Source organism: Esox lucius, chromosome 22 (assembly GCF_011004845.1).
Source record: "Esox lucius isolate fEsoLuc1 chromosome 22, fEsoLuc1.pri, whole genome shotgun sequence".
Classification (NCBI taxonomy): Eukaryota; Metazoa; Chordata; class Actinopteri; order Esociformes; family Esocidae; genus Esox; species Esox lucius.
In genome coordinates this window covers 12214614-12499042 of record NC_047590.1, presented here as the reverse complement: position 1 = coordinate 12499042, position 284429 = coordinate 12214614, and the positions used below count along the sequence as shown (strand labels likewise).

Genomic DNA, 284429 nt, shown 5'->3' with positions numbered 1-284429 from the left:
TGACCCTGTCGTTGGGGTAACTGACCTGACACCTCTGAACCCATGACCCTGTCATTGGGGTCACTGACCTGACACCTCTGAACCCATGACCCTGTCGTTGGGTTAACTGACCTGACTCCTCTGAACCCATGACCCTGTCGTTGGGGTCACTGACCTGACTCCTCTGAACCCATGACCCTGTCGTTGGGTTAACTGACCTGACTCCTCTGAACCCATGACCCTGTCGTTGGGTTAACTGACCTGACTCCTCTGAACCCATGACCCTGTCGTTGGGGTCACTGACCTGACTCCTCTGAACCCATGACCCTGTCGTTGGGGTCACTGACCTGACTCCTCTGAACCCATGACCCTGTCGTTGGGTTAACTGACCTGACTCCTCTGAACCCATGACCCTGTCGTTGGGTTAACTGACCTGACACCTCTGAACCCATGACCCTGTCGTTGGGTTAACTGACCTGACTCCTCTGCACTGAAGTGTTCCAAGGGGTTTCCTGCAGAGTCTGGGTTGAACAGCAGGACAGTGAAGGCCAGGTCCCCTTGGGCAGGGATGATGCCCCCCTCCCCACAGGTGTAACGGTCTGCATACATGGCCATCCAGAGCGTGGGGCTAGACTGGTGAGGGATGCTCTGGTTGTGCTCCTCCTCACTCAGATGGACTGACCGGAGGAAAGCAATGTTAAACGGGGTTTGGAGGGGAACGAGCTATAATATAACACTCCAATAAATGCATGTTTAACTTCTAAACAGAGAGACGTGCACGGCCTGAAAGCAAACAACAAACATGTCATTCATAAAAGAAGAACTCACTGGAGAGCTGGGCCTTAGAAAGGCGATCAGGACAACTGAGGTTGTCAATATCGAAGCCTTCCTCTGTCTCTGGGAAGAGCAGAAGTTTAGCCTCCTTCTCCACGGCTAAGGGAGCGTTCTCCAACCTGCACACCAGAAGTCCACGACCCCCTGGTGAAGAGACAGAGGGAAAGCGAGAGAGAGGGAATGGCGAGATATGAGAGGAAATAAAGGTTGAGGAAAGAGGAGAGAGAAAACAGGAATGAAGGAAGAGGTCTAACTGCACTTAATCCTCCTTTTTGATGATTAGCATTCCATTCCACCAAGCACTAACCTTCAGCCAGATGTGTGATAAGGACTTCTATTGCATATACTATCTGTAATATATAATGCACTGTGTTGCCTGCTATCACACTTCACAACATGATGTTCCCGAAGGCCAGAATGACATAGCTGGCAGATGCCCCAATGTCTGGACTAAATAAGGTTTGAACCGAGTAAAGTCAACACGTCAAGTATAGGCAAACAACTACACTTCCTGATATAAATTAAATCACAACATCAAGCACGCCAGAGACGTCAAGCACGCCAGACTGAGAACACTTGATCTGTTGCTTCCTTATTCAATCACATTCTATTTTAAACACCACAATAATAATAAACGTAGCATCATCTAGGTGCAAGTGTGTATACACATCTAGAACAAATCCGACAGACTTTGTCGATGACGTGCAGGAAACCTTACTCCATAAATGGCTTGAAATGTCGCGAACCGGACAATCTAAAAGGTTCCCCTTGGATGTATCGACTCGTAGCCAATGATATTTTACGTTCTTACGAATGCGAAGTAGATGACCACTACTTCGAGTCCAGTAACAGCAGTCAGACGTTGGAAGATCGGGTTCTACTTTACACCTACCGTGATACATGAATTTTGTTATGTACTGTCCATTCTGCTCTCTGGCTGAATCACTCTTGAAAACTCCCGACACAGTTTTTCCAAAAGCCGAATTGCATAGCAAGAAAACTATGCATATGAACATTAACGGACTCATTGTCCTCTTTAATCTACTTATCGATTTCTATATTAGAAAGGCTATTAGACGAAAATGAATGGACTAGTCTACCAAGGAGAGATCCAGCTACACTGACAGTTTGATTGATTCAAGTTTCATCCAATCAAAGAAGTAGCTTCAATACCTCAAAGCTGAAAGCCAATCAGAGGGAAATAAAAGGGTGGGCTCCACAACGGACCAACCCAATGCCGGCCTCTGACACGTGTCAACGTTGCCGTAAACACGGTTTGTCGCAAAAGTTCCACATAGCGGATGTTGTCTATGCTCTGTTGGCAATTGATTGCTTCTGAAATGAGCGGTTGACAGCATGTACGTGTAAATAATGTACCTTAACCGGTGATTGAAGTCTTTCGATATTCTTCACTATCCACCTCTTAAAACTGCCTCTGCATAATGACATTATCTTTTGTTTACTAGAGACACTCTTGACTCTCCCTGCAGCACAGGCAGGTGATCTAGCTAGCTAACGTTAGCTATTAGAAACAACTTATGTCGCTTGGGAGAGTGCCTAGTGTTGCCTTGGGCTTAATTGAAGATCTAGAAGAAACCAGGACAGGAGACACAACCAAGTTCTTCGAGGATGGACTTTGTCAAAACAGTCCTAGTGACTGGAGGGGCAGGTTTTATGTAAGTAATTGTAAATCATCATCAAAACCTGAAAAATGGTGTAGACAAGTACTGTAGTATGTTTAAGTTCATATTCCGTTACCCAAATAACTGTTCACTCATCCATCCAACTTTTTTTTGTGGCCAGAGCACAACAAGGAGAAAATAACACGTAATATTTTCTGTAAATAAGGATGGGTTCTTGGCATACATACATGGTAAAATACGTGTTAAAAAGCTTATTTTTTACCCTTTTAAACCTGCGTATTTCCCCAGAGAACGATTTCGTTTTCTTAAGGAGCATGATTTAGCTAGCCAATCTCATGGTCTACATGAATTATGTTATTGTATAGCCGCAGGTCATTCAGTTAGTGGATATGTGCCCACACTTTTCCAACACATAATTAACAAAACAACTGAACTCATATTGTACTTATTTATAGGTCATATCTTATAGAATTTGGGGAACATTGAACATAATGTTCAACAACGGACAAACTCTATTCCTACGGGCAATACAGTATGAACTGCAACTTTTTTTCCATCTGTGCAGTGGGTCTCATTTTGTTTGCTCCCTGGTCAACCGGCATCCAACGTGGCGCATAATTAACTTGGATAATGTAAGTAACTAGTGTGTTATGTCTGATGGCCTCTTAATCCTTTAGAGCTTTGGTACATTTGCCACGCAATTCACCACCACCAGCCGAACTTAATACTCTGTGTTATCAGAATGTTATTTTGGTTCGAATGATTCAGCATCTATTCCTCATCCCATGACAGCTGGACTACTGTTCCAATCTCAGGAGCCTGGAGGCAGTAGAAGACAGAGGGAACTACACCTTTATCAGGGTGAGGGAGAACTGCTGTGTCATTCTGTAACGCATTGTCACTGCAAATTGCTGCCAGTGTTTCTAATCATTTATCTAGTAAAGACTGTTTACTTTCAGACGTGTCATGGTTTGTTCCTTTTATTTCACAGGGTGACATATGCAATCCACGTTTAGTAAACCACATCTTTGCCACAGAAAACATCAACATTGTTTTTCACTTTGCAGCTCAAACCCATGTTGGTAAGAAATTGAGCTTTTCTGCTCCGTTGTGATGGCATGCAAAAACAATCATGGATGTTATTGAGAAAACCCAGTGACCGAGACATTCATTCGTATCTATCTGTGCCGTGTTTTCCAGAGACATCCTTCATATGGCCATCCAGATACCACCAAACCAACGTAGAGGGGACACAGGTGCTACTAAAATCAGCCTTTGAAGCCAGGGTGGAGAAGTTCATTTACGTTAGCACAGACGAGGTGTATGGAGAGAGCCTTGATAAGGTCTGACCACTCATATCATTTTCACTGACTCCTTACAAAATCTTTACACCGTATATGCCACATTTAAGTTTGAACCTTGTGTTTTTAGGGCCCCCTCTTCAACTTCTTTTGCCAGGCAGTGTCACAATGTTAAAAGCTGTCTCTTTAATCCCCGGGCAGGAATTTGATGAAAGCAGCCCAAGGAGACCCAACAACCCATACTCTGTGTCCAAAGCAGCCGCTGAGTGTCTTGTTTTGTCTTACTGGGAGAGACATATGGTAAATACAGCCAGCAGACAACACACAATTACAACCAGACACTAGTATTACAATTACAACCAGACACTAGTATTACAATTACAACCAGACACTAGTATTACAATTACAACCAGACACTAGTATTACAATTACAACCAGACACTAGTATTACAATTACAACCAGACACTAGTATTACAATTACAACCAGACACTAGTATTACAATTACAACCAGACACTAGTTTTACAACAAGACACCTAGTACGCCTCACCTTTAAAGTTTTGTCAAATTGCTAGTGGTGGTGTTTGCGATGTAACCAGATGACACTGCACTCGTGCTAGCTCAAGCCTGCTTATCCTGAGTGAGAGGTGGGACATAGATGGACAGTCCAACAATTAATTCAATTGTTGAAGTAATCAAAGAGAAATCTTAAAATATTTGTTGTTATTCCCCTTTAAATGTACTTCTGTTGATTGGTGACAATGGTGTGGACATGTATAGATGATCTTTCCCCCATGCGGGAGCTCTTTAATGTTTGTTTCTTGTTTTCAGTTTCCTGTTATAATAACAAGAAGCAATAACGTCTATGGACCCAGACAGTATTTGGAGAAGGTAGTCTATAACCTAAAACCTTTGCTCCAGGGCCCCCTTTTCACATTTCTGTTTATTTGAAGGACATATGAAAATGGTTGATTTGAAGCCCATCACTGTACTCTAACAATGCTCAAGACAAGGCTTTTTGGTAGAATATTATATAATGGTAATAATAGTAGACCTGATTTCAGTTAGTTATTCCGCTATCAAATATGTTGTATGTCATAAATGCACTTTGGGACTTTTGAGAATAACAAAGTATTTTTTTTTTCTTCCCCATTTTGAGCTTGATAGATTACCTTTTCTTTATATCTGCATAATCTGAGTAGAATCACTACCATACCTTAAACAGATGATTTTGTACACCATTTTTATTGACTTGACAGCCACAAAAATCACAGAATGCATCTATCCTTTATAGGAAAACCAACTTACAAAAGTTTTAAAGATAATTAGTAGGGTACATTTATGCTTTATTTGTCAAAGCATTGGGAAAAGATGGGGAGGGGAGCATTTGCTAAAAGAGCATGTGAGCCAGGCTCGAACCCATGTTGTAATGGTGCTCGTACACCAGAGGCAGTGGACTAGATCAGTAGACCACCTACATGGAATCCACATTTAATAAGGAAAAATAAAATGTGTTGTTGCCAGGCAGGATTTATGGGTCTCTGAAAATGTTTTTTCCTCCCTAGGTCATTCCAAAATTTCTATCCCTCCTTCAGCTAAACAAAAAATGGTAAATGCATTTTAACCAAGCCAGGGAGCACACATTTATTTTACATCCTACATTTTTGTTTTAAATAAAGCCTACATATCCCATGCTCCTCTTTGCCACAGTACCATCCAAGGGACCAGCCCCCAGTCTCGCCACTTCCTGTTTGTAGATGATGCCGTCGAAGCGTTTCACACCATCCTGGCAAGGGGAGAAGTGGGAGAAATCTACAACATTGGAACTGACTTTGAGATATCCATCGTTCAACTAGCCAGACAACTGATCCAGATGGTGGGTGAAGTGAGTCCATGGCCTCGGCGGTCTTCCACGGAGTCACTGACACCGATGTGCTCATAAGATTGTGTGTTACAGGTCCGGCATATTCCTCACACAGAGCTCGACGACTGGCTGGAGTTTGTTCCTGACCGGTGAGTGGACAGTTAGAGGGGGCTCACACTACATCTTTTGACCCTTTAGTTCCGTTTAGTTAAAAGGTAGAGATGTGTTCAGCAAGATAAAAATATACAGAGGGTGACTGACTCCTGAAAGAATGACATTGAATCCCCCCCCGTCCCCCAAGGCCAATGGTGGACCTGAGATACCCGTTAAACTGCCAGAAGCTGCGGCGGCTGGGTTGGAAACCGGCAGTGTCCTGGAAAGAAGGCATCAGGAGGACAGGTGCTTAACTGGCATTACTCTGTTGAGTCCTTACATTGACCTACGTTCAGTTTAGCACAAGGTCAAATCTCTGTAGACCAAAGCAGTGCTTCCCAATGTTTTCTTCTCCGGTGATAAACAAATCACTGTAAAAAGTCCTTGAGGAGTTGTGGAATTAATCACATAATCAACCTGTTTTCGTTGCCCAGCTGCTTGAAAAACACTCTTGAGAGAGAAAAAAATATTTTTTCCTTGTTTAAAAGTGACCTCACCCTGTCTGACATCACCACCAACCACAATCTTAGTGACAATGAGGTTTAGATGTGCAGCAGGCCTCCTAGTGAGGGTGAGGCGTTGCTCTGTCTGATTTCAGATGGTTGATAATTGTTGTTCCTCTTTAACATAATTTTACATCTCAAATCTTTTCTTGATTTCATCAGTACATTTAACAGATATAGGCCAATTATTATAAATACTGTGTTGTTAAAATTAATGTGAAATAGCTTGTGATACAAAATATAACCAGTGTTTTAGTGTATATTTCTATTTTTCAGTGAAATGGTATCAAGCCAATCCAGACTTCTGGCCCAACGCCAACTTTTGAAGACGAACCATCAGCTATGAGCCTGACACCAAAGACCAATAAGCACACCGATCTTCTTTCAGTACTCAAGGTCACCAACCATGCTCCTGGAAAGCCACTGGGTCGGGTGTCTTTTGGTCCAGCCAAGTATTAACCCACCGGTTTCAAATAATGGTTTTAGTTGTGGACCAAAACTCTATTCCTTCGCTCATCTCAATTACTGTGGGGACCTCTTTTGTATAATTTTGCTATGTTTTTATATAATACAGTAGAAAGTAATTTATATTAGAGACCCAAAGATTGTAATTATTTTTCCAGAAGTGAATTTAGCTGTAGGTCAGATAGCATTAAAGTATGTAAAAAAGTATGTAAACATTCACTTGATAATACATAAGGTATGTACTGTACAAGTTGATAAACATGTCACATACATTATTTAAAAGCTTTATTTAATGCAGTACAAAACTGATACTTATCTTGGTTTTAAAAGATAAAGACCACAGTCTGCAACCTGATGGCAGTACTGTGTATTTGCTGTTCTGCTGGTGTAAAAGATCAAAAGTGATTTTCTCTCTTACATGTTTGTTTCTGAACATGTCAGTGCATTTTGCCCTCGCCCAGCAATTTCACCATTGACCTTCATAACTCTCTAGACCAGGGGTATTTGACTCTTACAATAGAAGGGCTGGAGCCTGCTGTTATTCTCTTCTACCTCATCATTGTGAACACCTAGTTTCCCAGGAGCAAATAAGTCCCTAAATAGAAAAAAAGTGTTAGGGTCTCTGGGTGCTTCTCAATAGCCCATAGGAGGGGGTCAAACCAGGCTACTACACTAAATGGTTAGACACTCAATCTCTAAAATCAACCTGTACGGTATCTTATCTATGGGTCTGGCAGACTTATGTTTACTCTCTTGCATAAACCAAGACCAGTCGGCAGAAATGACCAAAACAGGCGACATTCAACTTGCCTTTTATGGTAGTCTTCACAACGTGGACTTGACACTATAGGCTACAAAATTCACTTGTGCTGAAGCAGTCTTACATCTGTTATGCTCTGTTCACTGAAGTTGATCCCCCGTTTCTTTGGTCTTGGGTGAAATTCTGCTCCAGGACGTTCTCCTTGCACCAGCGATTTAACTTGTCTGTGGACTGAATCAGATCCTCTGAATTGCATCATCTCTCAGTAGGTAGTCCTTCAGTGTAGAACATGAATGGGCCAGTGATGAGGTAGTCCTTCAGGCCCAGGGGGATCCATTTGAGGTCTTAAACTTTAATATAGCACTGCCTCTGTCCTGAATACGTAAATGTTATTTTAAAAAGCAGAGTACCCTAGCACTACACATGATATACAGGACAAAAGGACAAGACAGTTGGTTATTTGCAAGTCCAAACTTTTAATTTTGGTAAAATTATACAATAAATGCACAGATACGTTTTTTCTCGTGCAGTGCACAGCCTCTAAACTAATACATTAAAGCAAATGCTAACAGGCTACTGTGATGTTCAGGGTAGTCTGGTCAGCCCGAAGCTCTCCATCACCTTTGGTAGCTTCAGATTTCATCTATAATTTTCACTTAAACTGTTCACTCATCCAAACCTAATATACCCAGTCAGTCACTGTTACTTTAAGACTTGTTGCCCTTCTCAGACTCACCACACGCACTCCACTGAACATACACAGAGGCTTAAATATGCAAATACAACAACAGAGCAGAACCACATGTTTTTTTTCCTTAAGATTGCCATGTGCCAGACATTCGCTGGGGGGAGGAAAACTCAAAAACAAAGAAAATTTGAATTAGAGAGAATCTGGACACTTTTTTGCACTGGTACATTGTTTTTTAGAAAATGATTTTGATCACTTTTATTATCCAAACCTTGGCATTGGTTGTTTCTAATTTTGTTCGCCAATTAAACGTTAAGATTACGGTTGATTAGACGTTGCGGCCGTGAGGCCAGTACTAGAACAGGTGTGGATTTTGATATTGAGTCCAATATGACTGACATTAAAAAGCTCACACTACCCCGAAAAATATAAATTCCCACGCATACCGGTGACATTCAACATTCAAGTGCCAGTGTTTTTATACTGTCTTTTGGTCAAGTTTCTTAAACTACCACTTTTTAGGCTTATAAAAATAAATATTTCTCAAAAATGCTTAATAAATTACACAAACTAGCAGCAAAAGTAGAATCTAGTAATCTGTGTGCAAATAGCTAAATTCCCAGAATGCTACTGTACTAACCCCTGGTCCCAAATAAATCCTGGTTTTAAATAGTGATAAACCTTCCCCTTTCGTAAACAAGCTGCGTTTCTCACAATCTCCTCACACAAAATTCGGAAGCTTAAAGGACACGCACTCAAGAAGACATTTATATAAAACTCTAGATGTGCAATAAAATACGTTTTTGTAAAACTTGATGGTCATTAAGTAACATCAGAAAGGGGCCTAGACCTAACTTAGGTAGCACCATTCAATCTTTAAGTTATCACAATACTGTCAGTGCATCTGCTTCATAACCACCATCATGTCAATGTTATTTATTCAAAATGTCAAGGCACGACACACTTTGAGAATATTTATGTATTGCACTTAAGTTAAATGCCATTTTCTTGCCAACGTTGGGCTTCCTTCCTAAATAAGGAAGAAGCCTGCATGCCAGCTATAGTAGTAAATTGGCCAGTGATTTTACATTATACATCCAGCCCTACTCCACAAAGGGACAAATAGCTGCATTGGTTCTTTGTCAGTAATAAAGGATAGATAAAACACCCCCGTCTTTGGCCGGGTCGCGTGGGCTAGATTCACCAGCCAGCATACACAGGAAAACCTTATTGCCTCTTAATATGGTGGTGCACTGAGAAATAAACTGCACTTCCCATCATCCTTTGCTACATTGGTGCGCAATGCACAGTTCGGTTTGCTCGCTTGTACATTACCAACCCACTGCTGAATACACACCCTTAGATTCTGACCTATGACCTCCTTACCCTGACACACTGAGGGGGAAGAGCTTGTACAGTTGTTTACAGTAAACCCGAGAATGTTCTTCGGATTCTAACGCAGCTTGAAAAAGAGATAACGAAATAAAGGTGTAAGAGAACAACATTTTGTAATGAAGTAAAAGCCTGCTGCAGAATTTCCTTTTGCATTTTGTTTTTTTAAAACTCCTTGACCAAAAAACAACAACACTTGCATGCGTAATTCGTCCCGGGATGGCCTTGGCAAAAAGCAAAGCCACCCAGGTTACTGTGTGGTCCTATGGCAACCATTCGAACTTCACTTTCAATATGGCAAGCGCCGTTTTAGAATTGTTGACAATTTTAAGAAACATTCTGTCGGAAGGATATTTCAATTGCATTCCTCCAAAATGTTTTCAAGTAAAAAAGCTAACTCAAAAACAATTTCACCCACCAGGCAGCTAAGAAAGTTTGCTTCACTTGCCGGTTCAATAGCAATCAAGTGGGGAATTGGCATTCGAGCAGAGTTGCTCAAATACCTTGTATTTACATTTAAATATTCAATTTTAAAATATTAAGATCGTAGAACTGGAATGGCTCGTTTAGTGAAGACTACCATATTCCTCTCCAGGATAGAGTGAGCGAAACATATTTTGAACTCTTCTTTTTTCCCCTTGAAGTGCACTTTTGTCACATAAGGGTTTGAAAACCTATAATGGAATTCTCCTAAGATGGCTGAAACATGCAGTTGGAGCTGGTTTGAGCCATCAGATTACCCTGTGACAAATTTGAAGCTCAAATGGACGAATGACTCACTCAAAAGTCATGTCATCTCGGTGTTTGCCAAGGTTTGATATTTAGTTCAAGCTTATTTTGTTTGCCTTCCGAATAAAATAACAAAAAACACGTTTAAACCCAAAAGAAACAAACAAAAAAAACAATTTACTTCTTTTCGGCCATATTTCAGCCAGCTATGACGTTTAAAATAATATAATAGAGAAAACGATCTAATTGTTAAAGGCACAGTACATTAACAAACAAATGATCCTCAGTTTTTGTTACAAAGAAAAAAAAAGCAGCTGTAGTGAAGAAAAAGAACTAGAAGTCATATGCTATTGTCGTCACGGGTGACCACACGATGATTCCGGAGCCTGGCATCGCTAGGTAACGCTCAGTGGGCTCCAGCTCTTTCAGCCCCCCCGTCTCTCTCTCCCTTAGCTCCATTTTTTGGGGTGGGGGGGGGAAAGCGGTCAGAGAATCACAACTGGTAATGTACTGCAGAGTCTGTCTGGAAGCTACACGGGGGTTTATATAGTCTGGCTTAGGTTACACATGTGGTTTCCTTATCAGTGAGTTTGGCGTGGCGCGGCCCACTGCGATGGGGTGGGGGTGGGGAAGGGAGGGTGGAGGTGTAGGTAGAGGGGGATATGGTTTAGAGGAATGTTTAGTTGCCCCACCAGTCCACTCCCCCTTGGTGGGTGTAGCTTCCTCCATAGCCGTCGCTACTGTAGAAGTTGCCTCCGAAGCCACCTGTGGCAGAGAAATTAGATCAGGACAGTGTTCAGGACAACGGGGACCAGAGTTCTTCATTTGGCCGGGCCAAACTGTATCTGGGAAATTCCTATCCGACTTCCACAAGATCCATTTTTCTTATAAAATAATTTCAGACACAGTCGGTATTTGACATTATGACACCGATCCAGAACCCGTGTCCACCATTCTGGACCAGACTAGGAATCCGACAGTCTACCACATATTGCTTAATCCGGCCCAGTGTGATAACGGACTGGATCTCCGATAATGGGATATATCCATGAAGACCTAACAGGGACTGTGTTGGAGAATGGTTCCGATTGTGACACCAACGTTAATATCTGTTGCCAAATGTTTCTCCACCGTGAGGTTTAGAACCAGTACTTACCACCGCCACCGCCGAACCCACGGTTTCCTCCGTGCCCACTGGGCTGGCGTCCACCACGACCCCCGAACCCTCCAGTGCTGCTGCTGCCACCGCTGGTCTGACGGTAGTCCCTGGCACCAAAGCCACCAGAGCTGAACCTAAACACAGAGGGAGAGTGAGTGTCTCAGAATGATTGTAACTTCCATCAGCTGATGTCTCCCTCATACTTTCCATGAGTGTGTTACCAAAGAAAAATGAACTGTGCACTGGAGGCACTATTGCAAAGGAACACTAACGAACCTGCAGAACGCACATTAGCGATGCTAGATTAGGCCACCACTTCTGATTTAAAGCAGAATATCTGGCACTGGAGTGTACTGATGAAAATGACCAGTGCAAATTAGAAATGCATTTATAAAATTTGTCAAAAAACGTTTTGGCAGTCTCCTTCTGTGGAGCACGAAAGGACAGCCTGTCAGAGGCTGCATTTATTTAATGAGATAAAAATGACCTATTCATTTTAGAGAAAGTTTGTTGAGTCAGTCAGAAGGGGAGAAGCTGTCCATTGCAACACTATCCTAGTTACCTGAATCTCAGTACACAACTGCCATGTTTCTAAAAACACACCCAAAAAACCTCCCACCCCTAACCACACCCTTAAAGGCTGTTGCATTTGTTAATGAACATGACTGAAAACAAGGTCACCTGAACTGAGCTTCGAAAGTACTTTGACATGCAGCCAAAAAAAAAAAGGTGACACCCCACTACGACCTTTCCCTCACGGCTACCACACGTACCTCTTAGAGCGCCCGCGGGTGTTGCTCTTGTGCTGGTGCTCATAAGCCAGGCTCTCCAACCAGGAGGGCACTTCCTGTTTAGCCTCCACCAGGATGTCCAGAAGGTCCTTGGTGATGTTGCCGTTCTTATCGTTGAAGAACGACGTCGCCAGGCCTGGGTGTAGGGAGGAATCACTGTTAGAGAGGAGTTCCTATCCAAACAAGGAAATCACTCAAATCACACCTAGTTACAAAATTCCTATGGTTGTGTTTAGCGATGCGCACCGTTGCGCTACCATGCACAGCCCACGAGGGAACAGGTTGCCCACTTTCACAGATCAATTAAGTCAGGCACGGAGATTCAGAAAACGTGCCGTTGTTCTCGTCAGGCTATGTTGAGGATTGGATGTGGTCGATTGGCTTACCCAGGTTGCCTACGCGTCCAGTACGACCAATACGGTGGACATACTCCTCTATGTCACTGGGCAGGTCAAAGTTGATGACGTGCTTTACATTAGAGATGTCCAGGCCACGTGCAGCCACCTGGTACAAGAGAGCAGAAGACAACATTATTCTCCATCTTGTTTGAACAGCTCCATTTAGCAACCCCCTTATCATACAAAATATTCCAAAAAAAGCACCAGGCTAAAAGATAGTATAGCCTCCTTACATTTTCACCCCAATTTTGTAATATCCATATTTTTCTCCCCAATTATTGTGAATAAGGCCCTGCTTTAAAACCGCAACTCCCAGCAGACTATGAACAGTTACTGTCAAGATGTCTTCCAGAACAGCATCAGATACACTTTGCTTCTGTTCACCTGCTCATTTAACCAGAAAGTCTACAGCCCCTCTACCTTCACTGACCTCACAAGCACCCAAGCCACTTGCTAGAGCGTGACAAGGCAAGGCAATACTTGATTTCTAAGCCCTCACAAACAGTGCTGCCCAAGTGCACCACCCTGAACCAGACCCGGGGATTCATCTACGAGCTGTATTCAAACCCTGACGTAGCGAACTTAAGAGGCAGTGACTTTACTGCTGGGTCATTCTAGAGCCTCACTGTAACAGAGGTATATAATATATGCTAAATTTGGCAAAGTGCTTCCATTATGCCAAATGAATGGATGGTTCTTTAAAAAGAAAAGAAAATGTATGAACAAACATATCCGTTCATCATCAACCAGTTTGGGACTACGTGTCGCATTACTTATCTGCACGAAAAGTTATGACGTAAACCAGACACAATGCCTGTATGCTACTCACGGCTGTGGCGACGAGGATGGGGCAGCGTCCCGAGCGGAACTGGTGCAGTGCCTCCTCCCTATCCCTCTGGGAGCGGTCCCCGTGGATGCTGGTGCAGGCGTAGCCCTCGCGGTACAGGAAGTCCTCCAGGGCATCTGCACCCTTCTTGGTCTCCACAAACACCAGCGTCAGGGAGTCTTTACCTAGAGAGGAGGATGAGGGCAGGTCAGTCACCGATTCACCTAGACCAGCATTTTATAGGGCAGCCATGGGAAATACTACAATAGAAATGGTGCAAAACCTAGTCCTCCACCAAGAGTGGATCATAGACCATGTCAAGTCCATTCAAGACATTTCTATGTGAAACGTTCAGAGCTTGTTCTGTACCCTTCTGAACAAAGCCCAGGTTAGGAAACAAGAGGAAACAACAAGAATACACTACCGCCTGTGATTGTAGCTCTGTAAGAGGTCGAGGGAGGGATGGAGGGAGTGTGTTAATCACAAGGGGGTTGGTAGGTGGGAGGAAACATCCACTGTTGCTAAGAGATGGAGGCTCTGGCAAAGAAAAGCTGCATATCTAAAGTGTTGTTGGTCTACAGTGACTCATGATGACCAGAGGGCTTCTTCAAAAGGTTACAGCACATTCAAATCAATTCAGGGAAAGGGCTTGACATTAACGCTCGTCTGCCCGAGACCAGATATATATATTTTTTTACTCTGACAAGCAGAAAATAGATTTAGTTTAAAAACAAAAGTCTAAAGTAATCACAACATAACGTGTGACCTCTGGGTGCCATGGGTTGCACACCAGGGTTCCCAATCTATTCTGAGCACATCATTGCAGAATAATAAACCAGGAAGTTATTCTAGCTTTTTGCATTCACGTACAAGCAGACCTTTAATAACCTGCAGGCCCAAAGACCCAAGCAGCCACACCAGTATCTAGCAACAACATAATATTTAGTTAAGCTAATGTGTTTGGACCTCAAGAGTTTCATTGCCTCATACAATAATTTCCAATAACAGTCTTGGTCCAATGCTGCAAGACCTCCTTGATAATATTAAGAGACCCTTAAAAAGTTTAAAAAACAAAAACTGTCCTACTTGTCTAAAGGACGTGTGGCTGAAGACGTTTATGTCAAGCCCTGAGCGTAGTTATAATATGCAAGATTCGGGTAGAAAAGTGTTTGGGGTCATTTATTTTTCTACCTGCATTGTACGTTTTGCAAGCTGCCATGGCCATCAGATCAAAAGGAGCATAACAAAAGCATAAGAAAGAATGCATAGATATGCAGTAGCAGGAGTTAACTAGGCAGGGTTTGAGCACATCAAATAAACAGTCAGTGATTCCAGAATCAATCCCCACACGAGAGAGAATCCTCTTCAAAACAACAAACAATGGGTGACATCACAATGACAACAACACAAGATGGCTGTTCAGAACCAAAGGAACCTTCTGTCTGGACACATATGGGTGACTAATATGGGTAACCAATATAGGCCAAGCAATAAATAAAAAAAGGAACTGAAAAATGAAATGAGACAAGCTTCTACATCCACTTTAGTAATAAGAAATTCCTACTTACCAGGTTTCTCTATGTTTTCACCTGCATTGTCCTGAACCTCGCTTGGAATGACTTTGGATAAAACCAAACCCGGCGATAAACTTAATGCAGTTTCAACAGTTCATAAGTGACATGACAGGGGGAGGCTAGCCAACATACATAGAGTTCAGCAAACAGTTTGAGATGTACTAGGTCAATGGCCACCAAGATGGCACCAACGAGTTCCAAGACAACCTCAATTATAATGTCATGTCAAGGAACATTTGGTGCTAATGTGAATAATAGTTTCCTGAACTCTGTTTACATGGCTCTACAGGTAGGGTGAGTTTAGTGGCCAACATGCGTATTCTAAGAATATATTCAGCTACAAATCTTCCTCATATCTCACCCTGACACTGCCAAAACTGAGTTGCATTCAACAAACTGCCCACTGAGCTTATGACCATCTTCAAGAACTAGGCAATTAAGGGAAACCGAATGCCTAATGAAATCAATACACAGTCACAGCTAAATGGTTACCCATCTTCTAAGGTTTATAGCTAAAGTCTAGCAAGCTTTATTCAGGAACTATCCTGCCATTAAGGAGCCAGTGGAATCTGCTGAGTAGTGGTCCTATCAAAGACTTGACTTGTCTGCATCAGGGTTTCCATTAACCAGACATCCGAAAAATGTACTCACAATCCATATGCATTGGTCATGTAACCCATTAGGTATGTGCCGAGGTACCGGGAAAAAAGGTTTTCCAGGGGATCCCCCTTTCACATTCCAGGTAGTCTATATACAAATCTCTCTAGCCTGATTGTATATTTTGACCAGCAAACTGCTGTTGCGTGCAGAGTGTCGCAAAATAACTGTCCACCCACGTTATAACTATTGTACGTAAACTGATTTTAACCCTTCCGATCCAATAGCAGTCATCGACGGCCTTCCTTTACACAAATAATATTTGTGTAAATATCAATCTACCAGTTAAAAACGTGTTACTGTATTCCCGTGGATGAAAACAGAGAAAGGGTATGTTGTCATTTGACTTTAATTTTTATAATTTTACTCAAAAAGCTAGCAGCAAAGCGGCCGTTTCTGTTTGGTTATACGAAGTTGGAAACATCCTTGCTCTTTGAAAGCAATAATGATGTTGTGGTAACAAATACACTCTGGATACAAATTTGCTGTTTTCTATATTTGATGCTGTGAAATGTTGGTAATATCTTTTAGATGACAATAACAACCCTATCGTGATTGATAAGCGAGCGCATCAGATGTGGAGCTCAAATGGTTGCGTGCTCAATCTTGTAATTGAAAACGTTGCAGTATTTAGCTGTATAGTCGGCTAACTAGTTGAATGATTTATCGCATTCCTTAGGATTTCATTCATATGCGCAAACTGCAATAGCTAATTAGACAGCTAATTGTCCGGTTTAGTATATTATAACCAACATTTTGCCCTCCAGAATTATTGGAACCCTAGTTAAAGACGAACAAAAAGTCAAGGTCTTTAAAGGTCAGTGAAAATGTCATATATACCTTTTTTTTGTTGGAGTTTGAGGATAAACAATTTCATTTTTTCCCATTTTTTTGTCATGTGGAAGACCCTACCAATTTTACATGTTGTATAACTAACTCATATTTGTAGGCTAGGCTATAGCAAACATAACCACAATAGAAATAAGCAGCCTATTTGGGCAGCATTTCAAACACGCGAGACAGCCTAGCGTTTTTCTTTCCAATCATTACAAACCTTGGGAGACAGACCCACGAAACAAACTCACCACACAGTCTAGTTGCCAGTGGCTATAGTGGCTGTCCAGAGGTAGATTTCTTGTGACTTTCACTGATGTGCTATCAAACCCATTGGTATTATACGTGCATAATTGTCAGAGTCAAATGTTTTATTTTTCAGCAATGTATGAAACATTTTGCTAAAATAAACCGCTACCTCATGTTTTCATGGACTATAATGGCATGTCAATGCAAACACTTCTTATTTCCACTATTATAATGAATGTGTTTAATTCCTTTTTTGCCCTTGCATTGGAAGTCATTTCTAAAATCTGGGTGTAGCAGGATGACAAATTGTCCCGATACAGTTCTGTTTATTGAGGTTATTGGCGAAAGCATGTCAAATTGTGGCCAACGGAAACCCGGTTCTGCATATTGAATTAATGACCAATAATATTTCTCTTCAGAATTTGGTTAATTTTGATCAAGTCAGCTGATTTAGGGAAATACTGCCTTTGCACATTCCATCTAGCTTAAACTATTAATCCTACAGTTTCATAAAATAGGAGGACTAATTCAAAAACACAGGGTTTCTCAACTCCAGTCCTCAGACACCCACTGTCCACGCAAGTTCATTTCCAAGTAATGTCAAAGAATGTAAGTGCCCTTACCAACCCCAAATAATTAAAAAACTAAGTGTGTCTCACCCAGTCTCTGGGACAAGCTTTGAGAAACCCTGCACTACCACTGATAGTTAGTTACAGCAGCCCACAGAAAGATGGGTGGGGAAGAAATGCGGGGTTGAGCCAGTAGCAGGTTTAGCGGAGGTAGTTACCTGTGGCATTGAGCAGGTCCAGGAGGAAGGACCTCTTGTCACCGTCCTCCACCCACACCACCTTCTGTGTGATGTTCTCCGAGGTGGATCCCACACGCCCCACTGCCAGGAAGATGTACTCCTCCAGGAAGTCACGTGCCAGGATCTGACAGAGGGACGATGGGAGTCACTGACAAGCTGCACATACGTTCATTTGTAAACGTTTAAGACGCAGCGTATGCGGGCAGCATACAATTTGTACTAATGATTTACAAAGTGCTTTCCAAAGAAAATCAAAGTGTTGCAGAGCATTGGGCTGCACGACCTGGATACGTTGAATCCCAGTATATCAGAAGTATTGCAATTACAGTTATGAATTGTGATTTAAAACACTTCTAATGAGATCATAGCCTACATAACATGCTAACTGAATAAAAAAAGTTGTGATTCTGAAACTTGCTAACGATTTCGAGACACAGCTTGTGTCTCAAACAATGTATTATACGGATTTAATGACATTCACACCTTTTCCAATCGTTAAACTTCCTCAAGCCTTGAAGCTGAAACTCTAACAATGGCCAACCAACAAGCATTGGAGCAAAACATTGGAAATGCTCAAGAAACAAAGACCAAGGAGATAGAAATTATCTTATGCCAAATAAATGTTACGTCAGTCCAGTTTCCAGGTGGCCTGTAGTCTGCGGCTGCCACGCCTGTGCGTTTGTTGCTTACAATTAAGGGACACAATTCTACCACAACCACTAACACACAGGCATTGTTTTCTATGAATAACAACGAGCCCTCACCACAACTGGCATAACACAAGGAAACTACTGACACGCAATGAGCGTCTTGTTTACAATTCAATACTGCACAATTTAGATCACAATCTGATTAATCATGCAGCCCAAGCTGAGCATCAGCACAGGTTTGTGTGTGTGTGTGTGTGTGTGTTCAGCCACAGAATGTGCGTGCGTATGCACACGTGTGTGTGTACCTGGATCTCCTTGGGGAAGGTGGCGCTGAACATCATAGTCTGGCGGATTCCTTTAGGGGGCATAGTGTCCTGCTCCACGATGCGTCGGATCTGGGGCTCGAAACCCATGTCCAACATCCTGTCAGCCTCGTCCAGCACCAAGTAGCTAAGAAACAGAGAGGGGGTCAGATAATGGCTGAGACAGTGTTTTTTCCAATCATGGTCAGAAGCTTATATGGCTGTGTAAGCTTGCTTTACTGCCCAGTAGGCTGATTTGACTAATCAATAGTTTTATCAGCTGAATCAGGAGAGATGTTGCAGGGCTAAGCAATACAACACATAGCTCTACTTAGATGAGTGACAACTAATGCCATTTGCTTGGTTACAATAACATTTGGCTTTACATGAATTAAAAACAGCCTGGCCCTCAGACAACTCATCTACCCTACTTGCTGATCTGGGCTTGCAAATGTTTGGTAGTATTGCGCTAAACAATCAAGTGTTTATGGCAATTTTCAAATAACTACACACCTCAAAGTTTCATTGAGCTCCAAGCATGAGCCATGGCATCAATAACGTGGTGAATTCTAGCATGCGCGACTAAACCAACTCCACGCGCGCATGTTACCCACCAGTTTTGTGGTGCTACTTAAGTTAATACACTACACAATGGAAAATTACCACATTCAAGTCAAACTGACCATTCGCACCCATAATTCAGAGAGTCTTGAAGTTAGTGCAACATTAACTAAGTTGGAAGATGAAACTCAATTAATTATAATATTAATGTAGACCAAATAAGTTCCTATCCCGTCGGTGTTTACTTACTTGCAGTAGTCAAGGCCAATCTTGCCCCTCTCCATCATGTCCACCAGGCGTCCGGGTGTGGCCACCAGCAGGTGGCAGCCTCTCTCCAGGTCTCTGATCTGCTGGCCGATGTCAGCCCCTCCGTACACCACACAGGGACGTACACGAGACCGGTACGCAAACTAGGAGAGGGGTGGAGGAAAGACGAGGGCGAGGGGAATAAAGGGCCGGAGGTGGGAAGACAGGAGGGGGAGAGAAGAGGGAGGGAGCGAATGTGTGGTACAAAGAGAGAGAAGGCAGGGGAACGGGGTGGAGGGGGCAGACACGGGAGGGAATCAGAAACCAAACAATGATTGTGTGTTACACTGCAGTTCCCTAATCCCAACAGTCGCTCGCTGGCAGTCAACACAAAAACACCGGGACAAAGAGACGGAGGCCCCCTGCAGACAGCTAACAACCTAGCCTGACGCTGATGGGATGTCTGGTGTCAGTCACCACAATGGTGCGCGCGTTTCAGCACTGCTGTCCCGGCTGGAGATGTCTGAGTGTAAACACAGGTGGAGTCAAAGGTGCGAGGATGATTACCTTCCTGGCCTCTTCGTAGATCTGCAGGGCCAGTTCTCTGGTGGGGGCCAGAACCAGAGAGAGGGGGTACTGCTTACGACGACCGTACTTCCCATTGTCCTGCCCTCCAGATTTCTGGGCAGCGAGGGCCTCTCCTGGGCCTTCAGTATAGATTTGACTCAGCACTGGCAACAGGAACGCTGCAGTCTTACCAGAGCCTGAGAGACAGTTGTTCATTAGCCATATAATGTTAACGTACTTGAATGCAACAGCATTACATACTGTATTTCAGTGGTTCTAGTTATTTTCTGACCCGTCTGTGCGCAGGCCATAAGGTCTCTCTTGTTCTTGATGATTGGAATGGCGTACTTCTGAACCGGAGTCGGTCGGGTGTAGCGGGTCAAGGCAATGTTACCCATGATGATCTCCCCCATCTCTACATCCTGGAACTGAAGAAAACGAAAGAGTCAAATTGAAACAGCAGCACAGCACTTCACTAATCACCATGTTTCGGCTTCAAGAGACACTGACATTAAGCATAACTGCCTTCTGCGTGCGGGCAGACAGAACTGGAATGTTCAGGCAAAGGCAGCTCTTACAGGAAATGTTTCTTCTGAACAATAACTGTAACAATGAACAAGAGGACAGCAAGGGCCGTTTAAGCCTGACGATGGGGTTGTTTAACCAAAAGACTTACACTGTCAATGTGATGTGGGCAGTTTTGGCCTGTGGCCTCAACGGGAATGTCGTCGTAATTGTCAAAGTTAATCCCTGTGTTACCTCCAGCGAACAGCTCCCTAGGTAGAAACAGATGGGGGAATGTCAGGAAAGCGGCAGAAAAGGCTTCCTCTCAATTTCTGTGAGGATAACTACACTGGATGGGAGATGGCGCCATGTTTCAATTCCATCCGTTATTTAGATCCATCAGTATGGACAGTAAGGAAAACTACTCACTGTTCCAGGCGCTCGTTGGCCTGAGTGGGTTTGGACCAGTCCTCATCGTCCCTGGGCTCCTCCACCCAGCGGCTGTTTCCACCGCCCCCAAACCCTCCACGCGGGTAACTGACAACCACAACCACAGGGGTCAGGAATGCTAGCGCGGCAGCCTTATGGTCTCTTATGAATCAGGAAGACAATAGCTGTCTACAAAAGGATGGCAGCTCGGCAGCAATGCTTACCTTCCACGGGAAACATTTGTGCCATTGTTGAAGAAAGCAGATTTCCCCCTGTCAGGACGCGCGCCAAAGCTGGTGTAGGCGTCTTTAGTGGTGTTCCAGCCACCGACATCTTTGTTGTCATAACCGCCAAACCCTCCGGCGTTTTGCATGGGCTGGACAGGGTTGTAGGACCCGCCCCTGCCACCACGGTAACCTCCGCCACCCCGGCCTCTCTCCATGCGAGGCGGGCCGCTATTGTACCTGTTGCCGCCATTCATGCGGTTGTCGTGGTAGCCATTCTGCACAAAGCCATTGTTGCGTCCCCCATCCCAACCGCCAGGAGTATCTTGAGTAAAAACAGAAAGGGAAGAATAGAAGTCACGGTGGAGTCCCACAGATCAAATGCAGTTCTTCCTCAATCACAGTCAATGAATCCTATAGGAAGAGAGATCTGGACATTTACAGCAAGGTTACAGTTTTGCCTGTAGGGTTAAAAATGGAACCAGTCCCCCGGTATCTTTTGACTTTCACATCCCAGAGGCCCACAATTAGTTACGCCATGGATGAGTCTGAAAATGGAAAAACGTGTGCAGGTTACAATATAAGGTGTACTGTTAAACTTTAACTATCAGTATCCCAGAAGTTCAATTAAAAAGCACCTCTCAAACAGCTGAAGTAAAAATAAAAATTATAAAACATTTTGGATTTCTCTCACATTCAATACTTTCTCAAACTAGTGTCCCGATTGAGGAAACATTGTTATCAAGTTGAAGTTCGCCATGCAAACGTCATCATACATACCATTACTTAATTCCACACCCGAGACATGGAACACTTATAATTAAGCAGTGTGTTGGAATGACAAAGTTAATGGAGGCTGTATTTTATTTGGACAAAACATAAGCATGAGAGGATGCAAACACCTTTGATACAGGAAAAAGCCATTCATGTGTCGGGTTTCACTCGTGGGAATTTGGTTTTAAACATAATATTTGAGAGCCTCCGATCTTTGTCCAGATGCATCGTGGCCATACTTTCAAATTGAATTGTGTGAGACCATTGTTTTAGTAGGCAATAAAAACATGCATAATAAAATAAATGTACAATTTAGAATAAAATGCCAGAGCTTCCCTCAGCCAAAGAGCCGTCAGAAAAGGGACTTACAGCTTCCTGGTGCCATTGAGAAAGTGCTCTGTCTAGAGAATGCATCTGCTGCAAGAAAACAAAAAACAACGAACACAACGTCATGGGGATAATGATAAAACAGGCGTCATGATGAAAACGTGCTGCCCATGTAGTGTGAATGTTTGCCAGTTAGAGCATGACAATTGAGCTGATGACTTGTCAAAGCAGTAACCCGGATGCAGTCAGGAAATGTAATGGACCCCAGGACATTGGATAAGCACTGCCTGTCTTCTTGCAGTCTAACTAGAAATGAGATTAAAATCACCAGCTGGCTATGTAAGATGGAGATTCTAAGATAACAGTTCAACAGTATCACCGCGGGTGAGGATCCACACATCCCAGTCGCCATCTAACCTCATCCAAGCCCAGAGTAAACCAAGTGTCAAGATTAAACGCTAGCTAAAGGGACAGATTTCGTTGGGCCATGTTGCTGGGTTTAGCAGGCTTAATGCAGTGAAACGTTTTGGTGGGGTTACTATTCTGAATGACAGAATTCTTCACCACTAGGGGGCCAGAGCATCTTATGGGGTCCAACTGGCATACCTCAAAGAGGTGGTGTTGATGGGGTGGAGGGGGGGGGGGGTCCAACACTTACCATTTTTGGAAGCCTCTTTGTTCCGTAAATGAGGTGGAATGTAACAGGTCCCTAGAGAGACAGACTTGTGAGAACAGGGGCAGTACGGCAACAACTGACAAGCACTTCACACAGGCCTAATGGGGTCTGGGTCTTATTCCATGATGTCTCAATCCTTTTAACCCTATCAATCCCAGAACAGAGCCAAAACCAACTGACTTTCTCTGATCGATATGCGATCTTATTTGGACGCATGCTGAAGTGTTAAACCAGTCCATTTTCAGGATAAGGGTTTGTAATTCTCATTACAATATTTGACCAACGATTGCGTTAAACATCCAACAGGACAGACGTAACTTTATGGAGTTTGTACAAAATCCCTGGGCATAGTGTCTATAACACAATGAAGTTCGACTTCATAGCTGCAGTCACAATCTCCTACAACTCCAGTACCAAGGAGTTCTTCATGGCACAGATTCTACAAGACGTCAAAGAACTTGCAAAGGGATGTTGGTCCATGCTGGAATACCCTTAAATAGAAAGCTTTAAGGTGTTACCATAACGAGGAAAGGTGACACCCCCAGAATTACCATAACGAGGAAAAATAAGAGGTAAGAGATTGCTATGAATCTTATAAAAAGGCAGTGTAAACAATAGTTCAAACAATAGCCTGAAGTACACCGACAACATCCCTAGAAAAAAAATCAATTGAGTCTAAGAGGGGACACAGTTGGTGCTAAGTTTCTATGACACTCATGGCATGATCCATTACATCAGTAACGTGGCAAGTGTTTGGTTAACATGTTCAAATGAAAACCAACTCCAAGCGCACAAGTAGCACACCAGTTTATTAGTGCTACAGCTAACAGAACATTAATCCATCCAATTCGAGAATACATCTCTTTCTAACACACAGCTACTGGGACCACAAACTAAAACAGAGCTTTATAACAAGGAGACATTTGTAAACTAGGTTACGGTGCTCAGCACAGTCTCCATCTTTCAAAAAAAATTTAAAATCTGCATCCCACTAAGTGATAATGAAATTCATTGTTATTGACGTTGATTATAATCGATAACAAGTAATCGCAGCCCAAACACTTGTTTTTCAGTGTTATGATTACTGTGCCTGGTGGCTCCCTGCAATTCGATCCCTGCAATTCTCAACATTGAGATATATTCACCCAAAGGACGGCCAATGCCTGATTTTTTTTGGTTTATTGCACCATTCTCCATAAAACCTAAACACCGTGTGCAGAAAAACACATGATGGTGGTGGTTTGAGATGATGGAATACACTCGATATCACGGGACTTTACACTTTCTAACATTCCATAGAAAACTGAATTCCTATGCTAGTTTCCCTGCTTTATAAAGCTTTCAACATGTACTGGCTTAAACTATTCCAAGAACAAATTTGTTTAGCATCTGCGTTGTATTTCCAGGTACAGGCATTTCGGGATCCACCGATGTTGAAAAAGAACCTGAACTCTGCGTCACGAACGCTAACCGGTGATACACAGTGGAAAACCAGATGTGTCCAATGGCACCTCCCAAAACTGCAGCATAAACAATGTTTCCAAGGAGACTGCCGTTCTGGGGTACCCTTGGGATTGATAGGGTTAATTCAACAGAAATGAATTGGCTAAATATCTGAACGAACAAATAAAACAAACCTGGAAGCATAAATGAGAACTGAAATCTTAAATGGCAATCAAATTCAGGAATGCTAATTCATAAATGAAGCATGAATTGGTTAAAATAATTAAAAGAGTAACAAAAATCCTGGCATCTTAGACCTAAATGAACCTAGTAGTACACTGATGAATGTGAAAGTCAGTCCCAAAATTTTAAAGCTCCATTCTCTAATCTGTCCCTTAAGGGCCAGAGGTGTCCAGTGTGGGACATTTAATGGGCTTGTTAAAGGGATTTAGGTGTTCAGTATGTACGCAGACAATCGTACTGGTCAAAGTTCTTCTTCTGCGATTTATTTGGCTGTCTAGTTGAGTGCGTTAACCATATACTGCAGTGGTCATACTCACCGCAAAAAAAAAAAACATTCTAAACTGTCTCCAAATAAAATTCTGAAATGCTTTCTGGAGCTTTTCGAGAAGTAACTGTTTTTGCAAACATCACTAGTTGACCACAGAAAAATGGCTAGCTACTTAAGCCATAGTATGTGGCCAATATGGTTACGCTCATGGGCAAAATGAAGTAGGTGGGTCACAGGCTGCATGGCTACACGCTGAAATATGGAATGAACAGTGCAGCGCTAGAAAGTAGCATCAACACTGTACAAGCCTTGAGAACCAGGCTCTCAGGGATTTCAGGTGCGTCGATTTAGAAATTAGTTCCAATATAAAGGCAAAGCAGAAAGCAAACTACTTGAGTGATACAAATTCATAAACGCAATAGTGGAAATGGCAAACGCGTTTCTGCATTTGCATGCCTCTATAGTCCTCCAAGACATGAGTAAAGGTCATTGTGGGGACATGAATTGACTATTGACTATGAAGGTTTATCTGAGGTTTTTTTTGTCACAACTAATTATCCAATTAAAGCAATCTGGTGGTGTCATTACATAGTCATTGAACCACCTAATGGACAAAGTGAAAGGAGATGAGCGAGGGTAACTTCAGATCAAGTGATCATTACAGACTGTTCACCATAACCTAGATGTATTTAGAGCCAGAGACCAGAAATGACTTACTGCCAGTACCCCCGCCCTGTCCATCAGCATTGTTCAAGCCTAGGACAGCAAGCTGAAAGAGAAAATTAAGCCATGTTAAATATTACTGTAAAAAGGTATGCATTGGGTGTAAAATTTAAAGAGGTATATAGGTTTTTATCCTGAAAGATGAAATGGTGACAAAACCGTAAATTCAGGGGCTGGGTGAAATTAAAGCGATGGGAGAGCTCTCCAGATACCACCCTTATACCCAGTGGTTCTCATCCATACACACAGGCAACTAGCATATAGCGTATATATCACCCAGCCACTGAACTTAAAACAGAAATAAGAGTTAGATTTAATTATTCGATGCCCATCAAATCCATGGGACTGCCCGATCCCTACTGGAGTCCTTGATTTTGAAGCCAAATACAGGTGACCAAAATGTATGACCAACATGGCTCAAATGGATCATGTTGCCTGTGTCAACTTTCAAAATAAGTTTTTCCGACCAAACCGACATCTTTTCAAAGCCAAGCACATGTCGAACAGGCAACTGCCGACTACGTGGAAAGTATATTGCATACTAGGACTAGGTTAAGTCTTCCACGAGTGACACGTTTAGAAATACACTCAAAGATATTTTAATAATGTTTTGTTATCCAATTAATGGTTGTTTTCCTGGATACTGTCAGGACGTTACATAAAGGTGACAAAAAAAACATTGGTTCAATTGACAATGACATGGGACACGTTGAGGTTCTTGAAACATGTCAACAAATAGACAAAATCCACAAAAAATAAAGTCGTTGCTAGTAAACAACTAGATGGCTAGAGGAACGCACATCACGAATTGTTCATTTGGGATTAAAACAACGTGACAGTGACGCAGAAGAAAATGTAGCCGGCTAGCTTTCATGCTAGAGTAGCTAGTTAACGTCAGAGCCGAGGCCAAGCTAGCAAACAGGCTAACCGTCACCGGTATCAGCTTAGTTAAGTGAATGAAGAAAAAGTACATTTTGAATGTCATTAACAATGTGTATATGGTTTAATCTTAGGTTTGATGGATTACTAGAGACAAATGAGTTCGGTATGAAAACCATTGTGAGAAACACTGCCACCATAATCACCATTATCCCCATCGCATCGTCGGCCTCCATTTTAACCTGAACACACGCAGTTAGCTAACACCGCATCTCGCTATAAAAGCTAACCAGCATTCTTGCTGTCCACGACCGCACAATTCCAGACTGTTTTGTTACATTTATACATGTTACTGCTACAAACACACACACAAAAACAAGAAAACTCACCTGCTGTTCTAGACCGTGTACATTCTCGACGGCCACATGACTCATAACTAAAGAATATTGAGGAAAAATTTTGTCGTCGAGAAGGGATCTCTTTGTTTGCCGGTTTGTAGACGTCTCTTAGCTACTTTCCGCTCGGCTTGTTTTCTTATTTTGTCAATTTCAGAATGAGTGAATTATTAGGATACAGTTCATATATTCTGTTACCGTGAATAATTTTTTCACTAAATTCGTGTTATTATTTTAAACTAGTTAGCTGTTTCGGCTGTCTAATGTCGACTGAAGCCTTTAAACCCACACCACTTGGTCTGTGTCGTGGTGGTGTAATGGAAGTATGCATGCAAACGGAAGATTTTATTGGTCGAGACAACTGCAGACAGAAGGAGGGAATTGGTTGCTCATATCGCGACATTATATCAACCCCTTTCACAAATTTTTGGTCTGGGAAATTTGATCGTAACTCACTTGACTATTTCATATTCAGTTGTTCAAAAACATGACGGCATTGAACCGTTATGGTTCAGTAAATGTTTCTGGTGGATGCATGGATACAGGGAGGTTACTCTGCTGCACCATTAGTTTTAATAAAATAGGCCTCACCTGACTGGTGAAGTTAATAGTTCTCCATCACTTTTTATAATTTGGTATTGATCTAGGAATGGTTGGTCGCTGTCAAGTACTGATTATGTCAAACCATACCTAAGTGTCTTTGACATTCCTGTTGCAAGTGTCAATAAGCCAGAAAAAGCAGTGCCTATCCAGAGAATGACAGTATAGCTTCAAACAAATCTATGGCCAGTTTTTGCTTTTCACCTATTTAAGGATATTGGAGATGTTGCAGACTGACCAAATGCTCTGAAGAGATGATCCAGTGGGTAGCTTCTGAGCGATGTTGTGGAACCAGGTCCTGCTCAAAACATAAGCAACAAACTGACACTTAGGGCCCCCAGAGTGCTAGGTGGCCACCGAGCGTTAGGGGAGAGGGGGCCCCCAAATCAAATTCTGATTAGGGCCCCCAAAAGGCTAGAGCTGGTACTTTGCAGAAGTTGTCAGTTTAATTCTCTCTCACACGCAAAAGGTATACAGTTCAAAAGAAAGGTTACAACTCCATCTAAACAGTTATTTCCTCAACTCGCTTACTTCATTTGGTTTGTTTTAGATTGGCTTGGATAAAAGGCAACAAAAACTACAAATATGTTCCTTGCATACAGTTTTCACCAGTCCTGTCAATGATTGGCCAAAAACAGCAGGGCATAATAATTCAAATACCATTTATTTCTCATTTTCTTAAAGTATAATTTTACAGTGTGCTGGGTTTGTACAGTGCTCTAAGGCAGATTGGGGGCTTAATAACCATCCATGCATGTTTCACAAAAAGAGCTTAAGAATTATTCAAACAAAATACAAACAAAATCAGAAGGCATATCTGATCATTAACTAACACTTTACAAAAAACAAAGCCAAAAGAAAAATAAGGAGAGAAAAAAAACTAAACAATGTAAGACCTTGCAGTCTGAAAATAAAAATAGATAAAGCATTCTTATAATGGAAGAAGTGAGAGATGACCTGTAGTGCTTTAGGGCAGGGCTTGGAAGAATGACAATCAGTCCTTATGGCATTTAAATCACAACCCCCCCAATAGAATCATTGGAACCATCCATAGCCTTGTCTTCTCATCTTCTTATCATGAGGGTCCGAAGTTGCCCCTTTTATCCCCCAGGATGCTTTGCATTTAAGGGTGGGGGGAACAGTATTCCTCCTCACTTTACTCTTCCACAGCTTGTCTTTATAGGCCACAGTTTTGGTTTTGGCAGACTTTTTGTGTCTAATCCATTTTGTTTCAACCAGTCCCTCGGGGCAATGCCTTTTACTATTGGCAATGTCACTCAAAGAGATCTTGTTTCTCTAGCAGGAGATCTCCTTACGGTTATGTTTTACTTTTTTGCGTGCATTAGGCATTTACAATGTACCATAAATTAAATATGACAAAGCTACAATTTAAAGTTAGCATTTTTCATGTACTCTTTGTAGTGGGCACACTGCTGTGCTACTATGCTGGAAAAAAAATCTCTAGAATTAAAATTCACATATTGGCCAAAACCAAAGTTGGCAAAAAAAGAGAGAAAAAAATACAGTTCAGGGCAGATAGATTTTCTTTCTTTATCTGACAAAAATGTCCTCTTCAATTAATTTATATTTTCTTTCCTCTGCTTTGAAATAAGCAAAAACAACAACTAGGAAATTTCGATAAAATTTTCTAAGAGTCTTGATATCATGGTCATATTTTTATTGCTGGGATTATGCCAATTCCAATTATCCCAGTGAAACAAAAAAAGGAACTGACAAACAAACCACACATTCATGTTGCCAATTGAAATATTGTTGTTGCAGTAAGAATCCTAAAGAACACTTAGAAATGCTTTATGCGACAAGTTAGCTAGCTCTCCAGCAGTTATTGTAAAACATAAACCTGCTTTAGAAAATGTTACCTGTTATTCTCAATGGAAAAGAGAGTTGTTGTAAGACTGTGTTCAAGTAGGTCAAAAAGTGGAAGGGGAAAAAAGCCATCAAGAAGCAGCGAGTTCTTTCCACTTCATGTGAGCGAAGATTAAATATGAGTTCACAAACCCTGCCGTTGTAAACTGGTGCACAAATGGGTGATATTGGTATATCATTTTTTAACAGAACAATGTTCTCATAGAAACAGGTGTTTAAAGAAAAATATTTCAGAAAAGCTTAGCCAAAGTCCAAAGAAGATGACTTCACATCAACAAGAATGTAAGCCAGTAATAGGCTGAACCTCACTTCCATGCACTGACTACAAAGCAGAAACAAAATGAAATGCTTATTATTGTCCTTCTTTCCATTTGATTTGTCATTTTTCTTCCATGTCTGTTTTGAAGTCACAGATTACGGGCTAGTCCGGGGCACGCGTTGCTGCATCGTTGCTGTAGGTTGTGGGGGAGGGGGGTCCAGGGATGGAAGGTTTTAACTATTCCAAAACATTAACATACTATGTACACCTTCCCTTCACCATTTAGTTTAACTTCCTGTACACACGTCACACAGTCCCACACAACTGTCTTTCGTCTCAATGTTGCTCTTAACACTGTACACACTACCTTGCAGACAAGGGTATGGTTCTTTGCTTGTCAGCAGTGCTGTGTTTCTATGGGGCAGACGGAGAGAGACAGAGAGAGAGAGAATGTCCATACTCTTCCTACTCCACATTCCAGAAATCATAGAACTTTGATTCTACAACAGAAACACGGAGAGCAGAACTTAAAGAGCTTCATCGTCTCGATGGCATGGCTCAAGGGTCAGAGGTGACCAAGCGGACGCTATTCCTCCTGTAGAGAAGAAAGCGCTAGGGCTTGGGTCTTAATTATTTAGTCTCGTCTCAATCTACGGTACGATTGGTCAATCAATCAATAAACTGGGGATCTTGGTGAAGGTATTGAGGGATATTAGTGTGCAAAGAGATTTGGTGAGGTGAGCTGCAGGTTGAGGGGGTTGGTTGTCGTGGTTAGTCTTTCGTTGTCTGGACAGCAGGAGGGGGCACTCCGGGACCCCCCTCCTCTGTAGTGCTCTCCCAACTCTCCTGTGCTCTCTGTGGGGGGCGCTGGGTCGTGTTCATGTGTTGGGCAGCTGGACCTGTGTAGGGCTGGGCATGAGGGTGGTTGTTTTGCTGTGGAGAGAGAAGACAGAATTTAAGAAATACAGGTCAGCCCCCAAAATGAGCCTCGTGTAAATCCTCTAGTTGGGGCCAAAGCCAGGTTTTGCAGGAGGAGAGCGGCTGTTACCTGCTGAAACTGCGTGGCAGGAGAAGGATTGTGGGGGTACAGTGCTGTGTCCTCAGGAGGGGAGGAGTCGTGGTCTTCTGTCGCCTCCTGATCGTCCGGCTCCTGAAAGAAATACGGACAAAGCGATTCACCAACTGGTTGAAAAAGTTCTTTGGTGGTTTTTGTGATGAAAAGAGAACCCTGAGTTGTGTTGACAAGAATGTGTGCAGGTTTCACATAGCAACATTTGAGCATTTACAGATGCATTCTGGGACTTTTTTTGAAAAACAACCCCCCCACACACACGTATATCTTTCATGTTCTGTCCAACCACAGTCAGGTCATGATGGAGACCTGAGTTTGGGACCTTTGGTTTCATAGAGGATTATCTACACCATGAATTGGTCGAAAGATGCAATGTAAATGACCACAGACGCACACAAAGTACAAACACAAAACATCCATCACGCGGGCACACACACCTTACGTACCTCCTCGGGGCAGAGTTCGCAGGCCTTGGCCAGGGTCATGCGTGCAGAGTGCGAGCGCTCCAGGAAGTAGCCGTTGGAGGTCTCGTTGCTCTGGACGGGGGGAGACCAGTTGTTGTAGGTGTACTGTGGGTTCCCGGTGTAGGGCCTACGCTCCAGCTCGTCACCCAGCCACTCCACCGCCCACGTCCACTTCCGCTTCAGGTCCCCGTTACTCTGGGAGCACAACACGGAGACAGACGGACGGTTCTAATGTTAACACAGTTATACACCAGGTGCCCGTCACACACACCCACACAGCCTACACACATCCGAACATGGCTGGGGGTACACATGGGTGTCCGCCACGTCTTCTGGGGTTCACTGGTCATTGTTTACCTGGAGGATCTGGTAGGCCACGGTACAGTTACTGAACAGGGCCACCATGCACTTGATACACTGGTAGGCCCGTTTCTGGTAGTGGTTCTTTGAGCGCTGGATGGTGTCGAACAGGCCGTCCCGGTCGTCCGGTATCCCCTTCAGCACATTGTGGATCCGGTGAGTCTGCCAGGAATCCTCGATGAGCAGGATCTGCAGCAGGAGGTCCAGGTAGGGCCTCAGCTCGTACGTGTAGGAGTACGCCACCTGCAGGACAACGGGTAGAGGTGCAGGAAATGAACACCCAACCCTATGGGACCTGGTTCTGTGCTTGTGTGCGCGCCCGTCATCGGTGACCCTAACCTGCCAGAGCAGCTCGGACAGCACGGTGGAGGAGAACTGGGGGTTTTCCCAGCAGCTGAAGCGCAGCAGCTTGACGGTCTCCTCGGAGTTGCTGCAGTCCTCAATGATCTTCTTGACGTAGCTGGTCCTGACGAACAGGATCTCGGACACCAGCTGCTGCAGGGGCATGATGGGGGCAGTCAGGCTGGCGTCGCCGTACGGGTTGGGCAGCGCCGGGTTACCTGGAGGGCGTGAGTGAGTGGGGTTAGGTATGCACAGAGAGGTACATTTCTGTAGAATATATTTGGGCACTTCGGTAAGTCAAAGACATGTGCATTAAACAAAATACAGTAATATGAAGACAGAGTAATGGACAACCAACACCATTAAAAGACAATGACGCCATTATAGTGAAGGCAAACCAAATGAGGGAGAGATCGGGAGCCAAAGAAAGGCTGGAAGCAGAAAAAACCGACAGGACAGGGTGACGACTGAATGAAGGCTACCATTGATGGAGGACTGCATGCGCGTGGAGACATCACAGCACCGCAGCAGCTGGGAGACGACAGTGTAGAGCTTCCCCAGTTCAGCATACTGGTACTTTATGGGAGGGCCCGGCCCCTCGTCCAGAGCCACCAGCATGAAGGTAGCGGGGACGCTTAACTTCAACAACTGGGTCTTCTCTGCCACACCTGATGAGAAGGGAAGGGAGAGACACCTTTGTTTTATTAAAATCAAAATACAAAAAGAAATGTAAAATGTATTATACTAAATCTGCGATCATAGGTAACATATAAGCACTGCAGAAATGGGCACAGCACAGCCCACATATAACTTCATGTTAAAACAGTAAATCGAAAATGAATCTAACCAAAACCAAACCAACCAGAAATTCAGCACTAATCCAGCATGAAACAAACCAACTGAATACCACCAATAGTTCCTCCGGCACGCACGTGCACACGCACACACGCCTTACCCAGGTTGGCGTACATGACGAAGAGGTTGAAGTATTGCTGAAGGTGTCGTCCGTGCTCTGACACCTCTCTCCGGAGGAGGTTCAACACAGCCCTCAACAGGTGATCACTGAGACTCAGGTTATCACAGCCCTGATGCAGGGGGTCAAAAGGTTACAGCCTGTTTGTATTGCATCGCCACACCCCCCCCTTTCTAACTGATTCCTTCACCCTCCCTCCCTTCATCCTTACCTGGGTGGAGCCCCCAGGGGAGCAGGCGGGGGCGGGGCAAGGCCCATCCGCCAGGGAGAAGTGGGCAATGAAGACAATGAGCTTGGCAAAGGCTCCCCGGACTTCTGCGCTGGGACACTCCAGTAGGTACTCGGAGAAGCGCGTTGGGTACACAAACAGCACGTTGTGGGCAAACCAGCAGCGCACATTCTTACTGTGCCGCAGGAGGATGCAAAGGGCATCATACCTGAGGGAGCGAAGGAGGCAAGAGAGGGAGGTGGGTGGGGAGTGGGACCGGGCAACGGAGAGTCATAAGAGTAACGCAATACAAAGAAAACACCCTCTTCCCACCAAACATGTACCCCACTCACCAGTCACTGGCGGGCCCCCGGACCACTTTCTTGGTGTGGAACCCGGTGCTGAAGAGGAACCGAGCCGCTAGTTGGATGCTGATCATGGCTATCTCCTCGGCCTCCGGCAACAGGTGGTCCTGGCCCGGGGGAGGGTTGAGGTAGACGCTGTTACAGGTCAGCAGCTTCTTGACGAACTGGAAGTACTCCAGGCTGTACTGCATGCGGCTGTGCATGAACTGGACGTTCTGCTTCCTCACGCTGCACTCGATGGCACTCGGCATCTTCACCTGACGTGGCATAGTCGGCGACACGGTCAGCTCCGAGATGCACCTGGCGAGCTCCCCGTCTGCCTCCCCCGCGGCTCCTCCCCCCGCCGCATCCATCCTCTCGTAGAATAGGATGTAGGCGTTCCACCATCTCTTCTGCCGCCTGTAGGACATCCTCTTCATCATGTGGTCAAACACCTCGCCCATGTACTCCCCGCCGAAACACTGGCTCTTCATCTCCTCGTCGTCGTCCATCTTGCATTCCGTCACGTCGCCGTCATCGAACTTGTACCAGTGCTCCTTTTGTCCGCTGTCGGTTGCCCCGGTGCCGGCCCCGCCATCTCGCTGGGTGATGTACGAGTAGTAGTGGCCGCCGCTGGCCTGGCCCGAATGCACCAGCACCCCCACCAGGCGGTATTTGGAACTGCAGCCTGGGGGATCCGGCTCTGATGGTTCGTTCTGCATGATCATCTGAGGGGGAGAAGTTTCCCATTAGCTCTTTGTGAAAATCTACCAAACCCCAACATAGAGCATATCATTGCTTCCAAAGCTATCTACCTGGCTCTCCGGGTTGCCGTCGTCCCCCTCCAGCTTGGCCACTCCAGCCACAGTGTACGGCTCCATGTCCAGCTCCCGGGGGAACTCAAAGTAGTCGTTGAACTTGATGGCGCACTCCCTCTCCCAGTCGTAGTCAAACCTCTTCAGCTGGATGGCCAGCACCGGGGGGAGCTTCTTGATCAGCAGCCGCTTCACTGTGTCGACCTGTAGCGGACAAACGCAGGAAATGTAATACTGAAATCAGCCTAGATCAACTTTTCTATATGGTGACTGAAAGGAAAGGATTGGGTAGGTTAGATACCTTCTTGTTGCACTTCTCACAGTGATAAGCATTGGCTCCCTCCAGCAGGTCTCCTTTGACATACTGCTCCATAGAGTCCAACAGGTTCTGGTGGTTCCTGATGTCCACGTTCAACGTGGTAAATGATTCCTCACACTCATACCTAGGAATAGGAACAGTTTCATCTATAAACCCTTGTTTCATGCCCATGATAAAGACACTGGGAATCTCTGTAATGTCAATGAATGAAAACTGTAGTAGGGTGGTTGAGATTTTGGGATGCATGAGGGACATTCTGGATCAAAATCCCACACCTGTGGGGGCAGTCACGGCAGATCTTCTGGTCGGCGAAGGAGCCTCCGAGAACCTTGCTGAGCATGGAAGGTTGGCCAAAGGCCTTCAGAGCCTCGTCCAGACTGTCAACTAAAGAGTTGAAGAATTCGAGGGCATCGTGCTGCTCTCGCAAGTTCACTGGCTCACCCCATAACCTACAGGACAGATAGAATATTTTTCCAATACTGATTGTGTAACACGTGGACAGGTGCAGTTCCACATCAAGGCCCCATACAATTATGTGAGTTAATCAGCAGTTCCTGGTTTGGATTATTCATCAATGTGGTTATGGATCAGAAAGTGTTTCCACTAGTCATTAATTATTCACATGCTTTTCATCCATGAAACTCATGGTTGAATATAGCGTCAGAGGGGTTAGCCTTTTACAATGGAGGACATTTCTCTTACCTGCAAGACGGTAACCAAAAATGTTCAAAGTATTGCAGCAAAACATAAAACGGCATTTTAACTTTCACAAGGCAATTTTACTTCTGGGTAAGCAAGGTTAGATTTCCAATACATTTATTTTATTTAACCTCCGATTTCTAACGCTAACTCACCTGAACTGTTTCCAGAAGCCTCTAGGTACATAGTACTGCAGTCTGGAGGAAGCCAGGTGGCCGAAGATGACCTGTAAGTGGCGCAGTACACCAATGTTGTACTCTTTCCTGTCCTCCGACTTACTGAGCGATGGCTTGTCATCAAACTGGTGTTGGTAGCTGAAAACCTCGTCCCGTGCAGTCCCATCTGCATTAGTCTAAGGAGGAAACAAAAATACAGTTACACATCTCAGTTTCTTCATACAACATCCTTCATTTATACGGGTTGAGCTTCTCTTTCACACCAGGCTTGACATTTTGCTGAGAAATAAACAATCCCACATTGTAGCTTTAGATGAGTCATCAGTATTCAGTCATTAGTTTCCATCCACTTAAAAAGGTATATTTGCATTGAATGTTTCCATCCAAACTGACAGCAGCAAATTAAATATGTACAAATATTAAAATGTTTGACACTTCCTGCTAAAGCCTTTTGTTGACAAAAATATTGGAAATGTTGAGTGTTTTCATTGTTGATTTGCTCATAGAAATATTTTCGACACACTTCGCCTGTAGCCTACTTCTGATGCCTGGGCAGATAGCCTCAGGTCCAAAAGATGCAGCAAAGATTTTTTTTTTAAATACCGTTACAAATTGTCGCTACTTTTCTATTTGTAAACGCCGGCTATTATCCTCCGAATTCAACAAGGCATTAGTATTAGTTAAAACCCGCTTCCATTGGTATTTGTGGCATAACTGCTGTCAAATGTGAACACTTGGTTTTACTGACTATGTCAAAGTTTATGAAATGTAATTAACCCGAGCTGTTCTCGTCAAGCCTGAATTCTACAGGAATTACATTTTCGAAAAGTCTTGATGAAAACCTGACAATTTTTATCCCCCAATCTGAACAGTGAACCCAGTTCGGAGCGATTCCCGGTCCGTCCAGTCACCTCGTTCTCCTGCTTCTCGTCCCCTGACAGTTCATCGTCCACGTCGGTGCCGGTGCCCTCCACAGCCAGGATGCCGTTCCGGATGGGCGGGATCATGTAGAGCTGCTGGATCACAGAGTTCATGTAGCAGGTGGCCCCGGCGTTCTTCAGCCCCACAAAGCCTTTGGTGGGCCGTGGCCCCACTGGGGGGAGGTACTCCCACTCCGAAAGAGTCTCACAACCTGTCAAGCAGAGAAGGGGGTTGCTATTCATGCTTAATCTACTTCAAACCACAACACAACAATGAACATATAAAAATAACTAGAAGTTTGATCAGAGAGAGAGGGACATTTTAACATAATCAACAAAGATGTGGGAATACCACACAATCCTGGTGTTTTAAGTGAGTATGTTGATTAATGCGTCTGTGTGGTGTACTCAAGTAACAAGTCTAAATGTGTCTAAAGTTAATGTGTACCTAGGTAGTACATATCGGTGAGTGTGTCCACGATCTGCTTGAGGTTCCTGACACAGCCGACAGCCAGCGCTACCAGGAGTTCGAAGCCGGCGTTGATTGAGGCGGGGCTGCTGCAGACAGGGATGGCCTGCTCTGCAGGGAACTCTCCCGTCTTCACATACTGCAGGTACACATTAGACGCCGGGAAGATGAAATCATCTATCAACTCCTGGAGAGAGAAGAGGAAGAGAGACGGAGCCCGATGAATGTACAGAATAAAACAGGATTGACATCCTGTGGTGTTTTGTCCTGCAACGATTCTGAGCCAACAATCAGGAAGCTATATTGAGTGGACTATATCAGGAAGCTATATTGAGTAAAAAATAAATAAAAAGATTTCCCCACCTTGATGAGGTTGGCCCCTCCCTTCTCACAACCGATATAATACTTCTTTTCTGGTGTCTGAAAGGCCAGCAGCTCCTTGGTGACCCCCAGGTGTCCTTCCAGAATGGTTTCCTCCACCCCTGTCTCTCCAGCCAGCTTCACCTCATCCTAGTAATTAGGATACAAAGACAAGATCAGTGGTCATTTTTACCATCATCATCATCATCATCTCCTTTGTACTACACTTCCAACATTTAAAATATCCCATTAAATGGGACATTAACAAAGAGTTCTGGTTTCTTGGCAGCTCCAGTTCTATGGGAGGGCATTTCCCCCTCTGTCCAGTCAAAGCTCATCTTGGTCCTGGCACCCTAATAGACAAACCAGTTATCTGAAATAACTGCACAGACCTTTGGTCCCCCGCCATTGCTTTTTGTGAACTATTGATTTCTACTTTTTATTATTATTGTCCATAACAGACATTCCAAAGCCTGGGAAGTGTCCCGTACCCTGATCCTCTTGAGCCAGTCTATTTCGTTGTTGAGCAGCACCTCCGCGTTGGGCAGGTTGATGTTGCTGTTGTAGGCGTAGTTCAGCAGATGTCTCAGCAGGGTAAAGTAGTCCCCTGCCTGCTTAGCTCTCTCCTTCGCCGTGCTCTGAATGGGGGAGGAAGGATACGTGTTACAGCCGTGGGTGCCAACAGATTGGGGTGTTGCTCACCCCCCCCCCCCCCAATTATAAAATGTGTGATTTAGAGGGGGTACAAAGATCCTAGATCTGTCCTTAAGGCGCACCTTCACCCGGAGCTGAAGGAGAACCATTGTGGAAACAGGGAGATGGAGGGATACTCACCCCTAAAACGGTGAAAAGTAGGGTGATGAAGAAGAGGAGAGGTCTGTGTCCCATACAGCACCTAGTGGCCATGAGGAAGAACTGCTCCTGAGCCATCTGTCGGACTGACCTTGGGACAGAAGAATAGGACATTCATTTTCTTCAATTAAAATGCTCTCCTACGAGGTGGGAAAAGGAACCAAGTTAACGGCAGCCAGATATGGACGTACTTGCTGTGGCAGTGCAGCAGCAGGTCTATAATGAACGACTGCCACGCCTTCTCCTTGCTGAGCGTGTCCAGGGCGGTGGGCAGCAGGGCAAAACACAGGGTCATGACCTCCAGAGACTCGCAGCACACCTGCTCGTCCTCCCCGTCCGGTTCCTTACTGGCGTTGGTCTGTGGCGGAGAAGACGGACAAACTCTCCGTTCAAACACACGTTAGGACAGTTGCAATACAACGGTGCTTTCAGACTCCCATCTTGGTGTACCCCAACAGAAAAACCTCAAACACCTGATGTAACTGGTCAATTAACGGTTAAATTAAATCTCGGGGGTGTGTCGGGGAACACTGCTGTACAAACTGCAGTCGCACACAGTCAGACAAGGTGTTTACCTTCTCATAGATCTGGCTGATGTCTTCGTTGGGGCTGAAGACAAGCTGTATGCTGCCACAGCCAGAGGCCCAAACGATCTTCTGCACTGACCGGATAACGCAGATGTCTGGGATGTACTTGGAAGCCTGGAAGAAGTTCTGGGAGTTCGGTGGCAGAGACTGCAAAAAAAAAACAACCACCGGACATGAAATGAGTTCTACCGTCGGCTCCTGCCGACCAACCGCCGTGCCAAGTAACATACGCGTGCGGAGCCCTCGTCCTCTCACCTCGTCGGAGATCTGTTGGGCCAGGCGTATGGCCACGTTGCGGAGCATGCACTCGGATGCGGGGTTGGGGATGTTCTGTAGGGCACTCTGGAGGACCAGAGCCTGGTCGTGGGTGGCTTGGTTGATCTGATCAAGAACAGTCATATGTATTACGTTCATTCAAATCCCCATTGCAGGTAGTTATTACGGTGATGATCAACGATACTGTCAGAGGTTGGTGACAAGGGTCCTACTTCTAAGTGCTGGAGAAGACGTAGCAGACGGGTCCATAAGGTTCTGATAAGGTAGTGGTGTTTACCGGGGATGCGGGGCTGGTTCCCTCCACTACGGGCTGGCAGGCCTCGGCCACAGCTTTGACGTGCCCAAAGCCCACGGCGGTGAGAAGCAGCTTGGCGATCTTCAGGGCGTTGAGGTACGCCCCGCGCCGCGTCTCCATGTCGGCCGACGGCAGGAAGTTGTTCCGCGTGAGCATGCTCAAAACGAGCGGGAGGCCGCCGCTCTTCAGGAAGTTGTACTGGAAGTCGCTGGCGTCCTCGCCCAGGGTGCCGCTGGCCGGCATCAGCAGCGCGTACACCACCTGGGTAACCAATCAGAATAACGCAGCGACCGTGTGAGCAATCGGATGAGAGGACGTAAGGGGGTAGCCGATTTCGTTAGCCAGGCACACAGACGCGCGCATGCGCGCCCGCATACGTTACCAACCTCAGTGAGGTAGAGGACTTGCGAGGGCGAGGGGCCGAAGAAACGGGAGTCTAGTGTGGGGCTGAGGCTGTTCTCTCCCAGCTTGGCGTGGTCCAAACAGATGGCTCGCAGGTTCTCCACTGTGCTGTTATCTATACAAGGTCAACCATAATGTCAGTCTAGACAGTGAAAGTGTGTGTGTGTGTGTGTGTAAACAGCAACAAACGGCAAGAAAGAGTGTGTGTGAGAGACAGGAAACAGAGAATGTGTGTGTGTGTGTGTGTGTGTGTGTTTGCCCACCTGGAGGCATGAGCTTCATAAGAAGCCGAGCTCCATCTCTCAGCAGAGGCATGCTGAGGGTGCAGCCCAGGTCTGCTACCTGCCACAGGAAGGAGATGTAGCGCAGGTGGAGGGACATGATCTACACGGAGAGGAAGTCAGGCGTTACTCAGGGGAGGACATGAGACGTGTTTTTTCTGAGCGGCGTGGATGGATGGATGGTAGGGCGGGCGGGCGGTAGACCTACCACTCCAGGAAGGCAGCTCTCCACCTCTGGATTAGGCCCGTCGCTGAAGTGGTTGCCGTGGTTACTAGGCGAGCCGGTCGAGGAGTCAGAGGAGCTGTCAGGACTGGAGGGCACGGTGGTGCTGACCTGGGTGAGCTTAGCTGTAATCAACTACACACACACACACACACACACACACACACACACGTAATGTACAAATCCCAGCAAATGAGTTATTCTAGGAGGGACTTAATCTTCATCAAAACTGTTTAATCGGCCGTTGATTATGAAAAGGACCAACTCACCGTTTTGTCTTTGAGGTTGAGCTGGCCGATCAGCTTCCTGTCATCGACCGGGTCGACCACCTCCCCGCCGATGAACAGCTCGATCTTGGTGTGCGTGGCGTTGGCCTTGATGCGCGTCAGGATGCCGCGGCGCACCGAGCCGATGGTGTCGTTGGTGTGAGACCAGATGTCCAGGTCGTCCACCTGACGCCCCTGGTTGGGGAAACGCACGATCAGCGTGATGTGCTTCCCCCGAAACGCCCTGAGAGAAAGAGAGAGCGCACGAATGAGAGAGTGTGAGAGAGACGGCCACGGAGGAAGAGTCAGAATTACAGCGGCAACATGACCAGCAGAACGGGAGGGTGGTTTGTCCCGGAGCCTCGGTCCTACCTGGACATGGGCAGTATGGTCCTCTCTTCATGGTAGTCGCTGTCACACTCATTGATGTACTCCTTGAGCACGGTGAGCACGCGGACCATGCGGATGGCCTCCTGGCGGGCGCAGTTGATGCTGTCCTTGTCCCCGTCCAGGACGCACAGCGTGTCGTACGACGCCTTCAGGCGGTCAAAACAGGACTGGATGAAGTCCTCGTGGATCTCGACCTGGTTGACCTGCAGCTTCGGCCCCAGGTTGGTATAGATCTCCTTCAGGAGGTCAATGGCCCGGCTGGCAATGTCATCACTGCCCTGAATCACCACCTGGAAAGACAGTGTGTCATGTGACCTCTGAGCCTTCCGCGATAACCCAGGAACATGAATGTTGTATATTCCACATGCTAATGCTAAACCCGGGTGGTTCCAATGCTGAAGGCCCGACTGGTTAAACGCTGTGGCAGGTCACGTATAAGAAACCAATCGAGAGACAAAATGTCTCTTAAATATTGTAATGAAATATTGAAATTGACAATATATTATGTGTTAATGGTCAATGCACTCTTTCGGACACTGGGAATTAGCATATTTTGCGGGATTGTGTGGAATCTGAGCATTGAATTACAGACATTACAATGTGAATGTTCGTTTCATTGGAAGTGAATGTGCCTAGATAATGAGAACAACAGAAACCTCTCTGTTTAGATTATCTCTCTGTAGAGGTTGCACTCTGATAACCCAGGAATGTTTACATTGACCATTTGACATGGGGGTTACTGTCTTAGAAACCTGATCTTTGCTAGGTAGACACACCCTTCAATGTATATATCAGCTTGTAACCAACATTACAGTGAGATGAGATTGAAGTTGTGTAAGGAAGACCAGGTCCGTAACCTCATGAACAAGACTTTCCAATGCTGCAATAAATAATATAATTTCTCTCTCCCTTGACAAACGGGTATGAGATAATTATTACAACCACTATACAAAATGCCTGATTTCTAACAATTGTTATAATATACCACCAAGATTACTACAGTGATGAGATTCATCTCATCTTTCAATCTAAAAAGAAATACTGCCAAGTATGTAAACATATTTCCAAAAAGATAAAAGTACTGCTTCTGTAAAAGCAAACAGTGTAGAAAAAGCACAACATATGTTGAATGCACAAGCTTTGAACGTTTTTGATATTATGGATATCATAGTGCTAACAAAAATTACTGACAAAGACATAGAAACCAATGAAGGATTCTGTGAAACCTGGTTGAAAGTTGGTACAGAGAAATTAAAAATGAAAAGAATTTAAAACCCACCCTCCAGAGGTAGTCCAGGCCTATGAGTTCCAGGTCATCCATCATGTACGCCCGACGCTTGGCAACCAATTTGCCCTCACGGCAGTTGACAGCTTTGAAAAACCTCTCAAAGCACTTCATGCCATTCTCTGTGAGCAGCGAGGGGTCCAGCTGAAGAACGTTGTTCTCAAAGAAGTCCTTGTTGATGTCTGGGTCCAGATCTGGCTCATCACCCATCAGCTTTGAGTACCTGTGGCATAAAAACACAATATGAAAGACTATATAAAGGTGACATGGTTAAAACAAGTTAGAAATTATGATACTAGCAGGCTTTTGTAAAGTGCCACCAGTACCATTTGAGTTCAACTCATTGAGACTCATCAGAGACTGGTTAAAACCAATGAGTAAGGTAATTGTACCATTTGAAGCAGGCCTCACGATCGCACAGGAAGACGGCACTCTCTGCCAAACACCTCCAGATCTGCTTGGCCTGAGGAGCACACAGCCACAACTGGCCGTCCTTCAACAGGAACCTAGGGAAAGGAAAGAGGGCAGACGCCAAAAGAGCATTTGGTAAGAAATTCCTAGACGCCTACAGAAGTAGTCAAAGTTCCATGTTTTAATCCCGCCTGGAGCCAGCAGTCTTACCTCAGGAAGTTAAGCCTCTCTTGGACCTCCTGGACATGGCTGTAGCGACTGCCCACTCGGACCGTCTGAGGGTCAAAGTCTGCGTGTTCAGCTTTCGAGAACTGCCTCATGGTCTCCATGTAGGCAGACAGGTTCTCAGCCACCAGAGTGACCAGGGCGTGGTTGTGTTGGAGCTGGTTGATCAGGTCATGACGATAGAACACATGAGGACTCCTCTGGGTCTGACTGCATAGCAGGAAAGCAAACATTACAGAGAAGGGAAGAAATAATGTGAAATAAATGAGAGAATGTAGAATTAATGGAAGAAAAAACAGACATGTAGGCAAGTAGAAGAAATGAGGGGAGGTCAATGTCTTTCCGTACCTGAGGTTCTGTGGAGCTTCTCCAAACAGGCTGCAGATCTCTCTGATCTGTTTAAGGGCAGGTATGACCCACTTGTCATTGGTGCGTAGCTCCTCGATGAAGCGATCAATCCACTGGATCTTTTGGGTGTCTCGGTCCTGTTGGAATATTACGAAAACCATAACAGATATTAGGGACAAACATAGCCAAAGAAAACCCATTCAAATCAGTTTTTCATTCGACAAGTTCAAGTATATGCTCTTTGCCAGTTGTGTTCCATTTGGAGCTTGATTCCTAAGCCAGTAGTATTAGTAAAAGTTTACCTGAGAGCAGCTATAGTCCAGTATCTTGATGTGTGCGCTAAGGGCCTGGTCCATAATGTCTACAGGGACATCGTCGCTGTGAGCCAGGTTCCACAGCAAGTTGAGAACTTTGTGGGCCATTACTCCGTCTTTGTCGTCCTCTGCCAGGCGACGGATCAGCTCCAGTAGCTTCTCACGCTGCTTCTTACTAGCGTTCGTCCAACTCTCCTTGAAGCAGTCAAAGAGGTGGTCGAGCTGCTCTGGGGAGAAGTCCCAGGCCAGTTTGGCCAGAAGGTCATGGACGTTCTTCACTATGGCCTCATGCTTACCAGCCTAGCATTGAAGCAGGGACAAAATACACTTCAAGATCTAAAGGAACAAATCTCCTCATAAAATATTTCTGTCAACAGGAATAACATGCATAGGTTCTAAGAAAAGGAAGCTCATCGAGAAATGGGCGTATTGCTGACACCCATTTTCCCATGCTAGTTTCCTTCAGTACCTGTGCAGCCCAGATGTTGTCCAGATCCTGCATGGTGAGGGCCTTCTCCTTGATGACAAAGCGGAGGATCTTCTCCAGTTTCTCTACGTACTGAGGTTGGTGAAGGCTGTCCCTCAGCACGATGGACAAGATGTGATTCTGCTGAATCCACTCCTGGCAGGAAAGAAAACGAGGAGAAAACATTCAGCATACGATTCTCTATATGAATCCAATCCATTAATATTCCCAGAGAAGTAGTGGCTAGGTGACTGACCGCCATGCGTTCGGCCGTAAGCCACTCTTCCTCCTCGGGGTTTCCATGTCGATGCGTGTAGTAGGACACGCTCGAAATGACCTTGTTGACCTCGTTCAGGGCGTTCATCTTGCCATTGAACGAGGAAATTTGCAATAACCTGGGTACCGACAAACCAATTAAAACATGAGCTGTCAAAATCTCATGAAATGAGGTGCTCTGTATTCAATACTATACGAAACTAGCACAGGGTAAAGGCTTCTCACCTAAGGATCATTTTCAACCTGAATATCTCTAAGTTCTTGACAGTCTCCTCCTGCCCGGGAACTCTGGAGGCCAGGTTCTTTAGGGACTTTATAATCATGGAGAGCGCGTCGTTCTTAGCCTCGTTCTTGGCCTCCTTTTTCAACTCCTCATCAGTCAGGTTCTCCAGGAATTGAGGAACCATCTCGATCACTGGCAGAAAATACTTCTTTACCGTGTGCAAGGTCAGGAACTCGTAGCACTGACCGAATGGCCTGGAGGACAAACGACCATGGTTAGGACAGGCACTTCTACATCTGTCCCAGACACGTGTACACTGGGGAGAACTTACTTGATGAGGGCAGCTATGATCTGTACATTAAGTGCCTGTCCGCTCATGAAGCGGTCATGTAGAGTCTGAAATCCGTTCAGCGTGCCAAATTTATTAATCAGGTCCACCAACCAGCCCTGAGACACCAAGGCAGAGAGAGAAACAATGAATGGCCAATCACCAACATCTCTATTCATCTTTGTAACAAGTGAGTGCTGGTTAGTGGGAATCTACCTTGGGTGAGCGAGGGTCAGGTGGGCGGGCGAAGAGCTCGTCGTCAGCCAGCGTGGCCCCCGCGGGAACCGTCTCAGAGGGCCGCGTGCCGTTGTAGATGTGGAACTTACAGTGGGGGTTGGTGGCAATGGCCAGGAGCTCCAGCAAGGGGAACCAGTCCTGAGAAAGCTTGGCCACACACAGCTCCACCAGCCGGTGGGTGTTGTTGATGATACACCTCTGTAGATGGAAAGAGAATCAGGTTTATACCTGAACGTATTACTGTTTGTGTGCTACAAGAGTGTGTGTGTCTCTACTCACATGGATCTCAAACTTCCATCCACTCACAGCCTCGTCTGTAAGGATCTTGGTAAAAGAGATGGTCAGGCCGTCCCTAAAAAACCTCTGACACGCCTCACACTTCACATCAAGCCCTATAGAAAGACAGAAAACTATGAGAGATCGATAAAATATGAATCCAAACGTTTCAGTTGACTGTTTAGCATTGTCGGCATACCTTTTTTACATAACTCTATAGCAGCTTCAAGTAGAACTTCTAATTCCCCCTTTGGCAGGACTGGGACCACCCATCTGGGCCGGTTGATCATGTCGTCCAGCTTGGCCAAGTCAGTGTGAGGGAAGGCAGGCTCCTCCTCCTCCAGAGCAGGGGTGGAGTCTCCCTGGCCCTGCTCCTCCCCCACCAGTGGGCTGACAGGGGACGGCTCGGTAGAGGACGCGCTGGGGGACGCCATCTGCAAAACACGAACACATTAACATCCGAACGCCACTGAACACGTTGATTATAACAAGAAAGCATGTCAGTGAAAGACACATGCTCTGACAAATGCATAGCTATAGAACCACAGGAATCCAAAAATAAATCATGTTCAATTCAAAAGCATGTGGGATTACTTCATTAAATAACAACTGATTAAAAATGTAGCTATGTGCCCTACCCCCCTTCCCCTTAACGTAGCTTATTAAGTTAATTACACTCTGTAACAGTAATTATACTTACAGATCCTGTTCACAGCTCAGAGATGCAAGAGCTCCTCTCAGCTGAGGCCCTGACATGATTAATGCAATTTCATACCAAGCACATAAGATTAACCTCACACAAGCACTGTCCTATGCTCCTTGTGGGGCAATGAGCCAAAGCACGTACAAGAGCATTGAAGAATGCTATATTATTTAGCGCCACGTAAAATTATATTTGAACTTCAAATTTGACCAGGCATGTTGTCAGAGAACAGCTTCTCTTGCAACAAACACCTGGGAAACGGGGCTAAAGAGGGGACGAATGAGCCGCTAGGAATCTGGGGATGATTAGGTGGCCGTGACAGTCTGAAAGCCGGATAGGTTAAGCAGATAACCTTGTTCACTGATAGCAGGGGGAATATCCACACAAAGACTCCCCAAAACACAGACAGACAGAAACACAGACACACACACTCACCTGGGCCGGCGTGGGTGGGGGCTGGCTCTGAGCGTCAGTTGGTGCCTGGCCCTGGCTGTCATTGCCCCCCACGGGGGAGCCACGGGTGGTGGCCGTCATGCTTGCCACAGGGCAGATCTTGGCAATCTTGTCCACTTTAGGAGGCCCTGGCCTCAGGGAGAATCACTGCGTGTGCCTGGGCAGGGACAGAGAACCAGAGGCCGACCGAGAGGGAACACTCCACCTGCACAGGGAGGCTTGCAGAGACCATTGCAGAACCTGGAGGACAGAGGCCGGGGTCAGGCACTTGGGCTGATCAACGCCCTCGTCCTGGACATGCATCCGGGACTCAGACAATGTGCATTTCATCTGAACCGTATACGGTCTAACAAAGGTCACACTCAACCACTGTTGCGGTGCGAAAACAGCTGAGAAGCAGCATAGGTCCATTCAAAAGGCCATGATTCCAAGGTACGTTTTGGGACGGCAACTCTTCAACTGAGAAAGACCAGCTCAAATGACTCTCGCTCTGCCACTATCTGGGTCCAGCCATTAAAATTAAAATCCACATGCTTGACAAGATGGGGGCAGGATTATGACACACACAATACTGACAGACAGGACCCCCCCCCCCCCCCCCCACCCCAAATTGCAATGGCATTACCTCTCCAGGTTCCCAGTTTAGCTGTGCTGCAGACACCACTAGACTATCACCATACACCAGACTGGTGTATTAATAGCCACTGTCTATCTGGTTCGGAGATCTCTATATTGTGCAAGACAGCACAGCGACTGAAATACTGTTGCGTGGTCACACACACGTGCACGCACACACACACACACACACAAGCATGACCCTTCCCTAACAGAGAGGTTAACTTGTTAGATATTATCCAAACCTGACAATGCAAGAGAATTTGCCTAATCAAATAACATTAAATTACATTCAGGCTATTTATGCGTGACAATGCCCAACAGGCCTAAATCTGGTGTATAATATTGACATTACACAACAGCACAGTGACAAAGCAAAGTGTAACTTCAACGTAACCGCCCAGTGATATCACTGGAGCGATGTGTTTTCGAGGACAAGTCTTGATCTTCAACTCTCCTGAGCCTTCTAGGAGTTGTTGCACTGATGCGCGTCTGCGCAAATTTCGAGGGGAGAAAGGTACACGACTAATTAAACATGCACGTATGTGCACATAAGCCACAAAAATGTGTATAGAATGAGTCAGCAATATTAATTGGGTTTAGGTTAACAAAACATCGAAGAGACGTGTACTGTGCAGTTACTTTACAGTTTGACAGGCTGTGTTAGAGTGGGAGGAGAGTAAAGTATATTACAGATGAAAATCACAGGATCAAGACTCTAGGGAAAGGAATGCCTGTCTAGAAGTCTTGAACCACATTAGGACAGTCTCTTGCTGAGTTATGATCATTTGAGCTCAGTTTACAGGGTTGTTACTGGAAGTCTTTAGATCTTCTCTAACCTCTGGTCTGGGGCAGATACATTTACATTTAGCTAATGGTTGAGGACAGTATTGTAGAAGGGTAATCTGATCCCATATCTGTTGTTTTTGCCAACTCCTACCTCTGGCACCTTGAGCCAGTGAGACGAGGTATGTTACAGTTAATGTGAAGGTAAGTGAACAAGCCAATTGGAATCAATGACACAAGGAGCGAGACTAGTTTAAGGAACCAATCAGATGAGGAGAAAGCTTGAGTCTTGACAGAACAGCTGCCATGGCCATAAACCATAATCAGAAAGTAGGGTGCATCTCAGTTCTCAGCGTCTCAGTGAATAGTACAAGATCTCCCTTCCTTGTCCTCTCAACTGATCAGAAAACAGTCACATGAGAGCAACATCTCATCAGTATCGATCAGCTTTTGCTTACACCAGTCAAATCAATTAAACGTAAATCACAGTAAAGGGAAAAAGCTCAAAAGGCTCACCTGGGATTTAAAAGCGCAAACACAAAATAAGTAATATCTGTCACAACCTAGTCGTCTGGGTACATTGAGGACCTAAACATTTACCTTACCTTATACAGAAAAATCAAGTTGAGACCCATGTCTCTTTTACACCTGAGCCTTCAAGGACAAGTCATCTTTAGCATGCACAGCGTTTAAAACAACCAAGGTGAAGACTGGAAAGTCAGCTGATTATACCAGCCAGGTGGGAAACAGGTAACACTGGTTCCCAGGGACATTATTAAAATATACTTGTTCTAGAGCTTTGTTCAAAGTTGGTGCACCAAATAACTGTTTATTGTCCTACAGAGATCAAATCCATTTCGCATGCAGACTTGGATGAGACAGACATTCAACATCATGTAAGATGAAGTCAAGTTAATTACTGGCAAGAAAAGGAACTGCTTAGCTACTATTCCCTTAGCTTGTCATTCTTACGTGAATGTTGCCATGGCAGAGGCATTGATTCTGGTGCACTGTGGGTAATTTCTGCTTAACGAGACAGCCATGTACTCACTGCAAGGGTATAAAAACGACTGTGGAGGGCATAGCGACACAAACTTCACTTGTCATTCATGAGAATCGGAACAGACACTGCAGATGGGGCGTAGCATCATCTGGGTTTTCTGAGTAATAAGTTTCAGGTATGTAAGTTGACTTCCCATGTTCACTCTGAATTTAGCCAAAGTATCTAAATAGAGAAGTAGGCCTGCTAACAGGACTAAACATTTACAATCAATGCAATGCTTAAAACAGCACAACAAATGTTATTAAATCATTGCCAATTTAACAAGTGAGGGGATAACCACCTCGGCTACACATTCAGTTTCCATTTGGTGACCAGTTTTTATTTAAATAGCACACTTCAGAAATAAGATCAACGCATCAGGTAAACAACATAACAATTATCAGTCTGTCATCCAAAGGGAATTGATGGTTACTGCCTTGCAGTATTGCTTTGGATTGTAATTGGGTTCTTATCCTGGTGACAGCATTCTGACAATGCCCAGGAGGGCTGTTGCAAATTGTCTCTGTGCCGTCTGAGGTTGTCGGGGAAGATGAGGAAGGGTTGCCTTGCCCGTATGACATCTTCGGTCATGTTACGGCAACTACTTATGGTGGTTCAGGCACCTGCAGGGCACATCATTTCTGGCGAATACTTCCTGCCTGGGCGAGCAGTGAAGCAGAACGGCTTGGTGAGATACACATCTGAGGACACGTCTCAATGAAGTTGCCAAAATGATGCAGCGCAGGGTTTCCTTGTCTCTTTGCACTCTAGTGACTCCTTATGGTTAGTTGTGTCACCAGCAAGCTGAATAATATTTGCTGCTGGGCAATGAGCTCTCATCTCGAGAGTACGTACCTATTTCTCAAACTTTGAATGACGAACTTGCTGGGGATTTGTAGTTATGAGGCCAATTAGACATCGAAAAAAATCAGAAGGGGAAAGAACTGGCTTAAAATGAAATAGAATTCTCACGGGCAGTCAATATTAGGACTGTAAAACAAGTGAAATGTATTCTCTCCATCATTACTTGTGCAGCTGCGCTTGGTTTTGCAGTTGACCAATGGCTTTTTGGTTTAAACCAGAATGGAAAGCATTTCAGTAATCTAACCCGTTAGTAATAAGAGAATGAATTCAGTGTCAGCCTGATAGAGAAAAGGCTGCATCTTGGCAATGTTACTCAGTTGGTCACATTCCTAATGTGAGAATCTTAAAGGACACCTAGATTTTTCACCCGGTGCTTTGTCTTCAGTGCTTGTGCAATGAAATACTCAATTTGATTCTCTCACTGGATTTTGAATCCAACAATAAGTACCTCGGTCTTGTCCTAGATTAGGCCTAGTTACAGTAAGTTGTGACCCATGCATGTCTTTATATCCATAATTCAGTTGGGCTGAAAATGTTAGAATGATAAACTAATGTAAAGTTGTGTATCAGTCATGTAGAAATGAAAATAAATTATGTACTTTCCGAAAACACTGCCGGAGTGTCACATAACAGAAAAGTACCGGACCAAAATGTAACTGTTTAGTAGCTACGTAATAATGTCAGTTATGTTCCCAGAGGGTCACAAAGACCTCTACAGTTTTTACCCAGTTGTTTCCCCAGCTTCGTGATATCCAATTCATAATTAAGGCCCTTCATCATGGCAGACACTCTAGCGGACAGTCAATGTCATCTGAAGCACATCAGATGCCAACTGAACGTCCCTCTCCTCCATAAAAAACAGAGTTTTTATCATTATTATTTTTAACTCCAGAGGTTTGCTTCATTTAGGCTAGGTTTTTGTAAACCCCACCCCTCTCCCCTTCTGCTCAGATTCTCTGTAATTTCTCTACGTTTTCTCACTCATTAATAGGGCACTATTGAATTGGGCCTTTTAAACTTTACTGAAGTTACAGCATCAATGTTTGCTGTAAATTTGCTAATAAAGCCATAAACCTCCCTAAAAGACATTGTGAAAGCTAAATATGATTTTGCGCAATGTGTATAATGCACAAGAAGAAGATAGAATTAATGTTTGTATTCTTCATATACAAAAAAATCTGCAAGTTCAAAGGTAAGTTATTGTTTCTTAATGATGCGTTCAGTATTACCCTGTGCTATAGGCAACATGGCAGTAAAACAGTTACCAGATAAAACAACATTGTCAACAGTAGAGGATTTGTCAACAGAAATGCATATACATGTTTACAATTTTAGTGAAAGCTGACCATTAACCAAGACCTTGGCACAGAGGAAAAACTATATAAACGAGAAATGACTAGGTTGGGTAAATAGCTAATGAAACATGTAAATTGGTCCCAGGCTATCTAGCTAATCATTCTTGTCACGATCCGCCATCATTCCCACCACCGGAACATCTTTCAGGGAGGACATCATTGAGTAACATTGTGAAGCTTGCTAACTAACAATGACAGTTATTTTTCAAATGCAGTACATATAAAGTGAGGAAATTTTATTTTAGTGTGGTTACAGAACAGGTCATGCGATTAACGTTAACTTAAGTGTCATTGTCACATTCATTGAATGATTAGTTTAGTTAATGGGAAACAGCTAACCAACTTAGCCACAATAAGCCAGTAATAACTAGCTAACATTAAAGCTACACAGATAGCTATGGTCAAGGAAATGGAGATAGCCATCTCCATTTCCTTGACCATAAGAATTAACAAACAAAACCCATCCCACGTTAGTTAACTACCGAGGTTTAATGGAGTACAACGTGAGAATGAAGTAACTGTTATAACAAGACAGCACATAACGTTAAACACAAGGCCCTTAACGTTGGCTAACTAGCAAGGAACTGACAAGCGTAGTATCGATGTAAGGGCCTTCCCTTTGCTCCACCTAGCTAGGCAGTGCTAACTGTTCACATGCTAATGGCGCTGCCCCCAGTGTTCACTGCACCGTCGCCGGGGCCACAACAATCAACAGTCCGTGTGTGTGTGGCTATGGCTGTATAATAAACACCCGCCTCGAATCTGGCAACACCAATACTTGTGCAAGAAGTTAGCCAACTTGTTGTGTAGTTGAGACTGACCTTGAACTAGGTTGAAACCGTTAGCTTTATTTTCAGCCCCAAATGCAAACATTAAACAGGTTGGTATGGGAAACGTCAGCCATTTTGCCACAGACAAAAATAACAGAAACAAACCGGCATATCAACGTTCATTCTGTCGTTGTCAGGCACCATGCATCCCTCGCTATTGTCTCATATCTAATTAGCTAATACTCTATCCTATGTATCCAAATTAAATCATGTGCGCATTCTTAAGATATCAATAATTTATTGCTAACTCGTTTCTACAAATGTCGTTATCTATCAGTCAGATTGCTAACTTAGCCAGTTAGCATAATTGCTAGACAGTTAGCTAGCTAACATTAGCTACCTAATGTAACTTACCCGAAAATGTAATGCAACTTCCGTGTGTTCACTTGTCCTGTTCTGTTTGGGAATTTTTATGTTCTTGGTTTCGCAGCTGTGTGTCAACCTATGTTACATACGATTTAGATGCATGCATTCGGGTCTGCTCTCCTAAGATGATCTCTCTTCCTTTAATTTTTTGTCTGCACTTGGGTGTTTTTCCTGCGTCACCATCCGCCCCCCCAGCTCTAGTCTAGCACAGTTTCCCAGGCAGTTGGTGGCAGTGCAGCGAAGCTAGTTCACTTTACGTTTAGTATTTTCAGGTATGTGGTGAACCTGAATGAATGGTGGTCAATAAAAAGGGAACTCTATTCTGTTGCATTTGATATCTATTCACCGTCCAGAACGGTCTATCCTTTACATAGAAACATAACGGGGTAGACTACAAATGTTCTTAATGTTCCCCCTTGACGCAGCCTAATGTTGAGGTTCTCAACTAAGCCTATTAGAAACACTTACATCTAGGCCAATTGTTTTTGTTTATATGAATACCGCTTATAGCCCCTGATAAATGTCATACTATCCGGTTGTTGATGTGAGTGTGGCTGTTTCATGAGCTGAAATAAATATTCCAGACATTTTGCTTTTTAATTTTTGATCACTGTAAAACAACATACAATATATACTGCATTGTTCCATAACACTTTGAAAAATATTAATTAGAGATTATGCCCATGGAGAATAAAGCACAAAGGCTTTATATTACATTGTTTTTTGTATGACTCTGTGAGGAACATGGTGATGACTGCTGACAGGGTACCTGAGTCCATCTGGCTGCTGATGAGTACCCTATTTTTATTGGACCAAACCACTTTGTAGTGATGGGTAGTGATGATGTAATTTTCCTCATTCCTTTGTCTCCTGGGATCAGAGTCTTTTCTTGACAAGACAATCTCTTGTTTCCCACCTCTTTCTTTGTATTCTCCTTAGTTTCACTGTCATCACCCTCGATTTTGAGACATTTGCAGAAATGAGAGTAGAACGTGTTGTTTTCGGATGTCGGTTCTGATAGAGAGAAATTATTGGGACTTGGTTGTTTGTCCAATTCTTCATGATTAACCATGACCCAAAGCGTGCTTTCACACAACATCTCTGTGTAGAACAAGACAAAACAATGTACTAATGTACCAGGGCCACTGCATTTCACATGTTATTTGTATTTCAGCTGAAAGGCCTTCATGCTCTCTTTTAGTTTGGTATTTTTTGTGTTTTTAATGCATCATTCATATACACCAATCAGCCATAACATTATGACCACCTACCTTATATTGTGTAGGTCTCTCCTTTGCCGCCAAAACAGCCCTGACCCGTTGAGGCATGGACTCCACTAGACCTCTGAAGGTGTGCTGTGGTATCAGGTACCAAGACATTATCAGCAGATCCTTTAAGTCCTGCAAGTTGCAAGGTGGGGCCTGCAGATTTTGGAGGCCAAGTCAACACCTTGAACTCATTGTGTTCCTCAAACAATTCCTGAACCATTTTTGCTTTGTGGCAGGGCACATTATCCTGCTGAAAGGGGCCTATGCCATCAGGGAATACCGATGCAACTGCGATGCACTGTGTGTTCTGACACCTTTCTATCAGTACCAGAATTAACCTTTTCAGCAATTTGAGATACAGTAGCTCATCTGTTGGATCGGACCACATGGGCCAGCCTTCGCTCCCCACATGCATCAATGAGCCTTGGCCGCGCTGGTTCACCGCTTTTCCTTCCTCGGACCACTTTACTGACCACTGCAGACCAGAAACACCCCACAAGGGCTGCAGTTTTGGAGATGCTCTGACCCAGTCATCTAGCCATCACAATTTGGCCCTTGTCAAAGTCACTCTGATCCTTACGCTTCCCTATTTTTCCTGCTTCTAACACAAACTTTGAGGACAGAATGTCCACTTGCTGTCTAATATATCCCACCCACTGACAGGTGCCATGATAACGAGATTATCAGTGTTATTCACTTCACCTGTCAGTGGTCATAATGTTATGGCTGATTGGTGTACATTCCCAGGTATTTTAAAGTATAATTTTAGAAAAGTAGAATACTACAAATAACCATAAAAGTAATTGTTTAAGGATGTGTATTAAAAATATTCTAGTACAAATAATAATATTTTAAATACAACATACTCGAATATACAAGTATTATAATTTGGGTCTGTACATCATTGACATTTCATTGCCTTGAATGTCAAATTACTTATAATGATTACATCAGTTTAATAATTAAAATATATATATGTTCAATGTTGCGGTTGTCATTAACGGCTAATGTTAGCACTGAATTTACTTGTTTAAGCAGTGAAATAGAAAATAGAAATGTCTTACCTGTTTCTAATTTGACAAAGCCACACTTACATTTGCTATAGGCTATTGATTATTCTTCTCCACATGATGTTACACCAAATATTGTCCAGAAAAAATGTATTTAGCGTCACTGGGTACAGGCCACATACTGTGTAGCAGTCTACTGCTGAAAGGGGATTTTCTTTGGAAAAATTTACATTGAGTTAAAGATTTACAGAAAGAAATGCCAACTGCTATGAATGACCATTGTAACAGTAAAACTGTTGTGACATGATGTCTTCAGCCATTTTACGAGGTATTTCATCAAAAGCATATTCACCTTTGATCATGAGCAAGACCAAATCGTGATTTACAGCAATGGTCAAAGTATCTGTTTCGTTAATTTACACTGCTGGGAGCCATTTGTTCTTTGGAAAGTACCCGTTTTTACAGTTTAATGTCTTGTCTTGCATGATTGCATTTTTATTTAGGCGGCAGTAGTTGTACTGAGAAAGCACAGACCTTGCATTCATTGTTTCTTTGAAAAGCATTAGGATTCAAAACAACATTACAATTACAATATACAGGATCTAATTGAAAAAAGAAAAATGTTTAACTGTATAACTGTTTATAGTTATTGCGAACTATTTCTAGTAATGTTCATAAATCAAAACATGAAAAATTGCCTGTTTTGCATCAAAACAATTAAATGTATAATTTACCTCAAATAGGCAAGCACAATGCAAGCCTGATGTCAAGCAATAACGACATTCTATACTGGAATATGATATTATTTCATAGTCAAAATCATTGAAAATCATTTTACAAAAGTACATTTCTTCAAACATTTCAAACTTCCCATCGAGAAAACACTTTTGGTATTTAAGAGAATTAACACGATTTAACAAAGCAAACTTGGGACTATTTTCACAGGCCCTAACTGAGAGTTTCAATTGACATTTGTACATCCGCAACCCTGTAGAGGAGCATGGTGACTGTGAAAAGTACAGGAGACAGTGGGCGGGTGAAAGCATGCGGAGTTGCAAATATAATTTCCTTGTTATAGCACCACCTTCTGGCCAATTAGATTAATTTAGTTATTGCTGTGGTAAGATGCATGATTTTAAACAAATGGGGCTAGTTGACTCAGAGATGTTGTGTGTAACGCACCCACAGACATGGACATAGACAGGTCCATATTGCCCTCCCCAATTATATCATGGGTCACATCAAGGCAACAGTAAACATGTGGTCCCCCACAAAATAGGTAGGACCCACGGGAAAGACGCATCATTCACCCAGATGTTGTTGAATGTGGGCCAATGGTACGTTTGAGCAACGTACTGTGTGTGCCAGAATATGTGAGCGGAGTAGAGCTGGAGTACATATAATTTGGCTTGAACACAGAACGGGTTTCCAAAACGTTGGAGTGGAAGCCATCTGGTAGACTACGTAACACTTGAAGGGGTGTTTGTTAAATTAAGTTCAACCAAACAATTAATGGAGCAATATGAAACAGGAATGTTTTTGTCATTGGGCATGGAGCGATTTTTAACAGAGCAAGAAAATATGTGTACCATTCTGTGAGCAATGAGTGGGATTACCGACCACTTAGCTACGCTCACATACTCTGGTCCGTGAAGTTAATAAACAGTGTCTACCTTGGGCCAATAAGCCAAATGTTGTAAATGCCAGATCTCTATAGCAAGAAACACGATTCACCCAAGTTTAATCCAAATCGTTGTGGTTGCTGATATACTGTGTGGGTTCAGGGCCGGCTCCAAGCATAGGCAACATAAGTGGTCGCTTAGGGCCCCGACCACTAGGGGGCCTCTGACTGCTAGGGAGCCCTCGACCAATCGAAGAGAGAAGGCCCCAAATAAAATGTTGCTTAGGGTTCCCAAATGGACAGAGGAGGCACTGTGTGGGTCAACTTGTGAGCATGTGCCAAATGTCTGTCACTGAGTCAGATACCAATTTCATAAGGGGCATTGTGAAAATAAGTATATTTTCAGTTGCTTATATCAACACCATTTGTACATCAGTGTACTTTTGCAAAAGCTGGATCTCTATAGTAAGATGATTATTCACAGCACCCGAACATAAGGAGATGGAACCAGTCATTGCAGTACTGAAGATGATATGATGGTGCAACAGGAAGATAGGATGGTATGCAATGCAATGTCTAATTCTCACCATGTGGTGGCAGAGTAATCCCAACATTTGTTCTGTGTGAGTGTGTGTGAGTGTGAGTGTGTGTGTGAGTGTGAGTGTGAGTGTGAGTGTGAGTGTGTGTGTGAGTGTGTGTGTGTGCATCAATCTGTCAGAGAGGTACAGAGAGTGCGAAGGGTTCTATTCGTAGAGATTACAAATCAAACCAGAAGGACAAGGACAGAGACCTCCTAGAAAGATGGTGAGTTCCAAAATTTCTGATTAACTTTTTGCAACTTCTATTTCACGTCCCTTTTTCTTTGCTGTTTGTGTTTGCGGTACAGATTTATAAACACCTGCCTGAAATCTCTGATCATTGGGGAAATTCGGCGAAGACGGTTGGGAGAAACTCAGGTCTGTTGTTTTGTTGGACTTAGTAACTGGAGTCAGGACAGATGTGTGCCGATCCCTCCCTCTACCTTTTCTGTCTACAGGATCCTCGCAGACGTCCAGGACACGTTCATGACTTTCGTGATCTACGATGATGTCATGACTATGCGTCTGGTGCGGGAGGCTTGTAAAATGCTGGGTAAATTGTGATGGCAATTCCATCAATCAGAACTCTTAAATGAGGAAGTACAGAGATGAAACTCTCTTGGCACAATTTAACAGTTTATTAATTATTTGCAAATGAGAGAGACGCGTCAAATGCTTACAAACATAATCGTCCAAGGAGTCTCTAACTCGATACAGGTCATTCAACAGTATATATTACATAGAAAAGGGGTGTGGTAAGTTGTTGCCCATCTGTCTTGTGTCACATAGGTTTTACCCAAAGGGCGGGCTGTCCCCCCACCTTATCATAATGTTTACTGTTGTGTTTACCTAAAGGGGCCAACTGACCTTACTCCCCCCAAGGACCACATTCCTGAGGAGCAAAAGACTGACACCCTTCTTTGTCTAGGCAGGAGGACATGGCCCAAATACCTAATAATCCTCTGATATTACACAGACATGTGTGTCACAATCAAAGTAAAGATTTACATACCAGCCAATGGAAAGACAGACATTTCTCAAATGCACCTTAGTTCAACATTTCCATGACAAAATCTCAATGTCTCCTACAATTCTGTGAACATCATGAACAACCCAGGACAGTGTTTTCAATACCTCAGGATCAGTGGAGCGTGGGGCCATCCAGGTGTAGCCCAGGTGACCCAGGTGTCGCCCAGTGTGTCCTGAACCGGAGCCCGTGGACACGACACATTAGAGTAGCGATGACCGTGCGGGTGACGTGTCCGTGTTTTGGCCGCAGACTTGCCTTCTGAGGCGGTGCTGAAACTTTTCGGGGAGTACTTCTTCAGCTTCTGTAAGATGGCGGGCTATGACACCATGCTGCATATGCTGGGCGGGAACCTGGTGGAATTCATTGAGAACTTGGATTCTCTTCACAGCTACCTGGCTCTCTCATACCAGGTAAATGTCTTTCTGCATCATCGGTATGTACCACATCTATTAAAAGGGATGTTCCTGTTCTGGTGTGAGTCATAAACATCCGTCTTCCAGGAGATGAACGCTCCGTCGTTCCATGTCGAGAAGAGGGACGATGGTAGGATGTTGCTTCATTACTACTCTGACTGGAAAAGCCTGTATCACATTGTGCCAGGTAAGTTAAATGTCCTCACCCCAAATTTCCTTTAATCTAAGGAGCTTCTTATCACTCTTTTCTCTACACAGGCATCGTTTCAGCGGTTGCTAAAGGCCTCTTTGACACTGAAGTGAGCATGACCATCCTTAACCAGTCGGCTGAGGACTAATGCTAGGGGAAGAAAGAGCATGTGGTTTTCCTGATCTCTCAGAGCATCAGAGGGTTAAAGAGAGATTTCTGCCATGAAAGAGGCATAAATGAGGTGGGATTCATTTACATTTAAATTCGGCATAAGTGTACATTCAGCAGACAGTTTGGTCCAGCAGTGTGAGATGCCCAGACTATTAATCTTGTGTGCTAGCAGCTTTGGAAGGAGACCCTGGAGAGGGTAGGAGCCAGGTGTACCCTGCCCTGCTGGGAAAAGATCACACTGGGAACTGGTCAGGAACGTAGTCACATTTGGAAAAGGCTTGGCTTTGTTTTTACCTGAAGTGTTAACTCCAAAAGCAAAGTTTGATAAATGCTGACATGTTGATATTTGAACATTCAAACGTGTTTCTTATCCCCGCCTAGCCAACCTGCGAATGTCATTCACACCCTGCTACCCGGGAAAAGCTTTGGATCGAGGAACAAGCATTCTGCAACGCTTTTCCTTTCCATATCGTCTTCGGTAAAGATGTAAGGCCCAGTTTACAATTGACAAATAATGGTACAAGTCACTATTTGGGTTGTTGTTCTTAGTTAATTGTAACGAGGACGCGCATGGAGGACGCGCGTCACCCCTCCCGACGTGGTGTTCGGCGCGCGTCATCGCCGGCCTTCTAGCCACGCCGCTCCTCCTCCCACGGCACTGTCCTGTCTTGTTATTGCACACACCTGGTGTCCATTCCCTCATTAGATCGCTTATATAAGTTCCTGTGTTTCTGGCTGTCTTTGTGTGGTATTGTTCTATGTTTGGTGTTTGTATTGCGTAGTAGTTGCACGCTTGTTTGTTTTACGCGTGCCTATTCTCTAAATAGAAAGAAGAGTAACTACCTCCCTGCGTTTGGCTCCCTTATTTCACGCACCTTGACACACCTTTGACATTAATGCAAAACAATAATAAACAGGTTACTAGTCCAACTGGTAGGAAATATTTGAGTCAACAGATTGTCTTTGGAAGAGGATACATTATTATCAAGCAATTGCCAGGAGCTCATGGATACAGTTGGACCTTGAATATTAACTGAAAAAACTACTAACAGAGCATTCTATTTTATAGCACACAGCTTAGGATTGTTACATTGTGTATGGGGCTCATATCACATTCATCCACTACAGACAAAGAAATCCTCCCAAAGTGTTCTCTTCTCCTTTGTAGTGCCAGACTTACAACTGTGGCAGTCTGCATGATGTGACCGTATTCAACTGTGGCAGTCTGCCTGATGAGGCTGTTATTCAACTGTGGCAGTCCGCCTGATGAGACCGTATTCAACTGTGGCAGTCCGCCTGATGAGGCTGTATTCAACTGTGGCAGTCCGCCCGATGAGGCTGTATTCAACTGTGGCAGTCTGCCTGATGAGGCTGTATTCAACTGTGGCAGTCCACCTGATGAGGCTGTATTCAACTGTGGCAGTCCGCCTGATGAGGCTGCATTCAACTGTGGCAGTCCGCCTGATGAGGCTGTATTCAACTGTGGCAGTCCGCCCGATGAGGCTGTATTCAACTGTGGCAGTCTGCCTGATGAGGCTGTATTCAACTGTGGCAGTCCGCCTGATGAGGCTGTATTCAACTGTGGCAGTCCGCCTGATGAGGCTGTATTCAACTGTGGCAGTCCGCCTGATGAGGCTGTATTCAACTGTGGCAGTCCGCCTGATGAGGCTGTATTCAACTGTGGCAGTCCGCCTGATGAGGCTGTATTCAACTGTGGCAGTCCGCCTGATGAGGCTGTATTCAACTGTGGCAGTCCGCCTGATGAGGCTGTATTCAACTGTGGCAGTCTGCCTGATGAGGCTGTATTCAACTGTGGCAGTCTGCCTGATGAGGCTGTATTCAACTGTGGCAGTCTGCCTGATGAGGCTGTAATTCAACTGTGGCAGTCTGCCTGATGAGACCGTATTCAACTGTGGCAGTCTGCATGATGAGACGGTATTCAACTGTGGCAGTCTGCATGATGAGGCTGTAATTCAACTGTGGCAGTCTGCCTGATGAGGCTGGAATTCAACTGTGGCAGTCCGCCTGATGAGGCTGTATTCAACTGTGGCAGTCTGCCTGATGAGGCTGTATTCAACTGTGGCAGTCTGCCTGATGAGGCTGTAATTCAACTGTGGCAGTCTGCCTGATGAGGCTGTAATTCAACTGTGGCAGTCTGCCTGATGAGGCTGTAATTCAACTGTGGCAGTCTGCCTGATGAGGCTGTAATTCAACTGTGGCAGTCTGCCTGATGAGGCTGTATTCAACTGTGGCAGTCCGCCTAATGAGGCTGTATTCAACTCTGTTCAGAACTCTTAAGAACAAGAACCTTTATTCCCTGAGTGCTCTGCTCCTCCTCCTCAGCACAGTGCTTTTCTCTGTGTGCTCAGCTCAAGGTGAAGCAGACTGGGGTTAACATCCAGAAGTTTGTCCCTGGGCTGCAGACAATGGACATCCGTCTGGATAAATACTTCAGCATCGTCCATCGGCAAGTGACCTTCAACATTGAGCGCATCAGGATGTTCATCAACAGCCAGTTTGTCCCGAAGACCAGAAGGGAGATGGTGCCTCTGGCTTCTCAGTATCAGTCCATGCTCAAACTCAGAGGTTCAAACAAATCCCCCATCTCTGATTCTATTCCTGCTAGACTTTGCATTGTTTCCATGAGGTGACTGAATAACCCTGTCCTCAGGTCAGATGGTGTGGATGGAGACTCTGGGCTGTATGATGTACCTGTGTTACCCGAAGCTGCGCAGCCTGCAGGAATTAGAGGAGAAGGGTCTGCACATCTCCGACATGGCCCGGCATGACACCAACCAGGACCTCATCCTGCTCAACCAGCAGCGTCTGGCAGAAATAGAGCTGTCCACTCAGCTGGAGCACAAGAAGGTAAGGCCGTTTCACCTGGAAAAACAAAAAAGCACTGCCTGTGTCCTTCTGACATCTCCTTACAGCAGTGTGATTGGTCTGCCTTTCAGACAATTTGAGATCACTTTTATGAATGGAGGGTTTTTTGGAAGAGCTCCACCATTTGATTAAGACTGTTGTTCCCGTTCAAAGGAGGAACTCGGGATCCTCTCGCTCCACCTTGAGGCAGAGAGGAAGAAGACAGAGACTCTGCTATACGCCATGCTACCTCGCCATGTAGCCAACCAGCTGAAGGAAGGAAAGAAGGTGGAGGCAGGTATGTTAGTGCAGCTATACAGGGGAGAAGACAGAGGTTTACAACAAGCAACCGAGTGGCACACTTTCTCCTGTGTCACTATAACAGTGTAGTGCAGAGTTAGTAGATTGGGCCTCCTCTTGCCCTCCCTCTCTTTTTTTGAAGGTGAGTTCCAGGTGTGCACCATTCTGTTCAGTGATGTGGTCACCTTCACCAACATTCAGAATGTCAACATGCTCAACTCCATGTACTCCAAGTTTGATTGTCTCACCAGTGTCCACGACGTGTACAAGGCAAGATCTTTTGGTATCACAGTAATAGTGAAGGTTAGGATTTAGAGTCTTAGCCTTTTTACTGGTTAATCTTCTTCTGAAGTCACATTGGCCCAGAGGCTAGGAAACAACATAAACCCATCCCAGGGAGCAAAATAACCCAATAGAATCCTTTTAATGTATTTAGTTTGAAATGCAAGCACCGTCCTCAACAAGGCAACCAATGAAATCATTTCTGCCTTTGGGATATACAGTAGGCATCCAGAACAAGACGCATGCCAAAAACAGTAACCTTTTTGTAAGTGTAAGAATGGAGAAGGAATACATTTTTGACTATTTGCATGAATGTGTACTTATTGTGATCCGTTCTTTCAACAAAATGCTAGTGTACCTTTGGTCTTCCAGGTGGAGACTATTGGTGATGCCTACATGGTTGTGGGTGGGGTGCCCATCCCAGCTGACAGCCATGCAGAACGTGTGGCTAACTTTGCCCTCGGGATGCATATCGCAGCCCGGAAGGTGTCTAACCCTGTCACTGGGCAACGCATCCAGGTAACTTCAGAGACGAAACTGAGGTGCTGAAAGAAGCTGTAGTTTGTGTGCTCAGTGTGTGTGTGTGTGTGTGTGTGTGTGTGTGTGTTCAGTGTGTGTGCTCAGTGTGTGTGTGTGTGCTCAGTGTGTGTGTGTGTGTGTGTGTGTTCAGTGTGTGTGCTCAGTGTGTGTGTGTGTGTGTGTGTGTGTGTGTGTGTGTGTGCTCAGTGTGTGCGCGCTCAATGTGTCTGTGCGCGCTCAATGTGTGTGTGGGCACTCAATGTGTGCGCCTGGACCAGATTCGAGTAGGTCTGCACACAGGCCCAGTGCGCTGGAGGATAAGGGCTTTGAAATCATGGAAAGAGGACAGATCCAGGTGAAAGGGAAAGGCACGATGAAAGAAGAAGAAGAAGAACGCGGATGCAACTGGGTTTATTCAAATGCTAGCTAATTGGGGAAAATGCTAAAAAAAAATCCTTAGTGTACTTAGAGTCTTCAAAACGTATCAGAGGTTATGAAAGATTTGGTCACGACACTATGGGTTTGCTCTCATCCAACACATCTATTGTACAATTTCTAAAATCATAGATGTGAGGGATAGACATGAAGAGAATAGACAAGCATCACACTCATCCTGTCCTCCTTCTGACATCCAAGTGGCGACACAGGTGTCTGGCAGACATCCTCACTTGGCCCTCAAGCTCAACAAGCCATGTACAAACCCTGCCCTTCTTTGACGGTAGGAACCAGTTGGAGACAGGTGAATCTGAGACACAGAGGTGAAGGGTGAAGACTGGTATTGAACCCTGGTCTTCGGCTGGCACTATTAGTCTATTAGCCACCCCACCTATGTGAGGGCGATTGTTTACATTATTGAAAGGATGTTTTGGAGGAGCTCAAAACCTTACTGGTGTTGTACCTCATAACCTCCCTCTGGGAGCAGATGTTACTCTCATAACGGAAAGTGTCATATAGATTCTCATTGAAAAATGAGTGTCATACCATTTCTTGTCCCATTTAGTCCCCAATGAACCAGACAGTGGGAGAAAAGGAGAGAACCACAACAAATGACCAACCGACAGCGTCTGCTTCTACACAGAGAATCTACACAGTCCACCAAAAAAAAAAAAATCTGCTATTGGGCTAGTTCTGATAGTTTCAATCGATTTCTGCATCTGTTAGCATCCGTTATATTGTGTAGACCAAATGTGATAAATGAATCCTTTTTCTGTGTTAAATGTAATAATCGAATACAAATATTCTGAATGAAGATGGTCTAACCGTTTTCATATTGCCTCAACATCAGCCACGTTGACAACCAAGACAATCGTGTTTAGGTAACATTATAAATAGACTGTCTCAACGTATGGTTCAAGATGGGTGAGCTCTGTGTTGTTGTAGAATTCTGCCTGCTAGGGGACACCCAGGGAGGAGACGGGCATTAGCTCCCCCACATGTCACAAACATGCATAGGAATCACTCCAAAACTCTCAAGGAGCACCAAAAAGAAAACTCAGAAGTTGGCTTCAGAATGTGCACTCTCAAGCAGCAGCGACGGGCCCTGGTAAACTTCTGCCACTCATCATCGAGTTATTCAAAAGTCAAAAGGACTGCTGGCCGGGATAGTAGCGGAAAGGGCGTGTGAAAGTGTTTTTACACAGCTAATTGATATTGTAGCCCAAATACTCACAGTTGAGATAGAAATAAGTTAATATCAGGAAATTAAGACATTTCTTTGTGCTAAAGTGAGTGTATTATTTCTCAATTCAATTAATTTAAGTAATTTACTGTGAAAACTTTCTTATATTGGAACAAGTGGGAATCACCTTCTCCACTGCAAATCCTTGTAAATCTAAGGAATGCACTCTCAAAATGTTCCTTGTCTCTTGCTCTGTTTAAACTAAGGAGGACATGAGGTCTTGGCCCACACCTCCTGAGTACCAGGCCCAAAAGATTTGTTGCTGCTCCTGTCCAAAGTACTGATTGTGTTGAAGATCAAGACGATACCTGACGATTCCAGCTGGCACTCTGCTCGGTTTGTCCCTGTCCTTGTCCATCTGCTCATGCTTCTGACCTGGATTAGGTTTCATAGACTCTATAGACTGAACTCAGTATCATAGAGTCTATGACAACTTGTACTCTTAAAATCTTCACCTGGCAAAGCCAGAAGAGGACTTGTCACCACTCCAAGCCTGGTTCCTCTCTAGGCCTCTTCCTAAATTTCGGCCCCTCTTAGGGATTTTTTCCAAGCCACTCTACTTCAACACTGTTGTTGCTTGCACTTTGGGTTTCAGACTAGGTGTTTTGTAAAAGCACTTTGTGACAACTGCTGCTTTAAAAAGGGCTTTATAAATACATTTGATTGATTGATTGATTAAATGTGGGAACATGTAGTCTTGACTTGATGGAGATAGTTCGTACACTTTTACTTACTGCATTTACTAAGCCTACAATTAAATAATTAGAAATTATTTTAGGACATTGTATTGAATGATATTTTTGGAAAGGGGGATGGTAGTTCACAGGCCTAGCACAACAAGGGGGCAAGAAGAGGCTTAGCCCCCTCAATCGTATTTTCTGCCCCCCCCCCCCCCAGTACCCTATAGAAAAATTGCCAAAAGAATTATTAGCCCCCTCACCTTTTTTAACTGCCCCATTAATTACCTTTGTCTTGGCACCGGGCCTGGTAGTTAAGTAGAATAGTCCATGAGTTGGCATTTTCAAAGTATTGTGTTTAATTGGGTGAATGGATTTATTTATCATATCAGTGGTTACCTAATCATATGAAGAGGTTACTTTAGAAGCATGTACATAAGGTCACCACGCAACGTAGTGGTTCCCAGCGGTCACTAGATGGCGCTATTTATCAGAGAAATAGCTCAAAGTCATTTCCATATTGTTCTTCCATCGTCTTGGTTTTGGGGACGGATTTTTCACTAGATTTCGAATGTACATTTTTACAGCCAGATTCCACTAAGTCAATTTTTTTTAATAAGAAATGTATTTAAGGTTATGGTTAGTCTTAAAATGGTCAGGTTTATGTCTTTGTTACAAGGTTTTGTGCTAGCCCAGCACTTAACTGCCTCTAAAGTTCACAAGACAGAATATACAAATATCCCCTCCTCCTCTTCCCTTACCGAACAAAACTGGAATAGAATTAGTTAGTCCAGGGTGGTTTATGGTGGATGGAGGGTGGATGGAGGGTGGATGGAGGGTGGATGGAGGGTGGATGGAGGGTGGATGGAGGGTGGAGTACTGTAAGTTTCCAAAGAGAGTATAAGGAGACTACATGTTATCGCAAACTAATAAACGGACCGGCATGAAGGTTTAAATGGGTCAGATCTCAGGCACTCTGAACAATCTCTGAAGAAAAAAGTATTTGAAACATTAACTTAAGACATTAACGGCAGGTGTCTTCTGGTATTCAAGCCAGTAGTACGGTAAAAAACGTCTAATACTGTAAAAAAGAAAAAAAATGCCTGCATTCTGTACTCCTTCTGCAGATACTACATTCGCCTAAAGTAGCTTGTTAATAATGTGAGTTTGAATTCCGCCTCGGGGCGCTGTAATCGACTCCATTACACGGGGCAAATGTGGAACAGAAGCTTGTGACACATCCTGTTCTCAGGGTCTCAGGCGGTCTTAGACGGCTGAGTCAGGGCTCGGGTCAGGGCCCGCCATGTGGTGTGTGGGCGTCTGCAGCAGTCTCCAGTCTGGCTTTAGAGTGGGTCCCAGGGACTGAGGCCCCCCCATCCCACGACTCGATCATGCCCCTGTTTCCTTGGATTTCCAGACAACACGTCCAATGTGATTCATGAATTGATTCACCCATCAATTCACTGTAGTGTTAAAATGTATTCTAAGTTCAATTCGTCATCAGATGTGGTTAAATGTGTTTCTCTTTTTGTGTGTGTGTTTGACCACAAGTTAATGACAGCCATTTAAACAAATGCAACTCTGGAGTATTAAAATAGGGTGCAAGTATTTTCGCTGCAGACCAGGTCTCCTACATGCGGTGATTCGCGCGGACTCTGAATGTGCATCATCCATCGATTCGTTCCAGACACCACCTGGGTGAAGGAGGGAGAGTCGTACAGTGACTCACCCGTGTGGGAAGACTGGAGGCTCTAGGATCTGTCACATGGTAGTATGGGAATGTGAACGAGGTAGACTGTGGGTGGTAGGTGTTGGTAAGGGGGAATTTCCCTCCTGTGGTCTGATATGAGGTCTTGGTAGGCTCTGACATCTGATTGGACCTGTAAAGTGGCCTGTTTGAGTAGTTTTGTGCACACCTTCCCCAAAACAGAGCTGTTGAGGGCCTGGGCAGTTTCGGTCCCGTTATCAAGTTTCTACATCTAGCCAAGTGGAATCTCTGAAGACTGACAGACAGGTCACAAGTCACCTCCCCCTCACCATCTCCCAGGGTGCAAAGGGTGATGTCATGGCTCAAAAGTCGAGGTAACTACGTGGTTGTCATGGATGCAGCACACAGACCATGTGGCTGTGTGTGTGTGTGTGTGTGTGTGTGTGTGTGTGTTGGCGTAGATGGGAATTTGGAACAACAGGCTTAATTTACTAACAGACTTTCATCTATGATGTCATCCTTGCAAAGTGATTTTGGCACGGGTGAGTAATTAAGCGGAGTAATAATGAGGGGAATGTGACTGGCTCCCTCCCCTCTTTACCCCCCACATCTCAGCCCCCGTGTCTTCAACTTGAGAAGACTAGTGCTACCAGACTGTTGGCTTTTGGGAAGGAATCGCATTCATTCTCATTACATCATCGTCATGTCGGATGGATGCAGCGGGAGAAGCACGACGGGGCCCAGGACCATAAAACCCAAACTGCCTCCAGTCTTCACGATGACCTCATACAGAACAGATGAGCCCGTCCACATGTCAGTCTTTCAGTGTCACCTTTTTCATACTGAGTGGATATTCAGAGCAGACAACAAAAGAATCGACGAGGCAAATTTCTGTTTTGTTTCGTTGTGTTCATGGTTGAGTACCCAACCTACTATTGCTAGGCAAGCAGATGTTGGGAACTCTCAAAGCACTTTGTTTTCTCAAAGCAACTGCACAAGTTCAGATCCTCGCTCTCTAGGGACTCACTGGTCTCTTTGTTTAGTCTATAATGCACAACAGACAAAACACCACTGCGGATGAGATGGGGAGAGGATGACTCGTCACCTCACTTCTGACCTCACTCAACTTTGTTACCAATTGATATACAAACCCGATTCCAAAAAAGTTGGGACACTGTACAAATTGTGAGTAATCTCATAAACTTATGTTTAATTCACAATAGAATGTAGATAACATATCGAATGTTGAAAGTAAGACATTTTGTAATGTCATGCCAAACATTGGCTCATTTTGGATTTCATGAGAGCTACACATTCCAAAAAAGTTGGGACAGGTGGCAATAAGAGGCCGGAAAAGTTAAATGTACAAATAAAGAACAGCTGGAGGACCATTTTGCAACTTATTATGTCAATTGGCAACATGATTGGGTATAAAAGGAGCCTCTCAGAGTGGCAGTGTCTCTCAGAAGTCAAGATGGGCAGAGGATCACCAATTCCCCCAATGCTTCGGCGAAAAATAGTGGAGCAATATCAGAAAGGAGTTTCTCAGAGAAAAATTGCAAAGAGTTGGAAGTTATCATCATCTACAGTGCATAATATCATCCAAAGATTCAGAGAATCTGGAACAATCTCTCAAGCCATACTGGATGCCCGTGATCTTCGGGCCCTCTGACAGCACTGCATCACATACAGGAATGATACTGTAATGGAAATCACTACATGGGCTTAGGAATACCAGAAAACATTGTCGGTGAACACAATCCACCGTGCCATTCGCCGTTGCTGGCTAAAACTCTATAGGTCAAAAAATAAGACGTATCTAAACAGGATCCAGAAGCGCAGGCGTTTTCTCTGGGCCAAGGATCATTTAAAATGGACTGTGGCAAAGTGGAAAAGTGTTCTGTGGTCAGACAAATCAAAATTTGAAGTTCATTTTGGAAAACTGGGACGCCATGTCATCCGGACTAAAGAGAACAAGGACAACCCAAGTTGTTATCAGCGCTCAGTTCAGAAGCCTGCATCTCTGATGGTATGAATGCGTGTGGCATGGACAGCCTACACATCTGGAAAGGCACCATCAATGCTGACAGTTATATCCAAGTTCTAGAACAACATATGCTCCCATCCAGACATCCTCTCTTTCAGGGAAGACATTGCATTTTCCAACATGACAATGCCAGACCACATACTGCATCAATTACAATGTCATGGCTGCATAGAAGAAGGATCCGGGTACTGAAATGGCCAGCCTGCAGTCCAGATCTTTCACCAATAGAAAACATTTGGTGCATCATAAAGAGGAAGGTGTGACAAAGAAGACCTAAGACAGTTGAGAAACTAGAAGCCTGTATTAGACAAGATTGTCTAGACAACATTCTTATTCATAAACTTGAGGAACTTGTCTCCTCAGTCCCCAGACGTTTGCAGTCTGTTATAAAAAGAAGAGGGGATGCCACACAGTGGTAAACATGGCCTTGTCCCAACTTTTTTGAGATGTGTTGATGCCATGAAATTTAAAATCTTATTTTTCCCTTAAAGTGATACATTTTCTCAGTTTAAACATTTGATATGTCATCTATGTTGTATTCTGAATAAAATATTGAAATTTGAAACTTCCACATCATTGCATTCTGTTTTTATTCACATTGTACAGTGTCCCAACTTTTCTGGAATCGGGTTTGTACATCTGTGTCATTGCCAAAATGTTAAACACTTACAAAAGATCGAAAGAACTTTGTTTTCTTAAATGACTGATGAATATGTGACAAAATGAGACGGCTTATTGTGTATTTGTTCCATTAATGAAGTAGTAGTTGCTAAGATTGCTGTAGATTAACACAGATCACTCTTCCCCAAACCTTTCATATTGTAAAAATGCCTTCCTACGGTCCAGCCCATAACTGACATACGTTTTATTGTATCAATGCAAGTCAAGATGGAGACAAATTAGCATAACATTTTGGGAAAAGGTATTGTGTTCAGATGAAACAAATGTTTAAATCAACCAGAGTGATGACGAGAGGAAAATATTTAAAAAAAGGAAACTGGCTTACAAACGTATCTGTGAAATAAGGTGGATGAGGTGTTATGTTTTGGGCATTATGACTGCCACTGAAAAGGACAATGACCCCAAACATACTGGTAAAGCAAAGGAGTTTTTCAGGGCGACAAAGTAAACTGTTGAGCGAGTCATCCAACATGATGCCAACTGAGCGTGCGTTTCACTTGCCACAGGAAGTGATATATTTCCTACCCGGTTTATGGATGTAAATAACATCAAATTAAAAGTGTTTTTTATCTAGTGTGCCGGAGTTCAGAGCCAAAACAACAAAACATTTCAAATTATTCTGTGTGTTATCTAACACTATAGGACCAGCCCACCAGTGGATTCCAAACCACCAGATATTCACTCTTGCACTGCATTGCGATTCACACAATCCATAGCTCCAATCAGAGTGATAGATACCTGTCTATACCGATCACATTGAGTGGGTCATTGGCTCATTCAGCAGACTAACAAAAGTCTGTGAGATTATCTGTTTTCTCATCACTCAATCTATCCAAGCGATGAAGTCATCCAATAGAATGATGGAGGAACGGCTAGGACCAGCTCCAGTATTCATCGCATTACAACAGAGAACGGAACGGCATTTCTTCTGTTTTCATAAGAACGGACTATAATATTATTATTTATTTTTTGGACAACCATCATGATGAACTGTCGTAAAAGAAGCCAATATAAACTACAATTGGTAAAGACAAGAGCAGCCATCCGGAGAGATAATCAATGACAGTTCTCTCAGTCTGAGATGTGATGATGTCACCCTGCTCTGTGTAAAGCAGTGGAAAGGTAGACCGTATTTATCTCATTAGACGTTTTTAGGCTCATTAATCATTTCATATTCTCTGGGGATCAGAGTGAATTACAGGGGGCACTGCCATTAAAACCTCAGGCCACAGAAGAACCTTCAGATGCACACACACATACGCACAAACACACGCACACACACACATACACACACACACGTACACAAATGTAACAGGCATTTAGGATGCTTCTTTTTTTAACATTTATCTAAATCAATGTGTACTTTATGTGAAAGAATGCCTGCTGGGTACATCATACCAACAGTACTATAATATTATCAGACCTATCTCTCTGTCTGCCTTTCTGGTTTTCTGGCAGGGAACGTAATTTCTCTACCATGACGTTTGTCCCAAAGGATACTCTGGCATTTACAGTATATATATACACAGGGGAAAGGTGAGTAAAACTGATTTAGAGAATGGTGCTAACTAACTATTTGGGTGCAGACATTTATGGGACACTTCCCAGCCCTGCATCATCACATGAGGAGCCGAAATTGTTTGGAATGACCTAGACGGAATGCTCAGGTTGATTGTGTTCCTGTATGGCATTTAAAAAGAACAAAGAAATTCCTGAAAAGTAAGACAGTAATGAATTCCAAGGCTAAGGAATGCAAGCTAAAAGACCCTAGACTGGGACCAAAACTGAGTATGAAGTGGGAGTGGTATTTAAAAGAAGGATGTGTGGGACATGTCTCATCGGATGTTGTGGGGTGTCTGTGACCCCACTAACCACCAACACATGCATAGCTTAGGCTACTCACAAACACTCACACGCTCATAGGTGGCGTGTGAAAAGTCTTCCAAGACGCCAGTAGAAGACAAACTGATTTCCTCTGATATGTGGCTGTTTGCTAACGGCATCATATTCTAAGTCTCTAATTTCTCCCTGCCTCTCTCCTCTGGGGCATTTTGGATATGTTTGCTGCCAGTCGTAATTGCGTAATTGCGGTTTGTAACTGTCTATGTAAGAAGAGACATGGAAGAGTTGTTGAAAACAATAATTACCCAATCCTTTCGTAAACTGTATTATGAGACAGTTCATCTAAAAAGGGCTCATCTTTGATGATTTTCTCTTCTCAAATGCTAAGGAAACAAAGAAGTCTTCATATGCTCTCAGCTTCCAATTTGTTTGGAAAGGTGCTGAGGTCTTGTTTTAGATACTGTATGTCACATGTCAAACTTTTTGTCCAAACTGTTTCTCCAACGGAAATACCAGACATGTGTTTCCTTGTTGTATGTTGTATAGTACAAGTAATAAACCTTTGATCCATCTTAAAGGGGGAAAAATGAATGGAAATTGTTCCACAAACAAGTGCAAGTTCACTAAAAACATTTACTGTAAAGGTCAGGGGTTGGGAATACAGGCCAGGATTTAAGTGTGAGTGAAAATACCTCAGAGGTGATTTACAGAATGCCAGACATTCCAGTCGCATTTTCCATTCATTTCTTGGCAGAGTGGTGAGGCAACATTAGAAACGGGCCCACCGTTACCGACAAACACACACAGGATTCACTCTGCATTCTTTCCTAAAACTACACTAGACCATTCTTCCTGCCCATATTTGGTAGAGTGAAGAAGGGAATTCCCTGTAATGACATCATGACTTTCTCCAGCCAAAGGGGAGCTCACAAGTACATTCAATAGATTCATCAATGGATGAACATGGGGGGGGGGGGCTGTATGGGCTTCAATCTGACACTCATTTAGATGTGTGTCAATTCAACTGCGCTCTCTTGCTAAAATAGTAAGCATTGACCTGCTACTCAGAATGAAGCCTGAAACAGTATCATTATAGATTTGCCATCCATCTCAGGAAGACAGGTCATCCACCCTCCAGGGCTGGTTTGGGGGTTTATTCTTTCAGCTTGGTCTTGGCCACGGCAGGCATTTTCCACACTTCAGAGCTTCTTAGGTCAACATTAGTGGGTTTGAAGACAAACAAACAGCAAAGCCAAAGATTGTAATCAGGGCGAATTCGGAGTTGTTGTTTTTCCTTCTCTGGACAGGCCCAATCCCTGGGGAGGATGATGATGCAGACTGTTCTGGTGGCGGGTTGGTTGGGGAGGGCAGCTGTGAGACGCTCTGGATGACAGCGTCTAAAATGCATATCTAGCAGGGGGGGAGTGGGGATGAAGAGCAGAGTGGTGGAGGGAGAGGGGAAGGAAGTAAAAGGGGAGCGGAGATGGAGGGGCGGGTGTGCAGTGGGGAGTCGCTCTGGATAAGGGCGTCCGCTAAATGACTAAAATGTAAATGTTAGTGGGGGGGGGGAAGGGGAGAAGGTGAGAGTTGGAGTTAACTGGCAAGGGGTTATTGCCCCGTCTGCCACTGTTTATGAGGGAAACCAAGGGTCTACCCTCCCCCCTGCCCCCCCCGCCCTTCTCCCCCTGCCCTTCTCCCCCTGCCCTTCTCCCCCTGCCCTTCTCCCCCTACCCTCCTCCCCCTGCCCTCCTCCCCCTGCCCTCCCCCCTGCCCTTCTCCCCCTGCCTGTATCCCTCTGTTCTTGCTGACTCCCAATCACATACAGAATCAGACAGAGACATATACACTCATCTAAAGGATTATTAGGAACACCATACTAATACTGTGTTTGACCACCTTCCGCCTTCAGAACTGCCTTAATTCTACGTGGCATTGATTCAACAAGGTGCTGAAAGCATTCTTTAGAAATGTTGGCCCATATTGATAGGATAGCATCTTGCAGTTGATGGAGATTTGTGGGATGCACATCCAGGGCACGAAGCTCCCGTTCCACCACATCCCAAAGATGCTCTATTGGGTGGAGATCTGGTGTCTGTGGGGGCCATTTCAGTACAGTGAACTCATGTTCAAGAAACCAATTTGAAATGATTCGAGCTTTGTAACATGGTGCATTATCCTGCTGGAAGTAGCCATCAGAGGATGGGTACATGGTGGTCATAAAGGGATGGACATGGTCAGAAACAATGCTCAGGTAGGCCGTGGCATTTAAACGATGCCCAAATGGCACTAAGGGGCCTAAAGTGTGCCAAGAAAACATTCCCCACACCATTACACCACCACCAGCCTGCACAGTGGTAACAAGGCATGATGGATCCATGTTCTCATTCTGTTTACGCCAAATTCTGACTCTACCATCTGAATGTCTCAACAGAAATCGAGACTCATCAGACCAGGCAACATTCTTCCAGTCTTCAAATGTCCAATTTTGTTGAGCTCGTGCAAATTGTAGCCTCTTTTTCCTATTTGTAGTGGAGATGAGTGGTACCTGGTGGGGTCTTCTGCTGTTGTAGCCCATCCGCCTCAAGGTTGTGCGTGTTGTGGCTTCACAAATGCTTTGCTGCATACCTCGGTTGTAACGAGTGGTTATTTCAGTCCAAGTTGCTCTTCTATCAGCTTGAATCTTTCAGCCCATTCTCCTCTGACCTCTTGCATCAACAAGGCATTTTCGCCCAAAGGACTGCCGCATACTGGATGTTTTTCCCTTTTCACACCATTCTTTGTAAACCCTAGAAATGGTTGTGCGTGAAAATCCCAGTAACTGAGCAGATTGTGAAATACTCAGACCGGCCCGTCTGGCACCAACAACCATGCCACGCTCAAAATTGCTTAAATCACCTTTCCTTCCCATTCTGACATTCAGTTTGGAGTTCAGGAGATTGTCTTGACCAGGACCACACCCCTAAATGCACTGAAGCAACTGCCATGTGATTGGTTGATTAGATAATGGCATTAATGAGAAATTGAACAGGTGTTCCTAATAATCCTTTAAGGTGAGTGTATGTCAGCTGCTCACAAACACCTTGCCTTTTCCCTCAAACTCGAAGGCCCATAGAGGAAAGGGAACCACTTTCAGGATTGAGACACGGCGGACAAGTGGAGCGAGAGAGAGAGAGAGAGAGAGACAGAGAGAGAGAGAGAGACAGAGAGAGAGAGGCCTGTTATTTCCTTGGCGCCCATGGGACGGAGCAGTGTGAGGGACGAAGGGAGGGAGGGAAGGAGGGAGGCTGCCCTTTAATTAACTTATTCTGTAACACTCCATCATGCACGGCAAGGCAGCAGCAGCCCGCTCTGGAGACATACTACTGTATAGCGCGCAGTGTGTCTGGTAGTTGACCTCCAGGCTATATGCTTATTATCTCCGTGCTATTCATTTCTCAGTATTTTGTTCTATGTAAAACAAATACTAGAACACTTTCCTGTCCTGTTTGTGGGTTGTCCCCGTGACACCCATCACATCTGATTGCCCTGAATGGTTTCTGTAGTAACAGATACCGTTAGCATTGCTGCAGCGTTATTGTGTCCAGATTCAATTTGATCTCTCTATATTTAATAAATGTGGTGGTGCCTTCTTGCTACCGTTGAGTAAGACACGAGGAATCTAATAAAATGGTCAAAAGCCACCCGTGTACTGTCCGCAAACTACACCAAGCCCACCCTCGCAACCAGTGCACATTACCAGTTCACCAGGAAAAGCAATGCAAACAGCTTATGTAATGCGCTCCTAGTGATGTTGATGTTTTTTCCTGCCCTGTTGAGAGAACATCGTCATTGAAGTTGAGAGATTTATTGCCCATCTTACAACCTGATATTATGTAGTTCCAACCAGACAAGCGTTTCTAGTCCATTAATACAAACAGAGCACCACAACCCGCCACCCCAGACGACCTGCCTGACACCTGAACACTGCTCTGATTGGTGGAGTCTCTATGTGTGATTCATTTTAGACAGTTTGAGATCACATGTTAACAACAGTTGTTTTCGTAAGAGCGTGGGCATTTGAAAGGGGGCGATCATGCGAATGTTGTTTCCAGATAACCTTCAAATGATGATTATTTATGCATAATGAACAATAAAACCTCTTATCTAAAAGAAAAATCATGTTGAAACACAGAACAGCATTGAGATCCATTCATTTTTCATTCCATTATTTAACTTGATTTGCCTTACTTCGGGGCATGTTCTACTGGATTGACATCACTATGTTCAAAAACGTGTTGATGAATAATGTCTTAATGATGCAGGTGATGCATGTTTTTGACTCATTACTGTTTAGCCAGAAAAAAAAAACACCTTGCTAGACATATATCTACACAGGCACGATTTTCACTTTTACGTCTGGGTTTTCACCATCCACAATTCCCATCCAAGTACTCATCATCAAATCAGAAAATAAGAAAATCAGATGCTTGAACACCGACCATTGGATCCATTGTTTACCCACTCTGTCTGTGCCTGTCAGTTTTCCCATGTTTGCATATCTTTTACTGAACTCTGCAAAGTTTCGTTGTCCAAACACTTTGATCCCTTTGATTTCCTCTAAGCATTATCCATAAACTTGGATTCATTTTATTTTAAAGAGGTCATTGCTTCCTCTTGATGTAAGACATTATTCCTCCCATTCCATCCCACTGTCATTTTCCATGACACATATCATTGAATGATCAGTGGCATCTCAATCCAAAATCACTCTCATCTTGGCAAATCTGTATATTTTACTGTCCGGCACAGCCATCACTGGAACAGTGAACATTTATTTAAAATGTTTTATTACAAACATGAACAAAAGCCAGCAGGCGAGCAATGTAAAAATGAAGATCCTCATTTTCAATTATACACATATATTTGGTGTGACACAGCTGTTAGACCTGCTGACCTGTTCCTCTGCATGATTTGTGCTTGGTAACATTTCCATGATATTGGTTTCAAGCATGATTTGGGAATACTAATGGAAAAGACCTTTAAGCGTATCTTCATACTCAACAATCTTTGCTCCTTCCATTTCAGTTGTGCACAAAAGAATGCTTTCTGTCAAGTTTCATGTTTACTTTACGAAACCTTTTTACATTAGCAGTTCTCACAAAGTGATTGTACAGATACCTAGCCTAAAACCTTAAAGTATGAAATTAGCATGTAAGATAACAGGAACCCAGTCTAGAAAGTTCGGCACTGAAGTGAAGTAATAAAATGTTTTATTTTTTCAGTGAAGATTCTATAAGCTACATTCAGCGTCCATTTGCATTAATTCAGTGTCTGATCTGAGTAGCCAAAGAGTAGCAACAGTGTAATTTTGAAGTAAAAAAGGGTACAATTGAGGCAGTGCATTGGTCCTGAGACATGTTGGAAAAAAGACACTGAGATGATTACTGCTCCAGAGGCGTTTGGGATCGGGTCATCCTGTTTCTCCATGTGAATGTTGAAGTCATCAAAACATTTTATATTTGCAGCCAGGAAAACCAGGTCTGATAGGAATTTAGGGAACTCAGTAAAGAAGGCTGTATAAGGCTGTATAAGGCCCTGGGGGTCTGTAAACAGTTGCTATAAAAAATGAATAGGCATAGATTTCCTGACTAGAACGTCAAAACACATTAAGGCAGTCATTGTTTTGGGGCAGAAAATATACATTTGGTGCCCTAAACTTTAATTACACCTCTGCCTTTGGGGATCTGCAGGGGATATGCTCACTAGAGTAAAAGAGGAAAGGTCTAATTTAGGGCAATATGGTCCAGTTTTGAGGACACAGATTATGCCTTGACTGGGACAAAAAAATCGGGCTCAGAGGAGTCCATGTTGTGCTTTATTGGACAGTAAAGTGTAAAAGATGGAGGGGAGAGATTTTGCCTTACTTTACAGTGGGATGGAGTGAAACCTGTGCTGCAGCATGCTGGACCCTCGTAGGCCACACAACAAATTGTGTAAAGATATTTCATTATATCATTGGTGCCAGGGTGGATAACAATATCTCTGTACTCTCTAACTTCAGACTGGCCTCTAGGTCAGTAGCCCTGCCCTGTGGTAAACAATGTCAAATATTTGCGGTAATGAAGTCACCAATGAATTTTGCGGTAATGAAGTCACCAAATTCGTAGAAAATGTTTGCAGCTCAAACTTCATAAGAAATGACTCAGGATCTGATTCCGACTCGTTTTCTTGTTGGAAAAAACGGTCAAATGTTTCGGTTATTGTAAGTGTGATCCCAGATGAGTAGGTTGAAAGCATTTATTTCCAGAAATCGAAATACGTTTTGGCTGCAAGGACATTGTGGGATAGTTAAAATGACTACTACTGCTGCTGCAACTACTTCTGCGGCTACTAGTATTACTACCACTACTACTACTACTACTACCACTACTACTACTACTACTTCTACCACTACTACTACTACTACTACTACTACTACTACTACTTCTACCACTACTACTATTACTACAACTACTACTACTACTACTACTACTGCTACTTCTACCACTACTACTATTACTACCACTACTATTACTATCACTACTACTACTACTACTACTGCTACATCTACTGCTACTTCTGCAGCTGCTACTATCACTACTACTACTACCACTATTACTACTGCTACTGCTACTACTACTTCTATCACTACTACTATTACTACCACTACTACTACTATCACTACTACTAATACTACTACTACTTCTGCGGCTACTACTACTGCTACTACCACTACAACTACTACTACTGCTACTACTGCTACTACTACTCCAGCTACTTCTACCACTACAACTATTACTACCACTACTACTACTACAACTACTACTAATAGTAACACTACTACTTCTGCAGCTACTACTATTACTACTACCACTACTACTACTACTACCACTACTACTACTACTGCTACTACTAAGTCTACCACTACTACTACCACTACTACAACTACTACTACTACTTCTATGTCTACCACTACTACTACTACTACCACTACTACTACTACTTCTACCGCCAGAATAGCGCCGACCTGCCGAGGCATGGACTACAAGACCCCTGAAGGTGTCCTGTGGTATCTGGTACCAATACATTAGCAGCAGAACCTTTATGTCCTGTAAGTTGAGAGATGGAGCCGACGTGGAACGGACTTGTTAGCCCAGAATATCCCACAGATGCTCAATCAGATTTGGGATCTGGGGAATTTGGAGGCCAGGGCAACACCTTGAACTCTTCATCATGTTCCTCAAACCATTCTTGAACAAGAATGGTTCTTGAACAAGGTAGGTGGCACGTGTCAAAATGACGTCCACATGAATGCCCTGACCCAGGGTTTCCCAGTAGAACATTGCCCAGAACAGCACACTCGCTCCAGCTTCTCGTCTTCCCACAGTGTATCCTGGTGCCATCACCTGCCCAGGTGAACGCGGTACACCCACAACCTTCTTCCACTGCTCCAAGGTCCAGTTCCGATGCTTGTGTGCCCACTGTAGGCACTTTTGACACTGGATAGGGGTCATCATGGGCACTCTGACCAGTCTGCATCTACACAACCCCTTATGTTGTAGGAACCCTGTATGTAGTAGGAACCCCGTATGTAGCAGGAACCCCGTATGTTGTAGGAACCCCGTATGTAGTAGGAACCCCGCATGTAGTAGGAACCCCGCATGTAGTAGGAACCATGTATGTAGTAGGAACCCCGTATGTAGTAGGAACCCCGTATGTAGCAGGAACCCTGTATGTAGTAGGAACCCTGTATGTTGTAGGAACCCCGTATGTAGTAGGAACCATGTATGTAGTAGGAACCCCGTATGTAATAGGAACCCCGTATGTAGTAGGAACCCTGTATGTAGTAGGAACCCCGTATGTAGTAGGAACCCTGTATGTAATAGGAACCCCGTATGTAGTAGGAACCCCGTATGTTGTAGGAACCCCGTATGTAGTAGGAACCCTGTATGTAGTAGGAACCCTGTATGTAGTAGGAACCATGTATGTAGTAGGAACCCCGTATGTAGTAGGAACCCTGTATGTAGTAGGAACCATGTATGTAGTAGGAACCATGTATGTAGTAGGAACCCCGCATGTAGTAGGAACCATGTATGTAGTAGGAACCCCGTATGTAGTAGGAACCCTGTATGTAGTAGGAACCCTGTATGTAGTAGGAACCATGTATGTAGTAGGAACCCCGTATGTAGTAGGAACCCTGTATGTAGTAGGAACCCTGTATGTAGTAGGAACCCTGTATGTAGTAGGAACCCCGTATGTAGTAGGAACCCTGTATGTAGTAGGAACCATGTATGTAGTAGGAACCCCGTATGTAGTAGGAACCCTGTATGTAGTAGGAACCCTGTATGTAGTAGGAACCCTGTATGTAGTAGGAACCCCGTATGTAGTAGGAACCCTGTATGTAGTAGGAACCCCGTATGTAGTAGGAACCCTGTATGTAGTAGGAACCCTGTATGTAGTAGGAACCCTGTATGTAGTAGGAACCCCGTATGTAGTAGGAACCCTGTATGTAGTAGGAACCCTGTATGTAGTAGGAACCCTGTATGTAGTAGGAACCCCGTATGTAGTAGGAACCCTGTATGTAGTAGGAACCATGTATGTAGTAGGAACCCCGTATGTAGTAGGAACCCTGTATGTAGTAGGAACCCTGTATGTAGTAGGAACCCTGTATGTAGTAGGAACCCCGTATGTAGTAGGAACCCTGTATGTAGTAGGAACCCTGTATGTAGTAGGAACCCCGTATGTAGTAGGAACCCTGTATGTAGTAGGAACCCTGTATGTAGTAGGAACCCTGTATGTAGTAGGGTGTGATACATTGTGTTCCGACACATTCCTCCCCGTAACCATCAATAAACATTTCTGGGAGTTGTGCCCCAGTAGACCTCCTGTCGGTTCGGACCAGATAGGATAGACTTCGTTCTCCTTTGCGCACAGATGAGCCTTGGGCAACCAAAACCATGCTGCCGGGTTTGGGGTTTGTCCCTCCTCAGACCTCTGTCAGTAGGCACTCATCACTGCTGACCGGGAGCACCCAACCAGCATTGTCGTTTCAGAGAAGCTCCTAACAGCACTAGCTGACCCATAACAATTTGGCCCTCGCTTAGGTCTTTACTCCTGCCCATTTCTCCCACATCCAACACTTACCATCTAATCTATCCAGACCTTGACATGTGCCTTTGTTAGGAGATGTTATTCACTTCATCTGTGAGTGGTCATAATGTTTTGGCTCATCAGTGGATTTAGATTTTTACACTGAGCCCTTGTGTCATACCTTGCTCCTTTCCTCAGTGAACCAAGGTTATAGACATAATCTCCAGTTCCCTGTCAGTGGGTCAGTTCTGTTCAACACATACAGGTTTAGACAATATTCCAAGGCTCGAGTAGACTACTTGGCTAAATAGACTTTTCTTATCCCCACATTGCTGAAATAGTCAAAAGGGAGAATTTGGGTGCAATCAATTAGTTTAATTTACTAAGGATCAAATGCTATTTCAACAAAATCATGTTTAAGGAAAGCTGACCATATATGTTATTAACTACAAAACCATTTTCAGAACAACCTGAGATGTTTTGTTTCTAAGTTATCTTCCTGTCTCCTCCTGTTTCAGATCCACCTAGCAACCCTTAGGACAAAGGCACCCTTTGTTCTCTTTCAAGCGTAATAGCCTTTTCGTGAAGATGAAGATATTGGAACGCTTAAGAGAGAGAGAAGAAGAGAGCGATAGCGTTAACCTACACCAGTATATAGAGGGAATGTTTCAATCATCCATGGGGTGAGCGGTACTTCAGGAATACTGCAATGGATTGGCTTGAAACCTTCCCCCGATCACATGATTTCCTTAGCATTTGGGTTAACAAGCTAATTAACTAGCACCAAGTTACTGGGCCATGCCGCTGAAGCTGTTAAGATAGTGGCCTTTACACCCAACACAAGAGTTTGGCAATGGAGACGAATGGTACTACAGTAATGTATAATGGTTTACGGACAGACACTTTGGGCTGTGGTGCACCTAAAGTGGTGCACAGGGTGGGGGGCAGGGATGACATGGCATGGTGAGGTCATTAAACATGACATCATTGTCTGGACAGCAGCCATAAGAGATGGTAAGCTTTTATGTCCCTTCTCTCCTTCGCTCTCTGCTAGCATCCCTTTAATGCGGATGCCTTTAATTATGTAACAAAACGGCTGATGAAATTCATTTGAAAATATATAAAAGTCTGCATGCTATTTTATGCCTCTGTTTTGCCTCTCTCTCTCTCTGTCTCAGTACCCCATTCCTCCTCCTCCTCAATTCACATGAATCGGGGTTCAACCAGCTTGGTCCAGTTTGGACCCTCTAGGCTTTATTCCGAGTCACACGATGGTAACAGAGGTCCCTGATGAAACCAGTGGCACCCTCTGTTTATACGGAGCCCAGGTCTGGTGCGATGGCTCTCTGAATAGCCAGCTTTCTCCTCAGTAGGACCACCATGTTCACAGGGTTACAGGGGGACAGAGGGACATTGTGGACTGGGTGCAAATGGAGCACGCAAACAGAATGTTGGACCGACGCTGTCTATTCATTACACTGTCTTGAATGCTATTTGTCTCATTATTGACGTGTGCACACGCATTCGCCCACTCTCACACACGCATTCACAGAAACATACGCAACCTATAGTGTCTGCCTGGCCGGCAGCTGCTCCCAGGCCGGCAGAACCAAGATGCCGGAGCAAACGACAGCAAATGCCTGAAATTCTGACTTCTGGAATATTCCACCGTTCAGCCAGCTGAGTAATTTGACGCACGGCGCAAGTTCGGGCACGAGTTAGTTAGTGGCACTAGAGTCGTCTGTCCGTGTGTGTGTGTGTCTGTGTGTATGAGTCCTCCACACTCGTCTGCAGGGCATTCCCCTGGACTTAGAGTGTTAAGACCTGATGACAACTTGTTCTGGTGTTATTTCTGTACATGGCGTTGGTTCGACATGGTTGTTTATGTTGTGGTGTCTGGTGCTCACCACACAACCCCATAAGATCTGTATTTTGTGGGCTGTTTTGTGCTGCATTGAAGATGTGGGTTACTGCCAGTGCATGGACCCAGATGTACAGCCAATCTCTCTGTAGTTGGGCCTTATAACACTGGTCGATCTGAGGGAAGTGGATAAAAGCCACATAATGGAAGTTCCCTAAAGTCCACTGGTAGGCTCTGTAATTGAGCTATTACCATGTTGCTTGAAAGGCCCATATCGGGCTTGAAAACCTGTGAAACTCAAATGTTCTCAATTTACAAAAAGGTAGGGCGTGACTTTGGTCACTCTACCAATATGGTGGATTAGTTAGTTGCCAGATACATTACAGTATCCACAGCAAGTGTTGGCTGATTCTGCTGCCCTCTCACTCCTATATGCATGTGTCCTTTTCAAAGGACTTTTTTGTATTTATTTTTGAAAAAGCTGTAATAACATCTTTAGATGAATCTCAAAGAGTTTAGAATTATTATTTAATCACATGGCATGGTCATCTATACCGGTGAAATATGTTCATTTGTCTCTTTGGCCAAGAATCAGCCTCTAACGTATCCAGCCTTTTAAGATCTGAAATAACTGAATGGGAATGGCCCTATGGCGAAGGGATAGGCCTCACTATGCAAAGGGATGGGGACTTGTGTAATCGAAGAGGGTAGCAACTAGTCTCTTATAAATAGTCAGGAAGCAAGCTCACATGGAATGATTACTCAGAAATGCAGACAAACATTTAACTTGATGGGACATGAAGAAAGTTAAACATAGACGGCGAGAGGTCGAGAGACACTAGGGGATACAGGACACCTTCTGTGCCTGTGTTGTATCCATAGACTTCTGTCCTCATTTTTACCACATCGGTCACCATGAACACACCACTTAGTAGACATGAGCTTCTTTCACTTTAACTGTCATTAACTAATATATATATATTATACAAAATAGCCCTGTTTGCCATGATGACAGCTTTGCACACTCTTTGCATTCTCTCAACCAGCTCCATGAAGTAGTCTCCTGGAATGCATTTCAATTAACAGGTGTGCCTTGTTGAAAGTTCATTTGTGGAATTTCTTTCCTTTTCAATGCATTTCAGTTGTGATGTGAGAAGGTAGGGTTAATATACAGAAGATTGTCAATATGTCTGTACCAGTCATTAAGGTTAATCAATCCATAAAATGTCAAGAACTTTGCAATTGCAAAAATCATCAAGCGCTATGATGAAACTGGCTGTCATGTGGACCGCCACAGGAAAGGAAGACCCAGATTTTAGATTGGATTCCACCTTATTATTATTGAATATTACAAGTACAGTACAACGAAATGCAGCTACCTATACTGTGGAGGATCAGTTCATTACAGTTACCAGCCTCATAAATTGGCAATTAACTGCACCTCAGATTGCAGCTTAAATAAATGCTTCCCAGAGTTCAAGTAAAAGACACATCTCAAAATCAGCTGTTCAGAGCAGACTGTGTGAATCAATGCCTTCATGGTCAAATTCCTGCAAAGAAACCACTACTGAAGTATACAAATAAGAAGAGACTTGCTTGGGCCAAGAAACATGAGAAATGAACATTAGACTGGTTGAAATCTGTCCTTGGTCTGATGAGTCCTCAGTTTTTTGTTTTGGGGATTTTTTTCCAACCGCCGTTTGTTTGAGAGACGCAGAGTGAATGGATGATCCCTGAATACATGGTTCCCACTGTGAAGCATGGAGGAGGAGGTGTGATTGTCCTTTGCTGGTTAAACTGTCTGTGATCTTTTAGAATTCAAGGCACACTTTTGGAAAAGCATTGCAGGTGACTACCTCATGAAGCTGGTTGAGAGAATGCCAACAGTGTGAAAAGCTGTCCTCATGGCAAAGGGTGTCTATTTTGAAGAATACAAAATATAAATGTATTTAGTTTTGTTTAACACTTTTGGTTACTATATGATTCCATTTGTGTTATTTCCCCGTTTAAATGGCTTCACTATTATTTTTCTATGTGGAAAATAGTACAAATAAAGAAATACCATTGAATAAGACGGTGTGTTCCAACTTTCGACCAGCAGTCTCTATCCATTCGTATCCACTCTCTTTGAATGCCAGGGAAGCAAAAGGAAACCCATGTTTTCAACACCATTTCATGTTGTTGAAAGGATTCACTGTCATGGTTTGTACCACTTTTGGAGTATCCCAGCGTTTGACAGGATGGCCCATGTTGCCACTGCATTAAACCATAAGAAACATGCATTAACAATGTAACAGGCCTAACACCGATGTAGCCTTGTTACTAAATGAGTTAATGTTTAATATGGCTAGGGTGGTCCAGCAGTTTAAACCGTTGTCTCCAGTGCACATGTCCTGCTGCATTATGGGTTAAAATCAGACCCAGTGCATTTTTAGCACAAACTGTGTCCTCCACCTCTTTCACCACTTTCCTGCCTAATAAAGCATAGACACACTTGAAAATATATCTTTACATCTTTTGTTGCATGTAGAAGTTAACTCAATCCAAACTTTCATTTTTAAAAGGACGGCTGGTGTCAAAGGTTAAAGTCATAGCTCAACCTAATATCATATATGGTGAAATTCCCTATACTGTGTCTGAAGGCCGACAGTGTCATTTTTCAGGGTAAGACATTCTTTGTTTGTTTTTTCCTAACCTGAAGTTAGCATTACAAGCTTAGTCCAAATTCATGAATTGTTTGGTCTGTGGCATTGGCTAATCAGGCTGGATAGCTGTCGCGTGAGCTCGGACCAGCAGCAATACAAGTGCCAGTGGCAATAAAACCGTTGGCTGTTTTTTATAGCTAGGAAATATCTGTTCTGTATTATAAATAGCCAGCCACCATATGAGCCTACTGATAGCTGGTTGGGTGAGCAGCTGTCAGGTTAGAACTAGCATTTCAGATAAATAAATTGAGTCAAAACTTATTTTCCAGGATAAAATTCTAGCTATCTTTCAACTTTAACTAGATAGGTTATCAAACAAATACCTATCAAAATAATGAATGCTATAATACAGTACCACAAAAGCTTGATCAGACACTTTCAGTGCAATCCATCCCAACTATAAAACATATGTTTGGGTTATTTGAAATCACTGACTTGTTTGGATCTTCGTATTGCACACGAAGGATGTCGTTTTCCATTAGTATTTTTCATTCTAAACATACACTATTTTGTCTAGCTTCAACCACAACAAAAATACTTAGATATTATCTTAACCTTTTGTTGTGGAATATTAGATAGACTGACAGAAAAGTGAATAATATCAAAACCCATAAAGCTTGGCAAAAATATTTTTCCAAGCTTTATGGAAATATGTGTTGTTAGACAGAAATACTGCATATCAACTTATTTTATGCCAAGTGCACCTTGTTTTCTATTTACAATATTTCTGGATTTGGAAAATTGTATTTCGTCAAAAGGAAATGTTTTAACAATGCTCATATCAGTGTACTGTACTGAACTACGCAGTAACAGCAGAATGATTGATAAGTTCCACATCACATAGCTTCTAAACCAATGTAGATTTATTTTCAATGTGTCCTCAGGGGACTTCTTAACATATTATATGTAAATCTGACACCCAATTTCGTATGATATGTTATATTGTGTAAAATGTACTGCTACAAATGTATCATGTGAATGCTATCAAAATGTATCATATTTTATGAATTTACATAAATGAAACATATGTTACAAATTAAGTGTAAGGTTAAAGTTAAGGTTAGTTATCACAGTACTGGGGTTAATGTTAAAGTTAAGATCAGTTATCCCAATACTGGGGTTAAGGTTAGGGATAATGTTAAGGGTAAGGTCAGAAAATGGTTGGGTAAGGGTTAAGGTTTGGGTTATGGTTAGAAAAACTAAATCACTTCTCGTTGGATTTGAACTTATGGAGATTGATTAGATTAGATAAGATTCAACTTTATTGTCATTGAACAGTACAAGTACAGTACAACGAAATGCATTTAGCGTCTAACCAGCAGTGCAAATAGAAAAAGTATTAAATATAATGTATGTTACAAGTGGGATGTATAGATTTGCAATGAAGGCAAATGCAAGTAAAAATGACAGTTCTAAATGTGCAATGAAGGCAAATTGAAGGTGATTGTGCAGCTGAAATGTATGGATATCTACAATGAGGTTCCCGAGGCAGACATGGACATGTAACAACTAAAAAACGTCCTTATCAAATTTTGTAAAACAGTAGTAGGGAAGAAACTGTTCTTGAGCCTGCTGGTGTGGGGACAAAGAGAGCTGTACAGCCTACCTGAAGGTTGGAGGGCAAAGAGTTTGTAGCACGGATGTGAAGGGTCCCCGATGATGCCGCACAGCCTATGCAGACATCGCTTGCACTGGTGGTCTACAATGGTTGGGTGCTGAGAACTATTAAGTAAATGACTGCAAATTGGTAAAAACCACCGCCATCATCAGCTGGAGAGGAGATTGAGACTGAGAATGGTGGATAGGATGTTTCCACCCATTGACCATTACCAGCAACAATGTCTTACAAAAGATCCACTCTGTAATACTCTAAGACAACACAGGCATGTTTTTTTCAGATAAAACATTCCACCAGTTTTATTTGGAAGTGCTTTCAAGTTTTATCCATAAGCCTATGTACCTTTTAATAAAAATAATGACACATTTGAAAGATTTTCCAATTATTATTGAATTATTTCAACAACAAAAAAATCACAATAGATGGCTTTATTTCAGGTGTCTAAACAATGAAAATACAATCATATAAATGTTCAGCTATGTTTTTAATCAAAAAACGGTAAGGGTTGCTCTAACTTAATTTACTGATCATAAGAAAAAAATCTCCTCTCCAAAAAAACATTTGGTAGTTTGAGAAGCTTTATGTTTCCCAAAACATGTTTGAATTTTTTTAAATGCAGGTGTTTCTTTAATTATAAGTCTATGTAGGTCTATGTAATGAAAATATAGTAGTCTACAAATAAGTTGGGCATCAAAATGCATCCTGTATGTCTGCACGTTGTTTTGTAGTTTTTTTTTATAAAGCCAACAGTTTTAATGTATTAAAATCTATTTACTATATTAATACAAAGATAAATGATATTTAAAAAAACACCACCAAAGACAACTGAATTTTAATTAAAATGGTATAATTTAATTTAAACCAATTTAACCAGATGTGAAAGGTGAATTTCTCTTTCATTTCACATATCTATTAAAAGGATATAAAACTAGAATACAAGACAATTCAAGATTACATTTGCCATTTCAAATATTAGTTTTATTGTAAAGATGTCAAAGAGTATGTTACATACTTCATTGTTTGATTAAATGCATTCTGGTAAAACAAAAATTCTGACATTATATATTTATTTTTTACAATGATCATAAATCAACATAATAAAATATTCAAAAAACTAAATCTCTTTATTCTGGATTGAGGGTTTCTGTGTTTACAGATAAACATTTTAAGTACTAACTGGATGGATTCTGAATTTTGTGTTGTGTTCCAGAGACACTCCAACTGTAAGGTCCAAGCATTGCTTTTTGGGATAAGACAACTTCTGGAAAAATGACTTGAACAAAATACTATGTATCACAAACAGTGAAAGGGACTAAAAATGATTTTGCTCCCCAGACTGCACTTTTGGAATATGCTGGGGTCCTGCAGACAATTTTGTGTCTTTTGTCTTTCCAGATCCTTTTCCTCGGATCAAACACCACATTCCAGATGTCCTACGTAATGCAAAAACATCCAACGCTCATACTACCACAGACACAAAGCTATTTATAACAGAACATGATGAAGTCACGGTCTTGTGGGTAAGCTATGACCCCAACCCTGGTCACAACAATTATAATGTTATTTGACCTAAGAGTCAAAATGCTCTTACTGTAAATGATTAGATAACTAATACGTTTTAGCTCCTTAATTAACCACTGGTAATCTGAGAATAAATTAAACAAGGACAGAGGATGCAAGGACTTAGTAATTAGTAACCTTTGTAGACAGTGCCTAAGCAAATAAGTGTCCTCCTCCTTGGATGTGTAGGAGGCAGGGATTTGAGGAAGCAAGGACAGAGGAAACACCATAAAACACTATTTTCATTCATAAAGGAAATAACACTGCAGTCTGAATTTCTACAACTAATACAAAATAGTATGTATATTAGAAATTAGCCTAAACAAACACATGTACATACAGTAATAGAATATTTTGTGGAAAGAAAATGTATTAGATAACAGAACTATACATGTATTAGTAAGTTAAAAATGTTTATTGGATTTTGAGACCTCAGAATGAGCTCACAAAAGTTCTTCATCATGAATATTATCAACAAGGTAGTGTTAACAATGAAATCCGTGGGAATGTTGTTCCATTTTATTGAAAAAATATATTATGTGAATATTGGGTTCCAAACATTTCAACTCCCTAGGCCAAACCAGACCACTAAGAGATTTAGGAAGACTCAGGAAGCCAGTATATTTGACGGCTAGTGGTTAAGTGGGCAAGATGCCCACTTAAATTGTCATTAAGAAACCATTGCGATACAAAACAATTTGTTAAATATGCCTTTTCTTGTTATAATAACGTATTATGATACTCAGTGCTGAACCGCGCAGAAATAGCATATGCCTTTACTGATTTCCTAAAAAAGTGGACCTGACCAGTAGATCAGTTACTCAGAGATACTTTGTGAATACACGACTAGATCTTCCTTGAATTTTAGGTGTGTGAGCGAAAGGGCGCAATGAGTGTACATTGTACAGTGTGTGTGCGCGTGTTTGAGGTGGCCTTACCAATCATTTATGGGTCATCTGACTGTAAAATCTGAATCTGTCACCCTGCTCTCTACTTTCTCACTGTCACAGTTTGAATTGTCCAATTCTCTTATCCATCAAAAAACCCTCTTCAGAAATGATATTCTACAAGCTGAGATAAGCTGAATTTAACCAGGGAACTATAATACGCATATCAGTAAGCTAACCATTTACAGTAACAACAGATCATTCATAAACACTATTATCTTTATAAATACTTCCATCTTAAATACAATATAAATGAAGAAATACCCCTTTATCTTGGCATTAATAGATTAATCAAAGTCCTAATGAATACAGATTAATGAATAGATATAGTGTAATATGAATAAAGTTATCGATTCGAATCGGCATCTTTTTGCGTATTTGCATTCATTGTGACCCTGTCAGTGGGGTTGCCAAAATCGTAAACACAATAATTTGCTTTTGTTCAAAGAACACCTCAAGTGTAAACTTCGAACGTGACAATACACAAACATTTTGAGAAAGACAAAAATGTAACATAAATATAATTATAATAGGCCCTATACATAAGAAATAAATACAAATATTATTAGTGAAGAAAAATCGATATTTACAGATTTGAATGTTAAGTCATTAGATTGTTTAGGGGGGAGTGGGATGCGTGGATATATAAACACGTGTAAAATGTAAACATTTTAACTGTTTTTTTTTTGTACTGTAGCAACTTCAACATACTTTCAATTCTTGTGTAAGTGCAAATGAGCTGTCTAAACAACCTGCAAAAATTGAAATAAATAAATATGGCACAAGAATATTAAGATTTGAATAAGGCTGGCAGCGCATATGATGGCTTTTAGTTATCAACGTGTTAGCGAACTAACCAAATTTCTGAGGTTATCACCGTATTCTAGCATGACCCCACCAATCTCAACCAAACTTCGAAAGCCGACTTCTCTCCGCGAGGCGCGCGTTTCTGAATGAGGGCGCACAGTCCGAAGGTATATACTGTAGAGGGATGGCGATACGAGTCGATGAAGGATCCCTTGATGGTTTGTGTGTATGATCTCCTCTTCTATCGGCTGAGTTAAAGCATTTTTTCCCTTCAAATGCCACCGCTCCGCCTACCCCGCTCTCTCACAACCCTGGCGCGCTATAAATAGGGACTACAGTAACAAAAGGAAAGAACTTCCTTGAAGCGTGGTGACTGGTTGGTTCAACTAACTGGGATATTATTTTGTTGTTTTAACCCTCTGGTCCGATGCACATTGGATATACGTTAGCAGGTTTCACACGCTCAAGTAAGTAGGCTTTAACCGATTCAACCGATCAGTCCGTCTATATGTTCTTATCCTCACTGTTTGTACCCTTTTCCCCCATCTAGCCGGTGTATGACAGCTGTTTAATCCTGAGTAGGATAATTCATGTAATTTGATGATCGCTTTGTAGTAACGCTGGGTTTTAAACAATGCATGAAATAGCCCAATAGCCCATATAGGTTAGTGGCCAAATATATTCATGAATGACAATTATTTAACAGCCCATACACGTCCTTATTTATATTTGATAAGCAAATGAATAAATACTTGTGCTTGATGCGGAGAGTCGACTATTTACAATAACAATGACGTCGGGCAACAGACAGCAGATTCAGCCATTGGCAACAACTTTTGAGGCATCAACAACTCGATCAATTTGGAAACGGGTTACATCATCGACTGTAACCAATAAGAGGCGGGACTTCCGTTTCAGTTGCTGTGCAGTTCTGCCCATCAACTGTTGTTTTATCACTCTCCCTAAGCAAATATATATTCTAATGAATTATGGAAATACATTTAATGCAAAGAATGCATGGGGTTGTCAATCTTCATTGTTGCCATTACATGTCTGTACATTATCAATAGTGGAATATGTTTCTGGGAAACATGCACCTCACAGGGCTTATATCAGCTAACGTAACATAGCAAGTGAGCCCAGACCTTTTGGCAGAGGATATAGCATGCTGTTTGTTCATTTTCCATGACCATGCCATCCCAACCTCACTGTCGTTTCTCTTGGTTTCAGATAGAGAACTCAGGTCAGCCTCCATCCCAGGTTGATTTGTATATTTGAGTGAAGGTGTATGAGGCCTTGCGGTGCTGAAGCAGCACAGAATGGTTTGTGGGTCATACAGAAAAACAGGCTGTACTGTGCTGTTGCATTAACGCCTAAGGAAACATGGAAAGGATTGGAAAAGTGCAAGCTATATATTACTAGTTCCACCAGAAATTCTATGTCCTGGAGGACCACAGGGTATGCAGGGTTTTGTTCAATCCCATCTAAAACAGCTGATTAAACTAGTTGTGGTCTAAATTGAAGAACAGAATCACTTGAATCAGGCATCAGCGCTGGGACAAAAACCAGCATAACATGAGCATAGTTGCCAAGTCCGGGCTTTACACCCATCCTGTCCTCTCAGATCTTTTAGAATTATTTAAGGCAAAGGGCTTAGGCCAGACTGTGTATAAAAGGATGTATGTGGTGCTGTGTGAACCTACGTGACCATGTGAGCGAAGCCTGGACATCCAAGGCAAAAGCGACCACCATATTCTGTGACTGGCTGCCTTGCTGTAGCAGCACGTAAATATTGGAGTTACGCCACTGCTGAAGTCTCCAGTATTGACAGTGCTGTTGAAGCAAAGCACTGCCGTTTGACATCCAGTCTGTTATCTGCTTGGCTGAATTGGGTCACAATGTTTTGTAATTGTGTGTTTAAATCTTTAGTGGAACTTTAGTGATTTAGTGAAAATCATAAAATTGTACATTGCGTAAAAAGAAATACACATGATAACAAAAATGGAATTTGTTGCAGGAAGTGTACTGTCTAAGTAAACAGACTAAAAGATATTGTCAACTTGGAGCCTCAACATTATTATCCTTTGTCGCCATCTGCTGGTCAGCTCTGTCTGATTCTCAGAGAATTGTTGCAACTCAGAAGTCTACTTACACTATATTAGAGAATGTGAATTGGATCGAGGGCCATTTCTGAATTTTGGTGATTTACATTTGGAATTCACTTAGTTTTCTTGTTTACACATTATTTTGAGAGTCTCAATTTCCATCTGTGGATGTTCTACAGTTTGTTGAGCATTTGTTGATAGTATTACTATCTGTTTATAAGCAACTGCTTGCTAAAGTTAAAGTGAGTTATAGAATAAAGTTTAGGGTTACAGTTAAGGTTTGGGTTAGTAGATAATAAAAGATTACTGATAAACCGTGAATAATCAGTAGAGCTTCTAAAGACACTTTTAGAGGTTAGGGTTAGGGAGACTCAAAATAAAGTGTTACACTTTTCTTTCATTTACCATGCTTTCTTTGTGTGTCCTCTGTTCTAAAATCTTCCAAACTGGTGGTTTCAGTCACAACAATCGGGGTATTTCTGTGCCTCTCATGTAGAATTCAGTCTTCTCTGGAAAAGTAGTTCTTGTCCTGGACAGACGAAAGCCATCCTTCAGAAGGGTGTGTACCAGCAGGCATGGGATACTGGTGTTGATTCAGAAGCTTTCTGTCATCTGGGTAAATACACATCTGTAATAGTAAGATAATGCAAGCCTGGTCAGTAAAAACTGTGCTTTGAATAAATATAAAATATTTCTTGCATACCCATAAGTGTTTTCCCTACCATTACACAGGTTGGTGGTGGCTAATACTCTATGGGGCCATTGAGGAAAACAACTGGACAATGGAAAGATTTGTATACAGGTGAGTGTGAACTTCCCTAACATCACCTGGCAGAGAAGTCATCCCTGGCTAGCTGGTCAGTCTCACATTGGAACGCCAGGGTGTGGTGAGAGGATTTTTGGGCCAGTAAAGGACCAGGTGTGGTGGAGTTCTGAGAAAGGTGTCTGAGATTTCCCTTTAGATTTGTGCAAAACTCTCTAGAATTGTGTTGATGGAACAGAATATTCAGAATAATCTGTGAGTTTCCTGAACATAGAACCTCAAGTCCCAATGATGACTGTCCCTCTCAACCCAAACATCTAAAGGTTAAAAACCTAAAAACTGTATGATTAAACCAAGCCACTGTACTCCAACAATGTTATGCTGGCAATGCAATTTGACCCATTCTCATATAATGCAGAATGTAGTTAAAATCAAATCTTTATCTGCAAATATTACTAATATTCTGAGTTTAAAATATGCATCTTGGCCATCTAACATCCTAGATGCTGAGATGACATTAGTGTTGATTGAGGAGTGGAGGATTGGTGTTGTATTCATTTAACATATCCTGGCAATGCCAGCTGTGAATAATTATTTTAGTTCAGGGGAGCTCAGATACTGTACCTTTAGTTGGGGACATTGATGTTACCACCAGGGGGTAATGTTGGCCACAAATTGGCTTTCCGTAGATCTTGATCATGTATAGCCCCAGCTGAATAAAGTGGGGTTTGCGTCTGGATATCTAAACTATGTTCTTAAGTCCATCTTGTTTTTTTGCCTCACCAGGAAACACACATGTGTCATAGAAATGTATCTTGATGATGTGTCTGTTTTGTCCTGGCTATTTTCCTGTAATTTTAGTGCAGAGTCAGTTACACTAAGTGGGACTTGCTGTAATGACAATGTACTGACTATTTTATTCTTTAATAAAGCAGATAATAAAGCGATGATAAACCACAAAATGTAGCAGATCTTTAATTTTATTTGTCCATCTGTTTGGATTAAAGGTAATGTCATTGACACCCCTTATTGATTAATCATAATGAAGTCCTCCCTCAAATTCAACCTACATGTCAACAAAAGCAAGCAATTGGTGTGAGGCAGCCATCCATCTCAAAGGTTAGCTAACGATTAGCAAATTGTTTTGTAACAATACAGTGGCTTCTGAAAAGTATTCAGATCCCTTCACCTTCTCCATGTTGTGTGTTATAGACTGAATTAAGAAATTAATAATTTTTTCGCCATGAATCTACACAATAACCATAATAGCAAAGAAAAAAAAACATGTTTATGAATAACTTGTGCCAATTTACAGAAAGTAAAAAAACGTAGTATTCAGACCTTTTGCCATGACACTCCAAATTCATCCTGTTTCAGATTCATCCTTTCTCATTTGATCCCTTTCTCCTTTGAGATGTCTCTAGATTAGAGTCTACCTGTTGTTAATTAAAATGATATGACAAGATTTAGAAAAGCACACATCTGTCAATGTAAGGTCCCATACTTCACAATGTATGCCAGAGCAAAAACAAAGCCACCAAGTCCTACTGAGTCTTCGTAAATTGGAATTGTGTATTTGTGTCGAGGCATAGATATTAGGAAGGTTGTTAAGGAACTGCAAAAGCATTTAAAGTTCCCATGAGTACAATATGGGACCCATCATGAAAGAAGGATGAACGGTGCAAAATACATCAAGGTTATTTAAGAAAACCTGACCCAGAGCGCACAGGACCGAAGTCTGGGGCGAATACTCGTCTTTCAGTACGACATCGACCTGAAGCACAGAGCCAAGACAATGCTTGAGTGGCTTCGGGAAAAGTCTGGTAATGTCCTTGAGTGACCCAGCCCCAGTCCGGACTTGAACCGGATTAAACAAATGTGGGGAGATCTGAGGACCGCCGTTCACAATGATGCCTCTCAGTTTGACAGGATCTGCATGGAAGAATGAGAGAAAGCTGCCTAAATCCACGTTTGCGAAGACGGTAGATACATACCCAAAAAAATCGAAGCTGTGTCTGCTTCCAAAAGCGCTTCTACAAACTTCTGACTAGTTATGTACATTATATTTTTACATTTTTGTTTATTTTCAATAATATGTCACACATTTCTAAAAACATGTTTTGGCTTTGTCATTATGGGGTAATATGTGTAGATTGATTGAAATTAATATATATATACATTAGAAAATCAGTCTACAACAAAACACCGAAGACTTGTATATTCACCGAAGACTTGAAAACAAATGATAGCCTACAGATCAACTACATGGCATTGCGCAACAATGTTTTAAGGAAATTGGTTACATCAAGGGTGTATTCATTCCGCCAAACTGAACGTTTTAGTTGCAAAACGTTTCCTGAACAGAATGAAACGGAGAGGGAACTATCTGAATTTGTCCAATAGAAACCGTTTTGGTTGGCATAATGAATACACCCCAGCAGTATAGGTCCTCCCCCGATTTCTCTTTCGCTCGACGAGATTATCCCCAACTCGGTGTATCACGTCTGGCCACCCACCCTTCGGCTAAACAGCTGCACCTTCTACATTTTCCCACCGGAGTTTCAAGCGCAGGGCCAGGTAGCTAAACAACAAGAACTCAGACAGCCATGGCAGAAAACGCCGGCTTGGATAACCACCGAATTAAAAGCTTCAAAAACAAGGGGCGCGATGTCGAGGTAAGAATGTGGCTAACCAGGCTAAAGATGTTAGATTGCTGGCTAGATAGCCGTTAGCAACGCGTACTAGCGAACCTTCAGTGCTAATTAGCTAACTGTCTTTTTGGTTTAGTTGCTGCAGTCTTCATTGAAAGTCTTCATTGACGATGTATTGTATAACGTTTTGCTTATCACAAAAAGCGATCCAGGCACACAAAACTACTAACTACCATGCGGAGCGGGCGCGGCCTGTCGCAGGAAGGCCTGCTGTTTAGCTTCAGTATCAAGAATGGTCGCTCACTATGTAGCTAGTTAGCAGCTAGCTGGCTACATAGCTTGTGATGAACTCATTACATTAGGACATGACTGTATTGAGTGTGGCGCAAACTAAGCAATAGTTATAACTACCAAAATACGCCTGTTAATTTACATTACATTGCCTTGATGTTGTTCGTGCGCATAGACGTAGATGTTTCGGGTTAGTGTGCTAGTCAATTAGCACGCTAACAACCTAGCTAACCAGAGCTAACTGTGTCTGTAAAATTGTCTTAACGAGTACATTATGACTACTCATATTTTGAGATTTAGCGTTTTTCGGTTGGTAAGGATGTAACATTAATGTTGCACAATTTGCTAATTAAACATGTGGCTAGTTTGCAATAATGATCCAAGTGACATCAGGGAGAGAAGGGTGGGTGTCAGACAGTGAGTCAGAGTAGATACACCGGCATAACACCATGTTAGTACCGACCTATGGACTTAAATAGACAATGTTCTGTCACCATGTTGACGAAAGTTATGATTAGCGGAAACCATTTCATTCATACTGGGCTCAGGCACGGTTTTTGCAATATTTTTGTATTGGTCGAAGCTTCTGTAAATTAATATTCTACATGGTGACTTCATTAAGAATTTCTATGCATTAGAAACCCAGTCATCTTGGACAGAAGAAATACTAGATTATTGAACGTAGAGGAAACGGTGCAGTACGGTTGTTTGGGGACCCAGTGCCAGGGTTAATTGAACATGTCTGATGACCTACCAGCCTCCCCAATAAGCTTGCAGCACCACAGCAGCTATGCCAAGAATGTTGCCGGAGACTTAAGGCCTGATTCAGCCCCTATCCTTTAGGCACTGAAACCTATATAGTTCTTTCAGATGTATAGAAAGCCCAAGGCCAGGGAAACGCACAGCCTGCTTCTTCACACACTGCTTCTTCAATTTGATTTACGTTATGTGTACAGACATGAAGGAATGTTAAGAGACGTAGGTTACAGGAAATACATTCCGTTCACAAAATTTGGCCTTTGCCACCATAAATAGGGTCATAGATAATGTTGTATTTGATGTCATTACCACAATAACTATCCCAACATATTAATGGATACTCCATAAACATTGGCGGTGCAGAATATGTATGATTTGTCCATAAGGAATGGGTCAAGACATCTTTATTGGTGTCAGCAATGAGACCAGGCAGTCTTCCATCTCACAGGAAGCTCTTCTCCATGTCTCTTCATAGGATGTCTTTCCCAGAATAAATGCCTGGATGTCCAAAAATTCTATCGATCATTGTTTAGTTTCAGAGAGGTCACTGACTTCCTCCTCCCAGTTGGCTCGCCGTGCCACTTTGGGGCTCGTCATGGCTGATTTACTCTCATTATCCTCTCTAAACACAGTTCCCACAAATGTCACTGTTGACAAAACACAGATTTATTTTTTTTGGTCCTCTGTAGTTTTCAGATGCGTACGGAAACCACATCAGATTTTAATGCAAGCCACGGTGCCAGGGTGTCCGATCTGAGGCATTGGTTTTACAGGCTGGATAAACATGGACAGAATCTTGGCCAGCATGAAGGATGTTAAACAGCATTAGTAACATGAACCAGGATGCCCTGACTGCTGTCATAAGGCCAGCGTGATCCTCTGCAGTGGGTCCAACACCAAGCAGTGCACCCATGTATTCTGACACCTAGTCTGTGAATGAAATGTAGGTTCTTCGTGTTTGTTTGTGTTTCCATGTGGGGCCCCCCACCCCAGTGATTAGGCTCATCTATGTATTCTCCCGTCTCTCCCTCAGACTATGCGAAGACATCGCAATGAAGTGACAGTGGAGCTGAGGAAGGTGAGTAGAGCGACTCCGTTGCCTTGTTTTAGTCCAGAGTCACATTCAGTGGACTAGTCCATTGCCCTATTTTTGCCCAACCCCAAAATAGAATGGCCAAATCTCCAAGCCAGCCTCCCAGGTTTCACCCTTCACTTTGCCTATCTTGCCCCTCTGCTCTGTGTCCTCACCACAGACGTCAGTCCTACTGTGTTGTCGTACCTATTATTTGTATAATGCATCAGCATGGTACAATAGATTGTTAGACAGCCATTTTAATTGATAGGTTTAGGCCCTTTCTCCATCCGGTTTGGGTATACGTTTCTCTGGGTGTTGTAGGCTAGGTGGAAGCAGGATTATAAAATTATGTAACCTTTATTTTTACTGTGAAATGTTGACAGACACTGGTTTTTAGCTCTCCTATGGTTGTTCAGTGTGCTGAGTCATTTTGTTGCTAAATAGATGAAAGGAGGGTGTTTGAAAACGACTCCCCTCTTAAAGGAGAAGACCCCCTAAATTCCAAAACCTCCTCTTTGGTTTCCTTTGCCTATAAGCTGTCCAGACAAGGTATGACAGCAATCTGTTCTTTGGTTTTGTATTGTTGTTAAGTCCGGGTACTGTTGTATTTTCCCCCCCTTCATAATGTTCAAATCAACAATGTTTTTGGTAAAATCTACAATACATTTTTGTGTCAAAGTGCTAATGTTGGTACCTTGACTTCAATAGTTTATGGGCCTCCAGTGTGAAAAAAATAGCACACATAATCAATACCAAGGAAACAAAAACAAAGCATGATTTGGGGTTATACCTTATCCATAGACTGTTTACTTCATTTGGATTACCAATAGTTCGCACCTTCGTGAGAGCTAATTTTCCTTGCAAACAAAAACACTTTGCACACGTAACAAAAACACCAAAATGTAACCTTACGTTCTTGTTGAACCCCCCCCCCCCCCCCTGTGGAATTATGTTACCTCACAACACACCCTCTCAATAAGGCTTGCATAGATTTCATAGATGAAATTTTTCTGAAAGCGTATTAGCTTCTTTGATGTGTACAACAAGACTCTCTTTTTTGTTACATATAAATAAGCCTGGCCTACCAGGAAACCACTTCTATAGGATTGGTGACACAATTTCTTTACACAGACGACAGCTGTCTGTAACACCATGGGGGGGGGGTCTTGTCCCTGTGTATGTTATTCATTCGGTTTCGTTCTCTATTCTACCAGAACAAACGAGACGAGCACCTCCTAAAGAAGAGGAACGTTCCACAGGAGGAGAGCCTTGAAGACTCTGACGTGGACTCTGACTTCAAAGGGGTGAGTTACTCTTCCTTTCTCAGTCTTTTTCTTCAAGGTGACTAAATACAGGAGATGCTTTTCTTAGCTCTGACAGAAAATCTGACATTTTCTTCTTTATTTTTTTTTGCAGCAGAATGTAACGCTAGAAGCCATCTTGCAGGTAAGCCTGGTACTTTTGAAATCCGCCTGGTGAATGGTGTGGTCAGTCACTGAGTTGGTGTTACCAAAGCCAGATTTTCTCACTCCAGATTACTCAGATAAACATGTATGGAGCCCAAGTTCCCCCTAAAACAAATGGTTCTGTCACAGTTTGTTGGATCAATCAACCTAAATTAAGTAATTACTTCTCCCAGCACCCCAGAATTCAAGCTATAGGCTCCTATGACCGAATAGCCTATTTCACAAAGCCTGTGTACATGAAACTGTTTAAGCAGTACTGTTAATGCGAGTGAGTAAAAAATCCTCCCAGTTGTTGCAAGAGACTGGTAGACCTTTACAAGAAACTATAACATTAAGTTATTTCTGTTGAAGCTAGGGGTGTGCTTCTCTTTGTTCTGCACACATTGGGTTTTTCTTTTTTCAAATTCAGTTCACAGTATAATCTTAGTCTTTTGTTAAATTGTTACATTTCTTTTTAGCATAATCTTTGGAAAACAAGCTGTCTTTAAGAAAAATGTTAAATGAGCAGCTAGCAAGCTATGTTACCAGATAACAGACTATGTAAAGACGAATGTTTGGGCATTTTATGCTTTATTGTTAGAAAGTGGGGAAAATTGCAGGGTGTTGAAATTGGAATCAAACCCATGATTCAGCATTCCGCATGTACCAGAAGCAGCAGTGTACAAATCTACAGCACCCTAGGCCAAAGACAAGATCCCATTTAGCTAATGCCTTCTACATTGGCATGTGATCCAATGTGTAGAATACCAACTGTGTAACACGCCAAATGTAGTAATTCCTCCCAGCCGATCAGCTCATTGTATGAAAGTTGAGTTTATTCGCATGTTTGATATTATTTCAACACATTGTAAATATGTCTGGGGCTGTTGGAGTTCACCTGGTGGTTTCTGTTTCCTTCCCGTCAGAACGCTGTCAGTGACAATGGACTCATCCAGCTCAATGCTGTGCAGGCAGCAAGAAAACTGTTGTCCAGCGACAGAAACCCCCCCATCGACGACTTGATTAAATCCGGCATCCTGCCCATCCTGGTCAAATGCCTTGAGAGGGACGACAAGTAAGTGTGGTCAGTGGGGGGGAGGGGGGGGGGGGTAGTAGTGTGGGTCTGGGAGCGCTTCAGCCCTCATAGACAAAACGGAAAGATGAGGGCAATTAATGTCCACAATGTTAATTGGGAGTTCTGACTGTACAGATTGTGGAAACTGGAGCGTTAATGATGGAGCGGTAGGGCCATCTGGACTCAATGTCATACCTTTCTCTCATTCCTCCTCCTCCCCTGCCCTGCATGGCTGGAACATTGTAGCAGGCAGCAGTACGCCCATTCCCCTGGACAGGGACTGGTGGATGAGGGAGGAGACTGGCTGGAGCTTGATTGGTGGAGGGAGGGGGGGGGTTAGGGGAGGCACAGTAGAGACAGACGTGACTGGTCGTGATGTAGGTCACCGAGGATTTAGACCGTTTCCGTTGATCGGGAAACTGTGTTGTAAACAGACTTGATTGATTGTTGTGTTGTCCTTTCATACATCCAGTGTGTCTCTTCCTCAGTCCCTCGCTTCAGTTTGAGGCAGCCTGGGCCTTGACCAACATTGCCTCAGGGACGTCACAACAGACTCAGGCTGTGGTTAAATCTAGTAAGTAGCTCCTTGTTCTTCAGTGGTCTTCTTGGCAACTGACTCACTAGATCTCATGTGTACCTCGGAGGGATTCAGTTCTGTTCCTCGTGGGTCTTTTTTAAACTAGTAGGTCACTTCAAGTGATTGCCACTCTCGATGAGGATGAGCATAAAAGGCTATGTAAAAGAAACAGCACAGGTAAAGAGCAACACTGTGTAATTTATACATTATAGTACTTGATTAATGATTCAGGAGGATCAACAGAAATTCTCAAATTGATTCCCTTCGAATCATGAATAAAGTACAATAAATAAATAAATCAATACAGCTTGCTTCCTGTGCTGTTTATTTTGTACAGCCCTTTTTTTGCTCATCTCTATCAACGGTGACAGTCATTTTGAAGCGACTGCGATTGAGTTCATCTGCTGTCCCCGGTGTGAATCTGGTCAGGAGGGGATGAAAGGCGGGGGGTGTTTAGGTCCTCCCGGTCTGGAGCTGGAACAGCGCAGCTCTACCTCTAACCTGTCTGCCGGCCGTCTCTGCCCGTGCCTGGTCTGCAGCCTTGTCTAACATGCCGGTTTGCCTTTCCCTCTACATGCCCAGATGCCGTGCCGCTGTTCCTGCGGCTGCTACACTCTCCTCACCAGAACGTATGTGAGCAGGCGGTGTGGGCGCTAGGCAACATAATTGGTGAGTGAACACACGTGCTCTCTCTCTCACACACACACACACACAGCCAGTCAGTGACACACACCTGCGTTCACTCTGTAGGTGATGGACCGCAGTGCAGGGATTACGTCATCTCCCTGGGCGTGGTCAAGCCCCTGCTGTCCTTCATTAACCCCTCCATCCCCATCACCTTTCTCCGCAACGTCACCTGGGTCATCGTCAACCTCTGCCGCAACAAGGACCCGCCCCCTCCCATGGAGACGGTGCAGGAGGTAAGACGGTGACGTCGTTTTGAAAATCTCGTCTCTTCAAAGAGAAATCTTCTGTTTTTTTTATGCGGTCAATATTAGTCAAGTTTGGGTGCCAGCTGATGTCAAGCCAAGTCCTGGAGGTCTGCCCTGCTGAAACCCAAACGGAACGCGCTGGAAGATCTGCTCAGTAGATTTGCTTCACCTTAAGCCGTGGTCTATAACGTTGTACACGACTGACCGGCTCTTTGCTTCTGTCTTTCTCCGACCCCCTTTCAGATTCTTCCTGCTCTCTGCGTGTTGATATACCACACTGACATCAATGTAAGTGTCATCCTACTACTGCCACGGCATCAATCTGATCACATTCTAGTAGTAGTAGTAACGCCCTCTCTCTGTGATCACATTCTAGTAGTAGTAACACCCTCTCTCTGTGATCACATTCTAGTAGTAGTAGTAACGCCCTCTCTCTGTGATCACATTCTAGTAGTAGTAGTAGTAACGCCCTCTCTCTGTGATCACATTCTAGTAGTAGTAGTAACGCCCTCTCTCTGTGATCACATTCTAGTAGTAGTAGTAGTAACGCCCTCTCTCTGTGATCACATTTTAGTAGTAGTAGTAACGTCCTCTCTCTGTTGTCAGATCCTAGTGGACACCGTGTGGGCCTTATCCTACCTCACAGACGGAGGAAATGAACAGATCCAGATGGTCATTGACTCGGGCGTCGTCCCCTTCCTTGTCCCCTTGCTCAGCCACCAAGAGGTCAAAGTTCAGGTGTGTGTTAGATTCGTGGGAAGGGCTAGTGCTCCCCCGTTGACGATCTGGATTACATTTGGATCTCGCCCTTTGGCGCCGCTAACCGCCTGTGATGTGATGTCCTGTAGACGGCAGCTCTGAGGGCGGTGGGGAACATTGTGACAGGGACGGATGAGCAGACTCAGGTGGTGCTCAACTGTGATGTCCTCTCGCACTTCCCCAACCTGCTCACACACCCCAAGGAGAAGATTAACAAGGTAACACCCACACACACACACTCGGTGAAGCTATTTGTGGCTTGAGTTGCTTTTGCTGTAACCAGTGTCCGTCCGAGTTGGACCGGCGAGGCCCCGGCGTCCTTTAACTGTCAGTAGTTTCTATGCGTCTGTCTGACTGTCTCAGTCGTACTCATGTCATCCATGGTGTGTGTGTCTGTGGGTTTCTCTCAGCTGAATGGCTTCCTGTGTGTGTGTGTGTATCCCTCCCGTCCACTAGGAGGCGGTGTGGTTCCTGTCCAACATCACAGCGGGCAACCAGCAGCAGGTACAGGCTGTGATCGACGCCGGTCTGCTGCCCATGATCATCCACCAGCTGGCTAAGGTGAGTCGCCGAGGCTTGCGTACCTCCATGGAGCCCGAAGTCATGACCACCGCTGACCACCCCCTCTCTGTCCCTCTGCGCAGGGAGACTTTGGCACACAGAAGGAGGCAGCGTGGGCCATCAGCAACTTGACAATAAGTGGAAGGAAAGAGCAGGTGAGCTAACTCCTCCGTCGCTACCTGAACCGTGCGATTCTGTATGCTTCCTGCCCATGTGGAGGCTCTGGGGTGGAAAACGATTGGCTGCCGTATATCACCTGTCTTTCGGTGGGAAAACCCAGGGGCTCTTATTGGCTCCTCTGCTCCGCTGTGCCTCCCTGTCCAGGTGGAGTACCTGGTGCAGCAGAATGTGGTGCCGCCATTCTGCAGTCTGCTGTCCGTCAAGGACTCCCAGGTGGTCCAGGTGGTCCTGGACGGCCTCAAGAACGTCCTCATCATGGCCGGGGACGAGGCCAGCACCATCGCTGAGATCATAGAAGAGTGTGGAGGTAGGGCCCTGTGTGTGGGAGGGACAGGACTAGCACAGACAGGCTTTAATTCGACCCGCAGTCCGCGAGTGGTCGTCGTGTGTGTTACTAGACACCGCGTGGCACGCGTTCTAGATCGATTCACTGTCATCGACTCCCATGCGTTTGTTTCACCTGTCCTCAAGGCCTAGAGAAGATCGAGAACCTGCAGCAGCATGAGAACGAGGACATCTACAAACTAGCCTTTGAGATCATCGACCAGTACTTCTCAGGAGACGACGTGAGTTCCCCCGCTCCGCTCCGACCCCTTGCATGTCGCACACCGCTAGAGCCCAGCCCTGTCCTGCCAGTGGCCTGCTGGGCGTAGGACGTGTGCTACAGAAACACAGGCCTTTTCCCTCCCCTTTCTCTGTCAGTGGGAAAAGAGGGGGGGGTTGGGTATATGGGCCCTGCTACAGGATTCCATATAAAAATACTTGTTTTCTGTAGAGCCAAATTAATTAGCTGTTCACTGCCCAGCTGTCTGGTGGTTTATGGCAAAATCCATTAACCGTGTCTTAAAATAAATGTCTCCCCTTCGTAGATTGATGAGGATCCCAGCTTGATCCCTGAAGCCACTCAGGGTGGAACATTCAGCTTTGACCCCGCCACCAACCTGCAAACCAAGGAGTTCAAGTTTTAAAGGCCAACCTCCACCTAGTGGGTGTCACTCTCCAGCTGCTCTGCTCCTCAAGTCATCACCTTCTCAGCGTCAATCATTCAGGCTCACTAACAACGACTCCAGTTCAAAGCACTGACGGAAAGAAAGGATCATTATTAGCGGACAATGTTTTCCAGCGTCTCTCACGGCAATGCTTCTAAATGTTCCAGGTGGATAACCACTCGCCTTGGTCCGTCATACTCCTGCAGTCGCCAAAAAAAGCTCCTGTTTTCATCTCTTCATACTCGCACACAGACACGTCCACACACACACACACACACACGCACTAAAGACACTGAATTAATTTGTGTGCATGGACCTATGATCTTGTTCTGCCAGTCATATCCGCCAAGAGGAATGATCTAATTTCAAGGCGTTTTCTGTCTCTGGAGTCTGCGCTCCCCTAGTTGGTGTCAGGGCACGTTGGACACAGCGACCGAAGACGTTCAGCCTCGGAGCGAAGTGACCCTTTTTTGAGGAGTACCGGCGGCTGCTACGCTGGCCTTCGTTGAACATTGCTAACTGAATTTAATTGGTGACATTGTCAAAAGGGCTGACGGTAATTCAGTACTCGTTGAACTACATAGGATTCCGGGACAGAACACTGACAAATGCTGTCAACAATCTGCCTCAGAGGATGGAGGGGAATTTTTTGAGAGCAGTCGTCATATGCCCAAGTGGACTGAACAGAACTCTACACACCACTAGAACATTATTCCTTTTTTCCTTTAGTTGTGAAATCATCATGATAACCAATGGATTTAAAGTAAAATATTTTAAAGTAATAATTCCAAAAAAAAAAAAAAGACTGAACAGGGAAATTGTGAAATGAATAAGAAGGAATACTTTGTAGCAGTGATGTATGGATGTCATGCTGGTGGAAGGGCTTTGGCTTGAGTGGTGGGGGCAGGTGGTTGACCTGGAAGCAAACACATCCCTCTTCAGAAAAACATCTCTCCTCTCCTCAATAAGACATTGTGGGACATGGAATGTAATGACTCATGTGAGGAAATGTTTGGGAAAGATATCGGTAGAAAGCGAAAGACATTGCAACACTGGTTTCCTCCATGGAGATTTCACATCTGCAGTTTCTATTCAGTCTTATGGACACTTCTGGGTCTCCCTCCCTCTGCTTACTGTGTGTGAAAGCAATGTTTGCTTCAATAATTCAGAGCTATGGATGCATTGTAGTTGTCCATTGACCATACAATTGTTCCATATTTTTCTCTTGTTCTGTATGCTACAAAATCTAATTATACAATTTAGGAGTATTCCCTGAGCTCTCTGAAGTTGGGTCTGTACAAAGCAGCTGCATTCTACTAGTGATCCATCAGACAGTTCACTTTGGGAGGCTGTAACATTGTGTTCACTGTTAAAAGGTTAACAGGGAGTTTTGGATTTTAAGGTGATCGTTAACGACGACGACGCCTGAAAATGGGCTTTCTCTCTTCGCTCTCGTTCCTGTGGACTTAAGTCATGGTTTCCCTCAAGCATTTTTGTGATGGGTCTGGAAACAAAAATTACATTTGGACTAATGTAGTTGTTTTGGCTGCTAACTACTGAGAAAGAATGGGGATTAATTAACGGGAGAAGCCCACGCCTTTTTGGACTAGCCATTCACAAATGAACAGAGTCTAGCAGGTGTGTACAGCCATTGATCTAGAGAAACCTAGAATGAGAGCCACTTTAAAGAATGGAATTTTTGTCTTGTATCAGAAACTGATACAAGCTTATGCTTTTTGGCAAGATTTTTACTTGCTAATGAAACATGTACTAAAGAAGAAAAAGCAACAGATAGCATTTTGGCCTCTGATTGTCTTACCTTTTATAAATTTTAGAATCCATATCTCTTTAAGGTGGCTCACAGTTTCTTTCAACTCTTGTGCATATTAAAGAAAAAATGAGTTGAAATCTGTTGTGCCAGTATATTTTGTTTAACACACGTTTGATTCAGCAGGTTGACTCGTTAAGAACCTATTTCTACCCATAATATAACGATATATCCTCAATCTTGCTGTTGCGATGCAGAAAAAAGTGATTGCACTTGCCTTTTAATGGATAATATTCCTCCTTATAAATTGTCAAATCCAGTATAAACTGCATTAACAATTCAGAAAATACTCAGTAACACATAAATGACATAGGAAGACCAGTATGTAATACAAAATGGTACATTGGTAAAGAATTTAATTGCAGTGAGTAAAATCTCTTGCCTGTCTACATAGGAAGTCATATAGGTGATTCATATGTTATTTAAAATGTCTTAATGTACCAATAGACTATTTACATTAGAACATAATATACATGTTTGCTTTTTCTTGTGACCAGTTAAGTTATAACATTGTTACAGCTACATCGCTAGTACATTTAAACAGTTCTTACGGAAGTTAAAATATCGTCTTTACTTAAAACAACAAAGTCCCTCTTTTTTGAAGGAACAGGCCAAATTAAGAATAGAAGTAGATCCCCTCAGCCTTTGGGTGTTAGTCAGATGCCCAGAAACTAGCCCTTTTTCCTCCATTCTTAACAGTATTCTTAACTATAGAATACACACCAACAGAATCAAATGGTGCTTCCATCTCTGCCCACCATTCTGGACTGGCCTGCTCTGTTGATAATGAAAGACTTCTGATACAAGGCAACCAGCTTGACGTGTCTGTTGGACATCCAACATGGTGTGTTGCTTGATAGAACATAGACGATGCCACAGAAATTAAGTTCACTAACCCTGGTCACTGATTTAACTATGCATTCTGTGATTTCTGTGAAGAAAAGTCGCAGACCTTAAACCTATTTTGGGCTGGATGTGTAATATGTTTGTTTGTGAAATCTATCCTTACAATTAGCATAATATCTCAGCCATGAAAGTTGTTTTGATTGTTTGTTTTTTTATTAATGAGGGGGCATATCTAATTCGTATTCCATTTGCAGTGTTTTTGGGGAAACAAAATGGGGGGGCACAGATTCTCGATGGAGGGGCATCGCCCCCTTTTGCATCCCCCCTCGTGGCGCCGGGCCTGCTTCAGTTGCCACTATGGTGCCCGTCAGCGTGTTGGGTAGCGTAGTTGTCGGCGCGGTATTCCGTGTATTGTCTTACCTGTACGTGGATACTTGAGCTACATGGACATGTTACAGATTGTTGCTCTCAGTGTTGAATCAAGGAATTATATAAAACACAACATTTTAAAATGTCAGAGCAGCAAGACAACTTCACAAGAACCTGAGCAATCCTTTCTAGTAGTAGGTCTCCTTTTCCACCCAGCCTGAAACTGAGATAATAAAAACTTTAAAAACAGGCTTTACAGATCACTATTACCTAAATTGGTGGACTTCATGGAACACAATGCCACCAGGGTTGAGTGTAGTTGATATCTAAGCAATAAGACACACAGGGAGTGGTATATGGACAGTATATCACAGCGAAGAGCATATATTTGGGAATATACCACACCCCCTCGTGCCTGATTGCTTACATGTACCAAGGCTACTTGTCAATAAGCATTCCGGATTCAAAGCACCCGGTTTAAAATATCACATGCTGTGTATAGTCAGCAGTGCTGGCTCCAGCCCTGTGGGGACCCTAAGCCAAATTTGATTTAGGGCCCCCTCTCCCCTAGTGGTCTGAGGGCAGCAACTGCTTATGCCTAGAACCAGGCCTGATAGTCAGTAACAACACCCTTAACGTCCACCTTGTCAGCTAACATGCTGCTGTAATCAGTCAATAACATTCAGCAGTGCTGTGGATTACAGTCCTGAAGGTGAATGTCTATATATCAGTTGTCTTGTACCCGTGTGGTTTTCCTGATATCAGGGTAAATGTCAAGCTCTGACAGCCAAACAGAGTAGCTCAGGACAGGTATGGCAGATAATCACTGTAATAACCAAGTTGCATTGTCCTCTTTAAAGTGAACTCAAGTAATGTCTGAAAGGATTTAGCCTCACTTTTGTGGCGGTTTCGGATGATCCATTTTCGGATTTCATCATAAACAAAGATGAGGATTGAGTATGGCAAGGCGCAGAACCACCAGTTGGGTCTACAGGGGAAAAAAGAACATAGACCAAAATAACACAGCAATGGCCAATATCCTGACTACGATAAAGCCAATAGTTTTAACAATGCATGTTTATTTTTTAGATCTGATGAACTTGCACAGAATTCACAAAACACTTGGAGAACTTTTGCAAGTTATTGTTGGAGCATTTTTCAATACAATTAACATCAGAAGAAAGGTGGCACTGATCTAAGTTCATGTTTCTCCATTTCAAAAATTTAAGTATTCCGCAAAAGTGAGAGATATCACTGGCTGAATCATGGACACATCTAATTTTAAGTATTCTTGTTAGTTACAATATTAAGAAACTACAGGCATGTATGCATTAGTATGCAATTTGATAAGTGGGTATTAAATTACTGTAGGTGTATATAATGCTAGTTGGGCATAGATCATAAGCTTCACCATGTAAAATTCATATGTACAACTGCCTCTTTTGTGTCAAGAAATCATGAACAGCTTAGCCATTTGCTCAGTCACAATAGAACAGCAGTGGGACTTGCAGTTACATATGTAATCCGTTAATATAAGGAGTGGACTGTCAAAATTATTGATATTCAAGGTTCTTGTTGTTGTTGTTTTTTTTTATGTCTGTGGTTACAGAGTGACAGGCAAACTATGTTATTGGACTATGAATTATAGTTTCTCTTGGCTGAGGAAAAGGGAAATCCATCTTAAGGATGGATTTGGGACACTGGACACAGAAATGACTACAGACAAGAATATAGCAAGATCAAATCTCAGGATTTTAAGTAATAAATAGCCAAGCTACATGAACAAAAAACAATTCTGTTGTTTTCAGTTGTACAAAGCAAGAGGAAGAGTAAATTAAGAGTCTTTATTTACCTTAGCGGGTACATTCTGAGAGCGACATCCATTCCAGGGCAGTAAGACAGGAAGGCAGCCAGGGCTGTCTCCTCAAACAGGCCGAAGATGAGAATCTTGTTCCTGAGGTGAAAAGAAATGGCATGTGTTAAGAGAAAATTCATTAAAAAATAAACAACAACAATAAACACACACACAATGTATACAGCCTCAACTAAAAAAAACAGCCAAATAAATCAAGACTGTACTCACCTCATTCCCTGTTTGAAGACTGAGTTTCTCCTGGTCTTACAGATGATCAAATCAGCCCACTGTACAACTACTATACTGGCAAAGAATGCTGTGTGGCAGGTGAACTCCACAATCTTTCTCTGTTCATAAGTCTGAGGGAAACAACCCGCAACAAAAGATACAGTTAGAGAACGACATCTAGAATAAACCAAATGAACAAGGCTTGGAAAAGTGTCTGCCTACTGACCCATTGCTGGCCATAGCTGTCCTCTAGGTCGTTGCAAAATTTGTTGTCCCACTCCACACGGATACCTAGCAGTTTGGAGGGTAAGAACCCGTTCTCAGCAAGGATCACAAAGTATGTGAAGAACCCTGCCAAAGCCTGGATCATACCTGTGGAGAGATGGAGACCGATGAGACGAAATAGTATTCCCAAAGCCGTAGTTTCCCGGGGGATTCAGCCGGGCTAGGCAAATAGATTGTTTGTAAGAGCGCAAACACATTTTGAGTGCTGTGCATATGTGTTTCCTCTTGGGAAAATCCCTGTTATCACCAGGGAACATATTTCTGGTTCCTATCCCGCTTTTAACAGATCCTCACACTATTCAGTCTACTGAAGAAGAGCCTAGACCCTGGTTTGAGGTGTATGGTATTTCTATCCAACAACTAACATACAGGATTTAAAAAAAGTGTTTTACCAATTTGACCGTAGGCTATGCTGATAAGCCTTTCATTGACCAGTTTGTCTGTTTTGGAGTTTCTGGGTGGAATTTTCATTATGTCGCTTTCAGCAGCTTCATAGGCCAAGGAGATAGCAGGGACCTTGAAATTTGAGAGGATTTGAAGAATTTTAATAAGCAATCCAAATTAACAAACAATTACATAAACGTTATTGAAAACACAAAAGCCTCACCATGTCAGTTCCCAGGTCGATGCAGAGGATGGTAACAGTTCCTAGGGGCAGTGGAATGTTGGCTATGATGAAGAGGAGGAATGGTGTGATTTCTGGAATGTTACTGGTCAGGGTGTAGGCGATGGACTTCTTCAAGTTGTCAAAGATCAGACGGCCTAGGAAAGGTACATCATGTCATTGTCAGTCATTTAAAATGACACAGAATGACAAAAATGTTCGGGAATGCTGCATCCACCTTCTTCAACACCAGTAACGATTGATGCAAAGTTGTCGTCCAGGAGGATCATGTCAGCTGCCTGCTTGGAGACGTCCGATCCAGAGATTCCCATTGCAACGCCAATGTCAGCCTTCTTTAGGGCAGGAGAATCATTCACTCCGTCACCGGTCACAGCCACGATGGCCCCCTGTGGATGAGGAGGAGGGGTGTTTGAGTACACATCATCTAAGGAGAGCAAGAGTCCTGACAGTGGGCTGGTCTACGCATTGTAATTTTAAAGGAATTTCTCCAGGCTCAGCTTTTCTCATGTCTTTAAATTCAGCTAAATATTACCTGGCGCTGGCAGCCCTCCACAATAATCAGTTTCTGCTGAGGTGAAGTTCTGGCAAATACGATCTCGGTGTGATTAGTCAGGATGTCGTCCAACTGTTCAGCTGTAAGGTCCTTGAGTTTGCCACCATGGACCACACAGGCCTTGGCATCCCTTGAGAAAAAAAAACTTATTTTTTGAATGACCCTTTATTTACCCATGATTAGTAGCATTATAATGTGAAGGACAGGGAAATGTGTTCGAGTTCACAAAATCATGAACTGAATAATTCTATAAACACACATGTTGCTCCTCTTTGACGCTTCATGTTAATATATTACTAAATCTAAAATGAAATGTTTAGGGGAACCCTGACTCATATATTACCTGGGTTCAACTTCATTGACTGGAATGTTCAGACGAGCAGCGATGTCCTCCACAGTCTCGTTGCCCTCAGAGATGATGCCCACACCCTTTGCAATGGCCTTGGCAGTGATGGGATGATCACCAGTGACCATGATAACCTAAGTGAAGGAAGGCAAGTGCTCTGAATTAGAGGCCTGAACACTGTGGCAGTTATGAATGTTTTGAGTTTAGTCTGATTTGGTCATACCTTGATTCCAGCATTCCTGCACTTGCCAACAGCGTCAGGCACAGCTGCCCGAGGTGGGTCAATCATGGACATTAGGCCAACAAAGCACAGGTTCTCAGTGGTGAAGTTCACCTCTTCACAATCAAACTGAAAGCCCTCAGCAAACTGGTCATCAGGGAGATGGAAATGACAGAAACCTAGAAGGACAAAAAGGTAAGAACAATTTGAAGAAAAAATAAAATGAAACCAGATAATTTGGCACTACAGGTGGAATAATGAGAAAGATATTGGTAAGTGAGGAGTTCCTCTTACCCAGCACTCTCTCTCCCAGACCACCCAGTTCAATGTAGGCGTTCTGGAAGGCGTCTTTCATCTCATCATCCAGGGGCTGTTCTTTTCCCTGGATCAGGATGGTGGAGCAGCGGTCCAGGATCCTCTCAGGGGCTCCCTTCATCACCAGCAGATGCTTAGACTCTCCAGCCACATTCTTATGAATGGAGAGCTACGGGTGAAATAAAATGGTTCAAGACAATATAATCACTAATGACCAGTTAGTCCTGGATGAATCATGATTCTTCTGGTTGCAGTGCTGAGTGGCCTCATTTGTGCAACAAAACCATGCTGAAATGGTAGACAATGTCCACATTGATTGTTTTTTAATTTTTTTAATCCACTTCTTAAGGAGGTATGCAAACTGTTTTGAAGGGAAATCATGTGGAAAAAAGTTATATTGGAGGGGTTTGCCCCCTCCCATTACATCGCCTTCTAGATCTCAGTTTAACCCTGTTCAGCCATGTTGACCCACAGATATTATGAACAGCGTATGTGGTTACCTGGTATTTATTAGTGGAGTTGAAGGGAATTTCTGCAAGCTTGAAGTACTTTTCTCTCATTGCTTTGACAGACCCACAGCACAGCTCAATACATTTAAGCAGTGCAGACTCTGAAGCATCACCATCCACATTTCTTCTGAGGATATGTTTGTTTTTGGGGTCTGCCAGGAAGACGGCACGGTTACACAGGCCAGCAACTCTTGCCAGGGCAGCCCAAGTGGGAGAGCTTCTATCGAAGGAGGTACCACTCTGGTTTTCTGTGGTGTCGGCCTCATGGATCTGGTTGTCAAACCACATGTGAGCCACGGTCATTCTGTTCTGGGTCAGGGTTCCGGTCTTGTCAGAGCAGATGGTGGAGGTGGAGCCCAGGGTCTCCACAGCTTCAAGATTCTTCACCAGGCATTGCTTCTTGGCCATCCGCTTGGCCGTCAAAGTCAGACAGACCTGAGACATGAAATCATATCAGAGGGTTGATGAATTAACAATGAGACACTGGTTGTTGGTCAGAAGTGTTTGTTAAACATGATTTCATCAGCACTCACAGTTACAGTTGCCAGGAGACCCTCTGGTACATTAGCAACAATGATTCCAATGAGGAAGATACACGCTTCCAGCCAACCATATCCCAGAATGAGGGAGAGAATGAAGAAAGACACGCCCAGGAAGACAGCCACACCGGTGATGATGTGGATGAAGTGCTCAATCTCTTTGGCGATAGGCGTCTTCCCACCTTCCAGACTCGTTGCCAGGGAGGCAATACGACCCATGACAGTGTGGTCACCAGTGTTGATGACGACACCTCTGGCAGTTCCTGGAAAGACATAACATGGAGAATTGGAACTTTTCAAGCAATTTTCCCTATTTAGTCATTATGGCTTCATACAGATGTTTACCTTCAACACAGTTGGTTGAGAAGAAGGCAATGTTCCTGGTCTCCAGGGGGTTGTCATTGGAAAAGTCTGGAGAGCGAGTCTGGGGCTCAGATTCTCCAGTGAGGGAGGAGTTGTCCACCTGAGTGAGTAGAGAGGAATGCATCAAAACAATGAGGAATGACATGTAATACATTACTAGTAGTAAGTTCCACCTTCCAATCTGCCCAAAACTCTACTCTGTCCTTGTACCCACATGCTGCAATCAGATTCTTCTTGAGGCTAGGACATAATTGTCTCTGCTCAGTTTCAAAAAGGACTTCTGAAATTCTATCTTTTCAAAGAAAATATAAAACTGCAGATGTGTAATCAACAACATTATTTAGGTATGAGTCAACAGAATATCACTCATATTAAAGTTACAATTCCACCATGCAGTTAAAAGTTAGAATTTCACTTTGCACTATGCTCTTTAATCAATTTACCTACCTTGCACCTACTGGCAGAGATGATACGCAAGTCAGCTGGGATCCGGTCTCCTCCTTTCACCTCCACTAGATCTCCAACCACCACTTCTTCAGCTTTGATATTCATCTTCTCACCATCACGGACAACCAGGGCTTGCTACAAGGCAGGTGATAGGATTACAATCTCTCAACATGACAGGATTTTTTCATAGGCATTTAAAAAGTCTAACCTGTGGCACCAGTTTCTTAAAGGAGTCCATGATCTTTGAACTCTTGGCTTCTTGGTAGTAGGAGAAACAGCCAGTGACAATGACAACTACTGAGAGAACAATACCCAAGTACAGCTGTGATAAAAAAGAGGCAGAAAGATTATTATTGCATTATTGTTGAGAAATTCCCACCAGACCTTGGCGACTTGCTCTCAAATGATCTAAAAATTACTATTATTCTCACATTATCATTGGCAGGCTCCTCCTCTGAGACGGCCTGGATTGTGTAGGCCAGGAAGCAAAGAATAGCTCCGATCCACAGCAGCATGGAGAACCCGCCAAAGAGCTGTCTGCAGAACTTCACCCACTCAGGGGTTGTGGGGGGAGGGGTCAGGGTGTTGGGGCCATCACGAAGAAGGATCTCCCTGGCCTGAGCCGAGGTTAGACCCTGGGTAGGGATGAAAGAGGAGAAGACAGGGAAATGTAGTGAAAGGAATGGACGTGAGAGGAGCAACACATATTTATAGGAATAGACTGTGCAACTGAACTCTTTCGCTTTTGTCAACAAGAAAATTGTGTCTAGCAATCTAACCACATTCCATACCTCCCCCATCAGAACTACATCAGGCTTTCAGTTTTGTCGTATGAACGTGTCCTCTGTAGTAATATGTTTGTGGATCAAATATCAACTGATCATTATCTCTGCTCCATCAACAAAATAGTTTTTAAATGTTATACTTTCAGCAATTAAAACACACATTAAGCCCTGGCCTAATTGCGATCTGCACAGAATAAATGAAGCTTAGTATCTGACCAACAAAATGGCTTGTAAAAACATGTTCATGTGATTATGTGGGGCTCAGTTGTTAAAGAACGGCGCTCGTAAGATATCCCGCAGGGTACCTGTATGAAAAGGGTTTAAAAAAACATTGTACTACATTGCTCTGGAAAAGAGCGTGAACTAAACAAATAAAATGCAAACTATAATGTGTATATGATTTGCTTTCACACCGATGGAAAAAGCATATATGACAATAATATAAGAGTTTGTCTGACAACTGGTTATGCAGACACACATTTTCTCACTCACCCTTGTTAAGTCTGTGTCGTATTTACTTTGTATTTCATCGAAGTTCAACTTGTGATCATCCTAAATTAGAAGTCACAGAGGGGGAAACAACTGTTGTGTATTTAACTAAGGGGTTTTCTCAGACATTTGTTATGATATGGCAACTCCTGTTTGAGATTATTGTATTAATCTGCGGAATTGAATAAATAAATAATCAGTTCTTCTCACCAGGTCAACTTCTTTTTTCAAATCTTCCATATCCTTCATTTTCTTTGCTTTCTTCACCTTCAATTAAAAAGTATGTTATTATTGAGAAAGTATTTTACTGATCAGGGTTTCAATTCAGAATGCTCCACAACAACATAAACCAACAAACAATTATTCAAAAAATGCACTGCAATAAAAATAAATAAATAATAAATATCCAGACGGTTGAAGGGGTCCTCCAGACTTACTCCGAGCCCCATTCTTGCAGCGTTGTCCTACAACTCTCAATCCCAGTGGTTTGGAAAGTGGATGTATTTGCTCCTTATTTCTGTACCCGTCTCTGTCCACGTCTCTAGGAGCCCCAGAGCTCCTGGATAGTTAACTCTCTGTATTCCTCTCTATCTCTTTGTCTCAAACACACAGTGAGTGTGCCGAGGGACACACTGAGGATTTCAGTAACTCTCTAGATTCCTTTAATGAAGAGATCGAAGGGCCAGATAACCAGGTTGTCTGCTGCCACCAGTGTTAGGTTAGCACCAGCCAACCCCGCCCATGCATTATAATTAAAGTGACAATGTATCACTAGTTTCCATTTAGCTTCCATCCATTGGTTCCTGAAACAATCATTTCCATTTTGTCTTTTCATTCAATTAAATCAACTAGAGAAACAGTAATAAGTACTCCAGACTAGAGTAAGAGAAAAAGGTCTGCATTAATTTACTGTCCTCATCATTACCCTGCATTTTTACTAATGTAAACTTCTGAAAGAGGTTATTACATTCAGGGGCCTTGTTCCAATTACCTTGATGTAATGGCTGAATTAATAAATGAACAAAATGCCCCAGATCTCCATCCTCACATCCTTCCATCCTTGGCTCATTCCTTTATTAGCACTTCCCCTTGGTAGTTAAACGAGTCAGGTAGCCTATATAAACTGAGATATCAAGACAGCAAGAAATACAATATTCATCCTTAATGAGACTGATATGATTTCTCATGTCCTGTAAGAACTGTGTTGTGCTGTTTTCAATGGCAGACACATATCTAGTCATCTGAACAATTACAACAGAGGGCGTCTCATTCTGGTCCAAATGTATTTGGGGAGAATTTGCATTGGCTTTTACAATTGAATATTTAGATCTGTGGGATAAGAACATTTGCCGATCAAGTTTAGATAATCTTCGGTTTTGTTTTTCAAACCCACAGTGGTTAATTCTAAACCGTCCAGTTGGTAGCGGCAACCCAGCCAAAACGTAATCCAGAAGTAGTAGAAGAAGAATGAACTTGAACGAGATTGGTTGTTTTGGGCGGATATGTCTGGTTCAAAGTCTTATTTTCTTGGTTGAAAGATTTTGTCTTTGCTTAAGAAATGGATCCAGTGTCTAAGAAAGAAGTCCTACATCTCTTTACTCCCGTTACGATTTATTCTCTACTGGCCTGCGGCATACAGTTTGCCGTGGGTTACATTTGTGCGCATGTATGTGGGAGAAAATGCACTGGAACTGATAGATGGGTGCTTGTGTGGCTTTTCTACGATGCGATTGTTCACATTACTTTGGTGAGTGTGTATTGTGGGTGACAGTTAATTTGCAGCTCATCGAATCCTTTCTTTGTTGACTCCAATGTTTGTTCTTACAGGAAGGACCCTTTGTTTACATGTCACTTGTTGGAACAGTTGCAACATCAGACAGTATTTTTGCCGAACTCTGTAAGTACGTTGACTGCAATATCCATGCATGTCTGTATTTCCAATATAATATATTCAACTGAATAAACATAGTGTAAAGAGGTGTATGTATGCATTTGAGATTTGCTTTGGAGCATATTTGGGTGAGACAACTAGCAGACAATGGACATACAGTAATAGGGTAACGTGGGGCAATACATAGGTCATGGTGACAGCAAGAAGCCTTTGCAAAAATAGTGAATGGTCATGGCCGGTCCTAGGGGTGACACTATAAAGGAAAATAAATGGCCTCATGTGATGTATATTTTGACATTATTTAGTAAATTGTTTATTTTATTAATTTGGCATTTTTCTCAGCTGGTGGGATAATATGCCCCCTTGCCTGGGAGAAGTGCCTCCCAAGCTTAACAATTGAATGATGGGGAACATTTTCTGAAGTTGACCACCATGTCCATAGTATTTTCTTTGTTAAATTCCAGGTAATTTGACAGCAGACAAGGGGTATTCCAAAAACCTGGACTGGTAACCTAGCAAGCTCTGTCAAACCAGAACTTGAAGAGACAGAGTTTTGGGCTCAGGAAAGAGATGGAGTATAGCCTGATCAGAAACCACACCAACAAATGCTCTTTACCTAACTTTTTAACCACTAGATTAAAATGTTCAAGGGCATAAAACGCAGATCTTATCTGCCAGTCAGGTTCTATTCCACCACCACATGTCCCTTCACAGAATATCTCATTCACATCAAAGCCTGCATTGTGCACCATGCATTACAAACTATTGGACTTTGAATAGATCCTTAGATCATTCATAATAAATAAAAATAAAAAAATGTTATATTTATCTGGCCTACTAACTCAGCCAGTACATGTCCAATATAACCCAATACGGTTTTGCTTTGAATATATGAAATCTGTATTGCTTTGCGATTTCTCCCAATTATTTATTTAAATAATAGCCCTGCTGCCGCAAAAGCCAGACTGAAAGCCAGGCAGAAAACAATTGACAGTAAATTAATAAGTGATATTGCGTGACTTTATTATCCAATAGGCCTACACAGATCTTTATTTAGAGCAATTTCCTTGCAATGCTGATGACATTGTCAAGCCTAGATTATTTCACAATTGCAATAGTAGGCCCATTGAATAACGTTAATATGAATTGTGTTTTATTCCATTTGTAAAGTGCTTTACCTGAAACCGCATGTTCTATGATTGTAACCCATCCTGGCAGCAGATAAAAACTAAACATGAGAAAATCATACAAAATATTTTGGAGAAAATATCTACATGATCATTGTAGGTGTTGACTATAACTTTTTGTTCAAATTTACAAAAATATAATGCACTGGCTTTTGACTCCATGATGTCCATCCTGTTTTCTGTCATCGTAATTCCTTTTTAACTGTTATATTTTTCTTTCCAGAATACCACTCAGGTCACCAGCCTGTCAACCTCTCCATGTTACACTGACTCTTCTGTGTCATTGATAAGACCAACCAGAGTGCTGTCATTTGTAGACTTGGGTAGCTTGACTGTTTAATGTAGTGTTCAAGTTCAAAAGGTTTGTCATTTGCAGTAACAAGTTATTGCAATGAAATGCTTGGTTTTCCTACTCCTGACAGTGCAGTTAAAAGTTCGAAAAGTAACAGTAATTATAATATAAAAATAAGATAACAAACTATCAATAATAACACTACAGAAAACACGCACCAATAATAATAACTATACAACTGTACAACCGTAGTGCAATGTGAAAGTGACAGGTGTGCATCATATGATTGGCAGATGAGCACGATATAAAGTGACAGGTGCGCATGGGACTATGGATGAAAGGGAGGAGGGGTTCCTGAATTGAGCAGCCTTACGGCCTGTGCAAAGAAACAGTCCCGTAGCCTGTTAGTTTTGGACGGAATACTCCTGTACCTCCTGCATGACGGCAGCTTGGTAAACAGTCCGTGGCATGGGTGGCTGGGATCTGTAATGATCTGTTTGCTCCTCCTCCTACACCCCTCTGTGTAGAGATCCTGCAGTGAGGGTAAGGGCATGTCTGTTTGCAGCGCTCCATTGCCGAATGATTAAGAACCCAGCCTACAGTAGAACGGATGTTTGTCTGGCAGTGCCGGGTATACCGTAGTGTTGCATTTCTGTTTTTGTTTCCGTGTGCCTTTGAACCCTCACTGTCTTTGTTTTAAGCATTTTAAACGAAAAGGCCAGCTCTCTCACAACCACTGTGCAACCGCTGGCACTGATGATGTCTGAGGGATGTTTTGAGATATACCGCTCTATAACCATGTGTTCCACTGTCTGACTGTAGGGAAGGAGTATGGGAAGGCAGATGGGCGATGGCTCCATTCTGACCCCACAATAGTGTCCCTGGAACTGCTAACTGTTCTCCTTGACAGCCTCCTGGCGCTGGTGCTCATCTACGCCATCGTCAAGGACAAACACTACAGGTCACACTGACTCTTAAGTACAAAGTGTGCTTGATGGTTATGTCTCAGTCTGGCTGTATGCCATAAGTACATTTATTTACATCCCATTTTTCTCCCCTCACAATTTTTGTGATGTCCAGTTCAAGATTAAGGCCTTGCCTCACTGAAGCGGCTCCTTAGCAGGGACATGTTTCATCTGATGCACATCTTGCCCAGCGGGTATGCTTCTTATCAGATTGATCACTCAATCAGGAAGTATTTGTGAGCACATACACGCTGAGAGTATATCGTATTGTCTGGCCGTATTGGTACCATTTTATTTAAAGAGGACTAGTTATATACATATAATTCCATGTTACATTGACACGTATTTGCTTTGTACCATTACTAAGAACACTGCCAACCATGTGCATTGTAAGTGTGAAATACTGCCTGCAGAAGTTTTTCAGCTAAAGTAAACCTGTTAAAGGTTTTAGAATTTGGCTTGTTTTGTTGAACAGATCTCCCAAGGGACGCAATGGTCTAAGTGTCACAGCAATCAGAGTTCAATCCCTGGTTGTGCCAAATGGCCGTTCAATCCCTGGTTGTGCCAAATGGGTGTGCCAGCCCTCACATGAACGGTGAGGGTTGCTATGTCACGTCTTACTCTAGCAACTAGTTGAAGTAGGTCGGGAACCCTCAAAGTGTGGCACGTAGTCCTGTGTGCAGGTGACATCCTGGTTGAGCAATCGGTGTGTTAAGCAGCAGAGAGACATCCTGATCACTGACCCTGCTGGGAGTTTCTGCTATGACGAAAGCTGTAATGATGAACTGGATATCACAAAGTTGGTATAAAAAAAGGAGAACGTGAAGGTGAAAGTTCATGCTCAGTCTGCACGCCCCCCCCAAGATAAATATTTATATTTCGTATTTTTCTTTTCAGGCACTTCATTCAAATCACGTTGTGTGTGTGTGAGCTTTACGGAGGCTGGATGACGTTCTGTCCAGACTGGCTGGTAGGCAGTCCCAACCTCAACACTGACAACTGGCTCTACCTGTGGGTTTATCTGGTCTTTTTCAATGGGGTGTGGGTGGTGGCACCTGGTCTACTTCTGTGGCAATCATGGCTGTCCCTCAAGCAACTTCACCCCTCCCACCAAGCCAAAAACAAGCTGCAATAGAATCTGTGGAACATTCGATACATTTCTCAGTGGGTTAGTACATCCAATAATTCTGTTTTTAATTCTGAAATTCAACACCACCGTTGCTCCTTGGGGGTTTAAGGCCGGGTGTTTTTGTAAAAGCACTTTGTGACAACTGCTTTTGTAAAAAGGGCTTTATAAATAAATTTGATTTCGCACCCATTTCTGGGCTAATATTGGATCATAATTGATCTGTAGATGTAATAAACATGAATGTGCTAACTTGAAATAACTCACGTTATTTAACTGGGATGTTGGCCAACAATACCTTGAGTGTATTACAGCATCCATCTGCAGGCTGTGCCTTGTACATATAGACAATGTTTTACATTGGAAGGTAAACAGGTACCTGTAAATGTAGCCAAGCCTAAACTGGTGTTTGTATTGTGTAATGTCATGTCATACAAACCACTAGACAGTAAAGCCCAGTTAAGACATTTACATTTAGTTTAGCATGTTTTATTACTCAGAGTGATTAAAAAACAATGTAGATGTGATTAAAAAAACTATGTAGATGCTAATCAAAGTGTACCTTTCTTCTAATCTCTGTTTTACAGTACTCTGCAGTCTCACTTAAGTCATGTGTAAGTGCTGTAAATTCAAGGGTTCAGTCTCATGTTGAGAACTCCATACAACATGCTGAAATGGTGACATTGAGGATTGCTGAACAGTTAATTTCTGTGATTGAATAAAATTAATCCTTGTTCATCCACAATCGCCTATCCATTATCTGCATTTCACAAAGAGCATATTGCCTTCATAATGTAGCTTATCTGGTGTTATTAAACACGCCACTGCCTGAACTAAAGTTAAGTGCTCGTGTTAGTGTGGTTAGATTTAGATTTGCTCAGTTTCAGTCCATTTCCAGCTGGTGAAGTATCCCTCACAGGTCTAACTGTACAGTCTCGTCTCAACCCTTCTTGACAAGTTTGGCCACGGAGAGGAAGGCTTGCTTGAGACCCAGTCCTTTCAGACCACTGCATGCCTGGATCTCCCAGGCCCTGTGCTTGTAGTTTGGCAGATCCAGCTGGTTACACACCTCTCTGATAGTCATGGTGTTGGGGAGGTCCTTCTTGTTAGCCAGAACCATCAGAGGAACTCCCTTCATGTTGTTGTCTGACAGGATCACTTTCAACACCTTGTGGGCCTCTCTGATACGAGCCCGGTCGCTGCTGTCCACCACAAACACCAGGGCCTTGCAGCCTTCCAGGTAGTACCTGACAATGACAGAAATACTGGATGGTAGTGCCCTGCTAATGGTATGTCAATTTTGTTGTAACCATTTACATTTAAAATGGGTCTTACAGTACTCTTCCAGCGGGTCCTGGGATTATCCCTAAATGCATGTATTTATTCAAGTCTTAAGCACATCTGATTCAGATAAAGAGATTTATAATAACTGGAATCGCATCCTAATAGTGCTACATAAGAAGTAGAAGAACATAGAGACAACAATGCTTGCATCAGCTGACTCACTTCCAGTTGGCCCTCATCTTGCTTTGTCCGCCCACATCCCACACTGTCAGGGCTGTGTTCTTGTCCACATTCAGAGTTGCCACATTGAAGCCCACGGTGGGGGAGGTCTTCATCACCTCCTCTTTCTGGAATGTGTAGAGCAGGGTGGACTTCCCAGAGGAGTCGAGGCCCATCATAATCACTGTGGGAATCTTGTTGAAGTCACTCTTTGAAAAAAACAACCCCATGCTGGTGTCTGTCTGAAGCACCGACCCGAGAATAGCCAGCGCCGATAGGAAAGTGGCAAGTCCTCCCTTCTGCTCCCGGAGAATGTTGCTTTGTTGAAGTTGTGTTAGTACTGATTTTTATCCTGTGCAGCATGCAGTTCTGGGAGCAAACATGTGTGAGCATGTGAAAGACAACCTGCCTTGCGGTGTCTTGAGAGACTGACCAACTGAATTTGAATTTCAGCTTGGAAACATAACCGGTCTTCCCACATTTACATGTGGGAGTGTCCTTTTTTTAAAGGATGTACCAGGGACTGATGAAGATGTAAATGTCCCACTCTTGCATTGTCAATTAACTAATTAGATGAGACCCACCTGCAACCATCTTAAGTAGACTGGAAAATGTACTTAGTCCAATTGTGAATAGACTGATTAAAATATTTAATTTGATCTTGTGTTGTTTTTCAAATGTCATCAAAGGACTGACATATGAAACTGATATTCTTGAATTCAATGGCATTCGTTTGTTTTGGAGAAAAAATGGCACCTTGGATATGAATATGTTTTAAAATATTTTTGATGAAAAGAAAATAGTCTTGTCCATGTATATAAATTCAAGAAAATAAGAATTGTGCCCACCCGGGGTGCTGTGGAGCTTATCTAATTCGGTTTGCCAATGACGTCAGGGCTGGAGGTTGAACAACAAAAACTCAACTCAAAAAGCTTCCTGCTGCCGTGCTGTTTCATGAGTAGATACACATCATAACCGAGGACAACAAAGCGACAGCGAATTCTGGTAATCCTGGATCTAAATAATATTTAATTGAGGTAGGTTGTTTAATAGTCTAGCTGTTAAATGTCTTTCCTGTTTCTCTCCTCAGTTTGCTTGATGATATGGTGGATCGGTGCTTTAGGTACTGTACAGTGTTGACTCGCTGCTTAGTAACTCTACCAAGCTAACTAGTTAACGTGAGTTAGCAGCTAGCTACATAAAGTACATTGTTGATTACTAACTAGTTACTGATTACTGGCTACATTCGTCGGTGCTGAACATAGGAAGCTAATGTTAGGCTAACTTCGTAGGTAGACAGCTAGTAGGCAGCAAAAGGACTGCGAGTGGGGGACCTTCACGGGTGCATCCTTCAATTCAGCGTGGTAAATAGTGGCAATAGTCGCCAATGTCGCAAGGTAGTTTGCTACCTGGAGGAAGAAGGTAAGCTGACTAGACTTATAGGATGCTAACTAACTAGCAACAGCAATTGTTTCATCTGCTGTCAGATTTAGTTTTAAACGTTAGCTACTAGCCTAATTTCCTGTGTGAGCGCCAGGCCGTCCGAAGTGCGTCGGCCTGGTTCTGCGCAGTGCTTAACGTGAAAACTTGGATAACTGCTGTAAAGTTGGTTATAAGACATTTGAAGTTTTTACTCACCCCGTGTATGGTAATTAACAGATCTGTATGAAAACAATTCCAAAATGCAGTGCCGAACTAGTCATTTCACCCCCATCTGCCGGTTGTCTGTATGGCCATAATATTGACAAACAGCATGCGTTTGACTGTAATAATCTTGTATTTACGTATCTATGTTAACCTACTGTACAAATCTTTAAGAACTCTATTCGGCTTTATTAAAACTCTATTCATCAGCACTTGCCTTTCAACCATGCCCTACCACTGAGATGTTTTGTACATTGTGTGTGTCTTTGATGGTTATCTTAAACATGTTAGCAGGGACAGTGGTGGCCTCACCACATCCAGTCTTCCCTCCCCTGTTCCTCCTGTCCCAATCCCCACCCTGGGCCCCTGCCCAACCCCCCCACCACGGAGAGCCAGATTGAGGTACCCAGCCATGGTCGATGTGGGGAAGTGGCCCCTCTTCACCCTGCTGGGGGCCTCTGAAGTGGCCAGCATCAGGCAGGCCTGTGTATTCGGGACCTCGGCCAATGAGGCCATCTACATCACACACGACGATGAGGTGAGACTCTCGATCGAGAGTGACAATCATTATTGTATTTCTGAACCCTAAGACTCCCTGGAAATCGAGATTGTTACTGAATAGTTTTGGTTAAAAACCCCAGAAAAAAGCATTAAGGCATTATGTATGGTCTTACAGCAGAGACATGACCTGTTACCGACGTACCAGTTCTCTGTTTTTCGTTTAATATGCATTTGGTTTTGTATATTTGCTGATGTCACAATGAATTTCCATGTACTGGGCCAATGAAGTCTATGGTATTGTGTATATAGAAATTAAATGGATATTGAGCGGCCTCTTGCTCACCTCCCTCTTCATCCATGTCTAATCCCGTTTAGGTCTTTGTGTTTGGGCTGAACTGCAGCAACTGCCTCGGGACAGGAGACAGCCAGAGCACAATTGTCCCCAAGAAACTAGACTTTCTCCGAGGCAAGAAGGTGGTCAGTCTGAGCTATGGCAGTGGGCCTCATGTCTTACTGGTCACGGAAGGTACGCTGCCCATCTTCCTCATTTCACCCCCCACCAAATGGCAAGTTTTATATGTAGTGCAATTTACTGAGCCCCATGTTAATTTGCTGTGTTTTGTCTCACAGAGGGAGAGTTGTTTGCCTGGGGGCACAATGGCTACAGCCAGCTGGGCAATGGGACCACCAACCAAGGAGTGGCTCCCATCCTGGTTTCAACCAACCTGCAGAACAAGAAAATAAGAGAGGTGGCCTGTGGGTCGCATCACTCCCTGGCCCTGACACATGACGGAGAGGTGAAGGGATGGTGGGGGAAGTACCCGCTTGGATAATTTAATTTCTATGTCCACTTGTAACCCTGAACTAAAGTAAGCTTCAAGATGTCAGTGTATGAATTGCAATGCTAAATGGATTCATTTAAGAGCGTGAAGAAGTGGATTTGGACATTTTTAAAGAACAGATTTTATAGGGCCCTAAAACCTCCAATGTGAGCCTGTCATGTATGTTATAGGTATAACTCGGGTTATCAATTGTCACTTGTCTTTGCTTTCGGTCTCCTTAATTGGTTGATGTTCATCCCAGCAGCAGGCCAGGAATGTATAAACTCTCCCGGCTGGATGTCTCTAAAAGCGGCCCAATGGTGCCTTTCTAACTCACTGCTAAACAGTTGCCAGAAATTACTACTGCTTTCCAAATAGTAGTTAGTCTTGGGTATTGTTGAACGATTACATGACTGACTAAAATGGTGCTTAGCCCTGTTCTAGGATCCACGTACCTTGTGAATGTACACAGTTGACTGTGTGGGATTGTGTTCTCTAGGTGTTTGCGTGGGGTTACAACAACTGTGGTCAGGTGGGTTCAGGCTCGACAGCCAACCAGCCAACCCCCCGCCGGGTCACCAACTGCCTGCAGGGCAAAGTGGTCATGGGCATCGCCTGTGGACAGACCTCCTCCATGGCTGTGCTTGACAATGGCGAGGTGAGAGACTAAGCCCATGGGAAAGATTTAAATGGGATTGTTCCCTCCCGGTCCAGTAAAGTCAAAACGTTCCTGTGTATTTGGTGCAGGTGTTTGGCTGGGGCTACAACGGGAACGGCCAGCTCGGAGTGGGTAACAACGGCAACCAGCTGACCCCTTGTCGCCTGGCGGCCCTCCAGGGCCGCTGCGTACTACAGGTTCGACTGGACAGTGCCACACCACCTCTGCCTGCCTGCTTGCCTGTACGGTCAACTCACAAACACTTTAATGTCTTCATGTTCCAGATAGCGTCGGGCTACGCCCACTCCCTGGCCCTGACAGACGAGGGCCTGCTGTACGCCTGGGGGGCCAACACCTATGGACAGCTGGGAACGGGCAATAAGAGCAACCAGCTGAGCCCAGTACAGATCATGACTGAGAAGGAGAGGTGAGAGGGAGCATACACACACACACGCAGAATTTTGATGGAGCTCTTGTGGCTGCTACAGCCTGCAAAAAGCGGTTAATACTGTCGCAGTTCAGAGGACCATGGTTACTTTGTCGTCTCCATTGTGTCTCATCCTATGTGGTTCCAACTGCTATACAGCGAGAGTCCATACATTGGCTCACGCACTAAATCTGGACTAATCTGTCTTTCAGTGTTCACATTGTCTGTGTCACAATGAAGCATAACTAGAATAGAGGATGGTTGGGAGAGGGCCTTTATGTTGAGGATTGGGTAAAAATGTATTAGAAACTGCAGACGAATATGAACCAGTTATTAGGATTACATTTGAAATGGATTTCAGACCTATCTTTGCATGGGTTCCTTATTTTTGTTGTTTTGTAACAAATCCGAATGTTTTGTAACAACTCTTGTGAAAAAGCCTGAGTTTGGCCTTGAGAATGAGTTTTGTGTCCATGGAATAGCATGTGATGTTAGCCGTTTCCTGTACCAGTTCTCTTTTTTTTGTATTTTCTGTGTTCATTATCAAACTGGAATCCTAAATTTGAACAACCACAAAGAATTCTTCCCACCTGTGTTTAGCAAAAAATCTGAAGCGTGTGTCTGGAGGAATGTGACTACTGTCAAAAGCAAAACGTCACCTTCCAAGATAGCAACATTTTAGTTTTAACCATGCTTTGAGGCTGTTGAATTTGTTTACATTAACATTGGTGACATGTTTGAGTTAAAGCTTTTATTTCGGTTGATAACCTACAACAGTTTAAACTTGGTCATTATGTTTTTGTAAGTTACATTCTTAAAGAATCAGCGGTTATAACTGACTAGTTAAAGATGGATGAAACTAAGCATGGTTGTTACGGATGGGGGAGAGTCCAGCAGTGTGCCACCGGCCAAAGAGGCCTGTCTAGGACTGCACGGTTCATTGAATATGATCGACGTTAGTATATTGATGACATATGCAATATCCAAATTGCAATTTTCGACTTATAAAATACAAGTGAATGAGACTGGTCACGCGAGCCAACCTGCAGGCGTCATCCGGCGGTCAACTAGTGATGGCATTACTGTTGTTCTAGCAGCAGGATATTATGCTAGCAACCCTAACTGAGAATATATTTTTCAAAATATAAACCGTCATTGAAATATATAAATGCAATCTAGTTTGTACATTTTGTTTAATGTCCGTTCCAGTATTGTTCGTGTCTGTTCTTTTTTTTTACAGACTAGGTTCACTTTATTGCCTTATACATTTCAATGATGGCTTTTACTGTGATAAAGAAAATCTGAGTGCTGCCAGCATAATGTCCTGCTGCTAAAATAACGCTAATGAAGCCTCTTTTGGCCATCACTACGGTCAACAGTTTCTGACGTGGGCGCTCGAAGAAGCGGCACGCTAGTTATACGTTTACTTTTGTACCTCGACGGACTGGGCTATCTGGAAAATGGAGCAGTGTAAAAACATTTTGCACGGGATAATTGTAACATGTTAAGTTCAATGTATTTGATGGGTTTTCAATGTTTTTTGAGTCCACACGGAAACTGCTAGCGAAGACGCCTGCTTAAAGCTAGCGAATTGCACCGAGATGTACAACACCATGGTTAAGAGGCTGCACTTCAAGGTCGGTGCTTGCAAACATGCTTGATACTGGAGGAAAAAAAATCGCCCGAGGGTTGGGAAAGTTGGCCTAACGATTGGCAAAGGCGAAAATGCCGTTGCATTAAATGAGTATAATACAGTGTTTTAGACACAGGCTGTACCTAAATCGGTAATGTTAAAAAATGCTTTACTTTTTTCTCAACATCCTAAAATACACCCAGGTGTTTGAAAATTCGCAGTTGATCATCTTAATTGCACAATTTGGCCAAAGAAATCGCGATTAAATATTTCATCCAAATCGTGCTGTCCTATATAGGATATCTCTATGTCATGTTCAGAAATGCACTCCTATAATCACAAAACCACTTATTGTTGTCAAGGCCACTGGGTATTATTCCATTAATTGGAGGAGAGAATGTTGATGTGCCAGCGTAAGCGCGCGTGTGTTTAACGCGCTCTTTCCCCCAACAGGATAGTGGAGATAGCAGCGTGCCACTCCACACACACCTCGGCCTGTAAGACCCAGAGCGGCCAGGTGTACATGTGGGGCCAGTGTAGGGGCCAGTCCGTTGTCCTGCCCTTCCTCACGCACTTCTCCTCTACTGACGATGTCTTCGGTTGCTTTGCCACGCCATCTGTGATGTGGAGGCTGCTGTCCATGGGTGAATTAGCTCATTCATGTCCTTTACTTTTGTTTCTTTGCTAACAAATCCAAAACGTTTCTTTTTCTGAACAGTAGTCGCATAGAGCAACAAAATTAAGGAGGAAAAAACGATTTTAGGCCATTAAAACATGTTGAATCCCCAAAACATGTTGCCTCCCAGCTGCACACCTGAACATTATTTCCATTAGAATTGTGGCTGGTGAGGTCAATTTTGAGGAGAGTGCTTCGCAATGAGAACAGAGTTTTCATGTGATTGTTGTTTTTAACATAAATTACAATGACATCCATTCTAGGATGTGGGGAATAACAAACTTTTTTTAAACCCCTCTTTTTGGGCTCTGTGTAATATGTTGTTCTAATAGTGCTGATTTCAAGTTGTTTTGATTGGACGACAACAACAAGCTAAGCATGGCAATATATGTGGACTGTATTTTTTTTTTTTTTTTTTAACCAATACAAATGTTTTTCATTGATTCACACGTCAATTGCTATCAACTCTTCAGTGGAACCTTCTGTTGACCGCGGTTCTAGATTCCCCCGCCACACTCCCACCGTGATTCCCAGCTAAGGCATTGTGTCCTGTGTTTTGTGCTAGAGCATGATGACTTCCTGACTGTGGCCCAGTCTCTGAGGAAAGAGTTTGACAGCCCGGAGACAGCCGATCTGAAGTTCTGTGTGGACGGGAAATACATCCATGTGCATAAGGCGGTACTTAAGATCAGGTATGTGAATGTTTCTAGAAGGTACATGTTCAGTGGTTTAGGATGATACAGTCTGGGTGCCGTCGGTGCATCTATACATACTGCTGCACCTTGGATTTGATTCCATCTCATTGCTATTTCAGCACATTCTCAGCACCCTCTTTCCATAAAAGCATAAAATTCCCCCAAAAATAAATATTTAAGTAGATAAATGTTTATACTACTGAAGCAGGTTTATGCACTTTCTCTTGGACATTCACTGTGTATTTTAAATATATATTCAGGCTTTTTTCAGGCTTTATTAGCCAGTGGGGAAAGACTGAGAGTTTGCTTAACCCTAAGTAGTCAGTGGGGATTTCGGGTCCTAGATTCATTTCTGTAACAGATACAACCTATTATGATGTATCCTGGTAATCACAACCCCCTTGGCTACAATAAAAACACATAAAAACAGACTTCTGGGTCACCATTTTAAAAACGAATCTATTGGAAAGGCAAAAAAAATAATTTCGGTAAGCATTTCTGCAATTCAGCATAATGTTTCTTTTTTTTTTTAAAGCATTATAAAGTTTGTGTCAATGGTATTCCCTCATATTTTCATGCCTTTACTATCAAATTACACTGTATTGGGTTGAAGAAATAAAATAATAGAAGGTAAAAAATATAGGCACCCCCAGAAAATGTGGTTCTTCTACCTAGAAATAAAACACAATAAAATGAGAAATAATTATTTTATATCACTACTTTTGCGGTGTAATGACGCAAAACGGCCACCAGATGGCAGCACTAGATCGCTAGTTACGTTTGGACTTGTATAATTTATAAACTCAGAAAAATGACCAACTTCTTCCCAAAAACTCAAGAACACCCCCATACTATGTTGACTAAATATTTTTTTTTATATCATATTTATAATACAAACGATGTATTATGGTTCAAAACATCATATATAGTGATGTACACCCTTGTAATCCCTATTCTTGTCTACACATTAGCCTTTCTAAGATGCATGGTCAATGTCGTTGCCTGGTGAAAAGTTCCCATAGTAACCCAAACTATACACAGACAACCCAAATTATACATGGAACGCTTCAAGAAAGTGGCTACAAATAATATACCATTGAAATCGGACGATTATGGCGATTCTATTTTGATAAATATGTATGCAAATGAGCACTGTCCGCGGATCCGCGGATGTCGACCAGACAGGGTTAAAGTGAAGTGGGCTGCTGCTGTGTCAGGTTTGAGCCTAACTCCTGTGTTCTATTGGACATGTTTGCTCGTGGCCATAGTTTTATGTATGCCCTGTTTCATGGTTTCTTACAGGTGTGAACATTTCCGCTCCATGTTCCAGTCCCACTGGACGGAGGACATGAAGGAGGTTATAGAGATCGACCAGTTCTCCTACCCAGTCTATCGCTCCTTTCTGGAGTTCCTCTACACCGACAATGTAGACCTGCCCCCAGAGGATGCCATTGGTGAGTTGAACTGAAGCAGGAAGGATTAATACAGGGCGCGGACCCTGATGACCACCTACGGTCTGTCTTTTGGAAAGGTATGCGTGCGCACTAACTGTCTGTTGCAGGCCTGTTGGACCTGGCCACATCCTACTGTGAGAACCGTCTGAAGAGAATGTGTCAGCACATAATAAAGAGAGGCATCACCGTGGAGAACGCCTTCTCTCTGCTCTCTGCCGCTGTGCGATATGATGCTGAGGTAACTACAGTGTCACCACCGAGGCTTAATAATGGCACAGATGCTGTCTGGTCACGAGTCGTGTGTTCGAATCGTTAGCTTTGTCAGTGTGGTCATATTAGTCACATGATGCTAGATATAATTGTCTACCTATTTCGACACAATACCTGTATGTGTACTGGGGCTGTGTCGTCTCATCATCTAGGACTTGGAGGAGTTCTGCTTCAAGTTCTGTGTGAACCACCTGACGGCAGTGACTCAGACTGCAGCCTTCTGGCAGGTCGATGGCAACATGCTCAAAGAGTTTATCTGCAGAGCCAGCCGCTGTGGAGCCTTCAAGAACTAACCACTAACAGGCCACATAGGAAGGACAGAATGAGCAAGAACTGGTTTCATTCAATACTACTTAGCTAGGCATTAACTGGCGAGATCATGGAAATGGCTAGATATGTAATTCCATATTAGGAATTTGTTGAAGACTTGTGGCATGGATATGCAGTTAAATAAGCCTGGTGGGGAAACCAGTTTCTGCGTATTCCACATTGGTAGGTGGCACTGTGGAGAGGAATGAATGGACCATTGCCAGTCAAAACAGTGATCAGAGGTCATTGTCTGCCACTGCATGTTTACAGTCCTGCTCAATGGCATGAAAGACTGCTGAGAGGTGGGTGTTGTGAATCAATTCGATGGGAGGATGATCTAGCTTAAGGTGGCCCACAGGGTTGAAGATCATGTCAAATCGGTCCCAATACAACACAGGCAGTGCCTTTCAGGCAATCACCATTTTGAAGTAGTCGGTTTTCATATTTTATTTATTACTAAATGCAATATATGTGCATTTTTCATACTTTACCACACCCTGCAATGCAGGACACTTACTGTGTGATGAGTATTCTGTGGCCGCTACGTAGCACCCAGTTTATAGAAGACCGTGCTCTGATTATTGACACATTGTTCCCTACCAATAGGAATTTCCACTTAATTTACTACTATACATGGTGGAAACCCTCTAAAGCCATATTAAAATGGGTTACATAGAGCTTGAGACACTGTTACACTCAATAATTGTGAGTAGCCTGGAACTACAGTACTTAGGTGCCAATACAATTTAGTTGTGGTAATAGAATTGCAGTAAATATATAGAAAGCAGTTTGACTGTTACATTTTCTGTGCTAGCCAATGCCAGTTATAAAAATTGTGTCAGTCGTAAAGAAAGTGCTAAAATATTGTTACCGTTTGAAATTATGGAAGTTATAGAAGAAACATTTATTCTATGTTTGGCGACAGCTCTCCATCATAACAGATAAAGGCAGGTCAAACCCCTGAATTTGACATGGGTATTTTACAGGGTTGATGGTTTATGGCCTGTGCATATGTTGAGTAACTATGTTTTTATGAAAAGGATTTGTGTGCTGTAGTTTGAAAAAGCTGACCAGACCTAGTCATGGATTCATTCTGGCACTAGAACACAAGAGACTTGAATTGGTTAGGCTATGTAATGAAAACTAGTAGTAGACATGTCTTGGTTTTCAAGAGAGAACCCTAAGTGGACCACATGAAACAAGTTGCACTTTGCATACCTTTTCTTTTGTTTTTTTTATTGTTACAAATATAATTTTGTTTTATCAAAAATGTTGTACTATTACAATTTGTTGAATTGGATCAAGCCCACCCCCCACTTCCAAAAACATTGTGCTGCTTAGAATGATTATCTTGATGTTGGAATGCTATTCACTGCATCATTTAAGTGAGGATGTGTACTGCATTTCAATTTCATTAATTCTTTGTTTTTGTAAAAATTATATTTGGTTATGTATTTTGTTATTTGCAGTTACATTCTTTTTGAATTTTTGCAATCAATTTAGTTTGGAAAAAATAGCTTTTGTTGCCTCTGTTTTTGAAAGGTTTGTCATCTTGCAAGACATGAAGCAACCACTTTGAAATAAACAAATGCATTATTTTATAATGCTGGATGATGCATTAGTAATGTTTTATTGATCGTTATTTTTACATTGCATGTGCGATGGAGGTGAAACCTCATAATCCCCACAAAACCTAGCTGAAAAATCTGAAAGTAGCTCTTTCCGTTACACCCTTAATTTATTCCATAATTGATTTCATATTGTTTTCGTATCAAACCCCCTGCTCTGCGTTTTCATAACCATGTACATCTCCTCAGGACTAGGTGACATTTGTAAACCTCCTTGCATCTGGACACTACAAAAAAAAGTATTGGCTGAGTAAATGTATCAATATATACTGATAAGTCACCTTGTCTTACATATATATTAACACACTTCAAGACACCATAGTGTTGTAAGCCTACACATAGACTGTATATATAAGAGCCTACATGACAGAAATACCTCATTAGAAGGATCCCCTACCGAAGAAATGAATGCTGGAGTCATGTAGAGTCGCAAGGTTTTATGGGGATTTTGACTGATACTATTTTAATAAATGGAGATAATCACACACTATACTGCCGTCTACAAGACCAATGAAAACGCCCCCAACCCCAAAACGTCAAACTGATATTTTATTGTTTTGCATAATATTTCGCAGCTAAACCCAATACCTTAATAACGTTTCTGCTTGTCGGAATTAGTACGGCATATAAAGAAAAAGACTAATGTTCAGTTTTCGGGGTTATGTTCAGGACAAGCTCCGCCCATTAGATTACGTCAGAATAAATAGGAAGAAGACCTATGGGAAGGACGTCATATGACAGGTTGTGAGGAAGAGACAACATTAGTACTTGACTTTTTTCGCTTTCGCTACATTTGGCATTCAGTTGGTTGAATGGAAACAACAAATGCCGTACAGTCGATCCAAGATTTTACACCATCTTGTGCTGCTTCATGCAAATGTAAAGGATATCAGGATGTAAAAGAAGACAGCATACAAACTGAAACCAAAGTACAAGGTAAGACTCATGTCATTCCCTGGCGAATTGACTGCGTGGCAGAGAATGCTGCGATTGTGTTTACCTTCGCAACTGGACTGTGATACATAGTGGACTGATACATAATGAAAATAATTATGTAATATCACCTCTGCAGTTTTGGCTATTAGTTTGGTCTGCGTATGTAAAAACAGATTGGTTCCATAAATAGCTTGCGGTCTATCACTAGGTGTTTAACCTTTTAAGTAATTTCTTTAGTCAGTGGCGCTGATATTATTATATTTCATAGTACGGACAAGAACCGCCCGACCGCTTGTAGTCTAATTTTGACGATGGGACGTCACTAGGCCTATTTTCGAGGGGCGGGGGCTTTGGCGCGAGCAGGATTACGGCTACGGGCGCCACTGTCTTCAGTTGTCTCTCATGTAGATGTTTAGACCTTATGGCATTGGACAGGTTAGGACCGAGCTGAGGTAGTGCTGTGGCCTTGCTCTGAAGTCTATACGGGTTGCAGACTCGAGACTCCGCTTGTTCCCGTTATTAATGCCAGAGTCAAATATCTGGAGTGAGATGTCCTAGGAAATTCCTCAGTTGCATCCCCGTCTCCCGTTCAAAATCTATGGGATAAGAAAGCCCGCTAGGTCCCTCCCCTGTGACCTCCTCCAATAGGGTTTAAGGTGTATACGTCGACATGAGGTGTATTAACAACACTTTCATATTCTTAGAGAAAGTGAAAGGCTGCTGAATGTTTGCTTATAATTTATTGATCCTGGCCAATTTGCAGCAGTCACTCGTTAGCTAGTGACAAAGTCATGGCTCAAACCTGGACTGCTGTGGTCTGATTGGTCCTATACTGTATGTTCGCCTTAGACTATCTCAACATATTGGAGCCTGTTATTTTGTCTTTGTATGGTGTGTTTTCAGGTCATGGACCCAGACTGTCCAAAGCTAACCTCTTCACCCTGCTGAGTCTTTGGATGGAACTGTTCCCCAGGGAGGAAAAAGAAGACAGAAATGAGAATGAGATTGTAGCTCAGGTTTGTATGTCATGTTTTGTTTCAGTCATTTAAAAAACAAACATGTCTTTTGTAAATTACAATTAGTGATATACTTTTTCTTCTTTTCGGCTCTATACATCAACATTCTGGATTTGAAACCAAGCTCTAGTATGAAGTAAAAATGTACATTGTCAGCTTGTATTTGTGGGTATTTGTTTCACCATTCAGAAATGACAACACTTGCCCCTAAATGTCAGTGTTAACGTCACTGCCTTGCAGTTTACCTTTAAGTAATTACCAATGTAACACCTTTTATTAATAAACGTGAATAAAAAATACCTGAAAATAAACTGAAGGTGGCTGCTGATCTGGCCTGGGGAGGTGTCACAGGAGTTTCCCAGCGTCTGTTGATGTCTGTGGGTTGCAGACTTCAGACAGTCCTTGGATGCGAAGTATTTGACCAATAGTAAACACAAGTGCTTAATGTGGACATTATACTAATCTGTCCCAAATCTTTTGATGCCCTGAAATAGGGGGACTATGTACACTGAATAAAAGGCAAATAAAAACAGAATCCAATGATGATGCAAATAATTTATCCATATTTTTAACTGAAAATAGTTTATTAGTGAAAAAGACAACAAATCAAATGTTGAAACAGAAATTTTGTTTTTGGAAAAAAACATTTTGAATTTGATGCCAGCAACACATTTCTAAAAAGATGGGACAGGGGCACATTTACCACTGTGTTGCATCACCTCTTCTTTTAACAATACTCTAAGCCGGTGTTTCCCAATCCTGGTCCTCGGGACCCATGTTTTTGTTTTTGCCCAAGCACTCACACACCTGATTCAAATGAAAGACTTGATGACAGGTTGATTACGTCAATAGTGTGTAAGTGTGTGAGTGGTAGGGCAACATTTGAAACCGGTGTGTGAGTGCTTGGGCAAAAACAAAAATCTGCACCCCTTTGGTACCCGAGAACCAGGAATGGGAAACACTGCTCTAAGCGTTGGGAACTGAGGAGACCATTTGTTGTAGTTTTGAAAGTGAAATGTATTCCCATTCTTGCTTGATATAGGATTTCACCTGCTCAACAGTTCGGGGTCTCCTTTGTCGTGTTTTTCATTTCATAATGGGTCAAATGTTTTCAGCAGGTCTGGACTGCAGACAGGCCAGTTGAGCACCTGGACTCTTTCACTACGAAGCCATGCTGTTAAAATACGTACAGAATGTGGTTTGGCATTGTCTTGCTAAAATAAGCAAGGCCTTCCCTGAAAAAGATTGTTTGGGTGGCAACATATGTTACTCCAAAACCTGTATTTGGTCAGTAATAATGGTGCTTTCACAGATCTGCACTAATGCACCCCCATCACGGATGCTGGCTTTTGATCTGTGCACTGATAACTAACTGGATGGTCCCTTTCTAGTCTAGAAGACACGGCATCCATGATTCCCAAAAATAATTTCACATTTGTCAGTCCACAGGACAGTTTTTCACTTTGCCTCAGTCCGTCTTAAATGAGGTTGAGCCCAGAGAAGGCGGCAGCATTTCTGGATCTTGTTTATATATGGTTTCTTCTTAGCATGGTTACATTTTAACTAATTTGTGGATGCAGCGATGCACTGTGTTCACAGACAAAGGTTTTTGGAAGGGTTCCTGAACCCATGCAGTGATGTCCAATACAGAATTGTCTATTTTTAATGTAGTGCCTCCTGAAGGCCTGAACATCACAGCCTTCCGATATTGGTTTTCACCCTTGTCCCTTGCGTACTGAGATTTCTCCGGATTCTGTGCATTTTTGAATGATATGTGCCATAGATTGAGATCCCCAATATGTATGTTGAGAAATGTTCAATTGCTGCACTATTTGCCTGCGCTGTCTTTCACAGAGTGGTGAACCCATCCACACTTCTGACAGACCCATCCTCTCTGGAATGATCATGTTACTGACCTGTTGCCAATTAACCTAATTAGTTGTGAGACTTTCCACCAGCTTTACTTTCTTAGCATTACACAACTTCCAGTATTTTGTTGCCCTTGTCTCAACTTTTTTGAAATGTTGCTGGCATCAGATTTATAGTGGAAATACATTTTTCAAGAAACAATAAAATTTCTCCATTTCAACAATTGATATGTTGTGTTTGTACTATTTTCTACATTTTTGGAAACGGGGTTGTACAAAACCTACTATAATATATAGGCTAAATTGTACAAATCAATATATACACAAATACTGTTAAAATAACAACTGACATTTAATATTTTAAATATTTATTTATCTGAGCATAAAGACTAAAGAAGGAAACAAGCTTTACTGTCCCAATACTAACTCATGGTTCAGTAGTAATAAGCAAATAGGTATCTATAAATGACCATGAGTTTCATCACTTTCCTCATCTCTGTATGTTTCTTTGTGTTAGACGCGGAGTACAGGTCTGGTGGTGGTCCGGGACCAGAGGGTGTTGGGTCTCCATTGCTCCGGTTCTGAGCTCCATGCTGGGCAGGTAGCTGTGATCAGACATGGGCCCAAGCTGGCTGCTTCAGAACTCTACTTTTCTAGGAAACCCTGTGCCACCTGCCTCAAGATGCTCATCAATGGTAAAATACCCTCACACACACAGACATAAGCCCACATGTGTCTGTGTTACTATCACTTTGCAATCAATTGATTTCCTTAAAAAAAAAAAATCCCTTACAATAACATTAACCCTAACTCCCCAAATTCTTACTATGAATCTAAAGCTAACCTTAACTAACCCCTAAGCCTAAAAAAGCAATTTTTGTATGGTAAATGTTGTTGTAAATGTTGTTTTGCAGAGTTTTCAAGGATCTGTAATACTACATTTTAGGGACAAAGATGTATGCCCATTTAAAATCCTACTTTCCTTATCCCCAAAACCCTAAAGCTAACCCTAATTCTTACTCCAACATCTAATCCCAACCCCGAGCTGAAAATGGCCTTTTCTACTAGTGTGGAGAAACCAAATGCCCTAACCTCACTAGATTTGCAGTCAACTGTGGAGACAAGAACACACCCACAGAGTTCACTTTTGAAGTATTGTTCCTTGTCTGTCACCTTCAGTTGGGGTAAGCCGCATCTCTTTCTGGCCTGGCGATCCGGAGTTTAGTCTGTTGGTGGGGGGATGTAACGGGATGGACTCCATTTCCCAAGAAGCAGTGCTGGATGCCATCGCGTCAGAGAAGCTCAAGTCTAACAGCCGGCCTCACATCGGTGTGGCAATGCAGCCCCTGGCCCTTAGCTTCCAGCAGTTCGTGATGGAGACCTCTAGTGGGTGTGAATTCATGGGGAGGATATCAGAGGACTGCCCTGACCTGGACATTGGGGACTTGTTCCATAGGCAGATGAAACAGAACATGGACACTTTCTCCAGAGAGTTCCTCATCTTACAAGAACAGCGCCACCGTGACATTCTCGCCACAATAGGTCAGTACCTTTCAACCACACTTGTTAACGAATTAGTGGTCGTTAGCTAGCGGTATTTGGGCTATTTCTTATCCAAAACATACCCATAAAAGTACTTGAAACTCCCTTCCTTGAGAGGCTATGCCGTCCCTTGTATAGGTGTTGTTAAATGAATGGTAGACGTTATGGTTTGCATAGTTGACACAGGGTTGTGCTACAGGTCTTGAGAACTTCTGCATGGAGCCATACTTCTCCAACCTGCGCCAGAACATGAGAGAGCTGGTTAGGGTTCTGGCCTCTGTAGCTGCCAGTGTGCCTCTTCTCCAGCATGGCTTCTATAGGAAGGACCCCCAGCCTACCGCTTCAGAGTCGGTCCAACCTCCCGGGGTCTCTCAGGAGACTGCCAGACACTGCACAATACAGGCCAGGCTATTGGCCTACAGAACAGGCATGTTACCTATCTTGATATTAATGTATGCTAACCAGATATTCAGCTGAACCTAATGTTCCATAATTCACATTGCCAACTACATGTTGCGGGGATCCACATGAAGGATGTCCAAGCAATTGAAAGATGGGAATGTAAACACAAGACACAAAACCCAGATCAACTGGTCAACTCCAATTCTTGTGTGTGTTTATGTCGGAGAGATGTCTCTGTGGGCACAAATGAACAGAAGGTTCCGAGAAATATTCTAGTCTAACAAGATCTTTGTTGTGAATTCCCCTATTAGCTGTTCAGTCACTCAGACCAGTATCTACTATTCTTTTGCAAACTGTCGTTCATAATGTTTTCATGCTCCATGTCATCTGCACCGGCTGTAATTTGTGGTTTAACACGTCTGAATATTGTAAGTGATAGAACGTTGTTGGAAATTGGCCAATTGGCAGCTTGTCTGAAAGTTTTTCTTGCTTGTTGCTCTTCTAGAGGACTCTAAGATCGGGGTCGGTGCTGTCATTTGGGCAGAGGGAAAATTTGTGAGTGAAATTGTTTTTGTGTATTTTTTTTATGCATTACTGCATTTTCTAACTGCACACTAATGCATGTCTTAGGGGGCTACACATTTTCTTATTTAAGGGGATGAACAACATGGCTGGTAAAGTGGCCTTAACTGCATTCTGTGTCAAACAATTTCAGGGTGGCTGTGACGGCACTGGACGTCTGTACCTTGTGGGTTGTGGATACAATGCCTATCCTGTGGGCTCAGAGTATGGAGAGTACCCCCAGATGGGCAACAAGCAGCAAGACCGCAAGAGGAGGAAATATCGCTACATCATCCACGCTGAGCAAAATGCACTCTCCTTCAGGTTAGCAGGGAAGACACAAGGGGCTCACGTCTTCCCGTTCATCTGCACTGATCTGAGAGGGGAGGAGTATACCAGCCAATGCCCTCAACGTGTGCAGCTTCCTATGACTGCTAAGATTGCCCTTTTAGCTAATAATGCGACGTTAGCTAATACTAATTTGTTATTGCTTCGTTAAAGCTCATGCTAAGTTGGCCCCTTAGCTACGACTGCTAAGGTAGCTTCTTTATAGCCAGCCTTGGGGTCAGTGCGGTCATCCAGTTAAGAGAATTTGTTAAATATGCTAAAGGACTCGAGAGTTGGAGAGCCGTTTTAGACTGAAGAGATTCAGAAATAAATAACGTTGGTTGTTAATGTCGTGAGCTATACACTTTGGTTCGCTTTCAGGAGTGCCGAGATCCGAGAGGAAGAGAACACTATGCTGTTTGTGACTAAGTGTCCGTGTGATGAATGCATACCTCTGATCCAAGGAGCTGGGGTCAAGCAGATCTACACTACTGACCTGGACAGCGGCAAAGACAAGGGAGACATCTCCTACCTCAGATTCAGCGGCCTCAGAGGAGTGTTGAAGTTCATTGTGAGTACCCGCATTGGTTCAGAAATGAGTCATTTTCTGGAGCCTGGCAGCACATTAAGTCTAATGTGACAGTCTCTCCTTATTTTATTAAGTAAAAAAACTGTATGGATTCGTTGTAGGTGTTGGCCAGTCTGCTTTTACCCATCCTCTGGTTTTTATTTCGGCAACTGAGATGGCTCTTTATACAGATGTCAATTTCTTACGTTTTTGTCTCAGTGGCAGAAGACATCTCTAACAAGGTGTGCCTCTGAACATGCTGGTCCTCATCTAGCCAGTGAGTTGTCCTTCTCTAGGTACCATTAGTTAACATGACATCTTTCATTTTCAAGAAAACAACGCAATGGGACACATTTGAACATATCTTCTGGTTACAGACGGATGTGTGGGGAAGCACAGAAGACAGGCTGAACAGGAACCCTACTGTAATAAGAGGCCGCGGTCAGCAATGACTGAAGACCATACTCCCTGTTTGTTGAACAATGGTCTGGGTCCTTTGGCATCCAGTCCGGTTTCACCGGACTAAAATCTCCAGGTCCTGGTTTGGAATACCTGGTAACACTTTGGAATGGAAACCCTTCATTTGTCTAGTCACATACAGATCAGTAATTCCTTTAAACAAGCAAGGACAGTATAAGGAAGGATGCACTTTAACAACCTTGGGTGATTTGTTCTACTAATTGGTCTTTTAACCGCTGACATTGTAATGACCAATAGTTTTCAAAAACAAATTACATGTAGATGGAGTTCAAAATGCATGGCTTGTATGTATAAGAGAACTGTAAATGTGATCTAATTGTTTGTCTTAGAGACTTTTAAATTAAACTCGGGAAAAGGGTACTGATTGCGGCTCTAAGTATAAAAAGGTTCTTCCAGCACAACAAAACATGGCCCAGATTTGAGGTAACTGGCTCTGTTGTAATTTTAAGTTAGAATAGTATTGTATAGACAGAGACCCACAACCAAATATTAAAGGGGCCATGTGTATGCCTTTTTACTGTGCTACAATGGCATAAATACAATCATAAATTACCAGAAGACCTCTCCACAAAATAGTTCCTTTTGCCTGAGATATTCCCCATTTTAACGTTCTCACCAGTCTGTCTACTAGTCTCTTCATACTCGCGTTAGGCACTTGTTTATAACAAAACAAAGGAAACAACATAGGCATTTCTACTCTTTATTGGTGATGTTGTACAGTAGCATCAATGGGGAAAACACATGGCTGTTTTTTTCAAATTAAGTCCCCTGGTTGACTTGTCAAAATGTTTAACCAAATATAGTTGATCATTTTAGTCAAGTAAAATGGTTTATCCAAAGTTGATGTTACTGATTTGGCTACGCTGCATTTTCTTTTTGATGTGAATCTCATTTCTATGGCTGAGTTTAAATAGGCAGCCCTACTCATATCACCACTGCATAAGGTCTGTTGTAATTATTCATACCAAAAAAATAATAAACAAATTCAGACAACCTCCACCTCCTATCAATTTGGAAAATATTTGGTGTGCCTTTGGTGGTCCATCGACAGCACTGATCAATTACCACTCATCAGATACTGCTACAGTATTCAGAGTCAGGGTATGCTAAAGATTCTTCAATATATTTTAAACATTTTAGCAGAAGCAATTGTTTTGGTTGGAAATTGCAGAGCTTCTTTAACTGCAGTCCTGTAGCCAAATCTTCTATTTAAACAAAAAAAAAGATATATTAACTGGTTGTATTATACAGTAATGAAGTAACAATTATTTTTGCACTTCTTCCTGAAAAGCCTTCATATGCCCTGGTCATACCTAGTGCTAACATACTTCCTGAACAGTTGACTGGTTTAAGTAATTAAACGAACAGAATTCTCCCAAAGGGCATATGCAAGATTAGAACTTGTGAACTGGTCTGCTGCAGAGGAGAGAACCGCTGTTGTTTTTTCCCCCTCTTAGGTAAATATAAAGCTGTTTACTCAGTCACGAAGAATGGAAGTAGATGTTATCTACCTGAAGTCACTATGGATAAGAGCTTTGGCCAAATGGCTAAAATGTACTGAAGCATATTTAAGTATGTTCAGTAAAGACGGAAACCAACACTGGCATGGGTATTTAACTGGGCATTTAAAACCTGTCACCCACCTCTAAGCAGCAATCCTGTGAGTCTCTTATTTGAATTTCACCCGTAAACTCCACCCTTTGAGTTGCTTCCTCCTATCAATAGAGATCAAAATGTGCTTACCAAAACTATTTTAATTACCTAGAATGGTTTTAAAATGCATGCATAAAAAAGGAAGCAGGTTAGCAGCAGGTATAGGCAAGGCTAAATGTTCTTTTTCACCAAAACAATATAGGTGTGAGTATATAACTTCTATCATTTGATGTACAATCTACTTATGAATAAATGTGTCAATTAAGAGAACTGTCACATTATTCAGTGGCATAGTGCTGTTCAGATTCATTAAAGTATATTTTAGAATCATAGCAATATGAAAATATCAACCACCATTTTAAAATGGATTGGCTCAGTAATTAAGCTGAATGTGAGGTTTCTAAATTTCATTTATAGTACCCCAAAGCTAGCTACTGCTAATATTGTTTTCTGAGCAAGACCCATTTCCTCTTTGTACTAGTAGATTAACAGTAAACCTTCTCAGGCAATCATCACCCGCCGAGTTTGTCCATCATTGGTTTGTTTTGGTCATTTTCTTATGGGATCACTGAACTCCAAGAACAGTCATTATGAAATAAAACATTCATTTAACAGCATGACTCCAACACAGTCAGTTAGAGGGTAATTGCTAAATTGACACATGTTCAACCAGACTATATTTAAAAAAAAGAATTAAGCTCCCCTAGAAAAGGTATTTCAAATACAGAAAAAATATAAGGAAAACAGTAAAATAAAGGCACCATGTTAATGTGTTCCACCGACCACCTCCTAAAAGGTGCAGTGCAGAAGAAAACACTCAAGAAATGTGTACAGAAAAGAAACTGCTGTGAAAGTCTCCCTGCAACTGCCTCTAAGGTCACCCAAAATCTGTCACTCACAATGGCACTCAGAGATTAAAACCAGCTTTTACACACACACACACACACACAAAAAAAAGTTGACTTCAAGAGCTGAAGATAAACAAGGAATAGAATTATATGGAAAGTGCTTCCAGCCATGCGAAGAGTATCCGTCGACAAAAGCATTGATGACTGCAGTAAATAAAACAAATCCAAAATAATGGCCTTTTTTGGATTTTCTTTTTTTTTTTTTTTACATTTAAAAAAACACCTGGTTGTGGTTTTGGTTCATTCTCCCATCATGGGACATATTTTCAAAATCACATTTTGGGTAATCATGGACCTCCAGTCTTTAAAACGTTACCTGTAAATAGCATAATACAACCATAGGGCAGGACTTGAGTCTGAACAGGAGTTCTACAGAAATGTAAGCATTAGTGTTTTTACAGTGTTACACTACATTTTGTAGAATCTGAACAATTCAGAAGAATATTTACACCCTTTACTAATACCAAAAGGGCAATTTATTCATTTGATTCTGAATTGCAGATACCTCAGTTTACTGGGGTTAGATTTAAGAGAGTGTGTAAGTGAAGTGTTTAGCTAGCTTAGGTATGCCAAGTGGAACTGAAAATAAACTAAATGTCTGGCCTATTAGTTATGACCTATGGTGTCTCCCTATCATTTAGCCATTCACCTTGAGGTTTCTTTAAACATTGGTTCTCCTGGAGAGGAAGTAGTTGGCTTGGAAAAAGTGGCACACTATGCTAACAATAAGGATTCATGAAAAGTAAAAACAGAAAAACTTCAGTGATATGCGCTATTCTTACACAAAGTCTCAAAGTAAACCAAGAAAGAGACAAATGTCCGCAAAGATATTTTAAATATAATCACCATTGTTAATGTATTTTGTAGTAAAGGTTAGGTTAATGGCTAGTGGGAAAGGGGGTTTAAGAGGCAGGTTTCTTAAGGTCCCGGATCTGTTTAATTAGGTAGGTCTTCTCGTCGTTGAACTGCTCGTCGTCCGTGCGGTCCTTCTGGAAGTTGCTAAGAAAATCTATAAGTTTGGTCTGGTTCTTCAGAAGGATGTCTATGATGGGCTGTGTCTTGTTGGGGTTTGCCACAAACACCTGGATGGTCGGTTGGGAACAGTTTCAGAATCTTTGAACTACATTGTGTAGAACGTACTACAATATATTGTGTGGGAAATCTTATTGGCTCTGTACATTCCAATTCTCCCTGCAATTACATTCTAGTCAGAACTCTGTAGTATATCCAAGGAGGCCAGTTTGACAGACTTTGTATATGTACTGAGAATGGCTGTTGTGTAGTACCTTGAAGACGTGGAAGGCCTCAAACTGGATGTTAGGGCTCTTGTCTCTCAGTAAGTTCATCATCAGCTTCAGGTTTTCAGGCTTGCTGATGTACCGGGTCATCACAGTGAAGTTGTGTCTGTCCAACAGCAGTTCACCCAGCAACTAGACACAAACACACTATGAGGCAAGAGAGTCTATAACATAACATCTATGAATAGTCCACGCAAATATGGTTAGCTGAACACACCTTTAATGACTGTCTTTTTGTCACATAGTTCTCAGAGTGCAGTAACTTCTCATACTGTTCAAAAACCTGTGAAGACAGTGAAACTGAGTGAACGGCTGGCTGCATAACAAAATACTTTGAAAAAGTTATGTCAGCTCTTTCCAGTGTTGAGTGAAGCCCAAGGATGTTTAGTGTGGCACAAACTCTTATTGTACAAATCTGACGATGAAGAATAAAACTGAGGGCGTTACATAAATGCACCCATTCATTCTGTCAAGAACGTCAAGTGTGAGTCAACAATGCCCCAGGGGCAGGAGAACGTTGAGCAACATGTCACTTACAGAGTCATAGTTCTGTTCTAAATATTCAGCTACCAGGACCTTGTGTCTTGTGAGCAGATCCTGTCAATGGGCGTAAAGAAAAGACATTTGTTTAATACATATAGACAGTCTGATTTGATGGATCAAAGACATCTGTTCTACAAATGGTCATGAACAGACATATGCAGTTTTGGACACAGACAAAATCAAAAACAAAAAAAAGAGGCTTCTCTCACGTAGTCTGACCTTGAAGGTGGCGAAGGCGTCCGAAGCGATGTCAAAGGTCTCCATCTCGACATAGCCGAAGAAGTCGTGGAAGTGTTCCGAGTGGAGGACCACCTTGGCCAGTGGTTCGTGTCGGATGCACTCCCTAAGCATGATGCCGCAGTTCAGCGCCGACACCGGGGTCTCGTACCTGCACACGGACACGCGTCCGCCACAGCGGGGTTTGAGGTCGAAAATATCCAAACGCTGTGTTCCTACACACAGGTCTACCGCATAGCAATAAAATATTCCAGACAGAAAATGAGATCCAAGCGTGTGGGTGTATGTACTCACCCCTTTTGCAAGACAAACAGAACCTCTTGGTGAGAGCAGAAGTACTCCACAGTGGGGCTGCGGGTACCAATCTGTCTCCGCAGGATGTTGTTGAAGATCTGACAAACGTCTTTCTTCCCCTGGGGGTAGGCAATTGAAAATAATACACACACACACACACACATTAAAAAGAACCATTCAGACAACTCTGATTTAGTCGGTTTGGTTTCTGATTGTGGGATCACCTCGAAGTCAATGACTTGCAGGTTTTCCACCAGGGAGATGAGCAGGCCACTGTTGTAGAGCTCCTGGGCCAGCTGGGCTACCGTCTCTGTGTGAGGCTCCTTATCATTAGTCCCATACAGGATCTCCTTCATGGCCACCAGACACTTGGACACCTCCTCCGACGCCTGGGGACGTACACCGGTTACCACACTGAGGCTCATTCACAACATGAAGGACAGGATTCCCCATGAGGTCACGGTACGCTCAAGCTGTGTACATAAGAGTGATGACCATAAGGGGGAGACATTTAATCTGGACATGCCACTATACTCCGCAGCCCGGTTAGATGGTTCCCAGGCCCAGTTAGTGTGTTACTGTAGGTACCACAGTGGAGATGGAGACAGATGGGTTTTGACAGCTTGGTGTCAATACAGGACAGCCAGGCCCCTGGTGCTACTTTCACAGCCCAGTGTCAGCTCCAGTAACTGGGGTGCTGCGAAATAATGACCACACCAACTGACTGGTTCTAACAGAAGAGGGCATATTGAGGCCCCCAGCAACAACACAGCTCCTCTCCCGAAGGGAAGTGCTCGTTTATGTTGTGCAGAACATTGCATGGACCGGTTTTCTAAAGACTAGTATTGTACAGACTTGTTTTGTGAAGACAAACCATACCTTCTCAGTCTTCTTGTCCTGTTTAACCAGGATGGCCAAGTTCTCCTTCAGAGTCCGGACGATGTCGGCAGGATTCTTGTGGGACTTACCAAACAGCGGCATTTTGGCTGGGCCTCTCGTTAGGGTCTCTCCTCAAAGCCTGAGAGCGCACGCACGCACACACACACACACACACACACACACCTCACATTAAACCCCATCTAGTATTCTGGCACAATCTGCTGTCCTTCCTCCACATATGAGATCCGCTGAAAACAAAAACATTCCTGCCGGAGTCCCGGAGGAAATCTGCCAAGCATCGGCGTTGATGGAAGAGAAGACAGCTTTATTGACATATCCCCGCAGAAATAAGGCAACAGTCACCTCAGGCATTGAGCAGTGATTCAACACCCACATTCTCCTGAGTCACACTGCACTCTGCACACCTCACTGCATATTGTCATGACAACAAAACAAAGGCAGCAAGCCGACAGATGTGTGAGTGTGTGTGTCTATTTCATGCTTGGATTCGACCATTCAAGATTACGACTGAACGCTGCCCATCAGAAACACTGAAATCGTCTACTCACGGCTAGTGTGAAGTTAGACCGGAACCTTTTTTGAGGACAGCCATGCTGGCAGTTGGCACCTTCCATTTAACAGTTAACAGGCATGAATGTAATTGAACCAGAGAACACGACAGACAGAGAGAGAGAGTGGAGAGAGAGAATAGAGAGAGAGAGAGAGAATAGAGAGAGAGAATAGAGAGAGAATAGAGAGAGAGAATAGAGAGAGAGAATAGAGAGAGAGAATAGAGAGAGAGAATAGAGAGAGAGAGAATAGAGAGAGAGAGAATAGAGAGAGAGAGAATAGAGAGAGAAGAGAGAGAAGAGAGAGAAGAGAGAGGAGAGAGAATAGAGAGAGAGAGTGATGAGAGAGAGTAAGGAAGGCGGAGGGAATAACTTGTGACTGATAATCCTTAGTGTTGAATGGAATTACCTCCGCTCCTCCCTCCCACTCTCAGACTGTTGCCAGAAGCATCAGACTACACACCAGGGTTCTGCCAGGGGACTGCAACACTCAGCCTCACACACAGAAACGCATCACATCCACCACATGGGATTCCCTACATCCACCTCCAAGAGGGTGCAACCCTTGAGACCGTCAGTCTCACCCTTTAACCCCTCTCCCCCATGAAACTGAGGGGATTAACAAAGTCAGTATTAGTAATGCAACTTTCATAAGAACCAATCAGTCCGAATTAAAGAAGAATTAGGCTAAATGTATGCAGACTGGCCTCTGCATGTGCTCATAATGGAAGGGATAAGCCTGATTCGGATACGCCCCAACATGAAACCAGGGTGTTCACCACAGGTGCCTACTTCATTAAATACAGACATACCCGAAGGCAAATCAAGTTCTCTCTTCTCAGTACCGGCTGACTTCAGCAGTAGCTGTCCTTTCTCATCGACTAGAACCAGTAGAATTTTCCACTGAACTCTGAAAGGGATCTGATCCAGAGAATTGATGGATACGTTTGAGTTCATGACCTGACCAGCACCAACAGACTAATATTTTACATTAGCCGATTTCCTCTGGATCATCTGTAACTTTAACCTCTGACTTGTCCTGATGTAGCCTAAGAGGACAGAGTCAAAGCCAAAAATACCCTAGGCTAAAATCTACAGCGTTTCAACAAGATTGATTTCTTGAAAATAGAAATTATAATAATTATAATAATGTACTTATCTTTTCAAAAAGGAACTCTTATCATGGGCCTAAAACAGTAAGGTTACTATCGTATCCTGACACATCCTGGCATATGAAATTACTGTCACCTCACCAGATATCTAGTTTTGGTTGATAAGGCTAGATGGAACACGGAAAGGCAGTCTAAAGACAGACGAGTCATTTAACAGGAATATGGTTATAGTGGTAGAAGAGAGAGCCTTACACCAGTTGATCTCCCCCGGGGCTCAGAGCACCATGAACAAACACACAACTGTAGGGCGATATCATTTCAGGTGTTCCCCAGCTGTTTTTATTTTTCTACTCAAACCACCGCCGTTGTCATTTTGGCCGCTAATCACCCCTAACACATTACTCTAAACTCGTATGATGAACGTAATGATCAGGGGTCAAGTCTTCTGGTGCCATCTGTGGTTACAGACGTGCAGTGTGTTAGCCTGCTCCTGTAGAGGGTCAGCATCATGCAGTTTCCATGAACTGATGTCACAGCACTGTCTACATAACTGACAGATGACATAAGTCTTAACATCTTGTCAGGCTCACATCATAGGTTTCAGTTGAACATTAGATATGAAAGGTAAGTGATAGTTCGTAGAGCCGGTTTTTTAAGACTTAAAAACCACCATAATCTTCCCATTTCCAAAACATCCATTTAATTAACATCACACATCTGGTGTAAAGCTACGGACTGATGGAGGCACACATTATTACTGCATTAAATAAGGGAGGCATAAGTGTTGCTGGATAAAAATAAAAATATTGAAACAAACTTAACTTTAAAACAGGTCAAGGTCAAATTTCGAATACAATGTGAATGTTATTTCGAATGAATAGTTTCTGTAATAGGATAGAGCCGCGATAATGACAGCATTGACCACCTCTCGCTTTACTGTTAACCGTTGGTTCAATCCTATGCTACACAGCAAGCAATGCTCTGCCAGCGCAAAAAGCAAAACAAATACTGTACAAAGCCAGACATGACACAGACCATGCGTGACAATACCCTGCTCGTCCAGTGTGAGCATAGGAAAGTGCGTTCCCGGATGAAGGCTTCAAATGCCATGCCAATTAACGCAGACATGCTGAAATGAGCAATCAGACATATGTGCGAATATGTTAATGATGGGTTACACCCGTCTGGGTTTTTAAAGTTAGGCTACTTGAACTGAAAACATTTCACATTTGCGTAAATCGGACCGTTTCGGAAGGTTATTGTTTTATACAAAGCTAAACATATGACGTTAATGTCTGCATTTAGTTAGCAAGAAATGTATTCAATCGAGTCAAGTTTGTAACATTTGTCACGGGCAGCATCAATATAAAACATGTGAACAATAATAGTGGGATAAAATGACATAGCTAGCATCTCGTGTTTAATAAATTACGCATACTCACCGTACAACAGTGTATTTTTGTATCTTTCTCTCTGATATCTTGACTTGCTGTCCCGATTCACAGTGTAACCGAGCAGCTTTTTGTGGTCACGCCAGCAGTATGTTGTACGCTGAGCAAAACGTCAGAGGAATGTGTGTATGTGCGAATTAAAATGTGTGGAATCTTTTAAGAAGGCAGTGCAGAATTCCATTCGGTCCGATTCGAGATGAGCTACATTACTGAGGTAGGCGGCGGCTCCGACCGAACATTTATCTTCCAGCTCATTGGTAATTTTTCTCGGTGACGTGGAAATGTATATCCGGATCACATTTAAACATCACTGCGTAATGTAATTATTTCATTTATAATACCAGCTCTATCCTAAAATAATTCAATATAGTTTTGATCTTGGGAGTATGATTTGTGGGAGTGAAAAGACGTAATACATGGGGAAAAAACCTTCCACGATTGAAGTATTTATAGATGGCATACAACCTGAGGTATGGGTTACATTAAGTTCACTAAATGTAGTGAATGCTAAAATTCACATCTTAGAGCTGAGTAATAAGGGAGAATCAGCATAATATCCAAGGGTGTTATATTTAATCAAACATATTTCGTTCTAGCCCAACATGAACTGTGTGTGTTGTGTCTTAACGTGCTATCCTGATATTTGTCTGTAGCCTATGTTGTGCTGATGTGCAAAACTTGTAAATGGGTAGGTCTTTACACATTATTATCTGTAATAATGTCTGATTATGGTTTAAGAATTAGTTTAGAAAGAGAATGGTTTTAGAATGAGTTCCTTTCCTGTTCCAGACTCCATCATAGCACTGAGACCGCACTCGTGAAGGTGATAAATGACCTTCTAATGGCCTCAGACAACGGTTCAGCAACCGTCCTGTTGCTTCTTGATCTTAGTGTTGGCTTTGACACTATTGATCAGTCCCTGTTGGAATCTCTGGAGTTACGCAGTCACGTTCTAACCTGGTTTAAATCTTATCTGAAAGATATCAGTTCGTATGTGTGGATGACTTGTCCTCTGACAAATCAAAGGTATGTTTTGGTGTTCTTCAAGGCTCGATTTTGCGCCCATTATTGTTTTCACTATATGTGCTGCTCCTGGGTGATGTCATCCGGAACCATAATGTCAGTTTTCACTGTTATGCTGATGACGCACATAAAAGTGATGAAACATGTAGAAGCCCCAAAATTAGCTACTTTGGAAGCATGTGTTTCAGATATTAGGAAATAGATGACGGACAACTTTTTGCTTTTAAACTCATGAAAAACAGAAAAGCTCGTTTTAGGACCCAATTAACAAAGAGTTTTGTTGGCAGATCTCAGTGCACCACGACGATTTTATGGTCGTAACTCAAAAAAACTGCGAGAAACCTCTCCCCACCCCCCGTCCATCTGGTCAGGCTTCTGACATGGATTAGGTTTTATAGATTCTGGACTCAGCCCAGATGCATTTATTAATTATTACAACTTGTACTCTTAAAATGTTCACCCGGCCCAGTCGGGTTTCCCCCCAAATTTCGTTTGCTTCTTGCTCATCAGGTTTCAGGCTGGGTGTTTTGTAAAAGCATTGTGACAACTGCTAATATAAAAAGGCTTCATGAATAAACGTAATTGATTTAAGTGAGAAAAAACACAATTGAAAACGAACTGAATGAAAGAATGTTTCAGGCTTTATTCAAGCTGCTTTAATAATACACCTCAGAAATACTTATTTACACATATACACTGATATGAATGCATATCATTAATTTATATAAGATCTGTATCAACACTTGTTACCATAGGAAAATAAAGACATTAATGCTGCAATGTGCTGCATAAAAATGTGACAATAACATTTTACAGGGTGCAAATCAAAACAGTATACAGTAGAACAAGTTATCAGTTATAAAACAGTTATAACCAACACCATTTAAAACCGTTTGTGTGTGGACGTTTGAGACAACCATTATTCTTAGTTCAACTTTCCACATGTGACGTATAGAGAAATCTTTAGTTTTCAGTGTACAGACTGCATTCTGAAATGAGCAAAGTGATGATATTTGTATTCATATATTTTCTCGAGAGATAAAAAAAAGACCATGAAAACATATTGCCTGACTACTAACCATGACACAAGTTCTGCGCTGAACGACAGCTACGTCTTTTCAGTCAGAAGCAGCCACCATTAGAAGTCAATTGTGTCTTTGAAATGAGAGGTGTTCTACAAAAATAACTCATCAGAGATTGGATATTCCCTTGAAAATCTAACCAATCAGAGTATCATAATCATCATGCAGACCATCTCTGACTCATTGTGGATTAGACATGTAAGTTAGACGGAGCAAGGTGGAAGGGTAGCCAGGCAAAAAGCATGCCCCAACAACCAATTCATTTAATATGAGGTATAGGATTATAATTTCTGTACACACCTTTCTCAAATAACTTAAATTATACACATTAACGCATACAAATAATGCCTGTAAAGTTTATAAGCTCTGATACATTTCACAGTTATTTCAACACCAAGACCTGACATCAGTCTTTACATGGGAATCACAATCTTGACGGGATTTCTTTGTTGTTTATCTGATTTATTCTGAACCAACTGAAGCAAATCCTGAGAATTGTTATTGTAGAAGTTTTTGTTATACCTGTCAGTCGTGCAACAGTGCACCTGGTGGTGCAAAAGCCCAACGGTCTCAGATCTCCAGGAACAAAGCCAAAAGTTCAGGTCTAATTCCACAGACCGAACAGGTGGAGGCTCAAAGACCAGGGAGGAAGAGGGGCTGAATATGTTCTGGATTCGCTCTGGTCTAAGCCGTAGATGCACAGATTTGACCAAACTGTTTGAAGTATTTCATGACCGGGGGGGTATATTAGAAACCCATTAAATATAAATCCATCAGTTTTTTTTTTTTATAGTCACTCATGACTGGACTGGGAGACTGTCTGTCACAGATAAACATTATGACTGTTACCTGACTGTTGATGTGTCGAGTGCAGTAGTACAGCGCCTGTCATCTCACTGCCAACTTACTGTAGAGGGGCGGTACCACACTAGGCTAACAAAGCCTGCCTGGGTTTGTGTGATCCATGCCCAGGGAAAGGAGCGGGTGTATACTTCCCTGTCTCTACTTGTCTGACAGGTTAGTGATGTAGTGGGGAACAAATTGCTGTGGACATTTTAGTTCACAGATTGTCATAAAAAGAATGTGCCTCCAATTCTTTCAATGCATTTCTATTCCACAAAAGCTGAATAAACTGTTGGGGGGGGGGGGGGCAGTTGAGCATTGTTTACCCCCACTAGAACACTGACAAGTAGGGGAGAGGCCTGTACTTCCAGGTGTTTGAGTGGATCATCAACATACAATGATTCCCCAATGTGTGCCAGCCTTCAATCCCAGTTAAAGGCTAGGTCACTCCAATTTGTCCCTGAGAGTAATGTCCAGAGAGCAGTTAGTCCTTAACACCCTTTTCACACTGACCGGTAAGCATGGCTTGTTGCTACATTCCATGCTGCCTAAACTTCAATATGGGAGAGTGGATGAGACAAGTGCACATGTCATATCAACAGCCAACCACTGGGCGGTGCTGTAACTGCATCTCAGGTCTCACGGGGGGGGGGTGGAACTTCAGGGCTTGATGTCAGAGAAACTTGTGTAGGTTTCACTGCAGCTGGAAGATGTACTGAGGTTGCCCGTTACGCTGCCCTCTGTTACACAACAAAAGTTACACAAGTTCACACAAGAGTCCAACAACACCTCTAAAACAAAACATTAATATAAAAATAAAATGAAGGTATTATTATTTACATATCTTCCACTATTATACAAACTGAGAGTCTATGATTAAAAGAGACAGACAGACAGAGACAGACAGACAGACAGACAGACAGACAGACAGAGACAGACAGACAGACAGACACAGACAGACAGAGACAGACAGACAGACAGAGACAGACAGACAGACAGAGACAGACGGACAGAGACAGACGGACAGAGACAGACGGACGGAGACAGACGGACGGAGGGAGACGGACGGAGGGAGACGGACGGACGGACGGAGGGAGGGAGACGGACGGACGGACGGAGGGAGACGGACGGACGGACGGACGGAGGGAGGGAGACGGACGGACGGTGGGAGGGCGGGAGACGGACGGACGGAGGGTGGGAGGGCGGGAGACGGACGGACGGAGGGTGGGAGGGCGGGAGACAGAGGGAGGGAGGGCGGGAGACAGAGGGAGGGAGGGCGGGAGACAGAGGGAGGGAGGGCGGGAGACAGAGGGAGGGAGGGCGGGAGACAGAGGGAGGGAGGGCGGGAGACAGAGGGAGGGAGGGCGGGAGACAGACAAACAGAGGGAGGGCGGGAGACAGACAAACAGAGGGAGGGCGGGAGACAGACAAACAGAGGGAGGGCGGGAGACAGACAGACAGAGGGAGGGCGGGAGACAGAGGGAGGGCGGGAGACAGACAAACAGAGGGAGGGCGGGAGACAGACAAACAGAGGGAGGGCGGGAGACAGACAAACAGAGGGAGGGCGGGAGACAGACAAACAGAGGGAGGGCGGGAGACAGACAGAGGGAGGGCGGGAGACAGACAGAGGGAGGGCGGGAGACAGACAGAGGGAGGGCGGGAGACAGACAGAGGGAGGGCGGGAGACAGACAGAGGGAGGGCGGGAGACAGACAGAGGGAGGGAGGGAGGGAGGAAGGGGGACAGGGAGGGAGGGAGGAAGGGAGGGAGGGAGGGGGACAGACAGACAGACAGAGGGAGGGAGGGGGACAGACAGACAGACAGAGGGAGGGAGGGGGACAGACAGACAGACAGAGGGAGGGAGGGGGACAGACAGACAGACAGAGGGAGGGAGGGGGACAGACAGACAGAGGGAGGGAGGGGGACAGACAGACAGAGGGAGGGAGGGGGACGGGGGAGACAGAGGGAGGGCGGGAGACAGAGGGAGGGCGGGAGACAGAGGGAGGGAGGAGGGGGGACAGACAAACAGAGGGAGGGTGGGAAACAGAGGGAGGGAGGAAGGGGGACAGACAAACAGAGGGAGGGCGGGAGACAGACAAACAGAGGGAGGGAGGGAGACAGACAAACAGAGGGCGGGAGGGAGACAGACAAACAGAGGGCGGGAGGGAGACAGACAGACGGACGGAGGGAGGGAGGGAGGGAGGGGGACAGACAGACAGAGAGAGGGAGGGGGACACACAGACAGAGGGAGGGAGGGAGGGGGACACACAGACAGAGGGAGGGAGGGAGGGGGACAGACAGACAGAGGGAGGGAGGGAGGGGGACAGACAGACAGAGGGAGGGAGGGAGGGGGACAGACAGACAGAGGGAGGGAGGGAGGGGGACAGACAGACAGAGGGAGGGAGGGAGGGGGACAGACAGACAGAGGGAGGGAGGGAGGGGGACAGACAGACAGACAGAGGGAGGGAGGGGGACAGACAGACAGACAGAGGGAGGGAGGGGGACAGACAGACAGACAGAGGGAGGGAGGGGGACAGACAGACAGACAGAGGGAGGGAGGGGGACAGACAGACAGACAGAGGGAGGGAGGGGGACAGACAGACAGACAGAGGGAGGGAGGGGGACAGACAGACAGACAGAGGGAGGGAGGGGGACAGACAGACAGAGAGAGGGAGGGAGGGGGACAGACAGACAGAGGGAGGGAGGGGGACGGGGGAGACAGAGGGAGGGCGGGAGACAGAGGGAGGGAGGAGGGGGGACAGACAAACAGAGGGAGGGTGGGAAACAGAGGGAGGGAGGAAGGGGGACAGACAAACAGAGGGAGGGCGGGAGACAGACAAACAGAGGGAGGGAGGGAGACAGACAAACAGAGGGAGGGAGGGAGACAGACAAACAGAGGGAGGGAGGGAGACAGACAGACGGAGGGCGGGAGGGAGACAGACAGACGGAGGGCGGGAGGGAGGGAGGGATGGGGACAGACAGACAGAGGGAGGGAGGGGGACAGACAGACAGGGAGGAAGGGGGACAGACAGACAGGGAGGAAGGGGGACAGACAGACAGAGGGAGGGAGGGAGACAGCTTGTGTACCTGAGCTACTAAGGGACTGTGAGGACTTGGACTCTGTGATGAGTGTGAGGAGGTTGGCTGCTGCTACCCAGCCGTCTTTGCTACTCCTCAGGTTCCTAACAAACCATTGGCCGTCATCTCCCTCCTTAATGAGCTGCACCGTGTCTCCACTCTTCACCGACAGATCCTGAGGCCCTCCCTTCTCCTTCTCATAGTCAGCCACTACCGTGAACCTGCCGCCGACAGCCTGGGGTCACAGCACAAAGGTCGTCGGTGTCCCGCGTGTTAGGCTACCACATATATTTGCTGGTGAACGGCCAGTCACTTCTCTTCTATGTTGTGACTTGCGACCACGACTCACCAGCTTCCTCCCTCCCTCATCTTCGGTATCAGAGTTCATCGGGTCCTCGGCACTGGAATACCCATCATGCTCTTCTGATGCGTCCATGGAGAGTGAGGCTTTGCTCCAACCTACACCGTGGGAGAGACAGATGGGGCGTAATGTAGCAAAATCTGCATTTAGCAGTGGCACCGAACGCTCAGAGGCATGTTCAAGATATATATTGAGGTTGAGAGAATGTTACTGCCAAACATCGGCCAAACGTAAAAACAGGTGTGACAGTCGAGGGAAAGAAGCATGAAGCCTGACAATCATAAACAGGACAAGGCGTTAACGGTGATAGGTGAAACATGAAGAGATAACATGATGCAAACATCCAATTGAGAGAGTATGCTATAATCCCCAAAACAGAAAACAGAACCACAAGAACCAAATCGTGGTTCGAAGGTGAACATGAAGATGGCACCCAGTGACAGCTTGATCAGTGCATTGTGATCAGTCCGAAAGAAACACACAGCAACCAACGCCAGCCAAGACCAACACCACAACAACATGCTACCGAGAGAGACGCACTGTTCCGATCAGTGATCCAACATCTTAAATCAAAACATAAAGAGTAAATACGTTTAGCTTTTCTTCATTTTGTGAATATCACACATTAAGATATTCAATAGCAAAAGATAGTATTTCTCTGTGAATGTGGATCAAGCCAGTGATTTGTGATTATTTGCTGGAAGGTTGGGGGTTGATTGTGTGAAAGACAGAGAGCAAGTTGGAGCCCAGGCACACAGCAGTAATGGGTCCAGCCGTGGCATCACTCTACCTCTCCTCTTGGCCTGTAAGAGACTAGAGGTGCTGAGCCATTTGACCCCGCTCAGTGGGATGTGGGGAGTCTGACCGGGCTCTGAGGAAGAGGAGAAGCACCGGCAGTCAACTCTCAGCAGAACTCTGAGCTGGGCTCAAATGCATTTTGAAGGTTCCTGGTCGGTTCGGCGTCTAAAGCTAAACCAGGTCATTGGACTTCGGCAGACGAAGTTGATCTAGCACACAGAATTTACAAATGCCTTTCATGATGGTGGCACGGAGATCGATGTAAGGAGGATGGGACAGTGACAGGATGGTGCTGGAATGACTTCAGTTACAGTCAGGTTGGGGGAGATGAAACACTGGTGGGGGTCAGAGGGAATACCTTTAAACCCAAAGGGAGTGGGGTCACTCTTAATCTCGTGGCGTTTGGCTTTGTGGTCGGGGCTAAGGGGGGATCCTGTCGCTCCAAGGAGACAGAAACAAAGGAAGAAGGAAATGATAAAGGGAGGGAAAGAGGAACAACTGAGAGAAAGGAAAGAACAACCTTAAAACAGACTAAAAAGAATTTGATCCAAATATTATTACAGAGCTGTAGATAAAGAAGGGACTAACTAAAAAAGACTCTGCAGTCTAGTCTGGACTAAATCTAATATTTTAGCTATTAGTTACAAACTATATATAACTGGAAAAATGCATTGGTAATGTTAGACTTACCACCAGGGGGCAGACATTCTACAAAGGAAAGTGTGCCAAAACATTAGTCCTCAAAAAACCCTAACGCGGCTGGCTTGTGAAAAGAATGTGCCTTGCGTCAAATCAAATTAACAAGATAGGTTACGAGTTAACTTGGGAATGGAGAACCTATCTTTGCCTTCCTTTGTCATCCAGTAGTCTAAGGTTACCTTTCGGACTCTTCAGATTGCTGAAGCCTTGAAGGGTAAAACGCTTTTTAGCCACTGAAGCCCTGTCAGTTGTGGGACTGGTGACTGGGTCCTCTACAGCCAGGTAGATACAGAGAGGTGAGACAGGAAGAGAGGCAGAGCAAAGCGGATTGAAGAGGAAGGAAAGCTCAGGTTGAAAGGTAAGAGACAAAAGAGGAGGAATCCATTGCTATTGGTACAAAGAGAAAGCTGGTTAACAGGGGCAGCCAGAGTTCACACTAAAACGGCATCAAAGGCTCATTAGCTTGTTCGGTACCTTTAGGGGTGCGTCATTCTTTAAAGCTCACCTTTGTGTTTTGGAGAGGAGGCGTTTTGGTCAGAAATCACAGCATCAGCCTTCTTCTCTTCTCCTTTCTTCACACTCTTCTGAGAGTTTTTAAATGGACTGATGGGGATTACAAAAAGGTAATAAAATAAACATATACACTTAAAACATATTTTTCTCTTTTGTCAAAAAGACTACCATCTTACCTCAGACCCATACATGACTACCATCTTACCTCAGACCCATACAAGACTACCATCTTACCTCAGACCCATACAAGACTACCATCTTACCTCAGACCCATACAAGACTACCATCTTACCTCAGACCCATACAAGACTACCATCTTACCTCAGACCCATACAAGACTACCATCTTACCTCAGACCCATACAAGACTACCATCTTACCTCAGACCCATACAAGACTACCATCTTACCTCAGACCCATACAAGACTACCATCTTACCTCAGACCCATACAAGACTACCATCTTACCTCAGACCCATACAAGACTACCATCTTACCTCAGACCCATACAAGACTACCATCTTACCTCAGACCCATACAAGACTACCATCTTACCTCAGACCCATACAAGACTACCATCTTACCTCAGACCCATACATGGGCTGTTGGTGGTTGAACTCGGAGTTGTTGGGTCAGATGCCTTCTTTTGACTGGATTCTGGAACAAAATATCCCAGTTAGGTACAGAATACTAACACAACAACAGAGAAGGTAGAATGCAACTTTGGAGTGTGTGTGTGTATAATCCCTCTGAGACTCCCTGTTGTACCTCTGTAGGCATTAAGCTGACCAGTCAGAACCTTCCGGATTTCATTCACCCATGATGTTTTTATGTCTGGCGTTGCAGCCTGGACAATAAACACCTCCTCTCTGGAATTACACCAGATCTCAAACTTCTTATTATCACCTTTGGCACTCTCAGTGATGCCCACTGCACTCATCTGTTTGACAGAAAAACCAAAGAATATAACTTCAGAGAAGATCTGAAGGACAGTTAAACAACAAGGCACCTTTCGGGTTTGTGGTAAGCCTTCATTAAATCACAGCTAAGGGCGGTTCTTACGCACACATTTCAAACCCTTGGTACACAGTGTCATATAACACTGCTTTCAGCCAATCCGCTTTCACGGTTCAAACCGCCCGATACATAACACACTGCAGTCAATCCATACTGAACAGATACCAAACTAAAAAGCAGGGTTCACAGACAGACAGACTCACGCTGAGCGAGTGTTTGAAGCTGTAGGAGGGGGCCTTCTCGTAACCCTCTCCGTTCTCCTCCCGCCTCTTGCAGAAGAGCAGGGCCTTCTCATGCAGGAACAGGTGTCTCTGCATGGGCTTGAAGCGGGCCAAGTCCTTGACCTTAGCGTGACCTTTCTTGTGTTCCGTCCACACGCTGAACGAGCCCTGCATTAGCAGTCTGCCCAGTTCTGAAAGGTTTCCCTAGGGATCAATACATTCACAGGACCATCAATCAGCCGATCGCAAAACTAACAAGTAGCAACAAGTAGCAAAACTAACAAGTAGTAGCCTAAATAGCACGGAGGACAGGGGTGTGGTTTGCTGACCTCATATCCTGTGATGGCGATGAGGTGCATGGAGTCATTGACGGCCTTCAGGATGCCAAGGATGGAGGACAGCGCCTCCTGGAGGTCCTCCGACCCCTCACATCCCTTACTGTACTTCAATAGCTCCTTGAGTATCAGCTGGTACTTCGTTATTCTCTGCACAGGCTTGAGGAGGTACGAGTCTAACCCCAGCTTGTGTTCCAACTTCTTCTGGCACTCCTTTGTCAAACAAATAGCCTCATATGATTGAAAAACTCTGATAATGATTACAGTATACTGAGTTTTGGGACCCTATGACAGACTCGGTCATGAAAGCGGTTTGACAGGTTACCTGGAAGAAGGCACAGTCAGAACACTGTCTCCACAGGCTTTCAGAGCGAGGCTTGTTTTGGCAGTACTTCTCATATATCTGAAGGTCGCCCATCCTCTCCAGGAAACACTGTCCGACCAGCTCAGGGACCTCCATGTAGGTCTCCAACTCCCTGAGGAACGTCCTGCATACAGGAACAACGGTCACAGGTTAGAAACACACACAGCTACCCTCATGGGGACTAGAAAATAGAAATTGCATGCTCCCTTGCCCTAATCTTAACCCTAAACCTAACCTTAACCTCAATAAAGTAACATTTATGCCTAAACTTTACCTTGATGTAATGCCTAACCTTAACCCTAAACTTAACCAACAACGCCTGGACCCTAAAGAAACACACCCACCTCTTGTGAAACTGGTAGATCTCAGGCATGTTGCCAAACAAGACATCCTTCTTGTTGAGCAGAGGTCCAGGTATGAGGTGGGCCATGGCCGGGTTATCCATCTCAGCAGCGTAACCCTGGAAAAAGAGCGTATTCGCCAGGCTACATCACTACATTTACCAGGCTGCCAGTCGCAAGGCGGGGTGGATGTGAGGTAATGGTGAGGTAAGGTCAACCTCTGGTGGTCATAAAGAGGACTGTCACTCACCTGCAGTACACAGAGTAGCTCTTCCACATACGCTCTCTCAGTCTCCAACAGCTCATTCATTACGTGGCTGTGGGTATAGAACAACAGACTTCCTTTAACTCCACCGAGTGATATTTCCATTTTCACATCCTACACCAAGTGAATTAAATCTATGGGATCTGTTTCTATATGGGGTCTGTTTCTTTAGATGGTCTTCCAACAGAACATCAGCTTGGGGGAGACTGAACCATCACTCATATTATTCTGTCATGGAAGATTCGCAATTATATCGTTCTCCATGCATTTCAAGCCATACCTCGGATGTAGAAGTTGCCAATACAGCCATAACTCCCATTCAGAAAGAAAACATTAATCATTAAAACCACCAACATTAAGGTGGGGTCAATTTAAAAGACAAAAACAGTCACATGCTTATAACGTTTATCCCCGGCATACAGTATGACATCATTCCCCTAGCTTTCAACCCCTGACCCCAGGTCTTACCGTCGGAGAACAGCCAGGTTCTCCTCCTCCTCAGACAGAGAACCATGTCTGCTGCAGCCGTTCTGCACCTGGATCTCCACTTTCCTGCAGTTTCCGACGTTCAAAACATTCTCCTCAGCATTCATCTTCTCTGGATCCCTGAGAGCTACAACAAAGAGGAGGGAGAACATAAGAAACGCTCGGCTAAATGTCAAACTACCAACGAAAGTGAGTCTCTTCAGTCCGGGCTTTTGAGGAAATGTCTTTATGTCTTGATTATTCAAGGGGTAACAAATACGGGTGTTAATTCTATGCCACTAGGTGGCGATGAAGGCTTCATAGACGACGACAGAAGGTAAATGCTGAGGAAGATGGTGTGGACCAGGATGTTGGTATGAGGGGGGGGGGGGGGGGGGGGGCAGTATACTCACTAGAGGAGGACATGGGGGCCTTGAGTATGGCTTCAGGCCTGGGTGCCACTGGCTGGATGGGTCGGGTCTGTTTGGCTGCCAGCTTCTTTAGACTGACCATCCTCTTCTCAAACATCTCCAACATGGACGCCTGCTTCTGAATCACCTTCTCCACCTGCTCCTGTATCGACAGATAAAAAGGGGTGGGAACACGAGGAGATAAAAGCGGCGTCCTCTGCCCGGCCCTGTTCAGTTGTCCGACTATACCGGGGAGGGCGTGAGTTTATCCAGACCACATGGAGAGAAACGTAACACATTTAGCCCTACTGGTCAGGTCTGGTGACTCCAGGGGACGCTACCGACCTTGAGCTCCGGTTTGAGGATGGAGTCGTAGTCTCTCCAGATTGCGTTGCAGTCCGTGATCTGGTATTGGGAGGCCGTGTCCAGGTACTTCTCCAACTCCAGCAGGGCCGCCTCCGCCCCGTCCTGAGACTGACATTTGTCCACCGGCTGGGAGGCAAGGAGGTAGATCCCCTCGTCACACCACCTCAACGCCTGGGGAGGGAAGGAGGGAGACGCAGAGAAGAGGGCTAAACGTTTGCCGTGTTCCACACCTCAGGTGGGTTTACCGGCGGGGTCACGTGGACTGGGTTTGGCCACGAGGAATGTCGCTCGAATCCTGGGACGGCGTCACGGCTCCCGGGCAGATACAGTCCCTGTTGGCCTGGTTCGCTCTCACCCTCCTTCCACACTTCCTTACCTTCTCCAGAGAGTGGTGCAGCTCCATTGCCTTGAAGAGCAGGGCCTTTTTGGTCTTCAGGACAGAGGTGATCTCCTCGCACGCTGCTCTCAACTCACAGCACTTGGGCATGATGGAGTCTTCAGCGTAGTGGGCGTTCTCGATCAACCCATCGCCCTCAGTAACCAGGGACAGGGCCCTGTCCAACACATCCTAGAGAGCAGGAGGAATGCTGATCAGAACACACCCCCACACAGAAACGGGTTCACACAAGCACGCCGGCAAACAAACACCAACTTTCAGATCCAGCTTATTTTTAAACCTAACCTAAACTCTAAATTCTAACCTGAGCTAACTTTACCATGTCTAATAGAATGCGCTCACGCTCAAACTCACTCGCAGGGAATAAACAAAAGGGGAAAAACCCCAGTTAAGATCAAAGCGGTCATAATGGAAAGCCATAAAACGCATGTGACCCTCCAAAAACAGCCTCTGCAAACAATGAGTTGACTGTCTTGTGAAGGGCTTTATTGAGCATTACTGAGTCAACGGAGTTCATCAACATGTAATGGGTACCAGGGAGCAGACTATCAGAGAGCTGCAGAACCAGCCCAAACAGAGCTCAAGCCCTGCCACAGCCAGCAGCATCACAGCCCCTAACAAATAACCCTACCTCCTCTACATTACAGCCCCTACCCGACATAACCCTACCTCCCTCAACATTACAGCCCCTACCCAACATAACCATACCTCCCTCAACATTACAGCCCTTACCCGACGTAACCCTACCTCCCTCAAAATTACAGCCCCTACCCAACATAACCCTACCTCCCTCAACATTACAGCCCTTAACCGACATAACCCTACTTCCCTCAAAATTACAGCCCCTACCCAACATAACCCTACCTCCCTCAACATTACAGCCCTTACCCGACGTAACCCTACCTCCCTCAACATTACAGCCCCTACTCAACTTAACCATACCTCCCTCCACATAACACACCATTCACAACATAACTCTCCCTCAACATCACAGCCCCTCCCCAACAAAACCCTAGCTCCCTCTACATCACAGTCCCTCCCCAACAAAACCCTAGCTCCATCTACATAACACACCATTCACAACATAACTCTCCCTCCACATCACAGCCCCTCCCCAACAAAACCCTAGCTCCCTCTACATCACAGTCCCTCCCCAACAAAACCCTAGCTCCATCTACATAACACACCATTCACAACATAACTCTCCCTCCACATCACAGCCCCTCCCCAAAAAAACCTAGCTCCCTCTACATCACAGCACCTCCCCTACAAAACCCTAGCTCCCTCTACATCACAGCACCTCCCCCACAAAACCCTAGCTCCCTCCGCACTGCAGCCCTGCGGACCTGCAATGATCTGGGCTACTGAGGGCGACAAGCTCTCTTCCTCCACACTCTCATCCAACCACCAGCACACTCTCCCTCCCCCCAACACACAATCATCTTTCTCTCCCCCACCTTACCAAGTGGAGCGGAGCAGGACCTCACTTGGGCTGCTTACGACAATATAACAACGTATATATACAGCTGTTTATACAGCTCTGGAAAAAAAGAAGAGACCACTGCACCTTTTACTTTCCTTTCCAAAAGAGTCGAAAAGGAAGGTTTTGGGTGAGGGGCAGAAGGGTTCAAATTAAGAGACCATCTGCAAATTGAACGCTTCTGTTCCTCACTCAAAAAGAAAAAGGTGCAGTGGTCTACATTTTCTACCAGAGCTGTATATATAAATAACCACGCGAACAAAACCAGCACACACAGCTGGCGTTGTTACGTTCTGAGAGGCAGCGGGCCACGTTATGCAGTCCCAGAAGGCTTACTGTACTACAACCATGGAGTCCCAGGAGGCTTACAGTACCACAACCATGTACGTGTGAACCAACCCACAGCCGCTTCGTCCACGGAGTGAGTCTCCTCCGCAGAGTCAATACGGTCATTGAGATGAATGGACTGTTTATGGGGCTGCAGCTTTCCCCAGAGGGTCGTGGTGTAGCGCTGGATAACAGCTAGAGGAAACCCGGCTCAACCCACGCCGATACCACCGCTCTCACCTCACCAATCATGGCTCTCAATTCATTTCACCGAAAGCACTTTGGACCGGTCAGACAAATGGATGAGGTGGGGGGAGGGGGATGTGCACTATCGGGAAGACGAGGGTGTCTGTGTGTGTGTCCCCGTCTCTCTTACACAGGCTCTCTCCTCCACGCCGTTGAGTTCCCGTAGGATGTGTTCTGCGTGGGCGGGGTTGATGCCGACCTCAGAGAACGCCGTTACCCTCTCGGACACCACGTCCAGCTGGGTACGCACCTGAACACACACAGACGGGAGGACAGGTAGGGTCAGAACAGACGCGTCCACCCGCACGCTACACAGACAGACAACTGATCCCTGGTCCCCTCACCTCACGAAAGTAGTGTTCAAAATGGCGAAGCTGCAGACACTGCTCCAGCTTGGTCTGGTGCCTGTCCCAGAAATCATCAAACGCCGTCTCCGTCTCGTCTAGTTGGCCCAGTAGTCTACAGGAAAAGACACAGTCATGAATGGAGAGGGTTGTGGGGGAGAGACACAGGGACACACACATACAGAGAGAGAGAGAGAGACACGGAGGGAGAGAGAGACACGGAGGGAGAGAGAGACACGGAGGGAGAGAGAGACACGGAGGGAGAGAGAGACACGGAGGGAGAGAGAGACACGGAGGGAGAGAGAGACACGGAGGGAGAGAGAGACACGGAGGGAGAGAGAGACACGGAGGGAGAGAGAGACACGGAGGGAGAGAGAGACACGGAGGGAGAGAGAGACACGGAGGGAGAGAGAGACACGGAGGGAGAGAGAGACATGGAGGGAGAGAGAGACATGGAGGGAGAGAGAGACATGGAGGGAGAGAGAGTACCCGTTGTTCACTCTGAGCATTTTGTTATTGCTGAATATTTCTGACAATGCTTGTTATTGTTGTTCTTGATGTCACCTTAAATGGGGCTGCTACCGTGTAGACTCCTTCTTACTGTACTTCTAACTTTGGCAATATGGTTGTAATAACTGTCATGCTAATAAAGTTGAATTGAATTGAGAGACAGAGAGCGCAGAGAGAGAGAGCGCAGAGAGAGAGAGCGCAGAGAGAGAGAGCGCAGAGAGAGAGAGCGCAGAGAGAGAGAGCGCAGAGAGAGAGAGCGCAGAGAGAGAGAGCGCAGAGAGAGAGAGCGCAGAGAGAGAGCGAGAGACACAGAGATGAATCAATTAAAAGGGAAAGGGAATAAAGGGACAGTTTGAGTGAATCAGAAATTTTAACAACTGAATTACCACTTGGTTAAAACGGCAACGATAAAATAACTGCCATCCAATACAGCGTTTAATAAAACCCCTAACAAATCCAATTCCTTCAAAAGCAAAGCATTCCATTTTACCAAACAACCAACACAGGGTTTTGGCTTCTGAAATTCTCTGCGGTTTCCTTTCCTTTGGGCTTGTTCTACTCCTTCTGCTCTGCAGCTGGGAGGGCTTGCCGCTACGCATCCTGTCTCTGTCCCTGTCATTCCCAAAATACACCACCACGGCACTGAGGCACATTTCACTGCAGCGGAACACAGCAGAGTTCTGCCTAGAACGATCAGGGTCATGACGAGAACCTTAGGTAACTGACGCACGCACGCACGCATGCACTACATTCAGCGTATGCCCTCGGGATGCATCCCAGGTTTCGTATAATAAACGCATACACTTTAGATCACTCTGGAGGTACGACAGCCTCTCTGATCCTGACCCATGTCCCCGCTGACCTTTGCACGGTGGCCAGGTTTTCCACTTCATCCTGGTTCATGATGTAGTCAGGGTCTCTCTGCAGGGGCTCGTTGATGCTCTCCAGGAGCCGCCCCCCCTGACCCAGGGCCACGCACAGATCCTCCTGGAACCCACAACAACACGGGTACATGACAGTTACACATTTACCAGCCCACAGTACAGATGAACCCGCAAAAAGACTAAATGTCTAAGCTGGAGCCTAAACCCCTTCTTCTGTCCCAAGACAAACGCTAACATAGCAGACGAATTAGGAACTGTTGGCGTTTTTATCCACGTTTTCTCCACATTTCAAATGAACTGACAACAAAACTTTGTCTTAAAACGCAGCGTTTTCGTAATTGCTTCATATGAGCAAATCGGAATCTCCATCTTCTCACCTTCATCTGATTCTTCTTCTCGGTGTGTGTGGCCAGGAGGTTGGAGGCGGCCTGGGTGTCGTTGGGAAGCTCGGTATCCGCCAGCTCTGTCCCAAACGACTGCAGGGTCTGTGCTGTGGTCTTCACCATCAGAGCAAAGGCCTCGATAGCCTGCCGACCGAACAGACACAACACCGCACATGTCCAAACTGGCCCATCAAGTGACCCGCTGGCAGAACTCCAATACATTTCCCGTCGGGCCAGACGTCAAGTCAGGACCGGGCCCGGTGTAGTGGGCCGTGGGTGCGGAGGAACGATACTCACGGTGCGGTGTGAGATCCAGGTGTCGTGGCAGTAATCCTGGCTCCCGCCAAGCTCCCGGGGCAGCTGGGTCCGGTCGATGTAGGCATGGAGCTCCGTGACAGAGCTCAGCATGACCACCTGAAACCCAGGAAGAAGAGTCAACGGGGAAATACACAGCCTTGACACCCAAAACGGCGCTGACATCCACCTGGCGCGCCCCCAAACGTACCGGAACCTTCATCTTGAACTCATCCTTGTTGTACTTGAAGAAGATTTCGGACAGCGTCCGCTGGAATAAGGAAGAGGGCCGCAAGACCAGAACTAGCTGTAGATTTCCTGGGAACGAGCCCTGTTGACAAAAACAAGCTTCACTTGGTCTACTGAAATATGGACTTTTAGTATTTTATTGATACAGACGCACGCACACAGTATACAGGAAACAGTGTTGAATCAGGGTAGTGAACCTAGATTTCCTGGGACAGGGGCTATGAATTAGTCTTCAGACCAGCTCTACTGGGGGGTCTTTAATCAAATCAACTGCAAGACTGGCTGCAGTAGACCAATCTCCCTTACGGCAGAACAAACACCACACCGGCCCCAGAAGAAGCAAGGCACAGAGCAACGTAACACCACCACACTCTACATCATGCTCGTTGGTAGAACCCTGTTTTATTCATTTGGACATTTTTATATGACATACACTACACATATGCAAAATGTTATAGCATCATTTACCTGTTATTCACAATTCCAATTTGCGGCTTAATGTTTTATCAGGGCTGTATGATGTCACCTCACGTTGCCATGCAGCTGCTTACAGTCTACACACAGCTGCCTAACAACGATTCATCACCACGTTGTCATGGAAACTATACTCCATAGAAGAAAGAATGGAGATGCCGCACATTGACGGCCTCTATGTCTGTCACTCAACCTGTCTATTTTTAATTCTTGTTATAAATAAAGCACTGGTCTTTCTAGATGAATGAGTATGTCAATGACCAGGTTTCCAACCTGGATAAAAAGACAGCTTTCGCCCACTGACCTAAAGAGCGTGGCATTTTCTCCAGGAGCTTGAGTAGCATGTCTTCAGGCATCAGACATCATAACCAGAGAATATTTATTAATGACCTTGTAGATCAGTGGAGAAATCCCCATAGACAAAATGTTTATCCTTATCTTAATTACACACCTCTCTCCCAATTCATTATTCAGCACACTTACTGTTTCTAGAATGCACATTAATTCATATAGTGAATGGTACTGGGTCAGTATGGTAATGGTTGATTATAGGTATGTATGGTACTGGGTCAGTTTGGTACTGGGTCCATTTGGTACTGGGTCTGTATGGGCCAGTATAGTAATGGATCAGTATGGGTCTGTATGGTACTGGGTCAGTATAAATCAGTATGGTACTGGGTCAATATACATTGATGGACAAAATTTTCTGATCACCTGCCTATTTTGTACATATGCCCACTGACAAAGAAATTATCAGTCTATAATTTTAATGGTAGGTTTATTTGAATAGAACAAAATAACAAAAATCCAGGATCATGCATGTCAAAAATTTTATAAATTGATTTGCATTTAATAAGTATTTCATTTCCCCTCTCAATCAGAAAGATTTCTGGTTCCCAGGTGTCTTTTATACAGGTAACAAGCTGAGATTAGGAGCACACTCTTAAAGGGAGTGCTCCTAATATCATCTTGTTAACTGTATAAAAGACACCTGTCCACAGAAGCAATCAATTAATCAGATTCCAAACTATCCACCATGGCCAAGACCAAAGAGTTGTCCAAGGATGTCAGGGACAAGATTGTAGACCTACACAAGGCTGGAATGGGCTATAAGACCATCGCCAAGCAGCTTGGTGAGAAGGTGACAACAGTTGGTGCGATTATTCGCAAATGGAAAAAACACAAAAGAACTGTCAGTCTCCCTCAGTCTGGGGTTCCATGCAAGTTCTCATCCTGTGGAGTTGTAATGATCATGAGAACGGTGAGGAATCAGCCCCGAACTACACAGGAGGATCTTGTCAATCTCAAGGCTGCTGGGACCATAGTAGAAAACTAATAACACACTACGCCGTGAAGGACTGAAATCCTGCAGCACCTGCAAGGTCCCCCTGCTCAAGAAAGCACATGTACAGGCCTGTCTGAAGTTTGCCAATGAACATCTGAATGATTCAGAGGAGAACTGGGTGAAAGTGTTGTGGTCAGATGAGAACAAAATCGAGCTCTTTGGCATCAACTCAACTCGCTGTGTTCGGAGGAGGAAGAATGCTGCCAATGACCACCATCCCCATTGTCAAACATGGAGGTGTATCCTTCTCAGTATGCTCCTACAACCAATGTCAGTTGCTCACACTAAAACAATATCCCATTAAAAGTGGGTAGTTGGACATTTGTTTTTTTCAAATCACTTTGGCTCAATTCTCCAATGAGAGTTGATTCTCAGTGAAATTGTCATACCCTCGAGAACGTCTAAATATTATTTCATCATGTGAGCCATCACATGCAAAATGATCCATTAAATTATCAAAATCTGTCAGACATACAGGTATATTCATTGGCAAATGACCTGCCAGGTAACATAGTAATGAAATAGGAACTGCCAGGAGATTCTTCCCCGGTGCATCACAAGGGAAAACATCAGATGTCATCTCGACCATGTCGTGTTACGTACAGTTGCAGTTGCAGTTTTTCCATGGATGTCATTTTGTGGCAAATTTTCTGCTCACTACCTATGACTTTATATGTAAGAAATATGTAAAGATTGACATGAAATGTGAATTTTCTGTTTACATGTATCACATTGCTAAATGTACTGTATACATACAAAGGTGCATATCCTTTTTCTGTGTACTACAGTATTGACGGTTCCAAGTAAACTTTTACCTACGGTTGAAATCGGTATCTAAAAGCTCAGGGTGATACACAATAGCATTCAGCGAGACAAAATGGACATACTTGTGTAGTACAGTAAGCAGTCAGTGTCAACAAAAAGTAAAACAAAACTGAAATCTGTATAATAAACATTTCCAGGATTGACATCTAAATATTTTGACTTGTACGGCTCACACGATGACAAAAAATAAAAGCATGAATTAAATGTTTTGGGAGAGTTACTACATTTTGCAGACATGCCATAGAGTTGTGATGTCCCATAAAACAGTTGCCACGATTGTACTTACAGTTTAGAGAATGTTAAGAGTGTTTCAAAAAAATTGCCAAAGCAACTGAGAAAAACTGTAAAACACATTTAATTGCAATGTGGAGGGGGAGGAGGGGGGAGGGGAGGGCTCTTGACCTTTAAACTCTGATTACCATGACAATAGAATTGCATTTAGTCTGACTGGCTTATCCAATGAATGCTCATTTGGAACTCATCCAGGAAGTAATAATGGAACACATTAAAATAAGGCCTTTCACTAAGGTCTATAGGGCTGTGTATTGTATTGGGGTTCAACCCTCCGCTGCCACAACTTGGGTAAAACACGACAGCCATCTTGCCACGGGGCACTCAGAGCAGACTGGCTCGCTATTATGTTGGAGCGCTGAAAAACTATAAGCAGCGCCGTTTTTTTTGTCATTTCCTCTGATCCCTTTGTCGATTTAAAGGAAGCGCCTAGGACAGGACCCTGACTGGGATACAGCCCAGACAACTGCTTGAGGAAGATATGACCTTGAGGCGACCGCATCCCATGCACGTTAACTGGAGACGTCAAGAAACGCATATCCCCAAGGTCATCACTTCCTCACAGAACCCGGGTGCACTGGAACAGCCCCTGTAGATAAATGTGTCCTCCTCCGGACAGTAAGAAACCTCCACCTCACACCAAGGAGAGCTGCCTCGGAGCACATGCTGCTCGTGTCCATGGTACGTTCAATCTTTTACATGCACCCCTCTTCCTTCTCTACTCCCCTAATAGCCACACCCCCACTTCCATCTCCTCCTCGGCTCTCCTAACAGTCCAGCCCTCCCCCCTCTCCCTCCATAGCCCAGTCCTCCTCCTCTACAGTCTCAGTGCCACGCAGGGAAGTGCCTGGGGGTGAGTAATGACAGGAGCTCCCTGCTCCACCCACGTCAGGCCCCAACAGGGACAGTCACAAATCACACTGCTAATTCTGCACACACTGGAGAGGTTTTTTACTGGCCATAAACACTTGTGAATTACACATTGTGTTATTTTATTGCTCATTGTTCAGAGATTCATAATCATGATTTCCCTACCTCTTAGTGCTGCTTAGAGACAGACACACACACACAAAGAAACAGACACCCAAAAAAAAAGACAGAGACAGGCCTGAACTGCTGACTGCGCACAGATACTATATTAATCAGCTGGGTTCCTCCAGCCTCTATACACCACAATCACCACAGGGAAATCAATGCTTTTATTTCCCAATGCTGGGACGCGCACACACACACACACACACACACACACACACACACACACACACACACACACACACACACACACACACACACACACACACACACACACACACACACACACACACACACACACACACACACACACACACACACACACACACACACACACACACACGAGGATACAGAGGACGACTGTCCGGTCTTAATGTTAACAGCTCTACATCAGCCATGTGCCTTGCCCTGTCACATGGACAGACCCAATTGGCAGGATTGAGGCCATTATGTCTGGGGGAGACAGGGACCGTATGGCGAGTATAAATGGTATAAATTGCTAATGGGAGCTGGGTCAACACAGTTCCAATTTGTCGGCTATATTTATGTTGATACAGAAGTGTTGCATTTCGTTTGTTCCACAACTCTGCCTTGTGATCCATTACATGAACACACAACGTGAAGCCTGCATCACCAGCTGGTTAATCTCATGTCGATTTCCTGGATGAGTTCACTGGAAATCACACGGCCGCGTTGGATTGCGTTCATCAGTGCCCAATGAACAAGGACTTAAATGTGCTGCGGTGTAGAACGGAGGAGGGAGGACACACACCCAGTGGAGTGCCTGCACACCTGAACACCACCTTTTCCACTGGGCGTTGATGGGAGCTCTCCAGTGGTCTGCAGTCCTATGCAGTGTGTACAAGGGGAGTCATCATGACCCAGGGCCCTTTCCAAAAAAAAAATCCCCACCAACCAGAGCCACGCCTAACGCAGAGAGTGACAGATGTCTTCCAGGTAAACTAGAATCCCGTTCTGTCCCTTTCTGTAAATCTCTCTCTCTCTCCCTCGCCTTCTCCCTTTATCGAGAGAGATCCAAGAATTTAGAAATTGGGGAAACACCCAAACTAATCTTCACTAGATGCTGTCTGTCAACTGATCTCACTGCTGCAACGCTCCAATTGTCTGACCAATTCTTTGTCTCGGTCACTCACCCCCTCCTACACAGACAGCCCCCACCATTGTTTTACGCCGCCGAAAGCACTCATTCACTCTCCCCAACCACCCTCTCCTCAATCCTGTCATGTTTCCCATCTCGTAAATCTCCGGAGTCATCCTCTTCCGCCCTACTCTCTGTACTGTCCATGTCCTACGACTCACTGTCACCTCCCTCCAGGGCAGCACAGCCATCCCCTCCTGCTCCATGGCCAGGTGACTCACTGTGAGCACAACGGAGTGGGCAGCAGAGTGAAAAATTGAGGAAAACCAAACTTCAGAATAATTTAGCATCCTTTAGCTACCTCCTCTTCCTCCCTACCTGCAGATAAAGCCACTTTCAAATCACTCTAAATTCCAGGCTTCCCTCTCGAACCCCAGGAAGTGCTTTTCCTCATTTCTTAACCCTCCATCTCCTCCCCCACCATTTTCCCTCTCTGCAGATGACATCCACTTTCCAAAGAAAGTTGATGATATCCGTACCTCATTCGCTCAGCCTTGTGGGCCCACTGGTCGATCACATGCAGAACTTGGCTATGCCCTAACCATTTTTCCCCTGCTCACACCAGATGAAATCCTGCAGCCAGTGATGGCTGGCCTCCCAACATCATGCCCTCTTAAACAAATCCCCTTTTCCCTTCTTCAGACTCTCTCATGAGACCTTCTCCCATTCCTCACCTCCCTCCTCAACTCTTCCCTGAGCACTGACTGTGTCCAAGCGGACTTCAAGATGGCCAGGACCACTCCCCTCTTAAATAAACCAACACTTGATTCCTCTGATGTCAAAAACTACATGCCAGTATCCAGTCTTTCCTTTCCAAGACACTGAACGTGCAGTCTGCACCTAACTCTCTTCTTACCTCTATCAGAAGTCTCCTCGACAGCATTCAAACCAGACTAGTCTACCGAGACTGCTCTCCTTTATGTAACAGAAACTGTTCGCACTGCTCAAGCTAACTCTGTCCTCGGTTCTAATTCTCCTTGATCGATCCGCTGCCTTTGACTCTGAACCATAGCGTCTGACTTTCCACCTGCTCTGATTTGGGCATCTCAGGCTCTGCTCACTCCTGGATCGCTTCCTACCTGGCAGGCCGCTCCTACCAGGTGATGTGGAGAGGATCGGCGTCCGTCGCGCAGCCTCTTACTACCGGTGTTCCCCAAGGCTCCGTTCTTGGCCCTCTTCTCTGACAGAGCTGCTCACCTTCTGCGGGATGGCCTTTCTGCTCCGGGACATATACATCGTGGTTGGCAACATCACAATGTCCTTCTCCCAAGTCACACGGCATCTTCACACACTACACTGGCTTCCAGTTCAAGCTCAAATCCAATTCAAGTCTATGGTTCTTGCCTACGGAGCAACAAGAGGACCTTCTCCTCCCTACATTCAAGCAATCCTCAAACCCTACATCCACACCCAGGAACTTGATTCAGCCACCTCTGGACTCTTGGCCATACTTCCCCTTCAAGGCAGTTCCTGATCCATGTAGTCAAGAATCTTTAATGTCATGGCACCTCAAATAGGTAGTACTTCATATAGAGTACTTCAAATAGGTCCACTGCCACCACCTCTGTCTCTCTTTTCAAATTGATGAACTAATTGAAAGTCACTCTGGATAAGAGCGTCTGCTAAACTAAACTAAACTAAACTGTAAAATGTAAGAAAAGTTCAAACACCTAAAGAAAGAGATTCTCAAACCTGCCATATCAAATCCCTTCTCTACAGAGAGAAGAATCTTTAGCTAACTGGTTAGACGAACCAATGAGTTAGATAAACCAATATCATAAGAAAACAAAAATATAATTATGACAAACTGGAAGGAAATTCACCCCAAAAACATGAAATGGCAATGATAATTAAAGCTGCAAGCAGCATTGTGCTTGTTGGAGCATTCAGCTACTATTGGGCTTATTGCACCACTTGTGTGCTGAGAGATCCATATATTCATAGATTCCCCAAATGAAGCATGAATGATGTTTGCTCTCCCATCTTGCCCCATTGTGGCCAAATGGAGCCATAGTTCATACATTAGTTAGATTTGTAACCCTGATCAAATGTAAATCACACTGAGTGATACAGATCGAGATAACGGCATCTAGCCATTATGGCGTCCCCTTGTGGTCAAACTGAATTTACTTGCCTACATTACATCGTAATAATGTAGTGAACATGTACATCAAATGGTTTTATCAAATGGTCAACAGGTTTTGATTCATAAGCATTATGTTCAAAACCACACACGCTTGAAGATTGATTGGTCATAGTGGACATTTTTTCCCCATACTGATCTGGGGTACACACTGATGACCTACCTTGGTCCAAAGATCACCAATATCAAGTCACATGAAGATCGCTCATTTGGTTGTATAAGAGTAGGTTATATTCAAAATTGTTGAAGAATATTAAAAATTGCAGAAAATCCATAAGGGCTGAGCTAATGGGTCCCAATGGCATATATGTTCCTTCAGAGAACTTATCCAGCATTTGTTGAGTCTTGCGAACTTGTCAGGTTCAACATCGCCCCGTGTAGTGAATCGGAAGATGCTTATGCATGGTACGTCCTTGTCCAGGTTCTGAACATGAGTACCAAGTTGTTTTACAAAAACATTAACAGTTTCTCAATAATATGTACAAAACCAATCCCACTTGAAGGTTTATTGGTCAATAGCAACCACGTTTTTTGACATACTGAGTCGACTGATACATCTTTTATAGACACTGGACTATAGAAGCCAAATATCAAAGGACATGAATAAATCGGACATTTAGTGCTATAGGAGTATCATTGTAAGCATTTTATAAAAAAAATCAAAATGTCATGTCAGACTTTATGAGTCGCAATGGCAAAATTGTTCCTTGTGAGGAGATGGACATTTAGAGTTTCATGAATCTAAGACACATGGTGTGGGTGTGGTGATCTTGCAGATTTGCCCATTTTGGAGGCTTATTACAGCACCACCTGAAGCCGATTTCCATGCCATTGCACCAGAAGTTGTGGCCCTTGGGCCTGTTTTAGAATGCATAAATGGGCCATTTTATCTCACAGGATTTTGGAAAAAGGTGCGAACAAATGGCCATAGTGTTTCACCTGTGAACTGCTCAAACACTAATAATATACCTATATAGTACACAGATGCAGAATATTGCAAAACGAAGAACAACCTTGACTATGAACACACTCAATAGAGGCCACTAGGCAGACGTGGTGCTAAGAACATAATGCCCACAAAATCAGTCGGTAACAGAGCTGCACTTTATAATCAAGTCAAGTATTAATAAAATCCCTTACAACTTAGGAAGAACACTGCAATGTCCAATCACAGCAGCAAGATTTGTGACCTGTTGCCATGAGGAAAGGGCAACCAGTGGAGCACAAAGAATAATGTAAACATAATTAAACATAATCTTTCTGCATTGCTCTGTGTTACAATACTATCATATCTCGCTCTGGCGATGTAACCAATGCGTTTGCCATTCTAGTAAAGCCCTTCACCTTGAAATGGAATTGACACATGCCGAGAGAGGAGGACAGCGAACCCATGAGAGACAAAGAAATAATCAAATAGAGAATGAAGTACAAGGGGAGAGGAGAGAAAAGTGGGAAAAGTGAAAGGAAGGAGCGACTGAGCCAAGCTTATGCTCTCCCTCCCTCCCTCCCCCCATCTAGCCGTGGACGGTGAATGTGGTGTTGTGTAATCTCTGCTGAGGAGGTGACGATGCTCCAGAACAACTAGGCCAGAAGGTGGGCAGCAGAACTAGTGTCATAAAAGAACACCAGACGTGTGCACGGTACCACTGCTTTGGGCCACCAGCTCACAACAGAACACCAGATGTGTTTACGGTACCACACCTTTGGGCCAACAGCTCAGAACATCCAACTATCGCACCTTGTTGCCATCAGATGAACCTATAGGACACACATCAAGACAGATGCAACCGATCGCGCGCACACACTCGGTTACTCACTGCGATGCGTAGCAGGGTTCCCTTGACGGAGGCCCATCTGTCCTGGCGGCGGTCGATGACCAGGATAAAGCCCACTCCAGACGCCGTCACACTATGGGAGAGACACACACGGTCACCACGGCAACATGGATGTTGCAATAAGAGGACCTCTGCCTTCTACAAGATACCAGGCTGCCCACAGATAGTGGCACTGGAATAGTCTACTTAACTTAGAGTGTGTGTGTGTGTGTGTACATAAGAATAGAAGTGTCACTGGTGTGACATTTACATATCAGTCATTTAGCAGATGCCTCGAACCAGAGAACCATACAACACCACCACCACCACCCCCCCCCCCCCCCCCACCACACACACAGGAATGTGGATGAGCCAACACTGCTGAGGTGGTCCATCTGTACATGAACACAGCCAGGACAGGAGAAAATCCATCATCCATTACCCTGCTGCATTCCTCACACACGAACACACGGTACAAAACACACTACCAAAAATGCTGACACCACCTCAGGTTAATTCCACTGGTGTCAGAAAATGATGATTGCTATTCCAAATGTTATTCCCATATCCTCCTTGATAGAACTCTTCACTATTCCTTTTCTCCGGGTTTCCTGTATTCCATTTTTCCCTGTCTAGCTCCCGTTAGTCAAGGCTTTCTGTTTACAGCTCCGATAGAACGGGAGCCAACCGCCAAGCACCAAAGAACAGCTCTTCTCTGCCTACCGCTTCTTCATATCAGCCAATCCACTCTGCTCTGCCTCTCCCACACAGCCTATTACAGCCCAGCATAGGGGTAACGGACAGCCATAGCCTGTGTGTGTTTCAATGGTTCGTAAGGAGGAGGAGGTGGGACATCTGACAGAATCCACCCCCCATTAGCTTGGAGGTGAGGGAACTGCAAAATGCTCATAAATTAAATTGCCGCCATGAAAGAGTGCACACACACACACACACACACACACACTAACTATTGAGCTCCCCCTCCCCTTTCCTCCAGCCACTATCCCCCTACTTCTCCTTAATCTCATTCTCTCCATCCCTCTCTCCCCCTCCATTCCTCCCCTCACCCTCCCTGCAAAGCACACGGGTTTGTAGGCAATGCAGCAAATACAGGACAGTAAAGGAAAAGGAGGAGACATATCCATGTATTACAAGTAGAGCAGAGAGAGAAACACAGAGACCGAGACACAAGAGGGACAGAGACAGAGAGACAGAGAGAGAGACAGATAAACAATACCGGACCACTGCGACTTATTCAATATTATGAAAATGTTTGGCTATGTACGGACTGTGAGCATGGCCCTGCTATTGGGAGGTAGCGGAAGGAAGACTTCATTGTCAAAAGAAAACAGCTCATGTGCACACTCCAAAAATGAGCTTGAAATTGAGATGCACTTCCTAACATCTAGCCAAATGTATCAAAGCATTTGAGACATTTCCCATAGAGTATACCAAGCCACAAAGAAACCACATTTAACTCTTTAAGATATAGATGTCAGAGTTTAAGGTGAAATACAGCAATTATTAATCACAGAAGCACAATTTGTAACCAACTGAAATTAGAAAAGCACAACTAGAGGACCAAAAACAACATTGCAAACTTAACCAACATTTTTATAATTTTACAAAAATATTCTTGCACAATGTACAACTTACAAAGCTAATAAGAAAACATTAGAAAGGCTTTAATCTTGAAATTTGCGTGGTTAATGTGTACCTTCCTATTTGTGTTTGGTTTATTATTATTTGCCTTATATTTTACTTGCTTTACAACGTACACAAATGTTTCCCCTTTCCAATAAAACCATTTACATTGAACTGAGAGGATGGAGACAGAGAGAAAACATGAGATCAGATAAGTGACATGATGGTCTTCAGTAAGAATAATCAGGGCCTCCAATGTTGGATGATCTGGCAGAATGATGGATTTCCCTATATACAGCCTTCAAAGTTAAATACTGAGCTCCCATTCAGAGATAAACTCATATTAATTAAACATCCAGGATCCAGAGCAGTCTTTATTCTCAAAATATTCCCTTGTTCTACCCATTCTATATCTCGTCACATGCAAGCTGAAATAGCACAGTTCATACATAGAAGCAATTCAATGTGCTTCACAAAGGAAAAAATAGGAAAGATATTAAAATACAATAGAATAAAAATACATACTAGAATAACATACATAAAATAGGAAATTAAATGTTCTTTACATAGAATAAAAAAATAGAATTTGAATAAAAACAAAATTTCATAAAAACTTAATAAACTGGAAGAATCTGTATAACTATGAAAGCTTTAAGGCAAATACTGTGGTGAAGTTTAAGCACTCAGTCATTGGTACGTTAATACATTTGGGGCACGTCTAAGATCTTCTGGTAGTTTATTCCAGTTGTGTGCAGCATAACTGGTAAATGCAGCTTCGCCATGTTTAGTTTGGAATCTGACTCTACTAGCTGACCTGTGTTCATGGATCTAAAAGCCCTGCTGGGTTTATAATTTTTTTTAATATCAGAAAGGTATTCAGGGCGTAAACCATTCAGTGATTTATATACTAAAAGCACCACTTTATAATGTATTCTTTAACTGACTGGAAGCCAGTGCAAAGATTTAAGAACTGGAGTGATGTGCTCTGTTCTCTTGGCCCTGGTTAACATTCTAGCAGCAGCATTCTGAATAAGCTGCAGCTGTTTTACAGTCTTTTGAGTCCAGTTAAGAGGCCATTATAGTAGTCAACTCTACTGAAGATAAAAGCATCGATGAGATCCTCTAGGTCCTTTTGGAACACCAAGTATTTGATTCTGGCTATATTTTTAAGATAATAGAATGCCGTTGGTTATTGCTTTGATATGACTGGTGAACTTGAAAATTTGGGACACCAAGATGACAAACTTGGTCCCTGGTTTTTAAAGCCTGAGAATCCAGCTCTTTACTAACACTAGCTCGCTTACATCTCTGATGCTTTGTATCTCGTCTGCAGTAATTTATACCAAACTATGCAACTAGCTATAGTAACACAATAATAGGTTCCATTTTAAATGTTTATGAAACCATGCATTTCACAATACGTGTATAGAAAATAAATTTAGAACATCTCATTAATGAAAACCAATATAAGAAACATAAAAGACTAATTCTGCGAGGAAACAAACATTGGGAAATGTATCTCCTGGTAAGCCAATCACACAGTTAATCCATGTCAGAATGGTCACAACTCCTTTTCATGACAGGCTGCTTCCATCTGAGCCCTGGTGTCTTTAAACCAACAGATCCCAGTGGAGGGTGAATGCAGTGAGGCCTTTTCATTAACACTTCCACCCCCAGTCATGCTCAGTCTCTCCCAGCTCAGCCCCTCCCCGGCCAACTCCCACAGGGCCCAGGGTTCAGGGGTTAAAGTTTTCAGCAGTAGCTAATGGGTAGGAGATGATACAGACCAGTGTATTCTTTCTTTTCTATTAATAAGAGGAATTTGTGCTGAGGTAGGGAATCTGTAGGGATATCTAGCCAAAACTAATAGGACCAAATAGGAATTATATACATTCAGGACATTTAAAAAAAAGCACAGTCTGCATCACCTTTGAGGAGAAATAGTAGAATGGATTGGACTCCTGCACACAAAGACACTAGTTCTGTGTGATGGATGGAGAATAGTAGAATGGATTGGACTCAGTCCTGCACACAAAGACACTAGTTCTGTGTGATGGATGGAGATTAACTTGTTCAAACAAAGGAACTGCGGAAATAGTTGTACACTGACATCTGCAGGAAGGATATGGTACTACACTTAACTGGTTGTACAATGCAATGATGAGTTTAAGCACACAATATTTGGTATGCATTGTGGGCGTTTCTCTCTCTCTCTCACCTGGGCACACTGGTCAGGTAAGTCAACACGTTTTGGAACTCCTCCTCCAATAGCTCGCCAAACGCAGGGAATTCTGGGAACACGATGATAGGGCTTCCGTTTTCCCCTCTGCCCCCTGTGAAGGATAGAAATGGCAGATTGATTCGTTAATTTGTTTAACCTGGCAATCAAACTACCCTCAGTTAAACAGTACAAACATTACCCTCCACGCTCACGTGCATGCACACCAGAGAGAGAGAGCTTTAGGAATCCTTTCAGTTCATTATGAGTAACTCCGTAATGCTAATGGGTAGATAGAGTGTCGCTGACCCACCCCCATCAGTTGGGTTATCAACCAAATGGATTCTGGGACTGTCTGGGTGTGGGAGGGGAACAGGACAATATTAGGATATTGGATCCATCTGCTCCTAGTGATACCAAGGCTCTGCAGGCCACACAAGCAAAACGGCATGAGATCACTGGGAACGAAACCATTTGACCCAGCCATGCCAGTAGGACAGAACCGCAGTCCTCTGTTCCAGCCATGCCAGTAGGACAGAACCGCAGTCCTCTGTTCCAGCCATGCCAGTAGGACAGAACCGCAATCCTCTGTTCCAGCCATGCCAGTAGGACAGAACCGCAGTCCTCTGTTCCAGCCATGCCAGTAGGACAGAACCGCAGTCCTCTGTTCCAGCCATGCCAGTAGGACAGAACCGCAGTCCTCTGTTCCAGCCATGCCAGTAGGACAGAACCGCAGTCCTCTGTTCCAGCCATGCCAGTAGGACAGAACCGCAGTCCTCTGTTCCAGCCATGCCAGTAGGACAGTACAATAACCGACAGACAGACAGACGACTGAGAAGGTAATTACAGGACCAGAAGTTGATGACAGATACACATGGCCTCCAGAGGAGAAAACATTTCTAAACACAAACATTTCAAGTCTTGCAGAACAGCCACGCTGTCTAGCTGTGCCACGCTCTGACAAGCTGGACTCTTGTCCGTCGACATCTGATGAACTGTCACATGACTGCTGATCAGAGAGCACAGAGCTGCCACTAAAACACACACACGCACTCACATCACCCCTGGCAACCAGAGAGAGTTATTAAACAGACCGTGCACAGATACCGAAAGACAAATAGACACAGTACACAACCAAAAGGTCAAACTACAGACCAGACAAAAGACACACCAACCGACAGCCTGGTGTCGAAACTTGGGAAATTCGTTCGGAGACACACACACACACACACACACACACACACACACACACACACACACACACACACACACACACACACACACACACACACACACACACACACACACACACACACACACACACACACACACACACACACACACACACACACACACACACACACACACACACACACACACACAGTGGCTGGAGTGTCAAACTTCCTTAGCAAACTCCCAAACGCATCAGCAGCGTGCCACACACTCATCCTACAGTTGCTGGGTCGGATTGCCAAGTGGATTGCCTCGGCGCTAAATTATTCACGGACCATCTCCGCACTGTTATTGTCCGCAGTGACCCGACGCGGGGCCCTATCTGGGTCGGCATCGCCGTGGTAACAGCTCAAACCGTCATGGCCCAGCTCTGTGAACACGGGCCTGCTGTAAAATAGAGTTCCTCAAAAGATTGGGTCAGGAACTAAAGCAGTGGTTCAGTTGAGTCATTCAACGAGCGAACAGTTTGCAAAGCACTGCTGGACCCAATCGGACAGGCAGAGTGCCATTCCTGCAATTTTATAAATAGAAACGTGCTGACTGATGAGGCTTTGCTGCCTAGGCTACTGTAGCTACCACACACATCCAATGTGATACAGCTTTTTCAGTGGCTTTTCAGTGGCTTGAGGTTATTGTTCCGTGTTATTAGCTTCTGCTATACATCGGACATTTCGAAAGGCCCTGACACAGGGTCTCAGGATTGGTCGACTTAGGCGTTCGAGGGTCGGGGTCACGAGAGGCCAAAGGACGAAACCCACCTGACAGAAAGGCAAACTGTTTCCTGAGGTCAGGTTCGATTTGTGCGGCAAACAGACGATCGCTCTCCTGCTGCATGATGTCATCTGAAAGGAGGAGAGAAAGAGTCAGTTTGTGACAGTCACAGTTTATGGAGTTATTGGGCACGGTGGTGGAATGATAGAGACAAGGAGAGGACCCAGGACTAGACCGAGTGACCCACGTGAAGAAGATCTCCCCCAGAATACCCCTCCAGTCAGAGGCCTGTAAACAGGGGCGGTGCAGAGGGAAGGATTGGATTAGAATAATCTGTTTTGGCCTCCAGGAGGTGAGAGTGGAGACAGAAGAGACAAAGCGAGAGAACAGAGACAGAAGAGAGAGTAAAAATCGAGCAGAAGGAGGGTATTGTTGAGCAATCAGGTGCTCCTGGCAGTTGGCAATGCAGAGTGTGTGTGTGTGTGTAAATAGTTTGTCAATTTTTCTTAGAAAATTTGATTTGTGAGCTTAACTAAAGTATTAATGTGTGTGTTGGCTGACAGTAGGGGTGTGAGAGTCGACCGTGCTGTTGGTCTTGTGTTGACTGATGGGAACAGTAAACAGACAATGTTATTATCAGTCTTAGGATGAGCTGGAAGTCACCACAGACACTGGCAACATGTTAAGACACACACAACTTCTTTTCTTTCAATCCTTGTGAGGACCTGAGACTTAACTTTCACACAGAATTCCATGTTTCCTATTCCCTAACCCTAACCTAACCCTCAAATTATTTTCCCTAGTGGTTCCTAGATTTAAAACAAATATTTGTAGAGGCTTATTTTAGGGTTTTACTATCTCTGTGAGGACATCAGGTCCCCACATGTACACAACGATGTTGATGTCTCTCACACGCGCACAAGCGCACACACACCAGGGTCTTTATGCAAACGAAGGGATTAACCACGGTCTGCCACCCCCCCCCCCCACCCACCCACCCCCTTGTTGTGTCTTGGGCCTGCCTGGGAAAACACTCTACCGATTGTTCTCGTGTTGCTTCTCCCACAGGGCAGAGGGAGCCGCCACCACCACAAACCCCTCCACGTTGGCTGAAAGCACATCGCGGGTTGGGTTTGGTCAACATATTGAGCGGCACTGGGAGAGACTCACCCATGTTCTGACACACAGAGAAGACAGACGGTTTCAGTAGCAGCAGCAACACTGTATCATCAGGATAAAGAGCTTACAGTTTCCACTCATCGGGTGTTGAGACTCTTGGTTGCCTAATATCTAATGACACATCTGCTGGTGACAGTAAGCGGGTCAATGAAATCAGAGATTTAGGCTGTAATGGGATGACAAAGGTGAGGCCTGAAGAATGACTATGACTCGCTAATGCATCAAAACTGTACTAAAAATAAGATTTAACCAAGCAATCAACACTAAATCAAATTATTGTCTGGTCAATAAGATGGCAAAATCTGAAAACATGTCTGACAGTATCCCCAGAACAGAAACAAAAGATTTGCATCAACAACCCAAGGGCCACCATGATAGTCCACTATTTAAAATGTTGTGAAAAACAATACAAACACTACTCATATGTGAGGGCACATTGAGGAATCTTTGTCCATAGCATATTTCGGGACAAAGACCCCTCAACGTACTCTCAGATTAGTACCACTGACGTGGACATGGTCTGCACAGTGTACTGGGGTTGTTTTTATACACACCTGAGACCTAATTGATCCATTATTAGTCACAGGTGAAGCTCATATGACAAGGCGACAACACTTATGTCTTTGCAAAAATTGACTCAATGGGCTTTACCAAGCTGTGAATATTAGAATACTTTTTGACAGTTTCGTTTTGCACTGAAACATTATTACAAAAGCTGTTGGGATTAAAATGAGCCATTTCTTGTAAAGACATCTTGATTAGAAAAAGATTTCAGTGGTACTTCAGGTCAATTTGGACACAAGCGACAAGACTTTTGTCAGGGACTGTAAAGCTCCAGAAAAAATGAAGAGACCACTGCACCTTTTTCTTTCCTTTCCAAAAAAGTTGAAAAGGAAGGTTTTGAGTGAGGAACAGAAGCGTTCAAATTTCAGTGGTCTCAAATTTAACAAATCCTTCGGCGAATATTGTCAAGACTCAGCATAACATGAATATCGACCACATGGCACACCCACTGGAAAGATGCTTTTTCTTTTTTTACATTATTGCACAAACAGACATATACTCACTATTGACTACTATTCACTAGTATTTTACATTAGACATTTAAAGAGTTAATGTCTAATTTAACACATTCAACTTTGCTATATACAAAGGTTTTCTTGCATGAATTTATTCTAGAACCACAGACATCCATAAATCCAACATAGATGTAAAAGGTTCAACAGAATATAGACTTTGAGGAATAGAAAAAGGAGAAAGCGTGAGAGAGAGAAGTTGCCCAAGAGCCAAGGGTGTGTCTTTCTTTCTAAAAATAGAAACTTAAAGCGTATACTAACTTAAAACGTCTTCTAAAAATACATCCCTCAGTATTTCCCTCTCTTATAGTCATGTATTAGAGGTTAGGGACAGCTCTTTTCAAAGAATACTCTCTCTCACACATTCAACACCGTTGATAATTGTGATTTGTGTGGAGACGTGTTGGGTCTCGTCATTGTAGAGTGAAACAGCTCCAACAAAGACGGAGGAAAAAAAACTGCCTGTGCCAGCTCCTTACCAACACAACAGAACCACCCTCCCAACTGAAACCCCCAACCAAACCTCATGTGTTAAGGGGGGGGGTTGGGGTTAAGAATGCCACTTCTCCCCTCCCTTGCCATCTTTCTTCTAATTTACAATCAGATCATGGGCTTATTCGGTGAAGTTACACATTTATGATCGTTTCAGATGAATATGTACATCTTCAAAAGACTGTGCACTTAAAAAAATAAATAAAAAAAAGTATTTATGGTCTCCTATATTTATGGTCTCTCCATATCGAAGCATTTAGGTTTGACGGCCATGATCAAATGCACTGTGACTCATCCAACCCTCCTTGTCGACTCCGGGACTTGAACCAGCCGTCCTGAAGTCGCTGGCCAACATTCTGAGCCCCAGACTCGGCCGACCGCAAATTCAGCCTGGCGTTCATATATGCCCTTCAGAGGCCTGCATGCAGCAACATGGCCGTTACCTCAGTCTGGTACAGCCCCCTGACACCCCAGTCCCATTAACCGACACTGCACTTCTCTTTGTTCTGTCATCCTGTTACCACAGACGGCAGCAGTTGAACGCATGTTAGCCGCCCGTAACGACCGCAGTGCCTCTGTACTAGCCTTTACACGCCTGGTCTGAAGGACAGGTGGAACAACAGCACATTTACAAGGTCTAAAGTATTAACCCTTAAGACCTGACCTTAACCCCTCCATTCCACTGCCTCCCTGTCTCCCTCTGCCCCCCCCCCCTTCTGTTGGCTGATCCATGCATTCATTAACTTGTGTTGCTGTGGTATGTTGGGGGGGGGGGGGGGGGGGGGGGGCAGGTTCAGCAAGGAATTCTTCTTATAATACACTTGCATGCCACAGACTGTATTGGGAATGTGGAAGTATGTCAGTGTGTGTGTTTGTTTGTGTGTGTGGCCCCATGCCATGACAGTATGAGCTGATGATGCAGTAACTGCTGGTAGTGTGTGTGTGTGTGTGTGTGTGTGTTGGTGCACGTGCGTGCGCCCCTTCCTCATCCCAGAAATCTCTGGACTGGATCAAATCTGTTACTACATTATCTGCTCTGTTTCCACCGTTCAGTAACGGCTTCGTAAATCCTCACAGATGTGCTGTGTCAGGTGCCAACAAGGTGGTCTGTTTGTTGAATCAGTATCTCTGGCCCACCACAGAGACGGGAGGAAACGCGGCACAATGCCTTTCTGCTTGACCGGCGGGCAACTGTGTGTGGGCACGCATAGCTCGATCCCTGAATGGAAGAGAGCAACGGGCAGACCACTGAGCCTAACTGTCTGAACGGTCTCACACTGCCTCCACAAACACAAACTGGGTGACATTTACATTCAAATGCACCTGATGCCCCTTACTTTGAGCCCATCAGTTAAATACAGAAAATACAAATCATCCTTTAAGTGGCTAGTCAAACATTCCCTTCATTTGAAGAAGATCAGATGGTGTCAGTGCACCAAAGAACAGATTCCAAGGATGTGTCTTTACTTGTTCTGCAAAACCCCTTTTAGATAACTTAATACTTGGTTGGTTGATTGTCAATCTGTCAGTTTTCAAAACATTGCCAACTTGTGACTTGAGCTAGGCAGAATCCAGCAAAGCAAACACTTCCTTAAGCTCCTCGATAGGATCTGGAATTAAAACACTGTTTTTTGGTGTCAATTCAATCCAAGTCAAACACAAAGCATAAACTGTGTACACCGCTACAGTTTTGCGCTTCTGACGAGATATTTGATGAAGGAAAGACGATGGCACCAAAGCGATTGAAGTAAGGGAAATGGTGGCGCAGATTCCATCTGTCTGTGTTATGAGCAAAACCATCCAGACTGGCAGAGGGAGGAGACCCTACCCATTCCCCTTGGACTGTGACGTGGCAGTGAGAGTGACACGTGAGATGCCAACTCCCATGGCCGGGTGGTAAAGCCAGTCCAACTCCGTGTGGGTGTTCACAGCGATGCAAAAGACCACTTAGTAAAATACAGGGCTGGTAGTGGGGTGGGTGGGGGCTGTTTTCATTTCCATTCCCATGTTGACCATTTAGCAGAAGCTTGTCTGTAATGCTCAGTCCAGGGCAAAGAAAAACAGCCATGGGGAGTTGAAGGTTGTAACCACACTCACTGATCAACTGCTGTTATAGTATTCCCATTTATGCAAACATAGCACCCTGGCAACAGGGAGGCACATTTCACACAGAGGGAGGGAAGTATTCTGAACCAAAAGATCAGAAATTGAAACAGGTCCCCTAAAATGTGCATCAAGGGAAGAACCCACTCAGCAGTCCGACAACCCAGTTCAGTCGCACACACCGTATTCCGTCGCATCCCCACCAACACGGTTCCCACATCAGGTTGTACAACAGCGTGACAACACACACACACACACACAGACAGACCTGTTATCAAGTTGAGTTGCAGCCACATCCTGGTGATGTCGTGGCAGAGCAGGGACACTCGGCTGAGGGCCATGCTGCCCCCCTCTCCTCTCCTGTCCCCCTGGGGAGGAGCACAATGCCTCTCAGGGGAAGCACCAGTGTGACTGACGAACGTCCATTACTCCGCGGCCCGAGCTCTTAGACTTCAGCTGTACACTGAACGCTCCGGCGCTCTGTAGCAAGCACACACTCACACACACACACACACACACACACACACCCCTTCCTCCCCCTCACCCTCTGCCACAGTCCGCACACACTCTGCCGGCCTGGGCTCAGTTTCAGGTTACACCCTCTTTCTCCCAGGTACTGAACGAGGAAACGCAAAATGAAAGAGAGAAAGAAACGTAGAAAGGAACAAAGAAATATAGAAATTAATAAAATAGGGAGACAGCAGCCAGATAATTCCCTCAGATAAGCCTAAATACACACACACACACACACACACACACACACACACACGCACTAATCGGTGTGTGAGCTATTCCGGGATCAGATCAAGGGGAGATAAAGAGGACTGACAGCGACTGGTTGAGGCCAAAGAGAACGTTCCTCACAGAGACCCCTGGGAGACCCCCCTCTGCCTGACTCCCCTCACCCAATCAGGAGCCAGGGCCTTAATAATGATGTCACAGAGCAACTGTTTGTATGGGATGGCCTCCAGCTAAAAGGCCACCTGTGACATTTGCTGGTCTTTCTAATACCAGAGGTTAATAAGTTCCTACAGACACTTATCCAGAGGAAGTTCTGATGTACTGCTGCTAATCTTGGGGTCATGATATGTGGAGGACGAACTGATCCAAGATCTGCGTCCATGAAAACCCTACAGTCCTACAGAAATCACACATTAACACAAAGAACAAACAAACACAAGAAGGACAAGGGATCCAGTTTGCCACACACACCGAGAGAGAAGACAAACAGAAGATCTTTCCCTCTGGATGAATAGGACCCAGAGTTCTGTATTCAGAGCCTGGGAAACACACGCGCATGTAGGTGTGTAGTTTCACCCTCGCACATACACATTACATGGCTGTCATCCTGAATGCAAATCCTTTGATGTAACACAATCTCAATGGTGTGTGTGTGTGTGTGTGAGGGTGAAGCAGAACAAACAAACTTACAGCAGCTCCGTTTGACACCCAAGACACAAGGCCATCTTGACCCATGACAAGGTCATCTTGACCCCGTCGTCTCCTGACTGCCTAGCGACGCATGCGCTCATGCACTTAGCCTTGGATTAACATTTCTTACAGGCAATAGGATGAAGTCCGTTACACAACTTGAAAAGCTGTATGTTAACGGCGAGCATTAATTAGCTGTGGTCCTATCTGTTAGACAATTTGAAAGGCCGAATGTTAATGGTCAGTGTTAATTAGCTGTGGTCCTGTCAGCTGAACCCCCCTTGTCCGAACAGTCCACTGGTATTCTTTGCATGATTTACAGATCAAAGCTAATGGGATAGTCTCCTGGGGCAGGAACACAGAGCTCCAGCCGATATGCCATCACAAACATATGACCACGCGCACGCTGGTGGGGAAATCCGCTTAACCAACCCCGCACTTCCCCTCTTGCCGGACTAGTCTCACCGCATATTTCAGTCTGGGACATATTCCATTGCAGTCATTTAGGTGAGGTAAAAATGAGGGGTGTCGTACAAAAAGTCACCAGTGACTGGATCGTCTCTAACCAATCACAGTATCAACGCCATTTTTGGAACCCATTGGCTAATTAAATCCATTAACCATTCAAATACTTCCTCTTTTGTTCTACCAATCGTACTTTCTGGTTAGGCCATCGAAAAGGACAGTAATGCGCCTGACAATGCAGCGGAATATCGGTTTTTACGTGATCTAACAATTGATTTGTTAGACATCAGAGGTCAGAAGTCCAAATAATTGGTTTCAATTCCCCTTTTCTCACTCTTCTCAAGGTACCTAGATTCCTCCGTCCCATTCATCAGGTGACACAGTACTACCGAGGTACAGTGTTAACAGAAGTTACACCTCCCGTGACAGAATGGCTCCCAGATCACAAGCCATCAGATGAACCCCTCCATGGTAAAAAATGTATAAAAATGGAAATGTGCCCTTTGATAGGAAATAGGCATGAGAAACCTAACACAACGCATTTGTGCTGACTAATTCTGAACAATGGACAATAGATAAGACGTGGTGGTCCTTATTGATAGGACCCACACACCCTGTCCACACCTCCTGCTAGGAACTGTCCATATGACAGTCAGATTCTGTCAGACCCATGGACCATAGGGGAGGTTGGAACATACCACACAAGTGTACCATGTAGGATAAACCTTTCTAATTGGAGGATAATAGACTGTGATATGGTTGGCTACAATCACTGATCGCCTACTATGTGTATTGGAATAAAGGACTGTGTTAACTTGTATTCATTGGAGAGAAAAATGAAAGAATGGAAGGTGTAACATCGTAGCCTCATGCTGAAAAAAAATGGCTCTCCCCTGACTTCTGGTTGCATTCATTTTATTCATGGATCAAAACTGGACAAAATCTAACAGATGGTGCCGTGACCCGGATGGATGGTTTTGCACTCTGGTGAGTCAAACCACTCTAAAAGAACAGACAGTTGGAACATGAGACATTCTGCCCACACGCCGAGCAGCGGCAAGGACAGATCTTCCATGTATGGAATCAAAGATGGAGGATTAATCTAGCACATTGAATGAAACATCAATCAAGCCAGTTCTGGATGGAAAAGGAACTTTGACATAGACTTTTATGGAAACTTGTCTGAATAGGGTGTACGCTTCACTCTCATGATGGAGCTTCTGAGATCCATAAGTTTTCAGGACTGATCTATTGTCTTCATTGTTGGGAGTTGATGGAACCATACCCAGTGGATGAAGGTCCGATGGACTGTTGAACCACACTAATCGTTGTTTTGCAGTTATACTTTCAACAGATCAAGACACCACAACCCCTTTTTTGATGATACATCACGTTACTGACTGGACACACACAACTCAGTGTGTGAGTACCAGCAACCTGTTCAAGAATTTCTACAACCACACTGGTCGAATCTGTTCCAAATCTTCCTGACCACTAACATGGGAGAGCAATGCCAGGGTCAGATCACTTGGCTTCACATTCCATTTCCAGATGCATCATCGACAGCAAAATGAGAGGAGAGTCCTGAAGGACTCCACATACTACAGGTCAATGTACCACGGGCCAGTTGACGGGAAAGGTCACATGGTCCCATCAATTTGCTAGTTTTATCAACATGTAATGATTGGTTATCACACGTTTGAAGGGGGGACTGATCGGAAATAGGAATGGGAGGTTAACATCGTAGCCTCAGGCTGAATAAAGATGGCTCTCCCCTGACTTCCTGTTGCATTCATTTTGTTCATGGCTCAAAACTGGACGAAATCGAACACCTTTCAGTGACGGTCTCCATCGATCCCTGTCAGCCTCCTCTCACTCTTTTCACCGGGTGAGTGCTCTCCTGCATCATTGGCACATCCCCTGGTGGTCATGTGTTAGATATCGCCCAATCACGATTCAGCAGCTCTCTCTACAGTAGCACCGACTACTCACCTGGCTCCCAGCCCTATACACCATTCTTCTTATAGAAGTATGGTTTATATGCAGTTTTTGTTTTCAATTTGCTTCATGCCTGTCTCCAAGCTTAGTGATTTAACCTATTGTTAGTCTGTTTTTTGTGTTGGTGTTTAGTCATGCTTTCTACATGAAGAATTGTTTGACTTTATAATGATATAATTTTAAATGCTATATAATATGTATGCCTATGTATAATATGTATCTTGAGAACCAACATTCCAGCCAGGTAACTTTATTAATCAGAACTGTGGGCGTGTCAGATTCTAGCAGAAAGCCTTTTCTTTTTCGGTTCACGATAAGACGTCCAGGAACAAACTACAGTTTAACAAGTGGGTGATTACTTTCAGGGTAGATCGTTGACTGTTAGCTCTTTCAAACCTAACACCGTTTCCATTAGGCCTGGTTCTTAGGCTAAAAGAGATGTTGCCAACGACTAATAGTAGAAGGCATCGATTTGACAGTAATAACGGCATCACATTTGACATTAAACTAAATCATTGAGCGGTCACTTTAAACTTCATCTAAATTAACCACGCCGCGGATAAACATTCGAATTAGCTGTCAAAACTCGGTAAAAGACCACAAACCATCTGCTTAATAAACTGCACGATATCCACATAAAACGTGGGGGTGTGCCAAGGATCCAGAATACCAGGGCCTTTTAACAGTTCCTTCCCCAAGGCGTGCTCGTCCATCCATATTCCAGTGACTCCATAAGACAGGAAAATAGCACTAATCCGTAATGGCGTCCAAATAATGGATACTAACGTAACTAAATGTATCAGTTCAGTGACATTTCAAAGACCTGCCAATTGAGGCTATAATTAGTCAAACACCTAAAACATCAACCAACAGGAATGGTCACTGAAGCAAACGAGCTTGCTTCCTTAACGGGTCACCCTTCCCTGTACTGGGTCCGCCTTTTGACCAGAGCTTATGGGTCCTGTCAAAAGGGATAATATGAAGGAAATAGGGAGCACATTTGGGATATATCCAAGTGTGTCTGGTCCAGATCCTCTTACATTGTCTGTACACAGACAGAGTGATTAAAATAGACTGTCCTTATTTGTTCTCTTTATGATCAAACAGTCCATGGAACCAGGAAGCATATGGCGATTATGCCTGTCAGCTGTCATACTATAATACAGGATGGCTGACATACTTCCTGTCACATGGTCCCAACTGAGTGTCTGCATCTCTACAGTTTCAAGTGGAACTAATCGGTGAAAGTAAAGCTCTGGCAGAGCCAGGGTTGTGGGTTTCGATTCCCACGGGGGGACAGAATGAAGATGTATGCACTAAATTCTGTACTTCGGTCTGGATTAGAGGGTCTGTTTAATTACTATAATGTAAAAAATGAACTAATAACTAGTATGAAATGTAAAAAAAAAAAACTGATAATAAATATCAGTTTAGGGAAGAAGGTTTGTGTGTGTGTGTGTGTGTGTGTGTGTGTGTGTGTGTGTGTGTGTGTGTGTGTGTGTGTGTGTGTAGGATATGGAGGTTTATAATGGTCAGTGTCTCGTGGTTGCTGGATTTCTTACAGAATTTTTTGGTTTCTGTTTCTTGGAAATGAACTGCTGACACATCCATTGTCTGCCATGCCCCTGAAGTAGAAGGCTCAGATTCATACACGCTTTCACCAAAATTAGGCCTGTTTCAATAGTCCCGGGGCCTCAGAACAGATGCAATTTGTACATTACGTTCAATTGTCCATTAAAGTAAACACTGCAAAGAAAAGGTTCACACCACCCTTATTCCTTCTTAAGGCTACAGGGACATGTGTTGCACATTATGCAAACAAACCCAGTTCATCATACCAGTAGTTTAGCCCACATTGTAAACATTGATAGCAATCATTGACCAAACCGACCAGACATATGCCAGTCGAATTGAGATTTAAAGGTAAAGCTGAACCTTGGCAGGCCAGATGTACTGGTCTGAATCCTGAAATCAAACAGTGTGTGCGCATGCGTGTGTCATTGTGGAGGCTGGACTAATGGCTGTGAGTTTGTTTATTCTGGGGCTTTCTCTCTAATTAAATCATTAGATGTTCCCTCCTATAAACTAAACAGGAAAGTGAACATTGAGGCATGTGGAATCCGTCAGTGTTAAGAGACCAGCCACCAGACACTGACATGATCCCGCTTATCCCAAACAAGTCGACAAAAAGGGTCAAGCGATAAACATACAAAACAAACAAAACAAAGAAACATCATATCCAAGAATACCACGTCTACGACACTGGCTCCATCCCTCTTGGCGAGCTGCCTGTCAAAGTCCTGTGAACTCCAGCTCTGTTCAGCCATTAACTGTTCAAAGGTGTAGTTGTCTTCGGAATCTTAAAAAACTAACACATTCCCCAACAGGATCAAAAGTTTGTGTATTGTGACGTGTCCGATACAAGCGTCACCCAATAGGAAATCCTGTAACACAGTGGCAAAGCATCCTCAAATCTTTGTCCAAAAGTTAGAAACTAGGGGGCAGAACCAGAGCACATGCAACACACCCACACCAAATTCCACAGTACAAGCACAAATGTGTCCTTAAGGTTTCATATTTGCAACATCTCGTTAGTCAACCGGCAATGTGGAAAATATATTTAATGGAGACGTTGGATTGTTGTCGCTAACAAAGTTCTCTTTCTCAACCTCTGTTGTACTTCTTCGTCCCCCTGGTCATCAGATCAGAATGCCAGAGTCATTAAAGTCAATTGGCTTGTTCCTGCCCACTCCCAGGCACGTCCGCCTCGCCAACCGCCGGGTGATGAAGCCAGGGGCAGGGGAGCAGCCGTGTAATTGGGAACCTTGGCGTTTGATGAAAAAATGACACTTGAATATATAACGCATGGGCAATTTTAACGTTGTGGATGCCATATTTGTAAGCAAAATTACAACCCGATGTCTAAAAAAATAAACATGCATTAACAAATTACCTTATAGAAGATAATTGATTGTTATATAGATATTTTATTATATCATTATATCATAATCTGGAATGTTTTTCTAAGGTCAGTAGAAGATAGATTAGGACATTAGGGATGCATAATTCTCAGGTTGCCTTAAAGGTCAAGGAACCACACCATAAGATGTGATATACAGCTCTGGAAAAAATTTAGAGACTCTTAATTTGAACCCTTCTGTTCCTCACTCAAAACCTTCCTATTCGAATTTTTGGGGGAAAAAAGGAAAGGAAAGGAAATAGATGTATGATAATCTCTCCATTTGAGACTTGGCCAATTCTCAATATTGAATTCAAGGAAATTCCTAAGTCAAAGGACCGAAATGTTTCTGTTATTTGACAAATGTATCTACATTATCTCACAAAAGTGAGTAAATATTTGATTATATCTTTTCATTTGACAACACTAAAGAAACGACACTTTGCTACCATGTAAAGTAGTGAGTGTACAGCTTGTATAACAGTGTAAATTTGCTGTCCTCTCAAAATAACACAACACACAGCCATTAATGTATAAAACGCTGGCAACAAAAGTAAGTACATCCCTAAGTGAAAATGTCCAAATTGAGCCCAATTAGCCTTTTTCCCTCCCCAGTGTCATGTGACTCGTTAGTGTTACAAGGTGTCAGTTGTGAATGGGGAGCAGGTGTGTTAAATTTGGTGTTAACACTGTTATACAAGCAGTTCACTCACTACTAGCAAAGTGTCATTTCCTTAGTGTTGTCACATGAAAAGATATAATCAAATTAGCAAATTTGAGATAATGTATATTTGTATATTTTTCTCAAAACTAGAGACCATAGAAAAGGAAGCAGCACAAAGTTCCTGTTAAAACAACATTGTTTCTTGCTATTATGCATCCTAGTCATTCAAACATCCTAAAGAAGGAAGGACTTGGGTAGGAGGGATAGAAAAGCAGATAGAAGACAGATAACATGATGGATCAGACAAACAAGGGAGGGTAGAACAACTACAAAGCAAATAGAATAGAGACAGAGAGCAAAGCCAAAATCATGGACAACGAATAATCTGTAGAATTCAGAGACAGCACAATAAACCTAAAAAGAACCGTTTGCATATACGCCCTGCTCAATCCATAGAAACACTGACAGTGCCCTACAAAATAAAAAAAATAAATATCATCCATGTCAATAGTTTTTTTTTAACATGACAAATAACACTGAATTCTCACCCAAGTCTGCACTATCCCGTTACAGAAGCGGCCATAAACATGCGCGGTCTCTCGTACAGTCACGCTGAACAGAACACGGAACGGTGTAAACCGAACCGACTAACACAAGCTGAGGACAGGAAAGGAGAGGCCAGTGTCAGTGACTTGGCCGCTCAGTGTCCAGAGATGCTGACTCTGCACAGAGCTACAGAGGGGTCGCAGTAGAGATCAGAGGTCAGGAAAAGAGCACCACTGGGACCAGGAAACCAAAACACACTGACAGATAGTCTCAATTTATTTTACATCCCATAGAAAACCTCTATCTAGAACAGTGGTCATGGGATGGAGTTCTTGCGGGGGGACTGTCTGGCAGCTAGCCTCCTGGTTCTCGGGCCAGACTCAAACTAAACCCACACAGGACTCCAAATGTACAAGTTAACGTCAAAGTAGAATGGATGTAGACCTTTGACTTGTGTACAAGGATTGGGAAATGGAAAGAACAGCACCTTCTCATGCCATTTAAGATGGGTTAAACCTCTTTATTTAGGACAAGGGCCTGAATGTTTCTCTTAACAGCGTGGTCAACACTGAAGACTGGATGTGAAAAACAGACTCCGTAGCTCAACTGAGGCGTCAGTACGAACATCTGATGCGCTTTGGTGTTGTGGCTAACTACGCCTATTTTAGCTAGGGCTAAAATTAGTACTGTCTTATGATGAAAGGTAGGCACATCCAGCAACACCCTGAGCAAATAAGGATGTAACCACACAAGCCCTGGATTACAATAGGAATCAACTCAGGGTTTGGCTCGTGTAATAAAACTGACTGAAAGAGGGTAGATCTTACTTCCTGGGATGTACATATCAGCCCCAATGCATAACTTTGGTTTCCCAATAGGCATTATCACAAGGCGTGGTTCATAGCCCCAGCCTAAGTCAATATGCTGATGCTCCAGGTGGTGTTCAAAGTGCCACATGAGGATCTCTACTAAGCCAGTAGTGTCAAAACACTAAGTCTGTGACCTTGCAATTACTGTAAAGACCCATAAAGATATTGAAAGATACAACCCCTGGGTTGGCCACGCACGCACCAACACAAACCTCGAACCAGCAATACTAAGAGCTAGATGCTCATGTCCCATATACATACACACTCACTGTTCAATTGCTGGCAGCGCTGTGAGAACTGGTAGAAACTCTCCATTTCCTCTACAGAGATGTGGACGTATCCCTCTCCACCGCGGCGCCCGCCGGACAGCCAACACACCTCCATCTCATGCCCCTCTCTCATCTTCTCATCTTCCTCCTTCATACTGTCATCCCTCACTCCCATCTCCATCCCCACCTGTCACAGGGATGTGAACGAGGGCAGCGCTGTCATCGTTCTCAAACACACCTCCGGGTGATGTCCCTCCCTCTCTATATGTCCCTCCCACACTCCATCACCCGCTCTCTCCACCTGTCAAACAGCTGGAGTAAAAAAAAAAGCAAAAGAGTAGCTCTCTAAACCCTCTGTCCTCCTTCCCTGTCCTCCTTCCCACTCCTCCTTGTGTGTGTGTGTGTGTGTGTGTGTGTGTGTGTGTGTGTGTCTCCTCCCTGCCTCCTCTCTACCGTTCTCTGAGGTAAGTAAGCTGCAGCCTTTAGTGCAGCACGATTTCTCCTTAGAAGTCATTGCCTAAAGAACTACACCTCAACACACACACACACAAGTTTGTACAGCTACCCTCATGGGGACCAGAAAATAGAATTTGCATGCTCCCTTGCCCTAATCTTAACCCTGAACCTAAACCTAACCTTAACCTCAATATAGTAACATTTATGCCTAAACTTTACCTAGATGTAATGCCTAACCTTAACCCTAAACTTAACCAACAACGCCTGGACCTTAAAGAAACCCCAATTCTAATTATAAAACAAACTGTAAGTTTGACTATAAACCTAAACCCTGAGCCAGAAATTGACTTTTGCCTCACGGGGACCAGCAAAAGATCCCAATGAGTCAAATTATTTTTGGTTTTACTATACTCATTGGGACATTTGGTCCCCATGAGTTTAGTAAGACCTAAAACACACACACACTTTTTGTTTTCCTCGCAGCCACTGAGCAGGATCAACCCGAATGCTCAAATCACAGCTGCAGTACAACAAAACCTACCCCAAATAGAAAAAACACACATCAGGATGACCTACCAGGTGCAGGACAGAAACGTGTACTGAAGCGAAGAGGTTACGTCCACTATGCGAGGGATGTTTGCCAACGTTTCAATCCGAATTATACCTGAGAAAAATGGAATCCAGTTTGAAACTTGCCTGTTGTCTGTTCTCGTGACAAGGCGATTGAAACGTTGTCTCCTCCGTGTGTCTACATTTGCAGAAAAGCCACTTCTCTTCCTACAGAGCAATAAAATCATCTGACAGGAAATCTGACAAAACGCCGTCTCAGCCCTGTACAGGAAAAGAACCGGCATCGGTACTTTCCCTAGAACCTGGCATGTTCCAACCAACCGAGCCATATAACCACACAACAACCGACCTTCCACTGTGACATTACAACACATTACAGCAACAGACACACAGGAAACAGAATTAGAGGACATATTCCACTGAACCAATTACCTTGGCCATGTGTGCTCCTAACACAGTTACATCTCTCTTCTAGCTCAGAGCAGCAGAACAGACTGGCTGGCATCCCGACCCAACTACTCCAGACAAAGACTACGTACAAAGCTTACGAATGGCGTCTATTAGGTTGGACCCACAGTAATGCAGAAAAAGCTCACAGAATGTCCGGCGCTACAACTCCTCAACCTCAATCAGAGTGGTTATCCATTAGCTGGACTTCAGGGTCGCCAAGCCAATGAACTATAGAGGGCAGGTGCTCAATTTCTGAACCACCTGGGTGGCTGCTGGGAAGATTTCCGTAATAAAACCCTGGGCGAGCAGGAGGTCCAGGTGGGAGCTAAGGACAGGCGGAGGGTCAGACGACCAGACAGGTTTGAGTTCAGTGGTGAAAACAGTGGGAGGGGAGTCCCAGACCACGGACGATGTCTGGTACAGATATATCAGACGGGGGGTGGAAACACTTGCGCGCGCGCACACACACACACACACACACACACACACACTTGCGCACACACACGCAGGCACGCGCACACAAGCACGTACACGCTCAGCTGACCTGTGTCCCTGCAGTCCCAGTAGGTACTCTTCCGTCTGTAGCTGCTGTCTGTAGTTCTGTGGGCCAGGACACTGACGGACAGGTTGTGCAGAACCTGACCTATTCTGCACAAGAGACTAGACGACGCCTCCTGCAGTCGACCCTCGAGCACAGACTCCACCGCAGACATGGCTGCCCGGACAGAGTGTGTGTGTGTGTGTGTGTGTGTGTGTACGCAGCTTTGCGAGAGGGAGATCCTGTATTCCCAAGAGTAGATGAGTCGCAATGTGTTCAGCTGAGATGGGTGTGTGCGCGCGTACACGAGAACTCCGGTCCCACTAAATTAAGCCATAATGTCAGAATAAGTCCAGCCGGGCCGCAGTGCGTTGACCCGTGTCAGTCCCTCTTCACAGCCAGACGGAGTGTCACTGTGGAACTGGGGAAGCCAGCCTAGCGACGCCGCGACGTCTGGAGGACAGCGGAGAGGAAGAGAGAGGCGGGACCGGGGTTGGGGGACGGAGGGAGAACCAGTGCCCTTCAGCTGGGGCAATTACACCCACGGCCATCCCAGTGTAATCTGGGCAGGATCACAAGCCGCTCAAACAAGAGCGCGCATGGAGGCAATCGCCCATGGGCCGTTCCACGTGACGGCATGCCCGAAGATCCAAACAAAACGATTTAGAAATGTAGCCATGTTCCTCACTGCCCGTGTGGAAGTCTATATTAACATTATTTCACCAGTATTTTATTTTTTGTAAGAATTTGCGTGTTTTTAGACCAACAGAGTGGCGCGGGGGGCATGTACATTCATGTTCCTCAAACGGATAATGAAAATAATAATAATAATAAAGACCAAGTTATGACTCCAGTATGACATGTCCGAAATCATGTGGTTGATAAAAATAATACTTGAAACAGAAAGTCCCACATAAAACACGAGGTGTTCAGTACACTCTGTAGGCACATGTTTTACAGAAACATTTAAAAAACATCTTGTGCCTACGGTCAGCTGGAAAAGGTTCACTTGTCTCCCAATGGGGTACTAGCACACAAACACTTATATCAAAGTTGACTGTACTTAACTACTAACCCAAAAATCTTTGCCCCCATTACATAGTTAGGTTAGAAACGCACCCTTGCAAAGAAAGCAGCACCAAACTAAATCTGACAATAAAGGTCACCATTACTTCCAGCTCAACGTCAGTGACACAATGTCAGTGACACAACGTCAGGGCTGTTTTCTAACACTGCTGCCTTGGTATACAACAACTGACAGCAGGCACCCAGTATCTGTCCGCCCACCACACTACGACTAAAAATAAACACAGATTTACAGAGACAATTACATAGTGCAAATATCCCGCACGGGCAGTCAGGATAACACGCGTAAGGGATCCGTGATGCCCCTCTTTCTAGCACGTCTCTGCGCCGCTGTCTCGGTGGGAACACTTCCCTATCAAACAGCCAATCCTCTTTAGAGACAGACGGAGCAGGAACCAGGCAGACACCCGTACACCAAAGGTCTCAGTTGTGAAAAAGCATTCGGAGAGTTGTGCAGAGGAATGTTATGGCACAGAACAGACGGACATGAAGTCCGCCTAACATGGAGTTGGAAAGAGACGTTTAAGTCTGTCGGCAGAGAGCAAGGCATCGCCAACGTATTTTTCTAATACCTGGAATATTCAGTCCGACCGATTTTAGCACGCTTCTGTGGTACGGAGATGGGACAAGATTTGATTTTTGGAGGGAACTATTCCTCTGTGTTTTGCGTGAACTAGCTGGCATGTTCTGGCCTCTAAACCTGTTCCAATGTTTCCCAGAAAATATTTTTTTGGGGGAAGATCACTAAATAGGGTTATTTTTAAAATGGAACAAACGGTTGCTTTACGACATACATTTGCATGTACCCTCAATCGACTCCCCAATGTTGCGTTTTTTTTCACAGTGAACGAACATTCGCTTTTGACGTAGATAATGTTATTTCACAAACTCCTATCAAATCGCATTAGCTGGGGAGAGCAATATAACCAGATGCCACACCCATGCTAGCTCGACCCTGCTCTCCCCTGATTGAGGGAGTTCCGTGCATAGAGTGACAGTCCAACAGTCCTTCAAGTGATTTATGTACTTAAGACAAATTATAGATTTTCGACATTATTCCCCTTGAAGACAATGTACTGACTTGCATTAGTTTTTCTGTTGGTGGAACTACCCCTTCGACTCTGGGGGACCACCCCTTCGACTCTGGGGGACCACCCCTTCGACTCTGGGGGACCACCCCTTTAAGTGAGTTTGCAACAGCATTCTATACAGGAGGCCTGAGAGGTGTGACTCCCCTAACCATTACCTCTGTGTCCAACACCTTTCCACCCTCTTCTGTTCACCAAAGCCAAATCTAGTAACTTCCTCCAAACGTAACTTTTTACCACATTTAAAGTATCTCATCAACCAACAGTAGTTACAACTTCAATTAATGAACAGCTTTTTAAAAAGACAACGTACCTCCAATTACAATTAGGGAAAACTAGGTCAGCGCTGAGGAAAGGAAAAATAATAAAAAGATGATTGTCCGTTTTCACTCTGTATGCTAATGAGAAGGCACGGGTCATCGATTCTGACGTACATCGTTTCACCCTGCAGCCGGGGACAAAGTGGGAACATGAATCTGCAACCGCAAATACGAATCAAGGAGATGAGAATTCTTTCGACCCATTTGTATAGTTAGGAATCAAAAGCAAATAGGCAATGAAGGAGCTAGATCCGGAATTCTGTGCATGAAAAATAGCTATTACTTCTATTATAGCCCATTATGGAATCTGTAATTGCGCTGCTAAGCTGCGGTCTTCAAGGCAGGAGACTACATTTCTCTTAACCACATTTCATTCTGTGCTGTCTATGAACTCCGCTCCGTGTCCTACGGCGCATCATTTACCATACGATCACAGGGACAGGGTCATCAGGGATCCCCCAGGAAGTAATCTATGGATCCGTTCCCTGTTGGATACAACACAGGGATGTCTGCACAACTGATCAACCAAACCACTAAGAGATTTATAAATGACTAGTATGTAATACAACCTCTGGATAAAACCCCAAAGTGTTTTAGTCACGCTGCAGGCCAAAGCCTCACAGTAAGGACACATCAACGAGCCCCTATGGAGCAACTACACGTCACTCATTCAATGTGAACATCAGTAGAGTACAGTAATAACTCCAGCCTGTAAATCCTACTGCCTGAGAGGTGGGACACCAAGCACCTCTTAAAGCTGGAATACAACTACGGCATGAGGATACCGTCGCTGCCCAGCTGTGGATGGAGAATCTCTCTCTATAGACTCAGGTGAAATTAAATGAAATTCAAAAGGGAAAAGTTCCAAAAATAGAGACAACAACTACAAAATGGAAGTCATGCACTTTCAATTCAATAGCACTTTATTTACAAGATAAGGGAATTCCGGATAGGCAAAGCGGTGCCAAATTCAGCATTTCCAAATTGAAGCGGCACATCTATACAAATCAAACAGATTAAGTTACTTTAATTCACTGCCCCCCCCCCCCCCCACTCTGTCCAATACTGAACTCATAAATACAGAAAGTGTAGCAGTCAAAGCTAGAAGACACACACACACACACAACATAGTACAAGACTGAATGCAGTATGATCACGAAAGACCAACTAAATCTAATCCTAACCCTAAACTAAACTCAATCTAACTTTATGCCTAAACCTAACCTAACTCTAAACTTAACCCTAACTCCAATTCTGAACCCAATTCTAACCTAATCTTAACCCAAAATCAGATGAAGCTTCTTGTCAAAGTGAGGACTGGCCCAACATCGCAACATTTCTATGTCTTTCCATCATAGTGAGGCAGTGAAACAGGAACACACGTACACCATCTGGGGACCGGACTGCAGGGAGTCTTGATTCATGTCACCTTAACTTCTTCCTACTCCCCTCCCCCAAACCATGGCAGTGACAGTAGCGGGCCAAACTATGGATCAGAGCTACAAAGTTATTCAATACACTGATCTACCACAGCAAAAGCCAGGGTACACAGCAGACACACAGGTATACTGAGCACTGACAATAAACAGGGATACTAATGTAACAAACTGAGTTAGCAACTATAAGTGCCAAGAACAAAAACACCATTCATCTAAATAGAGCGATATTGGGTCTTGTGACGTGTTCAAATAAATCCAGGCTCCACTGACACCATGCTTACACCTCTGATGCCTAAACGTTTTGGTTAATTAACCAGGAAAGTAAATTCTAATTTTCAGTAACGGCTTTCCGAAGGCATTTAATTGGAAAAGGCCAAAATAACGTACAACATCACAAAATATACAAACATCTAATAACACTAAATAAAGAGAGACAAATGCACTAACTTCACCAGTCGAATTCAGCAGGTGCATTGATCGTTAAAAGGAACTTTGCAACCCTAACCTAAGCTTAAAGGTCCTTTGAAATGTTTCAATTTAAAATATATCTCTTGGTCAAATTTTATTTTTTTGGGATTGTCTATTCTTATCAAACACATATACAGCAGCGCAGAAACCTACGTATCCAAAAGTGTCTGGAATAATCATCGGCATACATCAAATCAGTCACTTAATCATTATACTACACTGCCACCACATGGTTAAATATTAAAACTCGCGCTACGCTAATAAGTTATTAATACGTTTTATTCCTATTATATGGCTAGCGTTTAACCGTTCGAAGTAGCTTCTAATAGAGATGTTTAAGCGGCATACGTGGTGCGTGAGGTACCACCTTAACTACAAAACCTAATTTCAAGTTTACTCCACAGTTTCCGTGGCACTGACACATTTTTCACGTTTCTAAAAAGTCGTCGATATAAACGATTTGTTCACTCACCTGCTACACATTTCCTTATAAATGTCTCCACGTCTAGAACTTCACGTTCACTCTCTTGCCCTCCCGAAGACCAACACCATGGCCATGTCACATGCATCCTTCAAACCAATGAGATCTGGATGCGTCTTCCAAGAAAATAGCTGAGTGCGTGATGTACGCTGGTAATTTAATTGATTTGTTTTTTTTCTCCTTTTGACAAAGGTCTTCTTTTAGTCCACTTAGAATGCCCTCCTGATGCTATAAACAAATGAACAAGAAACTACTTAAAAATAATTATATTATTCAAGAGATGAGAGGATGTTTACTTCCATTGTATTTCATTATTATACATATGTGCTATACAATGGCCATGATTTACTGAGTGAAGCCTTCAGTAGCCTTCTTTCTTGACTTGGGAAGACAGACAGGTAGTGATGGCCAAACAAGGCTTCATTAGCGTTATTTAAGCAGCACGATATTAAGGTGGCAGCACTCAGATTTTCTTTATCACAATAAAAGCCACCATTGAAATGTATAAAACAATATAGTTAATAATATTTTCTGTAAAAAAGAATAGAAAATAACAAAATTGGAACAAACATTAAACACAAAATGTACAGACTACATTGTTAACAATATTGCCTTATATAGCTCAATTATTGCTTTTATTTTGAAAAATAGAATCTGAGTTAGCGCTGCTAGCATAATATCCTGCTGCTAGAAGAACAGTAATGAAGCCTCGTATGGCCATCACTACAGGTGCGCCTGATTGGAGAGGGTTAAACACCGAATTTTCTCCGTCTCAAACAGGCCGCATAATGTTTAGGGTGAGAATAGGGTGCCATTTAAGACACACTCAGTGTAGCTTCCTTGTCTCGTCTCCTTTCCTTAATCTGCCGACAGCTCGGCATCTTCCTATCTCTTCCAAAACCTACAGGACAAAGATCTCTAGGAAGAGGGTTGGGCAGCCCTGCCCTAGCCTAATCTGTGTTCAGATTAGTGAGGATAGAAGGGACAAGGAAACCACTTTATACTTCAGGGATGTCCAAACAGTTCCACAGAGGGCCGAGTGTCTGCAGGTTTTCGCTCTCACCTTGTACTTGATTGACTTATCAGGTTTCTAATTGGTTAGTTTCTACCCTCACCTGGTTGTTTAGGTGTGAACTGGGAACCAATTTATAGGAAAAACCAAAAACCTGCAGACTATCAGCCCTCCGCGGAACTGGTTGGACACCCGTTATACTAATATGTACTATAGCACACTCAACCACATGATTTCTGATCGGTGACCTGACCACACATTTAAAACGTCACTTGTAGTTTCCTTAAGGTTTATCGTCACAATACGAACACATTATTTATCCAGGCTTCAGGAGTTAAAGGTGGAATATTTGGGAACAAAATGTTTAACAAATTGCTGTTGTACGTTAAGGAAGAGTGCTGGGCCCGGTCTCCCGAAAACGTGGCACGTAGCCTTCCTTATAAAATGGACTTTTAACGACAGACTTACGCCTGTTTCCCAAACCATTACGTACGTCGGTCTTTATAAAGTGTATTGGATGGAATTAGGCCATGTTTGTGGTTTGGAATGGAATTAGATCATGAATACTTAAAATATTAAAAATATTGCCTATTGCATTTCGATAGAGCTTGATTACTTATCAGAAGCATATTATTAGTACAGTGGGAGGCCTCAACCTGGTAGTATTCTACTACTACGTAGGTCATTAGGAAAATGTAAAACTCGGAAGTAGCTACATTTAGGTGGGACAAAATATATCCAACCAATGGGGTGGACTTCAGTCAATCAAACTCATATGTCCGAAAATCGATCACGTGACATCAAATTATCAGTTCCTCCCGTAGCTATAGATATGTTATTCACATAGCAATCACAACACGATTGGTTAACTGGGAATATAAAGCATAGTTTGAAAAATCCTCTCCCATGGTTTGAAATAAAAATGGGACGCAAGAGAAAACCTTCAGAGCTGAATAAATCAGTGTCCTTCTTGACGAGGTGAAGGCACCAGCACCGATCCATCAAGGCAGTAGCCTACGATGCGGGGTTACGGACTCGAGAAAGTTAATTTTGAACACTTCATTATTTCTTGTTTACGTATGTTTTTCTTTATCTTCCGTTGGCAATTGCATTCAATTACAGTCACCTCCACTCACGCACTTATTATATAGGCAAATTTGTCTAAATAAATGTCTAAATCAAAACTGTTTGATACGTTATATTCGTTCTATTGCCTTAATATTAACTGTTTGCGATCACTTTGAGGGAGGCGCTATTTCACAAAAACAGTGAAGTGCCTATTACGATGGACTAACGAGGGGTCCGCAGCACTCGTTAATTAACGAGCGATGTCACGTGCCACTTAAGTAACGATGCTTTCGGGAAACCCACGGATAAAATAACGCGTTTTACGTGCATCTTACGTTCATCTTAGTGCTTTAGGAAACCGGGCCCTGGTCATAACGTGAGTTTCCCATGCAGAACCGGCATGGAAAACCGTCAGAAAAACACTTAAAAAATACAAACCAATCAGGCAACAAAACCCGTCAGTCATTAATGTAGCCCTAGGGTTAACATTTCTCAGTCTCTTTTGAGGTGGAAGTCAACTGTGTTTGTGCCTTCATACAATTGTTATAAACAGCTGTAACAGTGTTTATTAACAGTTATAAACACAACTCAGACTTTAAGACACTGGTATGAAAAACAAACATAAGTTAAAAAAAGTATAATATTCACAGAACAGGTAAACAAACCAAGAGGGTAAAACAAAATTAACATTTTTTAATTATCAAATGTACAATATGAAATTCATAGGTTGATGGTAACCAATCAGACACCTCAAAGGGTCAAAGGTGAACGCACAACTGGATCAGAGCATTAAAAATAAAATACTTTGAAAACCGCACAGCTCCCAATTGGACATTGGGAACATCTGGAAAAAGTGGATGTTTGTCGGTGAAATGAAGCTTGTTTGTGCGGGAGTAACCTGACAAATTACATTGCGGGTAAAGGCAGCATTTCTAAATACTCTGTTGTTTGTTAATGTCAGAATGACAGGATTCCCATTTAGCCCTATTTGACTTGGGGTGTTAAAATGCAAGGCCTGATGGAATCTGAAGTCACCATTTTACAATGTCATCATCTTATCCATCCACACTTAGCCCTAATAATATAATCTGTCAGGCTCTTGTGTAATGTTTAGGTTCTGACTGGTTCTATTATGATGTCATCATGTCAGATTAAGTCAGGCCCTTCTGTGGTGTCGTGATGCGATTTGACCCCATTATCATCTTCAAAGTCATATAAATGCTGTCCAGGCTGATTCCTACGCGGTGTGACATGGCGGTCAGATCAGGTCAGATGTTGGAGGACCGTCGGCTCCTGGTGGCCCCGAGCGAGGCCCTCAGACGCGGGTCCCTGGCCCGGTAGTGCTCGTTGAAATCCAGCCTGAAGCTGAGGAAGCGCAGACTCTCGTCTGGACTGGTCATTATCAGCACCAGGAACTGCTGCACTATGCCCTGAGAGCACAAGCAAAACACAGATGAAGTGAACAGCAACACAGCCACAAGAATGTCCTCCAGAAGCCCCCCCGTAGCAGCCAGGGGAGTACAGTGGGAGGCCCCAACCTGGTAGAAGTGCGTCAGTATCCGTAACTGAGAGCGCATTTTTGGTATGGTCTCCTGGAACTCCTGGATCCTCCGGTTCTCCTCGGCCTCCTGTTCCGCAGTCACGCCCCACTCACCCTAAACACAGACACGAACGGGGTCAGAGTTCAGAATAAACGTTGTTGAACCAAAAACCTGCATCACTGGCATGAGAGTTGCTAATGCCATCTCTGCACTCCTCAAACATCCTTTAGAGAAGTGCTTGATCCATCCGATTCCCACCATCCTCCGTATGGACAACTGACCTACACTGTCCTTCAGGATATTTACTCTGAACAACCAGTTTCTAATGACTGATATCAAATCCAATATTTCCCCTCGCTTACCAACAGCATGTCACTCCAGAACCTCTTAGCCTGGACCTGGCTTAGATACAAGCTATTAAGAGAGAAACTTGGCAGAACGAAGGCTGGGTTTGTTTTTACAACACTTGTACTGGGCGCTGCTGTCTAATCGATAGACGGACAACAACCGCACAGCCATTAGGAGGGAACCCGAGTCGGTCTGTGGCAGAGTTCCAAAGAGAATGACGACAGGGGTTTGGACTCGGAGGCACTTACAAAGAAGAAGAAAAATAAGAAAAAAAAAATACGTAATGCACATTTCTGTAGAGTTTAATCGACCCAAATAAAAATGATGTGAGTAGCAGAAAGTAATATGCATGTGTACAAGGATGTTTTTTTAAGGAGATAATTAAAACATTTGACAGCAAGGCATCTTCTTAACTGTCAAAAGGTTAAAATATGGAGTAATCAACCCCTCTACTGACACATGCCGTAATAACCTAAAAGTTTTTTTAATACATTTGCCAAAAATCAACCCACATGAACGTACTGCTCTTAACAGCGCACTCGAGGAGAGCAGTTCCATATGTGATGGAAAGAACATTCCATCCGAAAACATGCTAATACTAGCACAGGCTGATAATGACTGTGCTTTCGGCTTCTGGACAATGAAAGACAGTTGATATTAAATCCAATAGAAAAGGAGAAAATGCTAGCTTCACAACGCTGTTGTGTCACCAGCAACTAACTGCCTTCTCAAAGCAACAAGAGACAAAGTCAAACGTTCAGCTTTCAAACAACTAGGTAGGTATTCAAACCGCGTAGCCTACTGCCTCCAGCTCACTGCACAGTGGTGGGTGATATACTGAAGGCTTGCCCACCATGAAAGAAAAACTGAAACATTGCCTAGGTACACCAGAGCAGAAATGAGAGCCGTGACGCAATTAAGAGTTGGGAAATACTGTACAAGCCATCAAAAATCTATAATCTCATCATCATCCTTTTCTTCCGCTTATCCGGGGCCGGGTCGCGGGGGCAGCAGTCTAAGCAGGGATGCCCAGACTTCACTCTCCCTAAAAACTTCCTCCAGCTCTTCCGGGGGGACACCGAGGCGTTCCCAGGCCAGCCGGGAGACATAGTCCCTCCAGCTAGGTCTTCCCCGGGGTCTCCTCCGGAAGGTGTTCCAGAGGCATCTGAAACAGATGCCCAAGCCATCTCAGCTGACCCCTCTTGATGTGGAGGAGCAGCGGCTCTACTCTGAGCTTCTCCCCCTAAGGGATCACCCAGCCACCCTGCGGAGAAAACTCATTTCGGCCGCCTGTATCCGGGATCTTGTCCTTTCGGTCATGACCCAAAGCTCATGACCATAGGTGAGAGTAGGAACGTAGATTGACCGGTAAATCTTCACCACGACAGACCGATACATCGACCGCATTACTGCAGAAGCTGCACCGATCCGTCTGTTAATCTCCCATTCCATCCTTCCCTCACTCGTGAACAAGACCCCTAGATACTTAAACTCCTCCACTTGAGGCAGGCACTCTCCACCAACCTGAAGTGGGCAAGCCACCCTTTTCCGACTGAGGACCATGGCCTCGGATTTGGAGGTAGGGATTCTCATCCCCACCGCTTCACACTCGGCTGCAAACCGTCCCAGTGCATGCTGAAGGTCCTGGCTTGAAGGGGCCAACACGACAACATCATCCGCAAAGAGCAGAGACGAAATCGTGTGGTCCCCAAACCTGACACCCTCCGGCCCCTGGCTGCGCCTAGAAATTCTGTCCATAAAAAATTACGAACAGAACCGGCGACAAAGGGCAGCCCTGCCGGAGTCCAACATGCACTGGGAACAAGTCTGACTTACTGGCGGCAATGCGGACCAAGCTCCTGCTTTGGTCGTACAGGGACCTGACAGCCCTTAGCAAAGGACCCAGGACCCCATATTCCCGAAGCACTCTCCACAGGATGCCGCGAGGGACACAGTCGAATGCCTTCTCCAAATCCACAAAACACATGTGGATTGGTTGGGCAAACTCCCATGAACCCTCCAGCACCCCGTAGAGGGTATAGAGCTGGTCCAGTGTTCCACGGCCCGGACGAAAACCACACTGTTCCTCCTGAATCCGAGGTTCTACTATCGGCCGTATTCTCCTCTCCAGTACCCTGGCATAGACTTTCCCGGGGAGGCTGACAAGTGTGATCCCCCTATAGTTGGAACACACGCTCCGGTCCCCCTTCTTAAAAAGAGGGACCACCACCCCGGTCTGCCATCCCAGAGGCACTGTCCCCAACCCCCACGCGATGTTGCACAGGCGTGTCAACCAAGACAGCCCCACAACATCGAGAGACTTGAGGTATATATGTAATATATGTCTGGTGACTGGTCTTTCAAAGCATGTGTTACACCGGCTGTAACTTTTACTCTACTATAGTATGCAAATTAACTTAGCAACAAATACTCTTGACCAGTTAAATGTATTTTCAGTGGCTAGCCAAATAACTGGTAACATCCCTACTTGAAAAGACTTCGCCCTCTCTGGCGGCCAAAGCGATCCCTTCAGGCCTTGGCCACCATACCTCAGCATCCTTCTGCTTCTTGCGCTCCTCAAACTGCAGCCTCAACGTGAGCTCCTCCAGGGCGGAGCGGTACAGAGAGTCCTGGGCATTCTGGAACTCGATGATCTGGTCGAAGATGGCCCTCAGCTGGTTCAACAGCGACTGGAGACAGGGCAAGGAGAACACGTCGACATGAGTTTGTTAAAGGGCGTGTGTGTCCGTGCGTCAGTGTGCGTCCGCCCGTGACCCACCCTGCTGTTGCTGTCCAGTAGGCAACGGGAGATGACAGAGTCCAGGAACTCCTCGTGGGCAGCGATGATGTGATCTAGGTCCTGGGCCTTCTCCACCTTGTTCCAAAGCTCGTCGCAGCAACACTCCAGCACCTGCGCGCACGCGCACAGAAAGTTTGAGAGAAGTGCAGGAGATGGCTAAGGGCTGAAAGCCACAGAGAACGAAGGAGTGGATGGCTCGACCCTGTTCTCTCTAGTGAATGAAAGGTACCAACTCTGACCTCAAAGGTGATGTAATACTGCATCTGGTGGATGAAGTGGACCATCTCAGAGGCCAGGATGTGACACTGGTGTAGCACGCCAGACAGCTCTGCAACAACATCAGACATGTCACCAGGGTAGACTCTAACAGCTCTGTAGCATGTCTCCCTCTGCTGGCCAGGAGGGGTAACTACAGTGTTGTGTGTGTGCCCTCACCTGGCATGCTCTTGAGCAGCTTGGCGTTGCACATCTGTCCCTTCCAGATGTCTGTGAGGATGTACTCCATGCGCTTGGCCCGCCACAGGAAGTTGAACACCCGCAGATAGTGGTTCATGCACTCCCGTGTGAACACCTGACACAGCCCGCGACAGACAGAGAGAAGAAAGAGAGAAAAGCAAAAGGAGACAGAGAGATGTTTTGTTTGGCCCAACCCACCAACCAGCTGGCATTTGCCTTCAGGTACTGAGATTCTGCAGTGGACCGTGAAACATCAGCACAAATCCCAACATGTAATAATAAATGAACCCAAAGGAAGCAATGTGGGCCTCTAACACCACCCCCTGGATACTATAACAGGTAAGTAGGGTGGGCCTCAAACACCGCCCCCTGGATACTATAATGGGGTTGACAGGGCTTTGGTAAACAGTAGTGGCCCCTATTGGCCCTGGGGCTATAGGACTCAAATGGAGCGCTCCCTATGTGGCTCTTGGGACCCAGACACTGTTGTCGATTTTGAAGGAGACAGAGACAACGCGACAAGAAGACAGGGTGTGTGTGTGTGTGGTCGGGGTGTCGTTACCGTTGCGATAGGCCCCTCTACGTGGTAGTCCAGACTGAAGACGTCCCAGCCTGTGTCCCCGGGAGACACCTAGAGGAGCCCAGGGGAGAAGACAAGTAAGGCTTTAGCTCTGAGGGCCGACACCGTCTCGGGGCTGGGGTTAGAACCTAAAGCCTAGCGGCGTACCTCCAGCAGGCGGACGTCCAACCTCTTGAGGATCTCGGCGTTGTCGTACTGGGCGTTGGTGGCCCTCACCGCCGTCTCCAGGATGCCCGTCAGGTTGTGCTGGTACAGCGTGGTAGCTGGGCGGGCCAGCTCTGGTCTAAAGGGGACAGAAGCAAGATACATCAGTGTGCCGTGCGTGCGTACTCGTCCGTCCGTGCGCGTGCGTCGCCGGTTAACTGACTTGAGCAGGTCCATCAGGTGGCGTATGAAGTCCCCCTGTCCCAGCAGAAGGTACCGTCTCATGGCCTGCAGGTGCTCTAGCAGGAGATAGTTCTGGTTGAGGACGTTCAGCAGGTACTTGCTCGTCTCAAAGTAGGCCGCGTCTATCTTCCCCTGGAATGCCCCCTCCAGGTCGGATAACAGCTCCGCGGCTGGGGAAACAGGGGGTTCATGTGGAGCGTGGGGGCCTTGTCAGTTCAGGTACACACTCTCCCAGTTGTAGCCAGTAATTAAATCGGGTTTGTTCAAGGGGTGAACGGAAGGCAAAACGTGACTGTAACTGAACTTTTTACGGTCTCCAGAAAGGATCTATAACTCGTGACAGAGACGGCAGGCTGAACAACAAGCTTTTCCCATTACAGCGCTACTTATAGGCCCCTTCAGACTGATCTAAAGTAGTGCAACATAAAGGGAAATCTAGGATGTTGAAGGTAAAAATACCCATCTCCTTCCGTCTCGTCAGCTGTCAGGGGCCTCATGGACGACACTATGGAATGATGGGTAAGAGTATTGATCAGAGGCCGAGAGGAAAGCGACTCCAGAGCGTCGATACGGCGGAGGAACATCTCCAACAGATCAATGCACCCCTGCCCTCCTCCTTCCTACACACAACGCTCGTTTGGCCATGAGGAAGGCTTCTCGCTTTAATGGGAAGACCCGGCCTCCTCCCACTGAAGGGATATCAAAGTGTCAAACTATTAGCCGGGCGGCTCGAACTCTGAGTGACGATTGGCTGAGAGCCGTGCTTTATGAAACCATACAGCACAGCTGTGACGGAACATGTATTTGTATTGTTCTAACTGCGTCGGTGATCAGATGACTCTGCGATGCGCTGTGCCTGAGAACCAGTCTAAGCCATGGTATGTTGGCCTGACAGCCACACTTAAACATATCAAACACCAATGCTGTCTCGAGTTAGGCACTGACAAAGCCTCTTTCATGGTGTTGTGGTTGGGGAGGGTGCAGAAAGCGTACCATCTTTCGGGGAATCTACGGACTTGGCGGCGGGGAGGATTTTCCCAGGCGAGGTTCTGTCATGGCACACCTGATGTAGGAAGTTAATGGACTTTCCGATCAGAAGAACCTACAGAGAGAGAGAGAGAGAGACAACAGAACGCAAAGTACTTCAGTCTTTAATTTGAAGATAAAATTATTGGTGTTCCTGACTTAACTATATAAAAGGGGACTGTTTCACCAAACAGTGATAAATCATAAAAAAAAAAAATTCTGTCCCCAATTTGAAAAAGGCAATTTTTGGGCTTAAGCTTTAAGCTTAGGGCAAAGTGTTAGTGTTAGGTTGAGGTTGAAGTCGGACTTAAGGTTAAGATTAAATGGATAATTCAGTAAGTGTGTGGGAACCTTGCGGGCCTGGTCCATGGTGATGAAGGTGGGGATCATGGACTTCCTCAGTGAGTACTTGTCATGCCAAAGTCTGTCAGTCTTCACTGTGGGGTCAGACGCCACAAAGAACTACAAGGGAGAAGAATCACCATCATCATCATCATCGTCATCATCATCACCACTACCATCATAAAAAAGTGAAATGGAACTGCTCATGATCTTCTTTGAGCGATACAACTTCAAGCCAAAATGCATAGGGATGAAGAGAAACCAGATTCCCAGGGTGAAGTAGCCCGTTAAATCCTCTGCCATCCTTGTCTTTCAGTTCCAGCCGTTGCGTATAAGCCAGAGGACGTGAGGACTGTTCAAGGTCTAACATAACTTCCTGGTTATTTGACAGAAGTGCCTGTAAGCTGCAGAACCCTCGCCTCATTTTCCTGTGCTGGGAAAGGAATGTCTCCACTGCTTTCATTTAGCCCTGCTACGGGCCGGGTCAATACACTGGCCTTAAATAAAGTGGGGCCCTTCTGAAAATAGCGCAGTGGTTCGTTTTGAAGGCCGGCAACAACTCTGCTGGTCTCGGCACCCGCGTGGTCAGCACAGAGTACCAGGTGGGCCCTGAGAGGGTCATTGAGCAGTAGACCTGTGCATTAGCAGTAGATTGACGGTCTTCCACTGTACGGCGGCGGCAGAGGACAGGGAGATGGATGCGGGCCCCGGACAGAGACGGGGAGAGGAGAGACGACCATCACTCAGTTCTCCATTACTGTCCTCTCATCCGTCCTCATCCGGGAGGCGCTCGGAACACCCCCCCCCTCTCCTCAGCCCCTCCCTCTCCGTAATGGGAACGAACCGACGGCTGGACTCGGAGAATCTAATAAATGTGTTATACTGTATGGCGCGAGTGTGTGTGTTATAATCTATTGTACGGGGGTGTGTGTGTGTGTGTGACCTCATGGTAGGTGTCCTCCAGCTCTCCGTCGTAGATCCAGCGGTACAGGAAGTTGAGGATGGGGTGGGACACCAGGCTGAGGATGTGCTGCACCAGAGCTCTCATCTGAGGGTCTCCAGTCTTCCCATAAGCATGGACTGCTGATGCCAACTCACCTCCCTTCCTCCCTGCACACACACGCGCACGCACGCGCACAGTCACTCAACCGGACCAGGACACCTAAACATCCCCCGTCCCTACCCGGGGAGACCGCCAGACAGACCTTGGCAGAAGTCGACGAGCGCGGCCAGGGTTTTGAGGCGGACCTTGGGGTCGTAGGTCCAGACCAGTAGGCGCCTTAAGGTCAGGCTGCTCTCCACTCCCAGATTCACCCCCTGATCCTCCTCCACCTGCAGCTGAAACAAGAACACAGGCCGTATAGCTTGAAGAACCCGGAATATTCCCTCGGGGGAGCTGGTGCAGCGGGCTGAACGTGTGTCTGTTACCTGCGAGTGCAGCACCGACAGTAGTCTGTAGTACTCCTTGAGCTCCTGATGCAGCGAGGCACAGAAGCTCTGTCCCACCAGTCCGAAGGCACGGTCCAGGCTGCGCGAGTCTGTGTACTTCCTGATCTTGTTGTGCAGCCAGCCCAGCTCGGCCAATCGGCTGCTGGTGTCCCTCAGAGACTTACAGACTGCCACCTGGGGGGGGGGGCAAACAAGGACATATCATACGGTATGACCTATGCACACAGGCACACTGACACTGAATGGGTCATATGAAGACGGGGGGTGGGGTGGGTTACAACTGCTGATGTACCTTGAATTACATCTCTGTCCTTCATTTTAGAAACACCTATTATAAAAGCCAAAGCTAAATCGGAAGAGCCTTTAAATTCTCGTTTCATCACTTACACGCCGGGTTGTTAAGAATTCAATGAGCCTTTTAAACAGGTAGTCAGAACGGCAGACATGGTTGTGAAAGCTTGAAGTCTTTTGGCAAGAAGCCTGGAGCCTAAACTGTAAGCGGTCGGTCTGTGCTGACCAGGCCTTTAGATGGAATAATAAACGAACCAACTTGTCTGCAATAATGTTACATTTATCTGGAATTTATAATTCCAGAAACAGTCCTAGATTTATTTCGAGAAAGCCTAAGGAATCGCCTTTGACGGCAACATTTGGAGTGAGTGTTGTTCCCAGACTAGTGCACAGACAGCTATACACTTTACATTGAGGAGACACGTCGCTAAAACAGAGAGACAACCGTCATTTGTAGAAATATGAGAAAGAAAGCCACATCCTATTTATCCCCGTTTAAAAAGGGATGCCAGGCCAAATAGCCAACTATTGATCTGTAGATCTTTTTTTTTTCTCTTGCAATAGATCAGCCTCGATGTCAGGAGCACTACAGCCGAGTTTGAAACGCTGCCACTCGGTCAGGAGTTTCGCAGCAGCCAAAACAGAGGAGTCAGTCAATAAAGGCCCTGGCAAAAACAGATGGAGGTACAGCACTATTTAAATACACTGTCGACCAATTCTCACAAATAACCTTGTAAAAAAGGTAGTTAAGGTCAAACTGCTTATATAGTCGGTTCTCTGTTTTTGCATTTGTCAGGGAAACATTTCCTGCATGAAGTGGCACAAATAGCTACCAAGGCATGGACCCTGGTCATGTACGAGTGAGTGCTGAAGTCACCTTGGAGTCGATCTTGTAGCAGTTCTCAGTGTTGCTCATCTTAATGAACTTGCCATCAATTCCCTGGAAAACATACAGGATGTCTCTGACCAGCGCCCCCTCGCCAACCTCGGCTGGAGACCAAAAAAAGATGAATTCATAAAAAGCACTAAAATGTATTGTCAGGGGCATTAAAGTTCTTTCTCCATTCCATGTTTTTTCGTGAACCCAAACCCGATCAGCACAGCAAATTAGATCTTAAATACCAGGGGAGCACTAGATGTGGAGGAAATTACGGTATTATCGGAGGGTAATGTTCATTGCAGAACATAAACATGTCATTGCAGACATTTCCCTCAGAAATAATCTGTTTAATATTGAGTGTTAAGTGTGTGGAGAGCAACCTGCCAGTACACACACCCTGCCAAACAATCGATTGATTTCTGTTTATTCTATAACATTATAAAAACAAACATTCTTAAAGCAATGCAGATGGAAATTCCCAGGATCAATACAATAAAAAAAATTGTATAATACATTCATGTTTTTAAAAATGTTTCCCTACTTTTACTGAAACCATATTACAGACAGAGAATAGCTCAATAGCATACTTACAAGATGAACAATAATTGTCAAGCATTTCCAAACGAGGTTTCATACACAAGACAACTCACAGGTGGGGTCCCCATCACGACGAGGTCTGGGGGCTCGGTTGGACAGGGCTGGGGGGCCCAGAGGGGCCCGTGAGGTAGGTGCCAGGGTTGAGGCGTTGGGAGTGGTGGGGAGAGCCCACGCAAGCCGAGAGCCCAGCTGCTGCCCTGCTGACTGGGGTTGGTGCCTGGACAAAACACATCCACTCCTTTTACTATATTTGCAAGGACAATATTTTTTTCCTTGTAATACCAAAACCTGAAACAGACCCTAACATAACCCGAAAAACCCTAATCCTAACCTTAACCACTAACCCCAATTGTAACCCTAAAACTAAGTATAACCCTAATGTTAAACTCAGGTCTAAATAACAATTATTATTATTTTTATTTATTTTTTTATTATGTGAGGACTGTCAAAGTGTTCACTATGCTAAATGTTTCTTAAATGAGAAACTGTTCTCAACGTGCTTACCTGGCTAAATATTTTTTTTTATATATTTACACGGAATCACTTTTTGAGTAAGAACCTCTGGTTCTAACAAGAAATACATGCAGACCAACACATATGTAAGTTCAGATGTGTTCCGTCCGCGTCGACATCCCAACATCTTCCCCTACACTTGTTCTCGCAATTCCAACTGTCCTGTAGGCCCATTACTAACGCCTGGGGACAGTGCTAATAGCCTGGTAATGAGGGGCTCTCGCCTCTCTGTTGTAAACCACAGAGAATGGCTTCAGAGTCTTGACACTGAAGCAAAGCCTCGGCTCCAAATGACTTTTATAGTGTTAATGATGTAACCTCCCACTACTGAAATAGGCCTACTTACCGGCAACAGAAGAGAATAGCCAGACTAATAATACATAAGTGCTGGTGGGTTTGTGGAGAAAGACATTCATAATTGATGCTCACAATGGAATGAAAATGTCCTGCTGAAATAGATGGGTGCAAAGAATGTTTCCCCCCCCCAAAGGGGTTCTCCTGATTTAAGATCCCTTCAGGTTCTAAAGAACATCACCAGAGTCTCGTCAAATGGTCTTACCCGGCCAGCAGGGACTGAGGTGTGGGCGTGGGCCCGTTCAGTGAGTACACTCCCAGGCTGCTGATGCCACTGGTGCCCATGCTGGTGGAGATCTGAGCGGCCCCGGGCCCCAAGCGCTCGGGGTAGCTGAGAGGCAGGCTCTGGGGCCGAGTGCAGTAGAACGGGGTGGAGTGGGCGTCCCGGGGCAAGGCCTGGGCAAAGAGTGCCCCGTAGTTGCCCACCTAGCAACGGCACATGACACCATCAACGAATCAATTCAATAATCAAATGTTCCCGAATAGCAAAGCCAGCATTACATACGACATTCAATGCTAAAGGTGCTAACATGGCTGCAGTGGAATAACTGTTTACGATGATGTAGCCTGTAGGACTGTAATGTTTCCTATTCCTGTATATGGTTATGGTCAGTATTTATAATGATAGGTATACCCACTCTGGATGGTTTCCTGGGGTCTTCACAGAGACTGAGCAAAAGGTATAAGACGGACCACCTTTGTTTCAGAACCCCCTGGTAATGGAAAGCACAACACGCATTGCCAATGGGTTCCCTACGCAATTCCTCCAAGCCATAAGAATACGCATCAGGGTTAACAGAACATAAGGCTGACCTGAGTCTGGAGTTTCCTGTGGAGCTCAGAGAACAGGGCTGCATCACCCTCTCTCCTCTGCTTCAGCACTGGGACCAGAAGAAACCCATTTAAAACCCAGCCAACTTGGGCTAACGAAATCCACTCAAATAAACAGACATAGACCGATTCCAAAAACAAGTTAATTAAGGGGTACATCTCTCTTGTACACAGGGCTAAGTGCTGTTATTTTTGTCTTTACTATAATTTGCAATCGATACATGTGCATTAGTAGAGGTAGTCTGACCACAAAATCAATCTATTGAGATTTACTATTGTAGAGGCTCCTGACAAATGTATTTATGTATTGAAAAATCTGCAATACTGTCACCTCTAATGAGAGACAGAAAGGTTCTACAGGGAAATAAAATACAAAAAGCATACATTTAGGACAGATTAATGTTTGTAACTCAGTTCAAAAGCAGTAGTGCGCAAATGCCCCTTTCAACTATTCAGAAGGCATTATAGGAAGATACATTCAGCAAACCTGTCCAGTGGGGAAAAAAAGTCTGAAGGTCACTCACATTCTTTTTTGATCTTCTCAGACACTAGGAACTCATCCCTCTCAATGGTGGGAGCATAGTTACTCCCAATGACTCTAACTGCATACTGGAACTGGTGAGCTACTTCAGCTGAAATGTAAAATTGGTTGCACTGAAATATTGTTGAGCGTTGAATATTTGCTGTTCTGATACGTCACTACCATTTAAATACTGTACTGATTAGTACATTCTGACTGGCAGGCCAAGCTATCTTTTCATCCCCAGCTGGTAACTTGAACAAGGCGTTGTAGAAATAAAATACACAACAGTTGTCAAGCGTTAGTAAGCTAACTGGCTACGTTACGTTAATTTTAACAGCAGCACACCCAAAACCTATTTACAGTTTGCTATAAAAGGTAGCTAGCAAGTTGCTAACATTAATGTAACTCCTATGACTAACTTTTCCAGCTTGGCTAACTAGTTTGATACATGCAACTGTCATTTGTTAAGTAAAGCCTCATATGTCTTGTTAGGTCTAAAGCCTGCTGTACTACAGCATCACTTAAACTAAGGGATAAGCAGAAGCAAGCTAACTAGCTGGTTAGCAACAGTTAGCTGGGGCCTATACAGACTATTGTAAGTAGTTACCATGTTTTATATGGCTAGGTAACTAACTATACAGTTAGTTTTGACGATAATTAACTTGGCTTAATGCGTGGGCTGTCACAACCGTTCAGTAAAGTTAGATATCTACAGTATTTAGCTGTGCAGCTAATGATACACTACATGTAGTTACCAAGGTAGCTACGTACTGTAGCGAACTTAGCTAGTTACCTTAGAAAGATGACCAGAGGACCAATGGCATGAAGCTATTTTAACAGCACCATGATTAATTTAGCTACCCTTAACACTATTCAGCTAACTAACTAGCCAAGGTAGCCAACACAGAACCGCGCCTGGGCTAGCTAACCTTAACTAGCATAGCTACAATATAGATACCTTCGCTTTTCCCAGTGATCCTGCAGCAGAGACTTTGAAGAAGGACATTTGGTGACTTTTGATCTATGGTAGCCATTACGTTGAGGTGTTCTCTTTATCTTAGCTATATTAGATACCGGCTGTAATTGTACTGGTACCCGCTACGACTGTTCTTGTCCTGGGTTTCCACTGGCAGCAACAGCCATTTTAACAGAACCCGCCGAAAGCGTCCTCAGTGGAGGCGTTGCTACTAGCAAAAAGCAGAGATGGGCCACTGTATGAAAATATTGCCCTCTAAAACAATTCAATGACGCCGAAGGTTCCGATGTTTCTAGTTCCTAGCTTCAACCATGCTTACGCGGGGATGTTGCAGTAGCTAGCTGATATTCTTTTAATATGAGCATGTTCTGTATTGCCTTTAAATTATTTAATGTGAGTTAATAAAAAAATACAGCTTAATCGAACGATATTCTGCATTTTTGTATTTCAGAACCAAGAAAGTGGACAGCTCCCTAACTTCATTGACCCCCAGTAACAGGCAGCGGTGTTTAGTTTTATATGTCAACTTTTTTTGGAAAGACTTTCAGCTAGTGTGTTTGCTCTGCAGCTGGTGTGTTTGTTGGGCTATTGTCTGAATGAACGAATTATATTTTTAAAGAGCAGCAGTGGTCATCTGTTTCCTTGGCCCAGCACCATATCTGAACATTTTGTTTCATTCATTTTTCTTTTTTTTTTTGCTTAAATTTTAAATTAATTTCATAGATTTTTGTTATATTGGGAAGCATATACTTACATTGCCAAAGCAAGTAAATTAAAAGTTAAATAAACTATCTAAAATGTTAATTAAACTCATTCTCAACCGTTATATAAAAAAAAAACACAACACCGAATGTGATGGTATTATTATTATTTACCTTTGTTAACGGAAATTAATTAATTAGTAATTTGATCTAATTAAAATATTGTGATCCAATGGTTGCAGGTCAGAAATCTTAACGCACAACACACACAGACACACACAAAGGCACACAGTTATGTTAATACGATTTCATCATTCAAAACTTTGTCATAGATGTTGTCATGCATTTATTGGGAATGTGTCCTTTCAGTGACTTCTAACTCTTAGCGAAAGCAACAGTTAAGTGAATTACTACACTTATTGTGCTGAGCAAGGCATGTCTGTACGAAACTGATAAATTCCCGTGGGCAATTTTGTGACAGTAGCCTGCGCAAGCGCTTACGGCTCCCCGTGACGTATGATGAAAGAAAAACTCATTTGCCCACAGCCGAGAGCCAAGAAGATTACAGGCGCGAGGAAGGTGAGGGAAAGGAGGACAGGAGAGGAAAAAGACGGCGTTGACTTTGACCATAAATAAGTAGGCGTCTGTGCTTTTGTAACATTAGGGGAAAAGAAGACTGCACTGGTTTCGGAATAATAACAATTCCGCATATGAATGAGACCAAAACTATGAAAGCGCGTGCGTATTTGAGCCTTACCTTTCCGATTGCCCAATAGATTACTGATAGGATAGAATTACAATAGTCGCACCCGGACAATAAAAAGTGGCCAGTCCGAAGATCATGGAGTATAGAGCAGAAATAAAAAATAGCTAGCGTCAGAAGATTAAAGAAGACGCTAAACAAAAAAACAAAAAACTTGGAGCAGCTTGAACCTGTTAAAGAATGAATTTTAGCACTATTCGGAACTTCATCACAAGATGGGTAAGTAGGCTACAAGCACTGAAATACTTTCTTGGAATCCAATTGGTTCTTAAAGTCTGCGTATGTATTGTTGTTGCTGACAAAATAATTTTCCAAATTGAGTCTGTCGTCCAAATGTTTTGGAATGTGAAAAAAACAGTATTAACACAGGATCAATGTCAACTCATAGCTAATTCATAGAATAGATAATGTTTTGTACGTGAGTGCGTGTCAGTCTGCAGAGAAGGTTTATCGATTCGCGTGATATATACCATAAACGACCGGACAATATATAAACCAAATGTGATTCGTGAGTTTGCATAAGACAAACAATCAGCCCTTATGTTTATATGACCGCCAGTTAAGAACATATTAAAGCTTATGACAATCTAACTTTGTGGCAAAGAACGTAAGACTTAGGACTGATTTGCAGCAGGTGAAATCAGTAGTTTACAGTAACATATTGGTTATCTAGGAAAATGATGTGTTATTGGCATTACTCCAGGGCTCTGCTCACATGAGCCCATGGGTTCCAAGGCATGTGGATAAGCTTATGGACACATTACCTACTATATTCAGTCTCTGAACAATGCAGAAATAGTGTGGCGCTCTTGGGTCAAATGCTGGTGGTTAGCTGGCAAGAACACACTTAAAAATAAGTCTCCTTGGATTTAAGACATAGCTTATTGCAAGATTATTGCTTGCAGATCTGCATTGTTCGAAACACCTATATTACTTCATTGTCTTGGTGCATCAATGACTAATGTTTCACATGGAGTTTGAACACCTCAGTAACATGTTGTTGTTGGTTCCCAGCTTAACTGTACCAAACCTCAATGAACTAGTCCGCTAGAATGGAACTCGTCACCTCTGAAGGCTGTGCCTGTTGTGTTCATTAGCAAACAAATGCTCTGAAAGACAGACTGGGGCTCTGATTCCCCACGCGGACACACACAGCCTTGCTCCGGTGATGGATGACGGACAGGCAGTCAACAATGGCAAATCGGTGACGTCATGGTGATTAGCCACAAACCTTAACCCACAGGCCTTTACTACACTCTCTATATGTTATTACACCACATCACCTTTGATGGGTGGGAGAGACAGACACAGAAAGAGATATTGAGAGAACAGATGGTACGATTGAGGAGCGTCGGTGATAGAGACAGGAGGAGAATGAGTGTGAGTGTCCCGGAGAAAGTTCTTTCTCTTTGGTCTCATTGTAGGAGGCTACTTTAGATTCCTGGTCCGAGGGAGAGAAGCCAGTTCACACTGGGCGGGTCAGTTATCACACAAGTGGTGGACTGTTGACAGAGAGAAAATAATGTGGAACAAAATGCTCGGTCCCCCTGGAACTCTGATCTAAAGCTTTTTAATGCTCCGTGGCATGGGGAGTGGAAAGGGACCGAGATAAGGGGAGGAGAGACTTAAGTGCGCACTAAATGGTCCAAACAGTTGTCCTGACCTGTTTAGCTATGGCGAGAGAAGAAGTAGTCTTGGGAGCGGAATTGTTCAGAAACACTCGCGCACACACTCACGCAGTAGTGTTTAATTTTTAGTTAGGCAATTTGAAAAAGTCATTGCCTTTCCCAATGCGGCACTAATCTTAGTATGTGTCACTTAGTAGTATGTTTGCCTACTGACATTTCCGTACAGGCACCTCATAGTCCCTCTCTTGGTCATCTTCTTCAGCCATTATCCTCTTAGGCTGGTAATGCAGTGTTTTGCCAGTTTATGTGTGTAGCTCCAACATTTTGATCCATCCCCTGATGGTGGCTTGGGTCTGTTGAATGCATGATTTCTTTGGTGTTACTCTCCTGTGTACAGGGGCATGGATTTTGAAGATGTCCCCCTAGAAAATGTTCCGCCCCAGGGGAAATCAGCCGGAATCCAAACATTATCAATTATTCTGTCAGAAGTCTTAGTCGACGTTGTTTGTTATCTTCTCTACAGTTAACTATGGTTGGCGATGAGCATCTTTGCAATTGACAAACAGACCGTCAGACAGGCAGACAGACAGGGAGTAACAACGAGGTAAAGATAGTTACAGGCTGGTCATTAGCACTAAGGTGAGAGATTGCCTGAAACATTCGACCATGGCTGTTTTGTTGCTGACTAATAGGCTTGTCTGGACAGGAAGTGTGTCCTGCTGACTTCCTGCGTCCTGGGGATTAGGTTCAGGCTGTGGGAACCGTCTCTTTATTGCTCTTCTCTGTCGTTCTCTCCATTCTGTCGCTCACCTCTTGTTTTCCATTTCCCTGTCCTCCCTCTCACTGTCCTCCATCTCCAGCTCAGTTTTTTTTCTCTCCGCCTTTCTCTTTTTTTCTTTCTCTGTCCACACAAGGTGCAAAATAAAATCCTCTCAACCTGTTGATATTCTATTCAGGCATTTAACGATTTATTGGACGGAAAAGTGGTGAGAAATAGAGGGGAATCAAGGAGTGAGTTCAGCGAAGTACTAAAACCTTTTCATGATATACTTACTCATGTAGTGGAACATGTTATTGTATTCATGACCTCCTAATGAATTTCTCCAACTGGGACAAAGAAATAGCAAATTGCTTGGGTTTGAAGTGGAAACCTATGGGTATGTAATGGTTCTGTTAGCCTACAAGCTGATACTTTCTATACACTGTATAGCATGCGGTTAGTGTAATTATGTGACAGAGCAGCAGATAATCTTGTTAGAATTCTCAGATCTGACAAGATTAAAAATCTGTTGTTGTGCTCTTCAGTGAGGTGCTTAACCTTAATTGCTGATGTATGTCACTCTCAGTAATAGCATCTGTTAAATTATAAAAAAAAAAAGAATAATAAATAAAAAGTTTAATGAATTATTCATACTAGTCAGTAATACAGCATTATAACATTTGTATCCACTTGTCTTATAGCTACGAACAGAAATACGGCATTATAACATGATATCTAATAGTGTGCATGCTGTATGTGGTAATACAGCATTATAACATCTCTGTTTAGTCCTTTGATAGCTACAGACCGTACTGTAATATATGCTGCCTAGCAACCCACCTGGTGTTCATGCAGGGAGAGGAGGGGATAGGAGGGGTGTTCTGGGATTAGTAGGATCTGAGCTAAACGGATGAAGAGCCAGGCCTCTCAGGAACATGACACCACTTGTCATTAGTTGCAAGTCTAAGAATGTGGTCAGGGGTGTCTATAATTCACACAAAGCTTTTGCCTGAGCAAAAAGTACAACCCTATACTTTCCATGTGCAACATGTACATTGAAAAACTCTAAAGTACGAGATAATCCGCTTGAAAGCTTTAAAAATCGTATTTCTTCTAATGTGAGGTCTGAAGGGATTTTCATTGATATGGGCTAGCTGATTGAATGTAATTTGCAGGTCTCATCGGACGTCAGTCTACATATATTTCTCCTGTTGTCTATAGTCACTGAGCTTTGACGTAAGCTTCCTGTATTGATTTAGCTGTGGTGAGGTTAAGTAGCAGTATTTGGACTGTGTGAGCTGTGTAATTAAGAGGGTTTCCACACCTTGCTGCACCTCACTTCACCCACCAGGCGCCCACGCCCAGGGGCTCTCAGCCAGGTATTAACAATATGCCCCCTCAAACTAATCCTCACATATCTGCCTTTACCGCTTTAGCACAGATCGACAGAGCTCCTCCCTAATCTATATTGTTTTATCGTTCTCCTTTATTTGGATGAATTCCGTTCTTTACAATAACCTACCCATTCAATATGGGTACCTCAAAATTAGAAAATGCCAAACCGAGTTGACCTTCCAAAACCTGTGTAACTCTACTTTTTCAGGAATAATAGAGAGTACTGCTGAGTGTTACAGTATACAAGGATACCGTATGGACTAAAAGGCTTATGATGGATGGCATTGATTTAATGGAGCAGAAAAGGGCCCATCAGGAGAGAATGAGCTTGAACTTGGTAATGTTCCTCTCAGTGATTCCAGACCTTTGGATGGAAATGCTATCAGAGTGCTGATTGGGGCAGAACCTGCCCCCTTAGAAGATCAGATTTTACAAAACAGCTCAGAGACAGGAACCTACACAGTCCGTACAGAGACAGGATCCTTCATCAGGTGTATATCAATTGTCTGAAAGTGCTTTTGTCTGAATCCAGTCAAATTGGAATTACAGCACTCCTTTGTGAAAGACATATTCTGTCCTCAATGAGACTTACTGGATAAATAAAGGTTAAATATAAAATATATATTTTTAGGTGTACTGTGAAATCTCTATTCCCACAACCCAGGGGGAACTGTTTAAACCAGTTCCACATGATCCGACTGAACGGCCATTCTACTCTGCAGCATGTTAGAAAGAGAGCAGTCTTATTTCATACCGCATGTTAGAACACTAACTCTACATTATTTCTGCATGTTAGAACACTGTGTCCATTCTACACAATATATTTCTATCTGGTTGGGAATGTTTAGGTCGTTCTATCCTTGAGATCCCTGTTCCTGAACCATTACAAGCCATTCTGTCTACCCACTGCAGAGTCAGAGAATGGGCCAACCTAACTAATAAGTGAATGGTGATGTAATCGCGCTGGTGGATTGTGGATGACAGTTTGTCAGTTTGATAGGACATTAGTGAAGTGAAGCGTTACTGTCTTCTCCTACCGCACTATCCACATAGACAGAGACATTCTCGACTTCTTCATTTAATGAACTGGCCGCTCAGCCTGGAAATACATTTTCGGTGAAAAAGAATGATTGAGAGCACTAGCGGCAGAGGACGACCAGGAGAGGAAAATAGAATGGAAAGAAAATTCCCTTTTGAGATAATATACATACACTACAGAAATACTTTTGAAGAGTCATTTAAACAGGATGCTGTTAATCCAGTAATCCAATCATTCCCGGTATGGTTTGTACCTCTTCAAGCTCCATACTGGAATGGATTTGAGGTACTAATGGAGGAATAATAGTGAGATTTCTTAAAAATATGTAGCAGGAAATATAGGAGGCACACAGTCAGTTCTGTCAGACACATGGGCGTTCTTCTGTAAGCAGGATGTTAGTGACTAAGAGTCAGGGTGGGCCACCTGAGGAGCTGAGTGGCTGATGGGGAGGTAACGAAGGATGTACAGTAGAGGCCGAGTACTACGCCTTTCACTGCCTGGCTAGGTAAGGCCAAAGGTAAGAGCCGCGGCACAGTGTACCATAATATAGTCCCTCCTGGTCTAAACAACGAGCAAGGGCATCAGGATTCACACACCCTGCCCTCTGACCCCAGGTCCTGATGAGCAGCGTGAATAAGCAGTGTGTTTTTCCCGGTCCTCTCTGTCTCGCAGTACAAAGACCCATTTGATTAAGAGTTATGGGTTGGTTCAATGGACGTCACATTGCTGGTGTGTTTTGGCCTTGGCCACTTACTTTCCCATGCTAGCTGTCGTTTTACTTTCATGTGATTTATAGTTCACTTATCTACTTGACACAATCTCGAAGCAAGGCTGTCACCAGAAACAAGAAACAAGACATGACTTTCTGAAATCTTGTTTCAGAGTGTCACCTTCTGAAACACGCACATCCCATTAATCAGTGAGAATGACGTTCACCTGATTTGTACCGTCGTTGGAACACAATCCTTCTGCTTATCCATTGGCTCGGATGATCGAAAAGGAAGATCTGTGTCAGAGCGGAAAGTCTCAATGGATTTTCTGCCCCTGAAAGACTTGATCATTTGATCATCATGTGACCACTTCCACCAGACAGCGTTAAACAGATGAACTGGAACGGAGGGCTGGCCGTGTGGTACTGATGACTACAGGAGAAGGCACTGAAACCACGTAAGAGGTCTTAGAAGCAGGAGTATGGGAGTACCGGCAGTGTGTTCTAGGGGAAGAGCGTGGAGTGATGGGAACGTCTCCCAGAGTTGAGAAACGATGAAGATGCTGCCGCAGGTAGACCGCGTGTTCCGTGGCTGAAGCCCCTATGCATGGTTTTTGGGTTGTGTGGTTCTCTTACGCTGACCTGTGATTGTAATAGTAATGGATATAGGTTGCGTTAGACTTCACAGTGAAGGTTTGGTTGGATCCACAGGGTAAATCACTCATTCCGACCTAGCGCGATAAACGGTGCCCTTTCATGGCTTGGTTTGTGTCCGCAGTCTGGTGGCACAACGGGAGCCAGATGTTGGCAGCGGAGCATGTCGCTGTGAGCCATCCAGAAGTGTCATGACTCACCATGACTCCCCGAACAAACCAATGGCGGGGGGGGGTATCCGTCACCCGCGGAGGTTTTCTGTGATGCCAGTAGTTATTTGCTGGCTATTGACAATATGGGTTTAAAGACGGAGGGTGAGAATGGATTGGAGAAAGGAGAGAGGGGAGGAAGTGGGGGAGAGAGATAGAGGGGAGAGACAGTAGAGGGAGGAAGGGAGAAAGGTACAGGGACTGCAATAATGAGGTGATGAAGCTCAAATTGAAATCTTTTCATGTTCTTGGGTGTGAGGTTGAGTGGATTGTGAAAACATGCTAAAATGGGGGGCATTTTGGGAAAATCATGGACTTATTTTTGTTTTTGTTACTTTCTCATATCCTGTGGTCAATTCTAAAGGATAATCATATTTCTTGTCCTCACATTGGGAGCTGGAGAATGAAACAGTCTTAAAATGGTAGGTGTTACTGACCGCTAATCTGATCTCACGAATACAGACTTTTTCAACTCTTTGCAGACTCATTGAGCTCAGCAACAGAATTTCATTGTTTCAGCATCACTTCCGAGTGAAGCCTGTGTGTGTGTGTGTGTGTGTGTGTGGAACACTCAGGATAGGTGTCTAATCTAGAAACTAGATATTTATAGTTGGATTTCGCTGACAAAGCCTTTCTTCATATCAAAGGGCCAGGGAGGTGAGTGGCTCTAATGTTGCCATGGATCGATGGAAGTGTCTAGTAGAGAACGGAGAGGCCGCTATCAGTGACCTGAATGGGAACAGGAGGTGTTGGGGTTGTCTAGCCTGAATGGGAACGGGAGGTGTTGGGGTTGTCTAGCCTGAATGGGAATGGGAGGTGTTCGGGTTGTCTAGCCTGAATGGGAACGGGAGGTGTTGGGGTTGTCTAGCCTGAATGGGAACGGGAGGTGTTGGGGTTGTCTCGCCTGAATTGGACAGGAGGTATTCAGGTTGTCTAGCCAGAAATGGTACGGGAGGTGTTGGGGTTGTCTAGCCTGAATGGGAACGGGAGGTGTTGGGGTTGTCTAGCCTGAATGGGAACGGGTAGTGTTGGGGTTGACTAGCCTGAATGGGAACGGGTGGTGTTGGGGTTGTCTAGCCTGAATTGGAACGGGAGGTGTTCGGGTTGTCTAGCCTGAATGGGAACGGGTGGTGTTGGGGTTGTCTAGCCTGAATTGGAACGGGAGGTATTCGGGTTGTCTCGCCTGAATGGGAACGGGAGGTGTTGGGGTTGTCTAGCCTGAATGGGAACGGGTGGTGTTGGGGTTGTCTAGCCTGAATTGGAACGGGAGGTATTCGGGTTGTCTAGCCTGAATTGGAACGGGAGGTATTCGGGTTGTCTAGCCTGAATTGGAACGGGAGGTATTCGGGTTGTCTCGCCTGAATGCTTCGTCTTTGGGGTGCGGGGGTGGGTTTACAAATTACAGCTCTGAGGGAAAATCATCTTTGTCCATTCCAGTATTTTCCCTTAAAATGTTGTTCAGTCTAAAATGACAAATGTTTGAGATAATCCGGTAAAAGGTCTGTGTCGTTCCGTGTAGCCCGACTCGAATCTCTGACACGTCTACCTGACTGGTGTGTACTGTCTCTGTACCCGGCTATGCTGAATGTTTTATAGGTAGTTAACGACTGACCGACTGTAGTGGTGTAGTAAAGTGATGCTACACAGCCAAAACACACACTAACACACGCACAAATGCACTATCTAGTTTGGAGGATTAGATGACAACATAGATCTAGCCTCACTCATTCTCTTAATCTCTCTTCACTGCATTAAGGAGACCATTGGAGAAAACTAGGAATCTAATTTCAACTTTTCCAGTGAGACCAGTTAAAACACTTTATTCAGACTCGTTCTTCTGTCTCTGTCACTCATGGTACGTAGTTGTTCTCTCTCTCTCTGTTGCTCCCCTCCTTCTTTCTCCGTTGCTATGTTTTTCAACATTTATTTCGGTATCTATTTACTGTGTAATCGGTTGTCATTTGCTCTTTAAAGTGTTGCTTTGTTTGAGAGTAGAGTTTTTTTTTAGGGAAATGGAGCTCTTCCTTACAGAGTTATGCTATTTAGAGATGATCAGATCAGATGAGGGTCAAATGAGGGTCACTGCCCCTCACATGACCAGAGCCTGACCATAAGTACTCCTCCAGGACTGTCTGTCCCATCCTCCAGGAATGTCTGTCCCATCCTCCAGGACTGTCTGTCCCATCCTCCAGGAATGTCTGTCCCATCCTCCAGGACTGTCTGTCTCCTCCTCCAGGACTGTCTGTCTTCTCCTCCAGGGCTGTCTGTCTCCTCCAGGACTGACTCCTCCAGGGCTGTCTGTCTATCCCATGACTGACTCCTCCCTGTGTAGTCCCATGATGCTGCAGATTAAGTAAAAACAAATGAATGTCAAATCTTATAGTGTTTTAAAAACATTTTCAAATCTAATGGAATATAGGACTCATGAAGGCTACTGTATGCCATATAATAGACTTCAAAAGCTATTTTGTGACAAATATGGTATGGAATTGGCTCCACATGTACATTATGCTCAAATAGTCTATTGGTTGCTATCTTAAATAGTAATTTATAATAAGCTATGGTGGGTATTCACAGAAAATAAGTGCCGGAAGTTGCACAGAATTCTTAAAACATCCACGTTTCCTCAGTGTGGTCTGTTGAGCAAGCATTAGCACACGTAGTTACGATTTATATTTCTGTTCAAATGGATGATTTAAAAGGCTTAAATATTTTAACAATGACATTTAGGCTTTCTATATGGTTGCTGTTTAATTGAATGTAGTTGAGTGGGTGTTTCCCAGCATTTAAAATGCTTTGGTTTCTCTGCGTGTGTATGTTTGTGTGTGTCAGTCATAGCTTTAGACAACAGGCGGTTTGTTAATGGAAGTCAGGCAGAGAGCATGTGACTGGATGACTGGCAATGGTGGCTGGCCTCAGATTAATGCTGTTGTCTGACACACTGCCTCTTAGCCTTGGAGCTCACACACACACACACACACACACATACAGGCAGTTCATGCATGCTGCCACGGTTTCCATCAAAATGGTGCTTAACATCAATGAGAAGGTGAAGATCAATAGCGGAAGAGGTTAGCAGGGGAGACAGGGCAGAATGCGATGGAGTTGAGGACCTTGCTTGGCACTGATCAGACAAGGCAGATAGACAGGTAGACAGACAGACAGGCACACAAACAGGCAAATAGATTGTAGCCATCAACCAAGCCGTTTATTCAAATCCTACTGCTTATAGAAACACTTGTACACTGACCACCATAATGGAACTAAAACCTATGGAATCATACTGTTTCAGTATGATTCAGTATGAGTGAAACAGTGGCAGTAATAACATGACAGAGAAACAATAGCAGTAATACAGTGAAAGTGAAACTTTGGAAGTAATACTGACAGTGAAACAGTGGCAGTGAAACAGTGGCAGTGAAACAGTGGCAGTGAAACAGTGGCAGTGAAACAGTGGCAGTAATACCGTGACAGTGAAACAGTGGCAGTAATATTGTGACAGTGAAACAGTGGCAATAATACAGTGACAGTGAAACAGTTGCAGTAATACTGTGACAGTGAAACAGTGGCAGTAATATTGTGACAGAGAAACAGTGACAGTGAAACAGTGGCAGTAATATTGTGACAGTGAAACAGTGGCAGTAATATTGTGACAGTGAAACAGTTGCAGTAATAATGTGACAGTGAAACAGTGGCAGTAATACTGTGACAGTGAAACAGTGGCAGTAATACAGTGACAGTGAAACAGTGGCAGTAATACCGTGACAGTGAAACAGTTGCGGTAATGCAGTGACAGTGAAACAGTTGCAGTAATACTGTGACAGTGAAACAGTGGCAGTAATACCGTGACAGTGAAACAGTTGCAGAAATGCAGTGACAGTGAAACAGTTGCAGTAATACTGTGACAGTGAAACAGTGGCAGTAAAAAAGTGACTGTGAATCAGTGGCAGTAATACCGTGACAGTGAAACAGTGGCAGTAATACCGTGACAGTGAAACAGTGACAGTCATTTCGTGACAGTGTAACAGTGGCACTAAGACAGTGACAGTGTAACAGTGGCACTAAGACAGTGACAGCAAAACAGTGGCAGTAATTTTGTGACAGAAAAACAGTGGCAGTAATACTGTGACAGTGAAACAGTGGCAACAATAGCATGACAGTGAAACAGTGGCAACAATAGCATGACAGTGAACCAGTGGCAGTAATACAGTGACAGTGATACAGTGGCAGCCACATCAAGTGCATTGTATCTGAATGTTGACGTGATCTGCATGCTGTTCTTGTGGCAGATGGAAAATCATGGGAATAGCCTAATTAGTGTGGTTCCTCTGCACTGCTACACCCAGCAGTGCCCCGCACAACACCCACACTTGCCTGGTCCTGCCCTGGACACGCTGCTCTGGGAACACTCACCATGGGACTCCTACCATCACACATATACTTGGATGCTGGGATTTAGGTGCTGCCATTTCCTATCACTTCACTCCTCGTAACCATGTACGATATCTCTGACCATGCTGGAGGGGTCGAGGTACGACGCTGTGGATGTCTACTGCTAACCTCAATCAGCTGGGCAGAACCCCAAAAACACCATTAGCAGTCCTGGTCTTAATATACCACAATTTAATTTTCAAAAAACAACGATCCTGGTTTTAATATACTGTACAGATTGGGCCCAGAGGTGCCCTCAGAGATAAAACCTGACAGTTCTCTCCCATATGCAAAAATATATTTTCCAGATTAACGGTTAGGTTTAGCGTAAAACTTGTTTTAGGTGCAGGCATTAGGGGTTAAAGTTAGGCTCTAAGGTCAGGTTAAGTATAGATCTAAAGGTTTGGTTATTGTATTAACAATAAAAAAAGTTTAAAAAAAAATTATTATTCTGTTCTGCTCCCCACAATAATTGAAAAACAAATGTGCGTGTGAGTGTGTGTGTACGTACGTCCACGGTATTTTTGCCTATATAATGTACGTTTCTTGTAGCTCAGCCACTGCCAGGAAAGTGTAATTGAGAATGTTCTTTCCTGCCAACTCTAGCGATCAATCAAAACACTTTAGAGGCATAGTAACGGCTTCACAATTGAACTGCCGACAGGTTTGTATTGAAGGTGAGGAGATTTTGAGGAACTGCCTTTGAAACGTTTTACGATATCCCTCCAGCATACGCTAACCACAGAGATTATGCCTTGAACTGGGTGAAAGCCCTAGCCCTCAGTCCAACATATCAGGACATAATATATCCTGCATTTAACGAATCACAAACATTAGAAAGACACCACCCTACAATGAACATAAAAATTACTAACCGCTCGCAACAGGTCAGTCCACAGGTCAGCGGTGGTAAGCTCAGGTCAATGACACAGTTCGACTTAAATTAGTATTAAACAACGGTAACGTTTCTCAGTACGTGTAATCTTCATAACAACGGTAACGTTTCTCAGTACGTGTAATCTTCATAACAACGGTAACGTTTCTCAGTTTGTGTAATCTTCATAACAACGGTAAAGTTTCTCAGTTTGTGTAATCTTCATAACAACAGTAACGTTTCTCAGTACGTGTAATCTTCATAACAACGGTAAAGTTTCTCAGTTTGTGTAATCTTCATAACAACAGTAACGTTTCTCAGTACGTGTAATCTTCATAACAACGGTAATGTTTCTCAGTACGTGTAATCTTCATAACAACGGTAACGTTTCTCAGTACGTGTAATCTTCATAACAACGGTAACGTTTCTCAGTACGTGTAATCTTCATAACAACGGTAAAGTTTCTCAGTTTGTGTAATCTTCATAACAACGGTAACGTTTCTCAGTACGTGTAATCTTCATAATGCCAAGTGTGAATCGTGTTTAGCTGCGCGTGTCAGACGTTGGACGTTAACACTCCTCCATCCCCCCACGTTTCTCGTGGTGCCGGCATCAGCAGAGTGGTGTGCATGTGTGTTTTTGTGTGTGTGTGTAGTGTCTCTGGAAACAAACAAGAAAGGGAAACAGTGATTTATGTGGAGCTGGTGTAGAGAATGCCCAGGAGGTTTAGACTAGTACAGCACAGCGTCTTCCTCTGGCCTGGCCTCTATGTAGGCAGGAGTGGAATAACAGCGATTCGGCAGGCCTCTATTGAGTCTATAGCGGCCTGCTCGCTGTATGAAACCACGCCGCCATGATGGATCACTGCGTTGCCGCTACGCCTTCTATCAACTCCGTGTGTGAATCGCAGTTGCTGCGTATCTGACAATATTTCCTTGTTCCTGAAATGTATTTCCCTTCCGAAATAGAAATTCCACGTGTGTTGATGACTGAAGACATATTCATGTCACGGATGTGCAGCTATGACAAGTTCTGTAGTGTAACCACTGCTTGTGAATGGGGTGGGTGATTGCGGGGAGTCTCTTTCAGACAGATCGCTGCCTCCGTCTGGTAGGGGTTATATAGGACAGCCGATGTGGTGTTCTGCTCTGGTGAACCTGATAGAAGGACATGTCTGTTACTGACATGTTGTGCATGTGCATAACTGCAAGCTAATAATGGTAAGGTGGTTATGTGGAGTTTGTTTCCTAGCATTAGGCCATGCAAATGAATGGGCCACTTAATATGTGCTTTGAATACGAAAGTGGACTCCAGAAACATCGCCATTTTAAGTTGATGAATAGATGAAGAGAGATATACAGTACATTTCTTCATGGTTTCTGCTTTATTTGACTGGAATGTGGGAAGACTTAAAGGAGAGTTTTGGCTAAAAGAGCAATGAAACGGATTTAAAACCATTGTGTTTTGGGGTTTGTTTATCAAAAATATCCTTGTGTGGAATTGTCACAGGAACATAGTTGCAGTAATTCATGAGACGGCATTGGTCCTTTAATATCACCTGTAGTGTAACTGTTGATTTCATGAGACGGCATTGGTCCTTTAATATCAACTGTAGTGTAACTGTTGATTTCATGAGATGGCATTGGTCCTTTAATATCACCTGTAGTGTAACTGTTGATTTAATGAGATGGCATTGGCCCTTTAATATCACCTGCAGTGTAACTGTTGATTTCATGAGATGGCATTGGCCCTTTAATATCACCTGTAGTGTAACTGTTGATTTCATGAGACGGCATTGGCCCTTTAATATCACCTGTAGTGTAACTGTTGATTTCATGAGACGGCATTGGCCCTTTAATATCACCTGTAGTGTAACTGTTGATTTCATGAGATGGAACTGGCCCTTTAATATCACCTGTAGTGTAACTGTTGATTTCATGAGATGGAACTGGCCCTTTAATATCACCAGTATTGTAACCGTTGACTTCACAGTGCTTGTGTATGATGTCACTAATGTGCTTATGGCCAGTGTCAATGTGTCATAAAGTTCAACGTGTCATAAAGGCACAGAAGCTGTATAATGATCATTCAATGTGTCTTAAGGTTTTGGGTAAAGGACTGTGTATACTCCTTTGCTGACTGGCAGTCCATGGGGGGTGGAAACCCAGACAGTAGATGATGTTACCTTATATTACGGATGAAAAAACATTCTGCCTCTTTGGTTATCAATGACTACAGCCTTGTAGGCTTCTGGGGAGGGAGTTGACATTCAAGTGCTGTCTTTCTATGTCAATGTTTTTTTTCACTGCTATTGTCTTCCCCTGTGACAGTTTTTCTGTGACTCTTTCTCTGTGAACTGTCTTCCCCTGTGACTGTTTTTCTGTGACTCTTTCTCTGTGAACTGTCTTCCCCTGTGACTGTTTTTCTGTGACTCTTTCTCTGTGAACTATATTCCCCTGTGACTGTTTTCTGTGACTCTTTCTCTGTGAACTGTCTTCCCCTGTGACTGTTTTTCTGTGACTCTTTCACTGTGTCTGTTTTTCTGTGACTCTTTCTCTGTGAACTGTCTTTCACTGTGACTGTTTTTCTGTGACTCTTTCTCTGTGAACTGTCTTTCACTGTGACTGTCTCTGCCCTTCTGCCGTTCTTTTGGACTCCCTCTGGTGCTTGCTGTCTATCATGTCTGCTTCGTTTCTTTTTTTCCCTGTCTTTGACACTGGTGTTCAGGGCTAGAGCTAAATGTTATCATCCTGAGATCTACCTGCTCGTGGAGCGACACACACACACACACATACACACACGCTGGCACGTGTAAACCCACACAACTGATTTGTGAGCCCCCGGTTCATTGAAAAGAGGCTTTACTCCAAAGGTAGTTCACTCAATTCATAAAGCTGTGTTCTGGCACGATGAGCAGCCAGTTAATATCCCCCACTGGGCCACCAGGCAGAGTCTGATTATTACCCCCTGAGTCGCATCAAAGTCCTTGAGGATGAGGGGAGGGGCTCTTCACATTGCCGGCACGATTTGGCACGTCACATCCTCTGAATGTGACGTCAGCGAGGGACGACAAAGCCCTAGGGGCTCTTGAGGTCCGCCTGGCCCGGGCAACCCAGATTGGGTCTAATACCCTGACCTGCCTTCCTGCCTTGGCTGTGCCCCCAGGGCTTAAAGTGATTAGTTTGATGTCATCTACTCATGAAATCTGTTCTCTCTTTTTCTCTCTCTGTCTCTCTCTCTCTGTCTCTCTCTCTCTCTCTCTCTCGTTGGTTTAGGACTGCTGAAACATCTGGCTAGCCACCCGTAATGCACAGACACACACGGACAAACACGCAGACAAACATACGCATACACACTGGTACACTCACACACCATGCACAGCTGGCCTGTCGTGCTCCTGGGTTCAGTAAAGCCTATTAGCTGTGTAAACACGACCCGTTGATTGGCCCCTATGGTCCTGATTGGAGAGCCGGTAAAGAGAGACACCACGGTAAAGAAGTCCAAACAATTGTCCCCCCTGCAAACGTCCACTCTCCTTAGCAAATCACTGATGTAGGTAAGAGCTTTAAGCTAAAGAGTCGGTTGATTTGCATCTCAGTGTTGTTGTGTTGTTATTGTGGATCAGTCTCAGGGCTTTTTGGTAACTTTGGTAACTGGGCTGTGTACCTCCGGGCAGCACAAGAAGCAGGCAGATGGAGACCACAGCTGGGCTGCAATCTGTGACTCAGCGTCTCAACTCGTACATTAAAGCCCACCTGTGGAGCTAAAGAGTTCAGCTAACCGTCCTCCATTTTGGCTCTGAAAATTCCATGGTGCTCCTAAATGGTCACTGTACAATAAATGTGATTTTCTTAGAACTACTAACATCAATTATTTTTAAAGCTTGAACAAAAACAAATGATAGTTTAGGACTACCATCTCAGGGGTTTCTAGATATTGTGTGTGGACCACTGGGAGAGTAGCTGCTGCTTTTGGAAGATGTTCATGCTGATCCTTGTGAAATCCAAGTCTTAGTAATATTGTGCTGGAGATCTGTTGATTTATTGTACAGGACAGATGAAGCCTTGCATACTTTTTCTGTATGTGCCTAGTTCAAAGTGGAAAGACCACAGAGGAATACTCGCTTGTTGGAAGTAGTCTGTAATGTAAATCCTTTTCTCCTTGGGAGTAGTCTGTAGTGTAAATGTTTTTCTCCTTGGGAGTAGTCTGTAGTGTAAATGCTTTTCTCCTTGGGAGTAGTCTGTGGTGTAAATCCTTTTCTCCTTGGGAGTAGTCTGTAATGTAAATCCTTTTCTCCTTGGGAGTAGTCTGTAGTGTAAATGCTTTTCTCCTTGGGAGTAGTCTGTAGTGTAAATGCTTTTCTCCTTGGGAGTAGTCTGTAGTGTAAATGCTTTTCTCCTTGGGAGTAGTCTGTAGTGTAAATGCTTTTCTCCTTGGGAGTAGTCTGTAGTGTAAATCCTTTTCTTCTTTGCTTCACTAGCCTAACAACTAATTATTCTCCTAATCTCTGGAGAACACACACAGGCACACAGCGTGCTCTCTCTCACACACATACACACACACACACATTGTTTAACTTGTTGTGTTTGATTTGTTGTCACAGCGCTATTTCCCCAGCTGTGTTTTCTGCCAGTCTTCCTGATATTTAAAGCCTGCGAGACGATCGGCTATTTACAAGCTGGGGACTGGACTGTAGAGATTCCCCTTATCGCTCTTTCTCAGTCCTGACATAGCCTTAAATTACACCCACCATTTTCTTTCTGTTGTTTCTAGCTCAGTGCTAGTGGTTCCCCTGGTTGCGGTGGAAGGACACAGATCTCCGCTTTCCGCCATTACTGTCGGGCTAGCGAAATTCTGCTAAGGCTTCGTGGCCTCCGGTGTGGTGCTTTGTTCTGGACATGATGCATTGTCCTGTCTACTCCCGACAACAGCAACAACATTTACAGCGGTTTGTAGGGCGCTGCCGGTTGCCCAGACAGAGCTGTGGGACTGATCCCGGGCCTCTCTGTGATACTGTGAATGAGCCAGCAGGCAGGCTGGCATGTCCCGGAGGGAGTGAGGCTGAAATCTAATCTTCCCCGTCCTCACCCCCACCTCTCGCAGTTCTGCTGTCGATGGCGAGCGTCTCTGCCGAAGTCCCTATCAAATATTAACACTTCGGATCTCACTTTATCATTCGGAATGTCTTTACTGGCATGACAGACCGGCGTACATGTTGCCAAAGCGTGCTGTGGAAATAATAGGAATTCATTTGATACAGTAGAAGTTATGATAGTTTGTTTGTCTCTCGCTCTGTCTCTCTGGCTCATGTCGGTCCGCCTGTCTCCTTTCTGTTTTGCTATTGGTGACTTCCTGCTGCAGGGATGTTAGGAGATCTAAGGGCTTGTCCGTTAGAGTCCTGGACGCAGTCCAGCAAAGGGGGAGGGGTTATCCTCCACTTCCTGTTTACAGTAGTACAATACCTGTTATACACATTCCCCACGTCTGTCCCATAAATGAGTGGCTGTTCATGGGCCAAGTGGAGCAGCAACCCGCCTACTAGGGACTGAGATTGTGTACCGGTACGTTTTCCTGGAATGTCAACGAACAATGACTTGACCGCGTCAAAACAATCGTTGCCATTGGATTTTGAGAAAGACAGTCAGAATAGAGTACTCGGCAGCAGCAGAACAGACAGAGCAGGGTCGTGCTAAATGGATGCCCCCGCTACTATGCGATGACAGGGAACCATTGCTTATCACAAGGAAGCAGCGTCTGATCTTTCAAAGGGCCTCGGCTGCCTGTGTGAAACAAGGTCGAAAGTGGATGCATCCACTAAGTGAATGCGACAGAAAAATGCCACCCGCTTTGGGTCCAATAGCAAAAGGTCTTCATTGATTTCTCTCCCATGTTATTCCTCTCACTATAAATACTCTCCCGACCCAGCACTAACTGGGGGATAAAAACACCAGAATAGAAGTCTAGTATAACATCCAGATGGATCAAAACTCGGGCTTAATCGAAACCCTTTCAGTTGATTAGACGCAGACAGGTGTTAATGCCTCGCTTAATCCTGAGACGAGCTGAAACGTGATCAATAAAATGATGCAGTTGGTTAAGCACCCTGTAAACAGGTGTCTGTAGCTGGAGGTAGGTGGGCTAAGCCGGGATAGAGAGACACGTGTTTGAAGACCATTACTTTGTGACCGGACCCTACTGACTGACCAGAGCACTCTCTCCAAGAGGGAGGAATCAGCCGTCCACTATGAGACACTGAGTCAGCCCAGATATTTCCATAACCAAGCTGCACGCACGCCTGTCTCAGGCCTCAGACGAAGGAGAAGTGAAACCATATGGTTCCATGTGAGTTGTGAAATCAACAAGGCATTTCACTCCCTGTCAAACATGATTGACACTGTGGTTCCTTGTCGAATGGTTCCGTATTGTAGACCCCGACAAAAGGACTGTAGCGCCAGAAGAGGTCCCTGGCATGCCTCAGTCTAATGTGTGAGAGATACAGTGGAGAATCTGGAGGATCCCACAGACAATCCTAGCTTTGATCTGTCTGACTGCAGGCTCAGGCTGACCGCTCTGCCATTCCATTCGAACCCCGGGGCACTGCATTCCATTCTCCTATAATTACTCCACTAACCACAATGCACCTCTGTGTGAAGTGTGCGCGACCCATTTGAACAACCCGAAAGGGTTACCACGCAAGACTCCACAGGAAAGTAAACCGAGAGGAGAGGAAATAGGTATTGTCTAAGTAAGATAGAGCCCCGACTACCACACAACAATCCTAGACTCTGTGTACTTCATGAATCTGTGCCATTTGGTTGGACTGGGAGGAACTGTACTGTAGCAACAGCATTGTCTTCTTTAGAAAAGGGGAAAGGGTCACACTGAAATCATTCACTAGATATTTCCGTCCGGCGTGCTGTCTAAGTCAAGGGTGTTGTACATTACAAAGAAATGAGCAATTCCACCATCTGAACAGTCAGCGGTCCCGAAGCCATCGGTTTCTGGGACCATTTAGACCATTCAGGCATTTTTGCGTTCTGAATCAGAAGAAACAGGACAGAAACAGGTTTGGGTAACCGGGGTAACCGGGGTAGGGGGCAGGTGGCCCTGTTCCGTGTAGGCGGCGGAGGAGGGGCAGGAGGCACATGGAGAAGAGTGGGCGAGAGAACAGGGTGTTGGCAGCATTTGAACAACAAGCCAACTAGAGTCGGTCTACATGCATTCCCTCCCCTCACGGCTCCTCCAACACAAGACCCTGTTACAGTTGGGCTCAAAAGTTTGCGTACCCTTGGATAATTGGTAATATATGTACCATTTGTAAAGAAAACATGAGTGAACAGGCAAAACACATTGCTTTTGTTTCTTATGGGATTCACATTCAGCTGTAGGCCATAACAGAATGGCACAATCATAAAACAAAACATGGAAACAGGGAAAAAAAACAGACCCCTGTTCAAAAGTCTGCATACCCTCAGTCCTTAATACTGTGTATTGCCCCCTTTAGCATCAATGAGAGCGTGCAGTCTTTTGTAATATTTGTCTATGAGGCCCCGAATTCTTGCAGTTGGTATAGCTGCCCATTCGTCTTGGCAAAGTCTTTGGTCGTCTTGCATGAACCACATGTTTAAGATATCCCCAGAGTGGCTCAATTGTATTAAGGTCAGGAGACTGTGATGGCCACTCCAGAACCTTCACCTATTTCTGCTGTAACCACTGGAGGGTCAACTTGCCCTTGTGCTTAGGGTCATTGTCACGCTGGACTCTGGAGAGTCCAAGAGCGTCTCATGCGCAGTTTTCGTGCAGAAGGATGCAAATTGTCTGCCAGCATTTTCTGATAACATGCTGCATTCATCTTGCCAAGATTCCCTGTGCCTTTAGAGCTCACACCCCCCAAAATATCAGTGAGCCACCACCATGCTTCACAGTGGGGATGGTATTCTGTTCTCTATAGACCTTGTTGACCCCTCTCTAAACATAGCGCTTATGGTTGTGACCATAAAGCTCTTTTGGTCTCATCACTCCAAATTACAGTGTGCCAGAAGCTGTGATGCGTGTCAAGGGGTTGTTGGGCATATTGTAACTGGGGTTTTTTGTGGCACTGGCGCAGTAAAGGCTTCTTTCCGGCAACTCGATCATGCAGCTCATTTTTGTTCAAATATTGTCGTATTGTATTCCTTTAAACAACCACACAGTCTTTTTCCAGAGCAGCCTGTATTTCTCCTGAGGTTACCTGTGGGTTTTTCTTTGTATCCTGAAGAAATCATCTGGCACTTCTTAATAAGTGGTTGAAGAGTACTGACTGGCATTTGCAAGGCTTTGGATATCTTTTTATATCTGTTTCAATCTTTATACATTTCCATTACCTTTTACACGTCTTTTGACAGTTATTTTCTTCTCCCCATGGATCAGTATCTAGCCCGCTCAGTGCATCCAAGTGAGAGCTAACAAACTCATTGGCTATTTATACACAGACACTAATTGCAATTAAAAAAGCCACAGGTGTGGGACATTCACCATTCATTTCCATTTTCACTTGTCATCCTATGACTCTGTAACAAGGCCAAACCTTCAAGGGTATGTAAACTTTTGATTAGGGCTATTTGGGTGATTTCTGTTATCATTATGATTTAAAAAGGTGCCAAACAACTATGTGATAATAAATGGCTTCATATGATCACTATCCTTAAATAGCATCAGTCATATTTTCAAAATCAATGCAACATTTCACGAGTTCTGCCAGGGTATGCAAACTTATGAGTGGAACTGTATACTGGTTTACCATCTGCAGTAACCATTCATGATGTACCACACATAATGGTTCTGGTCCGATACTCAAAGCTTCTCTTCCTTCCCTCGTATTTGCAGCCAAAATCACACCTTGGTGAAGACTGAAGAGCCTGGATTTTCACCTGTCCTGTCGTGTTAGATCAGCGATTAGCGGTCTCCGGCAGGGAGGATGTGCTGTATTTGTGTGAAGTATTCAGGGACCGGGGAGTGGATTTTCCTTGGTATGCATCATTAAATTCAACCTGCCACGCGTTGCAACACGAATTTCTTGCCTTCAGGGTCTATTTCACAGTGGATCTGTACACATATATGTTGCTTTTAAATTCTTATAGTGAAAGGAGGGTTGTTTAGTAGGGTAGAATATTTCTTACTATCTGAAAAGGCTGCAGGTTAATGTGTGTACCCTGTGGTGGTTATTTGTCCAATTGAGGGTGACTCCATTTCCTCTGTCCTCGCTGAGGGCAATGGAGGAGGAGCTCCTCTGCTTCTGAACGAAGGTATATCTTTCGTTCTCTTGCTCTTTTATCTCTTCCTCTCTCTTCTCTTCTGTTCTTTGTATTCCAATGTGTGCTTGAGAGTGAGAGAGTGAGACTGGGCGAGTGAGAGAGAGAGCTCCAGTGAATGATGGAACGGTAGATTGCAGAGAGCCAATGACACCGACGCCAAGAGGGTTAGAGGAGGGGAGATGGGAAGAGCAGGCTCTTATCTGCTGAGGAGAAATCACAGATGGTCCTAGTTTGTCTGTTCAAAAACAGAGAACAGAAGGACACTCCTCCTCCTGTCTTGTCTCATCTCTTCTCCCTCAGATCAGATCTGAAGCTGGATAGCAAGGGCTGTATCTCAATAGTCTATTGTGGCCTCCTCTTCTCCACTCATATCCCCTCTTATGATTGCAGTCCTATAAGGGGACCATTATAGGACTGTTTCCATTGCCTGTTTCTGGTCAGATAAGAATTTTTTTGTCTCAGTGAATGGCAGATATCCTAGTTGCTAGAGCATCTGACCAGATACCAGAATGTGACCGAAAGGTGAAAAATCTGTTGTGCCTTAAGACCGATAATTTACTGTGATATCTCCCTACGTGGTTGCTGTAATTTGTTAAACAAAAATGCAGAAAGGTGGAGCCGCCTCCGAAGATGAGACAAAAATAGCTGAACCGTAGTGGGAATAACATGAGTGGGAGACTGTGACTTCTCACTGACTTAATCCTTCGAGGAACAAATGGAAACTAGGGCAACTATCCCAGGCAACAGAGACCCATTCACCCAGACTGGGGTTACAGTCACCTGTCTGGATGCTGCAGCAGAAGACGTGCGTGGCCTGGTGTACATGTTAAAAACCTGATTAAAAAAAGAAATCTTTCTCTATACATGTTTAAACACGTCTGCTTATCTGATCAAGGGGAGGTCTGTGGTATCACGACTTATGTATAGCTCCTGGGAAGGTTTCCGTAACGCCCCATGACATCTTTGCTATGCATATGTATTAAGTAATGCCTTAACAACAGACAAGTCAGACTTAGTTGCCAGCAGCGACAAACTGAGACGACAAGCCACTGATGTAAAAGCTATGTTGACACAGGGAAGCGCTGTGAGCTGTAGTATAGTGATTCCATAGTAGAAAACAGAGCAGTGCGCCAGGACTGCCCAACACAGGATTACAGCTTATTATAGAGACTCAGTGGACTCGCCAGCTGTTATAGAGATTCCAGACAGACTCAGACATAGAGATGGACAGACGCGGGCTGACACAAAAAAAGAAATAGTAAGAAAGATCTTTCTCTAATGCACCATCCTTGGTGTTCTGCTAGTGCATTAAACTGTATCTAAATAAAAGCAGAAATGTTGACTTCAATAACTTATGAAACCCAATTACTTTTTGGCCTCCAATGAAAGTCAATGACTGCCTGGATCTAGTCCTACAGACTCCTTTAGATGTAAGTACCTGAACACACATTGCTTTATAAGTCATAATGATAAACCACTCCACTAACTGGTTACTTTGGAAGCTGTGAGAATATATTTACTGTATTTACAGTTGGACCAAACATGGCCACAAATCAACGGTTATTAGTCCAATAGGTACAGCCAGAAAGACATTGATAAAATTCTTCAAGGCGGTCTCTATCTGACTCCACTGAGTGAATCTCTCTGTCTGGGCTTGTTCAATGACAAAGCCCTCTGCAAACTGGCAGATGAATATATATGTACAAAACAGTTAACACCCGTACTCTTACGATAACTGTTGACTTGACTCTTTTGACCACAGAAAGTCAAGACATCCTCTTAACACCAGTCACTGGCCTGGGGGACTGGATCTTTTTGACCACAGGGAAGAGACAGACTGGCCTTTCAACACCACTTCCAGCAGCATCTGCTCTCCCCATCCAGGGACTGGTCAGGACTGACCTGCTTAGCTTCCGATACTAGCCAGCAGTGGGATGTAGAGTCCCATGCTTCAGCCCATAATCTTATTTGTTTTGCTTCTATTTGATTTTATTCACCTTCCTTTTGACCAGATTCTCTCGTGTTTGACTCCAGAAAGGGATAAAAAAAATATCTGATTCTGATTTCTTTTTACTATGGTGTGTTTATGGTAAAGGTTTGTTTCCGTAGCTTAGCATGGGTGAATGATTGGCGACCAACCCGTTATTCAGGGGAAAAGACCTGCGATCAGTGACTCCTGACAACACATCAAACCAACACATCAAACCAATCGACTGTCTTGTTTGGGCAGTCCTTAACACGCAGGCTTTCGGACATTCAGATTGTTTTGGATAAAGGAAAGTTCATCAGACCTCCGAATCCAGTGTGAGAACATTGTTGAGCTGGCGTTGACCTTTGACCTTTGGTCCTGTCCCGCAGTGTGCTGGAGAGGAGAACTGGGTGGATACCAGGACGGTGTACATTGGACACAAGGAACCCCCTTCGGGATCTGAGGCCTACATCCCCCAGAAATACCCAGACAACCGCATTGTCTCCTCTAAGGTGAGAACCACAACCGTGTTATAACCTTGTTGTGACCCTGTTGCAACCCCATTAAAACAGTCTTAAAACCATGTTACATCCACTTTACAACGATGTGCTGTTGCTTTCTCTTTCCACAGTACACCTTCTGGAATTTTGTACCGAAGAATTTGTTTGAGCAGTTCCGGAGGGTTGCCAATTTCTACTTCCTTATCATATTTCTTGTACAGGTAAGGCCTCAAACCAGACGCCAGAGAAACGGAGAGCATCCAGCTTTCAGGGATACAGTCCTCTTCAACCTAGCCCCCCCCCCCCCCCCCCCCCCCCGAAGAAAAATAAAAAGCAGGTGTAAAATGTATTATTCTACACCTGCTTTGTTAGGTCAGGTCTCGACTGGCTTCGGACGATATTCAAAAACAGAAAGTAAAACCACTTCCTCTCTCTCCCACACTTCAGCTGATCATTGACACTCCCACCAGCCCCATCACCAGTGGGCTGCCTCTGTTCTTCGTCATCACCGTCACGGCCATCAAACAGGGCTATGAGGACTGGCTCCGGCACAAAGCAGACAACGCTATTAACCAGTGTCCAGTGAACGTGGTGGAAGGCGGCGAGGTGGTCAGGAAGCAGAGCCGCAAGCTCAGGGTGTGTATTTTCCTCTGGGCTGGAGCAGGGTTGAACCAGTTGGCTTCTTTAGACCTCAGCTGGACACCTCCCTCCCTTCCCTGCCTCCCTCCTCTCCTAGGTGGGTGACGTGGTGCTGATGAAGGAGGACGAGACGTTCCCCTGCGACCTCATCCTGCTGTCTACCAGTAGGGAGGAAGGCACGTGCTTCGTCACGACGGCAAGTCTGGACGGGGAGTCCAGTCACAAGGTGATGAGGGAGGGAGGGAGGGAGGGAGGAGCATGCACTGGCCTGCAGGGTTTCTGATCTAACTGACTGTCCATCCCTCCCCCGTCCCTCCCCCATCCCTCCTCCATCATTCCATTCCTCTGTCCCTTTACAAAGACCTACTATGCTGTGCAAGACACTAAGGCATTCACCACAGAGGAGGATTTTGATACTCTTCTGGCTTCCATTGAATGTGAACAACCACAACCAGACCTCTACAAGTGAGTGATTACAGTCAAGACTACACAGCACTACACTGCACAATGCTACACAACACCACAATACACCACACTAAACAATACTACACTACACAACAGTATACAATGCTACGCTAAACAATACCAGACTACACAATACAACACAACACCACAATACACCACACTAAACAATACTACACTACACAACAGTATACAATGCTACGCTAAACAATACCAGACTAAACAATACTACACAACACCACAATACACCACACTAAACAATACTACACTACACAACAGTATACAATGCTACGCTAAACAATACCAGACTACACAATACAACACAACACCACAATGCACCACACTAAACAATACTACACTACACAACAGTATACAATGCTACGCTAAACAATACCAGACTAAACAATACTACACAACACCACAATACACCACACTAAACAATACTACACTACACAACAGTATACAATGCTACGCTAAACAATACCAGACTACACAATACAACAGAACACCACAATACACCACACTAAACAATACTGCACTACACAACAGTATACAATGCTACGCTAAACAATACCAGACTACACAATACTACAGAACACCACAATACACCACACTAAACAATACTACACTACACAACAGTATACAATGCTACGCTAAACAATACCAGACTAAACAATACTACACAACACCACAAAACACCACACTAAACAATACTACACTACACAACAGTATACAATGCTACGCTAAACAATACCAGACTACACAACACTACACCATACCGCACAACACTGCACAGCATGGCACACATTTACACGTAAAACAGACAGACACTTCTATCCAGAGCTACTTACAATAGTACCACAAAACCACATCTCAACAATCAGTACTGGTTAAACATGTTTAGAGGGAAAGTAAGCAAAACACATCAATTCACGTGACCTCTCTCCCTGACAGATTTGTGGGCCGAATCAATATTTATTCAGACAGAAACGAGCCCATTGCAAGGTATGTCAATAGAAATTGACTCAACATTTTAAATATATATATTTTTTTTGTAATGGAATTTTATAGAAGTGTATTTGGTTTTTGTTTCAGACCTTTGGGATCTGAGAATCTTCTTCTCAGAGGGGCGACACTGAAAAACACCCAACATATATATGGTAAGATCCTACCTTGTAGTGACATCACATAGTTGGAATGGGAGTGGATTGTGGAATGTTCAGATTCCTTTACAACAGAACAAATCCCGGTAGGCAGTCCCCGTTTGTTGCTCAGATGACCAAATTAAACAAGATTTTGCTTCTGTGTTTCAGAGATTATTCTTTCCAGTGTTAGTGCAGAAGAATTAAAGGCTTTTCTGACATGAACAAGAACAAATGTCTTGTCCTTTACAAGAGCAATCTGAAGTTTCTGCAAAAACTGGTCTCGTGCGTCTTCCCATCATCTGCACTGAGCTCTAATCTCACACACGGCCCTGTGTTTTTTTTGTCTTCCAGCTGTTGCCATCTACACAGGCATGGAGACCAAAATGGCTCTAAACTACCAGTCCAAATCTCAGAAACGCTCCGCAGTAGAAAAGTAAGGCTCTGTTTAACCACGCACGTTGTACCCAGACAGGTCATAGATTACCGTCTTAATACGTCCACACCCGTCCTCTGTCTCTCCCCTCCTGTCTGTCTGCTGTCTCGCCTGTCTGCCGTCCTGTCTGTCTCTTCCCCTCCTGTCTGTCTCCCCCACCAGGTCCATGAATGCGTATCTGGTAGTGTACCTATGCATTCTGATCAGCAAGGCTCTGATCAACACCGTGCTGAAGTATGTGTGGCAGGCTGACCCCGACAGAGACGAGCCCTTCTATAACCAGAAGACTGACACAGAGAGGCAGCGTCATATAGTCAGTTACACAACTACAATTCCCAGAATTCAGCAGTCCGTGTAAAGTGTGTATGTGGTGGCTGGTGTATTTTCTCGCTGTCCAACTCCTCGCCTTTCTCTGTCTAGTTGATCCGGGCATTCACAGACTTCCTGGCCTTCATGGTGTTGTTTAATTACATCATCCCCGTCTCCATGTACGTCACTGTGGAGATGCAGAAGTTCCTGGGGTCTTACTTCATCATGTGGGACGATGAGATGTTTGACGAAGAGCTCGGGGAGAGGGCCCAGGTCAACACGTCTGACCTCAACGAGGAGCTGGGACAGGTAGCGGCTAAGTCCGCACGGCGCACACGCGCACACACACACACACACACACACACGCACAAGACATAACCGAACGCGCACGGCCCCATGCATACACCCACCGTCAACCCGATGCGTGTGTTCGCAGGTGGAGTACGTGTTTACAGACAAGACTGGCACACTGACGGAGAACAACATGGAGTTTATAGAGTGCTGTGTGGACGGCCATGTTTACGTGCCTCAGGCCATCTGCAACGGACAGGTGTTGCCAGGGGCGATGAGCATGGACATGATCGACTCTTCCCCTGGACCAGGTGGTAAGGTGAGACAGAATGCCAGTTACATACAGCCAGTTCATTTACTACATCTGTATGTACAGTAGAAGTTGGCCCTAACCAGTAATAAAGGGTCAGGCCCCTCCCCCACCCCTCCTCGTGTGTGCCAAAACACATGTCCGTGAAGTGAGTGTCGTGCGTGACGTGTTCTCTGGGCTTGGCTTGTCAGGAGACGGAGGAGCTGTTCTTCCGGGCCTTATGTCTCTGCCACACGGTCCAGGTGAAGGAGGAGGAAACGGTGGATGGCATCAAGATGGGCCTCCACCAGGGCAAATCCACCTCCTTCTACATATCGTCCTCTCCTGACGAGGTGGCACTGGTCGAAGGAATGAAGAGGTGACTGGCAATGGCGCACGCCCAAACATGCACACGCATACGTCAGCTCTCTGGATCAGACAGAAACAAATGGACGTGTGGTGTATTTAGGCGCGCCTATCCATTAGTCTGTGTGAAAAAGTAACAAGCTGAAAGATAACCGTGGCAGGGTTCAGTGGATGAAGTGGGATGAAACGCATGTCCATATGTGACGCAGGGCCGAATACTGTTACTAGAGCCCAGGTCCTCGGTCTAGCCCTCTGTCTGGCCCTCTGTCTGGTCCTCTGTCTGGTCCTGTGTCTGGTCCTGTGTCTGGTCCTGTGTCTGGCCCTCTGTCTGGCCCTGTGTCTGGCCCTGTGTCTGGCCCTCTGTCTGGCCCTCTGTCTGGCCCTCTGTCTGGCCCTCTGTCTGGCCCTCTGTCTGGTCCTGTGTCACACCTATATGGGTGTGGTACACATCCAGGAAAATACATGTAGAAGATCCCTGTAGGTTGGAGACATTGTCAGGTAATTTTTTAATAAATGTGTGCCGTGGAGCATATGCGTGTGGGCTCTATTTCCCTTCAGTAGAATTCTACTCCGCTATCTTGGAGGCTCCATTACTGCAGATTCACTCGAAACAGCCACTGGAGGGTCCAATTATCCCCTAAGCCTTCAATCATTGTTATTCGCTCAGCTTTGGGACACTTGTGTAAATGGCCTGAGGTATAAGTAAAAATGGGAAGAGGGGAAAAAGCATAATTTGGGATTTAGACACACAGACACACACACAGGCAGAAAGTATTTCTCACACGCAAGGATTTCAAATGAACTATGTTGCTTAGGCAGTTGAGCTTCAGTGGAACCTGCTCCCCTGCTCTGACAGTAATGGTACGTTCCACCTCCTCTCAGGCTTGGATTCACCTATCTGAGGCTGAAGGACAGTCACATGGAGCTTCTAAACAGGGAGGATGAGGTTGAGAGGTAAGCGTGTGCCCATTACTCCAGTCATGACTCGTGGGAAACACTTTCCCTCAGCCTATCAACCTGCCACCTTTATGTTTCACAGATGACACTGGGACCAGACATCTTCACAAGGATTGTAAAACATACCAAATCAGCCCTCATTAGGTCATTTTTCTCCGTCTCTGTTGAATCCAGGTTTGAGCTGCTGGAGGTGTTGACTTTTGACTCGGTGAGGAGAAGAATGAGTGTGATCGTCAGATCGAGTGGAGGTACTCTACACGCCTGCCCTAAAATGATAATGCTATGATATGTCGACCTGTTGTATCTATGAGTAATTAGCGAGGGCTGTCCTCTTTATAGCGACAGCTTGTTCGTTATTGCGTGTGTGCAAGTGGGTGAAACAGGCAGATGGCGTACCAGTGATGGTGGGAGGGTCAATGAGGAATGTTTCCAGTGTTGTCGCTCTGGTGATGAGGAACCTGTTGTAACCTACTTTGTGTGTTGTTGCGTGCCCACAGGGGAGCTGTACCTGTTCTGCAAAGGGGCCGACTCCTCCATCTTCCCCAGGGTGATTTCTGGCAAGGTGGCACAGGTCAAAGCCAGAGTGGAGCACAACGCTGTGGTAAACACACGCTATCACACCCAGCTATCATGTGTCGCACGCCACCATCACACGCACTAGAGGCCCGTGTCTTAAAGTATAGCTCCACATCTATAATTGCTTTAACCTAGGTGAAGTGAATAACACTGATACACCCATCAGCCATAACATTATGACCACTGACAGGTGAAGTGAATAACACTGATAATCTCGTTATCATGGCACCTGTCAGTGGGTGGGATATATTAGACAGCAAGTGAACATTCTGTCCTCAAAGTTGATGTGTTAGAAGCAGGAAAAATGGGCAAGCGTGAGGATCTGAGGGACTTTGACAAGGGCTAGACGACTGGGTCAGAGCATCTCCAAAGCTGCAGCCTTTGTGGGGTGTTCCCAGTCTGTAGTGGTCAGTACCTATCAAAAGTTGGTCCAAGGAAGGTAATACGGTGTACCGGCGACAGGGTCATGGGCGGCCAAGGCTCATTGAGGCACGTGGGGAGTGAAGGCTGGCCCATGTGGTCTGATCCAACAGATGAGTTACTGTATCTCAAATGGCTGAACAAGTTAATGCTGGTACTGATAGAAAGGTGTCAGAGCACACAGTGCATCACAGTTTGTTGCGTATGAGACTGCATAGCCTCAGACCAGTCAGGGTGCCCATGCTGACCCCTGTCCAATGCTGAAAGTGCCTACAATGGGCACACATGCATCAGAACTGGACCATGGAGCAATGGAAGGTGGCCTGGTCTGATGAATCACGTTTTACATCACGTGGATGGCCTGGTTGTGTGTGCGTTGCTTACCTGGAGAACACATGGCATCAGGATGCACTATGGGAAGGAGGCAAGCCGGCGGAGGCAGTGTGATGCTTTGGGCAATGTTCTGCTGGGAAACCTTGGGTCCTGCCATTCATGTGGATGTTACTTTGACATGTACCACCTACCTAAGCATTGTTGCAGACCATGTGCACACTTTCATGGCAACAGTATTCCCTGATGGCATTGGCCTCTTTCAGCAGGATAATGTGCCCTGCCACAAAGTAAAAATGGTTCAGGGCTGGTTTGATGAACACAACAACGAGTTCAAGGTGTTGACTTGGCCTCCAGATTCCCCTGATCTCAATCCGATCGAGCATCTGAGGGATGTGCTGGACAAACAGGTCCGATCCACGGAGGCCCCACCTCACAGCTTACAGGACTTAAAGGATTTGCTGCTAATGTTTTGGTGCCAGATACCACAGCACACCTTCAGAGGTCTAGTGGAGTCCATGCCTCAACGGGTCAGGTGGTCACAATATTAGGCAGGTGGTCATAATGTTATGGCTGATGGGTGTATATATTCACTGTTATTTACTGTCATTTTTATTGTCATGCTGCGTGGATTACAGTGGTTCAAGGACTGTTATCTTCTGGTGCGAGGCCCAATTATGTCAGTGCTAAAAGCTGACTCTTTTATCCTTTTTAGTAAATGTGTCCTCCTTACATAAGATGTTGGCCACCGGAAATTCAGTTGTATTGGGAATGTTTGTGAGAATGTGATTGACTGTCATCACTGAGTGTTTGGTGACAACATGCAGGGCGATTTACTGATTCCAACGCTGACAGAATTAGGACAGGTAGCCAGGCAAGGATGGCATAATTCTGGATACGGTCTGGGTTGCCAGTGGCAGCGGCACCAACCAGTTTCTGTTGACTGTCAGGGAGAATGTGTTTCTGTGGTTACGTTACAATGGGATGGCCAGCTGTGGTGCTGGTGTGAACCAGACTGGCGCTAAGAAAATGTCAGGAGTTTATTTATGTTCGCGCGTGGGTGTGCGTGTGTGCAAACTGGTATGGGAACTCTGCTCTACTTTTGTGCCAGTATGAGACAACTTGCGCTTTTTGTGACCTACTTCAGTGCGCTGTCACTTATGTAAGGGACTGTTCTTCTCTGGGACCAAGGCCAAGAAAACATTCTCTGTCACATTTTTTGTCAATTTCATCATCAAGTACCACTAGTCACATAAAATCCCCCCCCTCCCTGTCTCACCAGGAGGGCCTGCGGACCCTGTGCGTGGCGTACAGGAAGTTGAGCGTGGATCAGTACGAGGAGACCTGTCACCTGCTGAACAGCGCCAAGCTGGCCCTGCAGGACCGGGACAAGAAGCTGTCCGAGGCCTATGACCTCATCGAGAAGGACTTCATACTTTTGGGCGCCACTGCAGTTGAGGACAGGTAGTTGTTTTGTCCGTATAAGACTGATAAATGCCATGTAGGGTCAGGAATGCATCTGTTTTTCATATGGCTATCCTGCGCATGCGCTATGCTTGGTCTACAGTACTAGCACAATCCCTGCATTGTTTAGAACCTTTGGTGTGTCTGTGTCTGTGTTGGTTCCATGTTTCCTGAGCGAAAATAAAAGATCTCAGAAATGTCAATGCGCACTTCATGGGTCTTCATGTTTTGTTTTTTTCCCAAAGCTGCCTGGGAACTGGTGATATAATTTTGGTGCCGTCTGGCCTTCTCTAAGGCTAACATTAGCATGAACTGGAGCTGTAGTACTCAGTCAGTCAATAATGTGTGTCTATCAGGGCTTACTCCCGCAAGCTAATGAGCAGATGAGCACATTAGAGTTCCGTTCTCATCGATCTCTGGCATACATTCAGCGCAGCTGATTGGGTGGGTCTCTTATCGCTGGTCTGTCTGTCAGTAAAGGCGTCATGCAAAGTGATTTACCCTGGTGTCAGCACAGACATCTTGCTAAATGATTTAGTGTTAGGTTGTTTTTTTTCCCCACTGAAGAGAGCCTGTCCCAGCTCATCGCTCTTCATCCGCTTCACTCACTGTCATATCCCTGTTGGAAAAGGGCGGCACGGTGTGTGGAAAAAAGATTTTTCTACGAAATATTGCAATTGCTATTCTTTGTGAGGTGTAAATCAGAACACTAGTGTGAACTGTTGGATTCATGGAACCAGAATGACTGAACAGCAAAGTAGCAAGCAGCATCGTTCTTGTTTGCAACAAACTGGTTAACCTGCCAGATCTGAAGGCAATCATATAGGGAACCTAACAGCAAGGAGGAGGGACTTCTCTACTTAATTGACAGGGAGGGGCTTGTTGTTTCCAGGAAACAACTGTGCAGGGAGAAGAAAAACCTAAACTACCGAATGGACATTACACACAGCTGTAATGTTACAAAATATTGCACTCTCATGCAATACAAATATAGCACATTTCAATATTGTGATTTGGATTTGTTGTGCAGCCCCACGCTTGACTGTTTCTGTGCGCCATGTTTGTAATCCTTTTCGTGTGTGTGGGTGTTAACCCTCTCCTCTGTCATTGACTCATGGCCTGTGATAGTAATTCATTTTCAGGCAGGCAGGCAGTAGGATGATTCTGTAGAGCAGTGAATCCTAACAGCACTGCAGCTTAATGATAGACTTCAGTGCTCTGTGAAATTAGACTTATTAGACAGTACCAGAAAGTGGCTTTGACAGTGAAAAACAGCCGGTTGTTGCTGGTGTCTTACCAGAGATAGTTGGGGTAGCATTTTCTCTGTAATACAATTTGAACTTCCTGATTGCAACCCCTATCCCTCGCAATTTAAGCATTTTTATTAGGAAAACGTCTGTGAAGTGCGACAGCGACACAGCGAAATGTGGCAACACCGCAGGCTTGTCTGTTGAATGAATCGCCGTCGAATTGTTGAATGTGAACGAGTGCGTCAGCGCTCCGCGTCCGTCTGACTGACTCGCGCTGCCTGAATGATCTGCAGACTCCAAGACAAGGCGGCAGACACCATCGAGTCCCTCCACAAGGCCGGGATGAAGGTGTGGGTCCTGACAGGGGATAAGATGGAGACGGCAGCTGCTACCTGCTACGCCAGCAAGCTGTTCCGTCGCTCCACCCAGATACTGGAGCTGACCACTAAGCGCACCGAAGAGCAGAGTCTTCACGAAGTCCTATTTGACCTGAGCAGGACTGTGCTCAGACAGCACGGCACCATGACCAGAGACACCTTCTCAGGGTAGGTGTCGGAGACCATATTCAAACACACACACACACACACATATGCGAAGAACACACACACTTGTATGACGCGTGCCAACGTGTGTCTTTGTGTGTGCTCGTAGTCTGTCCACTGACTGTGTGGACTATGGTCTGATCATCGACGGGGCCACATTGTCAGCTGTGCTGAAGCCCAGCCAGGAGGACTCCAGCCAGGGGAACTACAAGGAGATCTTCCTGGAGATCTGTAGGAACTGCAGCGCTGTGCTCTGCTGTCGTATGGCTCCCCTACAGAAGGCCCAGGTAGCTTATCAGGCCTAGTTATTTGAAGGGACACGTTTCCTCACCTGTTCCTGCCAACGTGATTTAGATTCTTGTTTAATGGGAAAATCTCCACACGGCATGCTATCGTTGAGGTGTTTTACCTCAGGACTCAACTACCTGGACTACTTCTTTCTTTCCCTGCCTTGGACTCTCCTCATGATAGAGTTGTCAGCAATTAATGCCACTCCAGACCTTTCCCTCCTTCCCTCTATTCATCGTTCATTCTCTTTAATCTCTCCCTCTTTGATCTTTCCCTATCTCCCTCTCTTTATCTGTCTCTCTCTGTTTATTTCCCCTATTTATGTCAATCTCTCTGTCTCTATATCACTAAATCTTTCTATCTCGTTGACCCATTATCTTGTATGGCTCGCTATTTGGTCTGACCTGACTGTCACTAGCTCTTAATGCACAGCCCCTGCCTTGCCTCTGTTTTCCTCATCTGTGATTGGTTGGAGATAGGGATATGTGCTGGGCTAGGATTGGGATGTGAGCTGTAATGTAATGCAAAGTGACCTTCAGAGAGAAATTCTTCCTACTGCATGTGTCCTTTCTATCACGTTAAAGGCGAGGAGCTAGGTTTATATAACATTATCTGTGAGTTTGGCTCTGTCCAGTAGCACTCTGTACAAAGATTGTCTTGATGAAAGGAAATGCAATTAAAACAAAGCGAAACAAGTATTTCCAATTTTCATTGCATGTATAATGAATGACATAGTGTATGTGTTCACTTAACAGAGTTTTTGTTCCCAGATCGTGAAGCTGATCAAAGCATCTCCAGAACATCCCATCACGCTAGCAATTGGAGATGGAGCTAACGACGTCAGCATGATCCTGGAGGCTCATGTGGGCATTGGTTTGTATTACCTTGTTCACGGTTTATTGATCTCACTGTAATGATAATTGCAATTACAAATAAAAAATACTGTAGATTGCCTCAACTAAGATTTTGGTTTATTTTAAATAATAAATATATATATATAAAATGATTCTTGGAAATGATTTACATAAGAAACGGTAAACATGCTCACTCACAACCCCCCCAAGGCATTATGGGTAAAGAGGGCCGGCAGGCAGCGCGGAACAGTGACTACGCCATCCCGAAGTTCAAACACCTGAAGAAGATGCTGCTTGTTCATGGACACTACTACTACATCCGCATCTCAGAGCTCGTCCAGTACTTCTTCTACAAAGTAATGTTTTTTCTCCAGAAATGTAATACGCTATTGGTAACACTCAGGTCTCCTGGTGAGGAGGTATTGAACCCCTGTCCTTTTCTCTTTCCACAGAATGTTGCCTTTATCTTCCCTCAGTTCCTCTATCAGTTTTTTTGTGGCTTCTCCCAACAGGTCTGTAAAAAAGTGATTTTTTAATTAATGGGAAAAAAAATGATATATAAATATTTCCTAATACTTTTTTAACTGATTTTGTCTGTTTGCTCCATCTTGTCCCCACCAGCCTCTGTATGACACCGCCTATCTAACGCTGTACAACATCAGCTTCACGTCTCTGCCCATTCTGCTCTTTAGCCTCATTGAGCAGCACATCAACATGGACATCCTCAAAAAAGACCCCTCCCTCTATAGGTAGGTGTTTCCCTGAGACTGCATGTGCCAGAATCTAATGGGAAATATATACTGTTTGTAAGACGAGGGAAAGTCAAAGTGATCGATAAAATCCCACTTGTTTCGTTCTCCCTTAGATCTTCTCCCGTTTGGAATGCTACTCGCTTCATCTCTTTCACATTGTAAAGCCTTAATAATAAAATCACATAGACTCCATATTTATAATGCAAGCTGGAGGTCAAAGCATTTACAGCCCCCCAACCTCATTATCCAACATAGATTCCCGTAGTTTCGAAATCATTCCGTCTCAAGCACACACACCCCCAACTGGTTCATCAGCGCAGAACCAACATCCCCAAAAAAAGGCAGAAAGGTTCCAGAATCTTCCGAGGGCAGCCCGCAAAGGTAGCCCCACCCCGGCCGAGCTGAATCCCCTCCGGACCATGTCAGGGGAAGCATAAGCAGGCTCCCGGAAAGCGGGCAGGCAGGAGAATAGCTGGAACAGATTCCTCTAGAGGTTGATGCGCTGGGAGCAGTACATGAAGCTTGGCCGAGGCGTTGTGTGTCTCCGCTGGCTCTGCTGGGCTCCCAGTTGCAGCTGGGGTGGGGTGGGGTTAGATTTGCTGGCTGCCTCAGGAAGATTGTGGAACTTTCCTGCCTTTTTGGGGGAGTTGGTGCGACGCTAAATAAGCAGGTGGGGGGCACTTTCGCACCACAATGTATAGCTCCAATTGTTCAGTGGTGTTGCCAGTAAATATTTGTTGTTGTTTTTTTTGACTTCCTATCTCCTGGTGACAATCAATATTCCATTTTCCTGCTAGCTACCTGAGGGTAATTGTGTGGAAACCTAAGACAACAGTAGCAGGCTAAAAGGAATCCGACTGGGGGCGGACCATTCCTCCACGCCTGGATTGCTCTGCTAACTCTTAAATCAATATGGCCTTGCTCACCATTGTGTTGAAATGCTGTTTGCTTCATAGAGTAATATAAAGTAGAGTAAGTTAGCTTCACATTTTTTACATCAAAGCAACCCCCACCCCCCCCCAAACTCACAAAAAAGTAGAAAATTATGTTTTCTGGTATAAATTTTAATAAATCTACAGATAGACATAGAACCATCTAATTACCTGTTATCAAGTAATGTGGTACAGCAGTATGCTCAGAGTAGTCAAGTGATGAGATGGGTCTCTGATCTCTCCTCTATAGAGACATAGCTAAGAACTCTCTCCTGCGTTGGCCCATCTTTATCTACTGGACATTTTTGGGGGTGTTTGACGCAGTTGTCTTCTTCTTCGGTGCTTACTTCTTGTTCTACAACACCACCTTCACCAGCAATGGACAGGTAAAGACACTATCGCCTTGGCAAGAGTTTATGTGTGAAGCATAAAATGACCATCTGTTAATATTTCTTTAATGGTTAAATTCCTGCCATGGATGGCCTATTGAGCGAAATGTGGAGTTAATGAGTGGGATTTAATGAGTGGGATTTAATGAGTGGGAGTGGATGAGTAGGAGTGGATGAGTAGGAGTGGATGAGTAGGAGTGGATGGTTAGGTGTGGATGACTAGGAGTGGATGAGTGGGAGTGGATGAGTCGGGTGGCTAGGAGTGGATAAGTAGGCGTGGATGAGTAGGCGTGGATGAGTAGGCGTGGATGAGTAGGCGTTGATGAGTAGGCGTGGTTGGTTACGTGTGGATGGCTAGGTGTGGATAAGAAGGAGTGGATGATTAATGGATAACTGAGTAGATGTTTATGAGTGGATGATAACGAGTGGATGCTTATGAATATGGGTTTTGGAGTGAGTCCTCTGGGCACACACAGGTTGGAGTAAAGTAAACTCACAAGACTTGGGAAAATAAATTAGAACATTTAGTTGATGTGACACTTTATTTCGCATAAATCAACGCTATTCTAATGAATCAGAACAGATGTCTGTGCCCAGTGTTGATTTTAGGTCATTGGTAGATATAAGATCTCCTAGTCTGCAGATTCACATATGTGTACAACCATGACCCAGGTCTTTCATTCATATCTGCAACACGAGAGCATGTTGAGTGCAGACATTTTCCTGTGTGCCATTTACTATATTATTTATTTGTCTCGTTAACATTTTTGATTGCTTTGTTTTCACTGTTTCTGGTTAACTTCCTTTGAACATCAGTTTTTTTGGTTTGTTTTTGGGCCTATGGTTTTATATTTTCTCTTTCCTCTTCTTCTTCTTCTTCCTGTCCTCTTACCTTTCTGTTGCTGTCTGTTTTTGCTTCTCTTCCTTTCCTCAGCTAATGACCACCAACACACAGATGGTAAGCCTGTCCCTATCTGTCTGTCACCCTGGTTTAGTTAATCCGTTCCCCTCCTTCACTGCCTGTCGCATTGCGTAACCGAACCGCCAGTCATCACACCATCCAATAGGAATTCACCAGTCCTCTTAAAACCTAACCCTTCTGCCCGCTGTAGGCCAAAGATCAGTAGGTATTATATCTGTATAGTAATAGTTTAGAGCAGTAGGTATATCTGTGTAGTAATATTATAGAGCAGTAGGTATATCTGTGTAGTAATATTATAGAGCAGTAGGTATATCTGTGTAGTAATAGTTTAGAGCAGTAGGTATATCTGTGTAGTAATATTATAGAGCAGTAGGTATATCTGTGTAGTAATAGTTTAGAGCAGTAGGTATATCTGTGTAGTAATATTATAGAGCAGTAGGTATATCTGTGTAGTAATATTGTAGAGCAGTAGGTATATCTGTTTAGTAATATTATAGAGCAGGAGGTATATTTGTGTAGTAATATTATAGAGCAGTATGTATATATGTGTAGTAATATTATAGAGCAGTAGGTATATCTGTGTAGTAATATTATAGAGCAGTAGGTATATTTGTGTAGTAATATTATAGAGCAGTAGGTATATCTGTGTAGTAATAGTTTAGAGCAGTTGGCATATCTGTGTTGTAATATTATAGAGCAGTAGGTATATCTGTGCAGTAATATAATCGAGCCGTAGGTATCTCTGTGTAGTAATATTATGGAGCAGTAGGTATATTTGTGTAGTAATATTATAGAGCAGTAGGTATGTCTGTACAGGAATAGTATAGAGCAGTATATTAGATCAGATTCAACTTTATTGTCATTGAACAGTACAGGTACAGTACAACGAAATGCAGTATGTACTGTATATCTGAATGGTTATAATATAGAGCAGTAGGTACTGTATATTTGTATGGTAATAGTATAGAGCGGTGGATTCTGTATATCTGTATGGTAATAATATAGAACAGTCGGTACCATATATAATTATGGTCATAGTATAGAGCAGTCGGTACTGTATATCTATCTGGTAATAATATAGAGCAGTACATACAGTATATTCGTATGGTAATAGTATAGAGCAGTAGGTACTGTATGCCTGTATGGTAGTAGAATAGAGCAGTAGGTACTGTATATCTGTATGGTAGTAGAATAGAGCAGTAGGTACTTTATATCTGTATTGTTGTAGAATAGAACAATTGGTACTGTATATCTGTATGGTAGTAGAATACAGCAGTAGCTCCTGTGTATCTGTATGGTAGTAGAATAGAGCAGTAGGTACTGTATATCTGTATGGTAGTAGAATAGTGCAGTAGGTACTGTATTTCTGTATGGAAGTAGAATAGAGCAGTAGGTACTGTATAGTGTATCTGTATGGTAGTAAAATAGAGCAGTAGGTACTGTATATCTGTATGGTTGTAGAATATTGCAGTAGGTACTGTATTTCTGTATGGTAGTTGAATAGAGCAGTAGGTACTGTATATCTGTATGGTAGTAGAATAGTGCAGTAGGTACTGTATTTCTGTATGGAAGTAGAATAGAGCAGTAGGTACTGTATAGTGTATCTGTATGGTTGTAGAATAGAGCAGTAGGTACTGTATGTCTGTATGGTAGTAGAATAGAGCAGTAGGTACTGTTTAGTGTATCTGTATGGTTGTAGAATAGAGCAGTAGGTACTGTATGTCTGTATGGTAGTAGAATAGAGCAGTAGGTACTGTTTAGTGTATCTGTATGGTAGTAGAATAGAGCAGTAGGTACTGTATATCTGTATGGTAGTAGAATAGAGCAGTAGGTACTGTATATCTGTATGGTAGTAAAATAGAGCAGTAGGTACTGTATTTCTGTATGGTAGTAGAATAGAGCAGTAGGTACTGTATATATGTATGTTAGTAGAATAGAGCAGTAGGTACTGTATTTCTGTATGGTAGTAGAATAGAGCAGTAGGTACTGTGTATCTGTATGGTAGTAGAATAGAGCACTAGGTACTGTGTACCTGTATAGTAGTTGAATAAAACAGTAGGTACTGTTTATCTGTTTGGTAATAGTAAATCCATCCTAGAGCCCCTCTCATGTGTTCTTGTGTAGTGACCATAGTCCAGTCATCACGTTATTTGTCTGTCCAGTGCTACAGTAGTTGTTGCTAGTATGCTGATCTGTAGAGAACCACTCATATGGGTCCTTTGGGTCAGAGGGTCACGTTGTTGTGGAGGACCCCAGTCTGTTCAGGGTTTTGTTTCCACCTGGCATTAACACACCTGATAGTCAATCGTTGATTGTTGTCAATGTACACCTTGATGAATCTTGTGTTTTACAGCTGGGTTAGAACAAAGCATCCTGAACCTGATATGTCCCTCTAGATCTACACCTGCTTCTTTGAAATGTAATTGCCGGTCAGACTGCAAGGGCAAAATACTAGGTCAGACAGCAGGACATTAGACTGATTCAGGGCCTGCTTAGTTCACACTCCAATCAGAGCATTCGACACAAGGAATGAATGGCCAAGCTACATGATGAATGTAGCTGTATTAGACATGTCAGGTAGGAGATATAAAAAAATTCTGCAACTTGAAATAACGTCACTGACTTCCCTTCCATGTTCAAGTTATTAGCCTATTTCAATGCTTGAAAATTGAATATGGAAAATAGTGAGTTTATTTTGCCCTTGCATTGTGACCCAAAGGAATAGTTCACCCCTACATTGAAATTTGTCTGGTGTATTTATATGTAGGGGTTAACTATCCCTTTAAGAACACCTGAGGAAAGCAGGTGGTTTAATGCATTGGTAGGTACAACTTTCATGTTGTTGACTCTCATCAGTTGATTTTCCCATTAGCATTTCATCAACATTACAAGCTCTTTGAAAGTGCAATACATGCTTTGTGTAGTGCTTTTCTTTGATTAACACGTGTAGGGGATTTCAGGCTAGTCTTTACTTTCAATACAGATTTAAGAGAAATAATGCAAATATTACTGGTGTTGTTTTAAAAAAAAAAAAAAAAAAAAGCTGCTTGACAAAATAGTCTAATATCCATTGTCCCATCAACCTGATAACATTTAAAATGTTCCATCTCTGCACTTGGTTGACTCCCTTAATAATAATATTTAAACGACCTCTATGATAAATGAAACCATTTAGATCTGGTGAGGATTTCTCCAGTGTAATGTCTAACTGGAAAGTGTGGCCAAACAGTAGGCATACTGTTTTAAGTCACCTGAAGAAAAGGAGTTAGTCCAGGATGTCTGAAAATACAGCACCAATGCTGTTCTCTTCAAAAATGGACGCAGGTGTGTTTGAGTCCTTACATATGATTCCTCTGTGTAATAATAATGGTTTCCTCTCCATAGATGTTTGGCAACTGGACGTTTGGTACTCTGGTCTTCACAGTGCTGGTGTTCACAGTCACACTAAAGGTACAGGAACCTCATAACTATTATTGCCTGGAAGTTACTTGTATTGGCTGGATGTTAAAGGAATTCAGTGTTGGAGTGAATCCTACTGCTTTGATGTAAATGCCAGATGACATGACAATTTCATTTTATCTCTGTCTCGTTTTCCATCTCTTTCGTTCTCTGTCTGTCTGTGTCTCTCTGTATTTCTCTCTTTCTGTCTCACAGCTGGCCCTGGACACACACTACTGGACATGGATCAACCATTTTGTCATCTGGGGCTCGTTGCTGTTCTTCGTCATCTTCTCTCTGCTCTGGGGAGGCATCATCTGGTGTGTTCTCTGTTCACCTTCTATTCTACCATTTTAATGGGACTATTTCTTTCAGGCTACCAGGAGATGGACACATTTGATCCTGTCCTCTCCATGTTCATTCAGATCTTATGAAAAACATAGATTATAAAAAGATCCTCCCCTCTGTTTTGAAACCGTCTTTGCAAAAACATACATATAGACTATGCCGATCGTCTCCTCTCTGTATTCATGCAGTTGTTATTAAAAACATAGATATAGACTAAATAGATCCTGTCCCCCAGGACTTTCCTGAACTACCAGAGGATGTACTACGTGTTCATGCAGTTGTTATTAAAAACATAGATATAGACTAAATAGATCCCGTCCCCCAGGCCTTTCCTGAACTACCAGAGGATGTACTACGTGTTCATGCAGATGTTATCCAGTGGTCCGGCCTGGCTGAGCATCATCCTGCTTATCGTCACCAGTCTCCTGCCGGACGTTGTCAAGAAGGTTGTCTCTAGGGCCCTGTGGCCTACAACCACTGAGCGCATCCAGGTTAGTGAGCGAGCACACACACACACACACGCTAATCATTTTCTCATTTACATATGAATGACTCTTGGTTCTATGTTTAAAATCGGGTGATTAAATGCACTCTGTAGATACCGTATGATATGTAACTTTCACCTGGACTTTAGCTGTACGCTACCTATGGATATATTCCTGGTGTTCTGGAAGTAAGTGAGCTGGTCCATCAGTGTGCAGTGTTCACTTGTGAATCTGGATCTTACTTGTTCTGAAGGGCTGACAGTGTCTCTCTCACATCCGATCCGGTCCTTTGTCCGTACCGTGTGCGGGCTTCCCATTGAACCCTGACCTCTCCCTTCTGACATTTTCACCTAGACATTCCTCTTTCCTTTTGCCGAATAATTGTTTGAAAGTGAAAATGTTTTTCAAAGTATAAGTGTTCCTATTAACCATTCTCCTCCCTCTCTCCTCCTGCCCCCTCCTCCGTCTTCCCTTCTCCTCTGTCCCTTCCCGACCTCTCTCCTGGCGTGTGACATTTACACTCTACCCTCTGACCTGGCTCTGTCTCTTTGGCAACGGAAGACAAAGCGGCCATGCCTAACCTCTGAGCAGTCCACCATCTTTATGCTTTCGCAAACCTCCAGCAGAATCAGTTTCTAACCTAACCAGCTGACCTAGGTCAGGTCACCATCTCTGCATGCTCTTTCTCCTCTGTGTATCTGCGTGGACATCTACCAGAGCTGCATGCGCCGAGGTGGCTGTAGATTTGCATGTCAGTGTTGAAGTGTGACTGAAGAGTCTTGGGTGGAGTGACTGTGAATGCAGCTACAATGTATTCACAGTTAAAAAGGACTCCATTGAGAAAAAGGTATTCAAAGCCCTTAAAAATGTCAAACTTGTTTTAATGACGGTTTGTTTGTGTGAGGAAAAAGAGAGAAAGAGTTCACGTTTGTTTTGTATTTCTGTGTCTCCGGGTCTACATAGTCCACACCGAATGTGTGCGTGTTGAGGTCGATGAGTGTTGAGAGGGTGCTGAGGTCGATGAGTGTTGAGAGGGTGCTGAGGTCGATGAGTGTTGAGAGGGTGTTGAGGTCGATGAGTGTTGAGAGGGTGTTGAGGTCGATGAGTGTTGAGAGGGTGTTGAGGTCGATGAGTGTTGAGAGGGTGCTGAGGTCGATGAGTGTTGAGAGGGTGCTGAGGTCGATGAGTGTTGAGAGGGTGCTGAGGTCGATGAGTGTTGAGAGGGTGCTGAGGTCGATGAGTGTTGAGAGGGTGCTGAGGTCGATGAGTGTTGAGAGGGTGCTGAGGTCGATGAGTGTTGAGAGGGTGCTGAGGTCGATGAGTGTTGAGAGGGTGCTGAGGTCGATGAGTGTTGAGAGGGTGTTGAGGTCGATGAGTGTTGAGAGGGTGCTGAGGTCGATGAGTGTTGAGAGGGTGCTGAGGTCGATGAGTGTTGAGAGGGTGCTGAGGTCTGAGTGTTGAGAGGGTGCTGAGGTCGATGAGTGTTGAGAGGGTGCTGAGGTCGATGAGTGTTGAGAGGGTGTTGAGGTCGATGAGTGTTGAGAGGGTGCTGAGGTCTGAGTGCGTTTAGGTCTCAGTGTGCTGAGCGTGTGTGTCTTGCCGTCCACAGCGGATGAGGGCAGATAAGAACTATGATGGGGTTATGACCTACAGCCTGGACTCCCTGCTATACGGAGGGGTCACTCTGACCACCTCAGAGGCCTAGCCTGACGACGGTAAAGACGGGGGGAGGTGGGGGGGGGGGGGGTTGACTGAGTGACGTGAAGGGCCGGGGCTGCACCTGCTCCCCGGGGGGGACTCTGTGGGGTTGGCCCGAACGTCCGTCGGGTTTGGTTGGTCTCTGACGTTCCCAAGTGTTTTGTCTTCACAAAAACCTAGTCGCTTTGTGATATGGACAAACACATTTTTACAGGTTGTTTTAACATGGGGGTGTCCTCATACCCAGCTGGTGCACTAACAAGGGCGTGTGTGTGTGTGCGTGTGTGTGTGTGTGTGTGTGCGCGCGCGCGTGTGTGTGTGTGCTTGCAGGTTTGTGCATGTGCCTCCGTGAGTGCCAACGTGCATGTTAGTTACATTCTGACAGCCTCTTCAGTCCCAGATGGAGCTTTAAGATAATCCGCCAATAGTTGTTAAACACCCTGACTGCGCCTAATTTTCAAACTAAAAAAAAAGGGCACCTATTCGAACTTATCATACCGGTGCCTTTGCCTTTCTTAAGCTAAACATTTTGTTTGTACTGGGTTCCGTAGCAAATGTGCAAGTTCTCCTTCAGAAGAGCACTGCCTCCCTCTAGCGTTGAAATGTAGCACCTCCTTTTGCCTTTAAAATATTGAACTCAGGATAACTTGACAGGAGAGGAGGTGATTAAAGATGAAATTCCACTCGTCGTCAGTTTAGCACAAGACCCGATCCAAAAGGTGGCTTTTAATTTGATATCCTTGGATGCCCATGGAGGTGTGAGGAGCAGGATGATTGGTTGGGGCCTGTCCTGTGGTGTGGTCTTCGAACCAGACTGCTCCATTAAAACATTTGTCTCGCTCAGTCGAACGTGGTGTTCCTGCATATTTCTATTCTTTCACTTAGAAAGAAAGGGAGGGATAGAGGGAGGAGAGCTGGAATATTTACTTTAAGTCGCTCTGGATGAAAGCGTCTGCCAAATGACTGAAACGTAAAATGTCAAATTGAGGTGTGTGAAAGAATGCCCCGAAAATATATAATGATCCGAACTGCCAAAACCCCCCTTGTTGAAGCACCATCCCCCAAAAAATGAACCAATACATGGACCCGTACTGATACATTTTAAAGGCATCCTCAATTCTTTCCTCCTCCTAGAAGTAGTTAGCACTGAATTGTGTATGTTTGGATAGGATAGAATCTAGCGTTCATCAATCCACAATGGGTTGGATGATCAATGAATTAGCAGTTTGTCTGGGACTGAAGAGCTGTACTCTTTGACGGATCATTTACTTCTCAGTTTGGCTCCACATCATTTGTCATTAACAGGTTCTGCCGTGTTTGTGTTTTGATGTGGTTTTGGGGTTGGGTGTGTGGCATGGCTTGTCATCTTCTGGATCCACCAAGTGGTCAAACCTGGTCCCAGAGTGTGTGTTGTGTGCAAGCTTTTGTTCCTACCCAATAAAAGCTAACCGGATTATATAAATTATATTTCAAATAAAAGACAACCATGCATCGAAATAGTTCACTAGGTCGAATCCGATTATCGCCGGGCTGGACCAACACACACTCAAGGAGCCAAAGTGGATACCCCTAAACCCGAACCCTTTCACCTTGATCCAGATAATAACACCTGTCTTCGGTCTCTGTCTCCATCTCACCTTCCCTTCAGAACGCAGACAAGCTGTATAACGGCCAGCTGTCGGAGTTCACACCGCTGGCGTCTCTTCACGCTCCAACGCGCAGAGCGGCCGACCCCCAGAACGCCGTCCCCAGAAGGTCTGAACCCCTCAGCAAAAAAACCATGTTCACCCACTGGAGGGGCGGGAACGACTACTGCACTTTCACACCCCTCCTCCGATTCGCCGACAACTCCCGTCACTTGGGGGCGGGCTATGCCTACAATGGGGCGGGGCCTGAGACGTCGGTATAGTCGAGTGGCGTTCAGTATGATTTAGACTACACGTCCGAAGTTTAGTATCTCATTTAGCCTGCAGGTCTAAGACCACATTGCAGTCTTGCACAGTTTACCACTGGAACAATCTGCACTGGCCTTCTAGCCGGAGAATGGCTGAATAATCTAGGTATGTGCAGTTACCGATGTCTTTGAAAAGGATAAACACATCTAACACATAGAGGAGGACAGTGTCTGTTCACACACGGCCCCGGTCCAACTGAACAGACTTGGCTCCAGATGTGCGCAGGGATTGGTGGAAAGGCCCTTTGCTCCACCTACAGATGTCTAACCAGAGTTGACCCCCTCAGACTGCAATGTGAGTCCCCCCCCCCCCGTGTCCCTTCCAGGCAGATGTCTGTCAAGTCTCCCGACGATGATGTCATTCAAGGTGTTTGTGGGAAAGCAGGGATGTCAGTATTAGAAGACAAGTGTCTAGAATGACTTAAGGCTGTTTTGAGGTATCGCATGTTGCTTTAACTGACCAGAATCTTCCTGTTTTTGTTTTGTCTTTGTTTCCTCTTTCTCTCTCTTTCTGTCCTGCTTTTTGTAGAACAAACTGGTGTTGCCTCTGCGCAAATCTCTTATTGAGGAACACACCATAAGACACATTTGTCTTTTCCAATATTGTTGTAAGTGGCTAGGCTGGGATAGTCATTCATCTCTGCTAGATTAGACACAGTTCAGTGTACTGAGTGTGCGTGTGTGTGTGTGTGTACGCGCTCGTGTATGTGTGTGTCTTCTGTGCGTGTGTGTCTGTACGTGTACGAGACTGGCCTTATGTCTTCTGTGGTGTTATTGGGTTTTCCTGTTTCATCTTGCAAACATCCCATTCCCTGACATGAAATCTAAGGCGTTCTGGGCCTGGCTCAAAGCTCGAAAAAGCAGACCGTTGAACTCGTATTCATTGGATTCCTTATCTGCCTTAACATCTACAGTGTTTCATTTGATATACAGCAGTATGAAGGACAAGACGAGGCTTAACAATGGCTTGCCTTACTGGTTCTTATCTTTGACTGAGACTGGACTTGTACCTTCTGACATCTCTCCCTCACACGGGAAGCCTTAAGGAGCAGCGAATGGTTGTCATAGAAATACAATGTATAGAACCTACATAGTTAGAATCTGATAGGTGCTTTGTTCTGTCCAGTGGCTTAAATAGCACACCCATGGATGTCTCTCTCTGCATATAAGGATGTTATAATTGACCAGGCAGAGTCTGGTAAGGGCCTTATCTGTCAATGTCGGCGTCGTCCATATAGGACATCTCCTTGCAATTCTACGTGTTTGTTTCCCTCTGCACTCTTTTTCGTGTCCCTTTCCCCGCTCTCGTTTCTCACTCTCGCCTCCTTTCTTCTCCCCCGTCGATATGACGCTCGTGCGGGTCTGTCCTCTCCCCCCCTCACTACAGCCTGCTCTCATCCAGTCGTCGGTTCACTCCTTCAGCATGCCTCTCCGCTCCAGCCTTTCTCCATCCATCCCACGAGAACCCAGTCTGAGTGTGCCGGGTGTAAGGGGAGGCGGGGAGTGGGGGAGTGAGGGGGGGAGTGAGGGGGGAGTGGTCATTGCACCCCAACCAAAGGTTTTTATGGACACGTCTAGCGTCTTGATAGTAGGTGCCTCCGGTGCCGCGGAAGCTGCCTTGTGGGATTTTTCACACCGATGCACAAACGTGTGCGGACGTCCCAAATAGAGATGGTATTCAGTGTGTGCGTGTGCGCGAGAGTGCGTGTGCAAGGGTCCGTTCAATTAAACGCAGCAGTGATATTTAAGATGGCTGTCTGCTGTTAGCGGGTACAATGAATCTCTACTGACATATGCAGACACGCCACGATCAAAACTACAGCACTGGAATATTTTAGGCATCGCTATGATAGAGGTGATGTTTACAAGTGTTTAGTAAATAGATGATTGTATTGGTATAGGATGCAGCGACTGGCTAAGTCATTAGATTACTCCGAAAATTGTGAGATTATTTTTTTTTATTCAGAGTCCTGTGATTCTGTTAGAGTATGAAAGACTGGTGTGACTTAACTGTTCAGTGTGTTCGTGTTTAGAAAGCTGATTGACATGGACGCTTGGCATGCGCTTCGTCTGCCTCTGTCATGATGATGGATGTACTGGGCTGTTCTTTTTAGCAGTCTTTCTCTGACTGCTGAAAGCTGTAATAGGACATTTCTGTCTCTTTGTGCTGCTTTGATGTCTTGTCCATTAAAGTACTTATTTGCAAAATGCTTGAAAACTTGAACCAAACTAGCACATTGCATACATTGCTTGTATTGGCTAGAATTAATTATGTTCATATTTTGTATGTTACATTTTTTCTTTTAAAAGATGTATTGTCCTTTGATCTAACCTGAACACTTAGAGTCTTGAGGAATATTGTTTTTTGTGACCTACAACTCCTCGGAAAGTCAAAAGAAAGAGAGAATATGTGCATTTTACTGTTTTAGTGTTGCTGACTATTCATCAGAATATTGAATGTATCAGAAGCCCATAGTCTTAAGTCTGTCATTGTGACATCAAATATCTGCTGTTTATAACTGTAGTACTGGCAGAAAATCCGAATGGATGCTGTTGAACAAATCTTCCTTGTTCAGCTCTGAACTTGTTTGCTGCTGTTAGATCATGTGGTACACTACAGCACATTAGAACTTCTCAGTGAACTATACTTTACTGGTCACCAAATACTGACATCTAGATAGTGTGAAGTGTTTTTCTGGCAGCGAACCTTCTCAGATCAGAATATTCAGATTTTAGGTATTTTTGTATATCTTAGATTAATCTTATTTTTTCTTTTGTTACTTTTGTATTCAGAAGATAAGAGCAGTTATACAGCTTGTATTTATTTTGGGAATTCGTATTAGGTTTTAAAACATCCAACATACCTTGACAGGAACTGATGTGAAACGGAATACAGACGTCATGCAAAATAAATCATATAGCTTTACAATGTTGTGTTTTATCAGCAGATATGCTAAGAAATCCAAGTACATCTGTCTCTTCTGGGTTCTGCCACAGATTTACACATCTGTGTGCTGCTCTGAAAACTGCTTGGTTTTTAAAGACACTTTAAAAGCCACTGACAATGGTTAAGGTGTGACCAAATGAATAACTTCAGTAGATGTTCATGGTTCTAATATGTTGCTTTACTATCTTAATGGGGCTCAAACTTTACAGCTAGCCTTTACAGTTCAACTGAATGTGTATTTCTATTTTAAAATGCATTGACATCTAACGTTATGGTGATAATATTACTCATGACTTTGTATATAAATATATCTGTAATTCTATACTAGGGTATATTTACATTCTGTATGTAGTAATGGTAATTATGTACAGGTCTTTTTGTATACAGTTTTTTACAGATTGAAATCTGTAGATAAATGTTGATTTTTGCCAGCCTTTCTGTAGTTATCATGGGCAAACAACTGTATATTTGCTTGTAATAAAACCAAAAATGCAATATCATGACTTTTACTTTGAAATGTGATTATATGATTGGACCAGTGCAATGAATTTATTACCTTACTGTTATTTATTATAAGTGTTGTAATACATTTCCTGACATGTTTTTAGCATGCAAAATAGACTTGCACTTCACAAAATGTCCAGAGGGTGGCGACGATGACCTGTTGTGTGGCATGTGCAGATGGCCAATACACATGCAGAACGGAGACTCTGGACAACTCATACATGTCCAAGATGTGTTCACGTTCAGAATTACTGAGATTATTTGATTGGTATGCGTTTCCAGTATAGCAGTAGTTAAGACTTTCAGAATACTGTATTTTGGATTCTTTTATGTCAGAATATTCTTTTTGGGATGCTTTTATGCTGATGAAAATTAATTATTTTCAGACTCGTTGAAATTTAAATGAAAGAGCCAGACTGTGGAGTAAGTTGATATTTTAAACATACTTTAAATACATTTTCAGACAAGCCTTAAATTACTTGCTCATCATTCCCAGGACTTCCTCCCTTATAAGTGGCATTGGGAAGAACCCACAAGGCCTGTGTTATTGGGCTGAACCAGGTCATGTTCAGGCAGAGGTATTGTCCTCTAGAGCTATGTGCCAGGAGAGCGTTTTAACGGATGCTTAAAGACTCTCTCCGCTCCTCACATTTCTTCAGATGGATGCCTGGCAGCGGAAAATAGGATTTCACCGGAACTGAAATATGCAGAAGGGGAGAGCGAGAAGGGGGAGAGATGAAACCAGGAAGAGACAGAATAAGGAATGAAGGAGATGGAAAGATGGAGGAGAGATGGATGGATGGAGACGAGGTGGAGGCATATAAGAGAAAGGGATGAGGTATAGAGCAGAGATTGAGGGATTGAGGAGAGATCCAAGGAGAGAGGAGAGTAGCGGGTGATAGAGAGGGGATTGAAAAGAGTGAAGTTGTATTCAGGGCTGACCCCAAGAAATAGACAAGTGACAGTCTTAATTACAACAAATAAAGGATCCACCGTAATCATTACTGACACACACATGAAGTGAAACAGCGTAAGATGAGGGAAAGTATGACATCCGTGTGGTGAACACGGGGTTGGTGGAGTGGTTGTCATGTCTGAGTGTAGATGGAGTACGTTCTCTGATTAGAGTGTAGATGGAGTACGTTCTCCGATTAGAGTGTAGATGGTGTACGTTCTCCGATTAGAGTCTAGATGGTGTATGTTCTCTGATTAGAGTGTGTGTGGAGGTTCCAGTTAAAAACTCAACAGCTAGTTGAGCACAGCCTATACCCAAAGGAGTGGCAACATGAAGATCAAACATGTTAAAGAGTATTGGTGATTTACATCTGTATACCCCTCTAGTTCCGGTCTGAGGTTTGTTACTAGCTAATCATGGCACCTTTGACCATAGTTCTAAATATCTTCAACTTGTTACAACTGTCTATAACCTTTCAAAGTTCTATGCGTGGACTGGAATGAGGCACATTCTGCTTTCAGCAGTGGGAGCCTGGCAGCTTTATTTCCATGCTAATAACATAGTAAGAATGAGCTGACAAGGCAGGCGCTTGATTAATGAATTCTCAGCTGTCTTTGACAAACATTTTGTCACCTGTTGTAAAAACACAGCAGTGTGGGACGCTCACCGCGGGTAACCTTGATTATTTTGTATCATACTGGATTAAAATAATTAATCCTAATAAGCACTGAGGGACCATCAATGGCGCTATCTCCGTTCTGGAGGCTTGTTGAGCTAGTAATCTTAAAGTAAGGCTGCTATTCACCATGTTTAATGGAGTGTGTCGGGGCATTCAGTCGTGAAATCTCAGAATTAGGTCTGAAATTGCTGTTATTTGCTAAGATTGTTTATGAATCATTACACTTTTTTTTCTTTGTCCGTGGAATTGCCCGTTCATTACTGACTTAAAATGATGTTTCAATAATGGATCAGTACACTCTGAGTAGAATCGTGTCGGGGGGGGGGGGGGGGGGGGGGGGGGGGGGGGGCGGGGGGATTCTACCTGAACTACTTTTTGTTCGAAGATGGACCTTTGCCGACAGTTCTTATTGGTACTTTAGCTGTAAAGGTTATTCTCAAGTTATTTAAAAAGTTTTTCAATTATTTCTTGGTAGAGGGAGGGGTGCAACTTGAATTCAAGCAAGCAGTATGGACAAGTAACCCAGACATACTATTAAATCATGACTGTTAGGTGAAAGTACACTCTAAAACAACGACAGATCTAATTCACCTCCATGACAGCTGACAAGAAGCACAATAATGTGTATTACAGAAATGATTTACATTTTAATAAAATCCTAATTCCAAGTCTCTCAGTCATTCCAAATGACCGTGACCTGATGAGGCCTGTGTGTTTCGTTTGGCCATTTTGGCTCTAGATTAAGCTGCATGACCCGTCTCACCCTCAGAGCCATTAAGGCGGAGCCTGTGACAGTTGCCATGACACTGGTGACACCTGTGACTCCAAGTGGCCGGCACAGTAGCCCCTGAACGCTGAACTCAAATCAGGACCTGGCTAGACTGGGAGTGGGAACCGAAAGCTTCACAACACACCTAACCTCTCACCTTAATGGAGTCAATTGGGCAGAAATTCCATTCCGTACCTTTGCGAGCTCATCTTGATGTGACTACACAACACAATACAATACAATACAATTTTATTATTACCCTACAAGAAGCAATTTGTGGGGCGAATTGTCATGACCAAAAGGGTACAGTTAAAGTGAATACATGGTCCACACATGGTAGCCTGTGTAAGCCTGTAGATTCATTCATACTGTTATGGGATTGTATATCACTACATCCCCTTTGTCTCCTCACTAATGTGAGAGACGAGCATGTCCTGTAATATAATGAGGCAAACAATATCCCTGAATAGCTTTTATTATTTTACATGTCATTTGGCCCCATCACTTCTACAATGCTGGACAAAGCACAGTCTTGTTTTGTAGATCACAGTGACATTATTATTATACATTCTGACAGATGTTATTTTCAGAATGAAATAAGATTTATTTGAATCAGAACGATATTTTCGGTAGGCCAGAGGGAAGAAGAAGACAGGCGACTGTGCTGCTTGTTTTGGTGCTATGCAAAGTTAGCTCTGTGGGTGGATTGTTAGCAACCAAAATGGGTATGCATTATTCCATCAGGTCTACCAAACGAGGACTTCGTTTAGTGTTCTATTAGAATCGCAACTCTCCTAATCCAATTATGATTCATTCCTTTCCTGAATGTTGAATGGCTTCCAAGTGCCAGTGGCAACGTATTGCTATATATTCATATTCTAATAAGGAGAAAAAGACATGCAATTGATATTGTAAATCATGTTATGGGGACTATTTTACTTGTAATGTGAGCAGATGAAAGCCTACGCAATTTGAAAGTATTTATTTCCACAAGCTCTTCGGTTATGTTAAAAATATAATACGCTAACTCCGTTTTAATCACAACGCACAGAAAGGACAATTTGAAATGAAAAGAATCCGCCCTGAATGTTCTATTTGAACAGACATGCTGGAGGCCAGTGGAGTACACCGTACAGACACCTTTTCCTCAGTAATACTCCCTGGTTAATGTGGTCAACATGTTTTCGCTCCGTTTGTCAAGTTAGACCTGGTCAAGACAGACGGGCTTTAAACATTACAACATATTGGAAAAATAAGTCAGTGTATTTCAGCCGCATCACTGTCACATAAGCATGTCGATAAGGTCGGACTGTGAGACGAGTCGCTTCCCTGCTCTCTCCTTCCTACCTGTCTAGAGCGAGACGTTCGACAAGGACAAGGACAGCCCTCCTGCCGAGCCTCACTCTTGGCCCCCCGATCAAGTTGATTGATTTTACGCGTTTTCTTATCAAGGGGAGCAGGCGTCATCAATAACAGTGGTGTCTTGGAGAAGCCACGCCTCCCCGCTCAGAGCCAGAGACCCAGAGACAGACACGAGGACGGACACGGAGACAACCAGTTAGACAGGGACGAGACAGGGATCAGACAGAGGGAATAACAAGGGACACAGTGTTTTACAGATGAGCAATTCATATAATACTGTATTTTTCTCATCGAACCGTGTTTATTTTACAGAGGTCGGTGCGATAATATACATCACTAGAACTACAATAGGCCGACTAATGGAGACTCTCACCCATAGGCGTGTGTTATGTCTCAAGTCTAACATCCCACAACAGTTTTGCATCGCAATAAATTGTAGGGTTTGTGTGGGATGTAGATGGAAGGGTCTGCCTGCTGCTTAGGTTATCTAGCGTATCATTCCTCTTAACCGTCCACTCCAACCGTGTCCCTGCACCCCAGCCGTGGTCGAGTGGGTAGATGGGTGCTCTAATGCCTGGGTGGCTTGGTGCATGGCTGGGTGGCTCCGTAGGCCTGGCTTTGGTTTCATATTTACTGCTATCGATCACAGGTAATTGCCGTGTCCTTCCCGCCTCACTGTTCAAAGGCTCAGGCCCTCAAAGGCCTGATGATTGATGAAGGGAGCAGGCACGATATTCCAATATAGATATGGGTAAACCAGCTCAACGGTGTAGTATTGAGAGGGATACAACCAGGGAGTGTGTTTCAGCATATACCTGAGTGTGTTTTGTTTCACCGTTTCTCAGCTGATGGGCCGCGTCCCGAATGTGGGTCGGCAAAGATTTTCAAAAGGTCGCGGGCATGTGTAAAGAAAATTTTATTAATATTTGAATACCAAATATTTAAATGAGTTCCAGCTACATACTCACAGGCACACAGTGGATCAGGCGTGTAGGTGACTGCTACATGCAAAGAGGCATTTAGGTTACAGCTACATGCAAATAGGCGTGTAGGTTACAGCTATATGCAAACAGGCGTGTAGGTTACTGTTACATGCAAACAGGCGTGTAGGTTACAGCTATATGCAAACAGGCGTGTAGGTTACAGCTACATGCAAACAGGCGTGTAGGTTACAGCTATATGCAAACAGGCGTGTAGGTTACTGTTACATGCAAACAGGCGTGTAGGTTACAGCTACATGCAAACAGGCGTGTAGGTTACAGCTACATGCAAACAGGCGTGTAGGTTACTGCTACAGGCAAATAGGCGTGTAGGTTACAGCTATATGCAAACAGGCGTGTAGGTTACTGTTACATGCAAACAGGCGTGTAGGTTACAGCTACATGCAATCAGGCGTGTAGGTTACAGCTACATGCAAACAGGCGTGTAGGTTACAGCTATATGCAAACAGGCGTGTAGGTTACTGTTACATGCAAACAGGCGTGTAGGTTACAGCTACATGCAAACAGGCGTGTAGGTTACTGTTACATGCAAACAGGCGTGTAGGTTACTGCTACAGGCAAACTGGCATGAGGTGCATTGCTCATAATTGCTGAAGACACACAATGGGTCTCAAGGGATGTAACTCAGCCCTATCCATTGGCTTACACATGCTGAAATAACCAACAACTAAACAGTAAGTCAGAATAAAGTTGATAAGCACATCTTAGTGACATTTTACCACCAGTTACTTTTGTCTACTAATCATCCATATGTAGGAAGTTTGATGTCATGAAAATAATGTGATATGGAAAGTTTGTTGCTAACGTCAGCAACTCAGCCAGTCGTAGTTATTTCATTTAAAACAAAAGGGATGTACTAACAAGTGCAGCAAATACAAAGTTAAATTCCACCAAAGCTAGCTAGACACCTGCAGAAAGGTTATAGTCAACATATAGTAGAATTCGTCAGCAACGGAATGCCATTTGAGTCTTTGCATGACAAAATTAACTTGTTAAATAACGTAATTTCACACGTCCAACAAGAAACAGATTATTTAACTATCCTTAAAAACAATGAAGAACATCAGTATTTCTTAATGTTCTTAGCAATGAGTTTGAATTCATTTTAACAGTTGAATGTGTATTCAACTTTATAGATACCGTAGACAACAATCTTCAACAAACTAAACAAGTTAGTGAGCTAGCCCCAAGCAAAACCTAACGTGGTTATAGCAGCTTACTAGCTTCATACTTGTGTGTTGCTTGAATGCAAACATGACCAGCAACAAAAACAGTTTTACTGAAATTACGATATGACACCTTGCTAGTCTGCCTCAGCTTACTTTTTTTTCTCCAAACAGAATATATCAAATGTGTATGTTATTTTGTGGACAACGTTGTTTGCGTCCATCAACCAGTCAGATTTTTGGTTAGCATATTTTCTCACCACCAGTCCCTGCTTTCTTGAGGGAGAGGATGGGAGCTTTATCCCTGTCACATTCAAGTGCTGATTGGTCGACAGTCTTATTTCTCACATTGAAAAGTGTTATGTCACGTGTATCTTCATATCGCAGATTTTGGTGTGAATTGCCATCTTTGAATGACCTAAAAAAAAGTCCTACAAAAAGATCTATTCCAATTCCCCATTTCTGTGCACCTCCTCGTAGTTGACTACAGATAGGGACATAGTGTTTCTGTCAATTAATTAGATATATGGCCACGTGTTTATAGACATTGTTCAAACTTGCATGGTTACACTGTTCGCAAGCTAAATTATGTTTGATTGGCCAATTCTGGGTATTTTATTTGAAATGCTGTTCATTAAGGCCTACATTTTTTCACTGGTTTTGAATAAGGCCGTGTCGACGACGACTATTGTCCTGATGACAAATTCATTTGAATAAAATTTACATAATATGTAAATACTATTTCCTTTTCACAGCATATAAAGAGAAGCTCTCGCTGGGCCAGAGGAATGTGGTAAGGCTCAACACATGCTTGCAGTGCGCTTTGGCTCTTCCAGACCTGGAATGTATATAAACTCACTGAGTGTGTTGTTTACCTGGTTACTAACATGGTGCTCCCTATTGAAAAAGTGCTGTTGCTGGTACTAGTAGAATTTTTTATGTGCCAATGTGACATTTTTTAAGTTGCTACCAAAAATCTAAATATATTTTTGACCCGACTTAATTCTTCACCGCTCATTCCCCTGCAATACACACTAAGTGAGACATTTTCTTTAGACCTTAGTAGCAGCCAGGAATTTCAGTCTGAAAAGTGTACTACATTACCTTGGGAAGGTAGCGTAGAACAATTACGATTTTCACCCATTTGTACACAATAAAAATGGATCTCAGAACTAAATCTGGCCACAAGTGTCATTCATCTGGATTAAACTATGATAGTTTAAGGCTCTAAGGCAGAGGTCTCAAACCGGTTCCACTGGGGGCAGAGTGTCTGCAGGTTTTCGCTCTCACCTTGTACTTAATTGACTAATTAGGTCACTAATTGGTTCGTTTCTACCCCCATCTGGTTGTTTAGGTCTGAACTGGGAACCAATTTAAAGGAAAACCCAAAAGCCTGCAGACACATGGCCCTCCGTGGAACCGGTTTGAGACCTCTGCTCTAAGGAATATGTTCAGTATCTGAGTCTGTTATTACATCCTCTCTATTTATCATTTATAGTGGATGATTCCCTTGAATTGTTAATAACTGTTTTGTAAAGATGAATGGCTGTCATGTCTGGTCTTACATTTATTTCTTTATTGTATTTTACGTTTATTTGACAAGACCAAAAGCTTATTGAGACGCAATGTTTGCAAGTGAGACCAATAATACAGCAACAATCAATGAAATGTTACAAAATGTAAAATGCAATACCATCCATAACACACAATGCAGGGTTGCAACTGATATATTATATAATGTATAAAATATATCAATTGCAGGTGGTTGACGGGAACATAATCCTCCGTCTAAAAGTAGCCTTGACCCACCCCCAGTAAAGTTCATCACCCTCACAGTTCTACACCAACCTCTATCCAAAGTCAGTACCAAACAACTCATTAGTATCTCCATCAGAAACTGTATCTTATAACTCATGAATAAATAAAATCTGCCATGGAAACAAATTATCAGCGAGAGAAGGTGAGGTTGGGGGGGGGGGGGGGGGGGGGCGGCTTCTAAGTGTTTATAGTTGAAGAATTGTTGTCATTCAATGGATTGTACTTAAAGTATCTACCCATTTAAAAGTTATTATTCTGTTGACTTATACCGACTAATTTGCTGGTGTTAGTGGCCAAAGCACTGCATAAATAAATAAAAACACATCTTAAACTCATCTCTAACAGGCTAGTTAAAATAAGACTCAGAAGTATGACATCACACTCCTGTGGAGGATGAGTTGGCCAATCAGCAGTCTAGATAAGGGTTACACTGGTCAATCAACTTGAATATCACAGCATTCCAATACAGGAGAGCTGCTTCAAACCATCCTTAATTGGCATGTTTACTATGTCGTGTGTAGCCTGGTTGGCAAGTGCCTACAACAACAGGCTGGGTTTGATTTCCACATGTAGCCATTATATGAAATGGATGCCTTCACTGGTGTACTGTACAACACCATTTCCAAAAACAACCCCATTTCCAGCTCTTTTTTAACAATACTCTAAGCATTTGGGAACTGAGGAGACAAATTGTTGTAGTTTTGAAAGTGAAATGTATTCCCATTCTTGCTTGATATAGGATTGCAGCTGCTCAACAGTTCAGGGTCTCCTTGGTCTTATTTTTTTGTTTCATAATGTGCCAGATGTTTTCAATAGGCCAATAGGCCGGACTCTTTTACGACGGATCACAACAGCATGGTCTTGTGAAACATGTGGAATGTTGTTTGGCATTGTCTTGCTAAAATAAGCAAGGCCTTCCTTGAAAATACTTCTGGTCTTGGATGGCAGCAAAACTTGCTCCCCAACCTGTATATATTGTTCAGCATTAATGGTGCCCTTCACAAATGTGCAAGTCACCCATGCCATGTGCGTTAATGCACCCCCATACCATCACAGATGCTGGCTTTTGAACTGTGCACTGATAACAAGCTGGAGGGTCCCTTTCCTCTTTAGTCCGGAGGACACAGCATCCATGATTCCCAAAAATAATTTCACATTTTGATTTGTCAGACCACACGACAGTATTCCACATCTCCTCAGTCCATCTTAAATGAACTCGGGCCCAGCGAAGGCAGCAGCGTTTCTGGATCTTGTTTACATATGGTTTCTTCTTTGCATGGTAGAGTTTAACTTGCATTTGTGGATGCAGCAATGTACTATGTTCACAGACAATGGTTTTCGGAAGTGTTCCTGAGCCCATGCACTGATTTCAACTACAGAATCGTGTCTGTTTTTAATGCAATACCAACAGATGGCCCGAAGATCACGGCCATCCTTGCATACAGCGATTTATCAGAGGTCTCTGAATCTTTTAATAATATTATGTACTGTAGATGATGTGGTCCCCAAACTCTTTGCAATTTTATGTTGAGAAATGTTGTTCTTATATTGTTGCACTATTTACCCACACAATCCTCACTGGAGGGATATTTTAATGCCCAATCATGTTACTGACCTGTTGCCAATTTACCTAATCAGTTGTGTGATATTCGACCAGGTTTAGTTTTTTAGCATTACACAGCTTTTCCAGTCTTTTGTTGCCTCTGCCCCAACTTGAAATGTGTTACCGGCATCAAATTCAAGGAACAGGGAAATGTCTGTTTCAACACTTGATATGTTGTCTTTATACTATTTTCTATTGAATGTAGGGCTTAAATCATTTGCACATCATTGTATTATGTTTTTATTTACATTTTAAGCAGCGTCACACATTTTTTGGAAACAGGGTTGTACGTTGCTATAGATAAGAGCATCCGCTTAAAGACTTGTCTGTATAAGTAACAGCAGATGAAATACAGATTAAAACAGATGAAATACAGATTAAAACAGATTAAATACAGATTAAAACAGATGAAATACAGTTTAAAACAGATTAAATACAGATTAAAACAGATAAAATACAGATTAAAACAGATGAAAAACAGATTAAAATAGATGAAATACAGATTAAAACAGATTAAAAACAGCTTAAAACAGATTAAAACAGATGAAAAACAGATTAAAACAGATGAAATGCAGATTAAAACAGATGAAATACAGATTAAAACAGATGAAACAATGTAATAATGTCACATAATACCTATGATTGTTATGGGCGATCATTTATTTCTTTCATTTTTTTAACACTTTTTTTTACCAGGACAGTTGACAGTGAGAAGATTTTCTTTTGAAGCAACAACTGAGGATACTACCATCCTAAAACCCATCCTTCACATCGCCTGCTCCGGATTACATCTAGAAACCTTTCAGTCACTGGTCATACATCCTATGCTCTCTGTAGTCCCCATTATGTCAATAAGATAACCAGAGATTATCCAGAGTTTATTATTTTCAGGGAAGATTCAGGTCAGTCCCACTGACCTATACTCAGGAGCACAAAGGACCAGAGGCCATTACAATAAAACAACTAACAATAACATGGGGAGCAATGACATAATCGGAACCAGGTACGGTTTGGTTAAACTAGGCCCCAGTCTCTCTCTCTCTCTCTCTCTCTCTCTCTCTCTCCACCTCTCTGTCTATCTCTCCCAGTCTCTATCTATCTCTCTCTCTCTCTCTCCACCTCTCACTCTACCTCCACCCGTATCTCCCATTCCTGACTGCCTGCTGGGCTGTTTGTGGCTATGGAAACGGGTCTTGCCTAATTAGTGGGTGAAATATGTTACCCGCAGTTCTCCGTGCCATTGTGCCCGGTGTCGCTTTTCTTCCCGCCAGTCTTTCAGCGAGAGCCCATAGATTGATGCTGTCTGCACTCGTCTGTGGGAACCGGGACAGCTCTCTCTCTCTCTCACGGGCCCCCTCAGGTCGAGATCATTACACGGCTAATTAAGCCAGGTCAACGGGCTGGGGCTCCGAGGGACAGCGGGAGCGATTGTTACCCAGTCTAGCCTGGTCCCGCCCACCAAACGCTACTTACTCAGCCCATACTCAAATCCCTTCTCATTTCAGCCACCAACCCCGAGCTCTGTCTGTCTGTCTGTCTGTCTGTCCGCATATATTACAGCCGACGCAGGCCCTTCATGTTTCTCTTCGGATGTTTGGTGACGTAGCGCACATTTTAAACTGAGAAACCGAGAACCTGTAAGTGTGCTGGGTCACAAACACACGCGCACGCGCACACTGAGAGCTTGGGAGTTCATTTAAAAGTTTCCCTTTCTGAGTGAGAAATGAGTGTTCCTGATTATACCAGACAACCGTGCAGCTAAAGGCAGGACAAGCTGCTTGTCCCACGTGGTCTGCCTGTATCAGACCTGCGAAACAATGAAACAGGTGATTATGAGAGCGTGTTTACTGGGCTGAAAGAAGTGAAAGAAACGAAGCGAATGAGAGAGGAGAGGGAGTGAGCAAACAACTGAGGACGAGGGGCCAAGAAAGACGGTGCCGGGGGCAATGGAAAGAGAGAGCGAGTCAGGAAAAGTGAGAGAGACAGAGAAAGGACCTCACTCACGGTGCCCAGCCCCCCCCCCCCCTAAACCTTTGCACCTGGCCCCGGTGCTTGCTTGGCACACTCCAGCAACCTCCAGCAGATGTTCTGCTTCCTTTGTGGCTCCGTTCCTCTTCAGGACCCAACTCTGGGTGGCTTCTCTCCTCAGGAGATAACCACTATTCTTCTCCTCTCTCCTTTTCTTCTCCTTCACCTCCCCCATAGGAAGAGTTGTTGGGGCTCCCAGTCAGGGCAGGAGGACATCTCTCTGGCAGCGCTAATTGCTTGTGATTAGACATTTTAATTACCAGGTGCTCTGAGAGTACCCCCCACTCTCAACACCCCTAGACAACCCCCCCCCCCCCAAACACCCAACTCAAGCACCACCAGAATCCCCATGCCAATCTTTTCCACCCCTCTATTGAAAGTTCTTGTCTTTTCATCCTGTAGCAGTTGACTCCTGACCTGAGTGGAAATTTGGTGTGTTTAGGGGAATAACTGTTTTGTGACATGTTATATTTCAAAGCATCCTTTAAAATTGGACCACGTTTTGACATATTACTGTTACATTGGAACCCAGAAGGACCTCCTTCCAAGCACCCTCTTTTATCGGCAACACAAAACAGTGGCCTGGTTGAGGAGTTAATTAGCTGCTTTTAATCATCAACAATATTTTTTATCTCAAAGTAATCAGTCTTTGTTCAAGATTCAATGTTGTTCCTGGTTTGCCAAAGGGCCCTCATCTATCTGTTTGTTTGCTACAAAAAGAGAAACAGCTTGAAGCCCAGAGGAACACTGAGCAAGGTCATGGTGAGTAAGGGGGCCTAGAACCTTCTTTCTCCCTCCTGTGGCCCTGAAAGAAGGAGGAGAAGGAATATTTAAGCGGTGGAGGAGGAGAGGTTCTGAACTCATAAGCCAGAAGATCCAGAAGCTTCTAAATGGGTTTCAGGGGGGGAGAATACAATGCATTCAATGCCTCAACACTATGACACTGTTTGCTAACCTTGCACATATTTTACATTCATATCTAGTTGTTGTGATTGGAGAGGCATGTCGTGCTATTTTCCTCTATTCATGCCGGGTCTCAGCTAGCGCTCTGCCGCTTTTAATTGAAGACAAAAGGCCCGGATCTTTTTTCCTCCCTCTTCGGCTTGCTCGCACTTTCGTTTCTCTGCCTTCTCAAGGTTGAATCTCTGAGTCTCTGGCGACAACGAACACAGACACCCCTCCCACACCCAGCCCACGTTTCCCTCCACAGCCAAGATATCATAAAAACTTTTGTTTATTGGAGGAGATGCCAAAGCGGAGAGGGTCTGTATCGATTGATCTGCTAGAAGCCTTGGACGGTACATTCAGTATCTACTCATCGATCCAATACTCTCTTGAGTGATAGAGAGAGAGAGAGAGAGGGAGACAGTGAGTTAGAGAGGGAGGGGGAGTGAGTTAGATGGAGGGAAGAGAGGGACTTTGTCAGACACAGGGATGACTTCAAATGGGTTCAATCTGTTGACACAGTGGATGACTGCAGCCGAGACCCTGTAGAGGTTCCTAGCATAATTTGCTAGCTTGTTGCCGTCTGTCACGGTCCTACTCTACATCGCGACGATGTGCTAAAGACCTATCTCTACCGTGGACTGTGTGTGGTGGCGGTCGGGGGCGGCGGTGGTTGTCGGGCGGGGGCGGGGAGGGGGTCACAGGCTTTTATCCAGACTGCTGTCACTGATACCTCTGATAGTTTGGTTTGTTGCCTTTCTAGGCAGGAGGCAGCAGGCAACCATCCCTGGGGAGGGAGGAAGGACTACGGTGGGGGGGGGCAATTGTTTGCCAATTGTTCCCCCATTCCCTGTCACTTGATCCGAGATGAAAGTTCCTCCTCCTTCTTCCAGTGTCGCGAGCCGCCAGCAGCAGAGACACTTATTGAGCTCTGATGGACAGGAGAGGATTAGGGGGACAATACAAATGAATTGAAGCGACCAATGATATGGCCCGCGCCCACTAGCAGGGACTCTGAGCTGCCATGGTGAATCCGGGGGACAGTAAACACAGGCGACTGCAAGGGCGGACTGCCCTGGAGACATGGAACTACGCCAGGACTACCAGAGTCTTACCAAGGCCATGTACAGAAAATAGGAATTTTCTTTAGGATGGACGGGTATCATCTTAATGTGTTTTTAATGTGGTATTTCGTTTCCTAACGCAGGAACCAAGCCAGTGAATCAGACTGTATCATTAAGTAATTGCTGTCTGTCGGGTCAGACGTTTCGGTAGGTTTCCCCCACAGTGATCGTAGAGCAGATGATGAAGTTAGTAGCTCAGACATTTTGCCTTAATTTACAAGTATTACACCCGTAATTATATCAGTTAGCATCCATTTATGATGAGAAATGTGTAATGACCAAGATTAAGTGATACCAAGTCCTCAGCCTGGGTTAGGATATGTCCATCAACCACACCCACACACTGCAGGTCTACTGAAACGAAACAGTGTGACGGCAATTGTCTCTTCATTATTGAAACAAAATAAAAAATAAAACATTTCATGACTGAGAGAAAAAAGTGATGGAGAGGACAATGTGATATGAGGACTGTGTGTGTGTGTTTATGTGTGTGTGTGTGTGTGTGAGAGAGTGAGACACACACTCACAGAGTAGACGGGTATATTGTACAGTAGGTTGTGGAGCAACAGGATCTGAAAGGGTTAGTTTCCTCATGGTAGGCTATGTCTCAGGGTTGGTCTGCTCTGCTGCAGGGAGGCAGAGCAGGTTAATCTAGACTCATCTGCAGCCCGGTGAACATGAGCCTGTTGAAGTTTGGCCTTGTAAATAGTGTTGGCGGTTTGGTGCCACGCCGATACCTTCGCAGATCCCCAGCAGCTTGAACACGATCCTCTGCACAGCCCCCGGTCCACGGGATTGGCTTACGGCTGATTGACAGGCATTGGCCCCGCTCCCAGGGCCAGAGCAGGAACTCTGGGATACCTGGTAAAGACAATCACCATCAAATGTCACGCAGGCAGGCAAACCTCAGAATGAACAACAAACTTTAGACAACGCACAATTACACCAATAAATAATTTGTTAATCAAATAATTTGTTAATCAAATAGCGGCTAAATAGACAAGTATAGTGTCATCCACTATATATTTGTAATGAACCTGTTACATCCGAATATAAAACGGATCAGATTCACATTAGTGAGGTCTTTATCCCTTTAAAAGTAATGCAATTGATAACCTGGGGTCTACAAACAAAGCCTGGGGTCTGCAAACATCATTCTTCACTCTCTCTATGCAATCTCTCCTCTTAACCCGCGAGCTCATTAGACAGAGTGGGTCACAGATATTCTGGCCGCCCCGGCGTCCTGATAACGCTCTGCAGAGTTAATCTGTGCCGTCGATCAGGCAATTAGTTGCGGTGGAACAACAGATCTTAGAGGAGCCAAGCGGTGGTTTCATGGCGTCGAACGATGACACCATCAACTGGGAGCGCTTGATTACAAGGCTGTACGGGTGCTTACTGTATTGTACAGACGTTACGCTTTATTATCGCTCATTAGGAAGTGGTCCTAATCAAAGTTAATGTAAAGCCCACTACTTTGAATAAACCTACGATGCAGAGCCTACAGTCTTTCTGAAGGTCGAGGAAGTCTGTGAAGTTAGTTGCTCCAAACTTTGCCATAGAACAATGTAGGTGTGAACTTGGTTACAATTTAAGGATTAATATAAATCTATAAGGAAAATGTAATCAATTCCCTTTTTTGGCATCCTTTAGGAAATCCTTTTGAAGTTGAAGAATACTGAACAGCCCCAACAGAAAGAGCTAAAGAAAATGAACAATACATGAATCTATAGTAGATCAGCCATGTGTAGTCTTCTGTGGAATGGGACTTCTCTATCAGTCTTTCTACCAGGACGTACACAGGGGAGTAGAGGCAATGGAAGGAGTCATGTTTTGTTTTAACACCAGCATACATTAGTGTCAGATGGTGTGTTAGCATTGCTGTGATGCTTCATTATGCCACTGTAGTGGTTTGTAAAAACCCCAAGTGTATGTCCGCCGAGACATTTTCTCAACAGCTTGAAAAATAAACAATTATCGCATTCAAAATAAAGATATCTGGTTATTACTCAGATCCAGTGTTCCTGTGTAGAGACCGGCCATAAATACAGCACCACAAAACCGGCCAGAGATACTGCCTCAACCTATCAGAGATACTGCACCATAAAACTGATCAGAGACACTGCACCAGAAAACCAGGTCAGAGATACTGCACCATGTAACGGGTCAGAGATACTACACCATAAAAATGGTTGGAGATACCACACCATAAAACTGGTTAGAGATACTACACCACAGATGTATGCCCCTCTGTCTTGGCATATGGTGACAATATATACTTCCATATCTGTCTCCAGTTCCACTGCCTTTTTTAATACTGCAATGTCCTGTGTCACAGCTGTGATAAGGTTCTGTTAAAGTCCAGTGCTCGAGGGGGCAGTGGTACTTCATATGGAGACCGAGTTTTTCTCTACACAAAGGGTTAATCTCAAAAGCCGAAATCTCTACTTTCCTTCCTTCCTTCAGAGAGAAAGGTTAGCATGCCCTGACCTTTTATTTTCAACTTCATTCAAACAAAAGAGCAATGTCGTCTCTGGGTTCAGAGGCCCCAGTGCGTTGACTTGAGAGAGTGGTTTAGGCTGGAGGTGAGACTCTCTCTCGCTTTACTCTCTCTTTCAACTCAACTTCTCTATCCCTCCCTCTGTCTCTCATCTCCTCTCTCCAGACAGTATTTGAAGCCTCTGTCTAATCCATATTCTCCTGCAGTCAGATGACATTATGCAGCCAGGGCCCTCTCTCCTCGGTCTCCCCGCTCCAGTCAGACAGACTCAGGCAGATCCACCCTGCTGTGAGCATCCCATTACACAGGCTCTCCTGGCTCTTACTGCCTGTCAAACCCAAAGCTGGCTGCTCTGCCTCAAGGTTAAAAGGCACCAAATGATCCAGAACCAAAGGCCTGATGGGGCTGATTGCTGATCTATCAATTGGAGAGAGATGACGGTTCCTATGATAATGACACCCGTTTAGCTTTCCACCAAGTGTACATGAAATGGACATGAACTGCTCCCTGGCTTGGAGGAGATTTTGTATCTGTGAGGAACAAGTCTGTGCATATCAAGTTTTGTCTGTTTCTGTCTGTCTGTCTTTTCTGTCTGTCTGTCTGTGAGGGACAGATTGATCAGCAGGCAATCTTAGGAAGAAAGGCGTTGAGTTGAAATGAAAGAAAGAACTCCAGATTTGTCATTTATTTTATTATTTGTAGCCACCTGGGGCCTCGTGCTCACTATGTACTGCTCGAGCACTGCTATAGCCTGGTGCCGAGGAGAAATCTGATGGACAGGATTAAGACAGATCCCTTCAAAGTCTACATCACATCACACAGACAGGCTCTCAT

The 284429-nt window shown here is 44.0% G+C and overlaps 15 protein-coding genes and 1 long non-coding RNA gene across 47 annotated transcripts in view; 8 read left to right on the top strand and 8 right to left on the bottom strand.

Moving 5' to 3' along the window:
• The window catches only part of gpr180 (G protein-coupled receptor 180), a 7154-nt gene extending 5221 nt beyond the window's left edge, over positions 1-1933 (bottom strand). The window contains exons 1-3 of the mRNA XM_020042106.2: positions 1706-1933; positions 808-957; positions 456-656 (exon numbers count right to left, since the gene is read on the bottom strand). Of these exons, the coding sequence (XP_019897665.2) occupies positions 456-656; positions 808-957; positions 1706-1841 (487 nt within the window). The 5' untranslated portion in view covers positions 1842-1933. The remainder of the gene's footprint in view (positions 1-455; positions 657-807; positions 958-1705) is intronic.
• A 139-nt stretch (positions 1934-2072) lies between these two features.
• On the top strand, positions 2073-7122 carry LOC105019848 (dTDP-D-glucose 4,6-dehydratase). Its single transcript, XM_034289889.1, has 12 exons — positions 2073-2489; positions 3022-3088; positions 3249-3317; positions 3448-3538; positions 3657-3799; positions 3959-4057; positions 4589-4648; positions 5323-5366; positions 5468-5633; positions 5715-5770; positions 5923-6020; positions 6554-7122. The coding sequence occupies exons 1-12, from the start codon at positions 2443-2445 to the stop codon at positions 6601-6603; spliced, it is 990 nt and encodes a 329-aa protein (XP_034145780.1). The 5' UTR covers positions 2073-2442; the 3' UTR covers positions 6604-7122.
• A 1036-nt stretch (positions 7123-8158) lies between these two features.
• ddx3xb (DEAD-box helicase 3 X-linked b) lies at positions 8159-27136 on the bottom strand. Of its 5 annotated transcripts, XM_010886332.3 has the most exons (18): positions 26813-27136; positions 25539-25590; positions 22850-22900; positions 22234-22281; positions 21091-21415; positions 20867-20974; positions 20610-20709; positions 20226-20361; positions 19934-20130; positions 19370-19530; positions 18563-18707; positions 17587-17731; positions 15054-15104; positions 13489-13670; positions 12648-12765; positions 12244-12397; positions 11468-11604; positions 8159-11076 (listed from the first exon to the last, which is right to left on the bottom strand). In XM_010886332.3, the coding sequence occupies exons 1-18, from the start codon at positions 26855-26857 to the stop codon at positions 10991-10993; spliced, it is 2241 nt and encodes a 746-aa protein (XP_010884634.1). In that variant the 5' UTR covers positions 26858-27136; the 3' UTR covers positions 8159-10990. The 5 variants fall into 5 exon arrangements, with proteins under 5 accessions (XP_010884634.1, XP_010884636.1, XP_010884635.1 ...); XM_010886334.3 differs by lacking the exon at positions 15054-15104; XM_010886333.3 differs by lacking the exon at positions 22234-22281.
• Positions 27137-28061: 925 nt separating this feature from the next.
• LOC105019845 (probable ubiquitin carboxyl-terminal hydrolase FAF-X) lies at positions 28062-52416 on the bottom strand. Of its 4 annotated transcripts, none has more exons than XM_010886328.4 (41): positions 52049-52416; positions 46185-46442; positions 45246-45480; positions 45050-45162; positions 44750-44968; positions 44537-44652; positions 44208-44459; positions 43963-44101; positions 43710-43862; positions 43229-43540; positions 42927-43063; positions 42564-42788; positions 42335-42448; positions 41937-42165; positions 40640-40947; positions 40271-40511; positions 39987-40136; positions 39761-39881; positions 39482-39612; positions 39078-39356; positions 38780-38905; positions 38513-38671; positions 38129-38295; positions 37920-38028; positions 37577-37723; positions 37089-37235; positions 36705-36912; positions 36248-36468; positions 35316-35512; positions 34737-34910; positions 34444-34585; positions 34143-34346; positions 33337-34055; positions 32987-33212; positions 32758-32887; positions 32285-32470; positions 31800-32020; positions 31458-31703; positions 31074-31304; positions 30613-30714; positions 28062-30497 (listed from the first exon to the last, which is right to left on the bottom strand). In XM_010886328.4, exons 2-41 carry the CDS (start codon positions 46281-46283, stop codon positions 30336-30338), a joined length of 7797 nt encoding a protein of 2598 aa, XP_010884630.2. In that variant the 5' UTR covers positions 46284-46442; positions 52049-52416; the 3' UTR covers positions 28062-30335. The 4 variants fall into 4 exon arrangements, with proteins under 4 accessions (XP_010884630.2, XP_010884632.2, XP_010884631.2 ...); XM_010886330.4 differs by having other exon boundaries at positions 31074-31295; positions 52049-52413; XM_010886329.4 differs by having other exon boundaries at positions 31083-31304; positions 52049-52412.
• A 5182-nt stretch (positions 52417-57598) lies between these two features.
• gucy1b2 (guanylate cyclase 1, soluble, beta 2) lies at positions 57599-64409 on the top strand. The gene is given in 13 exon segments (XM_034289907.1): positions 57599-57977; positions 58068-58167; positions 58239-58279; positions 58325-58411; positions 58514-58589; positions 58723-58757; positions 58759-58827; positions 60711-60927; positions 61013-61209; positions 61381-61504; positions 61649-61776; positions 62161-62307; positions 64192-64409. Coding segments are annotated over 13 exon segments (1401 nt in total). The 5' UTR covers positions 57599-57875; the 3' UTR covers positions 64270-64409.
• A 25501-nt stretch (positions 64410-89910) lies between these two features.
• On the top strand, positions 89911-93769 carry LOC105019844. The gene is made up of 3 exons (XR_828677.2): positions 89911-90013; positions 92148-92267; positions 92384-93769. It is a non-coding gene; the product is annotated as an uncharacterized LOC105019844 (long non-coding RNA).
• Positions 93770-94859: 1090 nt separating this feature from the next.
• kpna3 (karyopherin alpha 3 (importin alpha 4)) lies at positions 94860-104534 on the top strand. 2 transcript variants are annotated; one of them, XM_020042359.3, is made up of 16 exons: positions 94860-95089; positions 97149-97193; positions 98405-98494; positions 98610-98636; positions 99562-99710; positions 100199-100284; positions 100870-100956; positions 101038-101207; positions 101463-101507; positions 101826-101957; positions 102068-102196; positions 102435-102539; positions 102623-102694; positions 102864-103026; positions 103191-103285; positions 103589-104534. In XM_020042359.3, exons 1-16 carry the CDS (start codon positions 95021-95023, stop codon positions 103685-103687), a joined length of 1563 nt encoding a protein of 520 aa, XP_019897918.1. In that variant the 5' UTR covers positions 94860-95020; the 3' UTR covers positions 103688-104534. The 2 variants fall into 2 exon arrangements, with proteins under 2 accessions (XP_019897918.1, XP_019897917.1); XM_020042358.3 differs by having other exon boundaries at positions 94861-95089; positions 98607-98636.
• Positions 104535-105875: 1341 nt separating this feature from the next.
• LOC105019842 (sodium/potassium-transporting ATPase subunit alpha-1) lies at positions 105876-114954 on the bottom strand. Of its 2 annotated transcripts, XM_029116481.2 has the most exons (22): positions 114748-114954; positions 114521-114577; positions 114314-114373; positions 113468-113671; positions 113245-113358; positions 113037-113171; positions 112572-112689; positions 112221-112489; positions 111679-112122; positions 111158-111347; positions 110867-111042; positions 110641-110777; positions 110277-110427; positions 109962-110130; positions 109727-109881; positions 109512-109635; positions 109061-109206; positions 108835-108965; positions 108604-108705; positions 107648-107739; positions 106926-106974; positions 105876-106821 (listed from the first exon to the last, which is right to left on the bottom strand). In XM_029116481.2, exons 1-21 carry the CDS (start codon positions 114757-114759, stop codon positions 106940-106942), a joined length of 3021 nt encoding a protein of 1006 aa, XP_028972314.2. In that variant the 5' UTR covers positions 114760-114954; the 3' UTR covers positions 105876-106821; positions 106926-106939. The 2 variants fall into 2 exon arrangements, with proteins under 2 accessions (XP_028972314.2, XP_028972313.2); XM_029116480.2 differs by having other exon boundaries at positions 105876-106974.
• Positions 114955-115735: 781 nt separating this feature from the next.
• On the top strand, positions 115736-120516 carry ebpl (EBP like). 3 transcript variants are annotated; one of them, XM_020042435.2, is made up of 5 exons: positions 115736-116057; positions 116138-116207; positions 118503-118641; positions 119543-119615; positions 120359-120516. In XM_020042435.2, exons 1-5 carry the CDS (start codon positions 115869-115871, stop codon positions 120491-120493), a joined length of 606 nt encoding a protein of 201 aa, XP_019897994.2. In that variant the 5' UTR covers positions 115736-115868; the 3' UTR covers positions 120494-120516. The 3 variants fall into 3 exon arrangements, with proteins under 3 accessions (XP_019897994.2, XP_010884623.2, XP_010884622.2); XM_010886321.3 differs by having other exon boundaries at positions 115783-116057; positions 119543-119813; XM_010886320.4 differs by having other exon boundaries at positions 115783-116057; positions 119543-120516.
• arl11 (ADP-ribosylation factor-like 11) lies at positions 120245-121844 on the bottom strand. Its single transcript, XM_010886322.3, has 2 exons — positions 121278-121844; positions 120245-121018 (listed from the first exon to the last, which is right to left on the bottom strand). The coding sequence occupies exons 1-2, from the start codon at positions 121502-121504 to the stop codon at positions 120712-120714; spliced, it is 534 nt and encodes a 177-aa protein (XP_010884624.2). The 5' UTR covers positions 121505-121844; the 3' UTR covers positions 120245-120711.
• Positions 121845-121987: 143 nt separating this feature from the next.
• Positions 121988-131983, top strand: rcbtb1 (regulator of chromosome condensation (RCC1) and BTB (POZ) domain containing protein 1). Of its 5 annotated transcripts, none has more exons than XM_010886317.4 (13): positions 122024-122279; positions 122365-122397; positions 123210-123456; positions 123795-123945; positions 124050-124216; positions 124740-124898; positions 124988-125095; positions 125183-125325; positions 127412-127602; positions 128200-128326; positions 129632-129783; positions 129891-130021; positions 130206-131983. In XM_010886317.4, exons 2-13 carry the CDS (start codon positions 122378-122380, stop codon positions 130344-130346), a joined length of 1737 nt encoding a protein of 578 aa, XP_010884619.1. In that variant the 5' UTR covers positions 122024-122279; positions 122365-122377; the 3' UTR covers positions 130347-131983. The 5 variants fall into 5 exon arrangements, with proteins under 5 accessions (XP_028972488.1, XP_010884621.1, XP_010884620.1 ...); XM_034289724.1 differs by having other exon boundaries at positions 122365-122696; XM_010886319.4 differs by lacking the exon at positions 122365-122397 and having other exon boundaries at positions 122023-122279.
• Positions 131984-132702: 719 nt separating this feature from the next.
• cdadc1 (cytidine and dCMP deaminase domain containing 1) lies at positions 132703-140904 on the top strand. Of its 3 annotated transcripts, none has more exons than XM_010886315.4 (10): positions 132703-132926; positions 133830-133942; positions 136328-136505; positions 136990-137352; positions 137552-137779; positions 138260-138309; positions 138470-138639; positions 139024-139213; positions 139430-139506; positions 139588-139726. In XM_010886315.4, exons 1-10 carry the CDS (start codon positions 132803-132805, stop codon positions 139619-139621), a joined length of 1527 nt encoding a protein of 508 aa, XP_010884617.1. In that variant the 5' UTR covers positions 132703-132802; the 3' UTR covers positions 139622-139726. The 3 variants fall into 3 exon arrangements, with proteins under 3 accessions (XP_010884617.1, XP_010884616.1, XP_010884614.1); XM_010886312.4 differs by having other exon boundaries at positions 132704-132926; positions 139430-139487; positions 139588-140904; XM_010886314.4 differs by lacking the exon at positions 139430-139506 and having other exon boundaries at positions 139543-140904.
• On the bottom strand, positions 140377-148846 carry cab39l (calcium binding protein 39-like). The gene is made up of 9 exons (XM_010886311.3): positions 148626-148846; positions 145503-145641; positions 144848-145012; positions 144624-144742; positions 144312-144480; positions 144087-144146; positions 143767-143832; positions 143538-143681; positions 140377-143333 (listed from the first exon to the last, which is right to left on the bottom strand). Exons 2-9 carry the CDS (start codon positions 145602-145604, stop codon positions 143154-143156), a joined length of 1005 nt encoding a protein of 334 aa, XP_010884613.1. The 5' UTR covers positions 145605-145641; positions 148626-148846; the 3' UTR covers positions 140377-143153.
• Positions 148847-150276: 1430 nt separating this feature from the next.
• mcf2la (mcf.2 cell line derived transforming sequence-like a) lies at positions 150277-202155 on the bottom strand. 8 transcript variants are annotated; one of them, XM_034289725.1, is made up of 30 exons: positions 201754-201799; positions 194867-195053; positions 180863-180946; positions 178872-178986; positions 175013-175103; positions 165889-166008; positions 165681-165797; positions 165378-165527; positions 164979-165103; positions 163607-163721; positions 163393-163512; positions 161189-161380; positions 160792-160983; positions 160450-160609; positions 160040-160184; positions 159557-159623; positions 159310-159425; positions 158927-159089; positions 158596-158814; positions 158249-158470; positions 157797-157968; positions 157613-157685; positions 157023-157120; positions 156697-156789; positions 156509-156526; positions 156177-156251; positions 155811-155891; positions 155009-155118; positions 154669-154894; positions 150277-152322 (listed from the first exon to the last, which is right to left on the bottom strand). In XM_034289725.1, the coding sequence occupies exons 2-30, from the start codon at positions 195045-195047 to the stop codon at positions 152243-152245; spliced, it is 3720 nt and encodes a 1239-aa protein (XP_034145616.1). In that variant the 5' UTR covers positions 195048-195053; positions 201754-201799; the 3' UTR covers positions 150277-152242. The 8 variants fall into 8 exon arrangements, with proteins under 8 accessions (XP_034145616.1, XP_034145618.1, XP_034145617.1 ...); XM_034289727.1 differs by lacking the exon at positions 194867-195053 and having other exon boundaries at positions 156177-156260; positions 201754-202155; XM_034289726.1 differs by lacking the exon at positions 155811-155891 and having other exon boundaries at positions 156177-156260; positions 201754-201798.
• A 2360-nt stretch (positions 202156-204515) lies between these two features.
• tubgcp3 (tubulin, gamma complex associated protein 3) lies at positions 204516-217971 on the bottom strand. The gene is made up of 21 exons (XM_010886306.4): positions 217719-217971; positions 216762-216869; positions 216220-216287; positions 216045-216119; positions 215612-215832; positions 214593-214756; positions 213940-214052; positions 212751-212945; positions 212528-212660; positions 212266-212432; positions 211332-211442; positions 210948-211056; positions 209935-210124; positions 209715-209850; positions 209550-209618; positions 208967-209102; positions 208771-208859; positions 208511-208642; positions 208281-208421; positions 205381-205497; positions 204516-205272 (listed from the first exon to the last, which is right to left on the bottom strand). The coding sequence occupies exons 1-21, from the start codon at positions 217792-217794 to the stop codon at positions 205111-205113; spliced, it is 2712 nt and encodes a 903-aa protein (XP_010884608.1). The 5' UTR covers positions 217795-217971; the 3' UTR covers positions 204516-205110.
• Positions 217972-218984: 1013 nt separating this feature from the next.
• Positions 218985-267630, top strand: atp11a (ATPase phospholipid transporting 11A). 8 transcript variants are annotated; one of them, XM_034289718.1, is made up of 31 exons: positions 218985-219419; positions 242551-242673; positions 242793-242882; positions 243109-243297; positions 243398-243526; positions 243662-243765; positions 244717-244767; positions 244858-244922; positions 245259-245340; positions 245503-245653; positions 245761-245958; positions 246086-246259; positions 246442-246608; positions 247478-247549; positions 247727-247800; positions 248050-248153; positions 250161-250342; positions 251886-252137; positions 252244-252421; positions 253193-253295; positions 253487-253632; positions 253729-253788; positions 253898-254025; positions 255211-255346; positions 256284-256307; positions 259656-259721; positions 259926-260029; positions 260383-260548; positions 263889-263995; positions 264724-264802; positions 265582-267630. In XM_034289718.1, the coding sequence occupies exons 1-30, from the start codon at positions 219381-219383 to the stop codon at positions 264773-264775; spliced, it is 3516 nt and encodes a 1171-aa protein (XP_034145609.1). In that variant the 5' UTR covers positions 218985-219380; the 3' UTR covers positions 264776-264802; positions 265582-267630. The 8 variants fall into 8 exon arrangements, with proteins under 8 accessions (XP_034145609.1, XP_012995375.1, XP_019898045.1 ...); XM_013139921.4 differs by having other exon boundaries at positions 264724-267630; XM_020042486.2 differs by lacking the exons at positions 264724-264802; positions 265582-267630 and adding an exon at positions 261104-261199 and having other exon boundaries at positions 263889-263975.
• The last annotated feature ends 16799 nt before the right edge of the window (positions 267631-284429 follow it).

What these genes read in the sequence shown, in the direction of transcription:
- LOC105019848 (XM_034289889.1), top strand. Translation starts at nt 2,443, where the DNA reads ATGGACTTTGTCAAAACAGTCCTAGTGACTGGAGGGGCAGGTTTTAT. An exon ending in GGAACTACACCTTTATCAGG is followed by an intron (nt 3,318 to 3,447) that starts GTGAGGGAGAAC and finishes TTTATTTCACAG; the next exon opens with GGTGACATATGCAATCCACG. An exon ending in TGCAGCTCAAACCCATGTTG is followed by an intron (nt 3,539 to 3,656) that starts GTAAGAAATTGA and finishes CGTGTTTTCCAG; the next exon opens with AGACATCCTTCATATGGCCA.
- ddx3xb (XM_010886332.3), bottom strand. Translation starts at nt 26,857, where the DNA reads ATGAGTCATGTGGCCGTCGAGAATGTACACGGTCTAGAACAGCAG. An exon ending in CCATCCTCGTCGCCACAGCC is followed by an intron (nt 12,766 to 13,488) that starts GTGAGTAGCATA and finishes CTCTTGTACCAG; the next exon opens with GTGGCTGCACGTGGCCTGGA. An exon ending in TGGACGCGTAGGCAACCTGG is followed by an intron (nt 12,398 to 12,647) that starts GTAAGCCAATCG and finishes CCCTACACCCAG; the next exon opens with GCCTGGCGACGTCGTTCTTC.
- LOC105019845 (XM_010886328.4), bottom strand. Translation starts at nt 46,283, where the DNA reads ATGACGGCCACCACCCGTGGCTCCCCCGTGGGGGGCAATGACAGCCAG. An exon ending in TCAGCCAGATCTATGAGAAG is followed by an intron (nt 38,296 to 38,512) that starts GTAAACACCTTG and finishes TCTCCGCCACAG; the next exon opens with ACCAACGCCAGTAAGGAACC. An exon ending in CATGCAGTCCTCCATCAATG is followed by an intron (nt 32,021 to 32,284) that starts GTAGCCTTCATT and finishes CACGCCCTCCAG; the next exon opens with GTAACCCGGCGCTGCCCAAC.
- kpna3 (XM_020042358.3), top strand. Translation starts at nt 95,021, where the DNA reads ATGGCAGAAAACGCCGGCTTGGATAACCACCGAATTAAAAGCTTCAAA. An exon ending in CGCTAGAAGCCATCTTGCAG is followed by an intron (nt 98,637 to 99,561) that starts GTAAGCCTGGTA and finishes CCTTCCCGTCAG; the next exon opens with AACGCTGTCAGTGACAATGG. An exon ending in TAAGTGGAAGGAAAGAGCAG is followed by an intron (nt 102,695 to 102,863) that starts GTGAGCTAACTC and finishes CTCCCTGTCCAG; the next exon opens with GTGGAGTACCTGGTGCAGCA.
- LOC105019842 (XM_029116480.2), bottom strand. An exon ending in GCAGGAATGCTGGAATCAAG is followed by an intron (nt 110,778 to 110,866) that starts GTATGACCAAAT and finishes TCCTTCACTTAG; the next exon opens with GTTATCATGGTCACTGGTGA. An exon ending in ACAGCTATGGCCAGCAATGG is followed by an intron (nt 108,966 to 109,060) that starts GTCAGTAGGCAG and finishes TGTTTCCCTCAG; the next exon opens with ACTTATGAACAGAGAAAGAT.
- ebpl (XM_010886321.3), top strand. Translation starts at nt 115,869, where the DNA reads ATGGATCCAGTGTCTAAGAAAGAAGTCCTACATCTCTTTACTCCCGTT. An exon ending in CGATTGTTCACATTACTTTG is followed by an intron (nt 116,058 to 116,137) that starts GTGAGTGTGTAT and finishes TTGTTCTTACAG; the next exon opens with GAAGGACCCTTTGTTTACAT. An exon ending in GTCAAGGACAAACACTACAG is followed by an intron (nt 118,642 to 119,542) that starts GTCACACTGACT and finishes TTTTCTTTTCAG; the next exon opens with GCACTTCATTCAAATCACGT.
- arl11 (XM_010886322.3), bottom strand. Translation starts at nt 121,504, where the DNA reads ATGGGGTTGTTTTTTTCAAAGAGTGACTTCAACAAGATTCCCACAGTG. An exon ending in AAGATGAGGGCCAACTGGAA is followed by an intron (nt 121,019 to 121,277) that starts GTGAGTCAGCTG and finishes TGTCATTGTCAG; the next exon opens with GTACTACCTGGAAGGCTGCA.
- rcbtb1 (XM_034289724.1), top strand. Translation starts at nt 122,662, where the DNA reads ATGTCGCAAGGTAGTTTGCTACCTGGAGGAAGAAG. An exon ending in ACATCACACACGACGATGAG is followed by an intron (nt 123,457 to 123,794) that starts GTGAGACTCTCG and finishes AATCCCGTTTAG; the next exon opens with GTCTTTGTGTTTGGGCTGAA. An exon ending in CTGTGCTTGACAATGGCGAG is followed by an intron (nt 124,899 to 124,987) that starts GTGAGAGACTAA and finishes TATTTGGTGCAG; the next exon opens with GTGTTTGGCTGGGGCTACAA.
- cdadc1 (XM_010886312.4), top strand. Translation starts at nt 132,803, where the DNA reads ATGGAAACAACAAATGCCGTACAGTCGATCCAAGATTTTACACCATCT. An exon ending in CCTCAAGATGCTCATCAATG is followed by an intron (nt 136,506 to 136,989) that starts GTAAAATACCCT and finishes TGTCACCTTCAG; the next exon opens with TTGGGGTAAGCCGCATCTCT. An exon ending in GCTATTGGCCTACAGAACAG is followed by an intron (nt 137,780 to 138,259) that starts GCATGTTACCTA and finishes TTGCTCTTCTAG; the next exon opens with AGGACTCTAAGATCGGGGTC.
- cab39l (XM_010886311.3), bottom strand. Translation starts at nt 145,604, where the DNA reads ATGCCGCTGTTTGGTAAGTCCCACAAGAATCCTGCCGACATCGTCCGG. An exon ending in TGCAAGTCATTGACTTCGAG is followed by an intron (nt 144,743 to 144,847) that starts GTGATCCCACAA and finishes GCCTACCCCCAG; the next exon opens with GGGAAGAAAGACGTTTGTCA. An exon ending in AGGCCTTCCACGTCTTCAAG is followed by an intron (nt 143,334 to 143,537) that starts GTACTACACAAC and finishes CCGACCATCCAG; the next exon opens with GTGTTTGTGGCAAACCCCAA.
- mcf2la (XM_034289725.1), bottom strand. Translation starts at nt 195,047, where the DNA reads ATGGAGATGGGAGTGAGGGATGACAGTATGAAGGAGGAAGATGAGAAG. An exon ending in GGCCCCCATGTCCTCCTCTA is followed by an intron (nt 160,185 to 160,449) that starts GTGAGTATACTG and finishes TCTTTGTTGTAG; the next exon opens with CTCTCAGGGATCCAGAGAAG. An exon ending in CTCCTCTCCAAAACACAAAG is followed by an intron (nt 156,790 to 157,022) that starts GTGAGCTTTAAA and finishes ACCTGGCTGTAG; the next exon opens with AGGACCCAGTCACCAGTCCC.
- tubgcp3 (XM_010886306.4), bottom strand. Translation starts at nt 217,794, where the DNA reads ATGGCTACCATAGATCAAAAGTCACCAAATGTCCTTCTTCAAAGTCTC. An exon ending in TGTCGGTGCTGCACTCGCAG is followed by an intron (nt 212,661 to 212,750) that starts GTAACAGACACA and finishes TTCTTGTTTCAG; the next exon opens with CTGCAGGTGGAGGAGGATCA. An exon ending in CGTAGATTCCCCGAAAGATG is followed by an intron (nt 210,125 to 210,947) that starts GTACGCTTTCTG and finishes CTGTTTCCCCAG; the next exon opens with CCGCGGAGCTGTTATCCGAC.
- atp11a (XM_010886302.5), top strand. Translation starts at nt 219,381, where the DNA reads ATGAATTTTAGCACTATTCGGAACTTCATCACAAGATGG. An exon ending in CCCCTGGACCAGGTGGTAAG is followed by an intron (nt 246,260 to 246,441) that starts GTGAGACAGAAT and finishes TTGGCTTGTCAG; the next exon opens with GAGACGGAGGAGCTGTTCTT. An exon ending in GAGTGGAGCACAACGCTGTG is followed by an intron (nt 248,154 to 250,160) that starts GTAAACACACGC and finishes CTGTCTCACCAG; the next exon opens with GAGGGCCTGCGGACCCTGTG.